We start from the raw sequence: 288358 nt of genomic DNA on the forward strand, positions 1-288358 counted from the left end.
AAGCAGTGAATTTTACAAAAAAAAACAAAGGTTACAGGGACGGCGTAGTTAGGAAATTGCATTAAAAAATATTAGAAATTCATTACATTCAACTTAGGTTATCGAGGCACTATAGCTGGGTTCAGATTTTACACACACAAAACCATAGAAATTCATCAGTTATAGTTACTTAAGCTAACTTGAACTCACACCCTCGCAATCCACTGCTTATGACCTCACATTTTACATCACTCTTGACATGGTGAGTGACATCACCGATAACATCACTCATGACATCTCAAATGAATTCACTGTTACATCATCAAAAGTAAACTTCTATAAACTTAAAGAAATACCATTTATATTTATTTAAAATAAGAAGACACAGGTCAGAGACGTACAGCTCAGAGCTCACTGGAACCTTATCAGCTACTACACTCCCTTATCACATAAAAGACAGTTCTCAGCAGATAGTCTTGTGTTTTCTAGACGACTACTGTAAACAATAATACCCAAAGTAAAGCGTCTTTCTGTTTAGGCTTGTTTACTGCAAACCAGAACTACACCATTCGTGACCCTGGAAAGAGATTTTAGTGCAATTGTCGGATTAACATAAACCACCATAACATACAACCAGTAGGGAGGTATTAGCGGGCAGGCTACTGCGTGACAAACCACTAGTACAATGATTCTTTGTCCTGGAGAAAGGTGTGAGCAGAGAGGTGAGTCTGGTGTAAATGTTTATTGTCATGTTGTCAGAATAGTCCGGGTTAGAAGCTCCACCTTTTTACATGCTCATGTTTCTTAAGTTGCCTACATTCTAACACACAGTGACGTTTAACATACATTTGCATGTGTGTCAGTGCAGGATAGTATTCTCTAAAACTACATTGCTAACATTCTTACTTCATAAGCACTGTATCACAACACCTAGAACATCCAGCACAAGGAATAAACTGACCAAATGTGGTCATTGTTATTGTTGCGGTGGCGACAAAACTATCAGATTTGAATAAACATTTGCGGCCTGACTGGGGCTTCGAAATGGGCCTGGTTTTAAGACACTCTTTGAGTACAGGTGAGCCCTTCTCTGGCCCAGCTCTTGGCCTGGGGGGGCTGGCTCCCTGAGCAGAGTAGAGCTGGCATCACAGACACTGCAGAAAAGCTAACTCCACACATCAGGCCTGAAAGGGGCTTCTCTGGAGTTTAAACGCAGAACATACAAGTGGAAGGGAGTCTGTCACGAGCCCTGCACCTCACCTGTGCCTCTGTGAGGACCAGTAACTCTGGGGTCCGAGGCTGCTGTCTGTTTGTAATACAAGTAAGGGCCTTTACTGAGGTGTTAAGGTGCCCCTGAAATCTGCCTCTTATGTCAGGAGAAGCTATACATCCCTTTGCAGAATCGCACAATGTGTGACCAATAAAACTGGGTTGAAATCCAGACATCACTGATTGACCAAATGTGTGATCCTAGCCAATTACTTTACTTCAAGAGCCTTACTTTCCTTTACCATCTCATCTGAAAGCACTTAGAACTAATGTAGTTCAGGGTGTGTGCTGTATAAAACTCTCCCTTGTAGATGATTTAATTAACTGTAACTTTGCTGCTTCTATCATAATAACACAAGTCATGCATAGTACGCACAAAACAACTAATGTGTCTCTTGGGTCACTACCAGAAGGGGTTGTTTTCAGAGATGGTTTTAAATTCACGTTTAAAAACTATCAGTTCTAGTAAATATCCCTTAATGGGCTGATGTCATCTGAACTACTGAAGTGAAACAGATCCAATTTGTTATCTACACTTTTCTGAATTTTGAAGAGTCATTATCACATTTGTACATGACTTTCAGATTGATTGATAGGCTTTATTTCGATATAAAAATATCATAAAAGCATGTACAAGCATATAAAACACATTTTAAGACAATCAATTTCCAAATATACAAAGGAAAAAAAAGCAATGAAAAGGAGTGTTAAAATACAGTTAAAACCAGATAAAATTGATACAGAAAGCCTTTTAGCACGAATCAACCAACACCATTTTAAAAATGTTGACACAGAACAAACAATCAAGGTTGATGTGTCAGACATTAAAATTCGTAATGCCACTTTATAGTGATGGGTGCCTAAAAGTCTGCATAAGGGTATGAGCCATCGCGTCCTAGGCGCACAATAATCCGGACATTCGAAGAGAATGTGGGCTACCGACTCCACACGGGTGGGACAGCATGCACAAGAGGGAGATATCTGATTAGGGGATTTCCAACGGGCAACTAGTTCGCCTACTGGTAGTGTTCCTACTCTAAACTTAAAGTACAGTGTATGATCAAAGGGGATGGAAATCATGTCAAGGTAGGGTTCATAGGCCACCACGTCTTTAATCCCCCAAGAAGGCTACAGTGGAGGTACAATGTCTTGGGTCTGAGAGTAATTTAGAAGAGACCCAATCCCAATACAATTTCTTGATCACAGCTTTGGAAGGGGCAGATCTCGATGCCCAAGCCTCACCTAGCCCAATCTCCACTAGCAGCCGTTTTACATCCCTCAACCATTTAATGCTAGCCCACCCTGACATTGCCATTATCTCTAATAGCGCTTCTGCATAGGAGGCTAATTCCGGCACCCGCCACAACCGAGCCCAGAGAAGCAAGGGGCGAAGTTGCGCATGATCCTTGATCGATTGACAGCCTAAGTCAAGGGACACTGGGACAGTTGGAGTGCTCATCGGGAGAGCCATCAGATCTTTCAAGAGTTTGCTCTCCGATTTTACAAGCACATCCAAATTACAAGTACCCCACAACTCTGCCCCATAAAGGGCGGCGCTAACCCCTCTAGCTTTGTAAATCTCCATCACTGGGGCTATAGGTTTACTTATGGTGGAGCGTTGTTGCTTGAGTAATGTTCCACGCACTCTTTTATGGCCAAGAAGCATTTTATTAATATGTGGATTCCAACTTAACGAATCATTAAGGCGGATGCCCAGGTAATCGAACTCGGGAACCCTCTCCAATGGAACAGAATTGACATGACTTTCTTTGCTCAGTTGACAAGACAATATGTTGATGGCTGGGTTCACGCTCTTGCTCTGAGCATACTTACCAAGTACCACGCATCAGTCGTTACTCTAATATATTTCATTGTGAATGGGCCCGATTCACAGAACTAACTTAAGACAAAATCCTAAACTTACGACCATTTTGGTATTCACAGAAGGCACTTACTCATTTTGGTATTCACAGAAGTTAGGAGTCCTAACTTTAGGACTTCTAAATGCCTTCTGTGAATACCGAAAGTCTTAAAGTTAGGATTTTTCTCAGTTTAGGAGTAGTAAAGATAGGAGTCCTAACTTTAGGACTCCTAAACTGAGAAAAATCCTAACTTTAAGACTTTTGGTATTCACAGAAGGAATTTAGGAGTCCTACAGTTAGGAGGATGGATGAGTGAATGGATGGATGGGTGGAAGAGTGGATGGATGGGTGTACCGATGGATAGGCTGAAAGGGTGGATGGATGGATGAGTGAAAGGGTAGATGGAGGGATGAAGGGATGGATGAGTGAAATGCTTAATGGAAGGATACACGATGGATAGATTTGCAAATGGTTGAATATGTTTGGATATGGATGGGCTAAATTATTTATTATTGCGCAACCTCCTCTGATGTGTCTGTAAAACATAACTTTTGTCCCGAAGTTTTGTCCTGAATTTTGACCTCCTGTCCTGAATGTTTGTCCTGAATTTTGACCCTTTGTCCTGAATTTTTACACTCATTGTCCTGAATTTGCACCAATGCCAGTTGGTCACCCGAATTCTGGCAGGAGTATCACACCCCATGAGCGGGACCCGACTGCAGCCCACCATCCACGGCGCCGACAGCCGGGCTCAGCAACTGCCACAGACACAATTCATAACGGATCATGAAGTATGTAAATGCCTGAGAGAGAGTGAGAGCCAATTAAAACCTCAATTAAAGTAAACACTTCTGTGCCATATGTTTTAATTGAGTCTAGAGCCATGACTGGTACAACTGTCAGGACATAGTGCGCCCCACCCTGGGGCTGTCAGGCGCAGTGATAATAGTTTTATACTGCTTAGTGAGTGTCAGAGAGTGTCTTTATAATAATACAGCCCTTAACAGTGGGATCAGGATACAAGGGCACTAGGGTAGTGCCTTTCCATTTCTCGTGCTTTGCAGCAGTTAACTTCTAAGAGTTTCTCGTTGCTCAAATAAGAGTAACTACTTTTTTTTTATATTTCCCTCATCCTCATTGCTTGATTTTGCTCGCGAGAAAATGTCACTCATAGTCATTGAAAATGTCACTCATAGTCATTGAAAATGTCACTCATAGTCATTAAAATGTCACTCATAGTCATTGAAAATGTCACATTGTCATTGAAAATGTCACTCATAGTCATTAAAATGTCACTCATAGTCATTGAAAATGTCACTCATAGTCATTGAAAATGTCACTCATAGTCATCAAAATGTCACTCATAGTTATACTGTAATCATGAAATGTCACTCGTAAAAGTGTTAAACCTTGGCAGCTATGTTTGAGTGCCAGGCCAGAATCCCGCCTCGGCTTTCTCCACTCTGTTGATTGTGTGTCTGCCCGCTCTGAGTGTACCAGCACATGCACTTACTGCAGAAATCCTTCAAAGGTAGCACTTAAACTGCTAGCAGCTCAGCTTTGAAGCAGGGAGTGGCGATGCCGTCTCTGTTTCTGAGCTGTGATGTCTGCAGTTCCTGCACTAACCTGGAGCACTTCCGAGTTAAGTGCATGAACTTTAGGCAGCGCAATGACTGAGACACATGGGCCCAGCTCAGCTCTGCTCCAGGGCACACGTTCATGGTGTGACCAGGCTGCACTCTAGAGTTAGGTGTTTCAAAGAGGTCGGTAAAGGTGATGAAGTAACTAGGAAGGACAATTTCTGGTATATATGATCATTTTTAGATCCGGCGGTGACTTCAGTGCTTAATTTGAGCAGGTGCTTTCAGGTGCTCAGCACCTGCACTTCTTTGACAGGGCCGGGGCTACAATTTCTGAACCTGCAGGCGGTGGGCTCAATATTAATTGTTCAATTCAAAAAAAAAAGAATAACATACATGGCATGGAGACTGGATGGTAAATGTTCATAGGCATGCCGGCATATGTCTGTCCAGGCAGGCATGATTGTGTATCATCACGTTAGTGATGATGTCATCCGTCTGATCACAAATACAAGAAGTCATCGACAAACTATGGCGTGCATTCTATTCCCCTAGTATGCTGCACCCTGCCACTGCCTGAGCCTAAACCTCCCATTGGATAATTGTATCTGGGGGCTGGCTCATGACGGAGTTGAGGCAAGAAAGCTGCAAGAGCGCATTTGGAACTTGAGAATGAGGGCTCTTGAGGAAGAATACATTAATGTAAGTGTGGACTTTCCACTTGTTGTGTAGCCAAAGTAGCATATCCGGCAGCCCTGCATTGTTGCTATCCTCAACGTGCTCGATGCGGCTGTGGCCCAATACAACTTTTGTGCACCAGTAGAATCTGTGCGTTGCACCCCAGCATGGTAACTGCTGAGAGTGAGTCCAGTAGGTACCACGGCAATACTTACTGGCATTGGCAGCATTACTGCTGGGGGCAATGCCTGTGCTGTAGCAGGCAGGATCACAGCAAGCTGAGCAGTGGATGCCGATGCAGTAGTCATCCCTGGATCTACTAATTACAGCCAGCACTAACAGTGACATGACCTGCTGTGCTCAAGCATCCGCCTGTTCCTCAATAAACACAGTCATACCACACTGATTAATATATGCAAAAAAGCATTTTCATTCGGTGTATATTTTGTTTTTTGCACTTGGTGTAGGTAAGAAAGTAAATCACGTCATCTTCTGCTTCTTTAGGAATGACCAGCGGCGTCACTAGGGTTGGTGTCACCCAGTGCGGTAACTCATGGTGTCACCCCTCACGACTTACCCCATGATGGACCCCCTCCGAGTCCGCCAGTGCCCAATAACAAGATGCATGCCTATAGTTCTCAACCGGCTCTATTTATATAAATAATAATGATAATACCGGCCTACTTACTTTTACACCCTTTTTGTAATGGGGGAATGAGCTACAGGTATAACTGTAGGGAATCTTAAATCAGTTGCAAATTGCCCTGGAATGGTCGCTACCTATATCAATTAGAAAGTAGCACATATAAGGCAATGTACTCAATCTTGGCTTATTAATTCTAATAGTTGTAGCCTCAATTTTATATTCACTCGCACCCACCTTCAGTCAACTAATTTGGTTTGCCACCTGACTGGTTTCCCTTCCTGCACCGAGGCAGAAGGGCCGTAGTAAAATCTAAACCAATTGGATAAAACATAATGGTGTAATCTGACAAACTTTTGTTTCTATTAGCACAAACGCGTAATAAAATGAAGGGTGACTTACTTATTTTTGTGCCTGTTTTTCAAAGGGTCCTTCTTGTATTAAGGCCCTTTCATTCAGCTACAAGGTAAAAGCCAGAATATTATCTTTTCAAGTAAAAGTGGAGACATCCTCACTGCCTATGTTATCTTTTGTTCAGAATTACAACGGCGTGGTTACAAACTCTTTTCTATTTTAGCCCCGTAGTCCGACTGGCCATATTAGATATCATTGTGGAAAAGCCAAAACATCCTTGCTTCCTCTATTGTATTTGCTTCACAATTGAAGAGGCTCGATTACTACCTTTCTCTATTCTGGCCCTGTACTCAGACTAACCACCCACACTACTTCACTTTCCCCTTTTAGGATCTATAAAAAAAAGTCTTCCCCCATGACCGCGTTCCTCATCCAGAACCTACCTCATGCAGGGAACCAGCGGTGTCTCAAAACTTCAGTTTCTGCCTTTCGTGCAATTAAACACCATCTCGCTATGTTGGCGTCTTAAATGCCTCCTCATTTCTCCTATGTGAATACGTGAACGTCAGGGTCATATGACCTGCATCTCTACATCTTAGCGGACTGTTAACTATTGGCACTCCGGTTTTGCATGGTGCAACAAAAACTTTATTGGGACTATTTACATAAAACACCTGTATTGCGCAATCCATCATCTAATTATGTGTTAAACATTGTAAATTGTCTCATTTGGGAAAGGTGTTATGCCCGTCCGATGGTAACATCTTGCTCACTGCACAACTGAAGTGACTTTTAAGAGAGAGTGGACTTCTTCCTTTCATGTGTTGTGGAAGTTAAGGAGATAAGCAGCTTTGCGCCCCCACACACACAACTAAATACCAGGATTGCCTGTGTTTTCCCGTATGACATCACACACGCCCCCACAAACATACTCAGTGGTATACCGGCACCATTGCCTGACCCTGTCATTGTCCCACGGACCCGTGCAGTTATATGTGGCCATCAGGGCACAAGTACTAAAAAAAGAAGTGGGGGCACGCTGACGTCACGACAGGAAGTGACGTCACAAAAGGTGACATCAGACTCAGTGCCTCCCCTCGCTCACCCCTTAAGATGCGATTGCATCAGAGAAGCCAGCGCGTGAGCAGCATTCTGAATGACCTCCGATCTTGCCCCAGAGAGGCCAAAGAGTGAATGTGTGGCTCCATTTGCTCCAGTTATTGAGCTCCCGGTAAAATAAGTGGGGGGACGCCGTCCACCCGCGTGGTACCCTTACTCGAGTCTTGGTGGCCATGTAATTTATGTTGTTGCAGGACAACACAGTGACATTGACATTGAGTGTGATTTGCGCCATAGTTATGCTTACATAAAACAGACATATGTAGCTAAGAATGTTACTTACTTATCTTGATACCCTGTTGTACTGTAAGAATGAATCCGATTCTTTCAGAGTGACAGACTGCAGACAAAACGTGCACGCGGGAAGACGCGTGCTGCTGACAGTAGCGTCGTCCTCCAGACAATTTAAAATGAGTCAAGGTGTGTAAAATGTTAGCATCTACTGCTGAGTTTCTAAAACGTTGCTGCCCAGTGGTAAAGTCCAAATTTAGCCTATTCGTTCTAAACACAGCCTCGCAGTATGACGGGAACTTTCCTCAAGGTTTGAATTTCAAAATAACGACATGATTTCAAGCCTGTCAGTTTATAAGAGCAATAACATATTTCAGTTTCAGTTTCATCAACTTTTATTCGATTATAGAATTTGAATAATCATAAAAAGTACATTTAAAAGAGTATTACACACAGAAGAAATTTAAATAAGTAAAGTCAAAAAGAATGGAATCACTGTACAAAGGAACTTTTTGAAACAGTAAAGTCATTTTGCTTTTAACAAAAAAATATTTGTTTAACTAGGGATATTACGGCGTGCAATAATAACTGCCTTAAGAAAAGTCACTGTAAGTTTGGCTTCATGAGGAGATTTCGGAGATTGTAATAACATATTTAAATCGTCTAGTTGACAGTTACCGTTTAACACCTTAGAAGTCTGGAAAAAATAAGTCAATTTAATAAAAACTTACATTTATTTTTTTCATCCAGTTTCTGCATCCCAGTCAAATGTGGTTCAATACGCCTAAACAGCAGCCAATGCTATCACTCACATTTAGGTATTTGCTCGCCCATTTCGGTAATTTACATCAGTGTATGTAATGCCTTGCTGTTTTTAACTACTCGATCAAGGCTGTCCTCCTCTAATACCGAATTTGACCGAGATGAAATAATAAGGGGAACATAGTTGATGGTGATGCACAGCAAAACAGACAACAGAATAACGACGCATCGGCTGAAAGAGATTTCCAAATATAAGCCTTGTTAAAGTTAGCACGTGTCACCCCATGTGATGGGGTGTCACCCGGTGCGGTCCGCACCCCCCGTTCCCCCCTAGTGACACCACTGGGAATGACAACAGGAAAAGGCAGAGTTCTAAATAGCAGGGACAGGTACAGGCTGATGACAGTGCTCACAGGAAGCAGCAGTGTTAGAGATGAGAGACAGCAAGAGTAAAGAGGAGAAGAAACAACAAGAGAGGAGAGAGATAAAACGGAGCAAAGTAGAAGAAGAGAAGAAGAGCAAATCAGATACAAAGAGAAAGCAGCCATGATGTGAAGAAGAGAGCATTAAGAAGAGAGAAGATAGAATGAAAGAATGTGGAGGACAGGACAGAGGAAAAAAAGCGGACAAATGATAAAAGGGAGACACAGCTAATCACTGCTGGAGAGTAATAGTAAAGAGCCAAGATCGAGGGGAGAGAGAGCAGAGCATGGATAAAAGTGAAGAGAAAAAAGGGGAGGGCTAAAATGAATAGAGGGCAAATCAGAAATTCAGGGTGTGACAAAGGTGATAGAAAACAATTAGAGAGGTGAGAGGACAGACTCTTAGAGCAAAGACTTAGGGGACAGACAACAGATCAAGGTTAGAAGATAGAGACTGAAGCAGTGACATTGTTGAAAATGGGGCTCACCAGAGGAAGACGTGAGCAGTGGCCTCCTTGGCAACATTTTCAGCACCTGCACTTCTTTTTTTACAAATTAAGCCCTGGGCGGTGTCCGGGGAGGGGGAGGAGGCAGCTGTGAAGAGCACATGTTGTGCTCATCCCTTCTTGAGAAAGACTGTCCCCAAACATCAGTAAGTGGGAGTGGTAACAGCAGGAAGTGGGAGTGGTTACTCAACTGAGAGCCTGTGGGTGAGGCACAACCAGAGTGAGGACAGACTTCTTAGAAGAATGAGGTCAAGGCAGGGCAGGAACTGAAACACAACCAAAGGTTGGCAGACTTATGATTGGTAAACAAGGGAGGCCTGGGCGGGGTTTTAATGCAGGAGCTGCTGAGCTGGGCAGCAAGAGTGATCCACCTCACTGAGAGAATAAGACTGTGCCTCTCTGAGGGGAGAGGAGTGGTTCACCTCTCTGACAGGATGAAGAGGGTACATACCCCTCAATGAGAGAAGAGGGCTGCACCTCAATGATGGAAGAGGAGAGGTAGACCTCACTGACAGGATGAAGGGGGTCATACACATAAGGATAAAGAGGGTAAATACACCTCACTGAAAGAAGAAGGCTGTACCTCACTGATGGTACAGGAGAGGTACACAGCACTGGCAGGGGGAAGAGGGTACACACACCTCACTGATGTGGGAGGAGAGATACACCTCTCTGATAGAATTAAAAATGCACATACACCTCACTGAGAGAAGAGGGCTGCACCTGATTGAAGCAAAGAGGTACACGTCACCGACAGGATGAAGGGGATCATACACATCAGTCTAGGACAGGCCCGGTGGAACCATGACCCTAAGGCCACCACAGGTGAAGACTGCACCCCGACCCACATGTGAGGTTCACCTGTACCCCAGAGCTAGGGAGGTGCTACTGTGCGATGAAAGCCCCACCAGCACTAGACCGGAGCAGGCCCGGTGGTTACCATCACTCTGAGGCCACCACAGGTCAAGAGCACACCCCCACCCAAAGGTGAGGTCACCCTGTACCCCAGAGCCAGGGAGGTGCCACAATGCAGTGAAATCCCTGCCAGCCTCAGGCTAGCAATATCAAGTAAAAGTGCCTACAAGAGATTGTGTTTATATACAACAGTTTTTTTTCTCAGATTCCAAAGATTCAATATCAATAAATTCTTTGAACCTATGTGTATTGATCACAAGTTTAGGCACTGAATGCACTAGCAATTAAATAAAAAAACAGCAAACACAGGAATATCTTTTAGAAAATGTATTATCTTTGTACTTTTCAAAATTTATAGGGTAAATTCAGCACTCAGGTTGAAATCAAATGCATACATATGAAAAAGGTACAGCTTAATTTCACCTCACTTTCAGAAGTAAAAACCCTCTCCTAATAAAATTATAGAAAAGACCAGTATTTTCACTGAATAACACAGTCACTTAATGTATATTAGAACATGAGGAGTTGGATAAAACGGTCGACGTTTCAGTCCTCTGTCGTGCGACTCCTTTAGACCATCCTCAGGACAATGCATTTTTTAACAATGACCCTTCTGGCAACTGGCAGGATGTTTGGACCTTGACAGTGTTGTAAAGGCTGGTAAGTTGTTCAGACCTTGACAGTGTTGTAAAAACTTCAACAATATGGTTTTCCTGGTTCTAGTCTGATGTCTTTAATTCTTAACACACCAAGGTTAGGATCTTCACATGATATTTTATGGACCTTTTGTTTAAAAACTATGGGGCCTATTACCAACGATTAGCGATATTTATCGCTAACTAGGCTTAGCAACGAATGTTTTATCGCTAAGCATCGCCGGAAATTATCGCTGAGATAACGTGCTATTAGCAACGTTTATCTCCAAAGCGATAAATTTTCCGGCGATAGTGTGAATATCCCTGAGAATACAGCGATATTCACGCATTAGCGACAAAATGCTCTTAATCATGTTATCCACCTCCCATTGGATAACATGGCTAAGAACTGGTCAGAGCAGGCGTTTGTTTTTGGCGATAGCGGGAATATTTCCATCGCTACGCCTGCCTTGCTAATAGGCGATAGCAAACTTAACGACTGCTTTCAGTCGCTAACAGGTTGGGTACGCCCACTTTGCATGTCATTAGCGATAAATATCGCTGACATGCAAAGCGGGACCCAAACCGCTCGCTATCGCCTGAAGCTGTCGCTAACTGCTGTTAGCGACAGCTTGCTAATAGAGTGATAGAATTATCACCGCTTAGCGGCCGAAAACGGCCGCTAAAGCGGCGATAATTGCCTATCGCCCTGCTTGGTAATATGCCCCTATCAGTTCTAGTAAATATCCCTTAACGGACTGGTGTCATCTGAACTGCTGAAGTGAAACAGATCCAATTTGTTATCTACACTTTTCTGAATTTTGAAGAGTCATTATCAGATTTGTTGACAGTTGCTCAGTTGACAAGACAATATGTTGATGGCTCGGCTCCCGCTCTGGCTCTGAGCATACTTGCCAAGTACCACGCATCAGGCGTTACTCTAATATATTTCAGTGTGAATGGGCCCGATTCACAGAACTAACTTAAGACAAAATCCTAAACTTACTACCATTTTAGTATTCACAGAAGGCACTTACTCCTTTCGGTATTCACTGATGTGGGAGGAGAGACACACCTCTCTGAGAGAATTAAGAAGGCACATACACCTCACTGAGAGAAAAAGGTTGCACCTCACTGATGGAAGAGGAGAGGTACACCTCACTGACAGGATGAAGAGGGCACATACACCTGACTGAAAGAAGAGGGCTGCACCTCACTGATGGAGGATGAGAGGTACGCGTCACCGACAGGATGAAGGGGATCATACACATCAGGCTAGGACAGGCCCAGTGGACTCCATGACCCTAAAGCCACCACAGGTGTAGACTGCACCCCGACCCACATGTGAGGTTCACCTGTACCCCAGAGCTAGGGAGGTGCCACAATGCGGTGAAATCCCTGCCAGCCTCAGGCTAGTAATATCAAGTAAAAGTGCCTACAAGGGATTGTGTTTATATACAACAGTTCTTTTTCTCAGATTCCAAAGATTCAATATCAATAAATTCTTTGAACCTATGTGTATTGATACAAGTTTAGGCACTGAATGCACTAGCAATTAAATCAAAAAACAGCAAACACAGGAATATCTTTTAGAAAATGTATTATCTTTGTACTTTTCAAAATGTATAGGGTACATTCAGCACTCAGGTTGAAATCAAATGCATACATATGAAAAAGGTACAGCTTAATTTCACCTCACTTTCATAAGTAAAAACCCTCTCCTAATAAAATTATAGAAAAGACCAGTATTTTCACTGAATAACACAGTCACTTAATGTATATTATTACATGAGGAGTTGGATAAAACGGTCGACGTTTCAGTCCTCTGTCGTGCGACTCCTTTAGACCATCCTCAGGACAATGCATTTTTTAACAATGACCCTTCTGGCAACTGGCAGGATGTTTGGACCTTGACAGTGTTGTAAAGGCTGGTAAGTTGTTCAGACCTTGACAGTGTTGTAAAAACTTCAACAATATGGTTTTCCTGGTTCTAGTCTGATGTCTTTAATTCTTAACACACCAAGGTTAGGATCTTCACATGATATTTTATGGACCTTTTGTTTAAAAACTATGGGGCCTATTACCAACGATTAGCGATATTTATCGCTAACTAGGCTTAGCAACGAATGTTTTATCGCTAAGCATCGCCGGAAATTATCGCTGAGATAACGTGCTATTAGCAACGTTTATCTCCAAAGCGATAAATTTTCCGGCGATAGTGTGAATATCCCTGAGAATACAGCGATATTCACGCATTAGCGACAAAATGCTCTTAGTCATGTTATCCACCTCCCATTGGATAACATGGCTAAGAACTGGTCAGAGCAGGCGTTTGTTTTTGGCGATAGCGGGAATATTTCCATCGCTACGCCTGCCTTGCTAATAGGCGATAGCAACCTTAACGACTGCTTTCAGTCGCTAACAGGTTGGGTACGCCCACTTTGCATGTCATTAGCGATAAATATCGCTGACATGCAAAGCGGGACCCAAACCGCTCGCTATCGCCTGAAGCTGTCGCTAACTGCTGTTAGCGACAGCTTGCTAATAGAGTGATAGAATTATCGCCGCTTAGCGGCCGAAAACGGCCGCTAAAGCGGCGATAATTGCCTATCGCCCTGCTTGGTAATATGCCCCTATCAGTTCTATTAAATATCCCTTAACGGACTGGTGTCATCTGAACTGCTGAAGTGAAACAGATCCAATTTGTTATCTACACTTTTCTGAATTTTGAAGAGTCATTATCAGATTTGTTGACAGTTGCTCAGTTGACAAGACAATATGTTGATGGCTCGGCTCCCGCTCTGGCTCTGAGCATACTTGCCAAGTACCACGCATCAGGCGTTACTCTAATATATTTCAGTGTGAATGGGCCCGATTCACAGAACTAACTTAAGACAAAATCCTAAACTTACTACCATTTTGGTATTCACAGAAGGCACTTACTCCTTTCGGTATTCACTGATGTGGGAGGAGAGACACACCTCTCTGAGAGAATTAAGAAGGCACATACACCTCACTGAGAGAAAAAGGTTGCACCTCACTGATGGAAGAGGAGAGGTACACCTCACTGACAGGATGAAGAGGGCACATACACCTGACTGAAAGAAGAGGGCTGCACCTCACTGATGGAGGAGGAGAGGTACGCGTCACCGACAGGATGAAGGGGATCATACACATCAGGCTAGGACAGGCCCAGTGGACTCCATGACCCTAAGGCCACCACAGGTGTAGACTGCACCCCGATCCACATGTGAGGTTCACCTGTACCCCAGAGCTAGGGAGGTGCCACAATGCGGTGAAATCCCTGCCAGCCTCAGGCTAGTAATATCAAGTAAAAGTGCCTACAAGGGATTGTGTTTATATACAACAGTTCTTTTTCTCAGATTCCAAAGATTCAATATCAATAAATTCTTTGAACCTATGTGTATTGATACAAGTTTAGGCACTGAATGCACTAGCAATTAAATAAAAAAACAGCAAACACAGGAATATCTTTTAGAACATTTATTATCTTTGTACTTTTCAAAATGTATAGGGTACATTCAACACTCAGGTTGAAATCAAATGCATACATATGAAAAAGGTACAGCTTAATTTCACCTCACTTTCATAAGTAAAAACCCTCTCCAAATAAAATTATAGAAAAGACCAGTATTTTCACTGAATAACACAGTCACTTAATGTATATTATTACATGAGGAGTTGGATAAAACGGTCGACGTTTCAGTCCTCTGTCGTGCGACTCCTTTACACCATCCTCAGGACAATGCATTTTTTAACAATGACCCTTCTGGCAACTGGCAGGTTATTTGGACCTTGACAGTGTTGTAAAGGCTGGTAAGTTGTTCAGACCTTGACAGTGTTGTAAAAACTTCAACAATATGGTTTTCCTGGTTCTAGTCTGATGTCTTTAATTCTTAACACACCAAGGTTAGGATCTTCACATGATATTTTATGGACCTTTTGTTTAAAAACTATGGGGCATTTTACCAACGATTAGCGATATTTATCGCTAACTAGGCTTTGCAACGAATTTTTTATCGCTAAGCATCGCCGGAAATTATCGCTGAGATAACGTGCTATTGGCAATATTTATCTCCAAAGCGATAAATTTTCCAGCGATAGTGTGAATATCCCTGAGAATACACCGATATTCACGCATTAGCGACAAAATGCTCTTAGTCATGTTATCCACCTCCCATTGGACAACATGGCTAAGAACTGGTCAGAGCAGGCGTTTGTGTTTGGCGATAGCGGGAATATTTCCATTGCTACGCCTGCCTTGCTAATAGGCGATAGCAACCTTAACGACTGCTTTCAGTCGCTAACAGGTTGGGTACGCCCACTTTGCATGTCATTAGCGATAAATATCGCTGACATGCAAAGCAGGACCCAAACGGCTCGCTATCGCCTGAAGCTGTCGCTAACTGCTGTTAGCGACAGCTTGTTAATAGAGTGATAGAATTATCGCCGCTTAGCGGCCGAAAACGGCCGCTAAAGCGGCGATAATTGCCTATCGCCCTGCTTGGTAATATGCCCCTATCAGTTCTAGTAAATATCCCTTAACGGACTGGTGTCATCTGAACTGCTGAAGTGAAACAGATCCAATTTGTTATCTACACTTTTCTGAATTTTGAAGAGTCATTATCAGATTTGTTGACAGTTGCTCAGTTGACAAGACAATATGTTGATGGCTCGGCTCCCGCTCTGGCTCTGAGCATACTTGCCAAGTACCACGCATCAGGCGTTAATCTAATATATTTCAGTGTGAATGGGCCCGATTCACAGAACTAACTTAAGACAAAATCCTAAACTTACCACCATTTTGGTATTCACAGAAGGCACTTACTCCTTTCGGTATTCACTGATGTGGGTGGAGAGACACACCTCTCTGAGAGAATTAAGAAGGCACATACACTTCACTGAGAGAAAAAGGTTGCACCTCACTGATGGAAGAGGAGAGGTACACCTCACTGACAGGATGAAGAGGGCAAATACACCTGACTGAAAGAAGAGGGCTGCACCTCACTGATGGAGGATGAGAGGTACGCGTCACCGACAGGATGAAGGGGATCATACACATCAGGCTAGGACAGGCCCAGTGGACTCCATGACCCTAAGGCCACCACAGGTGTAGACTGCACCCCGACCCACATGTGAGGTTCACCTGTGCCCCAGAACTAGGGAGGTGCCACAATGCGGTGAAATCCCTGCCAGCCTCAGGCTAGTAATATCAAGTAAAAGTGCCTACAAGGGATTGTGTTTATATACAACAGTTCTTTTTCTCAGATTCCAAAGATTCAATATCAATAAATTCTTTGAACCTATGTGTATTGATACAAGTTTAGGCACTGAATGCACTAGCAATTAAATCAAAAAACAGCAAACACAGGAATATCTTTTAGAAAATGTATTATCTTTGTACTTTTCAAAATGTATAGGGTACATTCAACACTCAGGTTGAAATCAAATGCATACATATGAAAAAGGTACAGCTTAATTTCACCTTACTTTCATAAGTAAAAACCCTCTCCTAATAAAATTATAGAAAAGACCAGTATTTTCACTGAATAACACAGTCACCTAATGTATATTATTACATGAGGAGTTGGATAAAACGGTCGACGTTTCAGTCCTCTGTCGTGCGACTCCTTTAGACCATCCTCAGGACAATGCATTTTTTAACAATGACCCTTCTGGCAACTGGCAGGATGTTTGGACCTTGACAGTGTTGTAAAGGCTGGTAAGTTGTTCAGACCTTGACAGTGTTGTAAAAACTTCAACAATATGGTTTTCCTGGTTCTAGTCTGATGTCTTTAATTCTTAACACACCAAGGTTAGGATCTTCACATGATATTTTATGGACCTTTTGTTTAAAAACTATGGGGCATATTACCAACGATTAGCGATATTTATCGCTAACTAGGCTTAGCAACGAATTTTGTATCGCTAAGCATCGCCGGAAATTATCGCTGAGATAACGTGCTATTGGCAACGTTTATCTCCAAAGCGATAAATTTTCCGGCGATAGTGTGAATATCCCTGAGAATACAGCGATATTCACGCATTAGCGACAAAATGCTCTTAGTCATGTTATCCACCTCCCATTGGATAACATGGCTAAGAACTGGTCAGAGCAGGCGTTTGTTTTTGGCGATAGCGGGAATATTTCCATCGCTACGCCTGCCTTGCTAATAGGCGATAGCAACCTTAACGACTGCTTTCAGTCGCTAACAGGTTGGGTACGCCCACTTTGCATGTCATTAGCGATAAATATCGCTGACATGCAAAGCGGGACCCAAACCGCTCGCTATCGCCTGAAGCTGTCGCTAACTTCTGTTAGCGACAGCTTGCTAATAGAGTGATAGAATTATCGCCGCTTAGCGGCCGAAAACGGCCGCTAAAGCGGCGATAATTGCCTATCGCCCTGCTTGGTAATATGCCCCTATCAGTTCTAGTAAATATCCCTTAACGGACTGGTGTCATCTGAACTGCTGAAGTGAAACAGATCCAATTTGTTATCTACACTTTTCTGAATTTTGAAGAGTCATTATCAGATTTGTTGACAGTTGCTCAGTTGACAAGACAATACGTGATGGCTCGGCTCCCGCTCTGGCTCTGAGCATACTTGCCAAGTACCACGCATCAGGCGTTACTCTAATATATTTCAGTGTGAATGGGCCCGATTCACAGAACTAACTTAAGACAAAATCCTAAACTTACTACCATTTTGGTATTCACAGAAGGCACTTACTCCTTTCGGTATTCACTGATGTGGGAGGAGAGACACACCTCTCTGAGAGAATTAAGAAGGCACATACACCTCACTGAGAGAAAAAGGTTGCACATCACTGATGGAAGAGGAGAGGTACACTTCACTGACAGGATGAAGAGGGCACATACACCTGACTGAAAGAAGAGGGCTGCACCTCACTGATGGAGGAGGAGAGGTACGCGTCACCGACAGGATGAAGGGGATCATACACATCAGGCTAGGACAGGCCCGGTGGACTCCATGACCCTAAGGCCACCACAGGTGTAGACTGCACCCCGACCCACATGTGAGGTTCACCTGTACCCCAGAGCTAGGGAGGTGCCACAATGCGGTGAAATCCCTGCCAGCCTCAGGCTAGTAATATCAAGTAAAAGTGCCTACAAGGGATTGTGTTTATATACAACAGTTATTTTTCTCAGATTCCAAAGATTCAATATCAATAAATTCTTTGAACCTATGTGTATTGATACAAGTTTAGGCACTGAATGCACTAGCAATTAAATCAAAAAACAGCAAACACAGGAATATCTTTTAGAAAATGTATTATCTTTGTACTTTTCAAAATGTATAGGGTACATTCAACACTCAGGTTGAAATCAAATGCATACATATGAAAAAGGTACAGCTTAATTTCACCTCACTTTCATAAGTAAAAACCCTCTCCTAATAAAATTATAGAAAAGACCAGTATTTTCACTGAATAACACAGTCACTTAATGTATATTAGAACATTGGAATGTTGAGAGCTCCATTGAAAACAATGGGGTGCTCTGGGCTTATAATGGCTGGTATAAGCCTGGAGCTCCAACATTCCAATGTTTCTTTGTTCACAGCTCTGGCTGTGAACAAAGCTTCAGGGAGCCTGAGGGGATTCCAATCCCCTCACGCTTCCAAAAGGCTTTTTTGTTAGAACATTCTGTCCTCTAGTGACAGAATGTTCTAATAGCCTTATAGCCCTTCGTAGTCGGGCTATACCGCTATTAAAGTCCCTCTCCCTTGTTAAAGGCCCTCGCCTTCGGCTCGGGCCCTTTAACGCTGGAGAGGGCCTTTAATAGCCGGTATAGCCCTCTACGGCGGGCTATAAGGCTATATTATTACATGAGGAGTTGGATAAAACGGTCGACGTTTCAGTCCTCTGTCGTGCGACTCCTTTAGACCATCCTCAGGACAATGCATTTTTTAACAATGACCCTTCTGGCAACTGGCAGGATGTTTGGACCTTGACAGTGTTGTAAAGGCTGGTAAGTTGTTCAGACCTTGACAGTGTTGTAAAAACTTCAACAATATGGTTTTCCTGGTTCTAGTCTGATGTCTTTAATTCTTAACACACCAAGGTTAGGATCTTCACATGATATTTTATGGACCTTTTGTTTAAAAACTATGGGGCATATTACCAACGATTAGCGATATTTATCGCTAACTAGGCTTAGCAATGAATTTTTTATCGCTAAGCATCGCCGGAAATTATCGCTGAGATAACGTGCTATTGGCAACGTTTATCTCCAAAGCGATAAATTTTCCGGCGATAGTGTGAATATCCCTGAGAATACAGCGATATTCACGCATTAGCGACAAAATGCTCTTAGTCATGTTATCCACCTCCCATTGGATAACATGGCTAAGGACTGGTCAGAGCAGGCGCTTGTTTTTGGCGATAGCGGGAATATTTCCATCGCTATGCCTGCCTTGCTAATAGGCGATAGCAACCTTAACGACTGCTTTCAGTCGCTAACAGGTTGGGTACGCCCACTTTGCATGTCATTAGCGATAAATATCGCTGACATGCAAAGCAGGACCCAAACCGCTCGCTATCGCCTGAAGCTGTTGCTAACTGCTGTTAGCGACAGCTTGCTAATAGAGTGATAGAATTATCGCCGCTTAGCGGCCGAAAACGGCCGCTAAAGCGGCGATAATTGCCTATCGCCCTGCTTGGTAATATGCCCCTATCAGTTCTAGTAAATATCCCTTAACGGACTGGTGTCATCTGAACTGCTGAAGTGAAACAGATCCAATTTGTTATCTACACTTTTCTGAATTTTGAAGAGTCATTATCAGATTTGTTGACAGTTGCTCAGTTGACAAGACAATATGTTGATGGCTCGGCTCCCGCTCTGGCTCTGAGCATACTTGCCAAGTACCACGCATCAGGCGTTACTCTAATATATTTCAGTGTGAATGGGCCCGATTCACAGAACTAACTTAAGACAAAATCCTAAACTTACTATCATTTTGGTATTCACAGAAGGCACTTACTCCTTTCGGTATTCACTGATGTGGGAGGAGAGACACACCTCTCTGAGAGAATTAAGAAGGCACATACACCTCACTGAGAGAAAAAGGTTGCACATCACTGATGGAAGAGGAGAGGTACACCTCACTGACAGGATGAAGAGGGCACATACACCTGACTGAAAGAAGAGGGCTGCACCTCACTGATGGAGGAGGAGAGGTACGCGTCACCGACAGGATGAAGGGGATCATACACATCAGGCTAGGACAGGCCCGGTGGACTCCATGACCCTAAGGCCACCACAGGTGTAGACTGCACCCCGACCCACATGTGAGGTTCACCTGTACCCCAGAGCTAGGGAGGTGCCACAATGCGGTGAAATCCCTGCCAGCCTCAGGCTAGTAATATCAAGTAAAAGTGCCTACAAGGGATTGTGTTTATATACAACAGTTATTTTTCTCAGATTCCAAACATTCAATATCAATAAATTCTTTGAACCTATGTGTATTGATACAAGTTTAGGCACTGAATGCACTAGCAATTAAATCAAAAAACAGCAAACACAGGAATATCTTTTAGAAAATGTATTATCTTTGTACTTTTCAAAATGTATAGGGTACATTCAACACTCAGGTTGAAATCAAATGCATACATATAAAAAAGGTACAGCTTAATTTCACCTCACTTTCATAAGTAAAAACCCTCTCCTAATAAAATTATAGAAAAGACCAGTATTTTCACTGAATAACACAGTCACTTAATGTATATTAGAACATTGGAATGTTGAGAGCTCCATTGAAAACAATGGGGTGCTCTGGGCTTATAATGGCTGGTATAAGCCTGGAGCTCCAACATTCCAATGTTTCTTTGTTCACAGCTCTGGCTGTGAACAAAGCTTCAGGGAGCCTGAGGGGATTCCAATCCCCTCACGCTTCCAAAAGGCTTTGTTTTTTTTGTTAGAACATTCTGTCCTCTAGTGACAGAATGTTCTAATAGCCTTATAGCCCTTCGTAGTCGGGCTATACCGCTATTAAAGTCCCTCTCCCTTGTTAAAGGCCCTCGCCTTCGGCTCGGGGCCTTTAACGCTGGAGAGGGCCTTTAATAGCCGGTATAGCCCTCTACGGCGGGCTATAAGGCTATATTATTACATGAGGAGTTGGATAAAACGGTCGACGTTTCAGTCCTCTGTCGTGCGACTCCTTTAGACCATCCTCAGGACAATGCATTTTTTAACAATGACCCTTCTGGCAACTGGCAGGATGTTTGGACCTTGACAGTGTTGTAAAGGCTGGTAAGTTGTTCAGACCTTGACAGTGTTGTAAAAACTTCAACAATATGGTTTTCCTGGTTCTAGTCTGATGTCTTTAATTCTTAACACACCAAGGTTAGGATCTTCACATGATATTTTATGGACCTTTTGTTTAAAAACTATGGGGCATATTACCAACGATTAGCGATATTTATCGCTAACTAGGCTTAGCAACGAATTTTTTATCGCTAAGCATCGCCGGAAATTATCGCTGAGATAACGTGCTATTGGCAACGTTTATCTCCAAAGCGATAAATTTTCCGGCGATAGTGTGAATATCCCTGAGTATACAGCGATATTCACGCATTAGCGACAAAATGCTCTTAGTCATGTTATCCACCTCCCATTGGATAACATGGCTAAGGACTGGTCAGAGCAGGCGTTTGTTTTTGGCGATAGCGGGAATATTTCCATCGCTACGCCTGCCTTGCTAATAGGCGATAGCAACCTTAACGACTGCTTTCAGTCGCTAACAGGTTGGGTACGCCCACTTTGCATGTCATTAGCGATAAATATCGCTGACATGCAAAGCAGGACCCAAACCGCTCGCTATCGCCTGAAGCTGTTGCTAACTGCTGTTAGCGACAGCTTGCTAATAGAGTGATAGAATTATCGCCGCTTAGCGGCCGAAAACGGCCGCTAAAGCGGCGATAATTGCCTATCGCCCTGCTTGGTAATATGCCCCTATCAGTTCTAGTAAATATCCCTTAACAGACTGGTGTCATCTGAACTGCTGAAGTGAAACAGATCCAATTTGTTATCTACACTTTTCTGAATTTTGAAGAGTCATTATCAGATTTGTTGACAGTTGCTCAGTTGACAAGACAATATGTTGATGGCTCGGCTCCCGCTCTGGCTCTGAGCATACTTGCCAAGTACCACGCATCAGGCGTTACTCTAATATATTTCAGTGTGAATGGGCCGATTCACAGAACTAACTTAAGACACAATCCTAAACTTACTACCATTTTGGTATTCACAGAAGGCACTTACTCCTTTCGGTATTCACTGATGTGGGAGGAGAGACACACCTCTCTGAGAGAATTAAGAAGGCACATACACCTCACTGAGAGAAAAAGGTTGCACATCACTGATGGAAGAGGAGAGGTACACCTCACTGACAGGATGAAGAGGGCACATACACCTGACTGAAAGAAGAGGGCTGCACCTCACTGATGGAGGAGGAGAGGTACGCGTCACCGACAGGATGAAGGGGATCATACACATCAGGCTAGGACAGGCCCGGTGGACTCCATGACCCTAAGGCCACCACAGGTGTAGACTGCACCCCGACCCACATGTGAGGTTCACCTGTACCCCAGAGCTAGGGAGGTGCCACAATGCGGTGAAATCCCTGCCAGCCTCAGGCTAGTAATATCAAGTAAAAGTGCCTACAAGGGATTGTATTCATATACAACAGTTCTTTTTCTCAGATTCCAAAGATTCAATATCAATAAATTCTTTGAACCTATGTGTATTGATACAAGTTTAGGCACTGAATGCACTAGCAATTAAATCAAAAAACAGCAAACACAGGAATATCTTTTAGAAAATGTATTATCTTTGTACTTTTCAAAATGTATAGGGTACATTCAACACTCAGGTTGAAATCAAATGCATACATATGAAAAAGGTACAGCTTAATTTCACCTCACTTTCATAAGTAAAAACCCTCTCCTAATAAAATTATAGAAAAGACCAGTATTTTCACTGAATAACACAGTCACTTAATGTATATTAGAACATTGGAATGTTGAGAGCTCCATTGAAAACAATGGGGTGCTCTGGGCTTATAATGGCTGGTATAAGCCTGGAGCTCCAACATTCCAATGTTTCTTTGTTCACAGCTCTGGCTGTGAACAAATGCTTCAGGTAGCCTGAGGGGATTCCAATCCCCTCACGCTTCCAAAAGGCTTTGTTTTTTTTGTTAGAACATTCTGTCCTCTAGTGACAGAATGTTCTAATAGCCTTATAGCCCTTCGTAGTCAGGCTATACCGCTATTAAAGTCCCTCTCCCTTGTTAAAGGCCCTCGCCTTCGGCTCGGGGCCTTTAACGCTGGAGAGGGCCTTTAATAGCCGGTATAGCCCTCTACGGCGGGCTATAAGGCTATATTATTACATGAGGAGTTGGATAAAACGGTCGACGTTTCAGTCCTCTGTCGTGCGACTCCTTTAGACCATCCTCAGGACAATGCATTTTTTAACAATGACCCTTCTGGCAACTGGCAGGATGTTTGGACCTTGACAGTGTTGTAAAGGCTGGTAAGTTGTTCAGACCTTGACAGTGTTGTAAAAACTTCAACAATATGGTTTTCCTGGTTCTAGTCTGATGTCTTTAATTCTTAACACACCAAGGTTAGGATCTTCACATGATATTTTATGGACCTTTTGTTTAAAAACTATGGGGCATATTACCAATGATTAGCGATATTTATCGCTAACTAGGCTTAGCAACGAATTTTTTATCGCTAAGCATCGCCGGAAATTATCGCTGAGATAACGTGCTATTGGCAACGTTTATCTCCAAAGCGATAAATTTTCCGGCGATAGTGTGAATATCCCTGAGAATACAGCGATATTCACGCATTAGCGACAAAATGCTCTTAGTCATGTTATCCACCTCCCATTGGATAACATGGCTAAGGACTGGTCAGAGCAGGCGTTTGTTTTTGGCGATAGCGGGAATATTTCCATCGCTACGCCTGCCTTGCTAATAGGCGATAGCAACCTTAACGACTGCTTTCAGTCGCTAACAGGTTGGGTACGCCCACTTTGCATGTCATTAGCGATAAATATCGCTGACATGCAAAGCAGGACCCAAACCGCTCGCTATCGCCTGAAGCTGTTGCTAACTGCTGTTAGCGACAGCTTGCTAATAGAGTGATAGAATTATCGCCGCTTAGCGGCCGAAAACGGCCGCTAAAGCGGCGATAATTGCCTATCGCCCTGCTTGGTAATATGCCCCTATCAGTTCTAGTAAATATCCCTTAACGGACTGGTGTCATCTGAACTGCTGAAGTGAAACAGATCCAATTTGTTATCTACACTTTTCTGAATTTTGAAGAGTCATTATCAGATTTGTTGACAGTTGCTCAGTTGACAAGACAATATGTTGATGGCTCGGCTCCCGCTCTGGCTCTGAGCATACTTGCCAAGTACCACGCATCAGGTGTCACTCTAATATATTTCAGTGTGAATGGGCCCGATTCACAGAACTAACTTAAGACAAAATCCTAAACTTACTACCATTTTGGTATTCACAGAAGGCACTTACTCCTTTCGGTATTCACTGATGTGGGAGGAGAGACACACCTCTCTGAGAGAATTAAGAAGGCACATACACCTCACTGAGAGAAAAAGGTTGCACATCACTGATGGAAGAGGAGAGGTACACCTCACTGACAGGATGAAGAGGGCACATACACCTGACTGAAAGAAGAGGGCTGCACCTCACTGATGGAGGAGGAGGGATGTATGACGTTACAACGCATACTTTTACCACGCCTACCATTACCACGCATTTTTTACAACGCAGGATCCATGACAACGCATACCATTACCACGCATGTATTTACAACGCATATACCTTTACAACGCATACAATTACAACGTAAGTATTGGTAAGTATATAATATTTTTTAATATTTAATTTAATTAAAATTAATTTAATTAATTTAATTTAATTTAATCAATTTAATTTAATGTAATTTAAATTTAATTATATTTAATTTTTACACTGTACCCTTTTACCCAAAAACCCCAAACTGACCCTGAACCCTAAAAATACCCTTTTACCCAAAAACCCAAAACTGACCCTGAACCCTAAAAATACCCCTTCACCCAAAAACCCAAAACTGACCCTGAACCCTAAAAATACCCCTTTACCCAAAAACCCAAAACTGACCCTGAACCCTAAAAATACCCCTTTACCCAAAAACCCAAAACTGACCCTGAACCCTAAAAATACCCCTTTACCCAAAAACTAAAAACTGACCCTGAACCCTAAAAATATCCCTTTACCCAAAAATTGAAAACTGACCCTGAACCCTAAAAATACCCGTTTACCCAAAAACTGAAAACTGACCCTAAACCCTAAAAATACCCCTTTACCCAAAAACTGAAAACTGATCCTAAACCCTAAAAATACCCCTTTACCCAAAAACTGAAAACTGACCCTAAACCCTAAAAATACTCCTTTACCCAAAAACTGAAAACTGACCCTGAACCCTAAAAATACCCCTTTACCCAAAAACTGAAAACTGACCCTAAACCCTAAAAATACCCCTTTACCCAAAAACTGAAAACTGACCCTGAACCCTAAAAATACCCCTTTACCCAAAAACCCAAAACTGACCCTGAACCCAAAAAATACCCCTTTACAAAAAAAAACAAATAATATTTTTAATAAAATAATATACTTACCAATACTTACGTTGTAATGGTATGCGTTGTAAAAGTACCTGCGTTGTAAATACATGCGTGGTAATGGTATGCGTTGTCATGGATCCTGCGTTGTAAAAAATGCGTGGTAATGGTAGGTCGTGGTAAAAGTTGCGTTGTAATGGTTGTATACCAGGAGGAGAGGTTCGCGTCACCGACAGAATGAAGGGGATCATACACATCAGGCTAGGACAGGCCCGGTGGACTCCATGACCCTAAGGCCACCACAGGTGTAGACTGCACCCCGACCCACATGTGAGGTTCACCTGTACCCCAGAGCTAGGGAGGTGCCACAATGCGGTGAAATCCCTGCCAGCCTCAGGCTAGTAATATCAAGTAAAAGTGCCTACAAGGGATTGTGTTTATATACAACAGTTCTTTTTCTCAGATTCCGAAGATTCAATATCAATAAATTCTTTGAACCTATGTGTATTGATACAAGTTTAGGCACTGAATGCACTAGCAATTAAATCAAAAAACAGCAAACACAGGAATATCTTTTAGAAAATGTATTATCTTTGTACTTTTCAAAATTTATAGGGTACATTCAGCACTCAGGTTGAAATCAAATGCAGACATATGAAAAAGGTACAGCTTAATTTCACCTCACTTTTATAAGTAAAAATCCTCTCCTAATAAAATCATAGAAAATACCAGTATTTTCACTGAATAACACAGTCACTTAATGTATATTATTACATGAGGAGTTGGATAAAACGGTCGACGTTTCAGTCCTCTGTCGTGCGACTCCTTTAGACCATCCTCAGGACAATGCATTTTTTAACAATGACCCTTCTGGCAACTGGCAGGTTGTTTGGACCTTGACAGTGTTGTAAAGGCTGGTAAGTTGTTCAGACCTTGACAGTGGTGTAAAAACTTCAACAATATGGTTTTCCTGGTTCTAGTCTGATGTCTTTAATTCTTAACACACCAAGGTTAGGATCTTCACATGATATTTTATGGACCTGATGTCTCTCAGTTATTCAAACAATGAATGTTCTTGAGTCTATTTTAGAAATAAAGCAGCAGCATGACGAACGGCAATCCTCTCAGTGGGAGTTTTGCGACTAGGGCAGGCCCGGGTAGAGTCTGTGACCCTTAGGCCACCACAGTTGAAGACCGCACCCTGATCCACATGTGAGGTGCACCTGTACCTCAGAGCCATGGAGTTGCCCCAGTGTGAAGAAAGCCCTGCCGGCCCCAGGGTAGAGCAGGCCCTGTGGACTTCGTCACTCTGAGGCCACCACAGGTGAAGACCGCACCCCCACCCACAGGTGAGGTCCACCAGTACCTCAGAGCCAGGGAGGTGCCACAGTGCGATGAAAGCCCCACCGGCACTAGGCCGGAGCAGGCCCGGTGGTCACCATCACACTGAGGCCACCACAGGTCACAGCCACAGCGGCTGCTGAGGTTTATCTCATTCATGGACCTAAAATAAATAATTAAGTCATGAGAGAGCAAAGGTCATATATGTCTCCCACAGATCATTAACCAAGAAGGAAACAGGCTGAGTCGAGTTTGCTCTGCTGACGTCGGCCCTTCACCGTCTCTGTGAGGTTCTAGGAGTGTTGTGCCCTGTCGGACATGAGGCCTCTGTGGAGGGAAAGGTCAGGTCCAGGAATGGCTCTGAGCTCACACTGACTCAAGTTGACTCTTGGTTCTCTACCCCTCCAGACAAACACAGGTGGGCAAAGGCTGAGGCCAACAGGTTCTGGGATATTAGGGTAGGAGAGATAGTATGGTACGAAGGAGGGGTCATTTTATTAGTATTGTGTTCCCAAGGGCCTCAGCCCTTCTAACAGATTGCTACAAGTGTCTCCAACATAACCATAAGCTAGCTGTCATGTACGTCAAAGTACAAAACCTGCTACCGTCAGCGTCATAGCCCACGCGAGCTTTAGACACATCATAGTACAGTAGTATCTACATCAAAGCTCACTCGTCTACACATACACCTCATACCTCACTCTCCTTCAGGTCCTATCTCCCTCCAAGCTATGTTTGTACCTCATACCTTATTCTCACCCAGGTCCTATCTCACCCTGAAGTACACCTGTATCTCATACCTCACTCTTGTCCATGTCCTATCTCACCTAGAGCTATGACGGCACCTCAATTCTTACTCTCCTCCAGGTCCTATCTGACTCCAAGCTATTTATGTACCTTATACCTCACTCTCGTCCAGGTCCTATCTCATCCAAGCTATGTATGTATCTCATACCTCACTCTTATCAAGGTCCTATCTCACTCTTAGCTACATATCTACCTCATACCTCACTCTCACCCAGGTACTATCTCACCCTGAGCAATGTGTGCACCCCATCCCTCACTCTCATCTGGGTCCTAACTCACCCAGAGCTATGTATGTACCTCATAACTCATTCTCGTCCAGGTTCCATCTCTCTCCGAGCTATGTATGTACCTCACAACTCACTCTCATCCAGGTCTCATCTCGCTCTGAGCTATGTATGTACCTCATGCCTCAATATCATCCAGGTCCTATCTCACTCTGAGCTATGTATATACATCATACCTCACTCTCATCCAGGTCCTATCTCGCACCGAGTTATGTGTGTACCTCATACCTCACTCCCATTCAAGCCTATATCACTCTGAGCTATGTGTGTACCTCATACCTCACTCTCATCTAGGTCCTATCTCACTCTGAGCTATGTAAGTACCTCATAACTCACTCTCTTCTTGGTTCTATCTCACTCAAAAGCTATGTATGAACCTCATACCTGGCTATTTAGGTCACTATCCTAAGTTTCAACTGCTGCTTCATGGTCTCCCCTCGACCGCAGATGTCCTGTTTCTAGCTCTGGGACACAATGTTAGTGTAACCAGACGCCCTATCAACAACAATATTATTCTGATACCTCACTCACATTGAAACCTATCTTATTCTGAGCTATGAACGTCCCTCATACCTCACTCTCATCCTGGTCATATCTCACTCTGAGCTTTGTATATACCTCATGCCTCACTCTCACCAGGTCCTGTCTCACTACGAGCTATGCATGAACCTCATACCTTACTCCCATCAAAGCCTAACTCACTCTGAGCTATGTACGTACCTCATACCTAATGCTCGTCATGGTCCTATCTCACTCTGAGCTCTGTTTGTACCTCATAACTGACTCTCGTCCAGGTCCTACCTCACTCCGAGCTATACATGTACATCATACCTCACTGCCATTTAAGCCTATCTCACTATGAGCTATGTATGTACCTCATGCCTCACTCTTGTACACTTCCTATCTGGCACCAAACTATATATATACCTCATACTTCACTCTAATCCATGTCATATATCATTCCGAGGTATGTAAATACTTCATACCTCACTCTCTTATAGGTCCTATCTGGCTCGAAACTATGTATGTACCTCATACCTCACTCTCGTCCAGATTCTATCTCACCCCATGCTATGTAAGTACTCACTGTGGAAAATTAGTGCGTTTTGGTGAACATTATCTGCGCCATCTTGCCTCTTCCCTGATGCCACACTTTTGTCGTGCGCGCCCGCCATTTTAAGATGCCCCGATCAGAACAAACCCTTTTGCATGCCGCTGGCCCCTGACATAGCCCTTTGCCTTCGCTAAGCCCGCACGCTGACCACCCCCTGCTTGCACCTGCCTTGAGTCATAAACCCCTCTCCGGCGCTGCTCTGCCCCAGGCCCTCATCCTGTTCCCAGCGCGACGCCTCCCTGCTTTCCTTTCATGATCTCCGGCCCTTAGATGCAAACCCCTTTTTCCCCGTGTGCCCGTTTTGTCCTCCCCGTTCCCAAGCCGACACCCAGCTCTGCCGATACCATCCTTGCCCCTCCCCGTACAATAGAAAGCTTCCCCCATCAAAGAATCCCCGGGTTGATCAAAGCCCCCACCCCATGAGATCCGATCAAACTCCCCACATTCCGTGAATCGGCGGATTATCCAGCTGCGCGATGCTCATCACCTGTTGTGACTAGGGTGGGGACTTCAAACTGTAAATGTGTGTGGGAACGGGCCCAAAGGGGAGTTCCGAGAATGTCTTTTCCATACATCAAAGCTTTAAACATGTATGTGTAATCTGCAATAAAGTCATAAATGTGGGTATAAGAGGCCAGGCCTCAGAAATACAGTTAGAGCACCTCAGAACGATACCTTCTGTCCGTTTCGTTGTGTTCTCCTCCGGAGAGAATAAAAAACCTTGTTTCCTGCTTTCCAGTCTCCAGCGCCTGCCTCTTCATTGATTTAAATAACTAGAGGGTCACAGAGGCAATACCGCCGGGCAAATATCGATTGTCCCCGACCCGATTGAACTTTTTTTACAATTGGCGTCCCAAGCGTGGGGCCCATCAGCGACTCGTGGATCCAGTGGGAGAGGTCCCGACGACAGAGTGAACGACTGCAACGATCGGGAGAGCTCTTGCCCAATAGACCCTCGTCTGGCAGCCGATCATCCGAACTTCACTAGTTCCGAACAGACCTCTCTCGAGTGATCTACGGTCCTGACTGGGAACCATCAGGAGTGCCGTGAGAAATAAGAGAAAAAGAGGACGATCGGGCGCTGGATTCGGAAGACAAGAAACTGTCCACATGGTCCGGGTAAGGTCGTGTTGCCACGACAAGTTGCAAAAAAAATTTGTTTTGATTGCTTGATTGTTCAAAATACTAGTATTGCTCTGATTATTTTTATTTGGAGATTCACTGTCTGCAAACGGAGAAACAACAGGCTCTCTCTCCCTTTGCAAGCAGTGGAGGATAGGTAGGGTAGCAGCCGTGCTTGTTCTTTTTTCTCCCCCACTCAATAATTGCTTGAAACTGAACTGTTGTTCACAAAACTATTGTTTCCTGGAGATTCCCTGTCTGCAAGCAGGGAAGAGACCACCCTTTTTGCAGATAGTGAAAAGGGTAGGTAACGCAGATCTTTGCGGACCTACTCATTCTCCCCATTGTTATTTATTGGTCGTTTGGTTTTATATATTTTTTTTTGATCCATGAGGTATTCACTACCTGCAAACAACGTAGAATAGAAATATTCTGTCTAGTCTTTGTACCTAGTGATAAGATAGGCAGTGCTGACTTTTTAGTCCCTCGTTACGAGCCGTCATGTCTGTCTTCTCCCCACTGATAAATAGCCTGTTTAGCCCGGACCGGGTGTTAGAGGTGGACCATATAGCTCCACTAGAAGGCACCCCTAATAAGGACATGTTCATAAACTATGGGTTAGTCACCATAGCTTATAATAAACTATGGCACAGGTATACCGAAGATAGCCAAGACAAACAGTGGCCACTGGCAGGATCCTTTGACCTTGATAAAATAGAAACGTTAGAAATAGCCTTTCGAAATAATAAGACGACGCCAATTATGCTCGACAGTCTCGGTATGTGGCGCAGAGAGGCTACGAAACGACAGAGAAAAGACGAGGATAAACCAAGTAGGGAAATATACCGACAGGACAACCCCAGGACACCGCTACCCACAACTTATCCCCCGACACTATGCAAAGGACGACCAGACTTAGGGTCAGACCAATGCGCTTTTTGTAGGTATGTCGGACACTGGAAAGCCCAATGCCCGACTCTACTGAGCGTGAGTAAAGGCAAAGGGCCGACAAGAACGACAGACCGACAGTACGAGAAAAGGCGCGAGACAGAGAAGAACCCGACTTACATAGACAGACCAGACAGAACCACCGCGTTTGATTATGCCCGATGGCACAGATTTCGCCAGGAAAATCTCAGCGGCATGATCAAGTTCTCCTAGGTCGGGCAATGTCAAGACGGGAACCCAGCCTCGTTTAAAATTCACAGACGGAAAGAGATAATTATGACCAATAACTGTTTTTATATTTGTCTTGGGTCTTTGTATGTCGTACTTGTACTGTCCCCCGTCTGAGTTTGTGTGTATGTAATGTACAAATCTGCGTCATCCCTCTACACGTGTTTCCGTGTTACTCGACCTCTGTTAGCAGAAACCTAGCATCAAAGCAACCTGGAAAGAAAGAAATGGTAAAACAAAATCCGTAGACCATTAATAAACTTGAACTTTTAATTTAACACAACAAACAAGGAATAATAACGATAAACTGTAGAAAATGAAAGTCAAACAGAACATTCGCCCCCCCCCCCCATTCTGGAACCTTCCAAAGTAGGGCAGGGTTACGGCTACGCCCAACCAACGGCAACCCATATAAGGCGAGCCCCGCCGCCAACTCTTGGTCAGGAAATCTTAACGTATGGGGGAGCCGGAGGAGAGGCAGGAGCCCGCAGCCTGGGCATTTGCAGGTAGTCCCGCCACATGTCTCCTTGGCCGGCCGCAACGGGCCTGGAAAGACTAAGGTAGTCCCGCCACATGTCCAAGAGGAGAACAAGGCACCTCTTCCTTTTCTCTTCCGTCACAGCCGCAGCAGTCCTGGACGGCGGGATGTCCTGCACGTACCTCCACAACAATTTGTCCAAGTTGGGCTGGGAGGGAGAGGCGACGCGGACGAGCCTCTCCCACCTCCACCGGTAGGAGGTTTCCCAGCCCCCAGCCCGACGCCGAACATCCCCAGTCAGGCGATGGTGCCCATACTTCCACAGCACCGAACACACCATGGTGGTACCCCAGTATTTGCGCAGCACCGAACGTACAATGGTGGCGCTTGGGGAACACCGGATGTGGAGAGGCCTTCATGCGGGGCGATGAAAAGGAGCGGCATGGAGTGCACCGGGAGAAGGAGACGATGTGAACGAGTCTCCCTCGCCCCCCAGGTGGGGGCATCACAGCTGCACCCCAGCTGAACGTCCCGCTCTCACAAAACAGGGACCTCTTCCTTTCACTCCGAAGGGTCTCTTCCATTCTTGCAAACTCGACGAGAGTGGCCCCTGTAGGGCCTCAAAATGGCGTCTGGATCCGCTGGAAGGCGGGCCCCGGCCACTAGAGTAACTTTGGCCAGCCATACAACTCGAACATTTGTCCCATGGAGCACGAGCCCCCATCTCCGACAGCATCTCCGCAGCCTTGAAGATCATACAAAGGTCCCCGGCGGAACCTTCGGCCTTTGCAGGTTTCCGGTAAGGGACGGCTGCCTTGATCGCCAACGAAACAAACATGACATTGCCACACCTTCTGTTAGCGTGAATTCTAGAACTGCCGAAAAGGACTCTGGTCCAAACTGCCAGTAATGGAAACATTTCCCCCTGATGCTGCTTCCGGACTGTGCCGGCCCCGCCCAAAATGGCGCTGGTATCAATCGGAACTTACGAACACCTCGTGGTGTTCCTTCGCACTAATATAAACTTGATGTTCTGAGATTTTATATGATCCTTTGTACACTTGGCTAGAAAAGACGAAGAGAACTCACTCGACGAATAGTGTGAAAAGATCCCCGTTACAAATGTTGATTACGAATGTACAATGTATTATATTTTTATAACTGATGTAAACCTCATTTACGACGCACACGTACGGTATGCATATAGGAAATCTGATTACAACTGTTATGATTATGCTTCTAAATTATGAAAATATATGCCCCCGAACCCCCAGCCAATTAATAGACGTTTTAGTCTCTTACAAATGAATGAGTAAAACTTTCCGATGTTTTTATTGTTGCAAACGACACCCCCCACTGTACGCACTTTAGCCATTGCCACGACCGACCAAATACGACCACACCCTCCTAATCCATATGCTGAAATGAATTTGCAAAATAAAGTCTTTGAAACTATGGACGGGTATTGCATGCTTTATTTTAAAACAATATGGGATGGGTAGGAAAGTTCTTTTTCTGTGCACCCTACTCTGCTCTCTCTTTAAGGTTAAAGGAAGATGGTTGCCCAGCCCTGGAGGACGGATCGGATCGACAACACGACACTCCGTCTTAAAAGTACGCGACTGACTCATGAACTCTCGCGTAGAGGAAGACCGTGACTTCCAAGGATGGGTAAAACGAATGGTGTAAATGAGGGAATGTAAAAGGAGGGTGAAATGAAATAATGTAAATATTGTAAAGTACAACGTTCCAAAGTAGCAGGGACCCAAGAACCGAAGAACTTTAGAACGCCACGGCGTTGAAAGAGGTTTAAGGATCCCGATAGTGAGATATATCCTTTGACTAGATACCTCGCACTAGGCACCTCTGGTTTCCTTTTTATGTTTCCCCGCACACGCCCTACATGAACACACTACCCCCCCCCCTCGACTCCGAAAACTATATCCCCGGGGACCCTGCCCCAAGGAGGAAAGACGAGTAAGAGGTAAGTAAAGGACTTATGAATCCATGTATTTGAATGCGCGCGAATGCTGTCTCCCCCACCCCCCCCCCTTTTTTCCTCCCTCTGCAGGTTACATCAGAGATTACAGCCAAGGTGTGGCGAAGATCTGAGACCTTGCCATGTCTGAATACACGAAACGGACTAGCGCCGCAGGGTGGTGTCTAAGCACGCCTGCAAACTACTCACGTATCGAACAAACCCGAAAAATTAGCACAACCTGATAAAAAGTGATCACCCTTAAACCAGACCGGACGAATGAACCCATGTCACGTATGATGCGAAACTGTGAGGGAATGTGTGTGTGTGTGACTGAGGCGTTGACCCAACTGGTCAAAGGACCGAGAATGCGAGAAAGTGCGACAAAATGGTACCTCCTTTTTTCTTCTTTCCTTTTCTCAAAGCACGTCCCCTCTACCCTATCTAATGCTCAAACTGCATGATTACAAGATTCTAACGCGGACTCGTGAATACCCTTTACTGTGTAATGCACTAAATAGCCTTTCTTGAATGCACTGCCGCCCTCTCTGTTGCACGTGTACTATTTAGCCTGCCGTTGCACTCTCTCTCTCTCTCTCTCTCTCTCTCTCTCTCTCTCTCTCTCTCTCTCTCTCTCCTCTCTCTCTCTCTCTCTCTCTCTCTCTCTCACTCTCTCTCTCTCTCTCTCTCTCTATTTTTGCACTACCACTCTTCCGAGTGGTTAGCCCCGAAATTGGCAGATTGCCACCCCTAGCACACCACCTAATTGGCTTCAAATACCGTCAGTATTTGCACAAACGCTTGTCTTTAATACAATCACCCTGAGGCCGCGTCATTACCTCTCCTTTTCCGCTAGAAGTCAATGAACCCAGGTTGGGCCGTAAGGGAAAGGACAGGTAAGACGACAGAGGTTCCCTAATCTGGCCCGAAATAAGGGAACTACATGTCAACGGCTCCTATAGTATAAAACAAGGACCTCAGAATACGCGACCCTCCCCTCCCCGAATCGTCGCAATACCCAAACCAGAAAAACGATCACCCCCGTTACCTCCCCTGTCTATGTCCCTGGTTGTTTCCCATAAAACCCCTGTCCTTCCTAGTTAAGTAACCGGGCTGTAAAAGGTTACGTAGGACCCAGAATGATGTTTTACAAGGTTAACAGACTAGACCAAGGTAAAGAAATCATCAAAATGAACCCCGCAGTAGTTGAAAAACAGGATGCACCGATAGAAAGGAAATGTTTAGCCATGTTCGTCTCTCAGCAAAATACCTGTGTAGTACCATGTTGACGACTCACTGTACCCTTTTGTAAATGTGAAACTCTAGAGAACGGCATATCTTTGCCAGATTTGTCTCCCGAAGGTGGGTTACCATCAGATGAACTGTCATGCCTGTAATAAATGATTATGAAGGAAAGTCATAGTAAATCCAACAGGTCCGCCACCGGTCATTCATATGCCAGTTGTGAACGTTAAATATAACGGACATTTTCATTCTTTGCCTGGAGCTGGGAGAGAAATAGACTTTTTGATTATCTTCATCTGCAAATTTTCTAAAGACTGTCTTTTCAAACTTGTTTAAGGGTACTGCTGTTGGAGGAGAGAAGGACCGGATGTGGGAGCACGAGGCCCGACTGCAGACTAAGGGACACCTGCGACATTAGCCAAGGCGAGACCACGACTGAAAGGAGCTGCAGGACGAGGCACTGTTTTCGACAGCATGAAAAGAAAGGGTCGACCTGATGCCCCTGCTCGACGTCCAGTGCCTTTCGACAAGTCCCCGCTCTCTGAATTCCGTCGCACGCCCGCCCATTTGAAGTCTCTCGTTCCCCTAGTTTGTTCCCAATTTGGCCTTGCTCCATCCCCCTTTTTTCCTCTGACCTACCCTATGGACTGTTTTGAACGCTCTTCTTCCATCGGAACTTTCTGACAATCACCTCAAAGGACACAGGGCGAAAAGGACCTTTCCGACCAGAAACGCGAGGAAAGGGTCGTGCCCTGCAACGCAGAACTTAGAACAGAGCTGGACTTGTAGCTCCACCGCCGGTGCTCAACAGCGCCAACGAAAGACCACAAAGAACAATGAGAACTCATAAAACTTCGAACATTCGACATCCTCAACCACCGTTTTGCTACGCCTCATTTCTCTCCCAGCCGCCATTGTATTGATCCTGCTCCAATCCGAATCTGAAACATGTATTAACCTGCCAGTTCACGTTATGATATGTACTTGCTGCTCGCCGTTTTTGTATTTCATTCCTATGACTTTCCTGCTTTATCAAATAGGTGCACCTCCTAAAAAAAAACTAGAAACCTCAAAATGTATTGTTTACAACTCTTTTCCATCTAGGGTTCCTACCGTTTTCTTTCTCATGCTCACCACAGTAGAACCGAATAGAAAATGAACCAGCAAGATGTCTTGAATATGTTAAAGGGAGGACTGTGGAAAATTAGTGCGTTTTGGTGAACATTATCTGCGCCATCTTGCCTCTTCCCTGATGCCACACTTTTGTCGTGCGCGCCCGCCATTTTAAGATGCCCCGATCAGAACAAACCCTTTTGCATGCCGCTGGCCCCTGACATAGCCCTTTGCCTTCGCTAAGCCCGCACGCTGACCACCCCCTGCTTGCACCTGCCTTGAGTCATAAACCCCTCTCCGGCGCTGCTCTGCCCCAGGCCCTCATCCTGTTCCCAGCGCGACGCCTCCCTGCTTTCCTTTCATGATCTCCGGCCCTTAGATGCAAACCCCTTTTTCCCCGTGTGCCCGTTTTGTCCTCCCCGTTCCCAAGCCGACACCCAGCTCTGCCGATACCATCCTTGCCCCTCCCCGTACAATAGAAAGCTTCCCCCATCAAAGAATCCCCGGGTTGATCAAAGCCCCCACCCCATGAGATCCGATCAAACTCCCCACATTCCGTGAATCGGCGGATTATCCAGCTGCGCGATGCTCATCACCTGTTGTGACTAGGGTGGGGACTTCAAACTGTAAATGTGTGTGGGAACGGGCCCAAAGGGGAGTTCCGAGAATGTCTTTTCCATACATCAAAGCTTTAAACATGTATGTGTAATCTGCAATAAAGTCATAAATGTGGGTATAAGAGGCCAGGCCTCAGAAATACAGTTAGAGCACCTCAGAACGATACCTTCTGTCCGTTTCGTTGTGTTCTCCTCCGGAGAGAATAAAAAACCTTGTTTCCTGCTTTCCAGTCTCCAGCGCCTGCCTCTTCATTGATTTAAATAACTAGAGGGTCACAGAGGCAATACCGCCGGGCAAATATCGATTGTCCCCGACCCGATTGAACTTTTTTTACAATCACTACCGCTCATAAACGCATATCTCACTCTGAACTACATATGTACCTCAAACCTCGCTCTCACTCAGGTCCTATCTCACTCCGATTTATGTATGTACCTCATACCTCACTGTCATCCATGTCCTATCTCACCTACAGCTATGTATGTAGCTCATACCTCACTCTCATCCAAGTCCTATCTCGCTTCGAGCTATGTATGCACCTCATACCTCACTTCACCCAGCTCCTATCTCACTCCCAGCTACTTTTTAAGTCACTGCTCGCTCTCAGGTCTTGTCTAAGTCACTGATCGCTCCCAGGTCTGATCTATGTCACCCCTCACTCCCAGGTCTGATCTATGTCACCCCTCACTCCCAGGTCTGATCTATGTCACCCCTCACTCCCAGGTCTGATCTATGTCACCTCTAGCTCTCTGTCTGATCTATGTCGCAGCTCGTCCCCAGGTCTGATGTATGTCACCACTCACTCCCAAGTCTTATCTATGTCACTGCTCGCTCCGAGGTCTGATCTATCTCACCGCTCACTCTGAGATCTGATCTATGTCACCACAGAGGGTCGGCAGCGATCCATCTGTGCTAGGGGTAGGCAACATTACTGTGTTAGCTGAGGAATGTTTACTGGCTTCACAAGTCATACCATGCCTAGGGCCTACTGATGATTTAGTATTGTACCCCACCTCAGGAAATTTGTGTTCCATTACATTGGTGAAACCAAACACCTCCACTCTAATTGAAAATGAGCACTCGTCAGTCACCCACCATACCAAGATCGCTGGCTGGAATATAGCCGGGTTGGAGTCAAGACTTTGTGAACCTGATTGGGTGGAATTCATAGATAAAGGGGATGTTTGGACCTTCCAGGAAACTTGGGCGGTTGCTCCCCTATTTCGCACTGGGTTCCTAAACTTTTTTAAACCGGCAGTCAAAGGCCATAGAGGGAGACCAGTAGGCGGTTTGACAACTTGGGTTCGCCAGCATAAAGGAGTTACAGTGGAAGAAATCACAATTGATAGTCCAGACATATTGATCATTAGAATTCGATCGACCAAGGGTCTTTTACATTCTGCTTGTGAACGTCTATGTCAGGGGCCTTCAGGGTGGGAAAGTCTCTCCAACTATTACACTGTTGGAGGACTTTCTTACTAACTCACTGAGTGAGGGCAACAGGGTGGTAGTGGGAGACTTTAACACTTGTTTCGAGCCGTTGGATAGAGTGGATGGAAAGCTCACGGAAGCTGAGGATATGACGTGGGGAATTCCACAGCTAGAATTAGCACCAATAAGGAAGTGGACACAATCTGCTATATATATTAAAGGGAAAGGGCTGTGTCTTAATTTAGGACTGAGGGCAGCTAATGGAAGGGTAAAATCAGATAGGATGGGCAAAAATACCTTCAACAACGGCAGATATAGTAGCCGAATCAACTATATTCTGGTTGATGTGAAGCTATGGTCTGCAGTTGTTGATATGGAAGTTATGTCCAGACCAGAAAGTGATCACAACCCGTTAGTGCTGGCCTTATTCGATTATAGCTTTTTGAGGTTCCCCCCGATGATTCTAACGTCGTTCAAGTGCAGGTCATTCTAAAAAATGATCTGAGAAGGGTTCGTTGGCCCAAGATAGCCACAGATGAAGTAGCTAGAGGTGAGATAAGATCATTAGTTACTCAACCATGGACACCCTGGGGAGTTGTGACACCCAGGATTTAATTATTGCTAGACTACCTAGTGCTCATAAAGAGCTATTCCAGGGGCTGAAAAAGTTGTTTATTAAGAGCATCTCTATCCAGGGTAATAAGGGAATACAGAGGAAAGCCACCTGGTACGATCATAAGTGTAGGCAGGCCCAACAAGAATTGATTGCCGCAATTAAATCTAGAGTACACGGTTCAATACAGACCTGTAGAGCCACCTATAAAGCAGCACAGAGGAATGCAAAAAGAAACTGGGATGAGGAACGCTAGAGGGTTCTCACAGAGGCTTGCGATGGTAGGAATCTGTCGCAATTTTGGCATCATCTTAAATGGGGCAATTGTCCGGACGAACGGCCAAGGTCCGCTTATGTGGACCAACAACAGTGGGTCAGTTTCTTTGAAAATCAGTTTAGGACCAATAATGAGGCTGTGGTGATTCTTCCTCCTCCAAATCCTGAGGATCCCCTTATATTCACACACTCAGAGGTAAAGACCGTTATGAAATCTATCCTGAGTGGAAAAGCCCCAGGTCCTGACTGTATTCCGGCGGACCTTTTCCTACAAGAACAGGATCTTTGGGTTCCCTATATTACTATCCTGGCCAATGCCCTAGCTAATGGTGCACAGGTCCCCGATTCTTGGTTCGGGGCTGAGATTTTACCGATATACAAGAAAGGTGATCGCTCAGTCCCGTCCAATTATCGGCCGATCAGCTTAATAGATGCGGTTCAAAAAATCACGGCCCGCTTAGTTCTGGGACTTATTCAGTCCAGGATGCTTGAGTTTGATATATTAACACCTTTACAGGCGGGTTTTCGAACCCACGTAGGTACCCTTGACCAGGCATTCAGGTTTATGCTACTTTACTGGCAGGTAGTCCTTATCGGGGGTGGTAAACTGTATGCAGCCTTTGTGGACCTTAGATCAGCATTTGACCTTGTACCAAGGCCAAAGCTATGGGAATGTTTATTAAAACTGGGCATGCCAGTAGAATTGGTGAGGCTCTTGGTGAACTTACATGCCCACACGTTCGCACAGGTTCGTTGGGGTAAGCCTGGTGAGGTTACCGATAGATTTGTTGTCGCCAAGGGAGTCAGACAAGGGTGTGTATTAGCCCCTACCTTATTTTCCTTATTTATCAATGGGGTCTTAAATTATTTTACAAACCACCCCACAGATGCCCCTTCCCTGGCCGGTATGAAAATACCTCTGCTCATGTTCGCGGACGACACACTTTTAATATCTAAAACGAAACAGGGATCAGTTAACCCTGTCTAGGTTTGAACTGTTTTGCCGTGAACATGAGCTAGAGGTTAATGTGGCCAAGACCAAGTTTATGGTTTTACGGGGGAAGAGCCCAATTACAGCCAGGGTAACATTGGGAGGGACTACCCTTGAACAGACTTCGGTCTTTACATATCTTGGCGTCACATTTAGTGACAATCTTAGCTAGAACCCCCAGATAGACCTTCTTGCTTTAAAGCATGCCCAACTAGGTGGTGCCCTCCTTAAAGAACATAGATGTTCCCAAACAAAACCCATGTCCCCACTCATGAAGATCTACGGCTCAAAAATCTTGCCAGCAGTGCTGTATGGCGCAGAGCTTTGGGGTTATAGTAATTTGGACCCCCTTAAAGTGGCCCAAAACAAATTCCTTAGGGCAGCTATTGGCCTCCGCAATCTACACCACGCATTCCCCTTCTATATGATTTAGGGTGCCAACCAGTGGAGGATGTTGCGCGATATAGACCACTAGCGTTTTGGCGGCGCCTGTGGACTACACCAGAACTTTGCCTTTATGCGAAAGCTCTGTTGGAAGTTAGGAATCTCCAAGGTTCTTACAGGATAGGCTGGATGAGAGATTTAAGAACTATTTTGATTGGTATGGGGCTGGGCGAACTCTGGTGTAATCCAGACACAGCTTCTTTTCCCCCAAAAAAGCTGTGGAGAGATCTGTACTGGGGATGGGCAGTCTCTAAAAGACATGCCTCTTTGGTAGACGGCTCATTGACGGCATTCTTTGTGCTAGTGAAGGATGTTTGTCAACTTGAAAACTACTGGAATGTCATCACTAGGCCCCTGGATTGTAAAGCTATTCCACCAGCTTAGAGTTGGGACTTTACCACTTAGGGGTCTAACAAAGTCCTGGGCCAACCGCAGTAATGGATATTGTCCAGTGTGCACAGAGATGGAAGAAACAGTTGACCATTTTATCTTTGTCTGTCCTGTGTACCATGCTCCTAGACATAAGTGGTTACGCCCAGTCTGTAGGACATTGGGTACAAGTTCGGCGAAGGTAGCTAGTAGAATCCTAAAGACCGATACCTCACTACTGTTGGTAATTGGGGTCGCTAAGTTTATCGGTTGGGCCTGGATCCTACGTGCAAAGTTGATTAATTCCTTATTAACTGCCCCCTAATATGCTAGATTGGGTACAGGTTTGTTGCACCTAGGCACGATATGTTGTACTCCAAATGTTTTGTTTTTATGGGTCCCTTATTGTAAATGAAGTCTTGTATATTGTGATTTAATGCTATTTTAGACTGTTCTTAATACATAATAATTTATTGTATTAAACTATTGTATATATATTTTTTTAATTACGTACGTGGATCTGTACTGAAGAGCAATATTCCCATTTTTAACTTGTTATATTTCTGGGTTGAATTGTTTTATGCTTGATCTATGTAGTATGTCTTTTATGATGAAATATCGAATAAAGACTTCTTTGACTGACTGATGTCACCACTCACTCCCAGGTCTGATCTGTGTCACTGCTCGCTCCCAGGTCTGATCTATGTCACCACTTATGCCCAGGTCTGATCCATGTCACCTATCGCTCCCAGGTTTGATCTATGTCATCGCTCGCTCCCTGATCTGATCAATGTCACCGCTCACTCCCAGAATAGATCTATTTCACCGCTGACTCCCAGGTTTGATCCACGTCACTGCTTGCTCCCAAGTCTGATCTATGTCACTACTCGCTCCCAGATCTGATATATTTCACAGCTCACTCCCAGGTCTGATCTATTTCACCGCTGACTCCCAGGTTTGATCCACGTCACTGCTTGCTCCCAAGTCTGATCTATGTCACTACTCGCTCCCAGATCTGATATATTTCACAGCTCACTCCCAGGTCTGATCTATTTCACCGCTCACTCAGAGGTCTGATCTATTTCACTGCTCACTCCCAGGTCTGATATATTTCTCAGCTCACTCTCAGATCTGGTCTATGTCCCAGCTCACTCCCAGGTCTGATCTATGTCACCGCTCACTCCCAGATCTGATCTATGTTACCACTCGCTCCCAGGTCTGATCTATGTCACTGCTCACTCACAGGTCTGATCTATGTCACCGCTCGCTCCCAGGTCTGATCTATTTCACTGCTCACTCACAGGTCTGATCTATGTCACCGCTCGCTCCCAGGTCTGATCTATTTCACCGCTCACTCACAGGTCTGATCTATTTCACTTCTCGCTCCTAAGTCTGATCTATGTTACCACTCGCTCCCAGGTCTGATCTATGTCACTGCTCACTCACAGGTCTGATCTATGTCACCGCCTTCTCCCAGCTGGCTTCATCTCATGTTTCTGTTTCTGTTTCTGTTTATGCAATTTTTATAGCGCGCAAATACCCGGGGGTGTCTCGGCGCACAGAATACAGACCCATAGACAGTGGCAAGAATTATGATGAGAAGAACCATGTTTTTGGTTTTTTTCTAAAACTGATGAGAGTGGGGGCAGTTTTGATGTGTAGGGGCAGTGTGTTCCAAAGTTTGGCTGCAGAGATTGTGAAACACCTATCACCCCAGTAAGCCCTTTTTGTTCGCGGGACCTTGAGCAAATGAGCAGAAGAGGAGCGAAGTGTTCTTGAATGCTCAAGCGGGCAAAGAGCCATTCTAAGGAACTGTGGACCCATGTTGTTGACTGCTTTATAGGCAATGCATAGTGCCTTGAATTTGTAAGTCAGATATTCTCTCTACAGATGCAGTTATAGTTAATTTCCAGTTCTGTTCCTCCATGGTTCTTGGCAGATCTTCTGCAAACTCTCCAAGAGAGGCACAAGGAAGGAAGGAAAACCTGACCATGGGTGAGTGTAGACAGTGAGAGAAGAGGGTATGAAGTTCCTCGGGTAGAACAGGGAGAGAAAAGAGGCTGTCGCCTCTTTTCTCTCCCTGTTCTACCCGAGGAACATCATACCCTCTTCTCTCACTGATTGACAGGGCATGTGTGCTGGACCCCTATGAAAAGCCCTATAGTCCCTCCCTCTCGTTGATAGAGTGTGGACAGTGCCTCCTGAGGAGGACACTGACAGACACTCCTGCTAAAGCAAAGCACCAAGGGATTGTCTGTGCCGGTTCAGGAGTCTGAATCTGGAACCCAGTGAATCGATCTCTCAAGATGGAGTAGGGATCCCAGGAGGTCACTGACTAGTGGCGTGGCTAGACCTCTTGCCTCCTGAGATGGACCGGTGCAGGAAAAAGCGCGGGAGTGTTCGACAGATGACTTGTATTTGGGGGGTAGACACCTTGCTCACCCTTGTCGCCACCAAAAAGAGCCCCCCTCGTCCTACACCACTGCACTGACATGTCAGGCTCCGCACACTGCGCAGCTGAGACTTAATGGTTGTTGCTTTGATGGCCCAGCGGGGTTATATGATATATCCGGATGGTTCTCTCATAGGTTCTGATTATTTGACTTGATTCGTTTAGTTTTGTTTTGTTGAAGGGTTGTAGGAGTTTTTCGATGTCTGCTTTAGGGTTGACTTCTTATCTCTGAGTCACGCCTTGACAAAACGCGCCTACGGGCACTTTGGTGCACTCATAGTTCACCTCTACTATGGAAATCTGTGGTTTTGGCCCAAAACACTGTTTCTGCTCTGATATAGGAACAGTGGCTGGGTGATGGCGCACACTCCAGTTGCGTTAGTAGATGTCCATATATGATGCAAAATGATATCTTTGGTGCTTCAGGAGGAAGGAGAGCCATCTAATCTCCCTCAAAACAGAAGAAGATCTGAGTCTTTTCCTTAAACAATTTTTTTAAACAAGCTCCAAGCAGTCAATAGTACACTCACAAATGTAATTTCAGTAATTAATGTGCAATGTCTTTTTATTCAGACAAATTCTTCTCCTTGTTTATAATGTTCATCTGTACAAAAAATCTTGGAGACAGCAACTTCAAGCCATGCCAACACGTGTTTCGTCCATTTAATTACAACTGGACTTCATCAGGGCTCATAGCAATCATTATCGTGTTCTATATTGTATTGTCCACGCAAATCAAAATCAAAATCCGTCCATTAGTCCATATTCACTCAAGGACTCTAAAATTATCAGTGTACTCCCACTTCAAAACCGATCGGTTGAGTGCTCCCGCCAGGAGATTATCAACATGACAGCTGTCATCCCTCTACCCAGTAAGGCACGCAGAAGGCTAAAACATATTTAGTAAGCTGGCTCAGAGAATAATGAAAACCCTTAAGTGCCAGAAAGAGTGCAAATATGATGAAATCAAGATCACATTTACATTTGTGATCCTTGTTTACAATAAAATTGATGTGTCAACCTAGCCTCGTGGTCCAACTATAGCAGAACTGTAGTTTGGTGAGGATTTCATTCTTTATGCACTAAAAGTAAAGAAAACACACTTTTCCAGTGAAAGATTACTGTTGTAGATTATGAGTGTGTGCTCACAATCCAGAGCATGTGCAGGTCAGTACCAGTCCCTGAAGGATCCCCCTGTGTCTGGCTATTGATGCACTGGTATCTGGCAGAGTGAACTACTGTCCTTCTAAGCTCACACAGTCGTGAACATGCATGTGTGCATTGGTTCATGTGTAACCAGCCCACCACCTCTTTCCCTAGCTGTGCTTCGGACTTTGTTTTAAAAGGCAGCACCGGTGGAGCTCGCAATCCATTTTTAGAGAACTTGTAGTGAGTGACCCTCAGCTAGACAGACTCACCCCCAGCAAAGGTCCAAAAATGGCATAATCCAAAAGCAAAAAAAAGAATAACTTAGTTCAGATCATATTTTCCTACACTATCACACTCCTGCACAACTAAAGTGAGTGAGTTGTCAAGTGATGTAACACCAGTGAACAAGTAAAGGTACTGGGCACAGGTCTGACGTCACGCCAGAACACAACTAATGTTCAAGCAATGAATGCATGCTTAGTTGAGACTGGATTGGTTCCTCTTTGGCTTTGCATATGTAAATATTTGGGTAGGACAAACCCTTTCAGATGTGTGTACGCACAAGGTCACCATGAACTTCTAAAAAGTGTCACTTTTCTTTACTTACATTTCCTGATGTCACTTTGTGTCAGATGATTCCTCCACAGTTTTTAGGTCTCACCTAGGCAGCGCCTGTGCTCTCTCTTTGAGACATGCTGTATCTACTCTATGGGCTATCATCACACCCATCGATTTTTATTCATACCTTCAGTGCCATTCAAAATTCCTTCCTTTTAATTGGTGAAACTTTGCTATGTGCCCCGTCTGTGGGTCTGTTTTTTACTTCCATGGCTACTGCCTTGTTACATGTCCTACTACTCTTTTGTTTCCTTAAGGTTTGGCATACAATTCTTTTCTTGTGGGTTGGTCCCACGCCGTCTATTGCTTGTTATATGTTGTTTCTGCCTGCAACTTTTTTAATGCGGGGAGTTCTCCCTTTATGTGTTCACCCAATCCTGGACGCATTCACTCAAAGGTAGTTCAACAATTACCGTAGTAATATCGGAATTTGCAATTTTGTTTCAATTCACCATTGTTTATTTATTTATTTTTAGAGTAAACGCGAGAGAGCCAACGACATGACTCAGACCTGGTTCCCCAGTTCCTAAGTCGGCAGCTCTGTGTGTTACCTGACATCCTCTCTATTGAGGCCTCAAGGACAGTGCATTTGTTATTGAGCTGTGTTCCTCAGATACTGCGCTCCGAGATGGGGCTAAGAAAGAGCTCTCTATCCTGCCTTACCCGCACTGACATCTGTGTCTCTCAGTTTTGTCCGGTTGGCTATTTTCTGGTCTTGGGGGTTTCTATGACGAATGTCCACGCCCATAAGTTCCCTGAAGGAGCATAGAGGCCCCAACAACCCCATGGTGTGGGAGGGAAAGGCATGCCCCTGCAGAGCCTCAAAGTACAGCTTCGGCCCAGCCCATTATAGAGTTGGAGAACCGGGCACGCACCAACCCTGTAAGATATTAATGCTCAGCATCCATAATGACAGATTCATTATTGATAATACCACAGACCGGGGCTCCGTTAACCCATGGTGTGCAGCCAATATTTTTATGTAAAGGTGTTGCCTAAACTTACAGTGCGTTCCACTTAACGGGCGCTTACAGACCCAGTTCTAACCGGTGTGCTGTAGTTTCAAGGAGATGACGACGTAGCCGCCGTCCCCCCAGTTTATAGTTCTCTGATATTTATTTACACATAAGAGATTTGTACAAAGCAATCTGCACACTAAATCCCCCCAGACCTGGAATGATCGAGTCTGACCTCTGGCTGTGCTTGCTATGTTAACGTCTCTGATGGAGGTACCGCCTGCCCACTTACAACTGGTGCCCGCATGGATTCTGGTGCTGGCTGCTCAGCAACCTTTCGGAGATCCCCTGAACTGCTTCTCAGTGACCCCAGATGGATTCCAGAAGTGGGTATCGTTCATATTGTTTTCATTGGTTGCAAATGGAAGTATTAAGTAGCGTTATCCATTTTTGTTAGATTCTTCACGGGTACTTTACTGTCCTAGTACGCATGTGCGGCAACCCTGGTCTACAACCTGCTGCTTCTCTGCTTCTCTGTTCCCTGATTCAGACTCCCCAGCACCAAGAGACCTGTTGGTGTACGTGCGCTATACAAATTCCCATTTAACATAACATAACATAACTGGGTCCGATTGATGCCATTTGCAACATGACAACTGGAAATTCCACCATGCCCATCCAACATAGCAGGCGTCATGCTTACTCAGGGCCCTGATAGCCTCCAGCTCTAGATTCACAAAAGTACCTCGGGTTCAACCCCGATGGGGCCTGCTCACCTTGTTATCTCTACTATGTCGGTAAAATGGGTGCTACTAAATGTGGTAATGATGGCTCTTGCTATTTAAAGGACCATGAGCGACAATCCGTTTTTGTGGTGTGATCTATGCACAACTCTATTATAAATATAATAATAATAATATATATTGTTGGGATCCTCTTTATAATACATTATGTTTTTTGACCTCAAGCTTATTGTCACAGTTTTGCAACAGTGTCAACAATAGGCGATGATAATTACCCAAATTAACAGTAGTCGCTTAATAGACAATGGGAGGATGAAATGCTGGGTAAACCCCTACAATACATGAGCCGGGTTGCCTGCACATAAACAACAGCTCTCTTTTGTTATTGCATCAACTCCACCTAGGGCTTTTATTCCACAAGATATCCCCTGCATCAAGCTGCAATGCCTTTGTTGTTTTCCATTTTTCTCTGCATAAAATGGACGGGGAGCAATGTCAGGGGACTGTATAAAGTAGTTGGGCCACACCACCCAAAACATCAAACATTTCACAAAAAACATGCTGTCTGCAGCCCTGGAGCCAGCCCAGCCCTCACATGTCACAGTCCTGCCTTCAGTGCCCATAGGACGATCTCTGGACACAGCCCCAGCCAGACATTCACATCCCACAGCCGTCTCTTCAGTACCCACAGGGCAGTCTGTGTGACTAGCCCTAACTTGGCCATCAAATGCCAACGACATGTCTTCAGTGGCCACAAGACGGCCTCTTGATACAGACCTCACATGCCACAGTCCTGTCTTCAGTACCCGCAGGGCAGTCTGTGTGACTAGCCCTAACTTGGCCATCAAATGCCATGACATGTCTTCTGTGGTCACAGGAAGGTCTCTTGACATCTCCCTGACATGCCACAGTCCTGTCTTCAGTGCCCATAGGACAGTCTCTAGAGCCAGCTCCTCCATCACATGCCACAGTCATGCTTTCAGTGCTCATATGACGGTCTTTAAAGGCGGTAGTTGAGGTTGCGAGAAGTATTGAGGTGGCTACAAAATCTATACAGGTGGTGAGGAAGGAGAGCAAGAGTGGTATGAATAGTTAATATTGGAAAACATATTAAGGAGAAAGGGAAAAGCTGGGATGCCTTGGGCGCGAGTTGATTTAATAACAGTGGGCCAAATAGCAGTTGTAAGGGGATGACATGCTACAGGAGTGGGCCCAGCAGTCATCTGGCTAATTCTGAAACATGTCCAGCAGTAAGCAATTTGTGTGGTACGTGCAAGAAAAGAGTATGTGTTAGTCGGGTATGTAAGAGTATCCGTGGAAGGTTAATTATGGTGCAGAGGATGCTGGTGATGATGAGTCTAGCATGCAAGGTGTAGTTTTACGTTTCCAGAATGACGATGACGAGAAGAGAGGGGTAAGATTGTCCAGTTGTTTGCTAAATATTGATGGTGTGCAGGTTGAAGTCATGGTGGATTCATGTGCATGGTACACCACAACGGACAAGAAATTGTTTGAGAAGTTGTGGCCTGGAAGGGAACTGTGTGGTACCAGTGTAAACCCGAAAGGTATTCTGGTCATAGAGTTCCAATGGTGGGTGTAATGCACGTTGAATTGATATTTGGTGCCAGGAAAGGTTCTGGGGACATTTATGTGGCAGAGAACGGTGCCATGATTCTGGGTTGCCTCACATCACGGTGCTTGATACCAAAGTAGATTGAAGTGTGAATCCACCTGTGTATTCTGTATGCGATGAACAAAATATAGCCAATACGAGTAACATGGATTATGAAGGACTGAAAGAAGAATTTCCTAGTGTATTTTGGGTATCAACTAGACAAATGAAGTGTATTGAGCATAAGATAATCTGATGTGAGAATGTTATGCCTGTAAGGCAGAAATTGCGAAATCTGCCTTTAAACCATAGAATGAAATTGAAGGGCATTCTGTGTGATCTATTTGAGAAGTGCATCATTGAACCTATGGAGAGCTCAGACTGGTTATCTGCAGCCCTGATTTCACTCAAACCAGATGGGGATTTGAGACTAAGGGGGTCATTAGGATGGCGGACAAAGCCATCCTATCATAAATTGGGATCGCCCGCCATAAGGGTGAGAGTTCCGTGGGGGCCATTAGGATGCGCCCGCCACAGTGGTGGGCGCATCCGGCATTCCTGCCATTGTGGCGGGCGGTGCACTCAGCACGACCCGCCACAATTGCCAGGAAGGCATGTCGTGCACTGTCTTCCATGCACAACATGGCAGGCACCGTGGGGTGCCTGCCATGTTGTGCATGGAAGTGCAGGGGGTACCATTGGTACCCCCCATGTGCACCTCCCACCCCCCATAATCCCTGGGGCCCGCAATGGGCTCCCACAAGCAATTTCCACAATGCCGCCACGGAAGGCATTTTTCCGCACCCATAGTAATATGGCTGGTGGTGTCTAACAGACACCGCCACCATATTAAACTCTTTTCCGCCGGGCGGAAAAGCGGCAGACGGTCTTTCAGTCCACCGTGGTCCCCCCCATGCGGGCGGTGGCAATCCGCCCGAGATCCTAATGGGCTCCTTAGTGTGGGTCTAAGATGTCTTCATGAGGCCATTTGGGTGGAATCATTCCCATTACCAAATCTGCAGGATTGAGTATCATCCATTGAGGAGGCTACAGTAGCTACAGCCATTTATCTCGCCAGTGCGTACCACCTTATTCAATTGGATTGGGATTCAAAGGATTGCACAGCTTTAATAACTACCAAGGGAATGTTTCAGTTTCAAAGAATGCCATTCGGTCTGGCAAACTCTTCTGCTGTCTTCCAGAGGGAAATGCCTAGGAGTTTTCCGGGGATAGCAGGAGTATTTCAGGATGACATTTTCATATTTGGGACGGATAAACATGAGCATGATTGGAACTTAAGAAAGGTGTTGCAGGTTCTTATGCAAAATGGTTTAACTGTATAAGAAGAGAGATGTGACTTTGGGAAACAGCAGGTGGGATACCTGGGACAAATGTAAACCAGAGGAAGGTATCTGCCCAAGGCTCAGCCATGCAGAAGCCATTGTCAATGCCCCAAATGTAAGGAAAAGTTCATGTCTTTTCTAGGTCTGACAGAATGTTTTTCTTGATTTCTGGAAAATTATGCCACCAAAGTAGAGAATATATGGTCATTATTAAAATAAAATGCTGCATTTCGTTGGGGCAAAAAAGAACAAGTGATGGATTGAATGTGGATCAATGTCACACACTCCCCCAGTCAAAAGATCTGGGCCCAAATCCATCGTTTTTTGCACTCCACACCACCCTGGGTCAGATAATGGCTTTATGCAAATCAGCTCTGACCCTGTTGCCCCATGGGAACAGTCCAGTCCGAACTACAACAGCCATATCTTTCCCAGACCGGAATCAAGCATCCGAGGACCGGACCGGTTTCGAGGTAACACCTCTCTTCAGCCCGGCTAGCTTGACTCCAAGTGGTGTGGAGTGCCTGGGACCCACGTCTGGGCATCCCCAGCGCACTTAGGGCGGCAATTTATTTATGTATTTATTTATTTAATTTGTATAGCGCGTTATAACCACCGGGGTCTCTAAGCGCTGATTGTCCAAATTACCTAGTGGGGCTCAGCTTATTACTTGATCTTGGCAGTGCACCTAGTGGCTGCTCCATGCTTGTTTAAACAAAACAGTTTTTAGCTTTTTCCTGAAGGTTAGCAAATTGCGTTCCTTCATTAGATCAGGGGGCAGTTTGTTCCACAGAGCTGGGAGTGTTTTAGAAAAAGCACGTCCCCCCACCGTAGCCAATTTAAACCGGGGTTGGGATAGGAGAGTAGCATCTGATGAACGTAAAGTCCTACTCGGCGTATAGAGGGATATTCGGGACTTCAAATATTTTGGTGCATTCCCGTACAGCGCCTTATGCACTATACACAGTCCTTTGAATGCTACTCTCTGCCGAATTGGGAGCCAATGAAGCTCCTGCATCAGAGGGGACGAGTGGGTCATCCTGGGTTTCTTGTAAATCAGCCTGGCTGCGTCGTTCATGACCCCCTGTAGCTTATCCAGCAGCCGCTGGGGTAGCCCTATGTACAGAGAGTTTCCATAATCCAGCCTAGCCAAGATTATAGCTGAAACCACATGTTTCAGGGTGGAAAACGATAGCAGTGCCGAAATTTTTCTCAATTGCCGCATTAAGCCAATACAGGTGCCTACTACAGTCGTGACCTGTTTTTCCATGGAAAGTTTTCCATCCATGTACAGACCCAGACTTTTAACTGCAACCGCTGGTTTCGGTGGTACACCCAGCTCTACAGGCCAGAATTTCTCGTTCCAGGGGTTGCCCGTGATGGAAATGGGCAACACTTCCGTCTTGTCCGGGTTAATTTTTAGGGAGTTTTTTGACATCCAATTAACCGTGGCTTTAAGTATGTCCTGTAGCCTGGTAGACGTTCCTGGACCTTCCTCCAGCCGGATGATAATCTGGGTGTCATCAGCGTAGTTATATACTAGGCAGTCCATCCTGTTCAGGAGTGCAATCAATGGCTGCAAATAGATGTTGAAGAGTAGGGGTGACAAAGCAGAGCCCTGAGGGACCCCGCAAGTAATAGGCGCAGAGGTGGAAAGCAGGTCCCCCAGTTGTACTCTTTGTGTCCTACCCTGCAGAAATGATGCAAGCCATGCCAGAGCTGTACCCCTGATACCAAAAGATCTCAACCGCGACAAAAGTTGTTCATGACACACGGTGTCAAAGGCCGCGGAGAGATCTAATAGTACCAGGGCGCTAGGTGTTTTTGTATCTGCAAAAAAGAACAAGTGATGGACTGAATGTGGATCAATGTCACACACTCCCCCAGTCAAAAGATCTGGGCCCAAATCCATCGTTTTTTTGCACTCCACACCACCCTGGGTCAGATAATGGCTTTATGCAAATCAGCTCTGACCCTGTTGCCCCATGGGAACAGTCCAGTCCGAACTACAACAGCCATATCTTTCCCAGACCGGAATCAAGCATCCGAGGACCGGACCGGTTTCGAGGTAACACCTCTCTTCAGCCCGGCTAGCTTGACTTGGGGGTCAGAAACAAAGTGAGGCGTTTGCTACAATCAAGAATGAGATGTTATGTGCACCATGTTTTAAATTGTTTGTAATGGGGGTGGATTGCATAGTATCAGTGGACCCAGTAGGTTTGGTGTTGGCTCTGAGTGGGTTGTTGCATATGCATCACATACACAAGCAGAAATGAATTACTCAGTAATAGAAAAAGAGTTACTGAGTGCCACATGGGCTGTAGAATGGGTCAGGGTGTATGTATAGGGGAGAACATTTTAAATTTGAACAGACCATAAACCTTTGATATATATTTTGAACTAAGGTAGGGGAAAAACCTTACACCACGGTTAGCACATTTGCCTTCAAAATTACAAATGTACCATTATGACATTGTATATATTCCTGACAAGGATAATTGTGTTACGGATAGGTTGTCATGGTTACCATTGGAAACAGGCAATAGTAGTGAATTGGATGAGAGTGAGTGTGATGTAGCATTCACTTATGAAGATGTGATGTGTGGCAGAGGCATGGATGTGGAAATGGGTCTTGAGTTGTCTGAAGTGAGATGGTTGCAGGAGATGAAAAAAAGATGTGGTATTGTTGGCCACAAAAAAGTACATTCAGCAGGATGGCCTTTGGAGAGTCAATTGAAAGGCAAGTTTTGGAAAGGGAAGGAGGAATTATCAGTTTGTAATGATGTAATTTTGAGAGGAGATAAGATTTTACCTCCTATTGTGGTATGAGAGAAGTTTGTCAAGTTGGGACATGAAGGCCAGGACAGAGCACAGTAAATCAAACCATTGTGCCTTCTTTCACATCCTCTGGGGATGTCCTGACATCCAAAAATACTGCGAGGGGTTAGCCTGAATTATGTCTGAAGTGATGGGCTCAGCAATACCACTGTAGGCTAGGTGGCATATACTGTGTGAGACGGGTGAGGAGACTTGGCCGAGATCCCAAATATGATGGCTGATGGATGCGGCTATGGTAGGTTTTGGGTCGCTGGGTTGAGTATTCGGGTCTTTGAAGGTTCTAGGGACCAGGGTTAGGAAGGGAGGGAGCTAGGCGATCCCCCTTTTTTTGTGATCCTATGGTAATGTCTGAAATTCAATATCTTTAGTAAGTTTTATTTTTTTATCTGGTGCTGGATATACTAAATATAAGTGCTGCAATGACATTTACTGTGCTTGATACCACACAGCCTGTTGTTGTGATATTATACTCTGCAACTGAGAAATGTTTAATAAAAATAATTCTTTAAAAAACAATATCATCAGTGATGTCATCAATTTTTTTTTACAGAGTTTTATATAGCACGAAGTTGACTCGAATCGGGTATCAGAGCGCTTTACATAGCACCAGTTGCATTACATGAGGACACATTCATTTGTGTTAGGCACGGGGAGATTAGGTGATTTGCCCAGAAACCCAGGATGTTCAGCGTCATTGTCAAGACTCGGTTAGATGTCCTGCACATCTAACCTGGGATTCTATAGGAATTCTATAACGGATATTAGCAAGCCTATTGTCGCCGTTTTATCGGCAGTTTCCTGCCGATAAAACAGCGATAATTTTAACGAGGCCCTTGCTAATGTGGAGGAGTGTGGCACAATGGTTAGAGCGGCAGACCCTGATGCAGAGTTCTGGCCAGGGACCAAGGTTTGATTCCCGCCTCGGCGGGGTCTCGGGCTCAATTTCCTCGGACCTGTTAATTCTCGCCTCGGTGCCTATTCTAATCACGGGCCCCACGCTGCAACTCTGGGCAATAGCTTGCTTATCCTCCACACCGGCACCAACAGTGCTAAGGATGCCTGGCTTCACCCTGGGGGTGCCCAGGAGTGGACACTTCACAGGGAAAGCCAGGAGGGGTTCCACAGCGGTATGAGTATCAGCGCCAGGAAGCCGAATAGGCGATACCGCAAGGTGACCGTCTGGTGACAGTGCGCTCTATAAGTACCATGACATTAATAATATGCCCCTCAGTTACCCAGAATCGAGGTCTACCGCCCTAGCCGTTAGGCCAACTCCTCTCCCCAATGATGAACTGAACATGTCATGAGGGATATAATATGTGAGGTCATAGGCAGTGCAATGCAAAGTGCAAGTTATATTTAGCTCGAGTAATTATAACTGTTGAATGTCAGTGGTTTTTTTCTGTTTTAGGTGGTATATTTAAATTAACAGATTCACATAACCGTATTCTCACTTTGTGTTTTTAGTGAATATATACATATATGTATATATTCTTGCCAACGTACATTTCTTCTTATGGAAGAACCTATTAACCTAAATTAGGCCAGATATATTGCTTTACCAATATGTGTTTATTTTTTTTATGTTTTACAACTGCATATTATTTTCATTACTTGTACACTTTTAAAGACTATTGTATCAGAATAAAACAAAAGGCAGACTGGCCAAGGCCAAACCTCTTGGCTTTGCCAGTGCTTGTTTTATCAGATGGCATGCACATGCAACACCGATTCATATGTGGAAAGCCTTTGAGTCTGCGTTTGTTTGTTTTACCTGGTTCAATGACTGGACATTGCTCTTCTCTTGCTGCGAGCTTGGGTCAAATTTGTCATTTCTTTGTCACCATCCCCCCATCCCTGTTACCGCCTGCTGCGGTATTGGCCAGAGTACCAGGAAGTTAAGTCTCATAGATGGACAGAGTTTTATTCAAAAGTGACAGGCCGGTGCCAGGGAGGGAGTATCCCGATCCCAGCTCTTTCCACCTGAATAATCGGAAAAATCCCCCTGGAGAGGATTCAAAGCAGAGTCGGTGGATTCTGAGCAGAGAAAGACATCTTCATCCGCGACAGAGACACTCTCAGCTTGGAGGAGGGAAGTGTGACCTGGTGAGTGACAGAGCCACTCTCAGACAGCTGAAAGGACAGGATAAGTAACAGAGTCCCTCTCAGACAGCTGAAAGGATAGGACAGGTAACAGAATCACTCTCAGACAGCTGAAAAGACAGGATAGGTAAAAGAGTCACTCTCAGACAGCTGAAAGGGCAAGACAAGGAACAGAATCACTCTCAGACAGCTGAAAGGACAGGATAAAGAACAGATCCACTCTCAGACAGCTGAAAGGACAGGATAAAGAACAGAGCCACTCACAGACAGCTGAAAAAACAGGATAAAGAACAGAGTCACTCTCAGACAACGGAAAGGACAGGATAAAGAACAGAGCCACTCCCGGACAGCTGAAATGAAGGGATAGGTAACAGAGTCACTCTCAGACAGCAGAAAGGACAGGATAAGGAACAGAGCCACTCTCAGGCAGCTGAAATGACAGGATAAAGAACAGAGACACTCTAAAACAGCTGAAAGGACAGAATAGGTAACAGAGGCACTCTGAGACAGCTGAAAGACAGGATAAGGAACAGATCCACTCTCAGACAGCTGAAAGGACAGGATCAAGAACAGATCCACTCTAAGACAGCTGAAAGGACAGGATAAAGAACAGAGCCACTCCCGGACGGCTGAAATGAAGGGATAGGTAACAGAGTCACTCTCAGACAGCAGAAAGGACAGGATAAGGAACAGAGCCACTCTCAGGCAGCTGAAATGACAGGATAAAGAACAGAGCCACTCTCAGACAACTGAAAGGACAGAATAGGTAACAGAGGCACTCTGAGACAGCTGAAAGACAGGATAAGGAACAGATCCACTCTCAGACAGCTGAAAGGACAGGATCAAGAACAGATCCACTCTCAGACAGCTGAAAGGACAGGATAAAGAACAGAGCCACTCTCAGACAACTGAAAGGACAGGATAGGTAACAGGGTCACTCTCAGACACCTGAAAGGACAGGATAAGAAACAGAGACACTCTCAGAAAGCTGGAAGGGTGAGTTAAAGAACAGAGCCACTCTAAGACAGCTGAAAGAAATGATAACGAACAGATCCACTCTCAGACAGTTGAAAGGACAGGTTAAAGAACAGAGGCACTCACAGAAAGTTGCAAGGACAGGATAAAGAACAGAGCCACTCTCAGACAACTGAAAGGACAGGATAGGTAACAGAGTCACTCTCAGACATTTGACAGACAGGATAAAGAACAGAGCCACTCTCAGACAACTGAAAGGACAGGATAGGTAACAGGGTCACTCTCAGAGAGCCTGAAGGACAGAATAGGTAACAGAGGCACTCTCAGACACCTGAAAGGACAGGATAAGAAACAGAGACACTCTCAGAAAGCTGGAAGGGTGAGTTAAAGAATAGAGCCACTCTAAGACAGCTGAAAGAAATGATAACGAACAGATCCACTCTCAGACAGTTGAAAGGACAGGTTAAAGAACAGAGCCACTCACAGAAAGTTGCAAGGACAGGATTAGGAACAGATATCACTCCAACTGCATCCCACATCCATGGGGTATGTCTCCCGGGCACTGGGATAGTCCTGGTTAAAGGTTTCAGTGATTCCGTAACAAATTCAATAAAGTTAATCCGTCGGTTCAAAGTGATTTTAATATTGTTGTGTCATCACAATATTGTTCATGAACTTCAAATCCCAGAATACTTCATTCCTGGTGCGTGATTCATCAATGTCTCAGTATATCTTTCACTCCAGGGCTGACGTGGCGTTCACAAGGGGCAAAATCGCCAATAAAGATTCTATTTTGTTTCTTCCGTCAATGCATTATTATTCCCATTGACTTCATCTTTTTCAATATTTACACAGGTTCTACTAGAATTCTGCAAGAAATTGGTTTTTCTTGCAGCGAGACCCATCTTTTGTGAACACAGAACTCACCCGAAATCGAAGGAAAGTTTTAGTGAAAACTCTGAAAGCGGTTCGGATACAGGGGGCATGCCCTGAAGTCCTTCCTTCGTTTCTACACATCCACCCAGAGCAAGGTTTACTATGCTAATGCAAATCATGGGATCTGGCAGACAAGCTCTTACATGCTCTTCCACTTCTGTGGGTGCATGTCTCCACCCACACCACCCCTCTGCTGCTCTATATCTCTAACTACTCTCTATGCCTTCACTACCGCTTCCTTTCACAGCAGGAACTAGTGTCCCCAGGGGCAGTCTAGTGTCCTCAGGATCTTATGTTCTTCTTTTTTAATATGCATTTATGTCAGGACCAAATACACGTCTCCAGTTGTGACTTCCCATCCAGTATCTATGTAGAACAAATGCACCCAAAGTGTCAAAGTAAATAAATTAAATGAAGGCAAAGAGTAAAACCATGACACACATTGAAAGATCCATAATTAAAAATCGATAGAGAGATACTTTACAATGGTGTCACATTATTAATCTCCTACACACACACACACACACACACACACCACACACCCACCCAGGACTTCTGTACACTTGGCGGGTAGTTTCATGGCTACAGTCCAATTATGTCTGCTTGCCTAGTGGAGCAATATAAGTCATCACATATCTTGGTTATGTGAAGGAGATGTTACTCAAAACCAAACAGGATCATAAACAACATTCTAACGTATTTCCATCCCATGGACACAATTGTGTGCACACCCATAAAAAGAACAGCAAATTTCCTTAGGGGTCCTTATTTGAAACTGAGCGACATAGGGTGGGATATTTATAACACATGGTAAATACTATCCCCCACTGTGAGATATATTGTACACCGGGTAAATCCCTCCTACTTTAAGTTTTTAGTTTCAAAATGAGGCATGACATCCAGGATTGGTTTTCATGCATTGACATTCAATGATTTTAACTTTTTTGTAACTTTTCCTCAGATAAATCCTGGCAGGTTTGACCAAGTGCTAAAGCCAGATAAGAATACAGATCCAAATAATAGAAGTAGGCAATTTATTCACTAAACCATACTGCATTCTATTGTATTGCATCATTTATATAGCGCTTACTACCCCCATGTGGGACGCTCATTGCATGTTTACATAAGTAGCATGCTACACCGTGTAGGGTGCTTGGTTGGAAGGTTGTTCTGATCCTTTGTGGGAAGTGTTTTCATGTTGTGTGTGATGACCACTGAGGTGCGATCATCATGTTTTGTGACACAGTGCATAGCAGAGCTTTGGATGAAGAAGTGTAAGAGGCAGACACACAGTTTGCTGGCAGCTTTGAACAGCTCTGCAGGTCCAGTTATGGTATTTCATGACATAATCTGCTTAACTGGTCACTAAACTGGGTTGTCTGATCTGAGACTGTGTGTATGCTTAGAGTTTGAAATGGCATGGTCAGAGAGATGGAGAAAAGGAGAGATCTGTTGGGATGGGAATTTTTATTATCATCCCATAGTTGAGTGTCTTTGTGAGATGTATAGAAGGGGTCAGATTGTATAGATATTTGAGTACTGCAGAGAATGCACTAGATTAAATTCCTTCAAATTGTCCAGCAATGTGTAATAAATCTGTTGCGTTATTCCATGTCTGTTCCACTGGTGATGGCTGTACAGTGCTGGGTGATGGACAACCTTCATAGCAGATATGTAATATGTGAATTTAAGTGGCATAATTTACAAATTATCGCTGACTGCAATAGTGGGCCATAACTGTTATATGAGGAAGAACATAGGTTGCCTGCATATCGAAAGCAGTGTGCTGTTTGAGGTATTTGCGATGCCTGGGTTATAAGTGGAGGATTGCGTTTGAGGGATTGATCGGTTTCTGTTCTCTGTTGCTGGGTTATGGGTGGTGCAGTTATCTATGAAATAGTCATGTTTTTCAGCTGTCTTCGGAACGGTTCAGTGACTTAATATCGAAGGACATAATATAGAATGCCCAAAATATCGACTCCAAAATATCGAAGGACAAAATATAGAATCCCTATCTACAAACAGGTAAGTACTAAAATATCGAATCCAAAATATAGATTTTAAAAAATATAGTTAACTAAAATATCGAATTTTTTAAATATATTAAAAATAATATAAAATTAATTAAATACTAAAAACATTTAAATAAAACATACTTAAAATAATGTAAGAAATCTTAAAATATAAAAATAATAAATATAATGTAAAAAAAAAGTATAGAATTTGTTGGATAGCGAGTGGGTAAAAATTACTATTCCCACTCCAGTAAGTGCAATAGTAGGGAAAGCGTTGGATAGCGGAGGGGTAAAAATTACTATTCCCACTCCAGTGAGTGCAACAATAGGGAAAACGTTGGATAGCAGGGGGGGTAAAAATTACTATTCCCACTCCAGAGAGTGCAACAGTAGGGAAAGCGTTGGATAGCGTAGGGGTAAAAGTTACTTATCCCACTCCAGTGAGTGCAGCAGTAGGGAAAGCGTTGGATAGCGTAGGGGTAAAAATTACTATTCCCACTCCAGAGAGTGCAACAGTAGGGTAAGTAATGATTTAATATTAAAATGAAATTACATTAATTATCAATACCAATAAAAAATAATTAAACATAATTATCAAATAATAAAAAATAATTAAAAACGTTAATTGCCAATAAAAATGTATGACTAATTATTAAAAATTATTTACCAATTAATAATTGTCAATCAATTATCAATACATATAAATAAAAATAATTTGTAATTTTATTACAATTAAATCACTTCCCACCCTATTTCCCTATAAACCCACAACCCGCTCCAAACAAATACAATTAACATAACTATCAATTAACAATTAATACACATTGATTACCAATTACTAAAAATTAATTACCAATTAAAACAATTATTAATTAATTATCAATACATATAAATAAAAATTTATATTTAATGTACTATAATTGAATTACTTCCCACCCTATTCCCCTATAAACCCACAACCCGCTACGGAATTAAATTACGCAAAAATTAAATTACATAACATTCATTTATTTAAAAAAATTAAACATATATAATTTTAATACATATACTACCATACATAACACAAAAAAACTTCGATATTATGGAAATCGATATTATGAGAAATGAGATATTATGGAATTTGATATTTCATACCCTAAATTAGATATTCTGGGCTGTCTTTATTTTAGTATTTCGATATTTAGGGTTGTCTATATTTTTGATTCAATATTTTGGGCAGTCTATATTTTGGAATCGATATTTAGGGTGTTCACCCTTCTGAAGTGTATAGGCTGCTGGATGCTTCTAGTGTTGGCTGGTAGTGAATTCCAGAGCTTTGTGATTTGTACTAACAAAGCAGTATCTTCTCCAAGTATTTATGATAGACATGCGTCGCCATTCACAAGACATGTATTCATCATTACTCTTGTTGCGCTGCACAGCATTGACAACCCCCCTCTTTTTTTGTCTTTTCTGAGTAGCATCAGCATGTATTAATGGCAAAGCTACTCATTTTGCACTGGCAAAGCTAAAAGGTAAGACCAATACCCTTTGCCAAAGCTTATTTTTTTAGTTGTCCATGCGGAGTTGTATTAGGTCGTCAGATCACAGTATGTCAAATCCAGGAAAGCCTCTTCTTTGGACCAATAAGAATCATTTCATTTTGGTGTGAAGTGCTTAAAGCTTAAGAAACAAAATGGATTCTGTAGCTGGTCTAAAGACACCCGTCTGCTTGGTGGGAGCCTTACTGTTCCAGTAGTTATATACAATGTTTTTAATTTAAACATCTCATTGGAAGACGATGCCCTTCTTAAATGTAAATTAACAAAGATGAACCTGTGACCATAAAGCCCTTTCAGACACAGAAACATCTTGCCACAGCAAGTCTTTGGGCATTTTATTTTTATTCCCCCCCTCATTGCAAATCCATGAGACTATGAAAACAAAAATCAGATTTAACAATATTGTTCAAACAACCTGCTTTGAAGATAAAGCCCCAACATACATAGGGTTTCTTGTGGTACGGAAATAGAAATAATTATGTTTGTTTCCTAAATCCAAAAGGAACTGTGGATGCTAAAGCAAAGACTGAATGGCCCTTGCCCTTTTTATCCACAAGGACAGTGGTCCATCCCAAGCTTTAACTTCTTTAAACATTCAACTAAAGCCAAATGTATAGACATCACTCTTCGACCAACAGTTAAAGGGGGTTTAAAGCCCACCTAGAACCTCTACTTCAGAAGGACTAATAGAGGAAAAACAAGAACCACTGATGAGGCCATTTTATGTTTGGAGAACCTACAAGTAGACAAGGCAGAGGTGTTTTAATGTATACTGTGGTGGCCAAAAGAATCACTTCACAAAAATGACAACACACTAAGTAAATAATACTAAGGGCCACATGTACAACCATTTCATTTTGCGACTCGCAAATTGCAATATTTAGCAACTCGCAACTTGCAAGTCATTAAATGAAATCAACGAATGTGTCTCCGACATATTAGTGATAACCAATGGGGTTGCAAATGACCTATCTCATCAATATTCATGAGGCAGGTCACAATTTGTGACCCACTGGGAATGGGCAATAACAAAGGGACGGTGGCCTGCTGGGCACAGCAGATCACCATGTCTTGGATTGCTTTTAAATAAAGCAACTTTTTTTTAAAGGAAAACGGGATGCGTTTCAAAAAGATAAATGAAACGTTTCTGGTTCATTTTTGAAGGGTAGACAGTGGCTCCTGTTTCTGCTGCCAGTCACAAAAGGGAATGGGTCTCCAGAGGACCCTTTCCCATGTGAGACTGGCTTACCACCTTCTTGAACTAGTGGGTGAACTGCGAGTATCGTGCGACCACATTGAAGTCGCAAAACAATCGTACATGCCCTTGCTACTCACTATTAGGAAGGGAAGCCCTTGGCACGCCCCTTTCTATAGTAACACGCAAAGCCTATTTTGCGTGTCAGTAATGGGTTACCAACTCACACAATAGGGTTGGTACATTGCACAAGCTGTTTTAGCGGTCACAAATGGGCCGCATTTCCATTTGCAACAGCTACAAACGGTTGTATATGTGCCCCTAGGATCTTAAGACAATTACACAAAACAGCACAAAACAATCCCCATTGGGAAGACTGGAAATAAAGGTGGTTTTCAGCTTCAAACTCTCCATAATTACAGCACTGGTGTCCTGGTTACAAACACAGAGCTCATTCTGGTTTGGTGCAAACCTTTGCTTGGAACCGAATTGGGATTTCACTTTGGCCGCCATTTCCCTCCACCCTAATTGCTCATTTGTAGTTTGCACACCTCATGCTGTCAACCCACAGGATTTAGCAGTAAATCCTTGCACGTATCTTGTTGGAAAACAGCATGACATTTCAATAAGCACACCAAGGAGTTTGCTCTCAAAATTGAATTTAATCAGTAATTGTAAGCATTCCACATTAAATAAGCACGGGCAAAATCAATAGGCCTAGCCTTGGCAAACTATTGCCCAGATTGTGTATTCATTATTTTTTGCAAGCATGTACATCACAATTAAAACAAGCATTGGCATAGCCAATAGGTCTCGCTTTTTGGACCCTATAAGTATTTAGTTATGCAGCAGAATATCCTTGGTGCAGCAACAACGACTGTTGCATGGCTAAACACTTATTAGGTCCCAAATGCGAGACCTATTGGCTATGCCAATACTTGTCTATTATTTCTTGCTAGGTGAGTAGGACATCAAAGCATTTGCACTGTTGTCATGTAGCCACATTAAAGCTTCTTTGCATTTGAAGATATCCACATAGAGGGGACATGGCCAGCTGCGAATGGAGCCAGTCGCGCAAACCTCAGCTATGGCGCCAAACCCCACTGGGGCATTTCTCCTAAGGTCAGAGCCCCAATCTGATAGGACTATCCCAGCAGGGGCCCCCCAGTGATTCTCACAATGGCTGTGGCACCCATGTCCTGAGTGTGTCCGGCGATGTGGGTATCACGGGTTCCCTCTGTGCATTCTTTCACAAGGCAAGGCGGGAAAGCCCTCTACCAGAGGACCTGAGACAGGCCACAATTGTCTTGAACCACAAGCCTGGGAAACCGAGTGAGGATTGACACTTTTACAGGCTGATGTCACTGCTATATGTAGAAACCAAGATTCTTGTGAACGTCTTGGCCAACCGCTTGATACAGGTGGTTAATTCCCTGTTGGGACCGGATCAGTCAGGTTTTATGTCCTACACAGCTACCAGATGCAACTTGCTTCGCACGCAGAAACTATATAGCCATTGGCAGTTGTGTTCGCCCTGGACGCCGAGAAGGTATTTGAATCATTAGAGTGGTCACACATGGGATGGGATTCAACACCAGATACTTGTACTAGGTGAGACTCCTCTACACCAACCTGATGCCAAGGGTTAAAGTCAATGACACAATCTCCACAAAGTTCAGACTAGCCAGAGGCACCCGGCAGGGATGCCCATTGACCCCCTGCTGTTCACTGCCCAGCTGGAGCCACTGGCCTTTTGGGTATTACATGGGTTGCAATGGAATCCAGACTGGGAGGTCGTAATTTCTCTCTATGCAGACTATATCCTGCTCTATCTGGCAGATCCAGAGAACGCTGGATCACGAAATTTAGCAAAATCTAGCGAATTTTTTGTCCTACTGAGTGATTTGCATCAATTGGCACAAATCTCTAGCATACCCCCTGTACCGAAAAACCTACACTCCACAATGGGATAGCCCTCTGAGATGGGAGTCAACCGAGTTTTCAATCCTAGGAATATTTGTGACCACGAATAGGGAAGAGAAATAATCACCGGAATTCTCTTTTTTATTTTTTTTATTTTTTATTGAGCAGAGCACAGGTAAGGTACAATACAAACAATGGAATTTTGAGCAAAATGGATAAAATACAAAAAACCTTAAAAAACTTCATATTAAGAACTACGACAAGAGGAAGCTCTTCAACTAAATACAGTCCATAAGCAGTCAAGTTACAGAATAAAAAAGCATTATCAATTTATAAGCAATGTGCAAAATACGCAAATTCAAACCTAAAGTGCAAATGCAATTACAGTATACTCCAAACGGAGACAAAAAGTGCCAGTGCATTGAAATTTTCAAATAGTGGAAAATACGCCAAAGAAAGTGCATTTAATAGCTTATCTATTGAACCTGTCGAGAACTAGGACTGCTACAATATATTTTTAACTTAATACCAATATTAATCTGGGATGTTTAGCTTATTTAGCTTAACCCCCTCGTAACCTCGAGAGTCTCCAGATATTTCCAGTTACTTTCAAATCTCCTGATTGCACCCACCCTCTTAGCATAAGCTTTTTCAAAACGCCTTGATCTCCTCATTTTATTAAGCCATTTCAGATGTGATGGAACTTCCTTGGTTTTCCAATTTTGGAGAATCAGGGAACGAGCAATGACACAAGAAATGTTTCCTCTGTATTTTTAAGAAACCCTCTGTCAATACTTATCCCAAATAGGGCCAACTCTGGCGTGGGCGAAAGTTTTTTACCACCTAGAGCCACCTCCAAGTCTGCGAAAATGGCTTCCCAGAAAGATGTAATCTGGGGACAAGTAAAAACAATATGAAGCCAACCACCCTGGCTCTCAGCTTGGCATCTGAAGCACTTATTTTCAACCTCAGGGAACCTTTTCCCGAGTGCCTCCGGAGTCCAATATGCCAGCCAGCGGGACAAAAAAGCCATTCTCTTAAAATTGGCAGCACGCAAAGATTTATAGCCCAACACACTTAAAGTTTCCCAGTCTCTATGTGTAAAATTACATTGTGTTAGGCTAACTATTTTAGCTAGATGACTATCTATCATAGCGGCTTGCCCCTCATAGTGAAGCTTTTTGTACCAATTTCCTATCCTGCTGATTTTAGACTCATACAGAAGTGTTGCGATCTCGCTCGTTAAAGCTAATAAACCACCTATGTCTTTCCTTAAGAAATGAACAATTTGTAAATATTCAAAAAACATAGGTCTATCAGAATTACATACTCTAGCCAATACGTCTTGCCATGTGATAATGTTATTTTGAACAATGAAATGCCTTAACTTCCTAAATCCCAGATTCTCCCAATTTATTATATGGCTATTTCTGATTTGCAGGCCCAAGCAAGTACACTCTCGTAGAATCAAAAACTTAGAGGCAGGGGAGCCGAGGTTTTTTTTAAAAAAGGACTGTACTCTGAATAAACAATCTTTCAGAGTCTTATATCGTGTCCTTTTTGGGAGCTTTGCAGTTTTTAAAAATACCTGGACTTGAGAGTTAGCCTCCTTTAACATCTTTTCTAAGAAGAAGCAATCATGAATGTTTTTTTCGCCTATCAGGCCTGTCACTATATCAATAAAAGCCGCTTCATAATACGTTTTAACATGTGGCAGAGCCAGTCCTCCCTGTTCAGTTGGAAGTTGAATTACGGACAGCTTCACCCTAGGTGTTTTTCTACCCCATACAAAGCTTCTAATCATAGTTTCCATGTCCCTGAAAAAGATACCATTCAATTTGATAGGAACATTACAAAACAAGAATACTAATAGGGGAAGGATCGACATCTTAATCAAGGATACCCTGCCAATTAGAGTGAGGGGGAGCAAAAGCCATTGAGAAAAAAGACTCTTAATTTTATTGATCATTCTTCCATAGTTGAGAGAATACAACTGATTATATTCGCAGGTCACATATATGCCTAAATATCCTATCGGGTCTCGGCTAGCAGCCTGAGCACGTAAACAAGATGGAAAGAGGCTGAGTTTAGTATTTAAGGCAAGAACTTCGGTTTTCTTTGGATTTATTTTGTAACCTCCTATTTGTTCATAGGCCTTGAATTCCCTCAAAATACAATCTATATTCTCTTTATTCGGCTTTAAATAGAGAATAATATTGTTGGCGAAAAGCTTGAGCCTCGCCATCCCATGGATAGGGGGGAAATGGACGGATTGTTTCTAATTTTGATCACCAAGGGTTCTATAAAAAAAGTAAAAAGTAGGGGAGATAACAGGCAGCCCTGCCTGGTACCACGATTGATTTTGATAGAACCGGCATTGATTGAGTTTATAATCACCTTCGCTGAAGCATCCTGGTAAATATTTTGGAGCATCTTAATCCCTTGTTCTGGGAACCCAAACTGCCCCAGAGAATAAAACAGGGTTGACCAGTTTACTAGGTCGAAAGTTTTTTCTGCATCGACCATTAGGATGCAAGCAGGGGTTGAATTAATGTTGAAGAAATCCAGAGCCTGAATTAAAAATTCAGTATTTGAGGCCATTGAACGGCCAGCTATGAATCCAGACTGGTCAAAATGTATAACTTCTTGTGCAGCATAAACAAAACGACGAGCCCAGATTTTCATAAGGGTCTTATAATCTGAATTTAAAAGGCTAATAGGCCGATAGGAGTTGATATCTTCTGGATTTTTATCTTTTTTGACAAATGATACTATAGTTGCTTCCTTAAAGGATGCAGGTACCAGTCCACCCTGTTTAATATGATTGAATACATTCTTGAGAGGTGTCGATAATTCCTTTATAAAGGTTTTAAAAAACTCAATTGGGAATCCGTCCTGCCCGCAAGCCTTCGCCCCTGCTGTGGCTTTTATAGAATCTACTATTTCCCCTATACTAATTTCAAGCCCAAGTTCAGAAGCCCGATTAGCCGAGATCTTTGGGATTTCTATGTTGAAAAAATAATCCACTATTTGATCCTCCCTCACCAAATATTCTGTGGTATAAATACGACCAAAATGCTCCAAAAAAGCCTTTTGCATCAGATCATTGTTCACTAATTCTTGGCCGTTCGTGGGATCCCTAATTTTAACTATAGAGGCAGACTCCTGTCTCTTTTTCGTAGAACTAGCCAGGAGCTTGCCCACCATCTGGCTATCCTCATACACCCTCTGCTGGAAGGTTCTAGAGCTATTAATTTCTTCCAGAATAAAAAAATCTCTTAGCTCTGCCTTTGCTTGTTCCAGTTGATTTGGGTTTTATACGGAGCTGGAGGGCGTATTCTTTATCCACCGTTTTTTGAAATATTGATATTTTTTGTTTCCTCACTTTAGCCAAGGCCGATGTAAAATATATTATCTGACCGCGAGCTGCTGCCTTAAACCCCTCCCAAACTGCAAATGGTTCGGCTGTATCATTATTGATTTTAAAATATTCCACAATCCATTTCCCGAACCCAGTCACCCACTCCTGATTCTGAAGCTGGGTGCGGTCCAGCTGCCACCTGGATTGGTCCCTGCTTCCTACACTAATACTAACCTCCAATTCTACCTTCCCATGATCAGAAAAAGGATTGCACCCGATAGATGAGGCTAGGGTCTGGATGGATCTAGATATCAAAAAGAAATCAATCTTGGATGCCGTCCTAAAGCGATGAGAGTAGCAAGTAAATGACTCCCCATTTGGATTTAGCAGGCGCCATGGGTCAATAAGTTGGTAGTCTGACATTAAGGCACCTAGAGATTTTTTGGTGTTAGGTTTTAATTGTTTCTTATTTTTATTGGGGGTGTCCTTTTTTAGATCTTGTATAAAGTTGAAGTCTCCTCCCATAATAATCTGCCCAGGAGCCCCTCTCAGAAAATCAATGATTTCTAAGATACTGGAGACTTCATCAGATATTTGCCCATAATAGTTGATAAAATTCATCACCTTCCCGTATAGTCTAGCCACGACCCATATCCATCTCCCTTTAGGATCCCTTTCAGTTTGTATAACTTCCCAAGGTAATCTTCTGACAACACCTCTCTGGGCAACCCCTACTACTGATGCAAATAAAGCATGGGAAAAGTATGTTGGAACAAATAGATTGGGAGCATTTGATTTTAAGTGGGTCTTTTGGAGAAATAGCACATGGGGATTCTGGGTTACTGCCCATTTTATAAGAGCGCCATATTTCTGTTTGTTTAAGACACCATTGGCATTCACTGATAGGATACCACATTTACTCATTTCCAGAATTTTTTTTCCACAATTTTAGGTTCTCATATGCGAATAAATTCAAACCCTGTCTGTACCTTCTGCTCTTTTTAACTGCTTTCCCCCCAACCCCCCCATGCCCCCAACCCCAAATGGATCCCCACCCCCCCTGAAATGTGGAGCCTTCCGTCCCCCCCACGCCGACCACATTTCACCCCTACCTCCTGACCTTGGTGTCTTCTTGTTACACCCTGTGTGACCCTGAAAACCCCCCGACCCCCTCCAGCAAAGGTGAACTACATCCTATTTTCTATTATTCCGATAGAAGGGTGAATCAAAATATCCTATACATAATTCGTATATAATCAAACTTCATTACACCCTCCTAAACAGAGCTATAAACTTGCTCAAGCATTCGCCCCTGAAGAGATCTCCTTGAGGAGAGATTGAGCCTCCTCTATGTCAGAAAACATATAAAACTTTCCCTTCACCAGGACCTTTAGTTTCGATTGTTGAGCGATAGAAGCCTGCGCCCCCTGAGATTTAAAAAGATTAAGTATTTTTACGTATTCTTTCCTCCTTCGTGCAGCCGTGGCAGTCATGTCAGAGAAAATTCTACATTTAATTGTCTCAGATGCTGAAAATTGTCGCTGTTGGAACGCCTTCGATAGGATTTTTTCCTTTATCCTGTAATCTGCTAAATTCATCAAAATAGTTCTAGGAAAAGCTGAGTTTGCGAATCTCTGTGCCGGAATCCGGTGGGCTCGCATAATTGTTTAGTCTCCCTCAAACTCCGGTAGTACTTTTTGGTGAATAAAGGAGTTGGCCCATGAGAGCATGTCTGACCCTTCAAGGCCCTCAGGGACCCCCACTATCCTTAGATTGGATCTACGAGAGTGGTTCTCCAGTTCCTTGAGTTTATTCTCAAGTTTGTGTTCCATCAAACTCTTTTTACTGGCTGTCTCTTTAGCTTCCGCTCTAGCTTGATTTATGTGGTCCTCCAGAGCCGAGATTCTTTCTTCCACCTCATACAATCTATTAGGAAGTCCTGACATTGACTCTTCAAATTTTTCTAGTCGGGAGTATAAGGCGGCTATCTCAACTTGCTGATTTACTTTTATCGCACGAATCTCGTCGAGAATTAAGTTTAACATCTCACGAATATCGAGCTGATAATTCATTTCCTTATCTAAGGTATCACCTTTCCCCTTGGCTTGGACTGCTGGAGTTACAGATGTAGCTGTCGTTGAAGCCTTTTCTTGCTCTGAAATAGTTAAGGGAGATTTAGTAGCTTTACTCCAGCTTCCCTCCTCACCTGGGCCCGGTCTACTTAGAACTGCCATTGGTGCCCCCTCCGAGTTTTCTGGAGGGCACACTTGGATAGTTTTTGACTTTGGCTGTGCTGACTGTATTACATTTTCGGACAATTTCGGCGGAGAGTTGATCTTTTCGTGCACTACCATAGGTGTGGGGGTGAGCCTAGAGAAAGGGCTAGCGTTTCAGAGTCTTTTTCCAGCTGGACCAACGATAATTGCGGAGCATGGGGAGCCTTTTTAACAAACAAAGGAAACAATTGATTTTGCCCTTCCTGAGCTGGTTTGGGTGGAGATGCAGACAGAGAATCTGTATCCGCCTCTACCGCTAACACGTCTTCTTCCACATTGTCTGGAGAAATTGTAGTGTTTTTGATCTCCTCTACACAGACACATCTCATAGCAATTTCTCCAACCCTTTCGTTAGATGGAGAGGTTAAAGAGACTTGATGTTCGTCTTCTGAACTTTCCTGTGTTTCTAACATTATGTCTTGCCCCAGAGCAGGTACGGCCTTACCTCTCTCTTTAGCTGCCAGCCGAGCTGTTTTTCTAGCTGAGGCTAAACGGGTCCTAGTCTTATGACGGGACATTGATTCAGACTTGGTAGTTGTATCCTCGTTATCCTTCAATTGCTTCCCCATTGCCCTAACAGCAAGCACCAACTAAAAAAAAAAAAAAAAAAAAAAAAGGATTTTATTTCTTTTTTTTTATGCCTTAACACGAACAAGTTTTAGTGGTAAGAAAATGGGCAAAAAGACAAAAGAAACACCCAATGCTCTCCCTATATCGCCCCTCCTCGCCTCACCATGTTTCTTTTTGCAGAAGTCCAGTCGGTATTTTCTCACTTGCCAGAAAGCCTTTAGGATCCCTTTTTTCTTCTCCCTTCCAGTCAAGGTTAAACGCTGCTCCTTATGTCCCAAAAACGAGTCCTGTCTCTCTGACTCTCCACTGCAGCAAAGCCAAGAAACAAAAGCCGCTGGAGATCTCGATCCATTTAATCAACGCCCGGACATCAAGGCATGAGGACGCCGGGGGACAGTTGTTCCAGTCAGTTTCATGCAGTTCCTCAAGGGCACCAGCTCGCACTTCCAAATGTCAGGGTGACGAGGTTCTCAGCTCAGCTCCGTTTTCTTGCTGTTTTTCATTACTCATAAACGCCAGCTCGCTGCTCCTTTCGCCATTCCTGCTTCCTCTACAACTGTCGAGGAGAGGGCGGGGTCACAGGTCACAAGGCTAACCGGAGGCGTGGAACTCCGGAGCCATCCTCACCCTGCAGCCTGCTGAATGTCAGTACCCAATCACCGGACTTCTCGATCGCTATAAAATAGATGTAGTTCGCTGGAGCAAATTCCTACCATCACTGATGGGAAGGGCACCCCTATAGAAAATTATATATTGCCAAAATTTCTATATGTGTTACAGAACACCCCATTTGAGGTTTTGGATGAGTTCCTCAAGTCCGTTGACTATGCCACTAGGGCCCTGACCATAAGCCCCTAGAGGGCGGAATCACCCAACCCAACCTGCGCCTATACTACTGGGCAAATCAGCTGCAGATGATTAATGGCTGGCCATTCTCCCACAGCAGGAACCATCGCTCATGGGAGACTGGCCAGCAAAGAACCGGGGGGGGCAGGGGGATCTACATGTGAGGCCTCTGTGGGGGGCAGGGGCTGCACCACTTCCCCTCCGACAGATGTGGTTATAAAAATTGGAGGAGGGCGCCAGAAACCCTGCGATGGAGTGGCAAAGTGACGCTTAAAACCCCACTATGTGATTTTAATATATTGAAGGGACTGTGACCGATGTAAACAGCGTGTAAAGTGATACGCTGCAGTGTTACTGCTGGACAGTACTCGCCTTCCACCTGCTGGTCATGATTTCCATGTACGGTACGTGATAGCCAATTTCCACTGACTTTATATTCTCGAGGGGCTACAATGCATTTTTGTTTATTGCATACATTACAGTAGTTTCAAAACTGGCAATTCACAAGAATTATATTGTGTAAATGACAGATTTCCACCACAGGGAATCCTAATAATAATATTTTACTCATAATGTAGCAATAATGTAGCAATGTATACTGTGGTTGAGCAATGTCATCTTGTGGTAGTGATGACAACCACTGACAAGCCCTGGAGTTGTGTGTGCGCGTGCGTGCGCGCTAGAAGTAGAGGGGGAGGAGGGGGACCTGCGCGATTTACTTGCGGGAGTGATAATTGCTACCATATGGCGGCGCTCGCTCCCGCAAGTAAATCGCCTCACGTGCACACATTGCCATTGAAGGCAATGGAACGTGTGCACGTGTTTGGCTGAAAAGCCATGGTAATCTGAAAAGGTCTATTTGCCTATGCAACGCATGTGCACTGCGTAGGCGAGACCTAAAAAGGAAGCTATACAGCACAAGCTTGCTTTTAAAAAAAATCAATAACATTTACTGATGTAGCTTATTTGACGTTGATGTTTTAGAAAAAACAAACAAACCTTTTAGCTGGAAATCATCATCAAAGCAAGAACTAAAATTTCAAGCAGTTAAAATGTAACAATGTAAATAAAACCCTTTATGTATGCAACTTTAGAAAAGAGGCAGAAAATAAAACAACATCTAACAGGACACTCGAAATTTAGGCAAACAGCCTATGTTTAAAGTTAATGTAAAAAAAGTAAAAACTATTATCAGGCTGATGTGAGCAATGTACACAGACTTAGAATTTTGTGGAAAAACAACAATCTGGTGGAAGTGCTAAGTGGTCTCAAATCCAGATCTAAAAAATAATGGTGCACCCAACTTCTACACAATGACACCCAAAAGAAGAGAACACGCATGAGTTTTCAGTGTTGTAATAAAGTCTTCTCATCGTGTTCAGACACGTAGTGATGTTTGGTTGCTCGCTGCAGCAGTAATCCTCTCTTTCTGGCCGTCGCTCACTCACAAGTGAAGAGACCAGCCAAGTAATCTATGGTTTCACTACTTCATTACTGAAACATAGTATAAATCTGATAGGCGTGTTTTGAGGAGCAACACCTCTTTGTTACCACTGAAGTATAGGTAAGTAGTTTATGGTCTGACGAAGATAACCATGTGACGTTGTTGAAAATGCATTTGTGGTGCGGCGCCAGACTTCAGCGCGAATGGTGACTCAACCATAGTTCTACCAAGGGACTGCGAGAGTGTGAGCCTTTCTTGTGCCTCATGCTCACACTTCATCCAGATGCCCTAGATTATGCCACAATAGCTCAGGATGGTGACCTCCTGCCATAGGTGCGGACCGTCCTCTTCCTACCTGTGCGGGAGCGAATCCACACCTCTCCTCCAGCGGGCCCTGTACCTTGCTGCATCTGCTGTCTAGCACCGAGAGAATTCCGTGCTCCCCTTCATCGACCAGGAGCATCGTTTCTACATCTTCGGACTGGGAAGTCACCCCTGCCAGGGGGACTGAACCCACACACCGGGGGCCAGACCACCATGCTCTAAAGCACCCATTTCCATGACAGAATACCACACAATGATTTCTGGCCTTCAGAGTCTAGTGTTCCTCTAAGAATGGGGAGCGTGTAAAAAGGAATTTTGCGGGTGGAATTCGATGCTAGGGATTCATTAGGATGATTGTATGGGCTGCTCGGTGACCAGCTGGGTGGTTGTTTTAAGCTGTCTTACTTCCTACAATAAATCAACTTCTATTTACCCACATCGCGTGTACGGGATATTTGTACAAGAACTGCGGTATGATGAGGAGGTATCCGTTGAGTTCAAATCCATATTATGTTTAGGTAATGTTAATTGCAAAGGTTTTCCCAGATATACAGTGGAAATTGATGGTAAATCCGTAATTATGATGATGACTCGTGCTTGGTACAGTAACCTTGGGATAATGTTGTTTTACGAGCTTTGGGTGAGAAGAAACTATTCCCACCCGATATTCAGCCTGGTGGTTTTTCTGGTCACAAAATTGATTTGCAAGGGTACATGTGGGCTGATCTCAAAATTGAAGGGAGAAGAACTAGGGGGAAAGTGTATATGGCAACAAAGGGAGAGGCTATTTCTGGGTGGCCTCATCAACAAGAGATGGGTATAAGATTAGATCCTAATGTCAGCCCGCCCGTATATGAAGTTACAGCTAATAGTGAGGAATATGTCAGTATTACCAGGACACTTTTTCCAAATATTTTTAAAGGGAATTTGGAAAAGTATGTTGATTTTGAACACCAAATTATAATTAACCGCATGCGCGCTAGCGGTTTTCCCGCTGCGTGCTGCGATTCACAAAAACCCTCGTTACGTGACAAGGTCAGCTCTTCACACGCGCAGCGCAGGTAACGCCCATGACGAGCTGACCTTGTCACGCGCGTCAAAAGGGTTAAGGACGAGATAATACTAGTGAGGCACACGGTGAGGAATGTACCATCTGGTTGGGTGTAAAATAATTGAACCAATGGAATCTACTCCATGGGTATCGCAAATTTTGTTATCTCTTAAGGGTATGGGGGATCTCCGGTTGTTTGTGGATTTACGCAGTTTAAATAAGGAGATTTGGATTGACAAACACCCCCTTCCAAATATCCATGAATTGATTTCCACATTGTCTGGTGCTTCCTTTTTTTCTACTATTGATTTAACGAGTGCTTACCATCAGGTGGAATTACATGAGGAATCCTAACGTTTAACTGCGTTTGTGACACCAGAAGGGATGTTTCAATTTTTGCAGATGCTGTTTGAGTTGGCAAGTGAAGCTTCTGTTTTCCAGCATTTAATGAAAGAGGTGTTGGAAAATATAAAGGGAGCCATTGTCTTCCAAGATGATACTCTAATTTTGGGAAAACTTATGATGAACATGACAAGAATTTAAAAGATTGTTGAAGGGAGTGCAAGATAAGGGACATACTTTAACAATTTCTAAATGCAAGTTTATGCAGAGAAAAGTGGAGTATTTATAGGAAGGTGTGCAGTGTTACTCTTAGAACGAGGAGCGTGTAAATAGGAATGTTTCGGGTGGAATTAGATGCTGGAGATTCGTTAGGACAGTTGACTGGGCTGGTCGCCGACCAGCTGGGTGGTTGTTAAACTATCTTACCTCCTACAATAAATCAATTTTAATTTACCCACATTGCATGTACATGATATGTCTACACAGAGTAGTCCCATGGTGAAAGCTCAATACCAGGACATCGCTGTCAGTGGACAGCGACAGCCGTGGGGCCCTCCAGTGTAGGTATAGGCAGTCTGGCACTCTTTGTACCTGCCAGGAATCATAGAAAGGGGACTTACAATTTGCCCGCAATAGTGGCACGGGTTCCACCTCATAATGCCTGTGGGTTCTCCTGAGTTATGCCCACACTTGAGGCCTGCCTGCTTGAGGGGCTTGAAGAGACTTGTACACCAGCCATGGGCCCAGGCCTGCTTTGAATTTGGTGCACCAGCTCTGGACGCCTCACGGGCATGTTCTCTCCAGAAGGTCCAGGGAAAGTCACACCAGCACCCTTGCTGGACCGCTGCCATTCCGCTCTTCTTGGGCACACTGCCCATCCGAGGACCATGGCCTCACGGCCCCTGCAATTTTGAGGCAATCGACCTCTGGACTCTGGTTGATAACATCGTACTCCACAGGACCCCCAACACTGTGGCCCTGGCTCTCTGACTCGGCTCAGGAAAATGAACATTGGGCCTCTTGGAGCCGACCACCATGATCATAACTTTTCAGGACTGCACAACTGAATACCATTACCTACAAGGCCTGGAATCCTTCCTGGATTCCCTGGAAAAGGACTGGGAAGTCTGCCCTGATTAGGGACAAATCAAAGTCACCCCACAAGCCCTGACAAGTATTGAACTTCGTATGACAATTGACTGCAATTCTCCTTTAATGAATATCTGCTGTCTCCCTCTCTTCTCACCCCTGGGTAATATTGGGGACTGTTGAGGAGGAGGTTTCATTCTGGGTGGTGGGCTGGGGTAAGATGGCTGGGTGTTGTTTTGTGCCTACTCTAAAGCTTTGCATGCTCCAGCAAGCCAGTGGTTAAAACAATATTGAGGCTTGTCTGCCTGGGGTATCCCTAATCATCTCCTTTCTCCTACACTGCCTGTATCCCCCTCCCCCAGTTCCAATACCTCGTCCCCAACTAGACAACATTACCCTGATATGTAGAGGCAACAGCTCCACCCCTCCAGGTAATGGAGGTTTCTCTGTAATCCTGAGCTCAGATGTTTGCCCTGGGTCTGGCAGCACTCAGTGTCTTGCCTCCAAGACTTCTCTTGTCCCATTGAAGACTCCCTTACTTTAAACCTGTGTGTCTCTTTGCTTGACCATCCCCTACCTCAGGTACACATGTTCTACTACCCACTTATCTCCCAACAACTAGTTACTGGATTGACTACTTCTGTTGCACTCCTCTATTGCTCCAGCAATTGACTGAAACATGTGAGACGTTGGCCTGGCATATGCTGTCCACTATTCTAGTGGGCACCTTGCACCAGTCCAAACGACCCTTATTGATGGTAGGTTGTAAAGTCAACCTTATAGACAAGCTATCCTAGTGGTAGCTGTGGAGAGCAGCCTTCAGGCAAAGACTTAGAGGCGAGTTAATCAACTTGGTTTTCCAAATATAGTCCCTTGAAAAGCCAAAAGAAAGCACACCACACAAGGTATATATCAAATATATATGTATTTAATCTAAATACAACCCCTCTGGACTCTTTATGAGGTCAGAGGTAAAAGTACAATACAAGGAACTTAATTAGCATACGATAAGATGCACAGTATACGTTTCACCCTGGGGGCCTCACAAACCATATACTAAAATAGTGGTATAAAAACCACGAGAGGGTTAGAAAGCAGGCCTAGGGCCTGTAGGACCGCTGGGGAGACCAGGAACTACCCAAGGTAGGGACGCAGGAGGCCCACGGGGGACGCGTGCATTGTCTAAACATAGCCGCGGATCACCATTGACTTTCTATGGAGAATGAACAAGTTACAATTTTAAAGATTAAGGGCACTTAGAGGTGAACTGCGATGGAACCCTTTTAGACTAGGACACTGCGAGAGTCAAGACCCATGGGAGCACCGGAGTACTCGTGTCACCTCACCCAGGGAAGCCGGGTGCATAGGTGTCTTTTGGTGTCGGGTTTCGTTGTTGATTCCAATGGAGAGCTGCGAAGAACTGCTGCAGGCGACCAGAGGAAAAGTGTCCGGGTGGATCCAAGGGTGGATCGGAGATGTGAAGAACCTGAAAGCAGAGGAGACAGAGCCTGGGTCACTAGCCAGTGACCAGGGTGGCAAGGAGAAGATGCCAGCCGATGTCGGGTGATTTCAGGTGAAAGAGGTGAAGCTTGACTCTTCAGCCACGAGGACCAGGAGGCGTCGATGACAACCAGGAGCTGGATTCGAGCTGTCCCACAAAAGATGTCGAGTGCTGCAGTGTCGGAATCCGGATTGGACCCAATAAGCCTTGGCAACAGCAACCCATGCAAGATGTTGAGATTGGCTTTGGTTTAGACCAGCAAGGCCTGAGGGATTCCTCCTTTGGAGAGGAGTGAGAGCACGTCTGGAGCAACCAGGAAAATTAAAGAAACAAAGGATTGTTCTTCATGGGGGCTCGCTAGCCAACAGACTAGGAACCATGAAGGGCCCTAAAGCGGAAATGCACAAAGTGGACCCACAGAACACTAGTGGAGTATAGGCCTCTGAGCTTCAGTGCAAAAAGTGCTCTAGGTAGGGGCTTCAAATACCCCAATGCACAACTTCGGGGAACTTTGGAAAATAGGTGCAATTGCAGAAATGTAGGATGTCCAGGAGGTCCGGTCCCACATCTCTCGTGTCCGCTACGGGCCTTAGCTTTGCTGAGAGCACAGGTCAGCGTCAGAGATGTCTGGAAGTCTGTGTCCTGTGTCACAGAGTCTTCGGGATCCGGCGGGAGCCTCGAAAATGCAGACTGGCAAAAATGCTTATGTTGCCTGTTTGAACAGGGTGGTCACTCCTTGACCACAAGGGAGATTTCTTCTGTCTTGCAGTCGATGTGGAATGTCAAAAGTCCAAGATATATGTTGCAGAGTTTCGTCCAGGGTAATCTAAAGTCCTAGGGACTGGGTTCCTATTCCTATAGTAAGTTTAGGGGTTGGACTAACTCTAGAGTCCACACCTATGGGAGGACCTGGGGAGGGGGTGGTTACACCCCTTCCACTTTGTCCAGTGTCGTGCCAGAGCTGTGGCTGAGGGCCCCAGCAACCGGTTTGAACTGCGAAATGCATGGAGCACCTTGTGTTCACCAGGCAGTGTCTGAAACGCATTCACTGAATGCAACCCACCCTGCCCCAATACACTAAAGCCTGTCTGGGGGGATGCTGACACCTCCCTGGACAGGAAACCTATTGTCCAGGCCTCCCCTGCTGGAGTTTTGTCCAGCAGCAGGAGGGCAGACTCATGTCTGTGGCAGCAGCACCCATTTTGTGATTCTGAGGTTCTGTTAAACTTTAACCGGGTATACCAGTATGTACATGTCTTCTCCCTCTAGAAGGTTGGAATGCAACCCTCGCCGCCAGAACTGGCGGGGGGGGTTGTATTCCAAAGTGTTTGACACCTTACATGACATGTTTTGATAAAGCCAAACCAAAGTTAGCATTAACCGCGAGGATTATAATGCACTTAAGAGTATATGGTATGGCTATATAATATAACAGCTATAAGGAGATGGTTCCGAAAGCTGCAAAGGAGCTCAGCTCATGCTAGGGCACCCTCAAACAAAACCAAGCACTCTGCCTTCAGGATTGTCAAGGCCTGCCATAGGAGTGACTTATAGGTTACTATGTGTCGATATGTAAAGGTAGATATAATTATACTATGCTTACACCACCTTACCCAGGCTGCAAGTGCAGACCTGTGGTGTCATTTTAGAAGGCTGCCCAGGGGTGGCACAATACATGCTTCAGCCCCTGGTAGGCCTCTGGAGTACCCATGCTCTGGGTACCTAAGGTACACTATACAGGGACTCACAAGGGTAACCCAGTAACCAATCTGGTATTTACCTAAAGTACATGGAATCCATTTCATAGAGAAAGCAGATAGACTGGGGCCCTGAATAGCAGGATCCCAGGCCAACTAAATTGAAAACCAGCAAAACACCAGGCAAAAAGTGGGGGTAACCATGGAGTCAGATTCAACCTTCCTACAAAACATCCATAATTTCCTGCAAAATTTCAGATCACAACCGTATAGAACTACATCTGGACTTGGGATTGTGGCTACCTCCATGGGGTCATTGGCACCTAAATAGATCCTATTAAAACACCCAGTAGCCAAAGGTCACCTTGCTGGCCACGTAGAGAGATTCCTAGAGGGAAACAAACACTTGCTGACAGTGTGGGCACTGGAAAGGGCGCAGTGAGGGGCTTATTGACCAAACAGAGGCTCATGGAATGGGAACACCAACTACAAGCCCAGATCTGACCTCTGACCTCTGCTTACTCCACATCCCAGACACCTGTGACTGTACGGGAACTCCTTGCAACTTAATACACAACAGAGGCGGAGAAAGGGCTTTTCCGCATCCAACAAAGACATAGCGAGCATGGGGAGAAGGTGGTCCGGTTGCTGACTTACCAACTTCGCTAATTAGACCCCAGGAACCTCTGTGCCACTGGGGTCTCTGTAATCCTCGCTGACGAAAGATCATTCTTTGAATGCATCAACGTGTTCAAACTGACTTTTGCCCAGTCGGGCACGTTGGAAGGGGAGGTCACTGCCAGGGAGACTGCTACAGCCATTGCCTTTATGCCAGCCAGAAAGATGCCCGGACACGTCAGATGGCTCCTGGCAGAATTTTACAAAGTGACTCATCTTTCGATCCTCCCTTTCTTGTCTCCATATATAATGAAGCCCCATATCATTAATAAACACGGATGCCAATATATTGGCTAAGATCTTAGCAACCCACCTGAATGACGCAATAATGGTCCTAACACACCCCTCTCAGCTGGATTTTATACCTGACTCATCAATTATTAGTGCCCCTTTACCACATACTCTGACCGGAGAGGAAACACGGGTAAAACGGCTCTCCCTCCTCTCCTTCGATGCTGAAAAGGTCTTTGACCGTGTGGATATGGGTTATCTTTTTTGGCTCGCGGTGAGGATGGGTTCAGGTTCTCACGCTTACCAGAGGGATTCTCGTGAGTCATGCCGCACTTGAGGCCTGCCTGCTTGAGAGGCTTGAAGAGACTTGTACACCAGCTCTGAGCCTTGGCCTGCTTTGTATTTGGTGCACAAGCTCTGCATACCAAAGTTACATGTTTTCTCCAGAAGCTCCAACCTCACAGCTTTCACAATATGGGCAGTAACAATATCCAACAAATTATTTATACCACGAAACGTGACTTCCACAGGTGTTCCACCTTGAATCTGTCCCTATGGGGGAAGGTTAAGGTCATCAAGATGAATGTGACCCCCACATTTAACTATATCTTTGGAACGCTGCCCCTTTTTATTCCCCTTTCTCCTTTAGGGACATCTTTTGCTCCATTTCCCTTTTCATCTGGGGATCGAATAAACAGATTAAAGGGATCGAAGTTGTATTCTTGTGGCGAGAGGAACTGCCTCTGATTACCACATTTAAAATTAAACTGGTTGGCGCAGCAATTGGCCCTCTCAAAGTATCTTCTGCCCATGTTCAGGGCTGCACCCTCTTGGGTTTTTCTGGAATGCCACATTTTACATGAGACTGTGGAGTGGTGTGGCTCACTGGTTAGAGGTGGCAGACCCGGAAGCAGAGAACGGCCCGGGACCAGGGTTCAATTCCCGACGCGGCAGGGTTGTGGACCAGGGTCAGCGGACTCGATAATTCTCGCCTCGGTGCCTACTCTAACCAGGGATCACACTCGGCAACTCTGGGCATTAGCTTGCCTCATCTCCACAACGGCCCCCCACATTCGCCGGGTATGCCTGGTTTCACCTTGGAGATACCCAGTAGGGACCATCTCACAGGGATAGCCAGGACGGGTTCCCCAGCGGTCTACAGCGCCACGATGCCTCAGGGCAGCAGTGCACTTTACAAGACACATACAATACAATACAATACATATTATACCTCATGACACTGATTCACCCCGCTTTCCAACCCTATCGTACACGCTTCTCAGTGTGCATGACACAGACTCCACACGATGGGGAAAGTACCTGCCCCCTACACTCCAAGACACCGATTATGGTGCAAAGCAGCCAATACAACAGGGAGGGAACAGATCTGCAAGTCACTCTGGAAAAATCCTAGAATTTGCCATAATGACAATATTCTCTCAAACAGTCCCTTAAAACCGTTCCAAGATCCATGACTCGTGTTTGACATTCCCTGCTCCCAGGAGTGGAGATACACTCAATTGTTCCAAGGCTTAATGACTAACCTGGGGAGATCCATAGTTGACCTGAATCGCACCCTATGGAAGAATTTCGGGGAGTGGGGTCATTGGGAACTATACACCAAATTGATTGCTCACTGTTTTCCACTGCACACATGGTGGGAACACACAACTCAATTCAGAATTCCTGGAAGATGACTGGGATCTTGGTGGACCATAACAAGGGATTGAGTGAGGCTTGGCTAAAGTACAGCTATTATCAAATTCTCCATTGCTGGCTCTGGTGTCAGGTGAAACTGTGTAAAGCCCTCCTGAGCACGGAGTTGGGATGCTGCATGTGTGGAGAGCAGAACTATGACATTATTCATGTGTTGTGGTTATGCACTATGCTACATGGCATTTGGAATCAGACCTTGGACCATTTGAGGATTGAAATGCAGGTGTCCAACATCTGCCCACCTGCCTGGTCCTACTACACGACCCCCACTTTTTGCTTAGTGTCAGTATGTTTTTGACTTAGTCTGACTGGGATCCTGCTATTCAGGACCCCGGTCACTGCGCTTTCTCCCTAGGTTGACCATGGTAAGTCATTTAGTACATCCACAATTGGCTACTGGTGTACCCTTCTAAGTCCCTAGTTTATTGTACAAAGTTACCAAAGGCATAGGTACACCAGAGGTCTCCCATGGGCTGCAGCATGTGTTGTGCCACCCATGGGAGCCCACATAAACTGCAATTACAGGCCTGCCATTGTAGGTTATGTGAGTTGGTGCTTGCACCTCTCACAACAGATATGTTTCCTTATATCTGAGGTCACTGCACTTAAAACCTATAAGTCAGCCCTATGGCAGGCTCTTCAATCCTGAGGACAGCGTGTTTGGTAATAAGTGTGAGGGTGCTCCTGCATGAACAGGACACCCCTAGAAACACCAGAGTTGATTTTCCAGACTTTGTAAGTGTGGGTGCCCATTTAAATATATATAGTGGACATCAGTCATTATGACATGTCTAACTATATAGTGGCTGCACCGAACCTTGTCATGTTTTGTATCAAACATGATAGAATCCTACCCCAACACTGGTCCCAGTGTTGGAAGTATGATCCCATGTCTTGGGGGCTCATTTGGGTACCCCCCTGTGCTCCCGGTAACAGCCTTTCAGGGTCTGTCAGCAAGCTAGTGCTACTGCCGACCACAGGCATGATTCTGCCCTCCTGATGCCGAGCCAAGCTCGAGCAGGGGATGGTAGAACAATAGGGTTCCTGTCACCGGGAGGTGTGACCACCTCCCAGTTGGGACTTAGTATATTGGACTGGAGTGGGGGATCTTGCTAGCTCCACCAGACTTCTTTGAAGGGCAAGTTTGGTGCCCTCGCATACTTCAGTTTAAGCCAGTTCAGGGAGACCTTGGCTACTGCTCTGGTGTGAAACTGGATACAGGACAAGGGAGTATCCTCCGCTCAGTCTAGCCCCCCTGGGAGGGAACCCAGAGTTGTTCCAGCTCTTTCCTTAGGGTTCTTAAGGGCTAACTCATGAGTGGTTCCTTAGATTCAACATGGGACAAGACTGAAGCCTGAAACTATGTTGCTCTTCGACCATGTGGACATTTGAACTTTGCTGGACTTTGCCTGGAACCGAGACTGCATCAAGGAAGACTCCTGCTGCTCCTGGTCTCCCTTCAAGTCGTCTTTGTCATCGGTGTCTGTGCTTCTTCCAGGTTCTTCAACAGACCTTTGGGCATGAAGGATACCCGAAGAAATTTTCCTTGGAGTGAAGGAGTCACTCTCCTGCATCCTACGTACTTCCAGAGGCTCAGCAACACAAGTGGTGGTTCTGCAGCACCCATCTTTTGAGCGGAAACAATGTTTACTACACAACTTTTACAACACAGTACTTCACGATGCGGTTGTTACAATGACCGCGTTGTTACCATACGTGTCATTACAACGCAAGTCATTTCAATAACTTGCTCTAGGGGACATGCCACACCAGGGAATGTGTTGGATTTTAAATCCAACACCTTCCCTGCTGTTGCGCAAACTGGAGTAGGAATAGTAATTAATACTATTCCTAAGTCCAGCGCACCCGTTGTAATGACTTGCGTTGTAATGACACGCGTGGTAACAACGCGGTCGTTGTGATGTCCACATTGTAAAGTACCGGGTTGTAAAAGCACCCATTGTAACGTGCTATATTCACCCGGAGGTCTGACCTTTCCTCTCTGCAATTTCGAGGCCAGTATCCCTCGTCAGAACTGCTGGGGCCAAACCCATGTTTACCGCGTTGACTTTCCATTACCAAGATTTGGTGGCTCTGCACTCCAGAGATATTCAGGCTACAAGAAGCTCTAGCCTCCAGCATCTCTTCCCTCCAAGATCAGCGTCCTCGCTGCATCCTCTGCACTGTGGGCCTTCATCCTTGGTGAGCTGCTCGAGGTCCTCTTGAGACGCCTCTGCCCTTGGCCTGTGGGTCCTCCTGAGGGTCTTCTATCACTTCAGTGGGCTCCCCTGCTCTAACTCTCCTGCTACTGGTGAGTCCCTTGGACTTTGCTGGTCCCATCATTGCTCCTTCTTCGTCTTTCACTCCACTACAGAAGCTTATTGGTTCTCCCCCTGGACACCGACCGCCTAGTCACTGATTACCAACGCGGGACAGCTCGTACAGGGCTCCTGGTCTTCCTCACCATCGCCTGATCCTCACAGCAGCAGCGACAATGTCACCGCTGAATCTTCTGAACCTCACAACATCGGCGGGCATTGTGAATTCGTGCCTCCTGGTCATGTCCGAGTGGCATAGACTCTGTCCCCTCTGCTTACAGGTTCTTCACTTTCAGAATACACCTTTGGATTCCACTGGACTTCTTCATCGTCTTCTCCAGAGGCATTTTCTTCTAAGTCTTCCATTTTCATCCACGGAGGTTTCTGATGTCTCTTCACCTCTATGCATCTTGTTTCCCTGGTGTAGGTAACATGGTTCCCGGGGAATCCTTGGGTGGGGTGGCTCTCCAAACTTCCATCCTCCAAGGGAATTCTTCAGGGTATTCTGGGAAGGGTCCCTCTTCTACAATGCTGCAACTGCGACTTCTCCATTGATTTCCATTGTTCACAGGGCTACGTTTCCACTCGCACACAGCCTGTGTGGAGTTCCTGGCTACTTACCTTGGGTGGTTCCTTGTGTTCTTGGCTCCTCTGGGTCTTCTGGTCCAAGTTCTGTTCTGAAAGTAACAAGAGAGTGTACAGAGTTCCCCAAAGGGGTAAGTTAACTAAGGGAGGGGAAAAGGACAATCGCTCTCTCTAGGAAGGATAGCAAAGTGCAGCAGGGAATCAAGTGAACCATTAACGGAATAAAGGATGCCTCACACAATTAAAAGGCTGGACAACTGTAGCCATCCGACCTAATGACTGTATCGTGTCATCATTGGCCTCCTGCTCCAGCGACAGGCTGGCGGTGCAATGCCTGCCGGGTAGCACGTAGTGCTACTCTTTTAGCGGAGTTCTTTTATTCCTGGCCAATGGGTGCATGCGTGTGAGGGACCTAGGGAGTGCAATAGTGAGCGTGAGTGACAGATTAAAATAAGTCAGTAGAGTCCATTAGGAAAACTTTAATGATATGGCTCACTGCTTAATTAAAATTGGTAAAGGGAGGGGTTGCGAAGCACAACGGGTAAGGTAAATTGGCCTCGTTCAACCCTCGCCTATGGTGTGGTCAACATGTTTCATGCCGTAAAGGCAATTCTTCAGGACCTATGGAAGCTCATCAGTTCGTGCGAATTCTCAACCTAATTGAAGAAAATGTCATATACAACCTGTATATCAGGGCAGGGAATGATCCTGCGGTGGTCCATGCCCTAAATGTTGGGAAGAAATGGACACAATCAGTCCTGGGTACAATCAGGCAGGATCTTCCATGTAGAAGCATACTAAAGAATCAACTATGATTCAGGGAGTGTACATCCACAGCCTGGTGATGTAAAAAAGGGAGGAGAGAGAGAGTGTGTGTGATGTGTCAAAGGAGGGGCGGGAGGGTAATGATGTATACCATAGATAAAAATTGCTAGGAATACATAGGTTGAATATATACCAGTATTTATACTCCATGCTATGACACCCAGTCGTGTTTTACAGATTAGCGGTAGTATCATTGTGAAAAGGAATTCTGAGGGTACAGAGAAAGCAAAGGCAAATGTGTTTTACTAGGGTAATAATAGCGAGGTCATCAGACGGGTGACTCTCGGCAATTCCTTACCCTTAATCCCTGGTAGCCGGGCCCCACGAGCTGTCCTTGGGAAGGCCTGAGCAGCGAGGAGTCCCCTGCATGAAAGGGTAGACGGAATATATTTTTTGGTCGCAGTTTGCGTGATCACAGAAGTGGGTCTCACACTTTTGTTAGCTACTAATGAGTATCGATCAAGCGGGCATCCATCGTGCCCGTCCCCTGCACCTTACCTGAGTTGCTCGAGGCAAAGCGGGTCAGCACCTACCCATCCCACGGCGGCGGTATCGCAGGACAGCCGGTGGATCGGTGTCCGTCCGCGAGGTATAAATGCCGGTAACCGCGGGCGCCGTGGGTGGGCGTGTCAAGGGTGCGTTGCTAGGAGGCGCGAGGGAGCGTCATGTGGAAAGAAAGGAGGGACAGTCAAACCAGCGACGCCTCAGGCCGGCCAAAAATGGAGCGCCATCTTAAAGTGGGGAAATTTGAATGTGCATAAGGATAATCGGTGCCAGGTTGGCGATTTACCGAAAAGCGCTCAGGCTCAAAGGGGGAGAAATGAATCTCACGGATAGGGTTCACCAATTAATAGTTGGAAAAGCTAAGTTTGATTTATCTGGCCAGCACATTCCAAGGAATAGAATCGTTAAGACCCTGGGCATCAGTCTGAAGGCGGTGCACCCACCGCTGTTCCATTTTGTACAGTGCCTGTTGACTGATAGATGGATGGCATTCAAGAATGGTCCATTGTATATCTGCAGGCAAGTGATTTTGTTGTCTACAGTGTTCGTACAGCTTAGTGTGTGTCTTCTTGCATCGGATGTTGCTGTAATGTTCCATGATGCGCAATTTGACAGTGCGCATCGTCATCCCGATGTAGAGCAATTTGCACGGGCACATAAGCATATAAATGCATTTTGCACTGTTACAGTTCGTATGCTTATTACGGTGCCAAGTGAAGTCGTTGGGGAGTTCAAGAGTTTTGCCCTGGAGAGTCTGAGGGCATACCACGCAGGAACCACACCGATGATGACCTACGACAGGGGGCAGGTCCCACAGGGTTTTCAGAGGACGTGTGCTGAACTTCTTAGGGCGGGTGTGGATTAAAGTGTCCTTGAGGTTGGCTGTCCTTTTGAAAGCAAACCGGGGCCGAGGTAGATCAAGGCCCGCTGTGTTTAAGATTCCCCAATGTGAGTTCACAGTTTTCTTTATGAACGAGGAATTTCTCGTGTAGGACGTAACGCAGATGATCAAGTCATCCTTCTCCTTGGTGTGTGTTTCCAAGAGCGAGTCTCTGTTGTTGTTAAGGGCTCTTTTCGATGAATTCTTTAGGAGTTGCGTTGGGTACCCCCTATCCAAGAGCTTATGTTGTAGAGTCTTAGCTTCTTGTTTGTAGTCTGACACTGAGGTACAGTTCCTGCGGAGCCGTAGAAATTGCCCGAACGGCAGGTTGTCTCTCAGAGATCTGGTGTGGTGGCTCTTGTACAGGAGCAAGCTATTCCGGTCAGTCTCTTTCTTGAAGAGGGTAGTAGTAATTTCTGTGGGATCCAACCTGATTGTTAGGTCTAGGAAGGGGACCGACTTCTCGGAAATTGTGCCTGTGAACTTAAGAAAGGGGTCTTGTAGGTTAATCCATGTACAAAAGGCCTCACAGCTCGTTCGATCACCTTTCCAGAATATTAGAATGTGGTCAATGTAACGACGCCAAAGGGTAAGGTGTGCCCGGAACGGGTTCTGTTCGGGTGGGTAGATGTGAATCTTTTCGAAAGTTGCCATATAAATACAGGCCAGGCTGGGCGCGAAGGTAGAACCCATAGATGTCCCGCTGACCTGGTGATAGAGATGTGACTCGTATCTGAAAAAGTTCTCTGTGAGAGCTATGTGGGCTAGTTCCATGATGAAAGCGATGGGAGTTGGAGAGGACCAATCTTCCAGTCGTAATGTAGATTCCACGGCTTCCAAGGTGGCTTGTTGAGGGATGTTGGTGTATAATGCCTCCACATCTAAAGTTAGGAGGAGGTCAACATCCTCTCTGCCATCCACTTCATCAATGAGGCGAAGGACATCTCTGGTGTCCTGCAGATACGATGGAATTTGCTTCACCAGGGGCTGCAGGAAGGCATCACAAAATTGGGATAGTGGCTCCAGGAGTGACCCAATCCCGGAGAGTATGGGTCTCCCCGGGACCGGGGTAATCCCCTTGTGAATTTTGGGGAGGGTATAGAAATAAGGCGTGATAGGTTCCGTGGTGGTAAGGAAGTCCGCCTCTTTCTTGGTAATCCATTCGTTGGTTTCTCCCTCAATTATAAGGCTCATGATAGTTGTGGTTAACCGTTTGGTAGGATCCTCAGTGAGGGGTCGATAATGATTAGTATTGGACAGTTGTCGTCTGCATTCACAGTCATAGTCCTCATAGTCTTGGATGACTGTTGCTCCCCCTTGTCTGCCTGTTTTATGACGATGGATTGATCCTGGCCCAGATTTATGGATGCTTGTCTTTCTTTGGACGTAAGGTTGTGGAACTGTTTGACTGATGGTTTGTTCTTCAGGCTAGTCAGGACAGCTCGTTCGAAAGTCAGGATCTCCGGGGGGACCATCCCATCGGTGGGAGTAAAGGTGGACGGTTTTCTCAGTCCAGTGTCATCATTGATGGTTTCAGGTTTGTCGTCAAAAAAGGCACAAAGACGTACTTTCCTAAATAGTTGTTGGATCTCAATCATCTCCTGGAAGCTGTCTGGGGTAGGGGTCGGGACGAATCCGAGTCCCTTTTCCAAAATGCTGGTCTCCACAGGTGAGAGTACTTTCTTCGAGAGGTTGACGATCAGACTCTTCTCCCCCTGGATGTGATGCTCCTGGTTTCCATTGTGGTTGATGGGGTCGGTTGGTCTTGCCACTGTACTCCTTTCTGTCCTCCTCGCCTTCGCCCTCTTCCTCTGCCCCAGCCTCTGCCTTGAAAAGGTGGCGGATTTGGAGGGTAATACTGTGGAGGGCCTTGTGGGAAGAACGGATATTGCCACGGTGGTGTCATATGGGGGGGAGGGGGACCCATGAAGGTAGGACCTGGTTGGTAGCCCTGCTGCCAGGTGGAGCGTTGTTGGAACCGAGTGTTCCTGCCAGGGTGGCCACCACTGGAATCACTACTCGTGGAACCTCGTCTACTCATGTTGTTATCCGAATTCTCATCTGAGGAATAGCTAGTCTTCTTCCCTGTGAAACCATCCTTAAGGTACGGGTAGACTTTTTCTTTCTCGAATTTGGTAATGTCTTTCTGGAGTTTGGTTGTTTTTTGATTAAGGAGAAAATCATGATGATCTGACATTTCTTGATTTATTTCAGTTAACTTAGTAGTGAAGGCTGTTTTGTTATTCTTACTGATGGCACTTTTCATAGTAGCTTCTATGGCTGAGATTTTGTCCTGTAGGGCATCAGCAAGGCGCTTAGCTGTTTGTGAAATCAGGAAAAGGGTATACAACCTTTACCACGCAACTTTTACCACGACCTACCATTACCACGCAACTTTTACAACGCAGGACCCTTTACCACACATACCATTACAACGCTGGTATTTACAACGCAGGTACTTTTACAACGCATACCATTACAACGTAAGTATTGGTAAGTATATAATTTTATTTAAAATATTTTAGGTTTGGGTTTTGGGTAAAGGGGTATTTTTAGGGTTCAGGGTCAGTTTTCAGTTTTTGGGTAAAGGGGTATTTTTAGGGTTCAGGGTCAGTTTTCAGTTTTTGGGTAAAGGGGTATTTTTAGGGTTCAGGGTCAGTTTTCAGTTTTTGGGTAAAGGGGTATTTTTAGGGTTCAGGGTCAGTTTTCAGTTTTTGGGTAAAGGGGTATTTTTAGGGTTCAGGGTCAGTTTTCAGTTTTTGAGTAAAGGGGTATTTTTAGGGTTCAGGGTCAGTTTTCAGTTTTTGGGTAAAGGGGTATTTTTAGGGTTCAGGGTCAGTTTTCAGTTTTTGGGTACAGGGGTAATTTTAGGGTTCAGGGTCAGTTTTCAGTTTTTGGGTACAGGGGTATTTTTAGGGTTCAGGGTCAGTTTTCAGTTTTTGGGGTACAGGGGTATTTTTAGTGTTCAGGGTCAGTTTTCAGTTTTTGGGGTACAGGGGTATTTTTAGGGTTCAGGGTCAGTTTTCAGTTTTTGGGGTACAGGGGTATTTTTAGGGTTCAGGGTCAGTTTTCAGTTTTTGGGGTGCAGGGGTATTTTTAGGGTTCAGGGTCAGTTTTCAGTTTTTGGGGTACAGGGGTATTTTTAGGGTTCAGGGCTGGGTTTGGGTTTTGGGGTTCAGGGGTATTTTTAGGTTTTAGGGCTGGGTTTGGGTTTTGGGGTACAGGGGTATTTTTAACATATATATTTAAAAATTAATAATTAAATATTAACATAAATAATTAAAATATTAAATATTAAAATATTAATTTATTAACTTAAAAAAATATTATTAATAATTATTTTACCATATTATTTACTTACCTATACTTACGTTGTAATGGTATGCGTTGTAATAGTACATGCGTTGTAAATACCAGCGTTGTAATGGTATGCGTGGTAAAGGGTCCTGCGTTGTAAAAAATGCGTGGTAATGGTCTGCGTGGTAAAAGTCCGCGTTGTAACGTCATATATCCAGTCTTGGGATGATATTCACAATTAAGCCTTGTGGAGCTATGTTGCTTCTTAAGTATTCGGTCATCATCCTGCCATGAAGCGTGATTCTAATGAGTTCTTTTTTCATTATCGTTAGGGTGGACCAATCGTCACCAATCGTTACCGGCATTTATACCTCGCGGACGGACACCGATCCACCGGCTGTCCTGCGATACCGCCGCCGTGGGATGGGTAGGTGCTGACCCGCTTTGCCTCGAGCAACTCAGGTAAGGTGCAGGGGACGGGCACGATGGATGCCCGCTTGATCGATACTCATTAGTAGCTAACAACAGTGTGAGACCCACTTCTGTGATCACGCAAACTGCGACCAAAAAATATATTCCGTCTACCCTTTCATGCAGGGGACTCCTCGCTGCTCAGGCCTTCCCAAGGACAGCTCGTGGGGCCCGGCTACCAGGGATTAAGGGTAAGGAATTGCCGAGAGTCACCCGTCTGATGACCTCGCTATTATTACCCTAGTGAAACACGTTTGGCTTTGTTTTCTCGGTACCCTCAGAATTCCTTTTCACAATTATACTACCGCTAAGCTGTAAAACACGACTGGGTGTCATAGCATGGAGTATAAATACTGGTATATATTCAACCTATGTATTCCTAGCAATTTTTATCTATGGTATACATCATTACCCTCCCGCCCCTCCTTTGACACATCACACACACTCTCTCTCTCCTCCCTTTTTTACATCACCAGGCTGTGGATGTACACTCCCTGAATCATAGTTGATTCTTTAGTATGCTTCTACATGGAAGATCCTGCCTGATTGTACCCAGGACTGATTGTGTCCATTTCTTCCCAACATTTAGGGCATGGACCACCGCAGGATCATTCCCTGCCCTGATATACAGGTTGTATATGAAATTTTCTTCAATTAGGTTGAGAATTCGCACGAACTGATGAGCTTCCATAGGTCCTGAAGAATTGCCTTTACGGCATGAAACATGTTGACCACACCATAGGCGAGGGTTGAACGAGGCCAATTTACCTTACCCGTTGTGCTTCGCAACCCCTCCCTTTACCAATTTTAATTAAGCAGTAGCCATATCATTAAAGTTGTCCTAATGGACTCTACTGACTTATTTTAATCTGTCACTCACGCTCACTATTGCACTCCCTAGGTCCCTCACACGCATGCACCCATTGGCCAGGAATAAAAGAACTCCGCTAAAAGAGTAGCACTACGTGCTACCCGGCAGGCATTGCACAGCCAGCCTGTCGCTGGAGCAGGAGGCCAATGATGACACGATACAGTCATTAGGTCGGATGGCTACAGTTGTCCCGCCTTTTAATTGTGTGAGGCATCCTTTATTCCGTTAAGGGTTCACTTGATTCCCTGCTGCACTTTGCTATCCTTCCTAGAGAGAGCGATTGTCCTTTTCCCCTCCCTTAGTTAACTTACCCCTTTGGGGAACTCTGTACACTCTCTTGTTACTTCCTTGTAGGACACGTACATTGGACCCCGGTAAATATTGTCCCTCATTGTCCCCCTTGATTGCTAGCACTTCTATACGTGGGCTTCCCCCACGGGACTTACAGGTTACCAAGAGTGGAAAACTTTTTCACCAATTGGCCCAATCCAATACAATTATTCTGATCATCTCAGAATCAAAGCCTTCGTTTCTCTGGCTAGCATATTTCCAATACCCGTGTCATCTTCCTCCACCACAATGGAGGATGTACCTGGGCTCAGTTTCGATGAGGATGCCATAGCTGAAGTATTAAGAGCTGCTCCACCTCTGCTGACCGATCCGACTGCCTCCACATCTGGCACGTCTAATGACGATTGGTCCACCCTAACGATAATGAAAAAAGAACTCATTAGAATCACGCTTCATGGCAGGATGATGACCGAATACTTAAGAAGCAACATAGCTCCACAAGGCTTAATTGTGAATATCATCCCAAGACTATTTTTGGAGGACAAACTATTTAAAGTCGATTGGTGCCAGGTGTCCTGGAAATGCACCAAAGACCTACTTTTCCTGATTTCACAAACAGCTAAGCGCCTTGCTGATGCCCTACAGGACAAAATCTCAGCCATAGAAGCTACTATGAAAAGTGCCATCAGTAAGAATAACAAAACAGCCTTCACTACTAAGTTAGCTGAAATAAATCAAGAAATGTCAGATCATCATGATTTTCTCCTTAATCAAAAAACAACCAAACTCCAGAAAGACATTACCAAATTCGAGAAAGAAAAAGTCTACCCGTACCTTAAGGATGGTTTCACAGGGAAGAAGACTAGCTATTCCTCAGATGAGAATTCGGATAACAACATGAGTAGACGAGGTTCCACGAGTAGTGATTCCAGTGGTGGCCACCCTGGCAGGAACACTCGGTTCCAACAACGCTCCACCTGGCAGCAGGGCTACCAACCAGGTCCTACCTTCATGGGTCCCCCTCCCCCCCATATGACACCACCGTGGCAATATCCGTTCTTCCCACAAGGCCCTCCACAGTATTACCCTCCAAATCCGCCACCTTTTCAAGGCAGAGGCTGGGGCAGAGGAAGAGGGCGAAGGCGAGGAGGACAGAAAGGAGTACAGTGGCAAGACCAACCGACCCCATCAACCACAATGGAAACCAGGAGCATCACATCCAGGGGGAGAAGAGTCTGATCGTCAACCTCTCGAAGAAAGTACTCTCACCTGTGGAGACCAGCATTTTGGAAAAGGGACTCGGATTCGTCCCGCCCCCTACCCCAGACAGCTTCCAGGAGACGATTGAGATCCAACAACTATTTAGGAAAGTACGTCTTCGTGCCTTTTTTGACAACAAACCTGAAACCATCAATGATGACACTGGACTGAGAAAACCGTCCACCTTTACTCCCACCGATGGGATGGTCCCCCCGGAGATCCTGACTTTCGAACGAGCTGTCCTGACTAGCCTGAAGAACAAACCATCAGTCAAACAGTTCCACAACCTTACGTCCAAAGAAAGACAAGCATCCATAAATCTGGGCCAGGATCAATCCATCGTCATAAAACAGGCAGACAAGGGGGGAGCAACAGTCATCCAAGACTATGAGGACTATGACCGTGAATGCAGACGACAACTGTCCAATACTAATCATTATCGACCCCTCACTGAGGATCCTACCAAACGGTTAACCACAACTATCATGAGCCTTATAATTGAGGGAGAAACCAACGAATGGATTACCAAGAAAGAGGCGGACTTCCTTACCACCACGGAACCTATCACGCCTTATTTCTATACCCTCCCCAAAATTCACAAGGGGATTACCCCGGTCCCGGGGAAACCCATAGTCTCCGGGATTGGGTCACTCCTGGAGCCACTATCCCAATTTTGTGATGCCTTCCTGCAGCCCCTGGTGAAGCAAATTCCATCGTATCTGCAGGACACCAGAGATGTCCTTCACCTCATTGATGAAGTGGATGGCAGAGAGGATGTTGACCTCCTCCTAACTTTAGATGTGGAGGCATTATACACCAACATCCCTCAACAAGCCACCTTGGAACCCGTGGAATCTACATTACGACTGGAAGATTGGTCCTCTCCAACTCCCATCGCTTTCATCATGGAACTAGCCCACATAGCTCTCACAGAGAACTTTTTCAGATACGAGTCACATCTCTATCACCAGGTCAGCGGGACATCTATGGGTTCTACCTTCGCGCCCAGCCTGGCCTGTATTTATATGGCAACTTTCGAAAAGATTCACATCTACCCACCCGAACAGAACCCGTTCCGGGCACACCTTACCCTTTGGCGTCGTTACATTGACGACATTCTAATATTCTGGAAAGGTGATCGAACGAGCTGTGAGGCCTTTTGTACATGGATTAACCTACAAGACCCCTTTCTTAAGTTCACAGGCACAATTTCCGAGAAGTCGGTCCCCTTCCTAGACCTAACAATCAGGTTGGTGTTAGGAATCGAGCTAGTCCTACCTCTGTGACCATGCCTTGCCATCACATGACCAGGGATAGGTAGATAAAAACCAGTCCTACCTTTAGCTCATTGCTCGTTATTGCCAGTGTTTGGATTCCCTCCCTGGTTGTTGGTTGTTGCAGAAAGCAGAGAGCTGAGCCTCCTCATCGTCTTCTCTACTCCTTTGAAGCTGTTCCCTTCCTCTCACGGGCTCGTGAGAGGGTTTGTGTGTCTTCCTGCTACGTTTTGGTCCCTTTCCCGTTTTTTTGCCATCCCCTTCAGTGTAGGTAGCGGTATCCCGGTATCCCTTTCCCTTTAGTGTTCTCCCCTTCTTGTTAAACCCCTGTGTTCCCGTTGTCGAGTGTTCGGGGGCTCCCGTTCACTCCAGCGTCATTGTCATCATTATACGCTGTGTTTTCAGCTCGTTATTAGCGGGAGCGTTAGCTCGCGGTTGCCGGGTGACGCTCCGCGTTGTTGTATGCGGAAGTGACGTTTTGGGTCACTCCGCGGCGGCTTTTGTTTACATTCGCGCTGATTGTTTAGCGCTCTGGAGGGTTCTCTGTTTATTGCCCTTTCGCGTTTTCACGTTTGGTTTAGACGGGGTTTTTTGGTGTCAGCTGCAAACCCAAGCCTACCTTTTTCCCCGCTTATATTATTTTTGATTAAAGGACACAAGACATTTAGCTCCTTCACTAAGTCTGCTATTGTCCTAGAGCAGACACCAGAACCCTCCATCCTTCTGGTGCTGTGATCTACGTCCTCACGAAGCAAAGCCTGCCCAAGCCACGGGTGAGGAGGGTTGTGTGGTGGTTGGGGTATGGTCATTGGAGGTTGGGCATATTAGGGTACAGCGTATCTGAATGGTATTGTGTTCCCCTATTTTGTACCACAGGTGCAGAAGCGTAAGGACCGAGGGAGCTGTGTCCTGTAAACCTACAAGGGTGGAAGACTTGGTGTCTCCTCAATATTACCACCCTCTTTTCTGGTTCACAGGTGCGTCCACAGTGTTTTTCCTGTGGGCGTCCAGTGGGCAGGAGAAGGGGATTGGTACTTGCTACGTTCCCGCAGCGCTTGGGCCGGTGGGAGTCTAACAGTTGGATCCCACAGAAATTACTACTACCCTCTTCAAGAAAGAGACTGACCGGAATAGCTTGCTCCTGTACAAGAGCCACCACACCAGATCTCTGAGAGACAACCTGCCGTTCGGGCAATTTCTACGGCTCCGCAGGAACTGTACCTCAGTATCAGACTACAAACAAGAAGCTAAGACTCTACAACATAAGCTCTTGGATAGGGGGTACCCAACGCAACTCCTAAAGAATTCATCGAAAAGAGCCCTTAACAACAACAGCTGCGTTACGTCCTACACGAGAAATTCCTCGTTCATAAAGAAAACTGTGAACTCACATTGGGGAATCTTAAACCCAGCGGGCCTTGATCTACCTCGGCCCCGGTTTGCTTTCAAAAGGACAGCCAACCTCAAGGACACTTTAATCCACACCCGCCCTAGGAAGTTCAGCACACGTCCTCTGAAAACCCTGTGGGACCTGCCCCCTGTCGTAGGTCATCATCGGTGTGGTTCCTGCGTGGTATGCCCTCAGACTCTCCAGGGCAAAACTCTTGAACTCCCCAACGACTTCACTTGGCACCGTAATAAGCATACGAACTGTAACAGTGCAAAATGCATTTATATGCTTATGTGCCCGTGCAAATTGCTCTACATCGGGATGACGATGCGCACTGTCAAATTGCGCATCATGGAACATTACAGCAACATCCGATGCAAGAAGACACACACTAAGCTGTACGAACACTGTAGACAACAAAATCACTTGCCTGCAGATATACAATGGACCATTCTTGAATGCCATCCATCTATCAGTCAACAGGCACTGTACAAAATGGAACAGCGGTGGGTGCACCGCCTTCAGACTGATGCCCAGGGTCTTAACGATTCTATTCCTTGGAATGTGCTGGCCAGATAAATCAAACTTAGCTTTTCCAACTATTAATTGGTGAACCCTATCCGTGAGATTCATTTCTCCCCCTTTGAGCCTGAGCGCTTTTCGGTAAATCTCCAACCTGGCACCGATTATCCTTATGCACATTCAAATTTCCCCACTTTAAGATGGCGCTCCATTTTTGGCCGGCCTGAGGCGTCGCTGGTTTGACTGTCCCTCCTTTCTTTCCACATGACGCTCCCTCGCGCCTCCTAGCAACGCACCCTCGACACGCCCACCCACGGCGCCCGCGGTTACCGGCATTTATACCTCGCGGACGGACACCGATCCACCGGCTGTCCTGCGATACCGCCGCTGTGGGATGGGTAGGTGCTGACCCGCTTTGCCTCGAGCAACTCAGGTAAGGTGCAGGGGACGGGCACAATGGATGCCCGCTTGATCGATACTCATTAGTAGCTAACAACAGTGTGAGACCCACTTCTGTGATCACGCAAACTGCGACCAAAAAATATATTCCGTCTACCCTTTCATGCAGGGGACTCCTCGCTGCTCAGGCCTTCCCAAGGACAGCTCGTGGGGCCCGGCTACCAGGGATTAAGGGTAAGGAATTGCCGAGAGTCACCCGTCTGATGACCTCGCTATTATTACCCTAGTGAAACACGTTTGGCTTTGTTTTCTCTGTACCCTCAGAATTCCTTTTCACAATTATACTACCGCTAATCTGTAAAACACGACTGGGTGTCATAGCATGGAGTATAAATACTGGTATATATTCAACCTATGTATTCCTAGCAATTTTTATCTATGGTATACATCATTACCCTCCCGCCCCTCCTTTGACACATCACACACACTCTCTCTCTCCTCCCTTTTTTACATCACCAGGCTGTGGATGTACACTCCCTGAATCATAGTTGATTCTTTAGTATGCTTCTACATGGAAGATCCTGCCTGATTGTACCCAGGACTGATTGTGTCCATTTCTTCCCAACATTTAGGGCATGGACCACCGCAGGATCATTCCCTGCCCTGATATACAGGTTGTATATGAAATTTTCTTCAATTAGGTTGAGAATTCGCACGAACTGATGAGCTTCCATAGGTCCTGAAGAATTGCCTTTACGGCATGAAACATGTTGACCACACCATAGGCGAGGGTTGAACGAGGCCAATTTACCTTACCCGTTGTGCTTCGCAACCCCTCCCTTTACCAATTTTAATTAAGCAGTAGCCATATCATTAAAGTTGTCCTAATGGACTCTACTGACTTATTTTAATCTGTCACTCACGCTCACTATTGCACTCCCTAGGTCCCTCACACGCATGCACCCATTGGCCAGGAATAAAAGAACTCCGCTAAAAGAGTAGCACTACGTGCTACCCGGCAGGCATTGCACCGCCAGCCTGTCGCTGGAGCAGGAGGCCAATGATGACACGATACAGTCATTAGGTCGGATGGCTACAGTTGTCCAGCCTTTTAATTGTGTGAGGCATCCTTTATTCCGTTAAGGGTTCACTTGATTCCCTGCTGCACTTTGCTATCCTTCCTAGAGAGAGTGATTGTCCTTTTCCCCTCCCTTAGTTAACTTACCCCTTTGGGGAACTCTGTACACTCTCTTGTTACTTCCTTGTAGGACACGTACATTGGACCCCGGTAAATATTGTCCCTCATTGTCCCCCTTGATTGCTAGCACCAAGTTCTGTTCTCCCTTGCAGTTCGCATTCCATTTTCATTTTATGGTTTACTCTCCCCCTGGAGACCACTGTAGTTGTGCTACTTACTTGTTACAACTGAAGTCTTCTTCTGTAATTGTGTTTATATCTCTGGGTAGGAGATATACCAATGTGTTAGTGTGTGTTGTGTAACAAATAGTAAGTATTTTTATATAAACACTGTTTCTTTGTCACTTAACCTACACTACATGGTTAAACTGGTAAAACAAGCTGCTAAACCCTCTTTCAAGATACGCCTGAAGGCTGTTCTCCACAGCTCACTGACAGTCAAAATATCGACTTGCCAAAATATCGAGGTAAAAATATAGAATGCCAGAATATCGACTTCCTATCTACAAACAGGTAAGTACAAAAATATCGACTCCAAAATATCGATAGGAAAAAATATAGACAGTCAAAATATCAAGTTTTTTAAATATCTTAAAAGTAATTTTAAAGTAATATAATTATAAATATAATTAATTTAAACATACTTAAAATACTTAAATAAACTTAAAATTAATAAATAATTAATGTAACTTTAAAAAAAATCTTTTTAAAACATATATATATATATATATATATATATATGTATATATATATATATATATATATATATATATATTTATATATATATATATATATATACATATATATATATATATATATATATGTATATATATACATATTATTAACAAAACATTTACAATATATTTTCCGTAGGATAGCGAGAGGGTTAAATTTACTATTCACACTCCAGAGAGTGCAACAGTAGGAAAAGCGTTGGATAGTGTAGGGATAAAAATTACTATTCCCACTCCAGAGAGCGCAACAGTAGGGAAAGCGTTGGATAGCGTAAGGTTAAAAATTACTATTCCCACTCCAGTGAGCGCAACAGTAGGGAAAGCGTTGGATAGCGTAGGGGTAAAAATTACTATTCCCACTCCAGTGAGTGCAACAGTAGGGAAAGCGTTGGATAGCGTAGGGGTAAAAATTACTATTCCAACTCCAGGGAGTGCAACAGTAGGGCAAGCGTTAGATAGTGAGAGGGTAAAAATTACTATTACCACTCCAGAGAGAGAAACAGTAGGGAAAATATTGGATAGCGTAGGGGTAAAAATTACTATTCCCACTCCAGAGAGCGCAACAGTAGGGAAAGCATTGGATAGCGTAGGGGTCAAAATAACTATTCCCACTCCAGAGAGTGCAACAGTAGGGAAAGTGTTGGATAGCGTAGGAGTAAAAATGACTATTCCCACTCCAGTGAGTGCAACAGTAGAGAAAGCGTTTGATAGCGTATGGATACAAATTACTATTCCCTCTCCAGTGAGTGCAACAGTAGGGAAAGTGTTGGACAGCGTAGGAGTAAAAATGACTATTCCCACTCCAGTGAGTGCAACAGTAGAGAAAGCGTTTGATAGCGTAGGGATAAAAATTCCTATTCCTACTCCAGAGAGTGCAACAGTAGGGAAAGTGTTGGATAGCGTAAGGATAAAAATTACTGTTCCCACTCCAGTGAGTGCAACAGTAGGGAAAGCGTTGGATAGCGTAGGGGTAAAAATTACTATTCCCACTCCAGTGAGTGCAACAGTAGGGAAAGTGTTGGATAGCGTAGGAGTAAAAATTACTATTCCCACTCCAGTGAGTGCAACAGTAGGGAAAGCGTTGGTAGCGTAGGGATAAAAATTACTATTCCTACTCCAAAGAGTGCAACAGTAGGGAAAGCATTGGATAGCGTAGAGATAACAATTACTATTCCCACTCCAGTGAGTGCAACAATAGGGAAAGCGTTGGATAGCGTAGGGGTAAAAATTACTATTCCAACTCCGGAGAGTGCAACAGTAGGGAAAGCGTTGGATAGCGTAGGGGTAAGAATTACTATTCCCACTCCAGTGAGTGCAACAGTAGGGAAAGCGTTGGATAGCGTAGGGGTAAAATTACTATTCCTACTCCAGAAAGTGCAACAGTAGAGAAAGCGTTGGATAGCGTAGGGGTAAAAATTCCTATTCCAACTCCAGAGAGGGCAACAGTAGGGAAAACGTTGGATAGCGTAGGGGTAAATATTACTATTCCCACTCCAGTGAGTGCAACAGTAGGGAAAGCGTTGGATAGTGTAGCGGTAAAAATTACTATTCCCACTCCAGTGAGTGCAATAGTAGGGAAAGTAAATACTTCATATATAAATATAAATAACATAAATATTATTACCAATTACAAAATAATTAAAATATTTTAACATTTTATAAAACATATTAAATAATTAATTAAAATTACAAATACAAATACAAATTAACTAATAATAAAAATTACCTACTAATATTAATTATTTACCAATTACCAATAAATTAATTTACAATATAAAAATAAATAAAAATTAGACACAAATTTTTTTAAAAAAATATAATTACTTACAATTAAATTACTTCCCAACCTATTCCCCTATAAACACACAACCCACTACAGAAAATAATGTAATAAAAGTAACATATTTATCAATTAATCAATTACAATAAATTACAAATTATATTTTAATTAATTACCAATTAATAATTAATTAACCATTATTTCTAAATAAATAACAATAAATAAAATAACATATTTAATTAATTATGATTAAATTACTTCCCACCCTATTCCCCTCTAAACCCACAACCCGCTACAGAAAAAAATTACTAAAATTAACATATTTATCAATTAATCGATTAAAATTATTTACCAATTATATTTTAATTACCAATTAATAATTATTTAACAATTAATTCTAAATAAATACCAATAAATAACATATTTAATTAATTATAATTAAATTACTTCCCACCCTATTCCCCTATAAACCCACAACCCGCTACAGAAAATAAATGACTATAATTAACATATTTATCAACTAATCAATTAAAATTAATTACCAATTATATTTTAAATAATTACCAATTAATAATTAATTAACAATTAATTCTAAATAAATGACAATAAATAAAATAACATATTTAATTAATTATAATTAAATTACTTCCCACCCTATCCCCCTATAAACCCACAACCCGCTACAGAAAATAAATTACTCAAATTAACATATTTATCAATTAATCAATTAAAATTAATTACCAATTATATTTTAATTAATTACCATTTAATAATTAATTAACAATTATTTCTAAATAAATAACAATAAATAAAATAACATATTTAATTAATTATAATTAAATTACTTCCCACCCTATTCCCCTATAAACCCACAACCCGCTACAGAATTATTTTACACAAAAAATAAAAATTTATATTAACTTACCTTAAATTCGATATTTTTGTTGTCTATATTATGTCTAGTCGATATTATGTCCATTCTATAGTTTATGATTCGATATTATGTCCATTCTATTTGATATTAAAATTTTCTAGTCGATATTTTGGTAGTCTATGTTATGTCTAGTCGATATTATGTCCATTCTATATTTTTACTCGATATTATGTCTAGTCGATATTAAAAACTCGATATTTTGACTCTATACCGTTCTCCACAGCTACCACTTAAAGAGCTTTCCATGGTTATCAAAGACCACTGAAATCACATAAAGATTGCCTGAATTAGTGCAAGGTGCATCACCTAAATAAATGTGCACCATATACTAAGCCAGCCTCCTTCACCTACTATGATGGAACATGTCAATATATGGCGCTCCACGCCCCCTGGACACTGCAAGTTGGCCATCCTGTGCCGAACGAAAACTACTGAAATTCCTTCATTCCAGCCATGACCGGAAAGTGTGTATGATATGGAACAATTTGAGATACTAATTTGTAAGCTAAATGACAAGCTGCAGACTTTTGTGGACTTCTGGGGAACCTTCCTCTGGGGCTAACGTCAATGACAAATCATCCACTGCACGTTTGTTACCTGCACGCCACCCTGCCTTTGGTCTTTGGATGACCCTAACTTACTGTATACCACTCTTAGGATGTTATCTCTCAATCAATCAATCAATCACATTTGTAAAGTGCACTACTTACCCGTGAGGGTCTCATGGCTCTGGAGGGGGGAATACTGCTACTGCTTTAAGAGCCAGGTCTTGAGGAGTCTTCAGAAGGTCAACAGGTCTTGTGTCTGCCATAGGGGGGTGGGGAGGGTGTTCCAGATCTTGGCGGCGAAGTGGGAGAACAATCTGCCACCTGAGGTCGCTCGTTAGATGCGGGGGACAGAGGCGAGGGCGAGGCTGGAGGAGCGGAGTTGGCAGGTGGGGGCGTAGAAGCTGAGTCTGCTGTTCAGGTAGGCTTGTCCGGCGTTATGGAGTGCTTTTGGGTGCGTGGGTGAGGAGCTTGAATGTAATCCTCTTGTCGACGGGGAGCCAGTGTAGGTCTCTCAGGTGGAGGGTGATGTGGCTGCGGCCGGGGACATTGAGGATCAGTCGGGCGGAGGCGCTTTGTGTAGGTTGTAGTCGGCGCAGGTGTTTGGCTGGGATTCCTGCGTAGAGTGCGTTGCCATAGACCAGCCTGCTAATGACAAGGGCCTGTGTTACCGTCCTTCTGGTTTCAGTTGGGATCCACTTGTAGATCCTGCGGAGAATGTGGAGGGTGTTGTAGCAGGAGAAAGTGACGCGCTGACCTGCTTCACAATGGAGAGGGAGGAGTCAAAGACGAATCCTAGGTTGCGTGCGTGGTCGGTGGGTGTCGATGCTGTTCCCATCGTGTTTGGCCACCACGAGTCGTCCCATGCTGAGGGGGTGGGTCCGAGGATGAGGACCTCCGTTTTGTCCGAGTTCAGCTTCAGACGGCTGCTCCTCATCCAGTCGGCGATGGCTTTCATTCCTTCATGAAGGTTGGTTTTGGCGGTGTGTGGGTCCTTGGTGAGGGAGAGGATGAGCTGGGTGTCGTCGGCGTAGGAGATGATGTTGAGGTAGTGCTGGCGGCCAGTTGTGCGAGGTGGGCCATGTAGATGTTGATCAGGCTGAGGGATGAGCCCTGGGGTACGCAGCAGATGATGTCGGTGGCTTCGGATCGGAAGGGTGGGAGGCGGACGCTCTGGGTCCTGCCGGCGAGGAAGGATGTGGTCCAGTCGAGGGCCTTTTCTTGGGTTCCTGCTTCTTGAAGGTGGGTCTTTAGTGTGCGGTGGCAGACCGTGTCAAAGGCGGCTGACAGGTCCAGGAGGATGAGGGCAGCTGTTTCGCCTTTGTCCAGTTGGCGTCTGATATCGTCTGTGGCGGCAATGAGGGCTGTCTCTGTGCTGTGGTTCCGCCTGAATCCAGACTGGGATGGTTCTAGGATGTCGTTGTCCTCGAGGTGGTGGGCCAGTTGTATGTTGATGACTTTCTCGATAACCTTCGCCGGGAGCAGGGAGATGTGCCGGAAGTTCTTGAGGTCTTTGGGGTCCGCTTTAGGCTTCTTGAGGAGGGCGTTGATTTTGGCGTCTTTCCAGCTGTTTGGGAATATCGCTGTCTCGAAGGAGGTGTTGATGACCCTCCGTAGCTGGGGTGTGATGGCTGCCTCTGCTTTGTTGAACACATGGTGTGGGCAGGGGTCTGAGGGTGATCCTGAGTGGGTAGAATTCATTGCTTTGCGGGTCTCCTCGTCGGTGACGTTGGTCCAGGCGGTCAGCAGACGGTTGGTGCGGGGGATGTTCGTAGGGATGGTGGGGTCTGGAGTCGTCTGGCGGGTCGTGGTATTGAAGCTGTCGTGGATATCAGCGATCTTGCAGTGGAAGAAGGTGACCAGAACGTTGCACAGTTCTTGTGAGGGCAGGATGTCGTTGATGTTGGCGCTGGGGTTGGAGAGTTCTTTCACAATGCTGAAGAGCTCTTTGATGTCGTGTGCGTTGTTGTCCAGGCTTTCTTTGAAGGAGGATCTCTTGGCTAGCCTGATGAGGTGGTGGTGTCGGTGGGTGGCGTCTTTGTGGGCTGTGTGGCTGTCTGGCGTGCGTTTGTGGAGCCAATTCTTTTACAGTTTCCGGCATGTGCGTTTGGAGGTCAGGAGCTTGTTGGTGAACCAGGTGGCTCTATGCTGGCGTGGCTGTTGGAGGGTTTCTTGAGCGGGGCGAGGATGTTGGCGCAGTCGTTAATCCATTGTCGCAGGTTGTAGGCAGCAGTTTCTGGGTCGGTAGGTGGGTTCTGGGCAAGGGTGGTGGTCAGCTGGTCCTTGGTGATTTTGCTCCAGCAGCGGCGGGGCAGCTGTTGGGTGTGGTGGTGTGTTGTTGGTTTCTTGAAGGTGAAGTGGATGCAGCGGTGGTCGGTCCAGTGGAGTTCGGTGGTGTGGTTGAAGGTGACATGGGCACTGGTGGAAAAGATGGGGTCCAGCGTGTGTCTGGCTGTGTGGGTGGGTGTGGTGACGAGTTGTCTGAGGCCCGAGGTTGGCGAGGTTGGCGATCAGGGTGGCAGAGTTGGTGTGGTTTTCTTCTCGAGGTGGAAGTTCAGGTCCCCGAGGATGATGTAGTCTGTGGAGGCGAGTGCGGGGGTGCTGACGAGGTCGGCGATGGAGTCGCTGAACTGAGCTCGGGGTCCGGGGGGTCTCTAGATGAGTGTTCCTCTGAGGGTGGTGTTGAGGTCGGCGTGGATCCGGAAGTGCAGGTGTCCTGAAATTCTTCTTGTATTCTTGACTTAATCTGAGCAAAACTAATGACAATTTCATGATACAAGTAAAATACATCAGCACCTGTCTTACTTCATACAAACGTCCCACGCTGATCTGCCTCAGTAGTTATTGCACAGACCCAAATCTCTAAAACTATAGCTGAAAATTACTTTCCAGTCATTGTATTTCCTTCTCCTCCCACACAGGAATGTACGCAGATTGGAGGACTCCATTTACGTCAATAGCAAGGGACCTGGTCAAAGTCTGGAACTTACCTTTAATTCAACAATATGCTACCAAGTGAGCTATGGTCAAATAGGAACCACAGGCTATGGGGATCCATCCTAACAGGTAAGAGAAACCTATGTGAGAGAGCATATACAAGGGCTTGGTGTCAAATTCATATCATGAATGGTGGGTTTCTATGAATCTTGGTCTCCTGAGTTCAGACGAGTTTTGTTGTTGTTTTTGGCTGGGTCAACCTGATGTAATTGAACATGGACATCAATTCACCAAAATGCCAAGTGTAGAGTAAGTAACATTTTGTGTCCTTTGACCACTATTGCATCACAGGAAATGACAATATATGAACTTTGAACCAATAGTATTCTAGGAGGTGCGGTCACATGACCTAAGTGCAAGTTTAATAAAATTACAGCAGTTAGTTACAAGACTAAAAGGCTGCAAAGCTATGCCAGAAGCACAGCCATCACCTATCCAGGTACAGCCATAATATACCACAAGAGGGCGAACAGCAAGTCTGGCTGAAGCTATTGCTTAACACTCATCCCTTAATCACAATCTCAGTTGCCCTATGTCTCTTTTTCCCCTTTATGCCTTGCTTTCCTTGTCTGTCTTCTAAAACACTTCAAGTGCTTTGTGTACAATGCTCTTTCCTTACTATTCAACGTTCTAAAAGCATGAGAACCTGGTGGATGCTGTTATCTGCGATTAGGTATTCCAATAGATTTTGATTTGTTTGCATCACCTTTCCATCTCTCTTGTCTCTTTTATCACCTTGTTCTCTCTGCTACCTTTCTCATTTGTTGCTGCCTCTATCACCTCTATCCCTTGCCTCTCCCTCTCTCTGAGGACTTCTGTCTTCTCTGTGTTGAGACCGAGACAGTTTTCCTTAATCCAGTTGGCGACCTTCATCATACATTTGTGTAAGTTGGATCTGGTGGTGGAGTGGCTTCTGACATCGAGAGGATGAAATGGGTGTTGTCGGTGTAGGAGATGATCTTGAATCAGTGCGCACTGACAGTATTGGCCGGGGGGGTTGGGCCTAAGGGCCAATCCTTGGAGGGCGCTGTAAATGATCTTCTTGGGTTCCAAAATTAACAGTAGGAGATGAATACTCTAGGTTCTTTCATTGAGGTATGATCAATTTGAGGGTGTCTCCCTGGATTCCAATGTGGTGGAGTCTGTTGCTCAAGATGTCATGGGAGACAGTGTCAAAGGCGGCTGACAGGTCCAGGAAGATGAAGGCTACTGTTTCGCCGTGGTCCAAGAGGGCCCTGATGTTGTTGGTGGCTGCGATCAAGTTTACCTCGGTGCTGTGGCTGACTCGCGATCCAGATTGAGAAGGGTCTAGGAGGTTGTTGTGTTTGGTGAGTTGCTAGTTGATTGCCTTTTCGATCACCATTCCTTTAAAGGGGAGCAGAGAGATGGTCCGGTAATTTTTCAGTTCTGCTGGGTCGGCCGATGGTTCCTTTAGAAGGTGCCTCACTTCATAATGCTTCCAGACATCAGGGAAGAGAGCCGAGGTGATGGAGGTGGTCAGGACTTTCTTGAGCTCTTCGATAATCGCCTTGCTCTTGTGGTTGAAGATGGGGTAGGAACAGGGCTCTGTGGGTGCTCCCGAGTGCACGAAGTTCATGATGGAGATTGTGGTTTGAGTTGTGAGAGGGTCCCAGTGGGTGTGTAGGTGTTTGAGGTTTGTGTTTGTGGGTATGAGCTGGCTGATACGGTTGGTGGCAGGGGTTTGAAGTTTTCGAAAATGGCTGAAATCTTGTTATGGAAGAAGTCTTCCAGGGTGTCACAGAGTTCTTGGTACAAGGTGATGTCATTCTCGGTAGTCCCGAGGTAGGAGAACTAATTCACATTGGCTAAGAACTTCTTGCGGTGGTTTGTGTTGGCTTCAATGCAGTCCTATGCGGTCCACTAGGGCATTCTTCTCTTCTTTCAGGAGCAGTGGTACTGGTTGAATGCTGTCTTGAAAGCGATATGGTCTGTTGTCGTTTTGCCTGTGACCCTCTTCCTTTCCAGTTGCTGGCATTTGTTAATGTAGGTCCATGGGATTTGACTTGTTATGTGGGGGTGATCGTATTGGTGCATTCTGTGATCCATTGAGAGAATTTCTCCAAAGCCTATTCTGGGTTGAGTAATATGTCTGGGGGTGGGAGTTGAGTGGTGAGAGCGTTGCTCCACTGGTCTTCTGATAACTTTTTCCAGTCTCTGCGCGTGGAACTGCGAGGCATGGTGCCGGTGTTGTCGGGTGTTGAGATGGTGAAGTGGTCGTTCCAGGGGAGCTGTGTGACGTGGTTGTACTTGACTCTCCTCCTGGAGGTGAAGATGGGGACGAGTGTGTGTCCTACGATGTGGGTAGTGTTGGTGACAAGGTGCTTAAGGTTGATGTTGCTCATGCTTTTGTTGTGTAGATCCTATAAACCTATATAGGATCTGCGCGTTTAGACAACATGCACTGTAGGATTGGTGTCCATACTGATTCTAGACAACCCCACCAAGTATGCTAGCCTGCATACCAGCTGGCTCACAGTGCTACTAGAAACCTCTCTTACCTAGGAAAGAATAGTTCTTGCCAACTATCGAACATGATAACTCTGTCTCATCAGGGATCGCGGAAACAGTACGATACTTTTCGCCCAGTCACTCATGCTCACTTTGTCTCAGAGAGATACACAGAAAAAACGGTGGGGAAGTTTTGCAATAAGCATTTATTGAACCAGCGTCATTCTAGTGTAAAATAGGTGTGCTGAGACAACCATTAGGCAAATAGATATAAATGATTAGAAGCACCAAAAGAGTAAAAGTATGGTAGACTTCTACCATCTTGCTAAAAGAATGAATACAGGCAAGTAAAATACATGACTGTAATAAAAGTGTACTCCTTCGATGCGACCCTTACTAGATGTACCTAAGTGTACCTAGCATGTATGTAGTTGTAAAGCCAAGAATCCCTCTAGGATAAAGTCAACCCCATTACCTGAAGTGAGAGACTGTGGGACCCCCTCTTGGTCTCGAGATGGACACCCCGCGATCGATGTCAGACCACTGCGAGCTGGAGTGTCTGCGTGCAGGAACCTCAGCGTCTCGCGTCAGTGTGTCAGCATGGAAGTCCTTTTCTCCTCTCACTGCCTCAGCAAGGGTTTTTATATACCCAAAGTGGTACCCTCAGAGGTTCTACCTTGCTGCGTCATGTCAGACTTAGGATGATGGAAGGTACGACCCTTATACATAGTTATTATGCAGGAGATGGTAGTTCTGCTGAGTTTACAAGAATCCTCATGCATAATGGAGAGGCTAGTTTCCAGGGAAAACCCTATGCCCTGTAAGCAGTACGTAACTAGGCAAAAAGTCAGTCCCAAGAACCCTTATGCAGTGTAATGGTAGGGGACAATATAGGTAAACGGTTAGGTGAATACCTGAGCCTATATTGGGTTACCAAATGAAACATAGCACCCACTCCTCATCCGACTGGACGACATACTAAAATCCTAACGTATTCATAGGCATTGTACGCAAAGAACTAAGATGATTAAATCCCAAAAATAGTATTTAAAAAAGAGATAGAAGTCTTTACTTAAATATGTTTGTATATATATATATATATAGTTCAAACACCTACGAGTGACTGAAAGCCATGCAGGTCAGCAGAAGTGTCTATTGTTTAAAATTCCAAATTTGGTTGTTTTTGAAAAAGCCAAATTTTTCCTAGCACACAATGAGCCAAATGTCTATGTTTGCTGGTAGGGAGCACAACATCACGGTTGCCTGCAATCACAGATGACGGTCCCTGCAACACCTCACAGATCAGGTCAATCAAGCACAGATCTTCCTCCCTATTCTCCACAGCTGCTGCTGGGGATGCCTGTGTGACAACCAAGGCCAGAGTATGTGTTGAGGTGGCTCTAAGAATGCAGACATCACCATTGGAATATGCTGAGGACACAGCAGAACATGGGCCATTATCAAGTCCAGTTAAGCTTCAACGTTCTGTGATGTAACTGATGGAAGTGTTAGAAAGAGATCTAACACGCCTTCTTGTCTGCAGAACAGGCATCGGAGGACAGACAGAATATAGTCGATCCAGCTGGTCTAAATCATTGGAACCAAGATTCACTTCGTTCGCGATGGCAAGGTGTGCCCAGATGGAGTTCCATGCGATCACGGTATCCGCATTCCAAGAGCGTTTTTTCCATCTCCTTGGTGACTGAGACGTCCATTGCGCAGCAAAAACATGACAATCAGGATTCCTGCTATCAGGAACAGGTTCAGCGGAAGCCCTCCAAAAATGCTTCCAAACACAGAGTGTGTACAGTTGGAAATAACTCATAAGATTGTCTGAAAGGTGCTTAACAGTCCATCACTTATGGTCTGAAATAGGTGTACTATACCCGTCGTATCAGACATGTTAAAGATACGTTGTACCATTTCTGTGAAATGGAAAGGGCAGTTTGTTCATACTAGTGCCTGTATCTCAGCTGAGGATCTTGCGACATGAAGATCATGAGTATCTCGGGCGGAGGTTAAGGGCAAGGTTTTCTGTACAAGTATGGCTTTGACTCGGAGTATCAAACCATATTAAGGAAACATTCAAAGAAGGCCATACCGGCGCCTCCCTGACTGTATGGGTCGGTGGAAACAATACTTGCATACAGAAAATAACCCTAGAGCTTACACTGACAAGATATGTGATTCCCGGGAGCATCCCAAAGCAACCTTGATCATTCAACGTCAAGAAACTCCTATTTGAAAGTAACTTGAACAGCGGATAAATCACGCAGCTAGGGCCCCTTTCAAGTGACAGGATAAGTGAGCAACTGAACCATTACAGGCCCCGTGAAGCATGAGATCCTGGCATATAAGAGATTCACTTAAAGCATTCTCGCAGTTTGTACCACTTAGAAACGCTTCCATGTCCTTACTTCTGCATCGAAATCTGTGTGGCAATTTCCAAGATTCCTTGATGAATTCCCTACCCATCACTTCATATCTGCCTACCTTTTGTTGTTCTAGGCAATACTGAAACTGGAAAGTTGTGATCAGTAATGTTATATGGCCATGGATTAACCATTCTGTGGATTGTGACTGCCACAGTAAAAGGTATTTGGTCCAGTTTTTCAATATGCAGAATTGTATATTTTGCTTCCTTTTGTGCCTTTGTTATCTGCGTCTCAGTTAGATTTTATGCAGAAATTAGGGACATACTGTTGATAAATTGCCATGGCACTTACCCAGCATGTAATGGTTGCAGCGTCCAGCTTAATAACATAATCGAACTTAGATGAGATTGTCTGTGTTGTAGAATGGACAAGTCTTGTTCTAGTATATCTATAGCAGAAGATACAATGTTGCCCAGTGAATACATGCTGGATGTTAATGTAGTTATACAATTGTAAACCACAACTAATGCCTTTTCTAGGTTAATCCTATCCATTTCATGAAGTCTCTCCGCAGCTTCTTGTTGAGAGATCTTCCACATTTCATTATAAATAGCGTATAAGAAATGTTTTCAGAGGAACTACTCACTCCTGATATTGGAGGAGCTACTAACTCCTGATATCGGAGGAGCTGCTCACTCCTGATATCGCAAGAAACTACTCACTTCTGATATCAGAGGAAATGTACTCACTCCTGAAATTGCTGTAGCTACTCTCCCCTGATATCAGAAAAACTACTCACTCCTGATATCAGAGGAGCTACTTACGCCTGATATTGGAGGAGCTAGTCATTCCTGACATCGGACTGAGAGTCCGACCGTCCATCTGCTATCCCTCAATGTGACCTCCATTTGCCCCTGGTGTCAGCTCTGTGAGAAGAGATCACAATAAGGAAAGGTCTCACAGGTCAGATATTTTCCTTGACATGCTCTAAACTCAGGGAAAGGAGGGGCACTCATGCCTAAGTTCATGTGGTTCAATCTGCTGACTAAGAGGTACTTCATCCTTTACTACTACTTAACTGCTAGATACTCAAGGCTATCTCTATCCTCCATAGAATTCTAGTGTCTGCGACTCCCATGGTGTCTCCCTCCCACTGTTTTTGTGCTCCCTCTGCAGGGATCACACGCATTACATGGCCTCCTTTCCCATTGGTAGAGAGGCAAGACTAACGTCTGTGGTTGAGTATTTTTACAAAACTATGTTTTTAAACCCTGGTGCAAACTCTTCTTTCTTTCAGTCTGTCTCAGTGTCTGGACTCAGCCGGCCTCAGCCCAGGGGGCCACTGTAGAAGTGATTAATGCCCGAGTGGGAGACACAGTAATCCTCACTGCCCCGGTCACTGCGATTGTGATGACGTCTGTCTGGTACAGAGGGACAGTAGTGGCTGATCCACAGGTGATCTGCTATCACAGCATTTCAACATCACTACATTTCCTTGGCTCCCAATTCACGGGCCGGGAGACCTGTCGCCCAGACGGATCTTTGGAGATCAGAGACGTGCAGACAATCGACACTGGAAATTACACCGTGAGTGTGGCACAGAGTCCTGCATCCCCAGTAACAGCCACCAGACAGCTGTGGGTCTACGGTGAGTGCTCGACCTCTGCCCTGGGAGTTCATGTTTCCTCTTCCTTTGCAGGGTTATGTGTGGCCTTTTATCCTGGTTCACCTAAGGATGTTTTGTGACATGTGTGGTTAGGATGAATTGTCCATTTGATCATTGACCTGCTGCATGACCCTTTCACAAGACGTCATTCTGTACACGGCTGGCATCCATTCTGCTGGAGTAGGGAGCAGGTTTAACTCACAGTTCCATAAAATGTACAGCAAAGCACACAGATATGTATACAACACCTTCTAATGTTTAATTATATGTTCATAAGGTCGTAGGATCTCAATCCTAATGAGAAAGACCTCATGAAGAAGACCTCATGCCTGTCTAATCCCAAACAAGAACCTTAATTCAAAGCACTGCACCAGTAGTGTGTAACTGAGAACATGCAAACCGTGTGTACTGCAATAACATATGTGACCAAAGAGGACATGTTAACTTGAGCTGGGTCAGGACCCACTACCAGGTACCATTCTGAATCACATCATTCTGTTAAAATCAGTAAAGTTTTCCTTTCTTTTCACTTTTGAAAGTGGATCAAATTGAATTTTAAAGCAGAATATTTCTTTTATTCCCTTGTGGACTTAAATCCTAGACACATGTTCTAGACGGTTTGCTTAAAAAATTAATGTGTTGGGGAGTTACACATGCTCTAAATAAAGCCTAGTTACTCTGGATTTACCAACATTTTGTTAATCCAAAAAAAGTTTAAAGTATTCTTTCCAATACTCCTAACCTTCACGTCAGGATTTACACAAATATAGGGGATATATCATTTTATGATTAGAAATGAACCTTTCTTGAGGTCTTTCTTCTTACAGTGAATAATAGAAAGCTGTTGGATCCCACCTGTCCTTACTATTGAAATAAGGGCATTTTTACAGATTAAGGTAGCAATTTATCGGAGGAAGCAAAAACCGATTCCACAGTGTATACACATATTTTTCCCGGGGAGTTCTTGTACTGGGTATGTAATGTTGTCCATAGTGATAATTGCCAGCATTTAATAAGAGTCCTCACTGTCTTAAGTGGGATATGCCTGAAGGTTTAACAGACTTAATATCCAATTGATCTGAAAGGGTACCGGTTATTATAATATCATCAAAAGCACATTTGAGAATGTAGGATATCTGTAGTAGCTCCATACGTCCCGTGATCTGATAAGGGCACCTTCCTGCACAAAAACAATCCCCTGAGGTATATTCATCTTTCTGTCTGCTGCAGAATCCAGCACACAAAGAAAGAGGAGGAATAAAGATATTTCTGCTCGTTACACCTCCCCTTGGAAGGCGTAGCATTTTCCCGCAGTCCCAGGTTTATTAGTTCTGGTATATCTGGGAATGCGTCAAAATCCATGGGACTTGCATGGGAAGATCCATGCAACGCCCATGGAACGCCTTCCAAGGGCAGAGTAACGCGCTGCAGTAATTTGTGCTGCGTTGCGTTACTCCAGATTTATGAAGCCACTCAGGTCCACTCAAAGTGGCCTTGCGTGGGTTCATTAATCTAATTTTTTGAGCTGCGTTGCGCATGCACCACGTTGCCTGGTGCAAGTGCGACCCAACAGGCCTCATAAAAACTGGCCACCACTCTCTATTCAGTCTCAACCATGTATACTTGGAGTCCATGCAATACAGCTGTCTGTTTTTTGGTCATTAGTTTTTGGGGAGAAATTAGGGAGTGCAAGGGCTTCACTCACTGAAAATAATTTGTTGAGTCCTATCTAATTTAAGAAATCCCAAAGGGACTATCTTAATGCATTTGAAGGATGTCACACTCCTTCTGCAAGACTTCCGGTGCCACATTCCTTCTCTTGCTGGATAATTCATATCCAAGAATAATCACATTCAAGTAAGCAATTGTGGATATATTATAATTAAATATGCAACCGCGTGTGTGTGATCATTACTGTTTTTATCCGATTCAGCCTAGCAAGGTGTTGTTCTAGGTCCTCGTCCATGATGTGAACAGTTCAATTTAAAATATCTTCTTGTAAGATGTCCAAAATGCATGTTGCAGATATACTAGATGCCTGATTCACAAAGGAAAACTGAGACAGAAGTTTAACTTTACTACGTTCGGTATTCACAAAGGACATTTAGGAGTGATAAAGTTAGAATTTGTCTCAGTTAAACTTTTGTTTTGGTCTTAAGTTTACCTGAGACCAAAAAGTTAAACTTTGAAAGGTTAAAATGCGTCTGCGTGTCCCTGCTCTCAGGTTGCCATTTTAGTGGGCACCCACGGGGACAGTCTGAAAACATAAAAGCGGATATTGCGATTGAGGTAATGCTTCCCTGGTCCCATGCTTCAGCTGATTTCTAATGCCTAAACAGGTCAGTCGGCTTTCATCAGAACCATTTCAGTCACTAATCTTGTATTTGGATAATCACGTGAACTTCACCATAATCACTCACTCCCCCATGCAATATCATGTATTCCAGTTGTTTTTTGGTATTTCCCACACTTGTAAATCTACTTCAGGGCTTCAAAAGGCCCCATGGGAAATCGCGTCAGTCTGGTCCATCAGTCATACTGTCATCAACGATCTAGTCCAGCATGCAACTTACCTGGATTCCCATAACTCATGAATGTTCGGGAGTTGCGGGAATCCAAGTAGGTTGCCTGCTTGGTGAGGTCTTGATAATGAAACATGCCACATAGAAATATGAGGGGGAGAGTATTCTAAAAAAGAAATACTTTTTTCCCCTCCTCTTGTTGAGAAGAGATTCTGCAGGGTCAACCCAAACCTTTTTTGCCTTCCTCAGTCTATTTTTTGCCAAATTTGTTTTTGTTGGCCCTAGGACTCTGCACACTTTACCACTGCTAACAGGTGCTAAAGTGTCTGTACTCTCTCCCTAAAACATAGTATAATTGTTTACACCTGTTTAGCATATTTAATTTACTTGTAATTCCCTTGGAGAGTGGCATATCATATACTCAGGGCCTGTTAATTAAATTCTACCAGCGGGCCTGGAGCACTTGTTGTTCCACCCACCTAGGTGGCACTCTAAAACTAGTCCCAGGCCTGCCACTGCAGACTGCATTCAGTGTTAGACTGCATTGTCAACTTGGCATTTAAAACACCATGTCAAGCCTTTAACTGTAGTTGGAAGCTGGAAGCTACGATGCCGTGGACTACGCAGTAGGAAATCGAAGGGGGACAACTCGAAATAATCATAAGAAACTCTGAGGCCCTGAATTAAAGGTTGACAACCGAGGTGGTTGAGAAAGTCGAGAACGACAGAATTAAAAGAAGCGCAGGTTCAATATATTGAATTGAAGATACGTTGTTTATACAACGGTCAGTAGCAAGGCGAAGAGATTGATACCCCCATAGGATCCAAGCCCATAGAGTGAAACCAACCATGTGGGATTAATTAAAATAGAAGTCTCCACGTAGGAGTTATCAAAATAGAAGTCTCTCTGCATGCATATGGAGATAAGAGAGATAAACTAAGAAGCAAGATTGTGGTACGCTCCTATATCCTGTCTCCAGAATTCTAAAAAATGGGGCTGAAGTCAGCACTAGTCATTAATACTCCAGGTTGTAGAGAACCTTTGTTGATTTATCTGGAGGGTTATTTACCACCGAAACGCGTTGGCCAAATCCTTATAAAATCTTACCCACTGGGGTTCATGTCGGACAACAGATAAAGAAGGAAATAAGATTGTATTATGATTATGAGTAAATAAAGTTGTGTATGGGGATGAGTGTGAGTGTATGTTTTTGATTAGGGTTTTCTCTACCTGGAATAGAAGTTACAAATATACTGTTATTGATGTATGTTATTTTGCAATATGAACTGAGATGAAAACAAATGATTTTGTAATGGAAAAAAACTTTTTTAATTGTGTAACAGTGATGCAAAAAGAAATTTAATGAAAAGAAAAAATAATTCTAATGAAAAAGTAAAAACATTGTGATGTATTGTTGCCCTGTTAATCAGAGGTTGTACCCTGAAATAACAGTTTGAAGGTCACGAGGGAGCTCTTTTCATGATTATATTTGCAAGGTAGCCCATTGGGCAGAGTGCTATGTAATTGAAAGGTAGGACATGTGCTTTTAAGTTTTACATGTCCGGGTAGCGAAAACACCCCAAATAAATTTTTTTTACTACTACCCTGCTCATAGGATAACGTTGGGGATTCCTTATCACATTTAATAAGCTGTAATTCCTAATTGAGAGGAGGTAGAGCTCTCATATTTAGTACTCATGGCAATATAATGATGAATCCTCTTTACTGGCATAGTTGGATTTATTGCTACAATTTTGAAAAGGGCCCTATTAAAAAGTTGGCATTTTCCTGCTCTTAGCCCTGTGTGCCTGCAGCCTGTCTCTGATTGCACGTCTGGGTTCGGTGACAGCTTAGCTTTGTGTATTCCCTCTAGACAGCCACACATAATAGGAGCTTAGGTGTTACTTGATGGGCCATCCTTGGAGGATGAGAGTGAAGAGCTGGGCACAGCCTCACTGTGCCACCTGATTATAGCATGATGGGAGAACCTCTGTGCACTTGAAAGAACCTTCTTTGAAGTCTTTCCCACTTCAAAGGCACCACTGGATATAATAACTGGACCTCAGACTCCATCACTTCAGTACACTTCTGGACCTTTGACCACTCCACCAGGAAGAAGAACTGCTGTGCTGCTGAAAGACTGCCACTCTGCTGGACTGCTGTTCTGGAAGAACTGCTGCCTTGCTGTGTTTTTCCTTGCTGCTTTCTCTTGCCTGGGTGAGAAAGACTGGTCCTCCACTCCTTGTACCCAGATTGACACCCAGGACTAGCTAGCTGGCCTCCTGATCTGAAGTCTCAGGGACTTAAAAGACTTCAAACCACCCAGCTCCTACACCTGGAGCATTGGAAGTGGGACCAAGGTGTTTGCTTCAGCGGTATCGCGGCATCCTCTGCTGTGGGAGCAGAATTGGTACATCGACGCTGTTGCGAGATCAGGACAGGCGCATCTTCTTTTTAATTGGCATATCACTTTCGGAACAGATGCATCCTCTGCTGCAGGAGCAGAATTGACCCATCTGTTGCGGGATTGGCACTGATGTATCGCTTTGACTGCACCCCAGATCTTCATCAGTGCAACCCGGATTAAGGTACTTTCGTTCCAATAGCCTCAAGGGGTGCCTGTATCCGGCCTTCGCTCCCTTGCAGTCAGCCTGAACTTTCTAATTTGTCCTTGTCCGGATTGGGCAGACATCCAAGGTATGTGCTTATTGCTTCTAAACACTATTTTTCAGTTTATTCTTTTAAAATTCATATCTCAAGTTCTACTTGTAGGATTTGTGTCATTTTGGTCTTGTATTATTTATTAAATTAAGCTATATTTTTCTAACCTGGTATGGAGTCTTTTTGTATGGCGTTTTCACAGTTTAACTGTTTGAAGTGTTGCACAAATACTTTACACATCCCCCTAAAGTTAGGCCTGACTGCTCAGTGCCAAGTTATGAGAGGTGAGCGCAGGTTAATGTAGGGTGTGCTTGTGACTTACACTGATTAGGGTTGTGGTTACTGCTTTACCAGGGCTTATACCCCAATCAACAAGGATCCCAATTTCTAACACTCTCCATTTGGTCTGGTGTACTCACAAGTCAACTATCCAAATTGAACGAGAGGTCCCAAATGTGACATTTGAACTCTAAATACAAATATTTAGCAACTTTTTTTATTTTTATTAGTTTTGCTTTGAGCGAATTCTGAGAGAGTATTATCGATGGATTTGATATGAAGAGCACTTTCTTTTTCCTTGTTCAACTTTGAGAGAACATGACAATTGACTTTTGACCTCTAAATACACTTTTTAGGTGGATTATTCCATCACTGTTAGATCCTTTATTACACATATTGTATCATTTAATCCTCAGTTACATGTTTTACATTTTCCTTTATTAACTTAGTGGTTGGAATTCCTGCAGTTTCATTTTTAACCTCTAATTCTACTTTTCTAACTTTTCAAGGTAATTTTCCGTCATTGGAATCCTCTTGATAAGTACTTACAGACAATCTCCTTAGTTAAATTGTTACAAGCATTATTCTATTTGACCTCTGACATATAAGTACACATCTAAGTGTTTGAGGATCATTTTTCCACTACCGTTGGATCGTTTTTCACTAGCGTGTCATCATTTGAATTTTAATGAAAATTACTTGAATTTCCATGGTTATGTTATTAGAGATGGGATGCCTCTAAATCCACAACATTTACAGATTAATTGACTTCATTCTTTCATTGCTAAATCAGTTTTTACTGTTATATCATTGGACTTGTCATGATGTGTTCTAATATTAAGAGTTCTTGAATTTCACTTACTCAAAATAGTAGAGGGGTTAATTAAATTTGAAACGTTTAAGTCTACAAAATATCAAGAAAGGAACATGACGCCTTGTATAAAGGGAAGAGTAGCACTATCAAATTCAGACACAGCCCTTTTCAAGAATGCACCACGACTTGTCGACAAAAGTAAAGATTGAGAAAATGGAAGCTCTGCAAAGCATGTCTCGAAAATTTATAAATCTGTTATATTATTGTTATTGTGTTAATTATTTCAATATTAGTAGTTAATGTCATTTAGTTACAGATAGAATAAGGATCTCTGTTTGAAGATTTAGTCAATTCATAAAAGTACATAAATGCATAAGCTGGGCCATCGGAGTTCAATAAGCATTTGATTCAAAAGAAAACACAGCGAAAGGTCAGTAGAGTGTAACCTCTTCCATGCTCATGACGGCTCCCGGCCGTCATGAGTCACGGTGGGCGTGTGCTGATGACGGCCGGGAGCTGTCATGACCACACCCCCAATCGGAATGTTCAGCACTGCGGCGGAATTTGCGCCGCAGGTATGAGGTTAAGTACAAATCTAGGATATATTTGCCTTCAAAGGATGGGGAAAGTGTCTCCTTCCAGCATAGAGTATTCTCACCCTTTTATAGGGCTTTTAACAAAGGCTTAATGGATTTACTACATTAGTATATGGTTCACATGCGCTAGCCAATAGAAATCAAGCAAAGAGCAACAGTTTGCAATGAAATACATTTGAAGATTTTCTCGCTGTTCTACTGCATGGAATTCTAGTGTTCACTACATCAGTGCTCAGTACATGAAATGTTACATAATATAGCCTTATAGCCCGCCGTAGCGGGCTATACCGGCTATTAAAGGCCCGCTGAATCGTTAAAGGCCCGAGCCGAAGGCGAGGGACTTTAACGAGACAGCGGGACTTTAATAGCCGGTATAGCCCTGCTACGAAGGGCTATAAGTCTATTAGAACATTCTGCCACTAGAGAGCAGAATGTTCTAAAAAATTAAACAAAGGGTTCTCGAAGCTCGAGGGGATTTTGAGAAGCCTTTGTAGAACATTGGAATGCCTTTACCGGCCCGTAGAAGCAGGGAGCACTCCATTGCCTGCAATGGAGCTCCCAACATTCCAATGTTCTAATATGTTATTCAGCCTGGGACAGTTACTCTGTCCTTGGGAAAGTACACGCCACTCAGGTGAGTACAGGGCATCATTTTCTCAACTAGTGAAATTTACAAGTCTTTAATACGACTCAGAATAAACAGTAGTTCGGGTGACGTGTTAAACAATTGTCCTAAAGTAGAGAAAAGATACATTTATATACTGAAAGGATTGACATTTTCAAAAATAAAGCCAATCCATGCTAACAAGGGCATAGCAAGGATGAGATACTGGACCACAGTGCATAGATCCTATACATTCCCAGTTCTAGAACATATTTAGCCCTTGTAATGTGTGGGTTCTCAGCTCTCTAGGGTGTAGAATCAAAGGAACATTCTCTATCAGCACTGTAGTGGGACTCAAACGCCACTGGTGGGCAGAGGCCAGAGAGAGGCAGAATGAAAGCTCGGCTCACCCTCTTTGTTCTGATTTATTTAACCACATTGATCCTTGGTGCCCTCAGGGAATTTCAAATCCCCCAAGAGAGTTTTAGCAAGGGTAATAGCCACATGTGCTGCCATTTTCCAACAATGTCCCTCCCACAATCTCCAGGATTGATGGAAACCCATGATCCTTGAGTAAAAGCCTTTGCATGAGGCCAGTGGTGTCCCTGACAGAAATACTCCAGTTTGAAGAGCATGGTCCTGCCACAGTCCCCAACCAGGAATCCTTCTCTTAAGAGTTTAGTTTAAAAGAGGAGTAACTCCCTTTCAAACTGTGCCTCTCCCTCTGTCTCCAGGCCTGGGCTGCTCTGATCTTGTCCCTTTCTTTGGGGGTGACTGGTCGCAAGAACTTCCTTAAACTGATGTTAAGTTTTTGTTGTTATGTTAACATGTAATTTTAGTTTTATGTTCTATTAGAAACCCTTGGCAGGGATCTATGTATGACTGGAGTAGTATCACTCAAAGGTTTTCTTCTCACCTCCTTCCAGCCTGGCTCGGTGTCTGGACCCCGGTGACGGCGGATCAGGGGCCCGGGGCGGAGGTGGTCACTGCTATGTTCAGACAGACGGCCACTCTGTCTGCCCCGGTCACTACAGGCGCATACTCCTTTAAACTGGTACAGAGGAACAGCAATGCATAATAATATACTGTTGATTATCACTTACCTCCCAACAACTGGTGCACAGACCCTTGGTCCCCAGTCCACCGGCCCGGGAGTCGGTACTAGGGGACGGATCCTTACAGATCAGAGACCTGCAAACAAGTGACACTGGTAACTACACAGGTTTCGCAACACTGGCAGATGGACCACTCGTAACAGGAGCCCCCTGGCAGCTGAGGGTCTATGGTAAGTGGCAGAGCCCCATCAGCGAAATGTTTCTACTTCCTCAGCATCAGCCGTCTTAGGGGGGCCTTTTAGGATCTATTACAACATAGATGTTGAGTTACAAAAATATGCCAGGTGTTGCTTAAGTGACATCACACATACATAACCTACAGGTGTGTAGCTTGCTCAGTATAATTGGAGGGTCACATTTCTAACCATTCACACTTACATATTTTACTAAAATATATTATATCTATGGCACTTACAGACCTTTTTGCTAGACAGTGGTCGAAGTGGGGAAAAAAAAGTAGGGGAACGGTGGGCGGAGGGATCAGAGAGCGGGAATAACCTGAGGATTGGATTAGTGGGCGGAGTCAGAGGTGTGGCCAGAATGTGCAAAACATCCCAATTTTTTGTATTTGTTTGGCATTTCACTGACCAGTTGCACCTTATCATGTTATTTAATTCAACCAATGGATACGCATGTTTATTTAAGGTTTAATACAAGATGTTGACACTAAAATACATTCACAAAGTGGAATATGTTTTCAATGTTTATAGACCAATTGGGATTTGATTCCTCACTCAAATTTATACTTTGTTGATTTTGTGGTTAGGTGAATTTTCTTATATTTTGGTGGTGCATAGGTTGGCAATCCTACTGAGCTGCTGGATTGATATAATACTGAAATTCGAATATGGATCCTGTGTCACAAGATACATTCCAACCATGCACTCTTGTTTTGTTCATCGGTGATTACTCATCACATTAAATAATTTCAATGATTTCATAGTTTCATTTTTCATTTCTTGGTAGCGAAGATTTTTTTGATTTCTTCAAATCTTTCTCATGAATATTTCACTTCATATTCTACGATTATTTCTTTGCCCAATGCATTTCAAGCATATAGCCCTTCATCAGGGTGCTTCTTATATCTTTGATCTTCGTTTACGGTCTCTGTGTGCGGCAATTCGCATGAATGCGTCCTTTCTTCGCTACCGTCGGCGTGCGACGCTCTGTCTATGTTTTCAATCACAGAATGTCCCAAAGGTGCTTTAAAGTGGACTCAAAAGCCATTTGTCTCCGAGCCATGCAGTTTCTGTCACCAGCACTTGTTGGAGAGTAGGATCAGCTTCTTATGGTTACCCCCACTTTTTGCTGATGTTTCACTGTTTTTTTTTACTTTAGTCAGGCTGGGGCCCTGCTATTCAGGACCCCAGCCTAGCTGCTTCCTCTCTACATTGATTCCATGTACTTTAGGTAAACTCCAGATTGGATACGGGGGTACCCTTATGAGTCCCTAGTATATGGTACCTTAGGTACCAAGGGCATAGGTACCCCAGAGGCCTACCAGGGGCTGCAGCATGTATTGTGCTACCCCTGGGAAGCCTTCCAAAATGACACTACAGGACTGCTACTGCAGCCCGGGTAAGGTGGTGCATGCACCCCTTACTCAGATATAGGTTACCTATATCTACCTTAAATCACTACACATGAAAACCTATGAGTCACCCCTATGGCAGGCCTTATCAATCCTGAAGGAAACATGCTGGGTTTTGTGTGAGAGGGTGCCCATGCATGAGCAGGGCCCCTCTGCAGCTTTCTGAATCTATTCTCTGGGGTTGTTCTGTGAGGCAGCCAGACCATATACTCTTAAGTGCATTATAGCCTCGCGTTAAATGCTAACTTTGGCATGGCTGCATGGAATCATGTCGTGTTTGGTATCAAACACTTTTGAATCATACCCCCCTGCCGGTCCTGGCAGAGGGGGTATAGTCTCTCCCTTATAGAGGGAGAGACATGTACAAACCGGTATACCCGGTAACAGTTTAAAAGAGCACTGGCATCACAAAATGGATGCTGCCACCACAGACACAATTCTGGCCTCCTGCTGCTGGACAAAACTCCAGCAGGGGAGGTCTGGACAATAGGCTTCCTGTTGTGGCATGGTTTGGGCCAGGTTTACGTACACTGTTATGTTAGCACGAGCTTATTAGAGGTTTAAACGCCATTTTACCTTTTTGCTGCTTTTGCACACGACACTGCATATATCTGTTGTTGAACGTTAGGCTACGTGAAAAAGCTTTACATGAGAAAGGTTTGCTTTCAGCTTCCCTAGACTTACATCGTATCCCTAGTCTGCATATTGAGTGCCGAGACTCCAAGGTTATCATAACAGAGTGGCTGTTTTTCGAAAGTGATCGTTTCATGTTTATAGCCATAAAACACAGGCAGCTGCAAAACAACATGATTCTGGCGTCTTTAATATCACACTGTAAGCATGATTGCGAACACTTGGAAGTTTCCCGGTTCCAGTGAGAAAGATCTTTAGCAGAACCCGATGTGATTAATCTCTACTGATCTTAGAGGTATGGGGTCGCCCACACAAGCCTAAGAGACCTTCTTTAGTTTTATAAAACATAGATCCTAGCTAGGGAGGGTGATGTACTAGGCGCTATAGTACCTTTTTTCACCATCATTGTAATATGATTTCTTCTTTTGTGTTTTATGGAATTATAACAATGCTGACCATATTATTTCTAATACTGCATCTTAAAGCACGTCGTTAAAATAAATATTTTAACTCTGCCTGTGTCTCTTCCTTACTCCTGTTGTGGACTGGTATTAGAGTATAACGAAAGAGTGTTCTTGCATCCCACCATTCTTGAGTATATACTAAGTTGCATGTTCTGGGTTGTATAATCATTGGTTCCTTTGCTATAGGACGAAGAGCTAATGAGACACTGATGCTAGCTGGTTAGTGTTTCTAGGCACTAAGGTGAGTTTTCTGGTCTACCACAATTCACTGAGGTCCTGGGTCTCTGTGCACAGTTCTGTGTAGGAGCAGAATACTTGCGACACTGACACAGGAAAGTGTAACCACCTCCCAGACAGGCTTTAGTGTATTGGGGCTGGGTGATTGCACTCCAAGAGTGCTGTGAAGTCAGCACTGGGGGCACATTTGGTGTCCCTGTGCATATGCCAGTTCAAACCGGTTGCAGGGGCTACCAGCCCCTGCTCAGACACGAAACTGGACAAAGGAAATGAGTGTAGCCACCCCTCCCTCCTGACCCTCCTATAGGAGGGTTCCCAGAGTAAGTCCAACCCCTTCCTTAGGTATAAGTAAGGAACTCCTGGCAACAGGACTTTAGAATTCCCTGGACAAAACTCTGTGACTGAATCCTGGACCTTCGACAATCTACTCAAGACTAGAGGACGGAAGAATCTCCCTTGGAGTAAAGGAGTTACTCCCCTGCTTGGCAGGCACCGATGATGCACCTGACCAGTGTGCATCTCTGAAGCTCCCGCCGGACTCCAAAGAATCTGCAACACAGGAGGTGGGTTCCTAGACTTTTGAGAGGCTAACCTGAGCTCCCAGCAAATCTGAGACACATAGCCCTCGTGGGGACCGTGGAACCAGAACCCCTGGACACCATGCATATTTGCAAGTGCATAAGCTTCTTGTCAATCCTTGAGGCTGTGCTTTGAGTTATTTGTAGCCCAGGCCCCGAGCAACATTCCCACGAAAGATTGTTGGCCTCCACTCCACGAGTGTTCCGTAAGCCGACTTCTTGGGATATCTCTTGAGGTACCTTTGCGATCCCTGGCCCATTGGCCTGTGGGTCCCTGAGAGGGTAACTTTAACTTTCCTTGTGCTTCCCTGTTTGCTCCAGGCATGCCCTGACTCTCCACCACTTGGTAAGTCTCCTGGACCTTGCTGGTCCACACTGAAGCATCTTTTCTCTTCCTGCGTGGGTTGCTGTTGCCAAGGCTTGTTTGGTCCAATCCAAGCACTGACACCACAGCACTCGACATCCTTTATGGGACAGCTCGAAACCAGCTCCTGGTCATCGTCGGCGCCTCCTGGTCCTTGTGGCTGCAGAGTCAAGTTTCACCTCTTCGCACCTGAAGAACCCGACATCGGTGGGCAGTTGTCTATCGTGCCCCTGGTCACTAACTAGTTACCCAGACTCTGTCGTCTCTGCTTTCAAGTTCTTCTCATCCTCGATCCAGGCTTACATCTCCTCAGACACTTTTCTTCTTCCCAGGCAGCAGCACTTTGCAGCAGATCGCCATTGAAAATGGCGATGATTCCCGACACCAAAAGACACCTATGTACCCGGCTTCCCTGGGTGAGGTAACTTGAGTACTCCGGTGCTCCTGAGGGTGTTGGCCCTAGAACCCCTTAAGTCTAGGTGTTTGCTCAAAGTTCGCTCCTAAGTGTCCTTTTTCTTTAGAAACCCAACACCGACTTTTCCCACAGAAGCTAACGACGATTCGCAGCTGTGTTCTCAGACTGCACAAGTCCCCCTGGGTCCCCTGTGTCACTACCGTGGGAGGTTCCTTGTGGTCCCAGTGATTCTACAGGCTCTAGACCTTGTGTCTATGCAAGTCGTGGTTCTTATACCACTTTCTTAATATATGGTTTGGTCCCCCCCTGGGGCACAGTGTATATTGTGCTATTTAATGAAGTTCTATTGCTATATTTTGATTGTAAATTGTGTGCTTTGACCTCTAATCTCATTAAGGGATTAGTAGGGAGTGTTTAGAAATAAATACATATATTTTATATATATACCTGGTGTGGTTCTCCTTTCATTTGTTTATTCAAGAGATTATAGACTGGTAAAACAAGCTGCTTTACATTCCTCCAAGACTTAGCCTGAAGGCTGCTCTCCATAGCTACCAGTAGGATAGCTTTCAATAAAGGTTGTCTTTAACCTATCATCAATAAAGGTCGTTTGGACTGGTGCAAGGTGACCACTTTAATTAGTGATCAGCATATACCAGGCCAACTTCTTACAGCACTTCTCCTACCTTTTTCCACAAGAGCAGTTCAAACATGATTGGCAAAATATCCTAGTTTGCAAATGTTTTCTACATAATTAAGGCTATGCCATATTTGTCACATAATACAACATTTGCTCCATAATCCGACAATTTTAACTAATAAATTGTTTGTAGCTCAAAAGTTACTAAAACATGTGACTTGTGTTACTGCGAAATGGACAGCCCTTTGCAAAGGTTGACAGATCACCTTTCTCACTGCTGCATTTGTATGTTGAACTGGTACTAATAAGGCGAAATATTTGCAGAGACTGTTAGTATGTGTAAAAATGTCAAAATAATAAAGTATCAGAAAATATACCACATTACGCTGCAGCCTTTTTTTGCTGCATAATTTAGTCAACACAGAGGCATAATTTTGTCCCCCATTGCTGCCTAATTCCAGTGGCTTCAAGCAGGCAGCACCTGTTAAAAGTGCTTGAGCATGAAGCAGAGAGACAGTGAAGTTTGCAAACTTAGCTTGGTGGGAGTGCAAATCCTGCATTGCCGATCCCTGGTGAGTTGCAGCTACTACTGCTGAAACAAGGCCAGTGGAGATACCAATGGGTGAAGCAGACTGATCTCAAGGGCAGGGCTGGCTTTAGCGGGGGTGGTGCCCTCTGCAATGTTTGTTGGTGCCCCCCAATGACCACCTCCGACATGGATTCCCTCACTACCACTCTTTAACAGTGCGCCTCAAGTCTCCATAACCATACTCTCCCTCAGATGCATTTAATTTGATTGACAGTGCCACTCATACCAGTTTAGTGTGTCAGAGCACTTTACATCACTCGCATTACACGGAGACAATCAATTACACGTGTGTAAATCTCTGTATAGGAAATGTTCCATAAGGCAAAGGACTACAAGCTGTAGTAGTCACATGTGGTTGGGGTTCTCTTTAATAATCAGAATTGATTTCTATCCAAATGAGCACTTTTTGCCACATCAGGATAATCAAGGGAAAAAACCTAACGCTCTAATCCATACATTGCAGTTTGTTTACAGCTCTTAGATGATAGTTAATAACTCACTGTTCTATATTGAGATTTTAACTTATAAACTGCAAGTAACAAAAGGATTTCTCTGATAAAAGCAGTAACCCAATGACCTATTTACATTAAGTGCACTTTGTGATCCGCATGGTACATGTTCTTTGCAGCAGGCACATTAACGCTCTGTGCTACCTTTTCATGAGTCTAAACTTCCACTCGACAAAACTCCGATCTCTTTCTAGGACGAACATTAAAAACCGGAGTAATCATGACATTTATAGTGTTGCCGAAAATTTCTGGAGGTGAGGAAGAAGGCAGCAAGAACTTTTAAAAGCATAATATACTTGCAAAGTAAGAGCCTGGTACGATCCCACCGGTTGCACTGCCCTAGAGACGGGCCTTCTCAAGGGGCCTGTGCCCTCAGTGACAGAGTCGCACTTGCTCTAGGGGGTGCTGCTTCATAGGCCTGACCAGAAGACTGGAGGTGAACTTCAGTGTGGATTGTGGTGGGCAGGCCTTCAAGGCACTTGCCACCACTAGGGGCCACCCGCTGTTGCTAAGACACCAGGGCTTCTAAGGTCTTGCAGAGCCTTCTATGGTCTGGCATGGGAATGTGCTTCCACAGGAGAGTAGTCCGGGGACTGGGCAAGAAGGCTGGATTTGGTTCCCCAGTTCCAAATTCGGCAGCTCTGACCATAATGCCATATCCTCTCCCCCACTGAGCACCATATTACCCCACTGAGAGAAACTCGCACTGCCTTCAACTACAACCCACTTATGCCTTGCTATAAACAGCTGGATGTAACTCAATCCAAATTACGCACTAGACAAGAGTAATATGCTGCCTAAAAAAAAGTAACAAAGTCCTGGAAAAAAGCAAACACTCATGGGAATGCAAGATTAAGAAAAGCATGTGAAATGCAAACAGCAACAACATGGCAACCTGAACACTTTTACACTCATTTAGAGCCAGTGAGTGATTTTGCCTGAAAAGTTAAAGACATGAGTACAGCACCCGGAAGGGACCCATTTCAATGTCCGTTACTTATATCCTTTAAAAAACGTAAGCAATATGGTTTAAAAAGACCACATCTCTGAACAAAGAGCTGCTGTGCACAATTTGTTTTCTAATCCACCCATCAATCAGGCATTGCAGTGCCTCCAGGAATAGTGCACTTCCCCATGCGGTGAAAATAATGCTGTTCACAGAAAGACAAGAAAATAAAAGTAGCGCTTCATTGCAAACTCTGTCAAGTGATGCTGATGTGTTTGGGTGTGCATAAAATCAATCTGACCACTTTACGACCACTCTGTCTTTCTTTATTTAGATATTTCTTTATTTTTTATATTTTGAACCTTTTAATCCCGATATGCTACACTTTGGAATAGTAAAATGTCAGAAAAACACATTTTGGATCCATTTCAAAGTGGAACAAATAAACAAAAGGAGGAGAACCGTTTCTAGAAGTCACGTTTTTCAGAGAGGAGGAGCTGGACAGAAACAGAGGGAATAAGAGGAAGGAAGAGTGGAGGGGACAGCGGCCGAGCAGAAGTGGACACTGTCCTTGTCTTGGCATGAAGGTAAAAACTGACAGGCAGATGCATCAAAGAAAATACCGGGAGCAAACGGGCAGATTCTCAGAATCTGGCCGTTTGCTCCCGGTATTTTTGCATTTGGGATGCATCATCCACAATGCAGAAATCACAATGTAAGGAATCTCTAAATAGCAATTCCTTAAATTGCTCTTGCATTTAAGGAATCCCAAAATGAGATTCCTTAAATGCAATGCATGAAACCCCAAAAAATAGCGAATTCGCTAATAGGGGGAGCAAATTACCATGAAGTTGAACTTCGTGGTAATTTGCTAAAACTTTGAAAAATGCATTTTTGTGCATTTTTCAAAGTTACATGTTGCGCACACACATGCCCTTAGGGCATGTGTGTGTGTAACATTTGTGCACACGTCCATTTCAGGGGTGCAACAGGGTGTCCTTTGGACACCCTGGCACCCTTGAAATAGCGGAACATTAGCGATTCGGTAATAGCTAATCGCTAATAAGGAATGTCTTTCCCATTCATTCCTATGGGCCTTTAGGCCCATAGGAATGAATGGGAAAGACATTCCTTATTAGCGATTAGCTATTACCGAATAGCAAATAAGGAATCTGTAGGAATCGCTATTAACATTGCGATTCCTACATGCATCCCGTTTTGCTAGTCTTTAATAGCGATTCCTTAAAATTCGCTATTAAGGACTCGCAAAACATAACTTTGATGCATCTGCCAGTTAGTCCTTTTCCTTCTGTTTCCCTCCCCCTCCACCCCCCACGTCCCCGAACGGACACCAACACCGAGCCTTATCCTATAGGCCTTCCTGGAACGCAATAAAAAAAAAGTAGGGGAACGGAATGTTTGAAATTAAAGAAGCAGGGGCACGCCGTTCCCTGCCGATCCCACCCACTTCGACCACTGGTGCTAGGGTGTGTACGTCAGTCTAGTGTAGGTTTTGTACTAGAATGATTCAATTCCAGTTAAAAATGCAATGCATATATAGGTTTAAAACTTTTCCTACGTTGTGTGTGTGCGGTACAGTGTAGCACACACGCAATGTCCGAAAAGAAAGGAGAAATGAAAACATTTCTCCTTTAAAGCCTACTTTCAAAAGGCAGTAATATGTGGCGCAAAATCCTATATTATTATTTTTGAAGATAGAGATTTGCATAAAAAAGCATGGGTGGTTGCATGGGTTACCCACTTAAAGCCCCCTTGAACCTAAGTAAACAAAGCAGCCCTTCACTCTAGTCTGTGTTACTTTTAGGCAATTTCCAGTGGAAAACAAGTTGTGTGCTGTAAAGCAAATAATCAAAAAAACATTTTGTCCTGGCTTGCGTCACTTTTGTGATGGCTGGAAAGCGCCAAATATTGGTAAATCTGACCCAATTTTTTGTAAAATAACCAACTGTTTTAAGAACTTAAAAACGGAGAGAGTGAGTTGTGTGTTGTGTGTGTATGTTTTTGTCTGAATGTGCTGGTAAAAATCCTACGTGAAATCTGACAACCACTTCACCATAACCGATGACTGAAAGCACCTTTACCTAACTGCGTACAAGAGAATCCATTTATTAGGGGTGTATTATACCTCAAACAGGTCCCCGTAGCTACGCCCCTGGAAACAACCCATGCTACACGTTCTGTGTCCGCAGGCTTTTTTTCCACAGGCTTAATAGGAGAGATTCAAGGCTCTCAGATGTTTACCCTGGTGCCTGAGTCTGAAAATTCCTGTGTGTTACAACCTCAAACTAAAGAATGTGACAACAGGTTATGACATTTGATATTGCTCCCTTTGCCGCTGCATTCAAGCTTGCATCCCTGATGAGGGGTTTTACCCCAAAACGGTCCCAAGATGCTTGTTTCCAGTTCAGGGAAGTCCTGGCTTGGCAGTTTGGGCTGGACTGTTCCCATGAGGCGCAGGGTCAAGACTGATTTTACATATAGCTGTATCTGAACTGCGGTGGCTGAGTGAGCTAACGAATGATGATGGATTCAACCCAGATCTGTGACTGGGGGTGAGTGTCTGAAAAGTTTCGGAGCCACGTCCATCATCTTGTGTTTGCTTTGTCCACCCTAAGTTGGCAGGGTATGCCCAGACATGGGTCCCTTGCTCACTTTGCCACTGGATTCAATCTAGCCTGGCTGATGAGGGATGTTACCCTGAAACCGGTCCCAGGATGCTTGTTTCCGGTCCAGGGAAGACATGGCTTGGCAGTTCGGCTGGACTGTTCCCATGAGGCACAGGGTTGAGACTGATTTGCATATGGCTGCGTCTTAACTTGGTGAAGTGAGCTAAAGAACGATGATGGATTTAATCCAGATCTGTGAGTGGGCGTGAGTGTCTGAAAAGTTTAGGTGCTCCGTCCATCATCTCCCTGTGTTGATATTGGCCGTGATGGTGATGCTGTAAGGACTGGTTCATGTGCACTGCATTAAGTAAGTGTATTCCATGAGGTTTGTTGTGTGATGTCTAGGGTTTTAGGAGTTTATTGAGAGTTTCATTCATTTTTGGGCAGATTCATCAGATAGGTTAACCCCTTGAGAAATGCGATGGTGAGTTGGATGGATAAGTTGGTGATGATCCTGGATTTCTTCAGTGAAGGCTGTTTTGGGTCCTGGAGCTCTGTGGATCTGGTGGAAGTTCTCAATCCAGTGGATCCAGAGCAGTAGATGGCAGCTGAGACATCCCATAAGTTTGAGGGTTGTGACATTGTTCAGGATGTAGGAATAGGAGAACTTTTGAAAGTAGGTGCGACCTCCTCCTGTCGTGTGGGAATGAGGAAGTGGAAGATGTGTGAAGATGTCACTGTGAGCCGTGTCACTGTGCTGAACATTGCCTTGACTCAGTTCATTGCGGTGATGTTGGTGATGCACTCAGAATGGGGTATAAGAGGTCGGTGCTGAGAATCATGACATGTTCTACCAATGTAACTGATGGGCTCTTCTAGTGCCCAGCTGCAAAATGTATTCGAACTCATGACGTGGATGCGCCATATTTCACACTATACAGCACATTCCTGTTCTTTCCTTGTGCTGGCGCACTTTTGGTTGGCCAGCGACAATGCAAGCACCCTTGAATCATGTTGCAAGGGTGCCTGCATTGCAAGCCAGATTGTTTTTGTGTAGAAAGAGACACCTTCCTGCACAAAACAATCCATAGAGGTCATAGTCATAGTCAAATCCTTTATTCGATCAGATACAAAATTATAATAAGAGTACATATGTAAAAAAAACAATTTCCAATATACAATTCTATATTAAAGTTAAAAGTACAATAGGTTATTTTATCCAAAGTAAAAATTGAAAATCAGAGCTATAAAAAACATCTATTACCCTGTTTTAAACTCCTGTAAGATAATTTTCATCCAGGAGCTAGTACTATTGCTGTCTTTTTTCTTTTTTTCATACAGGCCCATAGGAATGAAGCTAATGTAAAACAAGTGAAGGGATCAGATAAACGTTTTTTTAAATATAGTGCCACCTGGCATTGTTTAAAATTCATCTTCTGTAATATCGGTTTTAAGTAATCGTTGCTTTCCTTCTTATACAGTTTGCAAAATAAAACCAAATGCAAATCAGTTTGTCTTGACAGTCTGTCACATGGGCACAGAATTTAATCAGCATGGTTATATATTTTACCAGGATAATCTAACATAAGTAGGATCATATTCAAACGAAACCTAAACAATATGAATCTATGTTGTGCATTTGTGATGTCTGCCAGATAAAAGAAATGTCCTTTCTCTATCGCTGGAGGGATTGATCTGAAGCTTACCACTTCCTGCTTCTGTCCAGGATGTTTCTTTTGTCTCACACTCCACCCTCCTCATAAACATATTTTTGATCTTTTCCTGTGAGACCTTCCTACATTTGACTGGGTCCTTGAACAGTCATGGTTGGCCAATTTTATTCAAGAGTGTTTCTACATAGCACAACCATCTGGATCTCCTACAGTTATCCATATGTAAATAATTCTTTATTATTGTTTGTGTCAGCGGGACTGTGTCCTTTCTCCAAATTGAGTGCCACAAAAGGACAGGGGCCAATTGTATTGTATCTGTGATGTTGGGGGGTCCCAGTTCTAAATGTAAAATATAATTAGGGGTCGAGACGGGGAGTCCAACTAGGAATTTAAAAAACTTATTTTGGATAATTTGTAGGGCACCCGTTTCTACAGTGCCCCAAACTCCAGCCCCATGCGCCACTGCTGCCGTAACTTTGGTCTGATAAATATGTTTTATTGGTAATAATGGTCTATCACCCAATTTTTTTGCGAAAGTTTTTACAGCAGACAGGGTTCTCTCCATTACACCTCTGCGTCCCTGCACTAACTTTGTCCATGACAAGTCCTTGTCAATAAGAACCCGAAAATATGGGAAGGAGTCCACGAACTCTATCCTTTCATTCTCCACATGGAGATACAGTGTTCTCTTTCTTTTTCTTGCTCACACTATCACTGCAAAGGACTTAGTGCAGTTTACCCTCAGTGAGTCCATGAAGGATGCATATGAAGATATCAGATATTGGAGGCCGAACCCCATCCTGGCCATCAACACCGCATCGTCTGCGTTTGCCAAGATATGTAGGAATTGCGAGTTAAATATTGGTACATCTCTTGTAGACTTGGTAAGGGCTTTTTCTACTTTATTTGTATAGATAGAAAAGAGAAATGGAGCAAGGACGCAACCCAGCCTTACTCCTCTGGCGATTTTAAATGGGCGTGTGCAGCCTCCATCTTTTGTGTTACGTACCGAGGCCATAGCATTATAATACAACTGTCTAATAAAAGGTAATATTAATTGATCGACTCCCCTCTCCCTCATGAAAGTCCACAGCTTTTCATGGGTCACAGAGTCGAATGCTGCTGACAGGTCCATGAAAGCCATGGATATCTTTCCCTCCTTCATCCTGGTGTATTTTTCTATTATGAGTGCCAGGTTTAGGCACTGATCTATGGTGCCCCTTCCCTGCTGGAATCCATATTGGGCCTGAACTAAGATATTGTTTTCTTTGGCCATTCGTCTAACATAGAAAGGAGGAGCCGGCCCACGAGTTTTGATGTTGTGTCCAGTAGGGCAATTGGCCTGTAGATTTGTGGGTCAGACCTGTACCCTTTTTAAAAAATAGGGACCATAACACATGCAGACCAAGATTAAGGGGGACCGACTCGAATTATGCTATTCATCACGTTCGTCAATAATGGTGCCCATAGGTCTGGTTTTCCCTGAAAAATATCCAAAGAGACACCATTCGGTCCAGGGGCCTTGCCTGAGCTGAATGACATCAAACTTCTCCTTACTTCCCTGAGTGAGAAAAAAGGGAGCATGTTGACCTTTAGTTCCATATTAACAGATGGGTATTGGAGTGTTGAGGCAAAAATATTCTCAAAATGGGCAACCCAAGCTTCCTCATCTACATTGTTATCTACTGTGGGATCTGCAGGATTTTTAAAGTGCGGTGCATTTATTATCCTCCAGAAATCACGGGTGTTACCCATTTTTGCTGCCTTTCTAAGATCCTCCCATATATCTTCTTTTATTGCCTTCTCTCTATTTCTCGTTTTAAATTTATATGTAGCCCGCAGTCCCCTGATTTCATCCTGGTTTCTGGGTCTGCTTTTCAGAGCATGCATCAAAGCTCTCCTTGCTGCTGAGCAAGGTGAGTCAAACCATCCCCTTTCGGGTCTCTTACTCCATAGAGGTGTTCTAATCTTTCTAGCATGGGATGCTACGCGTGTTCCACTTGGTATGGTACCCACCGTAGAAGAGTGTACTGCATGGGGAACAATCATTGCAAGTATCTAATCTACTATTCATGACACACCATCATTGGAGATGTTATGGGAGGTGTTATAACAAATACATAGTGAGGATAAAAGTGCACCAGCTCTAGATTTAGGAATTAAAGTAATAGAACATTTTGAAACTGTTTCCTCAATAGTTCTGAATAACATTAGAGGAGAAGCCACAATTCTGGAGTGCACCAGCTGTAAGCATCAATTCCTCGTCAAGACTGTGAAGAGTAGCCTCGTAAAAAATCTCTACAGCTCTCTGTGGGATACTTTAGGTTCTCAAGCTTCAAATCCTGAACTCAAAAGAAAAAATGAGACGCATGGCTTCAGTAAAGAGAAACCTGCACCAGAAACTAGGAAAAGGCAGAAAGCAAAACAGAAAACCTGGACTGGATGTCCTCCACTGGGTTGTCCATTGTGGTGGATATAATTTGGAGGCCTGTGATAAAATCAGAAAGCCGGGTTGGTATCGGTATTCTTCCCACTCTCTGCAGGACGCTTGAGACAGTGAAACGATGGATTTAGGCCCAGATCTTTGTACTGGGGTGAATGTATGACATTGTTCTACATCAACTGTGTTTTTTGCTATTGAGACAGTCAAAGGACAGAAAGAAGTGGATGGACTAAGTTTTGCAGAAGGACAAATACATCAGACAGAAAAAGGACCCATCAAATGAGATTGAAGCCGGTGTGAAGAACGATACAAAAGGTTTGAACTTGAAGACTAATTTTAAAAAAAATTAAATGAGCCAGGCTTATCTTGGACATTTGATCCAGCTCAACTCTCCAACAACCCTCAAACTCATCCCACTTAACCCAGGAGAAACTTATTTCTACTCATTGGTGGGGCCCAAAGCACCACGAGTCACACATTCACACACCACACTGCCCCAGAATCAGTGAAAAAGAAGGCGAGCTGCTGGTTAGCGGGGTACCTTATTAACTGAAATTCTATATTTTACACATTATATACATTTCAGGGTATCTTTCATCCTGTTATAGGGAAAACAAAACATCAAAGTACTCCGCTATTTGTTTGATGGATCAACCAGGGACCAGCCTTTCTCACTCAACAAGTCACTCCCTACCGGCCCACCCGGTCCCTGCGATCCTCAGATCGACACCAGCTGGAGGTACCCCGCACCAAACTGGTTTCATGGGGCGATAGAAAATTTCTCGTATCAGCACCCAAGCTCTGGAATACTTTGCCACCATCCATAAAAAGTAGCCCATCCCTCTGGTCCTTTCGAAAGCACCTTAAAACCTGGCTTTTTGATCAATGACCCCACCCTCCTTTATGGTTGAATTCAGCAGATACTTAGCGCCGAGATGCCCACGGGCCCTCGTTCGCGCTTTAAAAGTGTTTAAAATAAATAAATAAATAAATAAATAAATAAACTAGTAGAAGTCATTTAATGGCGATTAAGACCAGCTCAATCACAGTATTCCCATAACTTTTAACTTTAAATTCTGTCATGACCTTTATTAAGATAAAAAAATAAAACAGACACAAGTTTATAATTTCAAAAGTTTATCTTCTTCATTTAGGAAAGAAATCTAGAATTTTCTTTGGACAAGCAAAATGTTAAGCATTTATTTAGCACGTGTTAAGGAAAATAAAATTAGAAAAGCATATTACCCATCTGTCATAGGCAAATGACAGAGTCACATTAAACAAGCTATCTATCTTTCTATTCTCCTCAATGCCTCCCTTCTGACATAAAATCTCTGCAATCAATCATCTTCTTTGCTCCATCAAAGTTAAAGTCCAAAAATATTTCAAAGTCTCTAGCACCATAAAATTGTTCAAACCAACAGCATGTTGTGGTGCAAAATAAAATCCCTTGAGCCAACTTTTCTCCCTTTTCGCGCAAGCTCTGTTTATACCTTTTTTCTCTAACTATTTACCTTAAAATTGAAACTTTTAGGGTCCACAGTCTTTTTTGATTGGCCCATTAGAGGGGTGGTGAGGATCACCTCATGTACTCCTTGTTTAAACCAGTTTAACTTATAGCCATGTCACTCTCAAGGCTTCCTCACGATGTCATTCCTCAAGTGTGTGCTTGTCGTTCATTCCTTGTATCATTTATTCATATTAGTTGGTATCTGAGACTGCCATAGTCCTCCAATTGCTGTAATTCTCTGTTCCTGTTTTATTGTATTGCACTTGGCCCCTGTTGTATTTTTTGTTGTTCTTTAGCTGCTCCTGTCATTTTTTCCCACTCTGTACCGCCCACCTCCTGCTTGCCCCTCCTACTTCCCAGGACTATTTATGGAGGCTGCAGCTCGGACGCACACCGGACGGTGCACAATAGGCAAGCCCATCTGTTATGTTATGTTATGTTATGCACTTTTGTATTGCGCACAGCTGCCCCAGCCAAGGGGCGTCCTGGCGCATGGCAGGCAAAGTGCAACAGATAGCAGAAACACAACACCGATAAAAGAATTTATTTAAAAAGAAAAGTTTTCAGGGCTTTGCGAAAGGCCAAAAGATCAGCCAATAGCCGTAAGTCCACTGGGAGGGAATTCCAGAGTTCAGCCGCCCTCACCCGAAAAGAGCGGCCACCAACCCGACACAACCTGTATCGGGGGACCACCGCGAGCGCCTGGCTTCCCGATCTCAGAGCGCGGGATGGAACATACCACGACAGAAGATCAGCAAGAATTGGCGGACCTACTCCCCTCAAGATCTTAAACGCCCAGCACAACACCTTAAACTGAATGCGTGGTTTAATGGGGAGCCAATGCAAAGATCTCAAGACTCCAGAAACAGAGCTCCTTCGGGGTAGGCCAACAATGGCTCTCGCCGCGGCGTTCTGCACTCGTTGGAGGCGGGTAGTCTCCGCCACATTGGTCCCTACCAAAAGCGAGCTGGCATAGTCCAGGCGAGATAATACCGTGGCCTGGACTATCAGCTGCCTGGTACCACGGTCAAAGAACTTAAGAATGGGCCTCAGCGACCGCAAGATGCCAAAACAGCAGGCCGCGATTTTCTTAGAATGGCCCTCGTAACTGAGAGCGGGATCCATCCACACCCCCAGGTTCCTAAGTTCAGTGACCGGGAGAGGGACCGGCCCCAGTTCAACTGGCCACCACTTGTCCCCCCACAGCTCCGCCCTCCTGCCAACGATCATGATCTCCGTTTTCTTCGCGTTGAGCTGGAGACAGTTGTTCTTCATCCAGCTTGCCACCGCCCTAAGTCCACTCTGAAACCTGGGGGCATCCCGGTCCGCATCCCCGCTGATAGTAACCGCTAGCTGAGTATCGTCAGCATATGAGACCATAGTCATGCCCCATTGCTTGACGATCTCAGCCAGCCTGGGTTTCACCCAGTTTTTTTTTCTTTTTTTTTTTACAAAAAAGGGGGAGTGTGGCCCATTCGGACATGAGTGGGGTAAGGGCCCATATAATTTATGAAAAACAAGGAACCCACACTCAAAATCTTTTCACACCGTTTTAACTCAGGATGAAGAAAGATAAACAAACCTGAATATGTTTATCTCGGCAATTACTTACGCCGTTTTATTCAAGAATTTTTTGAAGTGAAAAAACGATTTATATCAAGAGAAGTATCAATGTCTTGAACTTACTTGCCAAACACGTAAACTTATACAAAATCAAAAAAATACGTGAATGCACAAACATGTGAAAGGGTACATATGCATTAACCCCTTCGGGGCTGATGACGAGCTGGGCTCGTCATGGCGTAGCCTCCTCGCACGCTCATGACGAGCCCAGCTCGTCATGAGCCCCACCCTCGGGGGAAGCGCCAGCGCTCCCCCCGAGTCAGCCCGATTTTTTTAGTTTCTGCGGGGATGGCAGGGGAAGACCTTCCCCTGCCTCCCCCCGCCCTCCCCGCCCGCGTCATCAATGACGTCAGCGCGCGAGGCGCGCTGACGTCACCGGAGGCTCCTTTTGTTTACCGACGCGCAGGGAAGCCATTTGCTTCCTGCGCGTCGGATGGGAAAGAGGTTTGTTTTGCGGCTGGGGCGGGGGAGATTGCTTGTAACTTCTAACGAGGGAAAGGAAAGGCTTTTCCTTTCCCTCGAGGGCACTTTAGAGGTTTCTTGCTGCACGATCGTGCGATCGTGCAGCAGGAATGTTAGGGATTTTTTTTTTTTTTTTCATGGATGATCAATTTCGTAGTTCGGGGAGCGGCCCCTTGGGGAAGGGTCGCTCCCCTTGTTGGGGGAACATTATCTATGAAGTCTTCTCTTTGCTGCAATGTTGTTGAAAGGCCGTTTTTTCTACAAAAATGCCGATGGGGGTCATTTATAAAGTAAAATAATAGTGCTCATTGTAATGAAGGATGCAAGTGCCTCTGTCCTTCATTACTTATACTGATGTGTGTTTCTGAAGTGGCTAAAAAACACACCTGTGCTGCCTAGGCAAAGCTCACTAGTGTTTTTGGCCTGATGAATGTTTTTTTTTTGTGTGCTGCTTTTCAAACACATGCTTTGTCTCCAGTGACCATGTGTGTGTTACTATGCCATGTGCGAAGGGGTCCCTTGAGTGAGCTGTCCATCATAGTGGGAAGCTCACAAATGTTTTTGGGCTGTTGATTGTTACCTGAATTTGTGCTGCAACTCTAGCGCCATCTTTGTCTCCATTGACCATGGGTGCGTTACTATGCAACTGCACAAATGTGCGCAGGGGTCCCTTGAGTGGGCTGTCCATCATAGTGGGAAGCTCACAAATTTTTTTGTGTTGATGATTGTTTTCCTGAGTTTGTGCCGCAACTCGAGCGCCATCTTTGTCTCCAGTGTCCATGTGTGCGTTACTATGCAATTGCACAGATGTGCGCAGGGGTCCCTTGTGTGAGCTGTCCATCATAGTGTTTGGGGTATGCACGAAACATGTCGACGATAGGAGTTGATAGGTACATCTGGACACATTACGTTTAGGGCAGCCTATCTTTCCACCCCGTTTATTACCACCTAGAGGCAAGAATAAAGTTTATTGTAAACCTACTGGGCAGGTATTTCACACATCACATAGTCCACTCCTCAAATACACATGCACCACACATAGTCTAATAAAGTGCTCCTACGTAACTTTCGCAAGTCGCAGCACGCCCCAGCCCGTAGAGGACTGGGATGGCCCCAATGATGAAGCATGTCACCGTGGGGCAACCCTGGTGAGTGAGGGGACACCTAAAAGAGGAGCATTTCTCCCCTTTTTTGTACACAATACCATATTTTCACAATCGACCCCAGTGTGTGTTGGTTGTTATCTGAATAAACTAGCAACGCTCTTAGGTATCTGGAAGCAGAGACCATTTGTTCATCATAGTGGGAAGTTCACAAATGTTTTTGGGCTGATGATTGCTTTCCTGAGTTTGTGCTGCAACTCGAGCCCCATCTTTGTCTCCAGTGTCCATGTGTGCGTTACTATGCAATTGCACAGATGTGCGCAGGGGTCCCTTGTGTGAGCTGTGAATCATAGTGGGAAGGTCACAAATGTTTTTGGGCTGATGAATGTTTTTCTGAATTTGTGCTGCAACTCGAGCGCTTGCTTTGTCTCCAGTGTCCGTGTGTGTTACTATGCCATCGCACCAATGTGTGCACAGGTCCCTTGAGTGAGCTGTCCATCATAGTGGGTAAATTTAGGAAAGATGGTGCACTCCGCTAGTTGGTGGGCGTTGCCAATAGGGGATCTTCTGTGTGAGTTCACATGCCTCTTATGTGTATAAATGGTCAGAGACTGTTGAGAGCAGCAGATGGGGAGAAAGAAGCTCCTGGTCATAGGAACTGTTTTAGGATTGCGCTTGTGAAAATCAAGGATGCAAGTGCCTCTGTCCAGCATCGCAGTTAACCACAGTAATTCTGTTGTCCCCCTCCCCATGAGAATCCCTGATGATGTCAGTGCGCACAGCACGCGCCAACATCTTCAGGGATTCCCAGGCGGTCGGGAAGCCATTTGCTTCCTGCGCCTGGAGGTGTTAGGTTGGTTTTGAGATATTTGGGGGGGTTTGCAAAGAGGCTTCAGGGGAGAGGTAAGTGATTTTCCTCTCTTCTGATGTCTCTTTGCAGGGCATTTCTGGCTCACGGTCGCGCACAGCATTGCGATTGTGCGGTGGAAATGCCCTCACTAGCACCAGGGATTTTATTTTAGATTGTAGGAAGTGACCCATTGTGCAAGGGTCGCTTTCAGGTGGGTCGGATTTTAAATTTAGATGTTCTGGCCCCCCCCCCCCGGTGGGCAAATCAACCCGTACTTTTGTCCGTTTTGCCCTTTTTGATGGCCCATCTGTGTGGATGTGATTTTGGGGGTACATTTGTGTATTGTTTATTCATTTGTTATGTTGTTTGTGAAATGTAGTATTAAATTATTTTTTTTCTTCTTTGTTTTTGATCCAGGCTTTTGCTGTTTGTATTGGTGTAGGTTGTGGTTCGGTTAATGCTGGTTTTGCAGCTTGTGTAGTTGCATGTGCTTGGTAAGTAAATGTTTTTTGTACTATTTTTCCTAGATAAATGTGTTGTTATGAAAAGTGAAGTTATTGCTGTTTGTGTGGCTTTGTGTTTCTTGATTGTTAACTTTTTTTTTGTATTGCTGCTTGATGTGTACTTTGTCTAATCTATACTTGTTTTTTTTTCTTTCCAGTGGGATTTCCTTTCTTTTTGCTGTGTTTCAGCAGAGTAGGTGCTGGTGAGTCTTCTTATATTTGGTTAGATTTGAATTGTTTTTGAGTGTATTGATTTTTGTGTGAAGACTCTACCTTGTTTACTTCTTCCTTTGCACAGTGTAGGTTGTTGTTCACTTGTGTGTGTAGTCTTCTTGATTTGTAAGGATAATGGCTGCTCGCAGGATTACTGCTAAGCAGGTTGTTAGTTTGCTTTTTGAGTCTTCCTCTGACCATGGTCCAGACACTGACTCCGATTCGGAGCTTGAGTTAGGTGCAGAAGATTCAGGCAGTGAGTTTTCTCTTCGCATGGTATCATCGGATGATGATTCTTCTTCTAGTGCTGATGAAGTGCCTGTGGTAGAGAGGGACATTGATGTGCCGGTAGAGAGGGAAGAGCCATGTGAGCGGCAGCCTAGGTCCTCAAGGTTTCCCTTTTTTTCTCGTCAGGAACAGGCAAGTGTGGTAAAGGCTGCGCCCAAAAGGTTTCACATTGCTGTGGTGCGCCAAAGGTTATCTGGTGCTGCTAGTCTTCCTGTTGTTGAGCAGCATGAGGCATCTGGTGCTGCTAGTCTTTCTGTTGTTGTTGAGCAGCAAGTGGCATCTGGGGATGCGAGTTCTTCTGTTGATGTTGAGATGCAAGAGGCAGCTGGGGATGTGAGTTCGTCTGTTGGTGAAGAGATGCAAAATGTATCTGGGGATGCTAGTATTCCTGTTGGTGTAGTGAGGCAAGAGGCATCTGGGGATGCTAGTGTTCCCGTTGATGTAGTGCAGCAAGAGGCATCTGGCCTGCAGGCTAGGGTGGCTTCTTCTCCTCATGTTAGTGATGACGTCTGGGTTGCCCCTGGCATGGTGCAGCCGGAATTGCCAGACTTCACTGGTGTTCCAGGGTGTAGAGTGGATACTGACAATTTTTTGCCAATTCAATATTTTCAATTGTTTTTTGACGATGAGTTTTTGCAGGAGATTGTGGAGCAAACTAATTTGTATGCAGAGCAGTATTTGAGGGACCACAGTGCCAGCCTTAAGCCCCATTCCAGAGCTACCCATTGGTCTCCCACATATGTTGAAGAGATGAAGAAGTTTTTGGGATTAACTTTTTTGATGGGCTTGCTAAGGAAGCCATCAATGTCTTCTTATTGGTCCACTAGTCCCTTGATGGCAACATCTATATTTCCAGCACTTATGACTCGTGATCGATATATGCTTCTTCTTCGCATGATGCATTTTGTTGATAATGATTTAGCGTTGCCACGCGATCACCCTGATTGTGACCGTCTTTTTAAGATTCGGCCTGTCCTTGATCACTTTGTTGATCGTTTTCCTGAGATGTTTGCACCTGGAAGAGAAATAGCTGTGGACGAGTCTTTGGTGTTGTTCAAGGGCCGCTTGGTTTTTAGGCAATACATTCCTAGTAAGAGGGCACGCTATGGCATCAAACTGTATATGCTGTGTGACAGTGAGACTGGATATGTTTATAATTTCAGGGTGTACACCGGTAAGGATTCCAGCATTAACACTTCTGCTTGTCCGTCCACTTTTGGAGTGACTGAGAAAATTGTGTGGGAACTAGGTAGACGATTATTTAACAAAGGCCACCATTTATATGTAGATAACTTCTACACTAGTGTGCGTTTGTTCAAGGAGTTGGCCAAAGTGGGCACTGTTGCATGTGGCACGATGCGCAGTAACCGGAAAGGTTTTCCAATAGAACTTGTTTGCAAAAGGCTTGTGCGGGGACAGTCTACTGCATTGCGATGTGGGAAGCTTCTAGCTGTGAAGTTTTCAGACAGGAGAGATGTTTACATGCTGACTACTATCCATGACGAAAGCACTGAAGCTCTGCCAGTTCGGGGTGAGACTGCTGAAGTGCGTAAACCTGTGTGCATTTTAGACTATAATAGGCACATGGGTGGTGTTGACAGAGTAGATCAGAGGTTGGAACCTTATGCTGCTCTTCGAAAGGCTTACGTTTGGTACAAGAAGTTGGCTATCCATCTTTTCCACTTGGCATCCTTTAATGCTTTTGTTGTTTTCCAGAAATCTTGTCCTGAGTCAAAGATGCCTTTTGTTAAGTTTCAGGAGACTATAATAGGCAGCCTTGTACTAGTGGAACAGGCAAGTGTGCCAAGATTTGGAGTGGTGGAGGAAGTGGCTAGACTGAAAGATCGCCACTTTCCAGAATACATTCCTCCCACAACTGCAAAAGACAAACCCACTAAAAGATGTAGAGTCTGTTGGCGAAGAGAAGTGCGGAGGGAGTCTCGTATGCACTGTCCTGACTGTCCTTCAAATCCTGGATTGTGTGTGCCAGCTTGTTTTAAATCGTACCACACACAAAAGAAGTTTTGGGAGTTTCATTGAGCTTGTAAGTGTACTGTCTGGTTTGTTTTCTGTAATATTTTTTTGTTTGCTTTTAGGTTTGCATTAGTGCAAAGCATTTAGGTTTTGAATTTGTGTTAGCAGATTTGTAGGTTTCTACATTTGATTTGTGGTATTTCTTTAAAAAATTCTAATTTTGATGGTGGTGTGTGCAGGATTGTGCTTGGATTGTTGGTGTGCGTGGACAGGCGCTTGGCTGGTGGTGTGCGTGGTCTGGTGCTTGGCTGGAATAGTGCATGGATTGGAGTTGTGCTGGGGGGGTTAGTGGATTTTTGCTTGGCTGGCGGAGTGTATGGTTAGGTGCTTGGCTGGCGGTGTGAGTGGAGTGGTGCTTGGCTGGCGGTGTGTGTGGAGTGGTGCTTGGCTGGCGGCGTGTGTGGAGTGGTGCTTGGATGGTGTTGTGTTTGTGGAGTGGCGCTTGGCTGGTGGTGTGCGTGGAGTGATGCTTGGCTGGTGGTGTGTGTGGAGTGGTAGTTGGCTGTCGGTGTGCGCTGAGTGGTGTTTGGCTGGCAGTGTGCATGGTCTGGTGCTTGGATGGTGGTGTGGGTGGACTGGCGCTCGGCAGGCGGTGTGTGAGTAGTTACTTTCTGTTGGTCACTACACACACTGCTAGTTGAGTGACACTCCACACAGTCCATCATTTTGTGTAGTTGCAGTGTCAGAAATGTGGGCGTGTGAAAGTGATGGGCCCTTGAATGGCGCTGTTTGCTGGTGTGAGTGTTGAAATGTGATGGGTCCGCGGCTGGCGGTGTGAATGTTTTGTATGTGTCACGCGTACGAAAGGTGTATGAATGGCCTGTAAAGAGGTTGGTGCCTTGACGTGGCTTTACAGCTCACGAGCTGCGAGTCAGTGGTTCAGTTTATCATACTTTCAATTATACGCAGTGTATTTCATTTTTGATGAAATTACTTGCGTATCCAATTGTATGTACTGAATCATCACTCACCCTCGTGCCAAATCCAACCAGTATGTGTGTGTGCTTGCGGATTAGATGGGTGTGCAGTAATAATTGTTTTTTTTCTAATTTCTGCAGTAGGGTGTACCTTGCCCCTTATTGTGATTGTTGTTATGTGTTGCTTTTCCATTCGGATGGTGTCAATGGTCTGGTTTGTATCAGGTATGAAAGGTGCGTGAATGGCCTGTAAAACGGTTGGTGCCTTGTCGTGGCTTTACAGCTCACGAGTTGCGAGTCACTGGTTCAGTTTTTATGCATTTATTTATTGACAGAGCATTTCATTTTTTTGAAATATCTTGTTAATAAAATTTTATGTACTGAACCATCACTCGCCCTCGTGCCAAATCCAACCTGTATGTGTGTGTCTTTGAGGAATAGATAGCCGTGCTTGAATGTTTGACTTTTGAGTAACTCTGTTAAGGTGTGGTATCCTTTTACTTGGGAGAACAAGGGGAGCGCAGGGTGGTAGGACTTTTTTGCCGGCACGGCGATCCCACGCCAAAATGTTTGGAAAAGTGCTATTTTTACCTATTTTTAAGGTTTGCAAGGAGTTCTGGGTAGGAAAACATTGGTGGACCCACACATGCCATACCTCCCTGGACTCTCCCGGGTGTCTAGTTTTCAGAACTGTTTGGGTTTGCTACTTTCCAAAGAATACCACCCATCCCGGGCCAAAAACTCAGGTGCCTCCCCCCAAAAAAATCAAAGTTATATTGCTTCAGGGTATTTTATATTCACCACTGTTAGATTTGGACCTTTTCCTGTTGCAGCCACTATGGCTACCCACGCAAGTGAGGTACCGTTTTTATCGGGAGACCTGGGGGAATGCTGGGTGGGAGGTAATTTGTGTGAGCCCAGTGATGCCACGCTTTCCCAGACTACAACGTGTGAAAAAATTGATTTTTTTCTGCTAAAATTGAGGTTTGCAAGGGATTCTGGGTAAAGGAACGTTGGCGGATCCACGCAAGCCATACCTCCTTGGAAGCGCCCGGGTGTCTACTTTTCAGAAATGTGTGGGTTTCGTAGGTTTCCATAGATGGCTGTCTCGCACGGGGCCAGAAACCCAGGTAACCCCTAAGTCCACCAGCTTTTGCAAGAGGGGTTACCTGGGTTTTTGGCCCCGTGCGAGACAGCCATCTAGGGAAACCTACCAATCCCACACATTTCTGAAAAGTAGACAACCGGGGGCTTCCAAGGAGGTATGGCTTGCGTGGATCCTCCAACGTTCCTTTACCCAGAATCCCTTGCAAACCTCATTTTTTGCATGGTAAAAAATCAGTTTTTTCACACGTTTTAGTGTGGGAAAGCGTGGCATCACTGGGCACACACAAATTACCTCCCACCCAGCGTTCCCCAAGGTCTCCCGATAAAAATGGTACCTCACTTGCGTGGGTAGGCATAGCGGCTGCTTTAGGAAAAGGCCCAATTCATACTGTGGAGACAAAAACTTTACCTTTAGCCAAATAATCTTATTTTTTGAGGGGGTCACCTGAGCTTTTGGCCCGGGGCTTGGCAGGCATCTTTGGAAACTACCAAACCCAAACAGTTCTGAGAACTAGACACCCAGGGGAGTCCAGGGTGGTATGGCATGCGTGGGTCCCCCAATGTTTTCCTACCCAGAAACCCCTGCAAACCTGAAATTTTGGTCAAAAAACCCACTTTTCCATACTTTTTTGGGTGGGATCTCGCTGCCGGAACAAATGTCCTACCACCCAGTGTTTCCCTTGTTCTCCCGAGTAAAATGATACCTCACTTGTGTGGGTGGGCCAAAGGCATGTGACTTAGGCTGGGGTGCTTAATTTGTAAAACGTAAATATGAGTAAAAACTACTTTTTTCAAAATTTATTTTTGGCGTATTCTGCTTTGGGGCACCCACACAAGTGAGGTATCCTTTTACTCGGGAGAACAAGGGGAACGCAGGGTGGTATGACTTTTTGCCGACCCGGCGATCCCACGCCAAAAAGTTTGGAAAAGTGCAATTTTTACCTAATTTTAAGGTTTGCAGAGAGTTCTGGGTAGGAAAACATTGGGGGACCCATGCATGCCATACCTCCCTGGAGTCCCCCGGGTGTCTAGTTTTCAGAACTGTTTGGGTTTGCTACTTTGCAAAGAATACCACCGAGCCCCGGGCCACAAACTCAGATGCCCCCCCCCCCAAAATCAAGGTAGTTTTGCAATAAGGTAATGTAAATTCACCACCGTACAATTTGAACCGTTTCCTGTTGCAGCCACTATGTTTACCCACGCAAGTGAGGTACCGTTTTTTTCGGGAGACCTGGGGGCACGCTGGGTGGGTGGAAATTTGTTGATCCACGCAGATTCCAGAACTTTCCACCACAGAAATGTGAGGAAAATGTGTTTTTTTGGTCAAATTTTTATGTTTGCAAGGGATTCTGGGTAACAAAACCTGGGGGTAGGCAGGCGAGTCACCCCATCCTGAATTTCCCTGGGTGTCTAGTTTTCAAAAATGTATAGGTTTGCTAGGTTTCCCTAGGTGCTGGCAGAGCTACGGCGCAAAAACAAAAGGTAGTCTTTTTGTCCGAATCGTGCTAAATTTCACTGGGAAATTGAGGTGCGACCATGCTGCGTTTTGCGCTGTTTCATGTCGCAGCCACTATGCCTACCCACGCAAGTGAGGTACCGTTTTTTTCGGGAGACCTGGGGGCACGCTGGGTGGGTGGAAATTTGTTGATCCACGCAGATTCCAGAACTTTCCACCACAGAAATGTGAGGAAAATGTGTTTTTTTGGTCAAATTTTTATGTTTGCAAGGGATTCTGGGTAACAAAACCTGGGGGTAGGCAGGCGAGTCACCCCATCCTGAATTCCCCTGGGTGTCTAGTTTTCAAAAATGTATAGGTTTGCTAGGTTTCCCTAGGTGCTGGCAGAGCTACGGCGCAAAAACAAAAGGTAGTCTTTTTGTCCGAATCGTGCTAAATTTCACTGGGAAATTGAGGTGCGACCATGCTGCGTTTTGCGCTGTTTCATGTCGCAGCCACTATGCCTACCCACGCAAGTGAGGTACCGTTTTTTTCGGGAGACCTGGGGGCACGCTGGGTGGGTGGAAATTTGTTGATCCACGCAGATTCCAGAACTTTCCACCACAGAAATGTGAGGAAAATGTGTTTTTTTGGTCAAATTTTTATGTTTGCAAGGGATTCTGGGTAACAAAACCTGGGGGTAGGCAGGCGAGTCACCCCATCCTGAATTCCCCTGGGTGTCTAGTTTTCAAAAATGTATAGGTTTGCTAGGTTTCCCTAGGTGCTGGCAGAGCTACGGTGCAAAAACAAAAGGTAGTCTTTTTGTCCGAATCGTGCTAAATTTCACTGGGAAATTGAGGTGCGACCATGCTGCGTTTTGCGCTGTTTCATGTCGCAGCCACTATGCCTACCCACGCAAGTGAGGTACCGTTTTTTTCGGGAGACCTGGGGGCACGCTGGGTGGGTGGAAATTTGTTGATCCACGCAGATTCCAGAACTTTCCACCACAGAAATGTGAGGAAAATGTGTTTTTTTTGGTCAAATTTTTATGTTTGCAAGGGATTCTGGGTAACAAAACCTGGGGGTAGGCAGGCGAGTCACCCCATCCTGAATTCCCCTGGGTGTCTAGTTTTCAAAAATGTATAGGTTTGCTAGGTTTCCCTAGGTGCTGGCAGAGCTACGGCGCAAAAACAAAAGGTAGTCTTTTTGTCCGAATCGTGCTAAATTTCACTGGGAAATTGAGGTGCGACCATGCTGCGTTTTGCGCTGTTTCATGTCGCAGCCACTATGCCTACCCACGCAAGTGAGGTACCGTTTTTTTCGGGAGACCTGGGGGCACGCTGGGTGGGTGGAAATTTGTTGATCCACGCAGATTCCAGAACTTTCCACCACAGAAATGTGAGGAAAATGTGTTTTTTTGGTCAAATTTTTATGTTTGCAAGGGATTCTGGGTAACAAAACCTGGGGGTAGGCAGGCGAGTCACCCCATCCTGAATTCCCCTGGGTGTCTAGTTTTCAAAAATGTATAGGTTTGCTAGGTTTCCCTAGGTGCTGGCAGAGCTACGGCGCAAAAACAAAAGGTAGTCTTTTTGTCCGAATCGTGCTAAATTTCACTGGGAAATTGAGGTGCGACCATGCTGCGTTTTGCGCTGTTTCATGTCGCAGCCACTATGCCTACCCACGCAAGTGAGGTACCGTTTTTTTCGGGAGACCTGGGGGCACGCTGTGTGGGTGGAAATTTGTTGATCCACGCAGATTCCAGAACTTTCCACCACAGAAATGTGAGGAAAATGTGTTTTTTTGGTCAAATTTTTATGTTTGCAAGGGATTCTGGGTAACAAAACCTGGGGGTAGGCAGGCGAGTCACCCCATCCTGAATTCCCCTGGGTGTCTAGTTTTCAAAAATGTATAGGTTTGCTAGGTTTCCCTAGGTGCTGGCAGAGCTACGGCGCAAAAACAAAAGGTAGTCTTTTTGTCCGAATCGTGCTAAATTTCACTGGGAAATTGAGGTGCGACCATGCTGCGTTTTGCGCTGTTTCATGTCGCAGCCACTATGCCTACCCACGCAAGTGAGGTACCGTTTTTTTCGGGAGACCTGGGGGCACGCTGGGTGGGTGGAAATTTGTTGATCCACGCAGATTCCAGAACTTTCCACCACAGAAATGTGAGGAAAATGTGTTTTTTTTGGTCAAATTTTTATGTTTGCAAGGGATTCTGGGTAACAAAACCTGGGGGTAGGCAGGCGAGTCACCCCATCCTGAATTCCCCTGGGTGTCTAGTTTTCAAAAATGTATAGGTTTGCTAGGTTTCCCTAGGTGCTGGCAGAGCTACGGCGCAAAAACAAAAGGTAGTCTTTTTGTCCGAATCGTGCTAAATTTCACTGGGAAATTGAGGTGCGACCATGCTGCGTTTTGCGCTGTTTCATGTCGCAGCCACTATGCCTACCCACGCAAGTGAGGTACCGTTTTTTTCGAGAGACCTGGGGGCACGCTGGGTGGGTGGAAATTTGTTGATCCACGCAGATTCCAGAACGTTCCACCACAGAAATGTGAGGAAAATGTGTTTTTTTGGTCAAATTTTTATGTTTGCAAGGGATTCTGGGTAACAAAACCTGGGGGTAGGCAGGCGAGTCACCCCATCCTGAATTTCCCTGGGTGTCTAGTTTTCAAAAATGTATAGGTTTGCTAGGTTTCCCTAGGTGCTGGCAGAGCTACGGCGCAAAAACAAAAGGTAGTCTTTTTGTCCGAATCGTGCTAAATTTCACTGGGAAATTGAGGTGCAACCATGCTGCGTTTTGCGCTGTTTCATGTCGCAGCCACTATGCCTACCCACGCAAGTGAGGTACCGTTTCTTTCGGGAGACCTGGGGGCACGCTGGGTGAGTGGAAATTTGTTGATCCACGCAGATTCCAGAACTTTCCACCACAGAAATGTGAGGAAAATGTGTTTTTTTGGTCAAATTTTTATGTTTGCAAGGGATTCTGGGTAACAAAACCTGGGGGTAGGCAGGCGAGTCACCCCATCCTGAATTCCCCTGGGTGTCTAGTTTTCAAAAATGTATAGGTTTGCTAGGTTTCCCTAGATGCTGGCAGAGCTACGGCGCAAAAACAAAAGGTAGTCTTTTTGTCCGAATCGTGCTAAATTTCACTGGGAAATTGAGGTGCGACCATGCTGCGTTTTGCGCTGTTTCATGTCGCAGCCACTATGCCTACCCACGCAAGTGAGGTACCGTTTTTTTCGGGAGACCTGGGGGCACGCTGGGTGGGTGGAAATTTGTTGATCCACGCAGATTCCAGAACTTTCCACCACAGAAATGTGAGGAAAATGTGTTTTTTTGGTCAAATTTTTATGTTTGCAAGGGATTCTGGGTAACAAAACCTGGGGGTAGGCAGGCGAGTCACCCCATCCTGAATTTCCCTGGGTGTCTAGTTTTCAAAAATGTATAGGTTTGCTAGGTTTCCCTAGGTGCTGGCAGAGCTACGGCGCAAAAACAAAAGGTAGTCTTTTTGTCCGAATCGTGCTAAATTTCACTGGGAAATTGAGGTGCGACCATGCTGCGTTTTGCGCTGTTTCATGTCGCAGCCACTATGCCTACCCACGCAAGTGAGGTACCGTTTTTTTCGGGAGACCTGGGGGCACGCTGGGTGGGTGGAAATTTGTTGATCCACGCAGATTCCAGAACTTTCCACCACAGAAATGTGAGGAAAATGTGTTTTTTTGGTCAAATTTTTATGTTTGCAAGGGATTCTGGGTAACAAAACCTGGGGGTAGGCAGGCGAGTCACCCCATCCTGAATTCCCCTGGGTGTCTAGTTTTCAAAAATGTATAGGTTTGCTAGGTTTCCCTAGGTGCTGGCAGAGCTACGGCGCAAAAACAAAAGGTAGTCTTTTTGTCCGAATCGTGCTAAATTTCACTGGGAAATTGAGGTGCGACCATGCTGCGTTTTGCGCTGTTTCATGTCGCAGCCACTATGCCTACCCACGCAAGTGAGGTACCGTTTTTTTCGGGAGACCTGGGGGCACGCTGTGTGGGTGGAAATTTGTTGATCCACGCAGATTCCAGAACTTTCCACCACAGAAATGTGAGGAAAATGTGTTTTTTTGGTCAAATTTTTATGTTTGCAAGGGATTCTGGGTAACAAAACCTGGGGGTAGGCAGGCGAGTCACCCCATCCTGAATTCCCCTGGGTGTCTAGTTTTCAAAAATGTATAGGTTTGCTAGGTTTCCCTAGGTGCTGGCAGAGCTACGGCGCAAAAACAAAAGGTAGTCTTTTTGTCCGAATCGTGCTAAATTTCACTGGGAAATTGAGGTGCGACCATGCTGCGTTTTGCGCTGTTTCATGTCGCAGCCACTATGCCTACCCACGCAAGTGAGGTACCGTTTTTTTCGGGAGACCTGGGGGCACGCTGGGTGGGTGGAAATTTGTTGATCCACGCAGATTCCAGAACTTTCCACCACAGAAATGTGAGGAAAATGTGTTTTTTTTGGTCAAATTTTTATGTTTGCAAGGGATTCTGGGTAACAAAACCTGGGGGTAGGCAGGCGAGTCACCCCATCCTGAATTCCCCTGGGTGTCTAGTTTTCAAAAATGTATAGGTTTGCTAGGTTTCCCTAGGTGCTGGCAGAGCTACGGCGCAAAAACAAAAGGTAGTCTTTTTGTCCGAATCGTGCTAAATTTCACTGGGAAATTGAGGTGCGACCATGCTGCGTTTTGCGCTGTTTCATGTCGCAGCCACTATGCCTACCCACGCAAGTGAGGTACCGTTTTTTTCGAGAGACCTGGGGGCACGCTGGGTGGGTGGAAATTTGTTGATCCACGCAGATTCCAGAACGTTCCACCACAGAAATGTGAGGAAAATGTGTTTTTTTGGTCAAATTTTTATGTTTGCAAGGGATTCTGGGTAACAAAACCTGGGGGTAGGCAGGCGAGTCACCCCATCCTGAATTTCCCTGGGTGTCTAGTTTTCAAAAATGTATAGGTTTGCTAGGTTTCCCTAGGTGCTGGCAGAGCTACGGCGCAAAAACAAAAGGTAGTCTTTTTGTCCGAATCGTGCTAAATTTCACTGGGAAATTGAGGTGCAACCATGCTGCGTTTTGCGCTGTTTCATGTCGCAGCCACTATGCCTACCCACGCAAGTGAGGTACCGTTTCTTTCGGGAGACCTGGGGGCACGCTGGGTGAGTGGAAATTTGTTGATCCACGCAGATTCCAGAACTTTCCACCACAGAAATGTGAGGAAAATGTGTTTTTTTGGTCAAATTTTTATGTTTGCAAGGGATTCTGGGTAACAAAACCTGGGGGTAGGCAGGCGAGTCACCCCATCCTGAATTCCCCTGGGTGTCTAGTTTTCAAAAATGTATAGGTTTGCTAGGTTTCCCTAGATGCTGGCAGAGCTACGGCGCAAAAACAAAAGGTAGTCTTTTTGTCCGAATCGTGCTAAATTTCACTGGGAAATTGAGGTGCGACCATGCTGCGTTTTGCGCTGTTTCATGTCGCAGCCACTATGCCTACCCACGCAAGTGAGGTACCGTTTTTTTCGGGAGACCTGGGGGCACGCTGGGTGGGTGGAAATTTGTTGATCCACGCAGATTCCAGAACTTTCCACCACAGAAATGTGAGGAAAATGTGTTTTTTTGGTCAAATTTTTATGTTTGCAAGGGATTCTGGGTAACAAAACCTGGGGGTAGGCAGGCGAGTCACCCCATCCTGAATTTCCCTGGGTGTCTAGTTTTCAAAAATGTATAGGTTTGCTAGGTTTCCCTAGGTGCTGGCAGAGCTACGGCGCAAAAACAAAAGGTAGTCTTTTTGTCCGAATCGTGCTAAATTTCACTGGGAAATTGAGGTGCGACCATGCTGCGTTTTGCGCTGTTTCATGTCGCAGCCACTATGCCTACCCACGCAAGTGAGGTACCGTTTTTTTCGGGAGACCTGGGGGCACGCTGGGTGGGTGGAAATTTGTTGATCCACGCAGATTCCAGAACTTACCACCACAGAAATGTGAGGAAAATGTGTTTTTTTGGTCAAATTTTTATGTTTGCAAGGGATTCTGGGTAACAAAACCTGGGGATAGGCAGGCGAGTCACCCCATCCTGAATTTCCCTGGGTGTCTAGTTTTCAAAAATGTATAGGTTTGCTAGGTTTCCCTAGGTGCTGGCAGAGCTACGGCGCAAAAACAAAAGGTAGTCTTTTTGTCCGAATCGTGCTAAATTTCACTGGGAAATTGAGGTGCGACCATGCTGCGTTTTGCGCTGTTTCATGTCGCAGCCACTATGCCTACCCACGCAAGTGAGGTACCGTTTTTTTCGGGAGACCTGGGGGCACGTTGGGTGGGTGGAAATTTGTTGATCCACGCAGATTCCAGAACTTTCCACCACAGAAATGTGAGGAAAATGTGTTTATTTTGTGAAAAACTTAGCTTTGCAAGGGATTCTGGGTAACAAAACCTGGTGGTAGGCAGTCGAGTCACCCCATCCTGAATTCCCCTGGGTGTCTACTTTTCAAAAATGTATAGGTTTGCAAGGTTTCCCTAGGTGCCGGCAGAGCTAGGGTGCAAAAACTACAGGTAGGCACTTTGCCAAAAAAGGGTCAATTTGTAACTGCTAAATTTAGGTGTGACCACGTTGCATTTTCCGCCGTTTCCTGTCGCAGGCACAAGGCCGACCCACACAAGTGAGGTACCGTTTTTATCGGGACACTTGGGGTAATTCAGATTTGTAAATCAACTGTTATTACCAATTGAGCTTTCATGCATTTCTCCCTTTGAATGAAAGACATTGAGTAAAAAAAAAATCTTTATGAAAAATGACCAATAATTCTCATGCTAGTATGAGTATTCCCAACTTTGAAAATGTGCAATTATATACTGTTTCTGAAGTCTATAATTTGTACCCAATTCAGAAATACATAGGTGTCTTTCATACAGATTATTCCATGTATACATTTTCCAAGACAAAGTGCACTATACCCAGTAAATGAAAAAATACCATTGCAAGTTGCTGCTCAGTTTTTGGATCTGGGTTCGTCGGGTTCTTGGTGAAACTACAAGTCCTATATATCCCCACAACCAGGAAGGTCTAACGGATGTAACGGTATATTGCTTTCCAAGAGCTGTCAAAATTAGAAAAAGTTATAGGTGAAAACGTTGAGACAAAAGGCTGTTTTTTTCAACAAAATTTCAAATATTCCAATATCTAACTGTTAGTTTCTATAACGAAACCTTCATGGATTTAGACAAATGACCCCTTTCTGAATTCAGAATTTTGTCTACTTTTCGAAAATGTAAAGCTTTCCAGGATCCATTATTGCTTTCAAACTCATTTCTACCATTAACTGAAAGGAGGTGGAAAGCTCTAAAAATAGCAAAAATAGGCTATGTCCCAGAAAAATGCCAAAACTGAGTGAAAAATTTCGGTTCTCTGACAAAAGTCTGTCATTCCCTGAAAGCTGAGAAAATGGAGATTTCAGCCCCACAAACCTTTTTGTGATACCATTTTCAGGGAAACACCCAGAGGCTTTCATTTGCAGCCCGTTTTTCCCATTTTTCTGAAAAAAACAAAAAAATCACTATATTTTGCTAAATTTCTGGGCCCCCTCCAAGGGAATCCACAAACCCAGGGCGCCTTTAGAATCCACATGATGTTGGAAGAAAAGGACGCAAATTTGGCGTGGATACCTTATGTGGTCAAAAAGTTACAAGGGCCTAAGCGCGCACTACTCCAAAACGCCAAAAAAAGCCTCAGCACAGGAGGGGAAAAGGCCTAGCAGCGAAGGGGTTAAAGACTCAAATCCAACATAACATAATTGCGCAATAATTAGACAAAAACAAACATTTAAATTATGCAGAGCATAAAACAAATATGCATTTCAAAAAAAAAAAAAAAGTGCAAAGGGAATACTCATTACATCATCATACGGTATTCAAAAATATTTGACCAAAATGAAGCCTTTTGGTGTGCTTCCATATAACAAAGCAACCTCTCGGTAGCAATGTTAACAGGCGTAATGTTCCTAACAGTCTTAATTATTTCTAAACTGGCTAGGATTTAATCCTGCACGCCTACGCGTTTCGAGTTTGGGAGGGGTCTTCTCAAACTCTCTTCAGGGCCAAATGTATTCCATTCCCCTTTTGTTGACCAATTGATAAAAACACAAAAATTGAAGGTACTTATTACTGAAAGCTCCCCTCAACCTGCTCAACCTGCCTCTTTTGTACAACAGTAAAAATAGACGTACCTCTAGGGATTTGAGGTAATTCAAATCGTCCAGAAAAATCTTGCAATTCAATACGGTCTGTGCGGTACTCTAAAAAGATTTACACAAAATTTTATGAAACCTTGGAAGTTGAATAGACCTTTTAGTAATGAATTAAATGTGAAAACGGCGTGTAGTTCCTACCTGAATAACAGGTACAAGAGAAACCAATTTGGGCTGTAGTTCTCATATATGTAGATATCCGTTTAAAGCCTGGCGCGCTGTAAACAAATTGGGCGCATTACATATATTAAAAGCGGTTCATATTAAAGCTGTCCAGAGAATCATATATGTTAGAATCTTGACTTACTGGTAGCGCTTTCGCTGTTTCGAAGTTCAAGCGTCTCTTGGTTCACGGTGAACTCAGTAATTAATCAGGGTCCCTTCTTGGTAGTTTTCTCTATTTCCGCGGTTCTGTGTAAACAAACGCGGGTAATTGTTTAGAGGGCACATTGTGTGTTGTAAACGGTTGGACGCGTGCTGGCTATTATGTTAAAACAAAGCCGCGGTGAAGTTTAAAATGATTATGCTCGGCTGGCATTACCGAAATAAGATATTTAATAAGAAAACACGCGCGGGACAGCGTGGCAGCTAGCTCTGCTGTTTCCAGTTTATCATACCTGTCAGCGCCGCAACCAGCGTCACTACCGCATTCCTTCACACAGTGAATGCGCGTCGGTTCTCTCAGAACCATGAAGGGACCCTCCTCATCAGGCTAAGCCAATCAGAGTGGGATTAGTTTTGTGGCGCCGCAATGGGGCATTATGGGACATGTAGTGAAACAAGCTCATTGTAAAATTCATGTCACCTGAATCTATCACCATTCCCGGGCTATGGGTCAAAGACCGCTGTGGTGCGGGGATTAAAGCCTAGACAGCTCACTCATTGAATTGAGGCCGGTGTTGATTGTATCAAACCGCATTATTAGATATGCCTCTTTACGCAACAAGGCTTGCTCTACGTTAGGCGATTTGTGTTGTGGATCCATTCCAGCCAGAACGGTCCATTTGAAATCAGTTTCCTTGTGGTTTGCGTTAGCAAAATGTTCAACCATTGGTGCATTTGGAACCTTTTTCTTAAGCCGTGAGCGATGTTGGGTTATCCGGACATTCACCTGTTGGCATGTTTTGCCTATATACAATTTATTACAAGTACACAGGATCCCGTAAATTACATTTTTACTCTTGCAGTTTGTGTGTAAACTGTGTCTCCATTTTGTGCCATTGTGGCAAAATTCATCTCCTTCTACAACACTGGCGCAGGCCACGCAAGTACCACATTTATGGTGGCCTGTGATGGGTTTGAGGTTCCATTTGGAAATTAGATCACTTTTGGGTTTTTGAATGAAACTATCGGCTCTTATGATTTGTTGGCCAACGCTCAAATTTTTCTTCATGGCAAAAATCGGTTTTTGTAGAGGGAAACCCATTCCCTCCAACAAATGCCAGTTGCGCAGAATAATCTGGCGAAACTTGTTCGTGTGTATTCCATATGTAGTGACACAAACGAGTTTGTCCAAGTCTTTCTTGGTTTTTGTTTTAAGGAGTTCTTCTCTCGGGGTGAAGCGTGCTCGTTTTTTGGAGTGTTTCAAAAGCTTTTTGGGGTAACCTCTTTTGCTTAGCTCATCACAAAAGATGTCAGCATTTTCACCCAGTGGCAGGAACCCTGTCCTTACAGCCACTTGGAGGAACACCTCCACTAAAGCCCTGAGCCCAGGCCTCTGCAACGACAACTGCTGCCGCTCTTCACCCCAATCCACGGTATGACCTTTCTCCTGCTGGCACTACCTTTTCTACTACAACACCAAAGCTCTGGCACCCACGGCAACCACCACCACGCCTACCCGGACCACCCCAGAACATCTCCAATGCCTTCCGCTCAATGCACGATCTCACTGCAAGCACGCCTCCGAAACTTGGAAGAAGATCACCTCCCTCTCTTCCTACAGCATCTTTCTCACTGAGACCTGGCTCAACCTCTCATCAATGCCCGAGATCGCCTCAGCCATGCCGGACAGCAACAAGATGGCACACAAAGACCATATCAACAAGAATGGAGGTGGACTTGCCATCATTCACAAGGAATCCATTCACTTGACCACCACCGCAGACTAAGTCACCCCGATCATGGACGCCTAATCTTCCAAGTAAAAACCGACAGAAAACCCAACAGAGGCACCCTTGCCTACAGACCTCCAGGACCTCTCCCCAGCTTCTGCAACACCATTCTCAATTTCATCACTCGGCTCGCCGTCAACTCCCAAAACTACATCTTCCTTGGCAACCTCAATTTTTACCACGAAGACCCCATCGATACCAACACCACCACCCTCCTTCAAGCAAGAGCAACATCAACTTCACCCAGCTGGTCATTAACCACACTCACATCACAGGACACGCACTAGACCCAATTTCTGTGGCCAGTGACAGAATCAAGTACAGCCATGTCACCAAGCTCACCTGGACCAACCATGCCATCCACCATCTAAGGATCCCCAGCACCAACCCCAAGCAAAGCTGCACGTCACACTGCAGCTGGAACAAGATCTCATAAAGCCAATGTATAGATGCCCTCAACACCTCCCTCCCTTACACCACAACAAACCTAGAACAAGCGTTCAAGAACTTTTCTGCCTGGATCACCGACTGTGCTGACAGAGTTGCCCCCAGCAAACCCGCTAAGCTGAAAAGGTCCTCCAAGCCAGCCAGTTGGAACACAACAGAACTTAGAACTATGAAGTGCACCTGCATATGACTCAAAAGGAGATGGCACAGCAGCATGGAGCCAATGGACCGAACAACATTCAAAACTGCCCTTAACCAATACCACCAACTCCTAAAAAAGATTAAATTAGGCGCCCGGCTGACCACATCGAAGCAAACTCCAACAACAGAAAGGAACTCTTCAACATCGTCAGAGTTCTCGATCCCCTCAGCCACCAAAAATGTCATCACCCATTCACAGGAACTCGGCGACTTCCTGGCAGACTTCTTTCATGACAAGATCTCCACCATCTATAGGAGTTTTGAATTCCAACCCACCGACCTCCTCAGCCATTTCGCCCCCAGGAATGAGGAACACAACCATCTGCTCACCGCTTGGGACCAGCTCACCATGCAAGACACCACAGCTATCATGACCTCCATCCATTTAGGAGCACATGGACCCCTGCCCCACCACATCTCCAACCTCGGGAGAAAGACAATCAGCAAGGAGCAAACTGCCATCTTCAACGTATCCATCACCATGGCCACATTTCCCAAAGAATGAAAGCATGCAGAAGTCAAGCCCGTACTCAAGAAATCATCCACTAACCTCAAAGAGCTCAAGATCTACTGCCCCATCTCTCTACTACCCTTTTCTGCCACAGTCCTTGAGAAGGTCATCAACCGGCAACTCACAGAACACTTGAAGAACAACAATCTTCTGGACACTTGGGATTCCGCACCAACCACAGAACTGAAACAGCCCTGATTGTAGCCATAGACGACATCAGATCCCTCCTCGACCAAGGAAAAATGACAACACTGATCCTCCTGGACCTCTCAGCAGTGTTTAACACAGTATCACACCACACCCTATTTAAAAGGCTTCACAACATTAGAATCCAATGAGACGCCCTCAAGTGGATCACCTCCTTCCTTACAGGTAGACCCAAGAGAATCTGCCATCCGCCATTCATCTTAGAACCCAAGAACACCATTTGCGGTGTCCTTCAAAGTTCAAGACCAACATCATCAGATAGCATGGACTTAACATCATATCCTCTATCGACGACACCCAGCTCATCCTCTTACTATCAGATGACCCCTCCGCCATGCTGTCCAACTTCTGCATTTGCTTGATGAACATCGGCGATCGGATGAGAGACAACTGCCTACAACTCAACACAGACAAGACGGAAGTGCTGATCTCCAGGACCTCCACCCTCTGAAATGACAGCTGGTGACCCCCCTGATCTAGGACCCTCACCCACTCCAACCGACCACACCCATATCTCAGGCATCATCGTGGACAGTAAGCGCACCATGAAAAGATAGATCAAAACAGTTTCTTCCACTTGCTTCCTCACCTTTCACATGCCTCACAGTATTTTCAAGTGGCTCGCCATCGACACCAGATGTGCTGTCACGCAAGCCCTGGTCACCACTCAACTGGACTACGGCAACGCACTCTATGTAGGAATCACATCACACCTCCTCAAAAGACTGCAAGATATACAGAACTCAGGGCCACATGCATCACACTAAGGAATTGCAATTCCTAAATTGCCATTTTTAAGGAATCTTGCGATTTCTACACGTTTCTTAATTGCGACTCGCAAATTGTGATTCGCAATTAAGGAATGGCTTGGCCGATAGGAATGAATGGGATTGCAGACGCAATTTGCGAGTTACAAAGATGTACTCCCAAATTGCGCATGAAATTTGAAGGGTGCAAGGGAGCCAAAAGACCACCCTGATGCACCCCCAAAAAAGGTAGGTATGCACTTGTGGTTCACAGACATGCCCAAAGGGCATGTGTGCGCAGCACAACGCACTATGAAAAATGCATTTATTTGCATTTTTCAAAGAAATTGCAAATTACCATCAACTTGCAGTTGATGGTAATTTGATGGTAATTTGCAAAAACGCAATTTGCAAATGCATGATGCATTGGGAATCACAATTTGCAATTCCCTCACTGCATTCGCAATTGAGGGAATCGCAAAAAATATGTGATTTCCTTAATTGCGAATTGCGAAAAAGGTACATGCATCTGAAAAGGCCATTTTGCAATCGCAAACAGCCGAATTTTGTGATTCGCACTGTTTACGATCGGAACATGGTTTGATGCATGTGCCCCTCAGTGGCCAAACTCATCCTAGACCTTCCTAACGGTCCCACATTGAGCCCCACTTCAAGAAGCTCCACTTGCTCCCCATTCAGAAGAGATGCTAGTTCAAGATGTGGATCCACAACTTCAAGGCCTCCACAACCAGGGACCAGCGTACATCAACCACTGACTGAACTTCCACCTTCCCTCGAGACACCTGCGCTCTAACTCCCTCTGCCTCACCCACACCCCCTGCATCTGCCACAACAACAGTGGAGGACGCTCTTTCTCCTACCTCACTGTGAAGTCCTGGAACGTCCTCCCACTTCACCTACAGACCTCATTCTCTCTGCTGGAATTCAGAAAAGGACTCAAGACCCGATTGTTCAACTAGGTCCCTACAGCAGGACTCTCAGCGCCTGGATACCCTCATGGGTGATTAGAAGTGTTATACACATCCAGTGGCTTATTTATGAGCCTCTTGCTCCATTGGTGCATCACGTTATGTGACTCACCAGTGGCTTAACTCTGCTGCGTGATATTTATAAGCACACGTAAAACCAACCTGCCTGGCTTTACGTGTGTTGATAAATATTGCCCCTTTTCACGCAACATGCTGCGTGTTAGGGGCCTGACATGGGTGTTGCTGGGGTGTTCCCACACAACACCCATGTCCACTGATGCATATCCAGATTTACGAGTAATGGTAAATCTAGAAATGCGTCAGAATGCTACACCACCCCCACGGAGTGGCGTAGCATGGCACAAGGAGGAGAAATGTTTTAATTTCTCCTCTGTTTTTTCCTCCTTCAATGCCTTCTGCATTCTACAGCACACATTAGAAGAGGAAGTCACCTCAATTGATTTCTTTTTTGCAGGAAGGTGCCCCTGTCTGCACAAAAACAATCTTCCCACGACGCAGGCATCCTTGCACCATGGTGCAAGGATGCCTGCTCCGGCGCATGGCAGCAGTTTGTGCGCCACTGCAGGGAAAAGCACAGAGATGCGCCATTTTGTTGTAAATATGTTGCATTCCTGTGCCTCGAAACTAACACAGCGTGGCACAGCAAAATAACATGCAGCACTGTGCTGTGTTAATTTCTCATAAATAGGGCCCTAGATTGATTGATTGATAATCTCTTGCTCATATATGTCCATTTAGTACACTCACTCTTCTATCACAACCCCTAAGTCTTTATTGAGATGGCAATATTTGCCAGCACCCCTTCTCTAAAATTTGTTACACCACAGCGTGTGCTCAGACACAGTGTATATAATTCAGATACTCACCGGCTGCTTGTCTTCTGCTTCCTCCCACAGACAGCCTTTGCTCCACCGCCGGCTCCTGCTGGCGGACCACCCTGGGTGTGGCCTATAGAGTTCTCCTCGGTGCTGCAGTCATTGTGTCAGTGATGGCGGTTCATTGTGAGTGACGTCTGAAACAGAAGGACACAAACAAAGGTAAAGTTCCATAACATGGCCCTTAATTAATCTCTCTGTATATTATATAGTATATACTCTGCATATGTAACACAACAGTAATGCTGCAAAACAAACAAGATGATGGACGGAATGTTGCACAATGGCAAAACATTCCCCCACAGTCACAGATCTGGGTTTAATCCATTGTTATTTTGCTCACCGTGCCACCCCGGTTCAGACATGACCACATTCATGACCACATTCATTCCTATGGGCCTCCGGGCCCATAGGAATGAATGGGGAGGTATTCCTTAATTGTGAGTCACAATTTCTGATTTGTAATTAAGGAATATATAGGATTCGCAAAATTATTTGCAAATCCTACATATATAGCGTTTTGGGATTCTCAAATAGCGATTCACAAAAAATCGCTAATTGAGAATCACAAAAGTACATTAGGATACATATGACCCAAAGCTGGGGTCTCATCCACCCCACCCTTCCTTCGTCCCATTTCTACGGCCACCCTCTGCTTTGATAAATCGTGTATTCTGCTTGCTGACACCAGTCGAGATCAGAGATCCAGTTTGCTACTTCCGGAGGCCCAGGAGTTTAGCAATGTTATGTTTTGCAACCACTGAGGCTAATTTTATTCATAGTTTTTTGTAGGTTGGACACATCTGCTCATTCGATATCACCAGTAGGAACCATTTGGGGTCATTTAAAACCTCTGTCATAATTTTCCCAATATTTTGCACATATGTCTGCAGCACTGGGCATTCCAACAGCAAATGAAAGAAGGATCCCTCCTGCCCACTCCGCCCGTGGCACTGACTATTCCCAGGGTGTCCTAATTGGTGTAATATGGTTGAGGGATAATGTACCTTGTACCTTTTTAAAAATACCCTTATTGGGGTGCTCAAGCCCCCCACACGCCCCGGGGACCACCACCCCCCAGGGCTTTGTAAAATGTGGGAGGTGGGCTGCGCGCCCCCCCTCCTGGAGCCTTGTTGAGGCCCTGGGGACTGCCACCCCCCAGGGCTGGCTCCTGCAGTTTCTCGGGGTGCCCACCCCCGGGACACTGCCGTGGGAGCCTTGCTGATCCCACCCTGTCATTGCAAACTGCTTTGCTATTTGGAAGAGAGAGCAGGAAACCTGCTCTCTCTTTCAAGTAGCAAAGCAGATTGCTTTTCCACAGGGGGAGTAGCATATTAGCTGCTCCCCATGTGCACAAGCAATTCCGGCTCCCACAGAGCGTGGGGAGCTGACTGGGACTGTGGAGGGATTGGGGACCCCCTCCACGGCCCCCAACAGAGAGGGCCAGCCCCAGGGGATGGGATCCCCGGGGCTATAAGTGGCCCGCGAGGGGGGCCAGGTGGCCCCCCTCCTCCAAAAAATTAAAATAAAAAACAAAAGCCGGCCCCGGGGGGATGGGTCCCCAGGGCCATAAGTGACCACAGGAGGGGGGCAAGGCAGCCCCCCTCCAAAATAATAATAAAAAAAGAAAAAGGGCCATGCCCCGGGGAATGGGGTCACCGGGGCAAATTATGGCCTCGGGAGAGGGGCCACGCAGCACCCGTCCCAATTTCTATCTTTAAAAAAAAAAATTGGGGGCAGTACCTGGAGGATGGGGTCCCCAGGGCAAATAAATTAGCAAAAGAAGGGGGGCTACACAGGTCCCCTTCTTTAAAACAAAATGTAAACGGGATCGCGCTTGAGGCCATGCCCCCTCCACGCCCTCCAGTGTGTTTGCAGATGGGGAACGAATTCCCCTTAAATACTGGGGGTCCCTGGGGGCCAACTAGCCCACCAGGAACCTCCAGTATGCTCCAGGGGGCTGCGTTGCAGAGAGGTGTTCTGAGGCCACACCCCTTTTTACACTTCTCTGCCACGCAGCTCCTTGCTGCTTACTGGAGGTACCTGGTGGACTAGTTGGCCCCCAGGGGGCCTCAGGATTTAAGGGGACTTAATCCCCCAACTTAAAAAGCGTCACGGGCGCATTTGCACAGTGGTGAAGGTAGGGGGCGGGGCCTGAGGTGATATGTGTGCAAACACGCGCTGTGGCGCGTTTTAATTTGGGGAATTAATTCTGAGGTCCCCTGGGGACCAACTAGCCCACCAGGTACCTCCACTAAGCGACACAGAGCTGCGTTGCAGAGTGTTGTAAAAAGGGGCCTGGCCTCTGAACACCTCACTGCAACGCAGCTCCCTGGTGCATACTGGAGGTACCTGGTGGGCTAGTTGGTCCCCAGGGGACCTCAGGATTGTAGAGGAATTAATTCCCCAACTTAAAACGTGCCACAGGGCGTGTTTGCACACATGTCACCTCAGGCCCGCCCCCTTCCTTCACCATTGTGCAAACGCGCCCTGTGGTGCGTTTTAAGTTGGGGACTTAATTCCTCTTCAATCTTCAGGGTCCCTGGGGGCCATCTAGCCCACCAGGTACCTCTAGTATGCGCAAGGGAGCTGCGTTGCAGAGAGGTGTTCAGAGGCCACGCCCCTTTTTACACCTCCCTGCAAAGCAGCTCTGTGACGCTTACTGGAGGTACCTAGTCGGCTAGTTGAACCCTAGGGAACCTCAGGATTCAAGGGGACTTAATCTCCCAACTTAAAATGGACACAGGGTGCGAATTTCACAGGGGCCAAGGGAGAGGACGTGGCCTGAGGTGACGTGTGCAAACACGCCCTGAGGCGTGTTTTAAGTAGGGGAAATAATTCCCCTTCATTCCTGAGGGCCCCTGGGGGCTAACTAGCCCACCAGGGGCTTCCAGTAAGCGCCACTGCGCTGATTGGAGAGAGGTGGCCCAGGCTGTGCCCCTTTATTCACCTCTCTGCAACGCAACTCTGTGGCGCTTACTGGAGGTACCTAGTGGGCTACTTGGACCCCAGGACCCTCAGGATTCAAGGAGACTTAATCAACCAAACTAAAACTGACACAGGGCGCGTTTACAGAGTGGTGAAGGGAGGGGATGGCGTAGGAAAGTGGCTCTATATATAGTGGACCAAAGTAGAATCAGCCGAACTACGAATTCCGATTTACTCAACTGTTATCAGGGAGACCTCAGTGCTGCATCTTTGAGCCCAGTACTGATCATGAAAGGTAATTCTAACCGTACTTACCAGTAACTTGAATTTCCTTCCATAGGATAACATTGACTAGTTTCACTTGGAAATTCTTTTAAGTGTGGGGTTTTGGAACTTTAAAATATTCACCTAAAATCATCCTAACAACGAACTCCAATTTACTCACCTGTTATCAGGAGAGAACCCAGTGCTGCATCTTTTAGCCCAGCATTGACCCTGAATAGTAAATCTAACCGTACTTACTAGTAACTTGTATTTCCTTCCGTAGGAATCCATTGTCTGGTTTTCGCCAGAAAAGTTTCTAAGTGAAATAACTACAAATATTCCTTAAAAATCGCCCGTATGACTTAAATGCATTTCAACTGCTAACAGGAGATGCACCAGCGCTGGATCCAGGAGCTACCACTGAGTAAGAAAAAGTAAACATAACACTACTTACCTGCTAAGTGAATTTCCTCCCATAGGATAACATTGGTGATTCTATGTGAAAAAGTTTCTGTGTCAACTTTTAAAATTCAATAATATTCTTTAAAAATCACTACTGTAACCAAAGTGCTTTTACTTAGCTGTTTACAGGAGATGTTGAAGGACTGAATCAAGGATCCAGTCCTGTGGTTAGAAAAGTAATCCATAAAGTAACTAATTGCATTTAACTAGGTATTCCCATTGAGCTCAATGTTGCATTGCGTTTGAAATTGTGTAGTTCATTGTAACAACTGTACTTAAAAGTCTATTGCCTAGTTGAAAAGTATTTAAACTAAAGTAATTCATTCTGAGAAAGTATATTTTGTAATGTAATGTATAATGTAATTATAATGTAATTTAAAAAATAAAATATCTGAAAATAAATAGTTAAAAAAATTTAGTAAATCAGAATCAAAAAAATAAATATAACAATTAATACATTTAAAAATTGTCATTTACTAAACCTTTGAAATTCACTGAAAAAGCCATAGGTTTCAGACATGTTATAGTTAGAAATTAGCATTTAAAAAACCTTAGAAATTCACAGAAAAAAACATAGGTTTTAGGGGTGTTATAATTAGCTAGACATTTTATTCCTACAAAACCATTGAAATTCCTCCATTATAGTTAGTTGTACTCACTATCGCGCGCCCGCAATCCACTGCTGATGATGTCACATATTACATCATTCATGACATGGTCAGTGGCATCACGTGACAACCTGATACATCTCATCATACACTAGTATAACCTTTCAACACTCATTATAAAATATGGAGTACCATATTTAAACCATTGACACATCAATAGAAGTTTCTAAAAACCCACTCAGTGATTCCTACACCTACACACACATCTAAACACTTACCTATAGATTCACTCATACATGCTACCAAAGATCAATAGAACACTATTTACTTATACACCTACATTGACATTACACACCAGCACACATCCTATTCACTTATGCAGTCATCCTACTCACTTATGTTATGTTATGCGGATTTGTAAAGCGCACAGCTGTGCCAGCAAAGGGGCGTCCCAGCGATTAAACCAGATTGGTACCGCTGAAGACAACAGAACTACTTATAACGAAGGGAACAAGAATGTTGTTGATCGCTTTGCGAAAGGGCAAGTAAAGCTGGAGACTACGGATGGAGATGGGGAGGGAATTCCAGAGCCGAGAAGTCAGCACTCGAAAAAGCGGCCGCCAGCACGCGCCCTCCTCACCCTAGGGACAACCACCAGGTTCTGTCCCATAGTGCGGAGTTGACAGGAGGAAGTATAAAAAGAGTGCAAGTCAGACAGAATGCTGGGTGATGAGAAGTTGAGAATTTTTAAAGTGATACAAAGGGCCTTAAATTTGATATGCCAGGTGACCGGAAGCCAATGGAGGCAATGGATAGCATTGGAGACATAGCATTGCCTTGGCATGCCAAGGAGCACCCGGGCAGCGGCTTTCCGAATCCTTTGAAGTCTAACAATCTCGGTCTGATTAGCTCCGATGTAGAGGGAGCCAGCATAGTCCAGTCTGGACAGAATCAGAGCCTGGACAACAGCTTGCCTTACTGAGGGATCAAAGAAGCCGAAAAGGGGTTTAAGCCCCCGCAGCAGCCCGAAACACGTCCCAGCCACCTTCTTAGTTTGAGTTCTAAAGTTAAGGGCAGTGTCCAGCCAGACTCCCAGGTTCTTTACTGCCTGTTTGGGGGCGGGTGCCACCCCCAGAGCGGTAGGCCACCAATGCTCACACCACATCTCTGGGTCTCTCCCCACTAACAGAACCTCAGACTTACTAGTGTTGAGTTGTAAACAGTTGTCATCCACCCAGCGATAGCCTCGAGATCGCGGCGAAATTTGCAGGTGTCTCGAGTAACATCGTCGGTGAGAGTGACTACCAACTGAGTATCATCTGCATACGACACCACTGTAAGCCCTCTGTTCTTAGCCACCGCTGCCAAGGGTTGCATATACAGATTGAACAAGGTGGGGCTCAAAGCGGAGCCCTGAGGAACCCCCTGATTGACAGCATAGACTCTAGATGAAAAAGGAGGGGTGATCAGCTGGGAAGTCCGCCTGGACAATAAGGAGATGAACCAAGCCAGTGCGCCATCGGCTATGCCTGCCGCCTCCAAGCGCCTGAGCAAAATCTGATGGGAGATCGTATCGAACGCGGCACTGAGATCAATCAATATCAGTACCGACGTGCGACCGGCATCCAGAGCCCATCTCAGGTGTTCAGTTACCGCCAGTAGAGCAGACTCCATGCTGTGACCAGGGCGGAATACATTCTGAGATGGGTCTAGAAGATTGTTAATCTCCAGGTAATCCGTCAGAATGGCATTGAAGTGGACCTCAGAGATTTTCGAAAGCCAGGGCGGGAGGGAGATGGGACGGAAACTCTCCAGCTTAGTGGCATCCAAATTGGGTTTTTTTAATAGAGGAACCACTTTAGCGTGTTTCCAAGTGCAAGGCATAGGCGCTGGGGAAAGAGAGAGATTGATAACATGACACAACGGGGGGATCAGCACAGGAAGGATTCTCAATGCAAATGCCGGCTTCAAGGGGTCCGACGGGGAACCAGACTTGACCTTCCTGCAAATTGCTGAGAGTTTCTCCTGAGAAATGGCTGGGATAGTAGTCAGCGAACAAGAGGTGGAGGGCAGAGCCATGAGAAAAGGAACTGGTGCAACCTGAGGGAAGGATTGGTAAATCTTCTCTACCTTCTCCACAAAAAAGAAGTCCAGGGCATCGCATTGATCATTAGATGACAACATAGTGGCAGTCGAGACAATAGGAGATTGCAAAACATTCAGTATTGAAAAAATACTTTTCGATGGATTGGTGCTGCACTTAACCTCCTCCGCATAATAAATAGCCCGTTCTACTTGAATAGACCCATGGTATTGCTTAATAGCTGCACCATACAGCTTTTCCAGATTAGGGTCGTAGTGCCTTCTCCATGCTCTCTCCAGCCTCTTACACTCTTTGCGCAAGGAAGCGAGCTTGGTGTTGTACCAGGGACTGGATCTGGTGCTACGCCCTTTAGTCCACTTTACTGGGACGAGTTGATCAAGCGCATCAGAAATCCAGACCGACACAGATTTGTCAGCTCGATCACAGTCAGCTGGGAGACATGGTAGGGTAGAAGAGAGAAGCTCTTGAAAATGTACAGCATCAAGTTTGTGCCAAGGCCGTCTAAGTACAGGCTTAAGAGACATCCTGCTCACCGGTGCCACACCAGAGAGTGTCATCACTTATGAAAACAATTGATCATACTTACATTTACTAAGCTACACACTTATAGAAACACCACTTTATTTATTCATATAGATAGTAACTCATACTTAGTGTGTTATAAAATCACTATTACAAGTATACAGTTTTCGATAAGGTCACTCATACAATCACTGAGTCTTATGTATACTTATTTATATACAACAACTGTCACATACACTGGCTTTTATATTTCTAGTTTGTTGGACATGTATCAATGAGAAATGTATTTACTTATCACCACACCCATAAAGAGATTCACTCACCCAAACAACTGTTTCCACATACAGTCTTAACCTCATATACCTACTGAATCAACTATTTATACATCTTTGGACAGTCACACCCCCCACCCAACCACACACACATTCACTATCCCATACAAATACTCACTTAACTAATTAATAACTAATATAGACTTTCACATAGCTAGTAACCAACGTATGCAGTAGTGTACACAACAAGAGATAGAGTGATACAGATATTCACACAGTTTAATCACTATCCCATATATTTATGGAGGAATTTCAATGGTTTTGTACGAATGAAATGTCTAGCTAATATATATATATTCACTGAAAAAACCATAGGTCTCACACATTTATAGTTAGGAATTATCATTTAGGACCGAGAGGAACATGGCGGCAGGCTGACGCCAGCCACGAGTGCTCTGTCCCGTCTTGGAGATGCCAGGAATCTATCGAGTGCCTAACCGTCTTAAAATCTCTCAAAAGTCATCCCAATGCGGTGAGATTATGGGGATATTATTATTTTTATTGGGAATTCATCGTACTAACCGTTTTAGCGTGAGGCGTGGGCTCCGAGACGCCGCGATTCCTGACCTACGCAGATGGGATGTATGACATTACAACGCATGCTTTTACATCGCATGCCTTTACAACGCAAGTATTACAACGCAGTCCATTACAACGCATAGTGCTTTGGGGTGCTGGATAGTGAATAGTTTAATTTACTATTCCAACTCCAGTCCCCGTGGACACTAGGGAAGGTTATTGGATAGTAAATTAACCTATTCCCTATCCTAGAGCGCCCCCCAGAGCAATGCGTTGTAATAGTTTGCGTTGTAATGATTGCATTGTAAAGGCTCTGCGATGTAAAAGTTGCGTTGTAAAGGTTGTTTACCACGCAGATGACGGGACCCGAGGTCAAGCAGGAGAGAGGAAGAGGCGTATGGGGAGCAACCTGGGCCATATTGTGGCGTAAAATTAAAGCAGCAGCAGCACAGGCTTATCCTCGTCCGGCAGTAACAGTGGTGAGCCGGTATTGTTCCGAAGTTGGTCGGTGGGGGGTGGACCTACCCGCTGTGTTGGTTAATGCTCGCAGACTTATGTTCGGAGTAGCCGAGACTGAAGGGTGTTCTATTTTAGCTAAGCGAGTAGTTTGCAAGGGAATGGACATTTCATCTGTGCCAGTCCCCCCCAACACACAGATAGAGGAGCCCAGTGAAAAGAAGGACCAGAGAGGGGAGACATTCCCTAAGGTGGGAGAAAAGAACGTTAGTAAGGGAGATCAACTGACTTTACCAACACAATTAGTTCAGTCGGCCCCTCCAGTAGTAAGGAATAGATATCTCCTCCGCTCTCAGCCAGAGAAAGAGCGTTTATTATCCTCACTCAGCCAAACCACTAATCAACTGGTCCCTCTTACTCCACGCCAAAAAAAGAGAGAGAGAAGAGAGAGAAATAAAATAGGGGAGGAAAAAAGACCTAAAAGAAGCTCTATGATATCTAAACATGCTCCCTCTCTAAAATCCTATTTCAAAATAATGGAGAAAGCGATGTCAGTCTCGGATAGGGGTGACAAGGTGACGGAAATCCAACCAGCAATCCAGAACTCTCCACTTTCTTCGCATCTAAAGGGGACAGTCACTTTACAGAACAGCTATGCCCCCCTTTTACTGGAACCCGACACAGATTTGGGTATGGGAGATCCTCCACCGGTATCGGAAGCTGATGGGAATATAGAGAGTGGATTTAGCCCCCAGCCAGTATCAGTGTTGTCTTCAGAGCCCAACCCTCCACCTCAGGCTACTCACACCAATAACCCTCTGGTAGTTGGTTCCTTGGAATTGCAACAACAGGAACATGAGGGTAACAGTTCGGGTAAAAGTATGGAGAGTTTATATAGATCCTTACACGAGGATCTGTTGGCTAAACTGCTCTCAAAATTTGAGATTTCGGAGGGTAATCAGAGGGAGATTGCAGAGAAATGTACCTCCTTGGAAAGCAAATTAGACGATGTATGCTCCAGAACAGAGGCATTAGAAGGGGAAGTGGCTATCCTCTCCAGGGCCTCTCAGACACATTCTAAAGCAATATCTGAACTTACGGCCCAGAACAAGTCCTTACAACTGGATATAGAGCGTCTGGAGATCCATGCGAGGAGAAATAATCTGAAATTCCTAAAAATTCCTGAAGGGGCTGAGAATGGGGATGTAAAATCATTAATATGCAAACTTTTGAGAGAAGGCGTCCTGAAGGATAGACCAGATATCAACCTGGAAGACTAGATTCAATGGGCACATAGGGATCCGTTCCATCGACACCAGGATAGGAGTGCCCCAAGGAAGATTCTGGTCAACTTTCACACTTTCGCAATAAAAGAGCTGATTCTGACCAGGGCTCTTATTGACCCAACCCTCCAGATTGATTCTTCAAAATACCTGATTCGCTCTGATGTTGGCAGAGTCACGGCGCAAAGACAATGGGAGTTAGGGTCTCGAATGTCAGATCTAAGAAGCCAGGGAGCCCAGGTCATGATGAAGTTCCCCGCGGCATTAAGGGTAGTATGGAGAAACAAAACGTACAACTTTACCTCCGTACAGGAGGTCGATAGCTTCCTAATTAGCATGAAAGAAGCTCAAAGATAGTTTCTCTTTTCTTCTCCTGCCCGTATCAGGATTAGTTGTGTAATATGGAAAAAAAAACACTTACCCCATAGCCCAGAAAAAAAAAAAAGGCACATAAAATATAAGAAAAAAGAAGTAAAAAAAAAAAAATAATAATTTTCCTTGTTAGGGGTGATGAACAAAATATATAAGGGTGAAGGCATAAAAACACGTACTAAAGCACGAAATGAGGCAGAATCCAAGCTTGGGGCCGAGCTCTCAATGACGATGGGATCGCCAAAACCCCAAGAGGGAGGGTTCCTCAAGGGGGGCGGTGAAGGGTGGGATGAGGGGGTTGACAAAAAGAAAAATGATTCCTCATAGAAACATAAAATCTGAAATAAATATGAAGCAAATTTTCCCAATGCAAGGGATCTGGCCCAGAGTGGAGCTATGCATGAAGCATCTATCCCAATTTTATGTCTAGTACAACCAATAAAATAATAAGTTGGAATGTTAACGGCTTGAGGGACGGAAAGAAGTTAAATAGAGTTTGTGAATATTCAAATAAATTCAGGGCCCATGTCATTCTCTTAGAGGAAACGCATTTGGAACCAGTTGAATGTAAAGAAGCTTTTAAAAATCAAAGGTGGATCCAAGATCTGCTGTGCTCTAGGCAAAGTGGAAATACCAGGGGAGTAGCAATGATTATTCGGGCACACTGCGGGATTAGAGTAGAAAAATACAAGACGGATTCCTCAGGTAGATGGCTGACTGCATCTCTGAGTTTAGATAAAATTAGATTAGCCTGTGCAGGGTACTACGGGCCTAATCAAGATTCCCCTGAAGCCCTGTTGAATTTGAGAACCAGTCTATCTGCTGTGAATTTACCTGTTATTCTGGGAGGTGATTTTAACCTGGTTTTTTATTTGAATTTGGATCGTAACTCCAGAGCCATCTCTTCCCCTGCATATAATCAAAAAGGGAGCTGAAAAACATCATGAAGGATTTTAATCTTTTGGATGTTTGGAGGATCAAGAATGGAAATAATAGGAACTACTCCTTCTATAGTCATAGGTATAGGTATCATTCGCGTATTGACTTCTTCCTCATAGATCAAGCCTTATTCCCTGCAGTCGTCTCTACCTCTTATATTCCAGCAATATTATCAGACCACTCCATAGTAGAATTAATAGTTAAGTTCCCGCAGAAGTCACAGATTAGACACTGGACTCTTGAAAAATCTTTACTTTTACAAAGTGATGTAAAAGAGTGCGTGCTGAAACAGTCTGCTGAGTATTTCAGATTCAATTCTCCCACTGCCGTCCTGACTCCGTCAGACGCGGTCGCTCCCCCTCGCTCCCCGGCTTCAGCTTGCAGCATTTGGTATCGTTACCTGCTTTCTCTGTGTTACTGCTGCCACATTGCACCCTTTGGTGCCTGCGCTCTTTCGTGTATTATTTAATTTGCCACATTACCTGCTCTGTGTTACTGCTGCCACATTGCGCCCTCTGGTGCCTGCGCTCTTTTGTGTACTAATTGATTTGCCACATTGCCGAATATAGCGTCTGTTCCTGTCTGTGCCTGCGCCTCTGCAAACCCCATTTTTATCGTGTTTCCGTGTTGTTACCGCCATCTTGTGTGTTGTGCCTTCCAGCCCGCCCCTACACCCAGCGCCCGCCTCCCAGCTGACCCTCCCTCCCACAGAATAGATATCGACGACCCCTCTCACCGCAGCACCGTGACCGTCCTGACTCCGTCAGACGCGGTCGCTCCCCCTCGCTCCCCGGCTTCAGCTTGCAGCATTTGGTATCGTTACCTGCTTTCTCTGTGTTACTGCTGCCACATTGCACCCTTTGGTGCCTGCGCTCTTTCGTGTATTATTTAATTTGCCACATTACCTGCTCTGTGTTACTGCTGCCACATTGCGCCCTCTGGTGCCTGCGCTCTTTTGTGTACTAATTGATTTGCCACATTGCCGAATATAGCGTCTGTTCCTGTCTGTGCCTGCGCCTCTGCAAACCCCATTTTTATCGTGTTTCCGTGTTGTTACCGCCATCTTGTGTGTTGTGCCTTCCAGCCCGCCCCTACACCCAGCGCCCGCCTCCCAGCTGACCCTCCCTCCCACAGCATAGATATCGACGACCCCTCTCACCGCAGCACCGTGACCGTCCTGACTCCGTCAGACGCGGTCGCTCCCCCTCGCTCCCCGGCTTCAGCTTGCAGCATTTGGTATCGTTACCTGCTTTCTCTGTGTTACTGCTGCCACATTGCACCCTTTGGTGCCTGCGCTCTTTCGTGTATTATTTAATTTGCCACATTACCTGCTCTGTGTTACTGCTGCCACATTGCGCCCTCTGGTGCCTGCGCTCTTTTGTGTACTAATTGATTTGCCACATTGCCGAATATAGCGTCTGTTCCTGTCTGTGCCTGCGCCTCTGCAAACCCCATTTTTATCGTGTTTCCGTGTTGTTACCGCCATCTTGTGTGTTGTGCCTTCCAGCCCGCCCCTACACCCAGCGCCCGCCTCCCAGCTGACCCTCCCTCGCCCCCGCCCCCTCCACCATCCTCATATGACAGATGCTTTTACGCGCAGCGATCGCGCCCAATTCGCGCCGAAGGTGCGCCAAAGGTAAGCCCGTCTACGCCCGTCCGCGCCTGGACCGCGCCCAGCGCCAGACCCCCTGGTCCCCGCCGCTCCCAACCCTCTAGAGTCACATATGATGCCGCTTCTCTCCTCGCCCTCAACCCCGGACGCACCCTACTATGCTGCGAAGCTTCCCCAGGACGTACCCACGGCCCATTCGCCTGCCTCTCCTGCAAATTCAACTGCCTCAAGACCCTCACCAAACCCACTTCCTCCACACGCAGCTCCGAACTCAACAGCCTGAAATGCATCCTACTGAACACCCGCTCGGTCCACAGACATGCAACAGAACTCTGGGACCTAATCGACACTACGTCACCTGACATCGCCTTCCTTACTGAAACATGGATGAACGCATCTTCTGCCCCCGACATCGCCATAGCCATACCGGACACTTACAAGATCATTCGAAAAGACCGCACCATTCAAACTGGAGGAGGCATCGCCATCGTCCATAGAAACACCATCAAAATCACAACCTGCTCTGACGACAATCTTGCAACCGCCGAACATCTCCACTTTCAGATCCACACCGACCCTAGGACCACCCTTAGAGGCACCCTCATTTACAGGCCTCCAGGCACCCAATCTCAATTCAGCGACGACATCACAGACTTCGTCAGCCCGCACGCCCTCACCTCCGAGAACTACATTCTTCTAGGAGACTTCAACTACCACCTTGAAAACATACTCGACAACAACACCACCACCCTTCTAGACAACCTGTCCAATCTCGGACTCAAACAACTTGTTGACACCCCCACTCACACAGCCGGACACACGCTCGACCCTATCTTCACCTCCAGCAAGCACATCTCCTTCGATCGCACTACAGCTCTCCACTGGACGGATCACAGCTGTGTTCACTTCAACTACAAAACCACCCTATCCCACAACCGTCCACAACCCATTCCCCGGAGAAAATGGAATAAAATTACCACCGACCAACTCCTCACATCACTCAACCAAAACCCTCCCTCCCTAGCAATGGACCCAGACCAAGCGGCCACCAACCTCAGGCAATGGATTACCCACAGTGCGGACGAACTAGCACCCCTGAAAAAACACCAGTTGAAATCATCCAGCAAAAAGGCTCCCTGGTTCAATGATGACCTTAAAAAATCCAAGAAGACATGCCGCACCCTGGAGAAAAATTGGAGAAAAGAACCAACCCCAGACAACATGGCCTCCCTCAAGACAGCCACCCGCAAACACCACCAACTGATTCGATCCGCCAAGAAATCAGCATTCAAGGACCGCCTCGACAACAACTCTCATAACAGCAAGGAACTCTTCAATATCGTCAAAGAATTCACCAATCCCTCCGCAGCGTCCAACGACATCACTAACTCCCAAGACCTCTGCGATGCGCTGTCCTCCTTCTTCTACAACAAAATTGCCGACATCCACAACAGCTTCAAGATTACTCCCAGTGACCAACCCGCCCCACCCCCTTCAGATCCCACCCCTCCAACTAACAACCTCAGCTCCTGGAACCCAATCACCATTGAAGACACCATTCGCCTCATGAACTCAATCCACTCTGGCTCGCCTTCTGACCCCTGTCCCCACTACATCTTCAACAAAGCTGACTCCATCATCGCTCCCCAACTCCGCGATGTCATCAACTGCTCTTTCAACTCTGCCACCTTTCCAGAAATCTGGAAACACGCCGAACTCAGCGCCCTTCTGAAAAAACCCACAGCAGACCCCTCAGAACTGAAAAACTACCGACCCATATCCCTCCTCCCTTTCCCGGCCAAAGTCATCGAGAAAGCAGTCAACAGCCAACTCGCCACCTTCCTTGAATCCAACAACTCCCTGGATCCCTCACAGAACGGCTTTCGAGCCAAACACAGCACCGAAACCGCCCTCATTGCGGCGACCGACGACATGCGAGCACTCCTAGACAACGGAGACACAGTGGCCCTCATTCTACTCGACCTCTCCGCCGCCTTCGACACTGTCTGTCACAGCACCCTCATACAACACCTCAACAACATCGGCATACAAGGAAAAGCCTTGGACTGGATCATCTCTTTCCTAGCTGGGAGAACCCAGAGAGTCCGACTTCCCCCATTCTACTCAGAGCCCACCGAAGTCATCTGCGGCGTACCTCAAGGTTCCTCACTCAGTCCCACCCTCTTCAACGTCTACATGAGTCCTCTCGCCTCCATCGCACGTCAACACAACCTCAACATCATCTCCTACGCCGACGACACCCAGCTAATCCTTTCCCTCACCAAAGACCCCAACACCGCCAAAACCAATCTTCACGAAGGTATGAAAGAAGTAGCCGAATGGATGAAACAGAACCGCCTAAAACTCAACTCAGACAAAACGGAGGTGCTCATCCTAGGATCCTCCCCCTCAGCTTGGGACGACTCTTGGTGGCCTTCCGCTTTGGGATCAGCACCCACACCCACAGACCATGCACGTAACCTTGGCTTCATTCTAGATTCCTCTCTCTCAATGTCCAGACAAGTCAACGCCGTATCGTCCTCCTGCTTCAACGTCCTTCGCATTCTCAAAAAGATCTTCCGCTGGATCCCCCTCGAGACAAGAAAGACTGTCACCCATGCACTGGTCACGAGTCGACTAGACTATGGCAACACACTTTACGCCGGAATTACAACAAAATTGCAGAAAAAGCTCCAGCGCATCCAAAACGCGTCAGCAAGACTCATATTAGACATCCCGCGCCAAGAGCACATCACCAGACACCTAAAAAACCTCCACTGGCTTCCCGTCAACAAGAGAATTACTTTCCGCCTTCTTACCCACGCACACAAGGCCCTTTATAATCTGGGACCCGAATGCCTCAACACCCGACTGTCCTTCTACATTCCCACCCGCCAACTAAGATCATCCAACCAAGCCCTCGCTGCAGTCCCGCGCATCCGAAAAACCACCATGGGTGGCAGATCATTCTCCTTCCTGGCTGCCAAGACCTGGAACTCACTCCCCACCCACCTCCGCCTTACTCAGAACCACATCTCCTTCAGAAAAGAACTGAAAACCTGGCTATTCGACAAATAGTGAACCCCTCCCTCTAGCGCCTTGAGACCCTCTGGGTGAGTAGTGCGCTATACAAATTCCTGAACTTGAACTTGAACTGCGTCCGAACAAATAGTCTGAGAAGCATTTAAGTCCTATATAAGAGGTCTGTTTACAGCTCTGATGGCTGGTAAAAATAAGGCTAGGAGAAAAGCAGAGGAGGAATCCCTATCCAGAATAAAATTAAAAGAACAACAGCTACAGCAAGCATCACTAGAGCAGCAGACGAATCTGGAGGCCTTACAGAAAGAGCTGGAAGGATTAAAAGCTAAATATCAGGCTAACCTAGATAAAATAATCAAGGATAGGTGGGATGCGAGTAGGCTGCAGAATTTCTCCAACGGAGAAAAATGTGGGCGTATACTGGCATGGAAGGCCAGATTGGATAGGGCAAGAAATCAAATTTGTGGGTTAAAAATGCACAGTTCTGGTGACATATCTTATGACAACGATCAGATCTCCGAAGAAGCCAGGGTATATATGCAAAATCTTTATACAGGAGAAAGGGAAGCCCCGATTCAAAGAGCAGTCAATTGGCTAAAGCAGCTGGGCCTACCGCAGTTAACGGTAGCAGATAGTGTCTTTATGAGCTCAGCCATCAGTGAAGGTGAGGTCTATAACCAGCTGAAAAAAATGTCTAAAGGAAAGGCAGCAGGCCCAGATGGGCTTCCGATAGAAGTTTATCAAGTAGGCTCTGACATCATTGTCCCAGTCCAAACGTCCCTATTTAATAAAATACATCAGACTGGTGAACCTACCCTCAATCCTGGTTAGAAGCCACAGTCACCTTGGTTTTGAAGCCCAATAAAGATCCTCTGATAGTCGAATCATATAGGCCAATCTCGCTACTAAACACTGACTTTAAAATGTTTGCAGGGGTTTTAGTGGCAAGATTGGCCAAAGTGATTAAATCTGTGGTACGCGAAGATCAGAGGGGCTTTATGCCAGGGCGGCAGCTTAATGAATCGACTTTCCAGGCTATTGCCGCAATAGACTACGCTACAAACAGGAAACTCCAGCTAACAATTGTAGCAATAGATGCCGCTAAGGCATTTGACCAGGTCAGCTGGTCATATCTATGGGAGGCATTAGCTGGGTTCGGTCTCCCGAAAAATTTCATATCATCCATAAAAGCACTGTATTTAAACCCAAGTGCTAGAATTCTGGTCAATTGAACCATTACAGATTGGGTTCAGATATCTCGCGGCACAAGACAGGGGTGTCCCCTTTCCCCCTTATTGTTTAATTTATATATTGAACCCTTGGTTACACAGTTAAGATCGGATCCTTTGATAAAACCCCTTTTTTTTACATGAATTAGCACTAAAATGTGCACTATATGCTGACGATCTTTTAATATTTACTACTAATCCGGAGATTTCAATTCCCCTACTTTTCGAACAGGCAGAAGCCTTTGGCGAAATCTCCAGATATAAAATAAATAAGGAAAAAACAGAGGTTATGCAGTGGAATCAGGAAGTAACATCCACCTTAGCTAAACCACAGATGAGATATCTTGGAGTTGTACTGACGCAAGATATCTTGGATATATCAAAAATGTATCTCAATAGAATCCTTAAGGAGGTCTGTGGGCTTCTTTTGCGTTGGTCTGGTCTTCCTTTAAATATCTTTGGTAGAGTTAATTTACTAAAAATGGTTATTTTACCCAAAGTTACTTTTCTGTTCAACGCTATTCCTTTGAGTTTTAGCCCTAAACAAATAGCAAAAATACAGGGTAAAATCGGAACCTTTATTTGGAACTCGAAATCTCCTCGAATATCCTGGAAAAAGCTGAGGAGAAAATTCAAAGTGGGGGGTTGGTATTGCCAGACTTACTTCTCTATTGCCATTCATTTCACTTTAAAAACGTTTGGTTGCTGGCAGATAAAGCTGATATGTCATCTTTGGGCCGATTATTTCAGGCATTATTGCAGGGCATCCATCAAAGGCGTGAATATTTTCTTTATAAGTTTGGTGACCCCAGATTCTATAAGAAAGTAAGGTTACAGATCTTAGAGACTGCCCTGAAGAACTGGGTATTCATTAGGAAAAAACTGGGAATCCCTTATTTTGTGTCCCAAGCACCAATATGGGATTCCCCAGGGACACCTGAATGCCTTAAAGATCAATTGTCAAATCCCCTCAAAGCGGCAGGCATCACACATTGGGGGGACCTACACACAATACACAGTTAATAGATTTGGATTCCATCTCTAGGTTGACGGGAGGAACTCTTACTAGGTTCAAATATTATCAGTTGTCAGCCTGGTGGGCTACTATATCATGGGCCTCAGAAACTCTTGAATCCAAGTTAGATCTAGTAAATAGAAAGGGGAAATGGAAGAAAGAGGTATCTTTTTGGTATGAGGCCATGCTAGACTCAGATGGAATTACTGAACGAGAACTTCTAAAGTTGTGGGGAGGGACAACAGTCTGGGAAGAGGGTAACCTAAAAATCTTGTGGGCCGATTCTTTTACGATGTTAAACGCTGTAGTTAAGGCGGCACCCCTCAAAAGAAATCATCTATTTACCCTACATCGAGTCTACATCTCTCCCCAAAAATTGGTTAAGATCACTAATTTAGAACATTGCTGTCCAAGATGTAAAGCTCTCGACGCTGACGACCTTCACATGTTTGTGGATTGTCCCAGACTTACAGATTTCTGGTCCAGAATAGAAGACCTTATAACTGATGTATTGGGAATACAATTTCCCATCACCCCCACAACAATCCTGTTTGGTTAAGTTTCAGAATATCAGCCCAATGAATTGGCAACCAAATGTATCTTTTATGTGATGGTCTTAGCGAGGCGGGAAATATGTAAGGCTTGGAAGGACCCTATGCCCCCCACGTTTTCTGATTGTCTGAAATACATTATATATATAAGCAAATCTGATTTGGCCTGTGACAGCTCCAGCCAGGATAAGATCTGGGCGGCCCTAGTGGCTTGGCGGAACCGATGAGACTACTTTGGTTGTATTTCGATGATTTCACCTGGGCACTGCTGGTGTCGGCTCTCCAATTCAATCCAAGGGCCACATAGATATTGAGAGTTGGAGTGGAGCTTGCAAACAGTTGAAATAGAGGGGTATCCATATCTTTTCCTCTCCTTTGTTCGAATTCTGGAGGTCGGAACATCGTTGCAAAGGAGGGAAGAGGGGGATTTCCTCATCTAGAATGCCCATTCTTGGTATATGAGGAATACAAAAAAAAAAAAAAATTATTACATCATTCATGACATGGTCAGTGACATCACTGATGACATCTCAAATGACATCACTGATGACATCACTGATAACATCATCCAGTGAATGTTGTTTGGGTCGATATTTATATAAGTATTATATATATATAACAATTTACATTAAAGAATGAGTGGATGTATAAGTTTGTCGATGGTGGATTTAGTAGCACTGTGATTGACTGTCTAAGTGAGTAATTTAAAGTGTCTCACTAAATATATGGGACAGTGATTCAATTGTGTCGATCTGTGATTTACTTTATCTGTTGTTGTGTAAACTACTACATACGTTGATTACTAGGTGTGTGTGTAAGTTTATATTAGTATTAATTAGTTAATTAAGTATTTGTATAGCATAGTGAATGTTGACTTAATAGGTATGTGAGGTTAAGACTGCACATGAAAACACTTGTTTGGGTGACTGAATCTCTTTATGGGTGTGCTGATGAGTAAATATATTTCTCAATGATAAATATCCAACAAAGTAGATATATAAAAGGTACTGTATGTGACAGTTGTTGTTTATAAATAAGTATATATAAGACTCAGTAATTGTATCAGTGACTGTATTAAAAACTGCATACTTGTAATAGTGATTTTATAACACACTAAGGGCCCGATTAGGATTGCGGTGAATCCGCATCCTCCGGGCCGGCGGAAGCCACCGCCGTCCCGGAGGATGTGGATTCACCGCTGCGGTGATTTAAAAGACCCCCCGCCAGATTAGGATGGCAGAGGGGTCGGGAAGACCGTCCACAGCACCGTGGCAGAAAAGCTCTAATATGGTGGCGGTGTCTATCAGACACCGCCAGCCATATTAGGATGCATGCGTAAATATGCTTTTCCATGGCGGCTTTTCCGCCGTGGAAAAGCATGTGGTCTTTTCAGTTTGGGGGCCCGTTGCGGGCCCCCAGGGTGTGAGGGGGGCGGGGGGTGCACATGGGGGGTACCTATGGTACCCCCTGCTTTTACATGAACAAAGCGGCAGGCACCGCGCGGTGCCTGCCGCTTTGTGCATGTAAATGCTATACATGCATTTTTAACATTGCGGCGGGTGCTGCTTGAAGCAGCACCAGCCGCACTGTTAAAAATACAGGATGTGACCGCCAGGGTGGCGGTCACATCCTAATTCACACGGAGAGACCGCCGCTGCCCCTGCGGACGGTCCCTCCACCTCTGGGGTGGCGGATGGACGCAGGTTCGTCCGCCATCCTAATAGGCCCCTAAGTATGAGTTACTATTTATGTTAATACATAAAGTGGTGTTTGTATAAGTGTGTAGCTGAGCAAATGTAAGTATGATCAATTGTTTGCATAAGTGAGTAGGATGACTGCATAAGAGAATAGGATGTGTGCTGCTGTGTAATGTTGATGTAGGTGTATAAGTATAAGTATATATATTGATCTTTGTTAGCATTAATGAGTGAATCTACAGGTAAGTGTTCACATAGCTAGTAATCAACCTATGTAGTAGTTTACACAACAAGAGATAGAGTGATACAGATATTCACACAGTTTAATGACTATCCCATATATTTATGGAGGAATTTCAATGGTTTTGTACGAATGAAATGTCCAGCTAATATATATTCACTGAAAAAAACATAGGTTTCACACATTTATAGTTAGGAAATATCATTTAAAAAACCTTTGAAATTCACTGAAAAAACCATAGGTTTTTTATAGTTAGCTGGTCATTTCCCTCCTACAAAAAAATTGACTAAAATATTGCATTTGTGATGTGTGGTGAATGCATAGGTGCAGAATTATACGGAAGTGCTGCAGCATGACACTGTAAACTGTTTAACTACAGCATGCTGTGGTACTTCCGAAGCACAGGGATGCAACATATGTATATAAATATGTTGCAGGTCTGTGCTTCCCTCTGCACAGCCGCTTAAACTGCAGCCATGTGGTGACACAGGCACCCTTGCACCATGGTGCAAGGAAGCCCGTATTATGCAGAGATTGTGTTTGTGCAGGAAAGGATACCTTCCTGCACAAAAACAATCAGTAAACGCGTTTTTCTCCTTCAATATATGCTATGCATTGTAGCATATATTGAAAGAGAAAAAATGAGGAGAAGTGAAAAGGTAAGGCATCTCATTACTGCGCGCAGCGCTTGGCTTTGTAGGCGCTTCTTGTAATTTTAAAATACCCGTTTTGTCTTTATTACTTAAATTTTTGTTTAATAATTATCCCCTGATTTTAAATATCACACTCCGCATTCTTGCACCTTAATAGTGCCCTGCACCGCTACTTTGGCGGACTGTCCATCGCGCCTTCCTCGAGTTTGAGCGCCATCTTGGGGGGATTCAGGGACGCTGACGTCATTCACTGAGCGCTCTAGCAGTCAGGTTGACTAGCTAGAGCCCTATATAGCTCCGGTATGATGGCGCGCAGCGTGTGCGCGCTGCGTGTGTGCCGGAGCGACGCCGGAGTCACGCCAGAGTCCAGCCCATCTGCGCCCGTCCGCGCTGAGGACGGGCCGGACGGCAGGTCGGCTGGACCTGCTGATGGCGAGTCTACAGGTGTCAGGTAGTCTAGCCTCGACCTGCTAAAGCTAAAGCCATCTAGGCTTCCCTGCCACTATAGATTTGCTTCTGAGGATCTTTTAAACTTCCCCCATTGCGGATGTTTACAAGAGGGCCACGGGGGTTCTGGTTTTCCCTCGGCTCCTTCTCTGACGGGACAGAGTAGTAATGTGGGAGGTAGTGCTTTGAGGGAAAATGGCTTCCTCATTAATGCTCGTTCTTTAATTAAGCACAACGTCGCTTTCAGGGATTTCGTCATGGATAGAAAACCCACTTGGGTATTTGTCACAGAAACCTGGGCAAAAGATTCTTCGGGTCCTGACCTAGTGGAAGCAGTCCCAGAAGGCTACTTTTTTGCTAGGCAGGATAGAGTAGGACGTACAGGAGGAGGGCTGGGCATCTTATAACGGGATAGTCTCCTCTGTCACACTTTGCCGCTATCTGACCCTCAGGATGCTTTTCAGGCCCTGCACTTTTCCTTAAAAGGCTCCTTTGAGATTCCATTCACTGGTGTCCTGATTTACCGTCCCCCCGGGTCTAGAACTGATTTCGGACAAATTATGCTTAATATCTTAGAACCATATTTTGGCTGCGAGCATCTAACGGTCCTGGGAGACCTGAATTATCACCTAGAGAATTCGGAGTCTAGTGATACCCTCTCCCTGCTGGATGCTCTGTCTGCATGTGGGCTGAACCAGCTTGTGAGGGGTGCCACCCATCAAGCGGGCCATACGCTTGATGGGGTCTTCTCAAATGATGGCAGGGTGACAGTGAATGACCCTTTCCTTCTCTCATGGTCTGATCACTATGCTGTTCCGATAGAAATGTCCTGTCTCACTATGGATAGCAATGTAAAGGGTTTAAGTAAGATGGAACCTCGGAGGAACCTTAAGAACATCTCTAATAGCATCCTTGCCCCTAGGAATCCCAGTATTACAATCTCTCAGGAGGAAGACGTATGTCTGGCGGTCTCTCAGTTATAAAAGGCTGTCACAACGGCGCTTGATGAACTTGCCCCCGTCCGCATGCGCTACTCTGCTAGGAAAAAGCCGTCGGCCCCTTGGTTCTCGGAGCCATTAAGACTCCTTAGGCAGGGAGTTAGGAGGCAGGAGCGTCTCTGGCGGGCTAGTTGGGATCTGAGGGATAAAGAGGCTCATAAAATCTTATTGAGGGGCTATAAGGCGGAGGTAATAAGAGCTAAGCAGGAATATTTCACTGCCCGTACCACCTCACTTTCCTCCCCGAAAGAGCTCTTCAAGATTGTTGATTCCCTGACTTCCCTTCAGATTCCTGATCCCGTTATTGGCTCTCAGCAGCTGTGTAATAACATAGCCATTTTCTTTCAGGCAAAGATTGCTGACATCTATTCGGCCTTAGAGCTACAGAAGGCCTTAATCTCTGACTCCTCTGGTCTCTCTGATTCTGCCTTAATGTTGGCGGAGGATATTCCCTCGGGGCATTTGGCCTCTTTTCCACCTCTCTCACTTCAGGAACTAGAGAACCTTTTAAGTAAGACCAGGTCAGGCTCCCCCTTAGATCCCTGTCCTCTTAAGCTCCTTAAGCAGTGTAAGGAGACTCTTCTGCCTCCCCTTTTAGATATTATGAATAGGGCAATGAGGGATGGCACCTTTCCTCAGCAATGGAAGAGGGCAGTGGTAAAGCCACTGCTCAAGAAGCCAACACTGGACCCAGGGGTACTTAAAAACGTTTGCCCTATCTCGTTGCTCCCTGCTTCTGCGAAGATGCTAGAAACCCATCTCAACAAGCATCTCGCAGTCTTTCTGGAAAACTCTGGTCATTTGGATCATTCGCACCACGGATTTAGGAGGGAACACAGTACCGAGTCGGCCCTTACCATAGTGTTGGACAACATCCGCACCCGAGTTGATAAGGGCCAGACCACCTTCCTCATCCTGTTAGACCTTACGGCTGCGTTTGATACCCTTTCTCCTTAGGTTTTAACATCTCGCCTGAGGGAGATTGGGGTGGAGGGGTCCGCTCTTAGTTTGCTGACCTCCTTTCTTGACCAGAGGGAAAAGAGAGTGAAGCTGGGGGAGTTTCTATCTCCATCCCTGTCTGTGCATTGTGGGGTCCCTCAGGGGTCGGCTTTAAGTCCGACCCTTTTTAACATCTATGTGACCCCACTTGCAAGACTGATAAGATCTTTTGGGATGGAGGTAGTCTCCTACGCCGACGATACCCAGATCCTGGTCTCCCTCTCCCAGCCTGTCAGCTCGGCTGCCTCCAATTTTAGACTCTGTATGGAGGCAGTCGCTCAATGGATGATTTACAATTCATTGAAACTAAATGGTGAGAAGACAGAGATCTTGGTGTTTGGAGGAAAGGAGGACATTTGGTCGGCGAACTGGTGGCCTGCTTCATTGGGAATCTGCCCGGTACCTGCTGCTCTAGCTAAAAATCTAGGAGTCCTGATCGACCCTAACCTCAGTATGCGTCAGCAGGTGAGCAGAACGGTCTCCACCTGCTGGGGCATAATCCACGTCCTGAGGAAGATTAAACACTATCTTTCCCAGCAGGCGAGAAAGCAAGTCGTGGTGGCACTCATAGGCTCCCGACTTGATTATTGTAATGCGCTGTATGCAGGACTCAACAAGGGGTTGCTGCAGCGACTACAAATGGTTCAGAATGCGGCGGCCAAGTTTGTGTTAGATTTACCTAAACGTGCGTCAGCCACTTCCGCAAGGAAATCTCTACACTGGCTCCCAATTGAGGACAGGATTTCCTTTAAAATTATGTGCCTGACCTATGGCGCCTTAGCTAGAAATAGGTCAGCCGGGATTGGAGCTCTCCTGGCTCCTTACAGTCCTTCTAGAAATCTGCGTTCCGCGAATAAGTCTCTGCTATCAGTACCCCGCATTCGCAGAGCTAAATGGGGTGGCAAAGCCTTTTCTACTGTAGCACCAAAAATGTGGAACGCTCTACCTGTGGAAACTAAGTCCCTTCCCACTATGTAGTCCTTTAGAAAGGCCCTGAAGACTCGGCTATTCGCGAAAGCCTACCTGTAGTTTTGTTTTGCCTTCGTTGTGAATTATTTTGATAGGCGCCTTGATGCCTTCGGGTTTTAGTTGCACAGTACAAGTTGTCTTTCATTCATTCATTCATTCTCCTTGTTGTGCTTTGCTACAACAATACGAGGGTGGTGCACCATTCACAAAAATGGCTAGATTTATGATTTTTCTTTTATAAAACTGGATATATGTCTTGTTCTTTGGCTGTTCTGTGCAAAAACCCCCAGCAAAACCTATAGAACACCTTTTCAACGGAAAGTGCGGTGTATGATGAGATTATCTTTACCTGGAAAACAAAAAGTATATAGAATGTCTTTTACTCACCTTGCAATTAAGAAAGAGAGGTAAAAGCTAGGCCAATTCTTATTATAGGAGTACTAACAGAGAACAAGATACATTTATAAGTACTTATGTTTTACGAAACTTATAGCACATATTTATATATGACTGAAGAGAATGGATGGGGCCTACTGTCACATGTAAAAAACACTTAGGGATGTGCTTTAAGTTAAATAGTTTTATTTCTTATAATTCTAAAAGTACCAGGACCTACAAGACCACCATACGTCTCTATTGTGTACCATACCATGTATCTTGTAGACAGGTGTTCTGAAGCTGTCTGCAATGGAATTCTCTGGCACAAATCTAGTCCATCAATCTTCCATTTTTCAACTGTGTGCAAACACAGTCCATTGTGCATTTTAAGACTTACTTAAACTTACCTCAGCAGTAATCTCAACTAAAAAACGCTACACATTTTATTCATTTGTTTTTTATGATGTAAAATATAGTAAATTCCATATTTTAGAATTAGCATCTGTAAAAAAAGAAAAAATAGTTATAACATGTAATAATACATTTTTAATAGCACAGCATAATTTTAACATTTTACAAAGTAATTTCTTTGCCTTTTTTGCTGCTCTCAGAATTATTGAATTTTACTACAAACAGTGATTTCAATCGTACTCATCACATAACACCTGGCAACAAAAAGAAACAATCAATTAGATTGTTTAAAAAACAACAACAATCTATCCACAGTAACATAACGGATAATACAAATCATACATATATAAAATGGTTACTGCTAAGAAAATGTTATAACTTAAATTTATAAACAATTAAATGTCGTAGGTTAAAATTATACACCGAGACAATGTGCAACAAAAAGTCCATAATTCAAAGAAATACCTTTCCTTGGGGCCAAATTGTATTTTTTCAGTCATTTTTATGTATATTGTCCAATGGTAATCCCATTAAATCATAATAATAAAATCCTAAGAGGCTGAATTATCTTCCTAAAACTTTGGCTTTAAAATATTAGGTAATAATTTGGTAATTCGAAAGGCAAACGTTGTTTGAAAACCAACTCAGCATCATTACAAAGAGTCCAGCCTTTGTTACTTTTTAGATAAGCAGTGTAATGTCCAGATGTTATTGAAGGACCATTGTGGAAAATTATTGCTACTGCTACAAAAGTCCTCCCTGATATTGATAGTTGAGTAGCTACAAAATGTTTTATTAAAGTGTCCAATTTTCTTCCCTCAGCTGTACAACGTTGCATAATTAAAATTATATATTGTCCATATCTTTGTATAAATAATGTTGATAACAATTTCTGATTTGCATTGGCTACACTCCATGTTTTGATTTGCAGCTTTAACTAATTTACTGAAAGACACTGATTTACAGTCCGGTAATATCAAATATAGAAATCTTTCAGTGTCTACATTAGTGCTACATGTATACATACAATTTTCACATTGATGTTCCCATTTATAACAAAGGCCAAAAAGATTCTCTATGTCTACACCTTCATTTTCCAATACAGTAAGCATATACATTAGAAATTCCTGAGCATCTTATTGGATATTTTGTGTAAATTGTGTAGAACCCGAACATACATCCAAAAGATTACGAACATCAGAAACGGTAGGTATTTTACTTGTATCAGTTCTTAATTTTTCATACACAGAATGCAACAAGCAACAAAAAATTGTTTCCCGATTCGCCATAAAATTGCTGTTGCAAATCTTCAAGAAAAAAAACAACTTTCACCACTACATTAGCATAGCAGTTGACATCAGAACTATTTTCAAACTGATAACCAACAATCTCTTCAATAGTGTCCTTTTTCTTTTTGCTTGTAATTATATTATCTGTTTTTTTCCCTTCTGTACACCTTCAGTACAGATATTCTCATACCTTCTTTTTTGACCAACCACACGCTTTTCACATACAGGATATTGACCTAAATTGGGCGCATATGTTCTTCTTAACCTATTATACTCTTTGACACAGTTTGCATCTGCAGTAATCTTTGTATCATCAAAATCAATCAAAAACAAACCAGATAATGTTCTAACTCGCGACAAAGCAACATATGCCATACCCTCTTTAAAAACAGTATTTCCAATGTTCACCAAAGCACTGTCAACACTTAAACCTTGAGATTTATGAATAGTCACTACATATGCCAAAGAAACTGGAAACTGTTTTCTACGGACATATACATCTTTAACAAGCAAAAAACAAACTGAAAAATGACCAATTTGTTTAACTTCTTCAATCTGATAAAATTAAATTTTTAGGAACTCAATATCATTCTTATTCTGATAATTAACAAAATTCACAACTTTACTCATTACTACATTAACTAAACCTTTTTCTACGTCCAAATTACGCCTTAAAATGACGCGACAGTGTTTACATGCATATAGATTCTTTTCTAAACCTGCAGTTTTAGATATTGATTTTTCTAGAGAATCCAATTTTGTCTTCAATTTTTCAGTCAAAATAATAGTGATTCCTTCATGCTCTATTTTATCGATGGCTTCCATTTTTATTATTTCTCCATTTTCCAGTTTCAAAAGTTCTTCATTGAATATACAACACTCACGCAGAGTTGGCATTAAGAAGATTACAGATTTGTATTCTTCAATTTTCATATATATTTTCTCAGGAAATAAGTTTTCATTTGGAAACAAATTGGAAAGTAATCGACTCTGCAAAGCTTGTTTGCCATGTTCAGTCAGTTGTCCAATTCTTATATCTTGGAGAATAGTTCCATAATCAACATCATTTGCCTGTCGCATATTTGTAATGAGTTCTTTATATTCAAAATATGACCAAATGTTGACGTTTCCAACACTACCCAGAGACTTTCTGGTGTCTTCATGCGCAAGTGTTTTAAATACTGGTTGTCCTTTTACAGGAGTCAGTTGCAGGAGATCTCCAAAAACTATGACATGTTTTCCTCCAAATAACACGTCATACTCTGTTTTAGAATGTGCTGCATTCTTAAATGCACAAAGGCAAGCATTAAGTTGAGACCATGCTTACCTCATCAATAATGAGAAGTTTCATTTTCATCAAGACTCTTGAAACTTCACAACAAGCTTCTCCAGATAGCTTGTGGTATTCCAATTTGTTTTCATGCTCCACAGGTAGCATTAGTAAACGATGTCAACAAAAGACAAATGCGGCGGACGCACTTGAGGAAGGCAGACACCACTCATTCGGTGAGAGGAGGCCTGGGAAAGGGCTCGTTTTTTAAAAAGTAAAAAGCAAAAGTCTATTTTTAAATCCACCCTACAAGCTTGTGTTTTCACTGTGTTTTCACTGTCCTACCTGTTCATAGCTCCCCGGTCCACCGCCAATCGTTTGGTTTGTGTGGAGAGACAAGATCCGGGCTCCAGGAAGGGATTAACGACTTCTGGGCCAGACGACCAATCAGCTGCCTGCAGCTGTCAGTCCACAAAGCTTAAAAACCGATGCCTATCAAGACGTGCAGAGGACGTGCTTGAGTATGGCAGACACCACTCATTCGGTGAGAGGAATGCCTGGGAAAGGGCTCGCTCTGTTTTGTAAAAAAGTAAAAAGCAAAAGTCTATTTTTAAATTCACCCTACAAACTTGTGTTTGCACTGTGTTTTCACTGTCCTACCTGTTCCAAGCTCCCAGGTCCACCGCCAATCGTTTGGTTTGTGTGGAGGGACGCGGGGCGAGATCTGGGCTCCAGGAAGTGATTAACGACTTCTGGGCCAGACGACCAATCAGCTGCCTGCAGCTGTCAGTCCACACAGCTTAAAAACCGATGCCTATCAAGACGCGCAGTGGACGAGCTTGAGGAAGGCAGGCAAATGCGGCGGACGCACTTGAGGAAGGCAGACACCACTCATTCGGTGAGAGGAGCGCCTGGGAAAGGGCTCGCTCTATTACTTTTAAAAAAGTAAAAAGCAAAAGTCTATTTTAAATTCACCCTACAAGCTTATGTTTGCACTGTGTTTTCTCTGTCCTACCTATTCCAAGCTCCCCGTTCCACCGCCAATCGTTTGGATTGTGTGGAGGGACGAGATCTGGGCTCCAGGAAGTGATTAAAGACTTCCGAGCCAGACGACCAATCAGCTGCCTGCAGCTGTCAGTCCACACAGCTTAAAAACAGATGCCTATAAAGACCCGCAGTGGACGCGCGCAGCGGGCGTGCTGAAGGTGCTCCAAAGGCAAGCCCGTCTGCCCCCTTTCCCGGCCGAACAGGGCCAGGGGCCACGACCCCTGTTCATTTCTCCACCCAGGTCAGGAGATACAGCCCTAACTCTTTGCACAAACTAAGAGGAAAAGTCCCAACCCTATGCCTTACCACATGTAACCCATATAGATCACCACTTAGTCTGCCCACACTGTGGATTCCAGCCCCTCCCCGACGAAATGTACACAGCGAAGGATGTACCTTCTAAACTGCAGATCTCTCTCTAAACACACCACCGAGATCTCCCTGCTCTTAGAAGAACAAATTCCAGATGCCCTGTTTCTAACCGAAACCTGGCTCCACTCCGAATCAGAACCTGACATCATCCAGGCTCTACCTAGATGATACCAAATTCTGCGAGAAGACCGATCAACGGGTAGAGGAGGGGGCTTAGCAATAATCTACAAAGAATGCTATAGCTGCCGCAGCTCCCCTTATCCAATACCAAATTGCGAAAGTTTCTTCTTCTCCCTTGAATTCTCCCCCACTAGCACCTTCTCCGGGATGCTTGTTTACCGCCCACCCGGGATTCTAGGACAATTCCTCAACTCCCTGCCCTCCTCCATAGCCAACCTAGCATGTATTTCCTCAAATTTCACTGTCCTAGATTTTACCTTCCACTTTGATGACACCTCAGACCATAATGCCCCAGAAATAACCTCCAGTCTCGCCGCTCTACAACTCCAACAACTAGTGCTGAAACCTACTCACTCTAAGGGCCACCTTTTTTATATCCCATTTTCACCAGTTGCCCAGACCTTCTAGTGGGAAATCCATCCTCCCTGCCATGTACGGACCACTTTTTGATTCCCGTCTCCTGGAGCTCCCCACATTCACACCGTGCCCCCACTATAGTCACCCGGAGGGAACGCAACTGGTCCAAACTTCCCCAAGCGGAAAGGGCAGCAACCTTAGACTCCTCCAGATCACCCTGCAACTCTGACCCCATCTTAGCCAATGAAAATTTCAACAGATGGATCTCAAATTCTTTAGATGCTGTCCTTCCCTCAAAACCCATTGAACTGAAGCGCACCACTAAGACTGCCCCCTGGTACTCCCAGGATCTACGTGAAAAGAAACGCCATTGTAAAAAACTGGAGAGGAACTGGCTGTAGCATCGTGCTACAAAGAACCACAGACACAGGTTCTTATATTTCAGGAGCTTTATTATCTGCAATCTGTCTCAACCCTGTCCCTACTCTAACTGCCTCTCCCTCGTCGGTCTCCTCCTCGTTCTGTCCACCCCCTGAGCTCCACCCACAACCACTAGCCTGCTAACTTCACAACATCTCCCCCCTTTGTTACAAAACAAATAAACACACTGACTTCTTAGTCCATTTCTTCAATAAGTCTTTTGGGTGGACGTATGTCACGATGAGGTCGTGGTGACCTGATTCTCGGATTAGTGTCACTCCATGTCTCATTGATTGGACCAGTGTTCTCACAACTGACTGAATGTGGTTCTTCCGAACAGGGAGTGTCCATTTCACTCGGTAGGGTTCCGGTGGTGTCGCGTGGCAACTTCTTGAAGTGCGAGATATTTCTCGTGATTTGTCGCTGCTCTGATTCTGCAGTCAACATAGTCCCTTTCTTTTTCGTGATCAGCAACGGTTCATCCTTGAACAGGCAGTCGGTCTTTTTCTGCTGCTCTTGCTTGACAAGCACACGGTCTCCTTTATGTAACGAGAGTGACCTCGCATTTCTCCGGTGATCTGCATATGACTTCATTTTGTCTTTTCTGCGCTGGTCTGTTTTCATCATTTCTTGATGATCTTGAGTGGATGACAATGATGGTCGTAAGGCCCCTTCCCACGTTGGAATACGATTCCTCATGGGACGTCCCAGCATGAGTGTTGCCGGGCATTGCCCCGTGGTTGCGTGAGGAGTTGTCCGGTAAGCTCGGAGGACCTCGTTGAGGGCGACTTGTAAATCCTTTCCTTCCGCTGTCGCATGTTGAAAAGTCTTTTTGAGCGTGGCCATGAATCTTTCAATTGTTCCATTAGCCTGTGGCCAGAGGGGTGTAATCTTGCGATGATGAAAATCTAGATGTTTCGCAAATGCTGCAAAGTCTTTTCCATTAAATGGGGGTCCGTTGTCCGTCTTTACCTTTGAGGGAACTCCCCAGGCCGCAAAGACTTCGTCCAGTACCTTGAGAGTACTCGCGGCATTTGTAGACGGTACAAAGTATGCAATGGGATATCGAGAATGCTCATCAATGATGGCCAGCACATATTTGCCCGATGCTAGGGGTCCATAGAAATCAATAGCAATTTCTTGCCACACCCCAGGTGGTAGAGGGGTCATGTGCAGTGGTGCTGGAGGGTCACTTTTGCTTGTGAGCTGACAGAGGTGACAGTCCTTCAAGGTGGCTTCTACCATTTGGTCGAGATATGGGAACCACACTCGCTCTCTTAATGCACGTTTGGTTGACACAATACCCCGATGTCCTTCATGGGCAAGGGCAACCACTCCTTGTCTCAGTTGAGTGGGAATCACGCTTCGCTGGTCTCGCAGCAGTATGCCATCAGTGGTGGCTGACAGCTCACTGCACACGTGCTGGAAAGCCTGCATTTCTTGTTTAATGATAGGATCAGTCTCTTCATCCTGAGAATCATGCCTCCACCTATTGTGTCGAATCCTGCGCAGGACCTTCTGCAGGATGACATCTTGTGCTGTGCTCTCTCGGATGGTGTCCATTGGGATAGCGGGAGGAAGAGCTTGGTCAGTCACAAAATGTATGTACTCTTCCGCAATGGACGATTTAGAGACTGATGATGTAGCTGGGTGTCTGGACATATAGTCAGCCGGGTTTTCTGACTTCCCCGGCCTGTGGATGATGGTGAACGTGTACTCCTGTAGCCTTAGGCCCCACCTTTCGATCCTTGGGGGCATCTTGGATCGTGGGTTTCCGTAAATGGTGACAAGAGCTTGGTGATCTGTGATTAAAGTAAAGTGTTTACCATATATGAAAACATGAAAATGTTCACATGCCCACACTACGGCAAGACTTTCTTTCTCGGGCTGCGAGTATGCCCGCTCCGGGTCAGTCAAGCTACGACTCGCATATGCAATGATTCGACGTGGATCTGAGTCATTGTCATATTGTGCCAAGATGGCACCAAGCCCGACAGGGCTGGCATCCACAGTTATTTCAGTCTTTCTTTGTGGGTTAAAATATGACAGGTGATCCGCAGATCCCACCGCCTTCTTGATCTCCTTGAATGATTTCTCGCATTGGGGAGTCCACTCAAACGGCTGCCTTGCTTGGTCAATAGACGGAGGGGATGGCTGATTGTTGCGTAGTCCCTGATATAGCGAGCACAATAACTGGCCATTCCAAGAAATGACCTGAGCTCACTGACGTCCTGGGGACTCTTGGTGTTGTTCAGGGTCCCAATCTTGTCGGGATCAGGTTTCATGCCAGCGCCTGAGAAGATATGACCAAGGAATTTCAGTGTGTCCTGGTGGAATTCGCACTTCTCTCTGTTTAGAGTCAGATTTGCTTCCAGTAGTGCGTGGCAGACACGATTGAGAGCGATATCATGCTCTCGTAGATCAGAACCATAGACAAGGATGTCATCACTATAGTTGAATGTGTTGGGAATGTTCTGAATGACCTGCCGAATGGCTTCTTGGAATATTTTGGCTGCTGAGGAAACTCCAAAACTGAGTCTCTTATATCTGAACAACCCCAGATGGGTTGCGAACGTGGTGATGTATCTTGACTTTGCCTCTAATTCTAGCTGGTGGTACCCCTTATTTAAGTCCAACTTGGAAAATACCTTTGCCCCGTTTAGAGCCGAGATCATATTGCTCAAATGTGGTCCCGGATGTCGTTCTCTTTCGATTGCAGTGTTGGGCAGGCGCATGTCCACACAGAGTCTGACTTTGTTGGCCGTGCCCTTTTTGGGAACGATAACTACTGGGGACACCCACGGTGTTGGACCCTCGGTGCGCTCGATGATATCAGCGGCTAGCAAATCCTGGAGTTCTTCCTCCACAGCGGTTTGGAGATGGACCGGTACCCGTCGAGGGTGTTGAGCGACGGGTCTGACCTGTTCATTAATATGCAATCGCACTTGGCAGTCTTTTAATTTGCCTAGTCCTTGAAATAGTCTGGGAAACTGACGGGTCACATCTTGGTTTCCGCTGACCTTGAAAAGGATTTCCACTAGGTGAAGGCGTTCAGCTGTCGGGAGGCTCAGCAGACAGTCCGCTTCTGGGCCTTTAATGACATGGATGACCGCTGGGATAGTTGTGTCCTCATGTTTAAGGGTCGTCGAGAACTTCCCGAGGCAGGGAAGTGGCTTCTTAGCCATCCATGTGAAGACTCTGACTGGTGCAAAGGTCAGAGGAGGACGCGGACTCATTCTTTCATATTCGGTGACTGGAATGTAGTTCAGGGATGCACCTGAGTCTAGTACAAACGTTGTATCATGATTGCCAACTTTGATGTCCAGCCGGGGATATGTCTTAAGCTGATCTGGATCTGCGGCTAAGTTCAGATATTCAATGGTATATGTTGAGTCTCGTGACTCTCGGCTGGAGTGTGACGACCCAGAAGACTGCTCCGTTTGTTCTTGGACAGCTCGTGCATGGTGTCTTCGGGCGCCGGATCGGTACATTCTCGGGGTACCTCTTCGTGAGTCAGGCTGAGCTGTCTTTGTGGCACCACTTCGTCTCTCCTTATTGTATTCTCCACACATCACTTCAAAATGATTCATTCGACCGCACTTCTGACATCTTTGACCCATGGCGGGGCAGCTGTCTACATGGGGGTAATCATACCCACAACGGTAACATTTCCTCACGGTCTCTGATCTCCTTTCTTTCTTCCACGACTCTCGCCGCTGATGTCTTGACTGCTCTTGACGGGATGACGGGCGTGACCTCCAGTGTCTGTCTCTCGAACTCCTTCGATTCTCACTCTTGGCGTGCACACGTCGCACTTGTTCGCGACTTCCTTTGTGCCCCGTTTCGATGTCGGCTGCATACTCTTCCGCTTGATCAAAGATTCGTGTCATCTCCTCTATATCGTCGAGGCTATGTTCTTTTCTCAATAATCGTCTCCTTAATTGGTCGGAGTGGCACCCATCAATTATTTGTGACTTTATTGCAGCATCTGTTGAGAAGTTATCAAATGCACAATGTTTGGCTAGTCTCCTCAGGCGCATCATGAAGGCGCTCATTGGTTCCTCCTTCCCTTGACGAGCCGAGTGGAATGTATGGCGTTCATAGTCGACGTTCTTTTTGTGAAGAAATCTTTTGTTTAATGCGTCACGCACTTTGTCATAGGTGTCTGCTTCCGTGGCAGGAAGGTCTTTGATTATTTTGACTATCTCCCGCCCCACCAAGTTGCGCAGGGCAATCAACTTCTTTTTGTCCACGATCACTTCTGACCCTTCGATGTAATCTTCAAATTCTTCTAACCATTCTTGCCATTTGGGACCCATGGTTCCCCCAGTGGTCACTTTGAGAGGTTCGGGTGCTCGCAGGTGCGACCCACCTGGAGCCTTAGGCTTAACATCGGCCAGTGGCTGCGGATTGCCATCATCATCGGACATCTTTGCAGTGCTTGTGTGTGTCTTTGTCACACTCACTTGTTCTCACCAATGTTTGATTATTCTCTGGTGCCAGTGCTTGTCTCTTTGCCAATGCTTGTTTCTTTTCTGTTGCCAATGCTTGTTTCTTTTGCCAATGCTTGTTTCTTTTCTGTTGCCAATGCTTGTTTCTTTTGCCAATGCTTGTTTATTTCCTGTCGCCAATGCTTGTTTCTTTGCCAATGCTTGTTTATTTTCTGTCGCCAATGCTTGTTTCTTTGCCAATGCTTGTTTATTTCTGTGGCCAATGCTTGTTTCTTTGTACAGTGCCTGACTTCAAAATGGCCGCCGGTAGTTTGCACAGGGAAAGTGTCCCGAAAGTTGCCTGACTCAAAGATGGCCGCCGTGGTTATCTGCAGGCACTATTTTCTCTCTCTTCATTCGACCCTTTTTCTTCACCCAGGACTCACCGGCAGTCGTTTCCAGGAGCAGCACCCTCCAGATTCAGCTCCCTCCGGTCACCGCTACAGTCAGGTGAGGTTGGGGTGGGCTCCCGCCTTACTTTGCAGGGTCCTCGACGGTGACGTGCCAAGTCTCACGCATCCGGCGTGAGATTCTCCGACGTCGGAGCTCGCTCAGGCTCCAATTATTTCGCGCTCAGCAGCGCTCTGCAGCAGGCCTTCGTGGGGCGGTCCACCCCCGAATTCACTCTTCTCTGGCCACTGCAGTCGTCAGGCTGGGTTGGGGTAGGCTCCCAACTCACTTTCGGAGTTCCCGCTCTCCGGTGCCGATAGCGTGCCAAAGCTCACGCATCAGGCGGGGCTCGCACTTTCGGCGCGAAAACTTCTTCTTTCTCGAGCATTTCAGCGCTCGTGGTAGCGGCTCCCTCCTCGCTCCCACAGTCACAGGAGGGGCAGGGTCACCTACTGTTGGTATCTGCTTCGTCTGGCAGCATCACACAGCAGCGGACTTTCTTTTCGACGCTACAGGGGGACAGGGTGCTCATACACGATTCTGTGGGCTGCAGTCTTGCTCATCCCACCCTCGTCGCCAGTTGTAGCATCGTGCTACAAAGAACCACAGACACAGGTTCTTATATTTCAGGAGCTTTATTATCTGCAACCTGTCTCAACCCTGTCCTGTCTAACTGCCTCTCCCTCGTCGGTCTCCTCCTCTTCCTGTCCACCCCCTGAGCTCCACCCACAACCACTAGCCTGCTACCTTCACAACACAGGCGTCAAGACTACTCGCTCCCCAGAAAAACTGCATACAGAGCCGCAATAAAAACCTACAAAAATTAAATTAGAATTGCGCAAGCAACCTTTTTCGAAAGCCAGATCAATAAAGCTGCATCTAAACCCAAGATAATTTATAAAATTGCAAAAACCCTTCTCAAACTTCCAGAAAAGCCTCAAAACCCCGTTAACGCCCAACCCCACTGTAATGATTTAGCAGAATTTTTTTACGAAAAAATACAAACCATTTACACCTCCTTTCCCCACACTCAGACCCTCACGCCAGCCATTAAAAATCCGGAGCTAGAGTCTCACACCCCTGTGACCCTCACCAACTTTCCTCCTCTCGACTCCCCCTTGCAACAATCCATCATGCTCCAAGTAAAATCTGGCTATCCAAATGACTGAGCACCACCGCGCTCCCTGCTTACAGTTGCTGAACACATCCTTCCCATCATTCTGGAATTGCTCAATGCCTCTTTAGCCACCGAAATCATCCCGCCCTCATGGAAGCGGGCCATGGTCAGAGCCCTGAAAATAAACAACCTAGATCCGAACAACCCAGGGAACTATCGACCAATCGCCTTACTACCCTGGATTAGCAAGCTCATAGAGAAACATGTCAATAAGACCCTGATCGGTTTTCTAGAGACCCACCAGCTGTCTAACTCCTCCCAAACAGGATTTCGACCCATGCATGGGACTGAGACCGCCCTCATCACTGTGACAGATGAGGCAAGGAAGATCATGGATCAAGGAGGTACTGCAGCAATCATCCTGCTTGACCTAAGTGCCGCCTTCGACACTGTAAATCACAGCATATTATTGCAATGACTTACCAACTTAGGAGTGTCATCCAAAGCACTCACCTGGCTCTAATCCTTTCTATATGAGCGATCCTTTCAAGTCTTTGAGGGCAACATCACCTCCCCCAGCAAACCGTTCGGCTGTGGTGTACCGCAGGGCTCTTCCCTGAGCCCAACGCTCTTTAACCCCTTCGATGCTCATGACGGAACGGTTCCGTCATGAGCGTCGGTTGAGCTGTGCTCATGACGGAACCGTTCCGTCATGAGCCCGTTGGCTCATTAGAACCTTCAGCACAGCGCAGGAATCTGCGCCGCGCTGAAGGTGTTAATATTTACATGAGCCCCTTTGCTGAGATCGTCCGCCCTTTTGGGATAGAAATAGTCACCTATGTGGATGATACTCAGCTAGTAGTGGCCCTAAAACACCCCCACACCGGGCCCAACAAACTTAGGGATTGCTTAGAAGCAGTGACCACATGGATGACATCTTCATGTCTCAAACTAAACGGAGACAAAACCGAGCTGATACTCCTAGGCCACTCCCTCAATCCTACTTATTGACCCCCTCTGGCATGTGTGTCTTGGACCTCCCCCCCCCCACACCCAAGGACACAATCGAGAGCCTGGGCATCTGGCTGGACAAGTCTCTCAGTTTTAACTACCAAGCAGCCAAACTCTCAGCCACATGCTTTGGTTTACTCAGACTTATCCGAAAAATCATCCCCCTACTGCCCTTAAAAGCCAGAAAGATCATGATCCAGGGTCTTATCCTGTCCCGTTTGGACTTTGGAAATGCCCTATACCTAGGGGCCCCACAGGCCACCTTAAAAAGGCTCTAGGTCATCCAGAACTGTGCGACACGAACCCTCCTCCAGATCCCTCATCGCACTCCTGTGAAAGCTGAACTTCGAAAACTCCATTGGCTCCCCGTCAGGGATAGAATTGCATTCAAGGGCCTGTGCATTGCCTATCGAGCCTTCTGGAAAATGGGCACCACCATCAGTCTCTCTCTGATCACCCCCTACCGACCCAATAGACAGCTTAGATCGGCTTCCTCCCAGCTTGTCACAGTACCCAGAATTAAGAGAGCCAGATGTGGGTGCCGCTCCTTCTCTCACAACTCGGCCAAACTCTGGAACCACCTCCCTCTCCACCTACGCTCAGAGTACAATCTTCTGTCCTTCCGAAAAAAGCTAAAAACCCTGCTGTTCAACAATTTTGACTAGGTCCCCTCTGTCCTCCCAAAAGGCGTTTGTCCGCAGCGCTAGGACGCCTCAGGGTAGGTACCACGCTATACAAATGTTCTTTTCATTTCAATTCATTCATTCATTTCCTGTTCAAGCTTGTCCACTCTCGTAAATACAAATAGGTTGAAATGGGTGAACAACACTTACAACGCAACTTTTACATCGTAGAGCCTTTACAACGCAACCATTATAACGCAAACTATTACAACGCATTGCTCTGGGGGGCGCTCTAGGATAGGGAATAGGTTAATTTACTATCCAATAACCTTCCCTAGTGTCCACGGGGACTGGAGTTGGAATAGTAAATTAAACTATTCACTATCCAGCGCCCAAAAGCACTATGCGTTGTAATGGACTGCGTTGTAATACTTGCTTTATAAAGGCATGCGATGTAAATGCATGCGTTGTAGTGTCATACATCCGTTGAAATGACGTGCATGAGCACTCATTCTTTTCATGAAGTAATCCATGGTCAATCTGTTGTCTCACTTGCTCATATATTTGTTTCTGTTCAACATTTAGTTGTTCTTCCAAGTTTCCTAAGTCCATAATATATTCTTGAGCTTGATGCATTGCTGTTTCCACCTCATTCATGGCGATTGCTGCTTCATTTTCAACAATTGGTTGTCCTAGTGGATCTTGACTCAGTGCAGCAGAACTTTGACTGTCTTGAGAACTGTCTCTAGCAATTTCAGCTGCAATTGTAGCTTTTTGATCAATTTCATCGTTCAACATTTTAACATAATTTTCAAAAGCACTGCATTTTATGCTATCTTTACAAGCATTGAAGGAATCTTCATAGCTCTGGAAATCTCCAAGTAATTCCAGTTCTGAAAGCCATGGTTTAAATAGTTGTAAAAGGGCTAAATAGTAAAATTCCCTTTTATCAGCAGTGTCGCAACTCAACTTTCTGTGATTATTCAAATTTCCTTTTGTTTGTTTCACCAAACATCCTTCGGAACCAATGACTCGATATTTTCCATCATTGATTTTCTCCGTAGTATTCCGTTTAAAAGTGTAGTTTTGCAGCACTTCATAGAGACACATGTTCTCAAGATGATAACTTCTGTTTGGGTAATATGTGTCCAACATATTCCTTTTCAAAATATCTGTACTTTTTGGATCTTTTTCTGCTAAATATTCAATTTCTTGTACAGATTTCAGTACTCGATTTTGCATTGCTGCAAGACCTAGACTCACCCAACTGATTCTTCTAGATTTGGAGTATAGACTTGCAGATGATAACCGATCTGAGCATTCATATTCTCCGATCTCTCGATGTGAGAACATCTTCAAACTGAAACTGTATAATTTCTTTCTTAGAGTCTTCTCGGGAGAAACCTCTTCCCACATTTCTTTCAATTCCCTCTTTTCTGATTTTGTAATATAGGACGTTACATATCGAGCAACAGCAATGGAATTTTCCGCAACATACTGAATATCCATGTTAGCATTCCACATGGACAAAATAACTGGGATGTAGTCATTTATGTATTTTGACTCTTCATTTCTTCTTAAGTTAAGTTGTAGGTATTTTTTGGAGACTTTCTTGTAATAGTATGTCGCAAAGATGACATAAAACTGTTCACTCTTCCTGGATGTTACAGGACGTAGAAATGCTAAATGACATTTGGTGTAGAACTTGTCCTTAGATTTGTACTTTCGTCGACAGTATTTTCCACATCGGTGGCTTTGGAATCGTAAGACTTGTGCTCTTAAGTTGTCTTCTTCTGTGCTTTTGGGTACAGCACATGTTGCATATTGTTCAATAAAACTCAAAACAGTATCATCCGCATCTGTTCCAAATTTGGGGGTGTCCTTAATCCATAACAGCATATGTATATCAGGAGCACCTCTTGCTTGATACTCCTTTCTCCAAAAGAAATCCACAACTTCTCCAAGAGGAAGATTTGTTTTATTGCAGATAAAGGACATCATAGCTTCAAATCTATGATTAAAATACCTGCACACATTAACAGGATCCAAAGAACACCATTCTCCAGGTGTCTTGTATTCAATATTTTTTATATTAGAATTTGCCTCTCGACGAAACTCTAGCAAATCATCCCAAGCGGACTCAGCACAGCTTAAGGTAAGGAACCATGTAGGAGTTCCTAAGTTCCCTAGCATACATTTCAGTTCTCCATGATGACGGTACCAATATTCATTAGTCCCACGCTGACATTACATCAAATTAATTAGCTGAGATTCTAGATGATCATCTCTCTGGTGCACTTTATCTATAAAATCTTTTGCAGATACATTTTGCAGATGTATTCCAGTTTTTAAAATGTGATTGACTGCATATTAAAGTCCAGACAAGTCACTTTCAAACAAAAGATGAAATATATAAGGGATACATTGATGAAATCTTGGATCTTTTGCATATAATCTTGTTGTCCGATATTCAGATGCAGGAATCTGCACAGTACGTTCATCATATCGTCCTCCATTTTCAGTTGGAAACAACTGCGGAAAACAACGAGCTTCCAAGCTCTCTTCCCGTACACTCATAGGACTTCCCTTTGCTTTTTTTCATTTCGAACAACTCAATAGTGTTCCCCATCAATTCTTTTGAATGAAGTGGATGCACACTGTAATGTTCATAGATTTCTTCACATCTTAACATGTCCGCTTTTTCAATTTGTCCACTTGACGTTTCAGTATCTTCTGTTAAAAGTATTTCCTCTTCTCCTATATAAACATTCTTATAGTATGTATTTTTTTTTATCAAATACAATGTTGCCTTTTGCACTTTCCTAACATCCACTAACTTCTGCCAGATTTTCTTATTCTTAGTCGGCACACCATTAACAAAAATAACTAGTGGTTCACTTTCTACACTCTCTACACCAATAGTTTCAATGTTTTTCTTCAAATCTAACGGTAAATACACAACTCTTCCTTTTAATCCTCTTTGTAAATCAGAAGGAGACAATTTACCTGTTTTAGTCTCCATACAAACAATAGCCCTGAAACGGGTGGACATATTGAATGAGAATAGACTCATGGGTGTTTAAATCTATAAATTCTAGAGGAATAGCAACTAACTCTAAATTATTATGCACAGCTCTAGCGGGCAATTCTCTACAAACAAATAAGTTGCACATTCCTTCCACTTATCATTATTTTCTTTTTCACTTTTTAAATACAGATCAACACTCTTAGTCTGATTTTTAGAGTGAGTTCAGAGACAACAAATACAAAATTTGGCCTTTTACCTGAAATCACCTTAAACTTTGTAATTTCATTTTCAAAATGGGTTGTATAACTATGTTCAACATTCTCTACAACATTTTCTTCTATTAATGTCTAAGTTTCTTCATTCTCTTCTTCAGGACCAAAGTAGCAAAACTCAATATCATTACAAACCTTTTTCACATCTGATACTGACCCACGCAAAAGAGCATTGTTCAACTCATTTAACTTTAGTGCTGGACTTTTTCAATAATACAATCTTCTCACTAACTTCTGCATTTGAGTATGATGTACTGCCAACATCCTGAAATGGTGAAAAACACCTTGACCTACTTTCCTAGAAAGACAAGCCAGAGAATGACCTTGCAAACCAGTATGTTTTCTCACTCTGCAAGGGTCTAGTCCTTGCAACATCTTAATCTTTTGTTTAACACTTTTTTTTACAATATGCTTGTAAGAAATTACTTAATTTATCAATAGATTCTTGTCGTACACTACAAACACTACTACAATACCAAGTGTACACTGGGCCTTTAGGACATCTGCCTATAACTTCATCAGCTATCACTTCTTCTGCATTTCTAGGAACCATTTGCTGTTTATCAATTGGACAACCATTTCTAACCTCATAAACTCGACCACTGGTGTCAACTTCATGCAACAAATCATTGGTCTGTAAATAACTCTATTCATTAAAAAAAGGCTCAGAACTTGAACTGTGTTTCCATTATCCCAAGAAAATATCACAAAAATTACTTTTGTTAATTACTCTTTTCCTCTTACTTTTGGCCTTCATTAAATGCATTGGTTTATCTAGTGATCGAATTCTGTTTAATACTAAAATATATAGCTTCCTCTTTACTTCAAAAGCCTTTTCAACAATGGATTCGATATTCTTCTTCTTTTTATAAAATACTGTTCTCTTTCTATATTTCTTTATATCTTTCATCAAATTATGGACAACTCTGTTATAAAATATTTTTTTGCATATTTCTTTATATTGATTTTCTCTTCTTTTACTATAAGTTGTATCCTTTCTATGTACATTGTCTTTTTTCCTTTCATATTCTTTGCACTTTTTTTGTGCTTGGAACATTTTGACTGCTTTGCACATTTCCATTTTATTTCTGAATCTAGTAATATTTTTTATGAAGTCCTTTGTGGTCTTACCAGACGTTTTTCTCTTTTTAGCCACATTATGTTGATCTTCCAATACTTCTGGTTGAGTTTTTTCAAGTAACTATCCTTCTTCTGACCTTTTTTCCTTCTTTCTTTCTCCGGCATGATAACTTTTTTTTAATGATGATAAACAGGACCTGTAAAAATAACTTTAAAACCATACTTTTTTATTACTATACAAACACATTCCATATAAATTCTAACTAAGAAGTTGTAGGCCTGAAGCACAACTGTGAAGGTGGTAAGAGAAGTACATACATAGTACATAGCACTTTGAAGCACTCCATAACACTAAAACCTGAAGCACTGTATGAGTACATGCATATTAACTAAATGATCACAATACTAGTGTTTTAGTGTTTAGGGTAGAACAGTACTGTTTATGTAGTGTAGGGGGTCGTACTAGTAGTAGATTTAGAGTTTAGGATAGTGCACTGGTGTTTGTGTAGTGTAGAGGGTTGTGCTGTGCTAGTGTTTTACGATACTGCAGTAGTGTTTAATTAGTGTAGGAGGTCATGCGGGGATAGATTTAAGGTTTAGAGTAGTGCAATGTTGAATGGGTACAGTAGGGGGTCATGCTGGGGTAGATTTAGAGTTCAGGATACTGCAGTGGTGTTTGTGTGGTATAGGAGGTTGGCTGGAATAGATTTAAGGTTTAGAGTACTGTAATGGTGTTTGGGTAGTGTATGGGTGGTGCTGGAGTAGTGTTTTAAGGTTTAGGGTAGTACAGTGGTGAATTGGTAGTGTAGGGGGTCGTGCTGAGGGTAGATGTAGAGTGTAGGGTTGTGCAGTGGTATTTATGTAGTGTAGTGGATCATGCTGAATTACTCTTTTAGGGTACTACAGTGGGGCTTTGGGTAGTATAAGGGATCATGCTGGGGTAAGTTTAAGATTTAGGGTAGTATAGAGGATTGTCCTGGGGTAGTGTTTCATGGTTTAGGATAGTGCAGTGGTGTTTGTGTAGTGTAGGGGTCGTGCTGTAATAGTGTTTTAGGGTAGTGCAGTAGTGTTTGAGTAGTGTAGGGTATCATACTGGGGTACATTTAAGGTTTTGGGTACTGCAATGGTGTTTGGGTAGTGTAGTGGGTCGTGCTGGGTACTGTTTTAGTGTTTAGGTTAGTACATTAGTGTTTATATAGTGTAGGGAGTCATACTAGGAGTAGATTTAGAGTTTAGGATAGTGCACTGGTGTTTGTATAGTGTAGAGGGTCATGCTGTGACAGTGTTTTAGGGTAGTGCAGTAGCGTTTGAGTAGTGTAGGGTGTCATGCTGGGGACGATTTCAGGTTTAGGGTAGTGCAATAGTGTTTGGGTAGTATAGTGATTGAGATGGGGTAGTGTTTTACGGTTTAGGGTAGTGCAGTTGTGAATGGGTAGTGTAGGGGATTTTGCTGGGAGTACATTTAGACTTTAGGATACTGCAGTGAAGTTGGTGTAGTGTAGGAAGTCGTACTGGAGTAGATTTAAGGTTTACAGTATTGCAATGGTGTTTGGGTAGTGTAGGAAGTCATGCTGAGGTAGTGTTTTAGGGTTTAGGGTAGTACAGTGATGAATGGGTAGTGTAGTGAGTCAGCTGGCTGTAGATTTAAGGTTTAGGGTAGTGCAGTGGTGTTTATGTAGTGTAGGGAATCGTGCTAAAGTACTCTTTTAGGGTAGTACAATGGTGATTGGGTAGTGTAAGGAGTCGTACTGGGGTAGTATTTTACAGTTTAGGGTATTGCAGTGGTGTTTGTGTAGTCGTGCTCTGATAGTGTTTTAGGGTACTTCAGTAGTGTTTGAGTAGTGTAGGGTGCCAGCAGGGGTAGATTTAAGGTTTAGGGTAGTGCAATGGTGTTTCAGTAGTGTAGAAGGTTGTGCTCTGATACTTCTTTTAGGGTTTAGAGTAGCGCAATGGTGTTTATGTAGTGTAGGTGGTCGTACTGGGGGTAGATTTAGAGTTTAAGATAGTCCACTGGTGATTGTGTAGTGTAGGGGTTCGTACTGAGGTACTCTTTTAGGGTAGTGCAGTGGTGTTTGGGTACTGCAAAGGGTCGTGCTAGGGTAGGTTTAGGGTTTAGGGTACTGCAATAGTGTTTGGGTAGTGTAGGGATCGAGCTGGGGTAGAGTTTTAAGGTTTGAGGTAGTACAGAAGTGAATGGGTAATGTAGGGGGTTGTGCTCAGATTAGATTTAGACTATAGGATAGTGCAGTGAAGTTGGTGAAGTGTAGGAAGTTGTACTGGAGTAGAATTTGCTGACCAGTTTTTGAGGCCTTTGGTTCAAAAAACCCCCACATATCTTAAGGATACGAGAGATCTTTGGAATTTACTCAATTCCTTTGAATACTCTGAAGATTCCATGCTTCTGGTGGGGTTAGACGTAGAAAGCCTCTACACGAGCCTACCGCAACAAAAAACATTAAACATTCTAGAGAGTATCCTTTTCAGTATTGATTGGCCCCACAAAACCCCTAGACACTTTGTGTTGGAATGTTGCAGATTGGCCTTGATGGAGAATTTCTTCATGTACAAAGACACCCTCTTTCTCCAACGCCATGGGACTTCAATGGGCAGTACATTTGCCCCCAGCGTGGCTGGTTTGTATGTGAGCAATTTTGAGAAAAGGTTCATCCAAAATGAAATCAACCCTTTCCTTGACAATATTGTCTTTTGGAAAAGATATATAGACAATATCATATTGATTTGGAAAGGAGATGAACAGACCCTTAATTACTTTCATCGGTGGCTAAATGACCAAGACGACTGCCTGAAATTCACGTACACTGCCAACAGAGGGACACTAGATTTTCTAGACATAACCATCTTTGCTAAGAACAACTCCCTACATACCAAAACCTTCTTCAAACCAACAGCCAAAAACAGCTTACTATCCTTCAAGAGCTTCCACCCTCGGCCTTTAAGGGAGAACCTCCCTTATAGTCAATTTCTCCGTCTTAGGAGAAATTGTAGTACCACAAGTGACTACAAGGACCAAGCAAATGACCTTTGTGATAAACTCTCAGCTCAAGAATATCCCAAGAAAATAATCCTCTCTTGCAAAAAACGTGCGCAAAATCAGCCTAGAGATGCACTGTTGGAAACACACCCTAAGATACGGGATAATAGGACAACATGTGTCACCACCTATAGTCCAGTCACAAATAAGGTTAAGAAGATAATCAACAAGAACTGGAAAATAATCACATCGAACAACCTTGACTGGCCAAAACCCCGTTTTGCTAACAAAAGAAGCAGGAACCTCAAAGATCTGCTAGTACATACCAGACCTCCACCAAAAAAGAAAAAAGAACAACAGGGTTTATGGAACACTACCCCGATAACAGGACATTATCCCTGCGGTACTTGTTTAGCTTGTGAAACTACCAAACCCACCAAAGAACTACAACTACTCCCTGACCTGACTTGGAAACTAAAGAGACACACCAATTGCAATACTAGTCATGCAATATACATGATAACATGTCCATGTCAGATGAAGTACATTGGCATGACTTGCCGCAAGGCCAAACAACGGATGTATGAACACCGCAGCAATGTTAACTGCAAACGAACAACAACAAAAATGTCAACGCATTTCAAAGAATTGGGACATACGGTTAAAGATCTACAGTGGGTCATTTTAGAGACCCTAGAAACTGTAGATAGAAATGCCTCAAAAATTCTGTTCGAAAAAGAACAACGTTGGGTGAATAGACTTAAAACGGACACCCTGGGCCTCAATGATTCTATCCCTTGGCTTGCCCTTAATAAATAACTGAACCCAATAAGATCATTTTTAACTTGGCTACTCTCCTTCCTTAACTCCCCGGTTTAATAACCATTTCCTGGTAATACAGACTACTTATCAACAATTTATCAATACGCTGACTTTAAAGAGACAAACTACAAGCGTTATCGAAGGTCTAACTAACCCCTCGACATTACCTGAGTTTGTATAACAAACATACCCGTTTTTCCACCAAAAAAACTGCAGTGTTTATAAAATCAGTAAGAATCACAAAAATGTTCTTAAAGCTTTAATAGTTCTAGTAACACCCGACATGTAAAAGATTTCTTCTATCTCCATACTACATTGCTTAAAAACATCCGCCTCAACAGCCGCCACCATTTCCGGGTGGACGGAGGCAGAGACAGCACATGCTGCAGACGAGGACGCGAAGGCGAAAGGTAGAAGACGAAGGCTTCGCTCAACTGGCAGACGGAAAGCGCAAGTAAAACCTGTCCACACTAACGAATATTGTACTTCCTCTAGCGCTACCGTCTTCTTCAGAAAACCTCCCTCCCCTGATGAAGCAACTAGCTACTAATAAGGAGGTAGGCATAATCCCTAAGACTGGATAGAGACCCACGCCCACCCCGATAACAGTCACGGTTTCAAGACCACTGCTTCCAAATAGTATTCGGAGGGAAGTAAAAAGGATCCCCGCCCTCCCAAAATACTCTTAAATACTCCAAAATTTTTAATAAACGCGAAAAATGGGAGTTGAGTATATTTAGTGGAAGTGACGAGAAAACTACAATCAGCACCTAAATCCTTCACAACATCACATTAGGAGCACTTAGTGCCTATAGATAAGCATGTCATATCACCATGCGAGAGAGATGTGAAGACACCAATGGCCAGTAACAGTTAAGAGCACTATACAACAGTATAGCACAATCACCTCACGCTGTTAAGGCATGAGAATGGATGAGTTGACGCCTGAAATCAGAGTGATTCTGCGCTAAGTATTGCCATTGGTGAATTCAGGGTTCTTCAGCGCTGGGATACCTCCGGGTGACTATCGCGCTTTACAAAAATAAATAATAATAATAATAATAATAATAATTTTACAGTTTCTTTATTCGAAATCAAGTGATTTTGATTTGTACATATTTGTACTTTTTTCCCTTTCCCCCTATCTCCCTTTTGGTTTGTTGTTGTGTGTTTTCTATTTACAGGTACAATGAGACCTCTCATCACTTGAAGAATCAGGTTATAAATGTACCTATTCTTTCACTTATTTCACCACTTTCACCCCCTGGTCCTGAAGAAAGCTGCCTGACAATTTGTCAACTAGAGCTGAAACATGTCGACCATTTTACTAGACCTTTAAGTGTGCTAGAATTCATAACAGATTCCACAGCAGCACGAACTCCCCACTTTTAATAATAGCCCGAATCCAGATTTAATAAAATTCCCAAGCACTGGCTATCCGGACTATATTTTAAAATCACTCACCACTATCCTGATCACTTCATTTCCACAATCACTACTGCCTTAAAACTTAAGGTATAACCTCCTGGTGGAGGGTGCACACAAATGAATTGACCCAGTGATTACGCACGCACGTGTGATATAAGCGGGGACACCTCATATACCGCTAACGAAAGCAAACAAGAGCAAAAAACACACGTGTATGAGGGTCATTTTATTGGGAGACACCCAGTTACCAACCTGCAGACCTGAGTTTTTCACAGGACAAGTGATCCTTTCCCCATTTGATGAAATGCAAGTAGATTTAAGGTTTACAGTACTGCAATGGTGTTTGGGTAGGTAGTGTAGGGAGTCATGATGAGGTAGTGTTTTAGGGTTTAGGGTAGTGCAGTGGTGAATGGGTAGTGTAGGTAGTCGTGCTGGGGGTAGATTCATGGTAGTGCAATGGTGTTTATGAAGTGTAGGGGATTGTGTTGAAGTACTCTTTTAGGGTAGTACAGTAGTGTTTGGGTAGTGTAAGGGGTTGTGCTAGGGTAAGTTTAAGGTTTAGGGTAGTGCAATGGTATTTGGGTAGTGTAGGGGTTTGTGCTGGGGTAGTACTTGAGAGTTTAGGGCAGTGCAGTGGTGTTTGTGTAGTGTGGTGGATCGTACACTGATAGTGTTTTAGGATAGTGCAGTAGTGTTTGAGTAGTGTAGGGTGCATGGATAGTGACTGGGGAAATATAGGCCTGAAACACAAATGTAAAGGTGGTGGTATATTTTTTATAGCCCCGGGCAGTGACGGGCCCTCGAGTGCTCCAGGAGGGGGGCCACACAGTCCCCCTCCCACAATACATAAAGCCCCAGGGGGTATTGGTCTCCGCGGCTTTGGGGACCTTGGACCCCTTCCCCCACAATTGTTTTTTAGCCCCGAGGGATGCGATCCCTGGGGTTGAGTACTGCATTGCAGTGGAGAAGTGTGGCTCAGTGGTTAGAGGCGGCAGACCCGGAATCTGAGATCGACCATGGACCAGGGTTCGATTCCCCGCCTCGGTGGGTCTCGGGCTCATAAATTCCACAGTCTCGACAATTCTCGCTCCGGTGCCTACTCGACTCACGGGGTCACACTCTGCAACTCTGGGCAATAGCTTGCTTAATCTCCACAACGGCCCCTCGCGGCGGGATGCCTGGCTTTCACCTTGTGGATACCCTGCCGGGGTTTCTCACAGGGGAATACCAGGACGGGTTCCCTAAGCAAGCGCGGAGATGCCCCAGGGTAAGTCCTGCGCTATATAAGTTTCATACATTTACACATTTACATTTTAGTGTAGAAACTTAACTCATTTTGCAAATACATAAAAAAGTGACTGGTTTTAAATTCTACCAAAACATGAAAACAGCATAGTTATCTGTCAACAGACACATGAAATACACAAATGCTTATCTCAGAATGGTTTCTAAATGCACACACACTCACAATAACATTCTACAGAAAAATAAGTACTCCCTGCACTTTACCAGGAGAAACACATTAGTCTGAATAAAATCAAAATGCACCACATACATCCCCTCACAAATTAATAACTCACCTTTCAAATTGTTTTGTACAATAATAAGTGTCAGTCACACACTAGATTTTATTATACAGAATATCTCTTCTGTACACCTCTCACCAGAACCAAAGAATGGCAATGTTTCCCTCCCATTTTGAACACATATACACCTGAACATCAAATCACATTGCTTCCCACGTTAATTCAAAAGCAAACACACATTGCTATTGGTTACACATTTGAACCCTTTCCAATTGACATACATTTTAACACTACCCCCACTCTGCCTTCTGCCTGTTACCATAGAAACAGTTCATGGTACACTTAACTGAGCACACAGGTCAAAAGTTCATCACACAATGTTGCTAATCAAAACAGCAAGTGTGCTTGACTTTTCAACATATAAGCTTAGCCTATGTAATTTTCCTTTCAATCAGATTTTGTTAACCAATAAGAATCATGCTTTTAAAAAACAGAAACATGCACCCTACTTCTCAGTGTAGAAAGTTGTCAAACAACCAATGATTTCTTTTCTTTTCTCAAAACTGCATCTTATCCACCATTTTAGAAAAATGTTAGTTTTCAAACTGTCATTTCATTTACAGAGACCATCTGAGTGAATCCAGACCTCCCTTCAAAATGCTTAGAGCGTGAATTGTGGGACACAGCTATATTTTCTGGAGCCAAATGCACACAGAAAACAAAGGAATTCACAAAGACCTAAGTTTACCAAATGTAGACAATAAATGGAATGGACTGAGAGGATTAAAGTGGCACCAATTGATGCCATTGGTGAAATCCTTTTTGCATCTCCAACACCCTGACCTCATAATTGTGCATTTTGGTGGCAATGACCTAGGCACTTTGACTGGGGTAGGTCTGGAAATGACACCTTTGGAAAATTTATGTCACTTTTCCCCAAAACTGGATTTGTCTATTCTAACATGTGCCAAAGGGAGAAATGGACCTGGTCCGATCAATTTTGTCCACAGATTGAGAAAGCTAGGAAACATGTGAATAAATCTGTCTCTGCTTTTCTCCGAGACTATAGAATGGGGTGCATTTACCACAACAATCTCTGTTTCAATATGGATGGCATCTATAGGAAAGATGGTGTACATTTTACAGATGAGGGAAACAGAGTCTTCCTCATAAACTTTAGACACTGCATAGGTACTTACTTATATGTACCAACATCTCTCAATAAACAAGGGCTCTTTTAGAGCCACCTAAGAACTAAACACATAAACTTGAAGTATATCTGAAAAAAATATGTATTTTTTTGCTTAGAGTCATGCACCCAACACGTTACAGTCGTGCACTCAACGTGTAAAAGTCAGGGACGAAACACTCCCGCCCTCTCTTAGCAAACAACAATGTCCTGGGGGTGGGCACCCCAGGACACTGAATGAGCCGCCCTGGCAGGTGGCGGTCCCCAGGACCCTCGAGGACTCCAGCCAGTGGGCCATGTAGCCCCCCTCTCACTATACAGAAAGCCCTGGGGGTGGTTGTCCCCGGGGATTGATGGGCCGTTAAGCCCCCCCACACAAATTATACTGGGAGGAGCTTTTGACCCCCTCCCAACAATTTCTTTTATAGCCCCGGGGAGTGGCGATCCCGGGGCTGGGGGGCCCCTCCGGGGCCCCTTTAAATTTATAAATTTTGCCCCCGGGATTTGGCCCCCCTGGCGGCTAATTATAAAAGAAGCTCCATTTCATTTTTATTTTTTTTTACGGCAAAGTCCACGGACCTGCCAAGATTTAAAAAAAAAACTGTGGGCCCTGGGGGTCCTTCTGGGACCCCCTAAGCAGGTATAGAGGGTAAAAGTATTTCTACCCTACCCCCTTTGTACGTTTTGCACACATATTCCACTGTCTTCCTCATCCTCGCTTCTACCGAGGCACAAAATGGCTGCCAACAGTTTCTGGTTTCGAATGTTGACAACCAGCATTTAGCACATGATCGGAAGGGTGTGCTTATAGTGCCTTGACAATCCTCACACACTCCGCAGATCCACAGCGCCCATAGATATATAAATGACTTTAACTGTAATTTTCTCAGAAACTACTGAACAGATTGACACCATATAAGCAAAAGGCACAAGTTTGTACTGAGGACTACCTCTTTGCCAAATTTGGCGTAATTCCGTTCAGCCGTTCGGGCTGAATCCTTGGCTAAAGGTCCCATGGGAAATTGCATGGGGAAAACACGTTTGGGATCCCCTTTTTTCTCTGCCCCCAAATCACCCCGAAACTTTCAGGATAGGAGGCGACCAGAGCAGGCCGAAAGTTTGGAAAATGTCGCAAAGATTCATCAATCGGCGCCAAAGTTATTGGGAATAGAATAGTGTGGTAGAATATTGTGTGCTAAAATTCTGTCTATCAAAATAATCAGTATAATATGATAATTTGTCAGAATGACATTGTGACACACAATATTGTGCATATAACCCACAGGATGTGGGTCTGCGTTTTCAAAAGTGCGTGACAGTTTCTGAAAATGCCTGCCACAAGCCAACCATGCCAACTGCCACACATACACTGCTGGTCTCAATGACAAGCCTGAAGAAGTAACATTCGCCAAACCCTGTACTTCTGCGCAAATAGAGAAAAGTACATACATTTCATCATTCAGGCACTTTGTGAACACCAAACGTTGACACCGTTACAGTGCTTGAATATACTTCCTTTCCCGAAAGCAGCATTTTTTTAATGGGCCTTGGAATCCTTCTTTTGCAAGGATCGTCGCCAAATTGTAGTGTTTAAAACATACTGGAACTCCGTTGGATATTTAAATATTATTAATTTATTAATATAACACAATTAGTATACAGCCAACAAGAGGAACGCATCAAGCAGTAGAGGTTACAACTCTTGAACAATGTTCCTTCTGTCACCAACATTCTACTACACATTATCAATACCCCTCAACAACATTCCAAACCCCATAATGACATAAAAACATTTTACACTTTACTCACCTATACAACAGCAGCTAGAGTGTGAAGAGATGTTTGTTCTGTTTTCTTGTTTTTTACATCTCTTCACCAAGGATCTTCTATTTTACCATGTTGGCATTAAAAGATTAATGCATAATGTTAGCCTCCCCGTCTCTAATGAAATTCAGATTTGTGTGGCATGGTAATTCGGAGAATCACTATTCTCCTTCAATGATCAATACATCACCAATTTGTTCATAACATTTTATTGTATTATTCAAATCAGGAATTTGAATAATACAATAAAATGCTATGAACAAATTGGTGATGTATTGATCATTTAAGGAGAATAGTGATTCCGGTAATCTTTTAATGCCAACTTCCACTCAGCCATTTTGAAGTATTATATCACAATATAGATTGTTCTAGAACATAATACAGTCAGGGTATAAAAGACATACATTCAGTACAATCTGCCTCTTTTTAAATGCAGATAAACTTCTTGACACTTATTAGGAAAGTTTTGCAAATCACATGGTAAAATAGAAGATCCTTGGTGAAGAGACGTCAAAAACAGGAAAACAGAACGAACAGTAAACTAGGATCCAGAAATCCCAATATACTGTGAGTACCCATTGCTTGGTGTCTGCGAGACGATTCTGTGAGAGACTTCTGGGTTATTGAGAATTTTCTGAAATAAAAGACAGATATTAGATTGTACTTTTTAGGACAAGCATTAGAGACCTCTTGCAAACACTTTAGTATCTACTTTGATATATACTTATATGTGTATGTACTTTGTGGGCACTGGAGATCAGCCCTAGGACTCATCTGCTCCTGCTTAGGGACTTTTATTTTCTGCTCAACTGCCTCTTTTTAACTGTCTTCATAGAAAATGACCAGCAGAGGTCAGTAAAATACCAGAATCACTTTAGCATTCTCTAGATTCCCGTCCATAGAAATTGTCCTCCACGAACACCAGTAGACTATAAAAAAAAATTTAAATCTTGTATTTTCAGTGATATGACCACCGAAGGCCCTGCTTGTACATTAAAAATAGAGCTTTGGACTATACCATTTCCCGCTAAAAGGCAATGTTTTTCTCTATGTGTTCCCATACCTAGTGTGTCACACATTTTGGTGCTTACTTTCCCTCCATGTTAAAAAACAGTAGATGTTTCAGCGCCCAGGCTAATACGCTTCATAGCTAAATACATATAAGGTCCCAAAGGCGAGACCGAATGCATTGCAAATGCTTGTTGAAGAAAGGTTTTAATATTGAGGAATGCAAGTCACAAGGCTTGAAATGTTATTAAAGAAACACGTATTATACTGTAAAATAAGTTTAATAAGGTAATACATATTATATCACCTTCATTCTCGATGTATATAATCTCTACGTATATTTTGTATTAAAAAGTTTTTGTAGGATTGAAAATGTGGGATAATGGTACCCTCTGTGTTTTTGATGAAATTCAGATTCTCGTGGCATGGTAATTAGGAGAATCGCTATTTCATTACAAGACCGGATGCTACCATTCTGCATGTTGGTAGCTCTGCAGAACTAAAGTTGACATGTGTTCTACTGGCTTACAGTAATGCTTCGCAAATGTAGAGGAGTTTGACCCAACAGCAGCCTAAGGATGTCTTCTAGTTTGCCCCCTTTCCAAAGGGATTGGCTAGGCATAGTGCCCCCCATACAATGTGCTTGGAATCTCTTGAGGTCGACACCTGATAAGAGCATACTTCCCTTTAGCCAGTGAGCTATCGTAGCGCAAGTCACTGCTTTGAAAGGTTTATCAAATAAAATGAGAAGTTTATTAACACTGTCTGAGCGATGTTCATTTATTCTATAATCATATTCTTTCATACAGTCTACCACACACAATTGTTTTGCATAGATTGAACTTAGGATAGACAAAGGAGTCAGACATAGTTTTAGTTCTTCGAACAATTTCAAACTTTACAACAAAGGCATCATAAAATCTGTTGCTTACCTCTTACATCTGACACACGTCAGCAGGAAATAAGGCATAGTAATCAGGCTAGCTTCGTGGAAAGCATCGTTTTGCTTAGAAATCCATTTTTTGCCCATTAATTGAATAGATTTAGGACCACATTAACATCCCAGTGACCCGTATTTGGATCTTGGTGGTCATCTCAATCTGATACCTTTAAGGATTCTACAGATCATCATGTTTTTGAAATTGATTTTCCCATTTAATTTGAATTTTGAATTTAAAAACATTTGTACAGCGCTCGCATACCCAGCGGTTTCATGGCGCTAGTGATGAACAGTGGAAGGCAGATTTACTAAGCTGTGGCCAGCTGAGACTGCTGATTTATAGCAATTCAGTGTTCTGTAGCTGAGACCCTTGTCAAACTATACTCTATGAGAAAATTGGATACTTGGACGATAGTTGCCTCCACAGTATCCAGGTCCCTTTCCAGGCCCTAACAAATCAGTATTTCCAAATTGTGTTGTACCTCTTAAGGGGCCCAAGAGCCCAGGATTCCCTGAGGAGTTCCTCAGCTCTTACTGGAAGTCCTGGTATCTCTTTAGATTACCTGATATCTTTCAGGCAAGAAGGTTCAAAGTCCCTGCTGAGATCAGAGGGTGTTCTTCTCCATCTGGGCTTGTTCGGAGTCCTTCTTCTGCTGGAAGGTAAAAGGGTATGTTGCAGGCCACTTTTAAGATCTTTGAAAACCATGATTGAGATGGCCAAACGGGCTAAAAGGGAATTGTTAAACCAGGGAGAATGATTTGTGTCTTTCTTTCTCACTGGATCATGGTGAAGGGGGGAAGCGTAAGCATGAGATCCTTTCCAGAGTTGTAGGAAGGCGTTCCCCGCTAGAGCACCCGGCCTAAGCATTCAGCGGACATATTTTTCCAGTTGGAAGGTGAGCCTTCTTGGAAACAGGTCCAATTTCAGTAGACCCCATAGAAGGTTCAGTTTTCTGAAGATTGATACGTTCAGCTTCCAATCGCTGTAGTCCTTCAGAAACCTGGAGTTCCCATCGGCTGAGCCATTGGCTTCCCCAGGTAAGTATTTTGATTTGAGTGAGATTTTTTGTTCCAGACAGAACATCCAAAGTCTCTTGGCCAGGTCTTATTCTCGGTTCCCAGAAGAGCGACCCATCCAAGGAGACTCGTATCGGATTCGAGAATGAAATCCGGAGATGATCCGAAGATTGCACATCCGTTCCATGCATCTAGGTTTTCCAGCCACCAGCTCAGTTATGACTTGGCCTCCTGAAACAAGTAGATTTTGTCCCCATACCACAGGCCTGCTCGAAGAGCTCTTGCTTTTATTCTTTGAATAACACTGTAGTGAAGGGGACCCGGAAATATGACCTGGATGGAGAAGGATAGAAGGCCTAGAAGTCTGACAAGTTCTCCCAGGGTTAGGAGGTGTTGTTTCAGTACAAGGCGTATCTATTTGTGGATTTTGGCAACCTCTTTGTAGGTAGGAGGAGGCTAGATTTGACTGTATATATCTAGAAACTCGGAAATTCTATGTTTTTTGAGGGTGTTAGAATATACTGTTCTTTGTTTATGATAAAACCCAGGCTCTCCAGGAGGGATATTGTCCTCTTTAAGTCTTTGAGACTTTGCATATGACACTGAGACATTATGAGAATGTCGTCCAGATAAGACGTATACCTCTCTCTCTGAGGAAAGAGACGACTTCTCTCATCACTTTTGTAAAGCACCGGGGAGCCGATACCAGGCCAAAGGGGAGTGCCTGAAATTGAAAATGATGATTTTGCCATAAAAATTGGAGGTAACACTGACATTCCTGGTCCATTGGAATAGTGAAATAGGTGCCTTTGAGGTCCAGTGTAACTGACAAGTCTCCCTCCAGTAAAATGTCTCTTAGGAGGTGGATACCCTCCATATTGAAGTTTCTGTAGATGAAGAACCTGTTTAGGTCCTTGAGATTTATTACTGGTCTCCAGCCTTTTACTTTCTTTTGTATCAGGAAGAGTGTGCCTATAAAATCCTTCTGGCTCAATGATATTTCTATTATGGCACCTTTTTTAACATAGAGGAAATCTCCTCTTCTACTACCTTCTCTTGTTTTTGAGATAGACTTAGGGGCCTATTAGCCATCCGGACGTAAATAGGGACCGCCCGCCATAAGGACGGCAGTCCCGTGGGGGCCATTAGTATGCGCCCGCCACACTGGCGGGCGCATGCCTTTCCGTGGCAGTGTAGCCGCCACGGAAAAGCATGTCCCCGCCTTCACCCTAATATGGATGGCGGTGTCTAACAGACACTGCCACCATATGAAACCCTTTTCCGTCTGGTCAAATCGATGACCGGGCAGAAAAGCGGCGGACGGTCATTCTGTCTGCCGCGGTCCGCCCGCCATAGTAATATGGTGGGGGGAAATGGGGTGGTGCTTAGTTCTCTGGGGAAATGAGACCGGTGTGGTGGTTGTAGGAAGTCTATCTTGAAATCTTGAACCTTTGGACAGTTTCTAGGACCCAGGGGATTGATTGCCAGGTTTGCAAAAGATTCTGAGGCGCCCACCCCCTTTTACCTGGGAAGAATTGCAAAGATGAAGATCAGTACTCACTGTTAAAGGTGCTTGTGATCTGTCCGCATCCCCTGGGGCCTCTTGAATGGGACCCTCAGCCACGTTGTGGATAAAATGGTGATGGAGCGTTCCTTGCTGGAAGCCCCTGCCAAAGTCCCTTGCTCTGAAATTGGGCCTGTATGAAGCTCGGCCGGGAGAAAGGCCCCTTCTTCCAGGCCCATCCAAAAACACTTTGGTTGAAAACCATTTGCTTGTTAAACTGGGCGTTGTCTAGAACAGTAAAGGTAGCAACGTATTTGCCAAGTGATTTGATCATGCCATCCCGAATAGGAGGCCTTGAGCATTCTCTCTCTGATGGTTCATGCATGGCCAAGTCGCCCAGCTTGGGATCTATTTTAGGTATAATAACTCTACGTCTTTCACATGTCTGCGTTAGCATTACCGAGCAAAATCAGCGCTCTTTGGCTCCAACCTCCAAGGAGATGGGCGTCTACCGGAGGTTGGTTCAAGTGGCATTCTTCAGCCATGTCGATGAACCTAGCTAGGGGACCCAGTATGTCAAGGAGACAGTCTTGGTACTTCTATAAAGACCTCTCCATACCCCTTCTAGGGTATCTGCCCATTTTAAATAGAAATGTTATGAGTTCTAGGTCAAGGTTAGGGGTTAGGGAACTTTGTCCTGAATGACATGTCTAGAGCATTCAGATCTGAGGAGATTGCGTGTTTCCCTCTCCAGTGGGTTCCTTAACCACTTTTTAATAAACCTGGCCACATGGTCTTGGGGCCACCATTCTGCACTTCTAGGGTTTTTAGTATTGTTGTGTGAGTACATTTCTTGACCTTGAGGGTCCAGTATTAAGTCCTTAGATGTGGAGGGGTCCTCCTCGTTAAGGAGTCCGTCGACGTCCAGGTCTCGCTGATCCAGATCGAATATGTATTTGTCTAGTATCTCCTCATTTTGGGAGTTGGTTTCTTCCAGTGCATTATCTTGAGTCTTACGTAGACTAGTGCAGGTAACAGTGCCATTTTGTGCACTCATAGGGTTTGTGTCGCCTAGGACAACGATCATATTTGAAGTGTTTAGACGTCCACTGTTTCTTGAGGTGCTTAGACCGCCTCTCAAATTTAAGGTGCTTAGACCTGAGCGTTTTGAGGTACTAGGTCCTCCCGAAATGCATTTGGAAGAAACACCCTTCATGTATTTATTTATTTTTAATCTCTTTTGCCTCAATTACGAGTATCTGGCTCCCCACCAGACATCGATTCCGGGTTAGGTTCTTCCACAGAAAAGATGAGTCTTTTGTTGCCTAACATCTGATGCATGGTCTCACACATGCAGGTGCCCTTTTCTAGTTGGATTCATTTATTAGATCCCCATTTAAATTTTGGGGTTATTGAAAGGTCTGGCTGTCTTGATCTGACAATCTGACAACTTGTGCCTTCTAATGTATTTTACTATATATATTCCATTTGAAAAATAAGAAGTATTTTTTTTTAATGATCTCCTTATTCGTCTAAGATAATGCCACTAATGCCTTGCTTGCAAGGAATTTAGTATTAGGTCTTTGGATATTACTTTTTGGTGTAATGGACGGTGAAACTGAAGACCACAGGACTGCTGGAGAGACGCTCAGCTGTTCGTCCGATGTAGCAACTGACAGAGTTGCTTGAGCAAAAAGCTGCATCTATGATGGCCAGAAGCAGCCGTTGCCAACTTTTGTCCTTAAATCCGCAAGTTCTCCCGATGCGCTCCTATGACGTTACACATCAGGAGAAACAGCGTCGGAGGGAGCTCTTGATGCTCCGAAGTATGTGGCTGGGCCCAGTTAGGGGCTCTGAGACGTGTGGCACCTCTCACGGTGCATGTTGTTTGTGGCGTAGTGCGCCAATGTGACAAGTGGAATAAGGGTGGCCGACTGCCCCGCACGACACAGTGATTCATGGAAAGGGAGTGGCCAGCTGTCATCATTAGAGTTAAGAAGGGGTGGGGTGGCACAAATTGGAAGCATTGCCTCTTTACCCACCATGAAACCTTAAATGATAATAGTAAAATAAGTCCATACATAATTATTTAACCCCTTCCCCGCGGGGCTAATCCCCTTGGTGTGCTGAGGGGAGTGGGGGGCGCGCACAGTGCTGTGGTGCTCATGACGAGCTTGGCTCGTCATGCAACACGGTGGCGCTGTGCTCATGACGAGCTGAGCTTGTCATGATCACACCGTTCCAATAGAACGCCCAGCACAGCAGGGGGATTATCCCCGCGTGGGTGCGCCGCAACGGTCATTCAGGACAAGCTGAGCACGTCATGAGCACAGCGCAACCATGCCTCATGAGGAGCTGAGCTCATCATGAGCATGGAACGGTTTAACAGGATTAAAATCAGTTATAGTAAACGCAATAATCTGAGATAGAGAATTGATAGATAAAAGTTAAGGTTAGGAAAGGTAATAGTTTGGTTACTTATCTGTGTGGAGCTGCATTTAAAAGAGGTGATTGTACTGAGTGCATGCCTATTATAGCCTGACTGTATTATGTTCTACAACACTTTATATTGTGATGTAATACTTCAAAATGTCTGTGTGGAAGTTTGCATTACAAGATTAATGCATAATGGTAGCCTCCTGGCTTGTAATGAAATCGCTCATGAGACATGATGTACTTGTACCACAATATATGCTAATAGTTTACACATGAGGCATCAATGGTTTTCAAATGAGGCATCAATGGTTTACAAAGGAGGCAACAATAGTTTACAAATGAGGCATCAATAGTTTACAAATGAGGCATCAATGGTTTACAAATGAGGCATCAATAGTTTACAAATGAGGCATCAATAGTTTACAAAGGAGGCATCAATGGTTTACAAAGGAGGCAACAATAGTTTACAAATGAGGCATCAATAGTTTACAAATGAGGCATCAATGGGTTAGAAAAAGAGGCATTAATGGTTTACAAAGGAGGCAACAATAGTTTACAAATGAGGCATCAATAGTTTACAAATGAGGCATCAATAGTTTACAAATGAGGCATCAATGGGTTAGAAAAAGAGGCATTAATGGTTTACAAAGGAGGCAACAATAGTTTACAAATGAGGCATTAATAGTTTACAAATGAGGCATCAATAGTTTACAAATGAGGCATCAATAGTTTACAAATGAGGCATCAATGGTTTACAAAGGAGACGTCAATGGTTTAAAAAGGATGCAACAATAGTTTACAAATGAGGCATCAATAGTTTACAAATGAGGCATCAATAGTTTACAAATGAGGCATCAATGGGTTAGAAAAAGAGGCATTAATGGTTTACAAAGGAGGCAACAATAGTTTACAAATGAGGCATTAATAGTTTACAAAGGAGGCATCAATGGCTTACAAATGAGGCATCAATAGTTTACAAATGAGGCGTCAATAGTTTACAAATGAGGCGTCAATAGTTTACAAATGAGGCATCAATGGTTTACAAAGGAGGTATCCTTTAGGTGACTCTCTGGGAGAGCTCACAAAATTGCAGAGCAGTTAAGCTCTGTGCTACCATAAGCAGGAAAATGTTAATTTACACACGCTCCCTGACACTCCAAAGGACTGATGCAAATGTGACTGACATGGCACCAAGGCTAATGGCTGAAGGAGGGCGACCCTTGAACACTATATGTATGCTAACTCTAAGTAGATTCAGATTGTGAATGTCCCTTCAGGCAACCAACCCTTTCTAGGCATTGTTATGATTATGATAATGGTTATGAGACTGATTATTATTATTATTAGTAGTAGTAGTAAGAGTACCTGTAGGAGTAGTAGTAATATTTATAAGACCAGTAAAGCTGCCTTTTATGTCAGACCTAAAAATGAAAGACGGTATAGACCACAGTTTCCATCTTCAGGAGCCTTACCTGTGTTTGAAGACAAGATTTCCATTTGAAAATGTTAATCTATAATTGTTTCCTCTTTTTAGGGCCTGATGCTTTGGCTGAGAAGACTCTGTGGGCTGGAGAAGACACTTTGATGAGAAGAACCAGAAGATCACCACTTGCATCAGTGTACAGAGAGACATGGTTAATAATTACAAATGTTTTGGTAACTGTGTTCAGCTTCAAGTGGTTTTATTTAATAAGTCCTGCAAATGTGACCAGTTATATTCAGACTGATTTCCGTTTATTTCTGTGACGTGGAAATTATGAATTCTGCTACAGAAACAATTATAATTAGTAATTAAACATCATGTTTAATATATTTCACTTTTAAGACTGGAAATAATATGTATAGTTCATTTAACTTTTCTAATATGCAAAAATAAAAACAAACATAATTATTGGTGTATTGAACTAAAATTGCAACAATTTCAACAAATGTTGATTTATCCTATAAAGAAATCAGGGCAGTACATAAATGAGATTACGAAATATTGGAGACATCTGCACTAATAGAAGAGGGGAACGTAGACACAGTATTTTAAAAGACACTTGCAGCAGTTAAATTGTACAGAGTGTAACTAGATTAGTTTGGTTACCGGGCAGCATCTTTCAATCGCCAAGTGTACCCACGTTTCTGAGTGGAGTAAATGTCATCGGCCTCCTCTTCTCTTCCAACTGGACGTAAGTGTTGCCATCTCCACCACTTCAAAAACAGCACAGAAATCAAGGAAGCGACAACCATTAGGATAATGACCTTCAGGCCAAATTCCACTGGGTAGAATCCATGGTCCATAGTGCTACATCCAGCCCTACAGCCCTCCTGTTGATAAAGAATAGAAAGCCTCAATATTTATGTCCAGCAACAAAAAAGACCATTGAGGTCTTTACTGCCACCTTTTTATGGTCTAACTAGACAGACAGTTATATAAGGAATGCCAGGAGAGGGGATTTGGCAACACATACATGTTGGGAGCCATGTTTACAAAATTTGATTAAGGAAACAAAAAGAGTGATTGTAATAGACTCCAATTGGCTGTGGGAGGGTTCCCAATCACCTCACCTACCGTGGCCCCTGTGTTAAAAGGTGATGTCAGCAACTTGCGGGGGAAACCCTTAATAATGCTACATTCCTGTGTGTGCATCTCTCCCTGGTCGCCCCACCGAGGCCCTCTGCTTTGCCTTGTTTTAAGCATGCAGACTTCCATATAAATGCCTGTGCTGACCTCTGAGCGCACCCATACTAGTAGATGTTAATGCAGACCATTGCTATTGATGAGTCGTCAAACAGGGCCCATCCATCCTCGTTAATTACATGGCCTCTAGTTGGAGCAGGAATTGTTCCAGTCAAAAGGGGCATGGCCATAAAACCATTAGAACTTGTTTAAAGGGGTGTGGCCTCTGTAATGAAGGGTGTTGACTCACAGAGGGGACTTGAATTCTTTGGTTTCTGTCACTCAGACCCCTTAGCTTGCTGGTTTCAGTCACACAGACTCCTTTGCTCTCTGGTTTTACTCACACGGCCCCCTTCTCTCTCTGGTTTTACTCACACGGCCCCCTTCACTCACTGGTTTCAGTCACACGGCCCCCTTTGTTCCCTGGTTTCAGTCATACAGACCCCTTCGCTCTCTGGTTTTACTCACACAGATCCCTTCGCTCCCTGGTTTCAGTCACTCAGACCCCTTTGCTTCCTGGTTTCAGTCACTCAGACCCCTTTGTTCCCTGGTTTCAGTCATACAGACCCCTTCGCTCTCTGGTTTTACTCACACAGATCCCTTCGCTCCCTGGTTTCAGTCACTCAGACCCCTTTGCTTCCTGGTTTCAGTCACTCAGACCCCTTTGCTTTCTGGTTTCAGTCACACAGATCCCTTCGCTCCCTGGTTTCAGTCACTCAGACCCCTTTGCTTCCTGGTTTCAGTCACTCAGACCCCTTTGCTTTCTGGTTTCAGTCACTCAGACCCCTTTGCTCACTGGTTTTACTCACACAGCCCCCTTAGATCTCTGGATTTACTCACACGGCCCCCTTTGCTCCCTTGTTTCAGTCACGCTGACCCCTTTGCTCTCTGCTTTCAGTCACACAGTTCTCTTTGCTTCCTAGTTTGAGTCACTAAGACCCCTTCGCTCTCCGGTTTTCAGTCACACAGCCCCCTTTGCTCCCTGGTTTCAGTCACACAGATCCCATCGCTCTCTGGTTTCAGTCACTCAAACCCCTTCGCTCACTGGTTTCAGTCACACAGCCCCCTTTGTTCCCTGGTTTCAGTCATACAGACCCCTTCGCTCTCTGGTTTTACTCACACAGATCCCTTCGCTCCCTGGTTTCAGTCACTCAGACCCCTTTGCTTCCTGGTTTCAGTCACTCAGACCCCTTTGTTCCCTGGTTTCAGTCATACAGACCCCTTCGCTCTCTGGTTTTACTCACACAGATCCCTTCGCTCCCTGGTTTCAGTCACTCAGACCCCTTTGCTTCCTGGTTTCAGTCACTCAGACCCCTTTGCTTTCTGGTTTCAGTCACACAGATCCCTTCGCTCCCTGGTTTCAGTCACTCAGACCCCTTTGCTTCCTGGTTTCAGTCACTCAGACCCCTTTGCTTTCTGGTTTCAGTCACTCAGACCCCTTTGCTCACTGGTTTTACTCACACAGCCCCCTTAGATCTCTGGATTTACTCACACGGCCCCCTTTGCTCCCTTGTTTCAGTCACGCTGACCCCTTTGCTCTCTGCTTTCAGTCACACAGTTCTCTTTGCTTCCTAGTTTGAGTCACTAAGACCCCTTCGCTCTCCGGTTTTCAGTCACACAGCCCCCTTTGCTCCCTGGTTTCAGTCACACAGATCCCATCGCTCTCTGGTTTCAGTCACTCAAACCCCTTCGCTCAGTGGTTTCAGTCACTCAGACTCCTTTGCTCTCTGGTTTCAGTCACACAGACCCCTCGCTTCCTGGTTTCAGTCACACAGCCCCCTTCAATCCCTGGTTTCAGTCACTCAGACCTCTTCGCTCCCTGGCTTTACTCACACAGATCCCTTTGCACCCTTATTTCAGTCACACGGCCCTCTTCGCTCCCTGGTTTCAGTCACACAGCCCTCTTCGTTCCCTGGTTTCAGTCACTCAGACCCCTTTGCTCTCTGGTTTTACTCACACAGATCAATTCGCACCCTAGTTTCAGTCACACGGCCCCCTTCGCTCCCTCGTTTCATTCACTCAGACCCCTTCGCTCTAAGGTGTCAGTCACACAGATCCCTTCGCTTCCTGGTTTCAGTCACACAGCCCCATTCACTCTCTGGTTTCAGCCACAGGGCCCCCTTCGCTCCCTGGTTTCAGTCACTCAGACCCCTTCACTCTCTGGTTTCAGTCACTCAGATCCCGTTGGTCTCTGGTTTCAGTCACAAAGACCCCTTTGCTTTCTGGTTTCAGTCACACGGAACCATTCGTTCTCTGGTTTAAGTCACACAGACCCCTTCGCTCCCTTGTTTCAGTCATACGGCCAGTTCACTCTCTGGTTTTAGTCACACAGCCCCCTTCTTTCTCTGGTTTCAGTCACTCAGACCCATTCGCTCTCTGATTTCAGTCACAGAGACCCCTTTGCTCCCTTGTTTCAGTCATATGGCCCGTTCACTCTCTGGTTTCAGTCACACAGACCCCTTTGCTCCCTGGCTTAAGTCCCACAGCGCCCTTCGCTCCCTGGTTTCAGTCACTCAGATCTCTTCTCTCTCAGGTTTCACTCACACAACCCCCTTGCTCCCTTGTTTCAGTCACACAGACCCCTTCGCTTCTTGGTTTCAGTCAAACTGCCCCCTTTGCTTCGTGGCTTCAGTCCCACAGCCCCCTTCGCTCCCTGGTTTCAGTCACACAGCCTCCTTTGCTCCCTGGTTTCAGTCACTCAGACCCATTCGCTTTCTGATTTCAGTCATACAGACCTCTTCGCTCCCTGGTTTCAGTCACACTAGCCCCTTCACTCCCTGGTTTCAGTCACTCAGATCTCTTTGCTCGCTGGTTTCAGTCACACAGACCCCTTCGCTTCCTGGTTTCAGTCACACAGCCCCCTTCACTCCCTGGTTTCAGTCACTCGAACCCCTTTACTCCTTAGTTTTACTCACGCAGACCCCTTTGCTCCCTTGTTTCTGTCACAAGGCCGCCTTTGCTCCCTGGTTTCAGTCACACGGCCCCCTACGCTCTCTGTTTTCAGTCCTCGGCTTCCTTCACTCCCTGGTTTCAGTCACTCAGACCCCTTGGCTCCCTTGTTTCAGTCCCACAGACCACTTCGCTCCCTGATTTCAGTCACACAGACCCCTTCGCTCCCTGGTTTCAGTCATACGGCCCGTTCACTATATGGTTTTAGTCACACAGACCCCTTTGCTCCCTGGTTTCAGTCATACGGCCCGTTCACTATATGGTTTTAGTCACACAGACCCCTTTGCTCCCTGGTTTCAGTCACACGGCCCCCTACGCTCTCTGTTTTCAGTCCTCGGCTTCCTTCACTCCCTGGTTTCAGTCACTCAGACCCCTTGGCTCCCTTGTTTCAGTCCCACAGACCACTTCGCTCCCTGATTTCAGTCACACAGACCCCTTCGCTCCCTGGTTTCAGTCATACGGCCCGTTCACTATATGGTTTCAGTCACTCAGACCCCTTGGCTCCCTTGTTTCAGTCATACGGCCCGTTCACTATATGGTTTTAGTCACACAGACCCCTTTGCTCCCTGGTTTCAGTCACACAGCCCCCTTCTTTCTCAGATTTCAGTCACACAAACCCCTTCGCTCCCTTGTTTCAGTCATACGGCCCGTTCACTCTCTGGTTTCAGCCACAGAGACCCCTTTGCTCCCTTGTTTCACTCATACGGCCCGTTCACTCTCTGGTTTCAGCCACAGAGACCCCTTTGCTCCCTTGTTTCAGTCATACGGCCCGTTCACTCTCTGGTTTCAGTCACACAGACCCCTTTGCTCCCTGGTTTAAGTCACACAGCGCCCTTCGCTCCCTGGTTTCATTCACTCAGATCTCTTCACTCTCTGGTTTCAGTCACACAGCCCCCTTCGCTCACTGGTTTCAGTAACACAGCCCCCTTCACCCTCTGGTTTGAGACCCACAGCCCCCTTCGCTCTCTGGTTTCAGTCAAACAGACCCCTTTGCACACTGGTTTGAGTCAAACAGCCCCCTTCGCTCCCTGGTTTCAGTACCGCAGCCCCCTTCGCTCTCTGGTTTCAGTCACACGGCCCCCTTCGCTCCCTGCTTTCAGTCAAACAGACCCCTTTGCTCTCTCTGGTTTCAGTTCCACAGACCCCTTCGTTCCCTGGTTTCAGTCACTCAGACCCCTTCGCTCTCTGGTTTTACTCACACAGATCCCTTTGCACTCTTGTTTCAGTCACAAGGCCCCCTTCGCTCCCTGGTTTCAGTCAAACAGACCCATTTGCTCTCTCTGGTTTCAGTTCCACAGACCCCTTTGCTCCCTCGTTTCAGTCACTCAGACCCCTTCGCTCTCTGGTTTCAGTCACACAGACTTCTTTGCTTCCTGGTTTCAGTCACACAGCCCCATTCGCTCTCTGGTTTCAGTCACACAGCCCCATTCGCTCTCTGGTTTCAGTCACACAGACCCCTTCGCTCTCTGGTTTCAGTCACACAGACCCCTTCGCTCTCTGGTTTCAGTCACACAGACCCCTTCGCTCTCTGGTTTCAGCCACATGGCCCCCTTCGCTCCCTGGTTTCAGTCACTCAGACCCCTTTGCTCTCTGGTTTCAGTCACAAAGACCCCTTCGCTCTCTGGTTTCAGTCACAAGGACCCATTCACTCTCTGGTTTCAGTCACACAGACCCCTTTGCTCCCTTGTTTCACTCATACGGCCAGTTCACTCTCTGTTTTTAGTCACACGGCCCCCTTCTTTCTCTGGTTTCAGTCACTCAGACCCATTCACTCTCTGATTTCAGTCACACAGACCCCTTTGCTCCCTTGTTTCAGTCATATGGCCCGTTCACTCTCTGGTTTCAGTCACACAGACCCCTTTGCTCCCTGGTTTAAGTCACACAGCGCCCTTCGCTCCCTGGTTTCAGTCACTCAGATCTCCTCTCTCTCTGGTTTCAGTCACACAGCCCCCTTCGCTCCTTTGTTTCAGTCACACGGCCCCCTTCGCTCCCTGGTTTCAGTCAAACAGACCCCATTGCTCTCTCTGGTTTCAGTTCCACAGACCCCTTCGCTCTCTGGTTTCAGTCATACAGAACACTTTGTTCCCTGGTTTCAGTCACACAGCACACTTTGCTCTCTGGTTTCAGTCAAACAGCTCCATTTGCTCCCTTGTTTCAGTCACACAGTCCCCTTCGCTCTCTGATTTCAGTCCACGGCCCCCTTCACTCCCTAGTTTCAGTCACTCAGACCCCTTCGCTCTCTGGTTTCAGTCCCACAGACCACTTCGCTCCCTGGTTTCAGTCACACAGCACCCTTTGCTCTCTGGTTTCAGTCAAGCAGCTCCCTTTGCTCCCTTGTTTCAGTCACACAGTCCCCTTCGCTCTCTGATTTCAGTCCACGGCCCACTTCACTCCCTAGTTTCAGTCACTCAGACCCCTTCACTCTCTGGTTTCAGTCCCACAGACCACTTCGCTCCCTGGTTTCACTCACAGAGCGCCCTTCGGTCCCTGGTTTCAGTCACTCAGATCTCTTCGCTCTCTGGTTTCACTCACACAGTTCACTTCGCTCCCTGGTTTCAGTCACTCAGACCCATTGACTCTCTGGTTTCAGTCACACAGACCACTTCGCTCCCTGTTTTCAGTCACACAGCCCACTTTGCTACCTGGTTTCAGTCACTCAGAGCCCTTCGCTCTCTGGTTTCAGTCACAAAGACCCCTTCACTCCCTAGTTTCAGTCACACAGCGCCCTTCGCTCCCTGGTTTAAGTCACCCAGCCCCCACCGCTACATGGTTTCAGTCACTCAGACCACTTCGCTATCTGGTTTCAGTCACTCAGACCCCTTCACTCCCTAGTTTCAGTCACACAGCTCCATTCACTCCCTGATTTCAGTCACACAGCCTCCTTTGCTCCCTGGTTTCACTCACACAGCGCCCTTCGCTCCCTGGTTTCAGTCACTCCGATCTCTTCCCTCTCTGGTTTCACTCACACAGTCCACTTCGCTCCCTGGTTTCAGTCACTCAGACCCCTTCGCTCTCTGATTTCAGTCACACAGACCCCTTCGCTCCCTGGTTTCAGTTACACAGCCCACTTTGCTACCTGGTTTCAGTCACTCAGACCCCATCGCTCTCTGGTTTCAGTCACAAAGACCCCTTCACTCCCTGGTTTCAGTCATACAGCGCCCTTCGCTCCCTGGTTTAAGTCACACATCCCCCTTCGCTACATGGTTTCAGTCACTCAGACCACTTCGCTATCTGGTTTCAGTCACTCAGACCCCTTCACTCCCTGGTTTCAGTCACACAGCCCCCTTCGCTCCCTGGTTTCAGTCACTCAGACCCCATCGCTCTCTGGTTTCAGTCACAAGGACCCCTTCACTCCCTGGTTTCAGTCATACAGTGCCCTTCGCTCCCTGGTTCAAGTCACACAGCCCCCTTCGCTACATGGTTTCAGTCACTCAGACCACTTCGCTATCTGGTTTCAGTCACTCAGACCCCTTCACTCCCTGGTTTCAGTCACACAGCCCCCTTCGCTACATGGTTTCAGTCACTCAGACCACTTCGCTATCTGGTTTCAGTCACTCAGACCCCTTCACTCCCTTGTTTCAGTCACACAGCTCCATTCACTCCCTGATTTTAGTCACACAACCTCCTTTGCTCCCTGGTTTCACTCACACAGCGCCCTTCGCTCCCTGGTTTCAGTCACTCCGATCTCTTCCCTCTCTGGTTTCACTCACACTGTCCACTTCACTCCCTGGTTTCAGTCACTCAGACCCCTTCGCTCTCTGATTTCAGTCACACAGACCCCTTCGCTCCCTGGTTTCAGTTACACAGCCCACTTTGCTACCTGGTTTCAGTCACTCATACCCCATTGCTCTCTGGTTTCAGTCACAAAGACCCCTTCACTCCCTGGTTTCAGTCATACAGCGCCCTTCGCTCCCTGGTTTAAGTCACACAGCCCCCTTTCGCTACATGGTTTCAGTCACTCAGACCACTTCGCTATCTGGTTTCAGTCACTCAGACCCCTTCACTCCCTGGTTTCAGTCACACAGCCCCCTTTGCTCAATGATTTCAGTCACTCCGATCTCTTCCCTCTCTGGTTTCACTCACACAGACCACTTCGCTCCCTGGTTTCAGTCACTCAGACCCCTTCGCTCTCTGATTTCAGTCACACAGACCCCTTCGCTCCCTGGTTTCAGTTACACAGCCCACTTTGCTACCTGGTTTCAGTCACTCAGACCCCATCGCTCTCTGGTTTCAGTCACAAAGACCCCTTCACTCCCTGGTTTCAGTCATACAGCGCCCTTCGCTCCCTGGTTTAAGTCACACATCCCCCTTCGCTACATGGTTTCAGTCACTCAGACCACTTCGCTATCTGGTTTCAGTCACTCAGACCCCTTCACTCCCTGGTTTCAGTCACACAGCCCCCTTCGCTCCCTGGTTTCAGTCACTCAGACCCCATCGCTCTCTGGTTTCATTCACAAGGACCCCTTCACTCCCTGGTTTCAGTCATACAGTGCCCTTCGCTCCCTGGTTCAAGTCACACAGCCCCCTTCGCTACATGGTTTCAGTCACTCAGACCACTTCGCTATCTGGTTTCAGTCACTCAGACCCCTTCACTCCCTGGGTTCAGTCACACAGCCCCCTTCGCTACATGGTTTCAGTCACTCAGACCCCTTCACTCCCTTGTTTCAGTCACACAGCTCCATTCACTCCCTGATTTCAGTCACACAGCCTCCTTTGCTCCCTGGTTTCACTCACACAGCGCCCTTCGCTCCCTGGTTTCAGTCACTCCGATCTCTTCCCTCTCTGGTTTCACTCACACAGTCCACTTCACTCCCTGGTTTCAGTCACTCAGACCCCTTCGCTCTCTGATTTCAGTCACACAGACCCCTTCGCTCCCTGGTTTCAGTTACACAGCCCACTTTGCTCTCTGGTTTCAGTCACAAAGACCCCTTCACTCCCTGGTTTCAGTCATACAGCGCCCTTTGCTCCCTGGTTTAAGTCACACAGCCCCCTTCGCTACATGGTTTCAGTCACTCAGACCACTTCGCTATCTGGTTTCAGTCACTCAGACCCCTTCACTCCCTGGTTTCAGTCACACAGCCCCCTTCGCTACATGGTTTCAGTCACTCAGACCACTTCGCTATCTGGTTTCAGTCACTCAGACCCCTTCACTCCCTGGTTTTAGTCACACAGCCCCCTTCGTTCCCTGGCTTCAGTCACAAAGACCCCTTCACTCCCTAGTTTCAGTCACACAGCGCCCTTCGCTCCCTGGTTTAAGTCACCCAGCCCCCACCGCTACATGGTTTCAGTCACTCAGACCACTTCGCTATCTGGTTTCAGTCACTCAGACCCCTTCACTCCCTAGTTTCAGTCACACAGCTCCATTCACTCCCTGATTTCAGTCACACAGCCTCCTTTGCTCCCTGGTTTCACTCACACAGCGCCCTTCGCTCCCTGGTTTCAGTCACTCCGATCTCTTCCCTCTCTGGTTTCACTCACACAGTCCACTTCGCTCCCTGGTTTCAGTCACTCAGACCCCTTCGCTCTCTGATTTCAGTCACACAGACCCCTTCGCTCCCTGGTTTCAGTTACACAGCCCACTTTGCTACCTGGTTTCAGTCACTCAGACCCCATCGCTCTCTGGTTTCAGTCACAAAGACCCCTTCACTCCCTGGTTTCAGTCATACAGCGCCCTTCGCTCCCTGGTTTAAGTCACACATCCCCCTTCGCTACATGGTTTCAGTCACTCAGACCACTTCGCTATCTGGTTTCAGTCACTCAGACCCCTTCACTCCCTGGTTTCAGTCACACAGCCCCCTTCGCTCCCTGGTTTCAGTCACTCAGACCCCATCGCTCTCTGGTTTCAGTCACAAGGACCCCTTCACTCCCTGGTTTCAGTCATACAGTGCCCTTCGCTCCCTGGTTCAAGTCACACAGCCCCCTTCGCTACATGGTTTCAGTCACTCAGACCACTTCGCTATCTGGTTTCAGTCACTCAGACCCCTTCACTCCCTGGTTTCAGTCACACAGCCCCCTTCGCTACATGGTTTCAGTCACTCAGACCACTTCGCTATCTGGTTTCAGTCACTCAGACCCCTTCACTCCCTTGTTTCAGTCACACAGCTCCATTCACTCCCTGATTTTAGTCACACAACCTCCTTTGCTCCCTGGTTTCACTCACACAGCGCCCTTCGCTCCCTGGTTTCAGTCACTCCGATCTCTTCCCTCTCTGGTTTCACTCACACTGTCCACTTCACTCCCTGGTTTCAGTCACTCAGACCCCTTCGCTCTCTGATTTCAGTCACACAGACCCCTTCGCTCCCTGGTTTCAGTTACACAGCCCACTTTGCTACCTGGTTTCAGTCACTCATACCCCATTGCTCTCTGGTTTCAGTCACAAAGACCCCTTCACTCCCTGGTTTCAGTCATACAGCGCCCTTCGCTCCCTGGTTTAAGTCACACAGCCCCCTTTCGCTACATGGTTTCAGTCACTCAGACCACTTCGCTATCTGGTTTCAGTCACTCAGACCCCTTCACTCCCTGGTTTCAGTCACACAGCCCCCTTTGCTCCCTGATTTCAGTCACTCCGATCTCTTCCCTCTCTGGTTTCACTCACACAGACCACTTCGCTCCCTGGTTTCAGTCACTCAGACCCCTTCGCTCTCTGATTTCAGTCACACAGACCCCTTCGCTCCCTGGTTTCAGTTACACAGCCCACTTTGCTACCTGGTTTCAGTCACTCAGACCCCATCGCTCTCTGGTTTCAGTCACAAAGACCCCTTCACTCCCTGGTTTCAGTCATACAGCGCCCTTCGCTCCCTGGTTTAAGTCACACATCCCCCTTCGCTACATGGTTTCAGTCACTCAGACCACTTCGCTATCTGGTTTCAGTCACTCAGACCCCTTCACTCCCTGGTTTCAGTCACACAGCCCCCTTCGCTCCCTGGTTTCAGTCACTCAGACCCCATCGCTCTCTGGTTTCATTCACAAGGACCCCTTCACTCCCTGGTTTCAGTCATACAGTGCCCTTCGCTCCCTGGTTCAAGTCACACAGCCCCCTTCGCTACATGGTTTCAGTCACTCAGACCACTTCGCTATCTGGTTTCAGTCACTCAGACCCCTTCACTCCCTGGGTTCAGTCACACAGCCCCCTTCGCTACATGGTTTCAGTCACTCAGACCCCTTCACTCCCTTGTTTCAGTCACACAGCTCCATTCACTCCCTGATTTCAGTCACACAGCCTCCTTTGCTCCCTGGTTTCACTCACACAGCGCCCTTCGCTCCCTGGTTTCAGTCACTCCGATCTCTTCCCTCTCTGGTTTCACTCACACAGTCCACTTCACTCCCTGGTTTCAGTCACTCAGACCCCTTCGCTCTCTGATTTCAGTCACACAGACCCCTTCGCTCCCTGGTTTCAGTTACACAGCCCACTTTGCTCTCTGGTTTCAGTCACAAAGACCCCTTCACTCCCTGGTTTCAGTCATACAGCGCCCTTTGCTCCCTGGTTTAAGTCACACAGCCCCCTTCGCTACATGGTTTCAGTCACTCAGACCACTTCGCTATCTGGTTTCAGTCACTCAGACCCCTTCACTCCCTGGTTTCAGTCACACAGCCCCCTTCGCTACATGGTTTCAGTCACTCAGACCACTTCGCTATCTGGTTTCAGTCACTCAGACCCCTTCACTCCCTGGTTTCAGTCACACAGCCCCCTTCGCTCCCTGGTTTCACGCACTCAGACCCCTTCGCTCTCTGGTTTCAGTCCCACAGACCACTACGCTCCCTGGTTTCAGTCACACAGCACCCTCTGTTCCCTGGCTTCAGTCACAAAGCCCCCTTCTCTCCATGGTTTCAGTACTCAGACCCCGTCGCACTCTGGTTTCAATCACACAGACCCCTTCGTTCCCTGGTTTCTGTCACACTGACCCCTTCGCTCCATGGTTTCAGTCACTCAGACCCTTCGCTCTTTGGTTTTAGTCACACAGACCCCTACACTCCCTGGTGTAACCACACAGCTCCCTGCGCTCTTTGTTTTCAGTCACACAGACCCCTTCACTCCCTGGTTTCAGACACTCAGACCTGGTCACTCCCTGGCTTCTGTCACTCAGACCCATTTGCTCTCTGGTTTCAGTCATACAGACCACTTTACTTCCCGGTTTCAGTCACACAGCCCCCTTCCCTCTCTGGTTTCAGTCACACAAACCCCTTCCCTCTCTGGTTTCAGTCACACAGGCCCCTTTGCTCCCTTGTTTCAGTCAGACAGTCCCCTTCGCTCCCTTGTTTCAGTCACAAGGCCCCCTTCGCTCCCTGGTTTCAGTCACATTGCCCCTTTCGTTCTCTGGTTTCAGTCCACGGCCCCCTTCACTCCCTGGCTTCAGTCATACAGCCCCCTTCACTCCCTGGTTGCAGTCAGACAGCCCCCTTCGCTCTCTTGTTTCAGTCCCACAGACCACTTCTCTACCTGGTTTCACTCACACAGACCCCGTCGCACTCTGGTTTCAGTCACACAGACCCCTTCCTTCCCTGGTTTCAGTCACACTGATCCCTTCACTCCGTGGTTTCAGTCACTCAGACCCCTTCACCTCCTGGTTTCAGTCACTCAGACCTCTTGGCTCTCTGGTTTCAGTCACACAGACCCCTTCGCTCCCTGGTTTCAGTCACACAGCCCACTTTGCTATCTGGTTTCAGTCACTCAGACCCCTTCACTCCCTGGTTTCAGTCACTCAGACCCCTTGGCTCTCTGGTTTCAGTCAAAAAGACCCCTTCACTCCCTGGTTTCAGTCACACGGCTCCCTTCGCTCCCTGATTTCAGTCACACAGCCTCCTTTGCTCCCTGGTTTTACTCACACGGCTCCCTTTGCTCCCTGGTTTCAGTCACTCAGATCTCTTCGCTCTCTGGTTTCACTCACACAGTCCACTTCACTCCCTGGTTTCAGTCACTCAGACCCCTTCGCTTTCTCGTTTCAGTCACACAGACATCTTCACTCTCTGGTTTCAGTCACACAGTCCCCTTCGTTCCCTGGTTTCAGTCACTCAGACCCCGTCGCACTCTGGTTTCAGTCACACAGACACCTTCACTCCCTGGTGTAAGTCACACAGCTCCCTTCGCTCATTAGTTTCAGTCACACAGCACCCTTTGATCCCTGGTTTCAGACACTCAGACCCCGTCACTCCCTGGCTTCAGTCACACAGCCCCCTTTGCTGCCTGGTGTCAGTCCCACAGCCCCCTTCACTCCCCGGTTTCGGTCCCACAGCCCCCTTCACTCCCCGGTTTCGGTCACACAGCCCCCTTCGCTCCCTGGTTTAAGTCACACAGTCCCCTTCACTCCCTGGTTTCAGTCAAACAGACTCCTTCGCTCTCTGGTTTCAGTCACACAAACCCCTTCCCTCTCTGGTTTCAGTCACACAGGCCCCTTTGCTCCCTTGTTTCAGTCAGACAGTCCCCTTCGCTCCCTTGTTTCAGTCACACAGACCCCTTCACTCCCTGGTTTCAGACACTCAGACCTGGTCACTCCCTGGCTTCTGTCACTCAGACCCATTTGCTCTCTGGTTTCAGTCATACAGACCACTTTACTTCCCGGTTTCAGTCACACAGCCCCCTTCCCTCTCTGGTTTCAGTCACACAAACCCCTTCCCTCTCTGGTTTCAGTCACACAGGCCCCTTTGCTCCCTTGTTTCAGTCAGACAGTCCCCTTCGCTCCCTTGTTTCAGTCACAAGGCCCCCTTCGCTCCCTGGTTTCAGTCACATTGCCCCTTTCGTTCTCTGGTTTCAGTCCACGGCCCCCTTCACTCCCTGGCTTCAGTCATACAGCCCCCTTCACTCCCTGGTTGCAGTCAGACAGCCCCCTTCGCTCTCTTGTTTCAGTCCCACAGACCACTTCGCTACCTGGTTTCACTCACACAGACCCCGTCGCACTCTGGTTTCAGTCACACAGACCCCTTCCTTCCCTGGTTTCAGTCACACTGATCCCTTCACTCCGTGGTTTCAGTCACTCAGACCCCTTCACCTCCTGGTTTCAGTCACTCAGACCTCTTGGCTCTCTGGTTTCAGTCACACAGACCCCTTCGCTCCCTGGTTTCAGTCACACAGCCCACTTTGCTATCTGGTTTCAGTCACTCAGACCCCTTCACTCCCTGGTTTCAGTCACTCAGACCCCTTGGCTCTCTGGTTTCAGTCAAAAAGACCCCTTCACTCCCTGGTTTCAGTCACACGGCTCCCTTCGCTCCCTGATTTCAGTCACACAGCCTCCTTTGCTCCCTGGTTTTACTCACACGGCTCCCTTTGCTCCCTGGTTTCAGTCACTCAGATCTCTTCGCTCTCTGGTTTCACTCACACAGTCCACTTCACTCCCTGGTTTCAGTCACTCAGACCCCTTCGCTTTCTCGTTTCAGTCACACAGACATCTTCACTCTCTGGTTTCAGTCACACAGTCCCCTTCGTTCCCTGGTTTCAGTCACTCAGACCCCGTCGCACTCTGGTTTCAGTCACACAGACACCTTCACTCCCTGGTGTAAGTCACACAGCTCCCTTCGCTCATTAGTTTCAGTCACACAGCACCCTTTGATCCCTGGTTTCAGACACTCAGACCCAGTCACTCCCTGGCTTCAGTCACACAGCCCCCTTTGCTGCCTGGTGTCAGTCCCACAGCCCCCTTCACTCCCCGGTTTCGGTCCCACAGCCCCCTTCACTCCCCGGTTTCGGTCACACAGCCCCCTTCGCTCCCTGGTTTAAGTCACACAGTCCCCTTCACTCCCTGGTTTCAGTCAAACAGACTCCTTCGCTCCCTGGTTTCGGTCACACAGCCCCCTTCGCTCCCTGGTTTAAGTCACACAGTCCCCTTCACTCCCTGGTTTCAGTCACACAGACTCCTTCGCTTTCTGGTTTCAGTCACACAGCGCCCTTCGCTCCCAGGTTTAAGTCACTTCAACTGCCCGATAAATTCCAATCTGGCTTCCGTTCAGGGCACAGGACCGAATCCGTAATGACCCACATAATAGACGACGCTTTAAAAATACTGAACCAAAACAAAGCCTGTTTACTAATCCTACTGGACCTATCCTCCGCCTTCGACACTGTCAAACATGACAATCTATTAGACCTCCTGAAACATAGAATGGGACTATCGGGAACGGTTCTCAACTGGTTCACTTCCTTCCTTCGAAACAGAACACAAAGATTGAAGACCAATCAATCTTTATCCAAACCTACTTCAGTCACTTTAGGAGTACCCCAAGGATCTTCCCTCTCCCCAACACTCTTCAACGTGTTCATGGAACCACTCATCGAGCTTCTCAACTCTTCAAAGGTCCAATACCACATGTATGCAGATGACACACAGCTCTACATTAAGGTACACTCACTTGAGGACATCAAGTCCCTCAACTCAACGCTCCAAAAAACGCAGACCTGGCTGGCAAATATCCACTTAAAATTAAACACAATAAAAGAAAATTCCTCCTAATAGCGCCCCCCCAGCCAAACAACCACCATCATGGAATGGATGACGCACCAAACGGCACTCGACGGCCAATGGCTCATGATCGATTCTGCCAAATCGCTAGGCATAACTCTGGATAATAAGCTAAATATGCAGAAGCACATCAGTGCAGCAACAAAAGGAGCAAACTTTCAAAGAAGACTGAAACCCTTCGTACCCGCAAATGACTTTAAACAGGCAGTCCAAACTCTAGTAATCCCCAAAGTGGAATATGGGAGTGTCACTCTCTGCGGCCTGCCCAGAACAACGATAGCCCCACTAAGAGCATCAATCAACGCAGCTGACAGACTAATCACAGGCTCCAAAAGAAACTGTCACATCTTCCCGGACTTGCGTGCCCTTAACTGGCTACCCTTTGATGCCAGAATCCATTTGAAAATCGGAGGATGGCACACAAGGCATTGCATCACAAAACACCACAATACCTTGCAGAGAAACTAGTACCATTGGGTGGTAACAGAACCAACAGGAGTTCTTATAACCTTCTACTGAAACCACAACGATTTACCAAAAAGAAAACTTACAATAGTTCTTTCTCAGGAATGTCCCCTAGGATTTGGAATGCCTTACCCCCAAAAACAAGACAGAACCCTCACGCGGCATCCTTTGAAAATGAAGTTAAATCGATTCTCCTGGCCAAATTCACTTGAACTATTAGATGCAGGCTTGTAGATATTTGCTATACTAGAACAGTTACCATTGTTTGAACTAATATAACTAATAATATTTGGTATGTATATGTCTATTTCCTCTATTTCCTTTATTTGTTGTAAAGCGCTCTGATACCCGCAAGAGTCTTGTCCGCGCTATATAAAACCTTCAAAATAAAAAAATAAAATAAAACACAGACCTCTTCGCTCCCTCCGTTCAGGATCTCCCACAAAATCAAAGTTGATTACACCTTGAAGGTAGACGAAGGGCCTGATTTTAGGTGTGGAGCAAAGTGTGGTAGCCAGGGGCGTAACGCAGGCCCCCGCAGCCCACGCAGTGCGGCGGGCCCCTAGCTCCAATGGGCCCCCTCGGCACTGAACTCTGGCCTGGAGAGCTCCTGATTGAGCCTGGAGGGGGCCCCCTAAATACCGTGCAGGGAGGCCCCCTCACTGCTCGTTACGCCAGTGGTGGTAGCCCCATGCAGAATTTAGAGTAAGACGAATTATTGGTACTAGACTTGGAAACGCCTGATGTATATCGCAAGTGTTGTAATGAACACGCGAGAACACTGCTCCAGTGACAAACTATGGCTGCAAATACTAGCATATCTCGGCAGAGTGGAAGCAGGTTTTTTTTCATTGACTAAAGGTCGTCAGCTGCACAAGGGAATGGAGGCCAGAAGCCCTATGCACAGTACACACTGAAAAAACAAAAAAAAAAGCTGGGAGTAAATAGATTATATATCCGGAATAAGGGGCGTTTGTCGTGTTTATCAAGGCTCGAAAGTATAATGACATATTAAATAATGTTATATTTATGTTTTTCCACCTTTTCATTTAAACACCATTCTCCTAGTATTATTTATTTTATTTTTTTACGGAGTTTTATATAGCGCGAATTTGACCCGAGTAACAGAGACATTGCGTTACATGAGGACACATCCATTTTTTTTGTAAGACTGTCTGTGTGTACAATTAAGAACTTGCATTATTTTTCTTATTTTGTGGAGTAGAGAATCAATTAATCCATTTGTTGAGCCCCCTTCAGGATTTTATTTTTCTAATTTTGTCAGTAACCAACCCAATCATTTAATTTTGCTTAAATTGGTGCATCTGAAAGCTCGTCAAACCATTAGAAGTGAATCTCAGAACCAACGGCAGATGGCAGTAGAGCCCCACTCCCCGAACTCACCTTCACAATCCGTAATGTTTCCTGAGAGCGAATCATTTGCACTTTTACAAATAAGTGAAACAAACGACTTCCCTTATGCTGTTGCCTTCCTCAAGTCTCTGTGCTTAGTAACCACAGTAGTAAGTATAACACAATGCTAAAACAGAAAAATGTTAGCCGATATATCTGCAACTTATTAAATAAATGCAAAAATATATAGCTGCATAGCACCACCTAGTGACAAATAATAATATATATTTTTTTAGTTTCAGGATATTGGGTTTTAGGGTTTAAGAGTGGAGAGATTTTTTAAATATGTATATTTTAAACGTAATTTTATGTTAATACTTTTCATTATATACAAATTAAGAAATTACCATTTTTTTATTTATTTTGTTTTGAATTAATATGTTTAATACAATTTAGTTTAGTGTAATTAATCTATATATCAATGATATTAAATGTAATGTTTGTATATAATGAAAAATATCTACATGATTTAAAAGATAAAATATTTTTTACTACAATAATTAAAACAATTATATAAACATTTAACATTGTATAATTTTGGGAAACAATCAAAAATAGTTATATCAACATTTAACATTATATAATTTTTCTAACATAAATAATAGAACTATTTACATAGATTTTCTTCAAAATGTAAACGTTATATTTAAAATACATTTATAATTTTTTAATAAAAAATTGATTATGTATTTTTTTATGATTGTTAATTTTGCATTAGGATTTTTTTTGTTTCAAAGTTTAGGCATGGTAGTTAATTTTTTCAAAATTATAAATATTTTTAATAGCAATAATTTATTTATATTTTAATATTTAAATATGTATATATATGTTTTCAGATATGGTTAGTTGATTAGGCAGGTGAAGTTCTGTTGTGGCCCAGATGCTCATTTCACAGATATTAAACCTCAACAGGAAGAACTTACAAATGTAAATATAGAAGGTGCACCTAGTTAAAGCTCCACATCTGTAAAGGACAAATGATTCTAACTTGTTGGGCTTAGCAAGGCAAAGCATGTGTGTTTTCTCTGCAATTCCATCTTAAAAAACAATCTGTGATTCTTGAAGGAGGTGAAGCACGCCATTGAACTAGGGGACCTACTCGACTCCACCTCCCAAGATGTCGCCTTCCTGACGGAGATCGAGATGAACCTCTCCTCTGCACCTGACATCCCCATAGCCATCCCGGATGGCTACAAGATCACCCGCAGGGGCCGCACCAACGGAACAGGAGGAGGAATCGCCTTCGTCCACAGGAACACTCTGAGAGTCTCGACCAGCACCGACGACACCCTCAGCACCGCCGAACACCTGCACTTCCACCTTCACACATATCCCAACACCACCCTCAGAGGAACCCCGGCCACAGTTCAGTGACTCCATCGCCGACATCGTCAGTATGCACGCCCTCGCCTCTACAGACTTCATCCTTCTCGGGGACCTGAACTTCCACCTCGAGAACAACAACAACACCAACTCCACCATCTTAATTGACAACCTTGCCAACCTCGGACTCACACAGCTCGTCACAACATCCACCCACTCTGCCGCTGCACGCTTGACCTCATCTTTTCCGCAAGCTACCACGTCTCCTTCAGCCACACCCCCGAACTCCACTGGATTGACCAACACTGCATCCACTTCACCTTCCGGAAACCCACCACACACACAGCCCGAAGCCGCCCACCGACTCCACCAACACCGCCGCCCACAACCTCAGGCGATAGATCAGCGACTGCGCCAACACTCTCGCCCGATCAAGAAACCCTCCAACAGACACACCAAGAAGAAAGCCATCTGGTTCACTGTGGACCTCCAGGCCTCCAATCAAACCTGCCAATAACTAGAGAAGAAATGGCACCACGAACAGACACCGGACAACCTCACAGCCCACAAGGACGCCATCCGCAGACACCACCACCTCATCAGAGCTGCCAAAAGGACCTCCTTCAATGGCCGCCTACACAACAACGCACACAACAGCAAAGAGCTCTTCAACATCATGAAGGATTTCTCCAACCCCAGCTCCAACACCAACGAAATCCCTCCTTCGCAAGACCTGTGTGACTCCCTTGCCACCTTCTTCAATCGCAAGATCGCAGACATCCACAACAGCTTCAACACCCTGACCGCCCGACAACCAATAGCCACTATCCACACCGATCCCCTGCTCGCCTGGACCAATATAAACAATGAGGACACCGTCAAAATCATGAACACCATCCACTCCGGCTCGCCGTCAGACCCTTGCCCACACCACATCTTCAACAAAGCCAGTGCCACCATCACACCCCATCTCTGCAAGGCCATCAACATCTACTTCGAGACCGCGACCTTCCCAGAGAGCTGTAAGCAAGCCAAGATCAACGCCTTACTCAAAAAACCCAAGGCAGACCCAAAGGACCTCAAGAACTTCCAACCTATCTCCCTGCTCCCGCTCCCAGCAAAGGTCATCGAGAAGACCGTCAACAAACGACTGACCCGCTACCTCGAGGAGAACAGCATCCTGGACCCGTCCCAGTCCGGCTTCCGCACCAACCACAGCACCGAAACTGCCCTCATCGCCGCCACCGATGACATCAGGGCCCTGCTGGACAATGGCGAAACCGCGTCCCTCATCCTCCTGGACCTGTCAGCCGCCTTCAACAATGTCTGCCACCGCACCTCACGCACACGCCTCCACAACACAGGGATCCGAGGCAAGGCACTAGAATGGACCACCTTCATCATCTCCGGCAGAACCCAGAGTGTCCGCCTCCCCCTTTCCGCTCCGAAGCCACTGAGATCACCTGTGGCGTACCCCAAGGCTCATCCCTCAGCCCGACATTGCTCAACATCTACAGGGCTCCGCTCGCTCACGTCGCCCGACTGCACAACCTCAACATCAGCTCCTACGCCGATGACACCCAGCTGATCCTCTCCCTTACCAAGGACCCCCTCACCGCCAAAACCAACCTCCACGAAGGAATGAAGGCCGTAGCCGAATGGATGAAGAACAACCGTCTGAAGCTGAACTCGGACAAGATGGAAGTCCTCATCCTCAGCTCCACCCCCTCAGCCTGGGACGACTCCTGGTGGCCGACCACACTGGGAGCAGCACCAACACCCACCGACCACGCACGCAACCTAGGGTTCATCCTCGACTCTAAACTCACCATGACCAAGCAAGTCAATGCCGTCTCATCCTCCTGCTTCAACACCCTCCACATGCTCCACCAAATCTACAGTTGGATCCCCACTGAAACAAGAAGAACGGTCACCCAGGCCCTCGTCAGCAGCAGGCTAGACTACGGAAATGCCCTCTATGCAGGAACATCGGCCAAACTCCTGAGACGACTACAACGCATACAGAATGCCTCTTCAGGCTTGATCCTCGACATCCCTCACCAGAGTCACATCACACCACACCTGAGAGACCTGCACTGGCTTTCCGTCAAAAAAGGACCACCTTCAAGCTCCTCACCCACGCACACAAAGTACTCCACAACACCGGACCAGCATACCTCAACAGACGACTCAACTTCTACACCCAAACCGCCAGCTCAGCTCCGCCGACCTCGCCCTCACCACCGTCCTCCGCACCGAAAAATGACCACCGGCGGCAGATCGTTCTCCCACCTTGCCTCCAAGACCTTGAACACCCTCCCCATCCGCCTTCGGCCGACCGAAGACCTGCTGATCTTCAGAAGACTCCTCAAGACCTGGCTATTCGAGCAGTAGCAGCACCCCTTACCCCCAATGCCTTGAAACCCTCACGGGTGAGTAGCGCGCTTTACAAATGTTCTGATTGATTGATTGATTAGACAAAAACTTAATATGAAAACACATTACAAAAGACACATCTACGTTATACTAGTGATCAGTTTCAAAACATGGATGGAATTATCTTATTTGTGTCTATTTCCTAAAGAGAACTCCTTATCTGAGCACATTTTTGGAGGTTGTACCACCACCTTATTTAGGTTGGGCAAGGCGTCCAATGTTCCTTTTAGGGTTAGCCAAGTGTAGCTGTTAATTGTCACCTCTGCGTCCTGGCTGGAATATAGGGTGTGATTCTCTTTCTGATGTACTGGACCCCGCTGTAATGGAGAGCCTTAAAAGCAAGCACCAAAGACTTAAAGTCAATCCTATTTTTCACTGAAAGCCAGTGTAAGGTTTTTAAATGACTTGCCATATGGGTCCTAGGTCCTGCCAAAGAAACCGCTCTGGCAGCCACATTTTGAACAACCTGAAGACGGCCCAATAAATAATTTGGGATGCCCAGGTATAATTCATTGGCATAGTCCAACCTTGATATAATCAAGGCTTGGACTACTGTCTTCCTACGGGACAAAGGTAGGAAGTTCCTCATCATTTTTAAAAGTCTGAAACATGTGCCAGCCACAGATTGAACCTGCAACTTAATGGAAAGATCTGAATCAAGCATGACTCCAAGATTCCTCACAGTGGAAACAGGACAGGATGGCGGAGGCTGATCATGAGGCCACCAATTCCGCCGTTCATCACCAGGGGAGTGTCCAAAAAAGGTAACTTCAGTTTTGGCGGAATTGCATGATAGTTGGTTTTGTGGAAACCAATCAAACACTTTAGTCAGGCATCGATGTATTAAATTTAGATTGAGCGACTCATCATTTTCAAAAGTGAACAACAATTGAGAGTCATCGGCATAGTTAATAACTTTGGCCCACGTTTCTCCGCTAGGGATGCAAAAGGTGCCATATAAATATTAAAAAGAGTTCGGCTCAAAACTGAGCCCTGAGGCACTCCAACATTCAGCGATGGAATATCTGCTGAGAAAGGTGGGGACCAAACAGATTGCTGACGACTTTCCAAAAAAGAGCAAAACCACCTGAAAACCGTGCCCCCATATCCACACTCACTAAGTCTCTGTACGAGTCGACCATGGGGCACGGTATCAAAAGCCGCCAAGAGGTCCATCAGTATTAATACTGCCTTCCCTCCTCGGTCAAGGGTGGCTTTGATACTTTCACTGACTTCTAATAAGGCCGTTTCGGTGCTATAGTTTGCTCCAAACCCCAATTGGCTGGGATGAAGAGCATTTGTGGCCTCAATGAAGTTAGTAATAACCCCATTCACATACTTCTCTAATGCCTTGGCAAAAAAAGGAAGCAGTGTTATGGGTCTGTAGATGCTGACTACTGCTGGGTCAGCTAAAGGTTTCTTCAATAGTGGAAGGATTTTACCCTGTTTCCACTTCGCTGGGACCTTTCCTTGCGACAGAGGAAGGTTCAGAACTTGATTAACAGCGGGATTCAGAACCTCAGCAACAGATGCTACAGTTTTCGCAGGGCACGGATCAGAAGGCGACCCAGATTTAAGCGCCTTCATGATGGTAAGTGAGGTATCCAGGGAGACAGGAGGAAAATACAAAAGTATTTCCTCCCTAGAGTATTCTTTAGAGTTTGCCGCATCGTCCTAGTTCGTACAGATAGGCATATCAAATGTGTCTTGGATAGATTTGATCTTATCATGAAAGAATTTAGCGACCTGATTGGTCCATGCAGTTCTCTACTACTGTTTCTGGCTTGATCAATTTTTGTAGCCAAGAAACTTTTTTTCTCATCACGCACTTTTATGTAGTGCGCTTTGGGTGCCTGTTTGTAGATGTCTTTACTTAATGGATCGAAACTTTTCCTCCATGAGCGCTCCGGTCATTTACAAGCTCTTTTACTTTTCCTCAACGCCTCTGTAAACCAAGGAGCTGAAGTATTTCCACGTGCGGCCCTGCGCATCTTTGGAGGAGCAAGGCTCAGAGCCCAGTTCTGCAGCCAGCTTTCCAGAGCATGTGTCACCTCTTCAAGGGAACCTTCCCCACAAATAGGATGTTGGCCTAATCTTTCTGCTAAAGAATCAGACGTAATTAGCTTAAAGGATCTGTATTCTTTAGTTTGTTGAATACCATGGGACTGAGGCCTACTCTGGTCTTTTTTAAGCCGAAAAGTGATCAAATAATGATCGGACCAAATGATCGGAAGAGGGTTGTCTAGGTCAATCTTGCATGTTGAAAAAATTTGGTCCAAGATGTGCCCCTTTTCATGAGTGGGAGGCATCACATACGGAACCATGTTAAAAATATTCAAGGATTCACATAGCTTCTTGGTCTCTGGGTCTTCCATTTGATCTAGATGAATATTGAAGGTCCAATACTGGTTTCTGGACTTAAGACGGTTTCAACCTACAAAGAAAATAAATAAAAACATTTTTGTAAACCATGTCATTTCAAATATGGTATATGTATTATTTCCCCCCAGTTTTTATCTGGCATTTACCTTTTTCTTTTCATTCAAAATGGCTCTATGTCCACTGTAGATCAAAATTGCATTGAGTACTTCAAGTCAATTGTGGGCTTTTTCATTCATCTCTTTGGCTTAATTCCCAACTTTAGTTTGCAGCAGGAAACAGCCATTACATTGCATGCGTAACAACGCATGCGATTACAACGCGGTCGTTACAGCGACCGTGTTGTTACATCGCAGTGCCATTACTACGCAAGTCATTACAACTACTTGCTGTAGGGGGAGCTCTAAGATAAGAATAGTATAATTTACTATTCCAACACCTTTCCTACTGTTGCACACACTAAAGTTGGAATAGTAAATTATAATATTCCATAATCCAGCGCCCCCTACAGTAAGTCATTGTAACGACTTGCGTAGTAATGGTACTCTGATGTAATAATGCGGTCATCGCAACGACTGCAATGTAATCGCATGCGTTGGAAATGCATGGGATGTAGAAGTATATATTCGCAGCCAACCTCCTTTCGTGAAAAAGAAGATCGAACTGGAATAACATTTTAGTATAAAAGGCACCACCTATTTTTCCCTAATGTGCGCATGTTTATTATTGAAATGAGCTTATTTCAGACTTTGCTGTGCCACACCACATTGAAACCTGTTCTTCCGCAGCTCTAACTCTGTTGCCTCTCTGATTATGTGCAGTCTTTTGCAACTTTAATCCATGGCTTCACGCTTAGCTCAAAGGAAATATATAGAAATATGTGTTCCTTCATTCTTGTTTCTTGAGAAGGTGTTTATATGTAGGCAGGGCGCAATTCGGAAACTGAACCTCCCTTACTTTTCAATATGAAATTCTTGTAACAATACTATGAGTTAAAGTCACGTTACATTGTTGCAATGCTACGAGATAGAGTCATGTTACAATGCTGCAATCATACGAGATAGGGTCACGTTACATTGTTGCAATACTCAGAGATAGAGTCACAGTACGTTTTTGCAATACTGAAAGATAGAGTCACGTTACATTGTTGCAATACTGCGAGATAGAGTCCCATTACATTGTTGTAATACTTCGAGATAGAGTCACGTTACATTGTTGAAATACTATGAGATAGTCATGTGACATTGTTGAAATACTTATAGATAGAGCCACGTTACACAGCTGAAATACCCTGAGATAGAGCCATGTTACAATGTTACAATGCTGCGAGTACTCACTGAATACCAAGGAAGACCAAAAAATAAATTAATTACTTTTTCTGAAAACTTGTCCTCTGAATTAACCGGCGAATCAGATCCTGGTGAAAGACCTTCAAATCAAAACCCAAACACAATAAAACAAAGTTCTTTTTTAGGGAGAGGCCAACATAGATCAAGATGAAGATACAGAGCTACAAATCAACCATGGGCAATGTACACAAGACGACAGTACTACAAAAACCTATACAATCATCAATAGGCAATTTGTCACCAAGGAATTTCAATTCTAAAGAAACATCTCTTTTAGTAATATGGCTATCAATTGTCCCTTCGGTGCATACTGACTTTGTACACCTAAAAACTAAGGCTCTTGAATTTTTTTAGGAAAATTTGCTTTTAAGCATTCTTTTCCAACTGCGAATACCAAGTAGAAGAACCATCAGTTCTATGCAAAAAATCAAATTATAACCCACCACAAAATATCATTCCAGAAGAAGTGGTAGCATTCGAACAAGTAGTATTTTTGGCCATAGGCCAACTCAGCAACAAAGTGACTTTTGCAAAAATAACATAACAAAAGATCAACAAATAGCATTGCAAGATCTTACAAATGATTTTAAAAATCGTCATTAAACAGGTGGATAAAGGTGATGCAGTTGAAATTTGGTTGAAAGAAAACTATATCAATGAGGGGCACAGACAAATATTGAACTGTGACTGGGAGGAGGGCATAGACACATTGGCCCTTTAGCCCTTCCCCACCGCCTCCACATCACCAGAAGCACTTCTGTTTGTCTTGCAGGCCCCTTGGGATCTCTACCCCTTGAAGGAATCTTCAGAGCTAGCAAAAAAGAGACCCGTGGCCCAGTAATGGGATCGGGTTTAAGGGCCAATCAGGAGGGAGCATCTCATTGAAGACACTGGAAGAGGAGACAGTGAGGAGAGAACCGGCAGCATCAAAACTCTGAGAGACGAGGACCAAGAGGAGACCGCAAGGAATACAGAAATCTGGACTGCAGGATTTCCTGGAGATCACTGAGAAAAGTGAAACCTCGACCGAAGAAAGAGTGAAGACAAGAGGCCACCGGTCACATGTAGAACCTTGCCATGTTCCTGGAGGAGCATGGCTAGCCCAGGTATGTAATCGGCTACTTGGGCAGACCGGGAATCGGGAGGGGAGTAAGCGAGAAGACAGAAAGGTTGAAAAAGCAGAGGGCTCTCTAGTTCAACCACATTCTTAATATCAAGATGTGGGAGGAACGGGTGGAAATAGAAGCTAGGAGCTTTTAGTAGTTTGTCAATTGTGGGATTTACTTCAAGAACAGCAGTATTAGGTGGTGTTTAATATGTAGATGCTGGTGGAGAGTAGAGTCCTCTTGGCGTCTTCCTTGGAGCTGGTGTTATCTGGTGCGTCCGTCGATCTCCAGGATGCTCGAGGAAAAGAACAAAGAGGACGGTAAGTGTTTGGACTACAGGAAGGTTTCTTTATAAATGAAGGGGAAACCCCCACCACACCCGGTGTAGTTGAATAATGGTCGCACTGGATGCCAACAATTTTAGTATCCTAGCTGACAAGCTATTGGAGATGCACCTTCGCGCCCGAGAGGCAACGAAGCCTGTGACTGTTGTTTGGCAGCCTTCTCAGCCACCCCAGAACTGATCTCTACTGATGAGGGATATCATCCCGAAACACAAGCCGTGTCTAGAGATACTGGAAATACCAAGTACTTACTTGCACCAACCTTGGTGAAACACTTACAAACTTTTTCCTAACTCTTCAAGTCATACGAACTGCATGTACCAGAATGCAAAGGGGCAATCCGGCGGAGAGGTTAGGAGTGTGCTCCCATCTTTGAATAATTTTAGTATCCTAGTTGCCCTTTAACAATCAGGGAGGATACTGTAAGTATTGCTCTGAAGACCATATTCTTACCTAACTAATGTGAGGGTTGAGGTTGGGGTTTTAGGAAGGAAATCCACGTAGGGAACGGGCGGTTGCAGGAAGAAAACACAAGAAGGGAAACAGTGCTTAGTAGTGCTATGTACAGTGCCCCGACTTCCCTCCCTTCCTCCCCACTCCCCCTCACTCCACACGCCTCCCCGTACTAGTTACTCTGTGCCCCATGTACAATGTCACTCACCGTCCGAGCCATAACTCTCCTGAGTTATGGCAGCGGTTGCACCCTCCTGGGGGGAGTATGGTATCCACCACTCCTCGGACCACTCTTCAGCTTCCCCGCTGTCCTCCATGAGGTTTCTCGGCTCCCCGTCTCGTGCTGGTTTCTCCTCCGGTTCCGTCTGTTGGCGTCCTCGCGTTTCCTCCTCCTGTCTTCTTCCGGACTCAACATCACGCCGTTCTGCGTTCAGTCCTGCCTTTTCCTCCTGCTGCACTTGAGCTGATTGCTTGCCCCCGTATGGTCTCTTTAATTCTAGGTCCTGAAGAATCGCCAGTCACTATACATAGGCAAGAAACATGTCGACCAATCAGAGCACACACTAAACCCAGACTCGGGATAGGAAATATTAAATTCCAACGAGTACCGGTTAGTAATTCCTTTTTAATTAGAGCAGGGGACCCCCAGAATAAACTTGATCCTGGTACTCCTAGTTCTATTTTAACTCACATACCACGTCTATGCTATTCCGGCCCCACACCCCCACTTCACCTGACGGCAGTTGGATAAAAGATCTCCGCCAAAGTACCCCTCTTTGAGGTGTCGCCCGTTGGGTATTGCACTGCCGACCCAGCGAGGAGTAGCCCAGATGATGAAGCATGACACCTGCAAGGGAGTGTGAGGGCATTACATCCAACAATATGGATGCCCAACTGTAGGTCCAAACGAGACCCTACAACATCCACCTATACCGGCACGATTAGCACATTCCTTAGTTTTGAGGAACGGAATAATGGGCATCCCTGCCGTGTTCCTCGAGCAAGCAAGAAGGCCCTAGAAATGTGTGTATTTGCAGCCACATGCGCTAACTGATTATTATAGAGCAAACGGATCCAGGCACAAAATTTGGGGCCAAAGCCCAGGTGTTGTAACACTGCGAACAAATACAGCCACTCCACTGTGTCGAATGCCATACTGGCGTCTAGTGAGAGGATGACTGCGGGTTGCTGAAGGTAGGATCTCCGAGCCAGCACTGCGTGCAGCCATCACAGGTTAAGCGCCGTGCTACGCTGAGGCATAAACCCTGACTGATCCGGATTTATTAGAGATGAAAGGTGGGGGGGTCAGCCGTACCGCCAGTAGCTTGGCCAGTATCTTTGGTTCAGTGTTAATTAGAGAAATTGGGCGGTATGAACTACAGTCCGCCGGGGATCTGCCCGGTTTGTGAATTGCTATAATCGTGGCCAGTCGCTGATCGCGCGGCAACTCACCAGCCTGAAGACTGTCTTGGAACATATTCAAAAGGAAGGTAGCCGTCATCTGAGCAGTCCGCTTATACAGTTCAATTGGGAGTCGGTTCGGTCCCACTGCTTTACCCAATGCAAGGGAGAAAATGGCCGTTTGTATTTCATCAACCGATAGGTCGGCCTCTAGAAGGAGTGCCGCCACTGGTGTCAGTTGCGGAATGGCAGTATCTTTAATATATTCATGCGCTTCTTCGACTGTGAATGTGGTGCGGGGGGCATATATCTTTTCAAAATGATCAGCTAAGGTGTCCACTATATCGTTGGGAGCTGTCACCAGGGAACCCGCAGTCGTGTTCAATTGTCCAATTATTCTACTTGCTTTCTCCTTTTTGTCTAGCCAGGCTAACATTTTACCCGCCTTATCCCCTTGTTCATACACCCTGTGGCGTGTGGCTTGGAGTCTAATTGAAACCATTTCTCTCTGGTATGCTACAAATTTGCTTTGTTTAAGTCGCACGTTTTGCACAGGGTGAGGCGTCGGGTGCGCTGCATGTTGCACTGTCTACCTATCTAAAGCTGCTTCAAGTCTATCTAATTCTGCCCGCTTTTCCCGCTTATGCCCCATGACCGATGCTATTGCTTACCCACGTATAACCACTTTATAGGCCTCCCACAGAATTTTGGGTGAATCCACCGATCCTGTATTCTCTTGGAAAAAACATTTGTAGTATCTATGAGACCTTTTAGTACCTCAGGTATGTGTAAATAGCTAGGGTGGATGGGAAACATGCGGTGCCGAAGAGCCTGATGGTGCGTGTACTGTAATAGTATCGGTGAGTGATCAGATATACCCCTAGGGCGAATATCTACTTCGACTACTCCCTCTAAACCTCCCGCCGAGACTAGGAAGTAGTCAATGCGTGTGAGACAGTTATGTACCCCGGAGTGGAAGGTGTACTGCTTAGTGTTGGGGTGTCTATACCTCCAGGCGTCCGTGAGCCCCAGGGTCTCTATAAGGCCAGTCATACGATGACTACGCAGCGTTGTCTGCTTTGTGGGGTGCCTATCTATCATACCGTCCACTATATCATTAAAGTCGCCCCCAATCAACATTGTCGCGTCTGGTAACGCAAGTAAGAATGCAGTCAGGGTGGAGTGTGCCAGTGCATGTAAGGATGGCGGGATGTATGCAGAGACCAAATTAAATAGCTGCCCTTCCCACTGGCATGTGACTGCCGCAAAGCGACCCTGGTCATCTACCCGTGTCTGATGCACTATGAGCGGAAAGTTTTTTTTAACAAGCACTCCCACACCTCTAGATCCAGAGGAGAACTCAGCGTGAGCCACCATTTTTTATCCCCATCTATCCATGGCCCTACAAGTGGATCCCAAGTGTGTCTCTTGCAGGAGAGCAACCGCAGGTGTGCATCGTTTAAATATTGTAGCACCAGGCTTCTTTTCACTTTGTCCCCTAACCCTTGCACGTTCCAGGTCAGTACAGTTAATGGGGCCCCCGGGGTCCGTTGAGTCATTGGCTGATTAGCACTTTGTTGGGTTTGTGTAATCATAGGTGTTAAAATCAAGTGGCAATCCGGTAATCTACAATCCAGTCATACAACTTCAGTGCATCCGCAGCCATACGTTGCAACATGTGTGCCCTGAAAAACTGAAAAATCGAAACATAACAAAACAGGTCAAACATTTCGTTCCCCAAAACCCATATCCCCCTCCCTGCCTCCCTGCCTCCCTGCCCGGCGGACCAGAACATCCCGCCACCCCAACTGAGCAGAGTGCTTAAAGTCCCAAACAAACCACATTACTCGTGGAGGGGGGTGAGTCTTCCGCGGTCAGTACAAGGCTCCTTCATCTGATATTGCCTGTACAGTGCTGCTGTTTAGTTCGGTAGATCATAACTGCGAGTCCCACTCCCGGAATCAGTCTTCTTTACCTCAGAATTCCATGTCTCAGTCCTTATGCGTTTAGTGTCCCAGCAGACCATATACTGCAGCGTTCAACAATGGGCCAGTGTCCGCAGTACAGGTGTGACGCTTCGATTCCGTAGTTGTTGGTATTGATCTCGTGGTCCTTGCTCCTTAAATGCCCAAAACCTCGAGTTCGCTGCAGGCGTCAGCAATTAGCGTTCCATCCTTTCACTTAAGCGATTGTTCGGCATAGTCTTCCGGTTCCTGGGTCTACTTGCCGGTCTCCACCCCTCCAGCCAGTCTCGTGCCTCTCCTGGTGTTTCAAAAAACCACGTATTTCCTTCCGACTCAACTCGTAGCTTCGCCGGAAAAAGCATTGAGTATTTCAAATCTCTGGCACGCAGTTCCTTCTTGACCTCTGTAAAACTACGCCTTTGTTGTGTGACGGCCGCTGTATAATCAGGGTAGAAGGCAATTTCAGAGTTATCGTTTTTGATCGGCAGGGCGATGCATGCGGCCTGTAAAATGGCGTCGCGGTCCCGCAAATTGAAAATGAGTACCAGGATCGGCCGCGGTGGTGCTCCTGGATGCGGCCTTCCCCCGGGCACTCGGTGAGCTCTTTCCACTGAGAAATAATTGGATAGCCCCTGCGGCTGCAGCTGATTCTGAATGAGATCTTCTACAAAAAGATCTAGCGCTGGGTCATCTGGTTTTTCTGGCACGCCTACCAGGCACACGTTGTTGCGCCGGGAGCGGCCTTCCTGGTCGTCGAGCTTGGCCTTCATTATTCTATTATCATCTTCTAGTTTCTTAATTTGTTGCTGCAGTGTCGTAGTATTTGTAGAAAGCACCGTCGTCGTTTTTTCAACTTCCACCAAGCGGTCAGACATTTTAGCGAAATCCGCCCGTAGGAGTGAGATATCCGTGGAGTTTGTGCCCATTGAGGATTGCATTGTTCACAGGGCCGCCATCACTTCTTGGAGGGTCACCTCTTCCGTTCCCTCTGGCTTGCCGGCCGGTCGGGCCGTTGTTTGCACTTCATCTCCTTTTGAGGCATCTGGGGGGCCCTTGGTATGGGCATATTTGTCCAGTCTGTGGGTCTGCTGTACTTTGGGCCCTCTGCCACTCATCGTCTGGGACCGTGTGTGCCCGGCGCAGGTTACTGCGCAGGGGTCCTATTAGTACAGTGCCTGGGGCTCTGGAGCTTCCCTGGAATGGCCTCCACTTCTCCTTAGGCGCTGGGGCTCAGCGGCTTTAAGACTCGGCTGTCTTGTGCTTGAGTGTCGTGGTAGGGCTTATCTTGACTTTTCGTGGAGGGCTTTGCCGCCTCGGTCTTACTGGGTGCCCAATCGTCTGCTGTGCTAGGGCTTACTGCCATCACCGGTGTGCCAATTTATTGGAATGCCTTCGTGATTCCCGCAGAGCCTTTAAGGGGCTGCTGTGGTTGCATGGTCTGCGAGTCACCCGTGGGCTGCAGGTCGCACCGCTCCTTCCCAACTCCGGCGCCAGGACAACCCACAGGCAGAATAGAGTTAATGGCTACCGTGTCTGCTTCTCCCCTTCCCGAGCCGGCCGCACCCTCACCTCCGCTTCCACAGCCTCTTGTGCCTCAGGCGTAGTTTATTTTATCGGGGACTCTGGTGACGCAGGCGCCTCTACGCCGGACTTCGGTCTCCCCCGCTTCGGGTGTGACCCGGTGCCCGCCTTCCATGTCCGCGGGCAGGAATCCCCACAGCCGATGACTAGCTGTGCTTACTGGTGTCGGAGCGCTGTTGATTTTCGCGCTCCGGTCACACCTCACGCTGCCGGCAGCCACAGTGCGATGTTGACTCGCCCGTGCTTGGGGTCAGGTTTTACTCGAGGCCCCTGCTTCTGTGTTCTCCTCAGGCCGCAATTTTCTTCACGGCAGAACTCGGTGATCTTTTGGCTGACAGAGAGCGGAGCGGCCCGCACAGCGCCGGACGCTCTTCCGCTTCAAAACCTGCAGAGCAGCACCGTCTACACACAGGATAAATTATCGAATTTATCGGAGAAGACATTGCCTGTCGCGGAGCTCAGTTAAGCTGCGGCCATCTTGGCTGGTCGCTAGCCACGCCCCCCGTAAACATGTTTTTTAAATAGTTTTTCACTACCATTGTAATAGTAACCGAGTAGAAATTGGTATTCATGACATTGTGGATTATGATAGAACATGCTTTACGAGTCACTGAGAACCTGTATTGTAACCCGTGTGATGTTAAGTTAGCCTAATGGTAGGCCTGGGAAACATCCTTTACCACGCAACTTTTACCACGCAGTGCCTTTACAACGCAGGTTTTACAACGAAAACCATTACAACGCATTGCGCTGGGGGGCGCTCTAGGATAGGGAATAGTTTTAATTTACTATCCAACACCTTCCCTACTATCCACGGGGACTGGAGTTGGAATAGTAAATTAAACTATTCACTATCCAGCACCCCCCAAAGCAATGCGTTGTAAAGGCTTGCGTTGTAAAACTTGCGTTGTAACAGCATGCGTGGTAAAAGCATGTGTTGTAACAACGTACATCCGGTAGGCCTGAATATTGTTTAACTCACTTCCCGACTAGCATTTAATTTTGCTTTTGCTTGAACTGTGAAATGTTGCATGTATTTGTGTTCCCACCGCTGGTGAACAAGACATTGTTAGTTTAGAGAAGGGCCTATTGTTTAGTCAATAGCTTGGCCTGGGAAGGAATGCGACAATGAGGAATGGATGAATTATCATGGGAGATGGCACCAAAGACGTGTGGGACGTTTACAGTGAGAAGCAGAAGGAGGAGAGAGGAGTTGATCAAGGCCGCTGGAATAATGGAAAGTTACCCAAAGGTTGTACGGTTGCTTTTGCAACAATGAAATTAGGGACAGCTGACACTCTTCTTGCAGACGCTTCAAGGTACAATCCTCCATCAGTGATTGTGGTAGTAGGCTACATGATCATAGTTAGAGTTTCCTCCTAGGAGTATTCTCACAGCTAACACCTTTCACGCTTTCCTTTTTGAATCATGCTCAGTCTAGGTTTCCCCTTTTACGTAGTGTAGGTATAGTTAGGGAAATGTTTTTTTTTTTACTTTTTGAAAGATTGATGCAATCTAATATACATTTTTGATTTTTAATACCCTATGTGGCAATAACTGAGTTGGTAGTTTTCTTTTTGTTATATAGGGTGAATCGGTTCTGAAGTTTGGCTTCATCATATTTTCTATTTATTTTTATACAATCATGTTAAGAGTGAGGTCTCTGAATCTATTTCAGAGTTCACAATAAATTGACTAACCAGAATCCAGTTGTGGACCTGAGTTACTGAGAAATGTCTGTCTTGGAGTTCTTGAGTTGGGAATTTCCTTACCTCTCATGCTGCTTAAAAAGAGCCATCAACCAAAATTTGAGGAAATAAATTTCCATGCTAGCACTTGCTTGTCACCGATTGTGACCCAGCACATCATTCGGGTGCACTGGCAGTTGTCATTGTAGCCTGGGGCCCATGTGAAGAGGAATATTTCTTCATCCTTGCCAAACATGATAAGGGAGGATGAGAATAATTTGACAATTACTAGATACAAGGTATGTGAGAGCTGGGACCGACCCGCCTGGATTGACCCTCAGTTGTTTTTGTTAGCCCATATTGATTGTAGTAATTTTCTTTTTTTTTTCTTTCTTTCTTTTTTGGTCCTCATTTTCTACCCTGGTCGCGCCGTTAAAGTCAAAAGAGAGCGACACACTGCCTCAGAGATCTGGATAGGAAGGTGTTAGACCTGTCAGCCCTAGGGTGGTCTTTCCCTATTTTTTTCGCCCTTGCCTTATTTTTCCCACCTTCTTTTTGTTGGCCTTAGGACTCTGGGCACCCTCCCATTGCTAATCAATGCTAGGGTGCAGGTGCTCTCTTCCCCTAACCTGGCTGCCACTGACCCCTGCTACTGCAGAGTGGTCTTTTTAGGTGCACTCTAGTAGCCAGGAGCTGGCTGGAACCCTTAAACAATGTAGCAATGCCAGCCTGCCAGCCTGCCCATAGCTAGAATGAGGGAAGCTCCTGGAACCTTCCAGAAAAGGGGAGGTGACACCAACTGCCACTGCCAACTGACGCTATATAAGGAAAGGGAGGGAAACTTTCCTGTCAGAGAGGAGAGCAGAGTAGTTGGGGCATCACTGACCTGGGGGACCCACGCAGGAGACTTAGGCGGTAGGGCCTAGTCAGGAACCTATACCACTGGGGGTGACAGGGTTTAGGCGCTGCCCACCAAGCTGAGTGAGGAACACTGAACTAGTCCACTGATCTGGCCCGGCGGAAGGGGAACCCAGGGACCACCTGAAGTGACCTGCTGAGGAAACTTGACAAGCCTTCAACTCAAACCCCCCCTCTTCAAGTAACTTCAACCCAAGGGCGCCAGAACCAACAAGCGCCAAGAAGAAACTCCCCTGCGCTAATCAGGACTTCTGGGGATCAGCCAGGTATTGTGCTGTGCCAATTCTGCCCCTCCGTCTGCCCTGTGGCCCCAGCGCTGTCCTGCCTCATCCCCTCGGCTGAAACTGAACTGTGCCGCTCCTCAGCGCTCCCCTGCTGTGCCCGGAGAAGCGCTGTAGCTGCGAGACTGTTGCTGCCTGAAACGCTGTAATTTCCCCTGCCCCAGCGCTATCTCTACCGAGCGCTGCATTCCGCCCTGAGCGCTGTGACCCAGGAAGCGCTGTAAGCTGCCCAGAACTGCCCTTGAGTGCTGTGACCTGAGAAGCGCTGTAGGCGGGCAAGAACTGCTGTTGCGCGCTGTGCCCCACGAAGCGCTGAATTGAGCTCCACTCACCCCAGGGAGGCCTGGCCGGGAAGCCCTGCCATCGGAGCACTGAGATTTGCCTCCGCCGCTGTGTGGTTGTGGGCCGCGCCCGGCCCGAGTGTCTGCAGTCCCTGCGGCGGCCCCCGGAGCCTTGGGGAGGCCTCCGCAATCACCTGCTGGGCTGCGCCCTGCCTGGAGGCCCCATTGTCCTTCGCGCCAATTCCTGTCAGGCCGCACTAGGCCGTGAAGCCTGAAGCCGGGATCTCTCGTCACGTGACGGGGGCGCGTCACAAACTCCACCCCCGCCGCGTACCAATTGGTCCGCACCGCCGAGCCCCCGGAAAGCGAGCCGTGGATTGGCTCGGAGACCCGGCACCCATTCCGTCCAGGCCCGTGACGGGCCCAAGCAGCTTCACCTCCCCGGACCGCACCGCAAGTGCTCCCGAGGAGCCCGAGAGCCCCCACCTTCCGGCACAGGCCCCGTAGGGCCAGAACCTGATTGGGAGGCCACGCAAGGCCTACCAGGAGGGCCCACTCTTTCCTTAGACCCGCTGAGTCCAACCCAAGGGCCCGAGTGGCCGAAGAAACCAGGTAACCCCCAGGGAGGAGGGCGGAAGGCCACAGGAGGCCCGGAGTTCGCCCCTCCCCTGGAGAACATTGTTGTTGGGTCCCATTGGCCCTAGTTGTGCGCAGGAGACCTCTGAATTGGGCCAGAACACTGTTGAGGCCCCATGGTGATAACTATACCTGCCTAATGAAGTGCTTGCTTTCTGAGTTCTCTGTAAATGAAGTTTCATACCTGTGCTTTCATTAGGAGGTGTTGCTTATGCCCACATGTAATGGACGTTCTTGCCTTATTAAATATTAATTGCCCACTAGAGCATAGAATTGCATGGAGTCATCTTAGGAAATGGTTTGTTCCTGCCTGATGAAAGGGTCAATAACGCTAAAGGAAATGTTTCAGTTTGCTCAAGCAATTGGTTGTTCCTCTTTAATAAAATGTCTTAATCCTGTCTAATGCAATATTTATTGAAATGCCTACGGTTATCTTATATTTAATATTTATTCATTTTGGTATTTATTACTGAGTGAAACAGCCCATGTGTTTTAAGAGAAGCTAATAAGTTATACTCCTGTGAATTTTTAATCACCCTGATGCAAATCTTATATAAATAACTTATTGATTTGAATCCAGCATACTGGTGTGGTTTCAGTTATTGCGTGTGCATTTATTGTCTCAGTGGATGCGTGTGCTGTGTAGTCACTTAACACCTGAGCTTTCGGGTGCCTACTTGCTCGTGCCAGGCTACCCCCGGGGAACTGGCGACCCCAGTTCCTACAGAAGGCATGTATTGTAACTAGCCTTACCGATCAGTAATGTCGCAATCTCCGAGACCCACGCACGGAGAACCTTAAGGGCAAAGTTTACTGCACAGGAATACCTGCAACCTGGTCAGAGTCTAACAGGTCTGGGTATGCCAGCAGAGGTAAGAACAAAAACATACCTAAGGCAACGTAATCATCGGACCATAGGAGGGGGGGAACCCATGTGGTTCAAAGGTTAGATCCACTTTAGAAGAAGCCAAAAACCTCTTTTATTTGGATTGCCTGATATCAATAAGTCGAGTTCTGAAACCTGCAGTATTGATACCTGTCAGTCGAAAAGAGGTGGTACTGAGTCCTTCCATTTTTTACAGATTTCTCTCCTGGCCAGAAGGATAGAGTAAAAAAGAAGGTGTTTGGAAGGTCCCACAACCCCCTCCATAACTCCAAAGATTACCAGTGCAGGATTTATCGTAATCTGGCAGCCTATAAAGGTTGAAAGTATAGTACTTATTGAGTTCCAAAATTGAGATAAAAGTAGACATTCATAAAACATATGTAGGTCCGACGTTGCAACTGCCCCACATCTCGCACAAGCAATTGGTTGATCTTTAGAGAATTTTGAGAGCCTTTGTGGCGAGTAGTAGGCCCTATGCAGAGAGAAGAGATGGTTTCTTTGGAGCATGCTAGTTTAACAGTATCCCAGAATAGTCAAGCCAAAGACTTCCCACATCTAGGTCTGGAAAGGAGCTCCCCGAAAGTTTCTCGGCCAGTTGAAAGTCGCCATCAATTTCCTCCAAAATTAAGTGATACCAAAATGATGTCTCCTTTTTGGCCGGAGTTTTAATGAGAAATTGAGACTCCAAATGATTACCACCACCTATTGGGAATTTAGTTTTGACGGGGACCTGTGCATGAGCCCAGCTAGCTATCTGTACATATCTAAATCTAGAAAGATTAGGGCTGACTCTAATGCTCAGGGATTCCCATGGTACTAATACTCCGTCAAGAAACAGATCACCCCAGACTTCCAACTCGGCCTCTCTCAAGGGTAAAGCAAGGCTATCCTCGAGCCAACTCGGGCCCCCCGGTGAATCCCACAAAGGGGCCTTACTTGAATAGTAACCTAATTTTATGGAGGTACTGACCTTGGCCCATGTTCTAGCCATGCCCTGCAAAACCTTCAGTTTTATTTTATTTTTTTAATTTGGGATCTCCAAATTTAAACAGAAACTCTTCCTGTGTTAAGCTTGCCCCACTAAGCATAGCTCTAAACATGCAGTCGATCCCGAAGTTGGTGGGTGTTTTCAATAGCATACGGGAGTGGGTGAGTTGAAATGCCCATGCGTATAATTGAAGATCAGGGGCTGCTAACCCTTGCTTTTCTCTTTGGCGCCTTAGTTTTTTCCAACTTATTCTAGGTGTGTGCTGTGCCCAGATAAATGAATTGATGTCACTCTGTAATTTGACTAACAATAAAGGTTCAAAATAAAGAGGAATAGTGTTAAACAAAAAGGTGATCTTTGGCAAAACAGTCATCTTTATAAGGTTAACCCTACCCAAGATGGACAGTGGCAGCGACGACCAAGACCTCAATAGTTTACGGCAATCTTTCACTATAATGGAGAAATTAGTCTCGACAATTTTGTTGACATCTTGGACGATTTCTATACCCAGGTGTCGCATTCTTAAACTGGGCTGGACCCCTACTGTTAACTCATAATGGTTCCAGGTCATAATCTCAGTTTTGGAGGCATTAACCTCATATCCAGACATTTCGCCAAAATTCTGGGCCAATTTGATGACAGAAGGGAGGGCTGTACTTAGTTCTGAGGAAAAGATCAAGATGTCATCCGCGTACAGGGCCACCCTCTTCTCCCAACCCCCGTACCTGAAAGGCTTGATGTTAATATCATCCCTCAGCCATTGCGCGAAGGGGTCAATATATAGGTCGAACAGGAGGGGGGAGAGAGGGCAGCCCTGACGTGTTTCCCCGTGTGATGTTAAATGGGTCAGTCAATGATCCATTCACCAGAAGACAGGCTGAAGGATTCTGATACAGCAGTCTCACTGCTCGGCGAAATCCAGCTCCTATGTTGAACTTACCCAAGACCCCCGACAGGTATGACCAATTCACCCTGTCGAAGGCCTTGGTGGCGTCGAGCGTGAGAACAGCCAAAGGTAAACAAGCATAGGATGCAATATCACTAGCCCCTATGAGGTCATAAGTCAACTCGAAGAGTTGACAACCTTTAACAAAACTTCTCTGGTCCTGGTGTAAAATGCCACCAGCAACCGAGTCCAACCTATTAGCCAGGATAGAGGCAAATAATTTGTAATCAGCATTTAAAATACAAATTGGTCGGTATGACCCACATGACAATGCTGGTTTACCCAGTTTTAAACTTAAAGTTATTGATGCATTGTCCCAAGAGTTAGGTGGTGACAACCCTTCCTGAAGAATCTGATTAGATAAGATAGTTAGAAAAGGGACAACCGCCTACTCCAGGGCCCTATAGATCTCAGCTGGAAGGCCGTCCGAGCCTGCCGCCTTCCCAGACTTACTACTCTGGATGGCTTTTTTGACCTCGTCCTGTGTAATCGTTTGATCTAAAGAAATCGACTGTTGCAAGGTCAATGATGGCAAGGATATCTCATTTAGCCACTCATCAATAGATTGGGGTCCTGGAAAAATGACCGAAAGATTGTTCTAATATCTTCATCTGAAGAATAAGCCACGTTATCGTGAGTAATTGAGCTAATGGTGTTCCGGACCTGTTCGGTCTTAGATTTCCATGATAAGAGACTCCCTGCGCCCTCACCATATTGAAAGTGGGCGATTTTACTAGCTTCCCACCTTTGTAGGACACGTGCATTAAGCACCGAGTCCAGGTCCCCCTTTGCTCGGACTAATTTACTTTGTAGTTCTTGTAAGACGGTAGGCGAGGCGACTGATTGCAAGTCGATTTCCCTTTGAAGTCTGCCTATTTCAGCCTCTCTTGAGGATACCACCTCTCTATACATCTTCCTCCTGTAGGAGACCCTGCTAGTAATTTGGCCCCTAAGAAAGGCCTTGAAAGAGTCCCAGACAGTTCCCGAATTGGCCGAGCCAATATTAAGATTCATAAAGCACTCACTTTCCTTTGCCATGAAAGAGATCTCATCTGGTGTTGAAAGCAGTGAGCGATCAAACGACCAACTTCTGGGAGCTGCTTTAGATAGAATAATACAACCAAGCAAAACCGCTTGCCCTCTGTGCACTGTTGCCAAATCCCAATTGGGAATTAATAAACAGAATTAATCAAATATATTTCATAATATTATACAAAGTGCTCAGCATATAACTTTGTTCAATGCCTTTTTACTGAAAATTCATAATCCATCAGAACATTATTACATTTCATAATGTTCAATATGCATATACAATACAATCCTTTGTCAATCCACTACTTCTTTCAAGAAATGCCCAATGCATTTCGGGCCACACGGCCCTTCCTCAGGGGCTGTATCTGAAAAACATGAAACAATACATTCACAACACTAAAAAACCTCCAATGGCATGGGTTACAGTCTTAAACTTCATCATTTCATGTGCAACATTATATTGTCCAATGTTTATATGTAAATAGAATTTGCACTACACGACTTTGAATTTATGAAAAAGTGAGAAAACGAAATAATGACATAACACTTAGATGTGTTATTCCAGAATGAACTACGTCACTTGTGTGTAAAAACCCTTGACACTAAAGTAAGAAGGAAGGTCCTCACTTTTCTAAAGTTGTCCCGTAATAATACTATCACAAAATGCGATGCATTATGCTGCATAGTTTGCCTTTTTCTTGCCATCAAATGAAGTCAACTCTGAGGCATGATCATCCCCGCCACATAGTTCAATTAACCCAGATTATAATTAACTGGTTCTGCCCTGGGCCTAATGAATTAGTACCCCTCAGGCAGCTGTGCACATGTTTAAATGTATGAACATTTATGTCCCACTTGCTCCCCGGACATTTTGATTTCCAGCAGCAATCGGGGCAAAGAAAACATTTTTATGGTCGAAATTCACTGTCCAGGTGTACACTATAGCACTGTGTGATCTTCATAATGCCCGTCTGTAGCAGCAGAGGTTTTACCGCTCTTTCCTTTCACTTTTCTGTGTGTGGGGGTTATACTGCAAACCACAGACTCTAACATGCAGTCACAGCTGTTGCTCGCCCCCCTGCTGCAACTGAGCAGGAAGGACTAATCTTCTCAGACCACTGAGCAGTGATGGGAGATTAGCCCACAACACAATTACACCGAGAGGAAAGCCAGTGGCGTAGTGCAAAATGATTGCCCCCCTACAGAATGTGATATGGTACACCCGAGTCTCCCATATCGATATCGAGATCGTCATTAGTCTTTGGGCTGCATGGGGCCACCCATTGAAGAATTTTGGGCACACTGGTAGTGACAGTCGCTCATTCCCAAAGCATTATTATGTATGGCACTGAGTTTAGGCCCTTGGAGAATCTGCTCAACCCCTTACAGGAGATTGTGGGAGAGAAAATAATGCCAACTTATTTTTATTTAGCTATCCATACCACCATTTTGTCATTTTAAAGTGCTGTTATCAATGAGTTCTTCTTTTCACAGATTTGATGGTTCTCAGTTGACTGTCCTCGGAAGGATGGAAGGTTGTGTTGGCCTTGGTAGGATTCAAACTTATGGCCTGTAGTCTGGAACAGGCATTAGCAGTGATTATTTAACTAATAGAGACAAATTTGCTACTAAATGAGGTAGAAAACAGAGGAAGGGGAAGCAAGATTTCAAAGAATACTGGCGTGGAAATCTATACTACTATTTTAAAGGAAGAACTTTAAACCTTTGAGGCGGGTAAACTCGGGAACCACAGCGCCAATCCACACACCCGATACATCGTTGAAATTGTCAGGGTGTGCAGATGGACATAGGCTATATAAATGTAAAAAATATACGTTATTTAAAAATTTCCGAAAAAAAAAAAGTAGTCCCATGGAATTAGCGCCGGCCGCGACATGCGTACTGACATCAGGAGCGCGGGGAGGAGCGACGTCCAGGAGCGCGAGGAGGAGTGGCGGACATGAGCGCGGGGAGGAGCAGCGGACAGGCGGGGAGGAGCGGTGAGGAGCGGCGGACTGGCTGGGAGGAGCGGCGGACAGGCGGGGAGGGGAGGAGCGGCGAGGAGCGGCGGACCGGTGAACTCAGTAGCGCGGGGAGGTGCGGCGGATGAGGTAAGGCTCCGGGGGACCCACGGACAATGTCGGGGCGGGCGGGGGCCCTGAAGCCAAGGTCGGGACGGGCTGCTACTCCTGGGGACCCACGGAAAATGTCGGGGCGGGCGGGGGCCGGGGCGGGCGGGGGCCCTGAAGCCTGATTGCTCCCGGACAAGGTCGGGACGGGCTGCTAGTTATATATATATATATATTTTTTTTTTAACATTTTATACTCCTTCTCTTTTATTGTCATTATCTGTCTTTTTTTTCCCTCCTTTTAAAGAGTATGGAAAGACAGCACATTATTCGTTATTCATTAAAAAATATAAATAGGAACATAATTCCGGAGCTGAAATCCCAAAAAAACAGTTTAGTAAAGGGGATGAGAAGCCACTCTGACAAGCATCAATGGGACCTCGGCTAGCCTGATGAACCTTCTTTAGTACCTAAAGCCAACAGCAATTCATCTGCTGCTTGAACTGATCTAATGTTGTACATGTTATTGTTGTGCATGATCTTTAAAGCGACTGGAAACTTGAGGTGGGTGGTGGCCCCTAGCTGTCTGAAGGCGTCAAGTCTCCTCCCCAACTCCCACTGTTTATCCAGAGTTGTCCTGGATAGATCTGACCTAATCTGGAAGGTGAAACCCTTACCATTCAAAGATTTTTGTTTAAGGGCTTGACTGAGGATCAGCTCTTTAAGGGAGTAAGTGTGGAAATTAACTAGGATTTTCCTTGGTTTGGATCTTTGTGGATTTTTCCTAAAGGGGTCCCTATGAATTCTTTGGATATCAGTGCTCAGGTTTTCCGCTGACTGCTCAAGCTCTAAAGAATCTCTTAACAACGTGATGACATATTGCTTTATGTCAGTACCCTCACACCCCTCAGGTACGTTGAGGATTCGAAGGTTGCTGTGCCAGGCATTATTCTCCAAGGTCTCCATTCTCTCAGAAAGGCCGAGCTCTTCTTTTCTAACATTCAAAATGTCAACCTTAGCCTGATCTGTATATAATGAAAGTCCTGCCACTGTGTCTTCTAAGGCCGTGGTTCTGGAACCAAGACCATCGATTTTATTATCAAGAGACTCGCAGAAATTCCTTATTTCTGACTGGTTGGCAGCAGAGACCTCAAAGCCTCTTTTTATGTCTGACGACAGGGATGAGAACATAGATTTCAATGATATCTCTGTCAAGTCACTGGTAGTCTCATCCTACGCGCCAACTGACCCTGTGGCTATAATCTCATGCAAAGCCTCTGCCGAGCTCGACCACTCTGAAACCGCCAGTGCCTCTAACGGCTGCCGTAGCTGTTGCTGTTGTTGTAAGTCAGGTCCCTGCTCGCCCTGCTCAGATGGACTACCTTCAGATTCCAATACGTTGTCGCCTTCCACCGGAGCCAGAGGAGCCACGCTACTAGAAGACATGCTACTAGTATCGGATATCTTACCCTGTAAAGAGCCCTCTAAATCTATTAAGGAAAGAGGGACAGGGAGAAGAGGGATAGTGAGAGCGGAGACCTGCATCTCTTTAACCAGGTCTAGGATTTGTGGGACCACTTTGAAGGTGTTATTTTGGAACTAAAACTCGAACCAAGAATAGCAGCCTTAGTAGCTTTATTACCTTTTGCTGACTTACACCCCTTTGAGCCCATTGCTTTAACCTCAGCACACAAAAAGGTGGAAGATTTGCTTATGTTGCTGCCTCCGATGGAACTATGACTCAGACCTTGTGACCAAACATTTGCACTATTGGATGTCTCCAATAAGGGAACATCACCGTCACACACTCCTTGGACCCTGGTATGAGTTTTAGCCCACAAAGATGTAAAATAATTACTTTTTATACCAGTTAAGAGGGGGTCACTCTCGCTCTCACCATTAACTTCTTGTATCCTAGTTTCAGTTTTCGCTTTGGCTTTACCTTTAGCTTCTCGTTTAGCCCCTCGTTTTCCTCTCTTCCCTGTGCGTAGACCAGCTGCCATTGCAGTTGAAACAGCCGAATCGTCCCGCTCCTGCTGCTGGTCCTTCCCAGCGCTCACCTTGATAGCATATACCTCCACCTTCTGCCACCCGGCTGCAGCCTGGCTCGCGTCTCCTCCACCCTCAATTGGATCAGAAATGCTGCCTCGTGTGACCTGGAGAAGGCTCCGGATCCTACGCCCCCTACGGAGCTCCAGGGCGGCCGCTCTCCAATGCAGCAAACCAATGCAGCAAACCTCGCTGCCGTCCCGGCAGCGAACCCAACAAGAAAGGTACCGCCTCTTCCAAACACATGGAAGACCGGGTAGAGGAGCGCCGAGGCAGCAAACAAGGTGCAACAGAGAAACAATGTCCTGAGAGGTAAAGATACGTAGACAATTAAACATGCATGCATACAGCATTACTTGTAAGGAAAGAAGGAGAACAGTCATTGGTATGCGAAAAGATAGTTAATCATCTTTATAGTATAAAATTAATTACATGGCCGGACTTATATACAGTTAGAAGCAGCACTGCATAAACTGAATTAGAGACAACCATATAAAACTCGGTGCACAAGGTGTTCAAAGTGAAGGTGGCGACGCAAGTGAAGAAGTGAACAGCACGGGCGGCGCACTGTGAGCAAAAGTGCAAATATTTTACAGTGAGTACCTCAAGACAGCAAAAGTGCAAATATTTTACAGTGAGTGGCTCAAGACATCAAACAAGCCCGCGGACCCAGGCAGCCTACCGAAGCTGCCGGTGCACTGCTGAACGCCAGATGCCAAAAGCGGCGATACACTGCCGAACACCAAACACACCAAAAAACGCCGAGTCCAGTCGCACCGACGTGATAGTCACTGAAGGCTTGTCATCCCGTATTCCCGCAAAAAAAGAAGGTAATCCAACTGTCGCACGCCGCTTTCATGCCGCTACAGGTACTTCGAGCTGTAAGACATGAGAAAAAAAGAACACTGCAGGAGCCCGGTCACCAGGAGCACTACGGCAGCTCGCTAGCTACCGCCATGTTTCCCCCCGATTGTAGTAATTTTCAGATTATTCTCATCCTCGCTTATCATGCTTACTTAAGGACCCTTTTCTGTTTGGTCCGCCTTTGTCTTATATTGGTTACTTCTGAAAGTACCTACATTCCCAGATCTTGATCATTGGACAGGTAAATACCTGGCTTTCTGGATCCACAGGCGCACGGCACTCATGGTGACCCGCAAATCCTCCGTATCTGCGCAATTCTTTAGCAGACACTGGTACAATAGTTTTTATTCACTCACACCCATTGATATCTAACAACTGTTAACCTTGATGGTACATATAGAGGGGAATTTATGGTGTATATCTGTACTTCACTTTTCATCACTCGTTCTCGTTCTTCCGGTGAGATGGGGTCCTATTCTGTGTCTCATACTGGACACTCCTGGCATTCTCTGCACGTACCAAATTAGTAGCCCAGTTAGGAGCAATTTTATACTCTTCCCCCTTTCCCCTGTCTATCGCATAGTGTGTCCATTAGTACATGAGCCTATTAACTCAGTTCGCTATTCTATTTATATGTTTTACTTTTAGATTTTGTCTTCTGTTTGACACCAAGACACTCTGATTCTCTTACGTTTTAGGAGCCCTGAAGAAGGTGCAACCTCTTTGTTAGGTCCATACCAAAACGCAGGTCGCGTGCACTGAGGAGACCACCTTAAATAGAAACATTATACAATACGATCTGCGTAGCAACTATACATATGAGCCACTCAGAACTGTATTTCTTCAGGATACTGATATATCACTATTGTGACAAAACAGCTATATTGCGAATAATATCTGTTTGCTTTAGATATCAGTGAAAGACACTGAGACCGATCCAACTTTACAGAAGCAGATCGCTTATCCTGGGTTGCGCTTCGAATATTGTATTAGGATGGTCTTCCTAAAGTTATCTATTCTCTGTGTTGTTTTTAGAATGTGTTAACTGTTTGTGGTATGACTGTGGTGTGTCTGGAAGTGTGAGATCAGATATGACGATACTCTCTGTGTCTTGTTGTTGTTGTTTCCATTAATCAATGCATTCTTTATATTGTATGAATCATCCTGATACGATTATATAATGTCTAGTATTGATTGTTTTGATACAAATAAAAATAAGAACGTAATTTCTGTTTACTTTTTGTTATCTATTTGAATGTATATTATCAGACTGAATTATTGTACTTTCATCAGCCATACACACAGTGATCGGAGCACCGTTAGGGTCATGCTGTGACTCCTGACAGCACTATTTAGAGATGAGTGTTTTTCATTAATTATAGAAAACATCAATGAACTACCCTTCCCGCTGCAAGGCTTGGTGAAATTTAAAGTGTTCAACGTCTGGGTTCATTCGAGGATCGAAGTTGGTAAAATGTAAAAATGTAAATTGATACTTGTATAGCGCACCCGCAAGGGTCTCAAGGCGCTTGTACGAATACCGCTGTGGAACCCATCCTGGCTTTCCCTGTGAGGTGTCCACTCCTGGGCACCCCCAAGGTGGAGGCCAGGCATCCTTAGCGTTGTGGGGGCCGGTGTGGAGATTAAGCAAGCTATTGCCCAGAGTTGCAGAGTGGGACTCCATGATTGGAATAGGCACCGAGGCGAGAATTATCAGGTCCGTGGAATTTTTGAGCCCAAGACCCGCCGAGGCGGGGAATTGAACCCTGGTCCCGGGCTAGACCTCTGCATCAGGGTCTGCCGCTCTAACCATTGAGCCACACTTCTCAACTGAGAGATGTGATGGCACTACCATCGTCCACATCTCTGCCAGTGTTGGGAAGGTTGTGGAACTTTGAAGATCTCCTCCCCCACATATTGAACGAGGAGGGGCCCTTTGTTTCCTCATCAGTTTCTTTGGTGGCTATTAAACAGTGTTTTAAGTCCTCCACCCACATGACCCATCTCGGTGCCCCTATGGTGATATCACTCAGTCTGCCGAAATGGGCAAGTGGATTGAAGGCATCACCTACCAAGTGCATGGCCGGAGCTGGACGTGTCCTGGGTTGGCTGCGCCAGCAGAAGGGGTGCCGGCATTTGGTTGGCACAGTCACTTATGACCAGTGCTTTAAATGGAAAAAAATAAGTGCAGGTGCTCAACAAAAGGAGCAGTGGGCAGAGTTTAGGGCGGGGCTAAGGGGGAACAAGGGGCAGGGTTAGCTTTTTGACCATGCCAAGGTTGTATGCACAAAATCTGCATGCATTTTATCAACCGCCTAAGGATTACATGCTGCTTCAGCCTGCCTTAAATCGAACCGGTGGCCTACAGCCCACTGAGACATCTGTCCAGTACTGGTACTCTTTAGTAACATGCACACGTCACTTTTCTCTTGTAACATACTGTTTGCTACCTCTTACATTTTGTTTGCTTTAGATACTTGCACAAGTGCCACCATTGCCTCATGTAACGCTTGTTCTTGTGCTGGAGTGTCTGCCATTTATTGCAGTACTATACCTCTACTTGTACTTTGTATGCTTTTGTAACCTGCACACATATCACTTTTTCTTCCTGTAATGTATTGTTTGCTACCTCTTGTATTTTGTTTGCTCACAATTGTCACTTTTGCCTCATGTAACTTAACGTTTTCTTTTGTAATTTGTTCACTTGTAATTTTCTCCTCGTGTATCATTACTGTTCCTATTGTGAAGCGCTCTGACGCCTTCGGGTAAAGTCAGCGCTATATAAAAACGCATAAAATAAATAAACAAATCTCTCCTGGAACATTTGTAAACCGGAGTTAGGGCCAGAGCTGACAACGTCTGTACTGGGGAACCAGGTGCCAATCTCCACATTTTTGATTGGTCTTAAGTGGGTTTTTGACTGGTATTCCTGAACTGCCCACGTCTACTTCTGAGCCCTTCTGGGCAATTAAAAATAAAATATGCCATTGGCTAGACAAAAATTACCCGCCACCTCCAGGTCTAAATAAGAACATACTTATGGTAGAGAGGGCCCCTTGGGTAGGTGGGAAGAAGAAAAGTATAAAGGGCGATTGTGTCATTATCACGTTTGAGGATCCACGATTGGTGGAATTTATTTGCTCCTTTCCTCCATGCGATAATAAGTCTGTGGTATCAGCTAAACCGCTGTCTTTTTTTTATGCTCAAGAGGGCCATGAGGATGTCAGATGGAGTTGGTTGAAGCCGGCCAACAAAGGGCCAGGAAGAGGGAGTAATGGGAGCGTTAAGTCTATCTACCAGAACCCCCAAACGTGGGGAGTGGCTGCTGAGGAAGGCTGGAATTTAGTCCCTAGGAGGAAGGGGCATCATTGGATGGGTGATTCCCAGTTGAATGGGGAAGGGTGGGGTCCGCAGCTTAATTATCCCTTATTCCCTTGTTACAACCGTTTCAGTGGGTTAGAAGGGGTGGACTGACCATCATCTCAGTCCCCCGATGATCCCAACGAGCGAGGGGTGCTTACTCCCCTGGGCACGGGTCTTATTTTCAACACCAGGGAGGTACCACCCAATTTAGATAGTACCAGTTTAGACACCCTGGTAGGGGACATTGATACTTTGACATCTTCGAAAGACCCCTCATCGTCCTTTTCCCCTATCAAAATCCTGTCTTGGAACATAGCAGGTTTAAAGAAAAACCTGTCTAATCCTGCTTGGAATAATTTCTTAGAGGATTATCACATTTGTATGTTCCAAGAAACCTGGTGTGTTCAGCCAGAATATAAGCATGGTTATTCCACATTCTTTGTTCCCGCGACCCTACCAGGGAAGGGGCGTCCATTTGGAGGTTTACTTATCTGGATAAAGATAGATTTGAATTGTGTTGTTATCGTTAATCATATCCCCTCCAACGACATACTGCACATCACTGTTAAAAGCCAGTCTGGCAGAAATGTCCTGGATCTTTTCTGTGTTTATGCCAGAGGTCTACCGGGTGGTCAGTCTTCACCCATATTGGAGTTGCTAGATAATAGGCTATCCTGCCTCCTCCCCAAATCTTCAGTACTAGTGGGGGGTGATTTTAACTGCACCTTTGAGCCCTTGGATGAGGAGGACCTCTTGGGTTCTCATAACAAAGTAGGGAACCAGTTTATTCCATCTTTAACTTTGGCTCCAATTAAGAAGTGGTCTGCTAGAGCTATACAGCTAAATGCCCTGGTCTCTGCCCACGACCTATGGGCCCTAAATGGTCGTACTACATCAGATCGTATGGGCGCAATGACCTTTAATCGAATAGGCAGCCCTTCACGGATTGATTACATCCTTTTAGATGTTTGGTCATGGGTTAACCTTGTGGATATGAAGGTCTGTCAGAGGATTGATAGCGACCATAATCCCCTTTGTATGGGTATGTTTTGGGGTGATAATATTGGTAACAGTGTTCCTAATGAGTTGATTACTAAAGAATTAGTTCCCTCCAACTGCAACCGTAGGCTCAAATGGAATGTAGTCAGGTGTGATGAAGGGATACTTGAAAATATTAAAGCTCTAGTTCTGGCTGCATCGAGTGACTTACCACCAGTTACCCCAACTCTCCTCCATTCTCGGGGGCATACGACAGCAGCCAAGTATAAGAACCTAATATGTGAGATTAGCACGTTTTTTACAAAAAAAAACAAGGGCTACCAATTGATTAAACACACCCAAAGGAAGGGTACCCCTTGGTATACAGTCTCCTGTAGGGAAAAAAGAAAGGCCATTTCCCTGGCTATAAAAAAACAAGGACACACTAGCTGCTAGAACTGCAAGACAAGACTATCGCAACAGCATCGCAAAAGCCAAAAAAGAATGGGAAGAGGAACATTGGCAGGCACTAAAGGAAGCAGCCCATGGGAAAAACGCCACTGTGTTCTGGAAATTAATAAATATCCTTGACAGGCGTGGTGCTGAGCCTATTCCAAACCACATCACTGAGTGCCAATGGCACTCCCATTTCTCTAAGTTATATGGCGAAGGTAGCCTGGAAGTTGTGCCAGCTTCTCCCGTATTAGATACTGGTTGTTTGGTCCAACCGAATGGAGACATTATAAATGAGATGTTTACGCCCCGTGAAGTCCAGGATGCTATCCATAAAATAACTCCGGGTAAGGCTCCTGGCCCGGATGGAATCCCGGGGGACTTATTGTTGCATGACCCTACGGTTTGGGCCGATTTTATTGTAAATATCATGAATCTCATTCAGTCCGGCCACCAAGTACCTGATTCGTGGAAAGGCGCTGAAGTTGTCACTATTTTTAAAAAGGGTGAGAGAGAGGACCCTGCCAACTACAGACCAATCAGTTTAATTGTTGTCATTCAAAAAGTAGTTGGCAGGGTCATCATAAATCGGATCGAGTGCTGGCTAATGGAAGATAACATTTTGTCCCATTTCCAGGCAGGCTTCAGAAGTAATGTAGGAGCAATGGATCAGGTTTTAACATTTTGTGCAGTTTTTTGGAAAACAGTGTCAATAGCCAGAGGGAGCCTTTACCTGGCCTTTATAGATTTAAAAACTGCATTTGATGTAATACCCCGTGCCAAATTATGGGATGTTTTATTGGATATGGGATTCCCATCCTATTTGTTACAATTCATTATTAAATTACACGAGGGTACTTTCGCTAGGATTCGGTGGGGGACGCAGGGGCAACTTACAAAGAGTATTCCTGTCAACAGAGGGGTGCGGCAGGGGTGCGTGATGGCCCCCACTTTGTTTTCTCTCTTCATAAATGGAGTGGTGAATCATCTGCAAGAGATACCGGCAGATGCCCCTATTATTGCCGGGGAGAAAACACCATCGCTCCTCTTTGCCGACGACACCCTTCTGTTATCTAAAACCCCCAAAGGTCTCCAAATCCTTCTTGATCGCTTCAGTGTTTTTTGTCAGGAACGGGGACTTACAATAAACACTACAAAAACGAAACTAATGGTTATGACCGCTAAGAGAAACCATAGGAATATACACTTGCTTTTGAATGGATCACCTCTTGAAGTAGTGGAAGAGTTTGACTACCTCGGGGTTAGAATTAACAATAATATGAAATGGGAACCCCATATAGGTAAAATGATTTTAAATCTTAAAAGAGTTTCCGGCACTATTTTAAAGAACCAGCGCCTCTCAGTGAGCAGACCAATAGCCCCCGCCCTGTCAGTTTATGAGGGAAAGGCAATAGCCTCAGCGGTCTATGGCTCAGAAATATGGGGCATTGAGAATACCAATACCCATGTGCTAACTGAGAATAAGTTCATGAGAGATTTGGTTTCGCTTCCAGCCTCTACCCCATTGAAACCATTATTTGCAGATTTGGGTAGGAGGTCCATTCAGGACATTGTCCAGCTACGTCCTCTTTTATATTGGGTGCGCCTCAGGAGGACTCCCGAATTAGCTAATTACGCCACAGTGTTTGATGAAATATTAAAACCAAACACCTCGGGCAAGATTAAGTGGCTAAGGGCCAGATGTAGGTAGGCTTTTACCGGGTGGTAACGGCCGAATTCGGCCGTTACCACCCGGTAAAAGCAATTTGACATGTAGGTCCCTGTAATTTACAGACTCGGTAAATTTACCGGTAGGTAAATTTACCGAGTATGTAAAATACCGAGTCGGTATCATTACTGATTCCGGACAATTGGTATGTAGGTGGGACTCTTCTGAGTCCCACAAGCAGTACCACATCGGTATTTTACCATCAAATACTACTTGATGGTAAAATACCGTTTCTGGTGTGCATGCACATGTGTGCATGCACACCTATGCCATATGACAGGCAGACCTGCCCTTAGGGCAGGTATGCCTGCCACATGGCACCCGAGCCTCTTTTGGGGGTGCCAGAGGGTGTCAAAGTGACACCCCCTGCACCCTTGTGACAGTCGGTATTATCCGATGTGGTAAATACCGACCGGTATATGCCCAATCAATCCTATGGGCTTCAAAGCCCATAGGAATGCATGGGCATTAACTGGTCGGTATTTACCACATCGGAAATTACCAACTGTTTCCGATTCGGTAATTGCACATCTGCAATTACCTACATCTCGGTATTTTTATTTTCCGACCTCTTAAATACCGAGTCGGTGTGACTCGGTATTTAAGAGGTCGGTAAATAAAAATTACCTACATCTGGCCCTAAATGTTTTAAAACAACTTACAGCTAGCGTGGGCTTAAGCGATGCATGGGCTTCCCAATCCCCTCCACCAAAACAAATGGTAAAAAAACTTTATTGGGACTGGATAGAGGCTAAGGCTTTGCATAACCCGAACTGGGGGCAACTAACTGAGAACTTTTTATCCCATAAGTGCACCACAAAGCTAGAATTGTTTCTGGACTTTATCCAGATTCCCCGGGAAAGGACCCTTTATCTGAAATTTAGACATGGCACACTGCCCCTTAAAATTTTTACGTCTAGATGGGGTAGAAGGAGGGAAGAGGATAGAAAGTGTCCGGGCTGTACCTGCCCAGAAGAATCATTAGGTCATTTCTTCTTTGCCTGCAAAGCATATACCGTAGCTAGGAACAAATGGTTAAAACCTGTACTAAAGAACCTTGGAGTCAGGGATTACAAATCAGCCCTACGTATCATCATCTCTAATACCTCCTGTATGGTTACAGTTTGCGGGGTTGCAAAGTTTTAATCATGTGCCTGGATCATTAGGTCAAAGTTGTTAAATAATGTGTCTTCAGTCAATATTCCTATATGATTTTCATATGTATCTTTAGAAATGGTGAATTGGTTTTTATATTCATGTATGTATTGTATGTTTGTACTTTTTATGATACATGTGTCGAATAAAAGTATAATGACTGACTGACTGATTATAATGTAAAGTCAGACTTATAGTATACCGTGCAACTTTTTTATGTTACATAGTAATTTTGCTCATAGATACTTCCTTTCTCCCACTATATTATCTCCAATGTGTATTTGACATCTCTTTTTCATCTCCTGCCTCCATGTTGTTTCTGCTTTCCAGACAGACTATGATATGGATTCCATATAGCACAATAACTTCTGTAACAACATGCAAGATATCTACAGAGGAAACGGTGTACATTAAATTTAAGACTCAGCATTGGTACCTACATGTTGGTACTTAAAACACCCAAACAACACAACAACTCTATGCAGAGCTACCCTACCTCTAATCACTTTAAATTATTATTTTCCTGTTTCACTGGTTTTTCCCCGTGGTACGCTCCCCGGTACGCTCCCCGGTGCGCGTACCGGGCGCTCCCCCCGTGAAAATCGAAAAAAAATAAAATAGTTTTTCGCCCCGCGGGCCCCTTTTATGGCCCCCACATCAAACCTAGGGGGTCAGGGGGGGTCTACCCTGCCCCCTTTTGGTCATTTCCCCCTTTGTTTTTTGCCACCTCTAGTGTCTCGATCCTACCGAGGCACAAGATGGCGGCCGCTATGGACTGTTTCGAATGTTTACAGACACCCGAGAGCCAATCAGCTTTCCGCGCGCGAACTCGCGTTACTCGCGGTGCGCGCCGGGAGCGCGTACCGGGGTGCGCTTATAGATATATAATTTTTTTTTAACCTAAATTACTCAAAATCCTCTGGAGCACATATCTTGAGACATAGCAAAGGCACATCGGGCTACCAGTCCCTACAATTTTGCCAAGTTTGGTGAAAATCCATTCAGCCGTTCGAGCTAAAAGTGCGACTGACCGCCCTATGGAAATTAACATGGGGAAAACACGTTTTGGGACCCCCCTTTTATCTCGGCCCCCACTTGACGAATCCCCCCCAAACTTTCAGAGAAGGACCGGAGCGCCGCGAGGCAAAGTTGCTGAAAAATTCAGGCAGATTTCTCAACCGGCGCCAAAGTTATTCCCAATAGAATGTTGCAATTTCCCAATGGAAATCAATCCTAACTATAACTGCCTACTGGCGACCGCCAGTAGGTAATATATATATATATATATATATATATATATATATATGAATGCTCCGATTTCGCCGAAAAACGGGGCTCAGGCGGTGGGTGCCGCTGCACGGTCGACGCACCGTGTAATATCGATGCTCCAGCAACCCCTCTCCCAGCCGAGAGAGAGGAAGCGAAACGACAACTTTCGAATCAAGAACATTATGAACCCACCACTATGAGGAAATATCAGGAGAGCATCCAAGAATATGACAAGTTAATACAGAAATGGCATAATAAAGATATGTTAAGCACTGAGGAATATCTTTTCTTACGATCCAGCCATCCTGTAATCCCTACTTTCTACCATCTGCCCAAAGTTCATAAGGATCTTAAAACACCGCCTGGCCGCCCAATAGTTTCATCAATGGGCAGCCTTACAGAGAATCTTTCGGTGTTTATTGACCATTTCCTGTTTCAATCAGTGCTCCAATTATCTTCATACATTAGGGACACAAAAGAGTTCATTGTACAACTACAGGACCTAGTGTGGGATCCCTTGTATGTCCTGATTGTGATGGATATCACGAGTTTATATACGTGTATTGATCATGCGCAAGGCTTGAAAGCAGTGGAATACTTTATGAAAAAGAGACCACTGAAATATGCGGGACACAGTACCATGTTGCTAGAGCTAACAGAATTTTGCCTGTTAAATAACATTTTTCTTTTTCAGGGTGAACTCTTTAAGCAAATCTCCGGGACCGCTATGGGAACCTGCTTCGCCCACAGCTATGCAAATTTATTCGTAGGCTGGTGGGAGGAGCAGGTGGCCTGGTCAGAGGGGAACATTACTTGGACCAACAATGTGGTTAAGTGGCACAGGTACATCGATGACCTCTTCTTGGTGTGGAGGGGGTCAGAACAGAGTGCCAGAGAATATATCTCACATTTAAACACCAATAATGTCAATCTGAAATTCACAGGCGAGGTTAGCTCAGTGGCAGTGAGCTACCTCGACCTCCGTGTAACTATCATTGACAACCAAGTAACAACATCCCTATACCGCAAGCCGACTGCTGGCAACAGCGTCTTGCACGCTGAAAGCGCACACCCGACGAACCTGAAACGAAGTATTCCTTACGGGGAGCTCTTACGTCTTAAACGGAATTGCTCACGTGAGGAGGACTTCCAGGAAGCAGCAAAAGACAGTTTAGCCAGGTTCAAACAAAGAGGTTACAACCAGGCTCTCTTGACCGAAACTCTGAAAAGAGTGTCCGGGACAGACAGAGCTGAATTGTTGAAAGATAAAATAACCTCCAACAAAACTGATGAGGGCAAATTCCGCCTAATAACATCTTATAGCAACAATTCCAACCAACTCAAAGGAATCTTACGCCACAGCTGGCACATCCTAAAGACTGATCCCATAATTGGGGTTGATATCCCTAATAACCCACTTGTAACTTTCAGAAAAACGAAGTCCATTAAGGACTTACTGGTACATAGCCACCTAGAGACTCCAGTTGCTAGGACGAATACTTTGGCTGAAATGAAAGGATTCTATCCTTGTGGCAAATGCAAGGCCTGTGCTTATAGCAAAAGGGTCTTGGGTTATGAAATCCCTGGGGTCACAAGGAAGAAAAACATAGGGTCCTTCATTACATGTCAAACACCGTACGTGGTGTATTGCCTAGTATGTCCCTGCAACCTTAAGTATATAGGGAGCACTATAAAAAGCGTGAAGTTAAGAATCCTCGAACATATGAGGGCGATAGCCAACAAGGATCTGACTTCTCCTGTTGCCAAACACTTTGCCATTAAACATCGGAGCAACAGAGATATGCTACAATACTTCGGGGTGGACCAAGTTCCGGAAAATGAAAGGGGTGGGAACAGACTTTTGAAGCTGAGACGTTTGGAGTCTCGTTATATCATTGATCTACAGACCAAAATTCCAAACGGTCTGAACAGTGGCGAGGAATTAGCCATCCATCTGGGCAAATAAACTGCATCAGTCAACAGCCCGCTGTCTCACTCAAATCTGATGGAATCTGTTTTGACCTGGGGGGTGCCCTGGGTTATGATTTGCGGTTTCTAGTAATAGGAGCCGCCTAAGCCGATCCACGGCAAGATAAGAATGGAATGTTTGATCGAGTGGGCACTTACATTCACTTTCCTGTGACTAAATGAGTAACCGTGTACAGTAAATAAGTAAAAGGACGGATGGAATTTGCATGCAATATTTAGCATATCTAAAATGTACCTGTTTTTGCTCATAGTTTTTGTCACAATAATTATTAACTGAATTCTAATTGTATGCTGATCCACAGCTTAATAACTAAATGAATCATGTTGAGAAAAGTTATTACGTTGCCCTCTGATCACTGTAACTGCGTTACTTTGCACATTCCAATATGGCGCCCGCAGTTCTGAGTCTGGTAGTCCATTTTCAGTTTCCATCAGTAATAACGCGCTGCATAAAATGTCTTCCTGCTAGCGTTTTGTAAACACATTGACAAAGGGCTTCGCCCGAAACGCGTCTGCACTGAAAATAAAGAAACTCTGAAACCCACCCCGCGAGTGCTGCTTTTCTACCTCTCTCTCGGCTGGGAGAGGGGTTGCTGGAGCATCGATATATATATATATATATATATATATATATGAATCCACAAATGTCCGCCAGTCTCCCAGCCACACACGGCGGCGGGCTCGAGTGAGGAGGCGATCCTCGTAATATTCAAAGAAACAACTTATAAATCACAAAGTTGACTCGAGCCCAGGTCCTTTTAGCGTGTTATTTATTCACACACGGAATGCCAAACAACACCCGACGCGTTTCGGTGCAGCCGCACCTTGGTCACGGGTAACGGTGTTTACAGACAATTACATTTTTAAAGTCAAAAAATATAAACATAAACGTAGGACTACTCGTCCTCACACCAGTGTTAGTTCAACCACAGTTATGGCGGCCATATTTGAATGTGTAATTGGACACAGATATAATATACATTATACAATATGTACAAAAGAAACTGTATAAGGATCGCAGAGATTAATGTAACATTAAATTAATTTGTTACAATTTACTCAAAGGTTAAACCCTTATGTCAAATCAAAAAGTTTTTTCAAACGTTTCTCAAGATTGAGCCCAAGTGGGCGAATGTACCCCAGCTCAGATACATAAAACATGTGTTTGAAAAGGGTGTCATTACAGAGTTTAAGAAGATAAATCAAATTCGAAAACCCACTCATGACAATCTAACTAGAAAACAAAGGAAAGCCATGGTTGATCTTAAAAACAACAACAACATTGTACTAAAAATGTCTGATAAAGGCGGTAATGTTGTTGTGTGGCCCACTGAAATGTACCTTGCTGAGGGCAAAAGACAGCTTGATGACAGGGACAATTATGTAATAAGCTCTAGAATTGCTTATGAAAGAAATAATCTAGACTATCAGAAACAGTTGCATGAGTGGAAGAATGACAAACTTTTATCAGAAGATGAATATAAATTTTTGAAGTGTGACCATCCTAAACTTGCGGTTTTATATCTTTTACCCAAGTTACATAAGAACACCTCACTACCCCCAGGGAGACCCATCGTTTCCGCTATGGGCAGCACATATGAGAACACGTCCAAATACATAGACCACTTTTTGAGATCCTATGTTGAACAACTACCGTCGTATCTGCAGGATACACGTGATTTCTTGAGAATTATCGAACCCATACAGTGGGAGGAAGACATGTGGCTTATGACATTAGATGTCAACAGCCTTTATACATGTATACCCCACAATTTGGGTGTGGGTGCGAACCAACACTTTCTAAAAAACAGGGATGTCAAGTACTTGAAGCATACTAATATGCTTGTGTCCATGATGCGCACTTGCCTCTCAAGCAATTATTTCTTGTTCAATCATGTTGTCTACTGCCAGGCCAGGGGGACTGCGATGGGGACCTGCTTTGCCCCCAGTTACGCAGGTTTATACCTGGGCTGGTGGGAGGAGCAGGTGGCCAGCAACATCTTGGCCTTTACCCAGAACGTGGTCCTCTGGGCCAGGTACATAGACGACGTGTTTTGTCTGTGGAAGGGCAGTAAAGAGGCAGCTTTGCAATTCGTCAAAGAACTGAATCAGAACGAATGTAACTTACAATTTACCAGTACTATTGACAAGCAGTCAATTGAGTTTCTGGATGTTTTGGTATCAGTTAACAATGGACGACTCATCAGCAAGCTGTATCGAAAGCCTACAGCAGGCAACAGCTTGTTGCATGCGTCGAGCTGTCACCCCAAAAACCTGATTCACAGCATCCCTTTTGGCGAGTTGCTACGCGCAAAGAGGAACTGTGCAACCGACACAGACTTTCACAAGGAAATGAATATCATGAAGGAGAGGTTCAGGGAGAGGGGCTATCCGGCCAAAGTGGTCGAACAAGCCTGTAACAAAGTCAGAGACGTAGAGAGAAAAGATCTTCTCATATCCAAACAACCAAGCGACAGTGAAGAGGGACCTCTTAGATTTATCACCACATATTCTGATCAAACATGGCAGGTCAGAAGAAGTCTGAAGAAATTTTGGCATATACTCCAGCTGGACGAAACACTAAAAAAGGCTGTGGGGAATCAACCTATGATTACCTACAGGAAATGTCCAGCTCTGAAAGACGTGCTATGTAGCAACATGGTAAAGGACAAAGATGATACCGGGAAGGTAGAAGGTTTCTTTACCTGTCGCTCATGCAAAGCTTGCAAGAACAGTGTCAATAAAAAGGAAATCACTTTATCTAAAAATAACAAACCCTTTAAGATTACAAAACATTTGACATGTAAATCTGACTACTGTGTCTATGCACTGCAATGTCCCTGTCCATTGACCTACATTGGCAGCACGATACATCCTTGTAAAAAACGTGTGTTAGAACACATGCGGGCAATAACGAATGAGGACAAAAACTATCCAATTGCCAAACATTTTAAGGACCTGCATGGAAAAAATCTAAGTGTATTTAAGTTTTGTGCTTTAGACAGAGTCCCACCGTCAGAACGGGGCGGAGACAGATTGAGACAACTACGCCAGCTTGAATCAAGGTTCATAATTAAGTATGACACTGTACACCCGCTGGGGTTGAATAAGGATGAGGAGTTAGCAGTCCACCTAACTTAATTTAAAGAGTCCGTGTAACATATTCACCGTACTGATGATACTCTAGTAATGTAATCACTTAAAAACATGAATTTGAAGCTGTCTTGGATGTTTAACTATTTGAGTATATTTTAAAGTGATTATATATTTTTTTATGTTTGTAGGAGACATATGTGTCGCCGCACATGGATTACGTAATACCACTGGTTGCTGCCGATTTGACTTAATTGGATGGAATCACAGGACTATACATTTGTTTATTTGAAAACCTTTGGAATTCAACTAAAATGTTGAAGTTCCAGGACATTGAGATTACTGACTGGTATGATGCAGTCATGCCCACTGGGGCGGAATTGCTATGTTTTATGTATCTGAGCTGGGGTACATTCGCCCACTTGGGCTCAATCTTGAGAAACGTTTGAAAAAACTTTTTGATTTGACATAAGGGTTTAACCTTTGAGTAAATTGTAACAAATTAATTTAATGTTACATTAATCTCTGCGATCCTTATACAGTTTCTTTTGTACATATTGTATAATGTATATTATATCTGTGTCCAATTACACATTCAAATATGGCCGCCATAACTGTGGTTGAACTAACACTGGTGTGAGGACGAGTAGTCCTACGTTTATGTTTATATTTTTTGACTTTAAAAATGTAATTGTCTGTAAACACCGTTACCCGTGACCAAGGTGCGGCTGCACCGAAACGCGTCGGGTGTTGTTTGGCATTCCGTGTGTGAATAAATAACACGCTAAAAGGACCTGGGCTCGAGTCAACTTTGTGATTTATAAGTTGTTTCTTTGAATATATATATATATATATATATATATATATATATATATATATATATATATATATATATATATATATAATATTTTTTTTTTTACATTTTATACTCCTTCTCTTTTATTGTCATTATCTGTCTTATTTTTTTTTCCCCTCCTTTTAAAGAGTATGGAAAGACAGCACATTATTCGTTATTCATTGAAAAATATAAATAGGAACATAATCCCGGAGCTGAAAAACCCAAAAACCATTTTAGTAAAGGGGATGAGAAGCCACTCTGACAGGCATCAACGGGACCTCGGCTAGCCTGACGAACCTTCTTTAGTACCTAAAGCCAACAGCAATTCGTCTGCTGCTTGAATAGATCTAATGTTGTACATTTTATTGTTGTGCATGATCTTTAAAGCGACTGGAAACTTGAGGTGGGCGGTGGCCCCTAGCTGTCTGAAGGCGCCAAGTCTCCTCCCCAACTCCCACTGTTTATCCAGAGTTGTCCTGGATAGATCTGACCTAATCTGGAAGGTGAAACCCTTACCATTCAAAGATTTTTGTTTAAGAGCTTGACTGAGGATCAGCTCTTTAAGGGAGTAAGTGTGGAAATTAACTAGGATTTTCCTTGGTTTGGATCTTTGTGGATTTTTCCTAAAGGGGTCCCTATGAATTCTTTGGATATCAGTGCTCAGGTTTTCCGCTGACTGCTCAAGCTCTAAAGAATCTCTTAACAATGTGATGACATATTGCTTTATGTCAGTACCCTCACTCCCCTCAGGTACGTTAAGGAATCGAAGGTTGCTGTGCCAGGCATTGTTCTCCAAGGTCTCCATTCTCTCAGAAAGGGCGAGCTCTTCTTTTCTAATATTCACAATGTCAACCTTAGCCTGATCTAGATATAATGAAAGTCCTGCCACTGTTTCTTCTTTCTTTGTCTTATCTTGGTTACTTCTGAAAGTACCTACATTCCCAGATCTTGATCATTGGACAGGTAAATACCTGGCTTTCTGGATCCACAGGCGAATGGTACTCATGGAGACCCGCAAATCCTCTGTATCTGTGGCAATTCTTTAGCAGACACTGGTACAATAGTTTTTATTCACTCACACCCATTGATATCTAACAACTGTTATCCTTGATGGTACATATAGAGGGGAATGCATGGTGTATATCTGTACTTCACTTTTCATCCCTCGTTCTCGTTCTTCCGGTGAGATGGGGTCCTATTCTGTGTCTCATACTGAACACTCCTGGCATTCTCTGCACGCACCAAATTAGTAGCCCAGTTAGGAGCAATTTTATACTCTTCCCCCTTTCCCCTGTCTATCGCATAGTGTGTCCATTAGTACATGAGCCTAGTTACTCAGTTCGCTATTCTATTTATAATGTTTTACTTTTAGATTTTGCCTTCTGTTTGACACCAAGACACTCTAATTCTCCTTCGTTTTGAGAGCCCTGAAGAAGGTGCGACCTCTTTGTTAGGTCCAAACCGAAACGCAGGTCGCGTACACTGAGGAGACCACCTTAAATAGAAACATTATACAATACGATCTGTGTAGCAATTATACATATAAGCCACTCAGAACTGTATTTCTTCAGGATACTGATATATCACTATTGTGACAAAACAGCTATATTGTGAATAATATCTGTTTGCTTTAGATATCGGTGAAAGACACTGAGACCGATCCAACTTTACAGAAGCAGATCTCTTATCCTGGGTTGCGCTTCGAATATTGTATTAGGATGGTCTTCCTAAAGTTATCTATTCTCTGTGTTGTTTTTAGAATGTGTTAACTGTTTGTGGTATGACTGTGGTATGTCTGGAAGTGTGAGATCAGATATGACAATACTCTCTGTGTCTTGGTGTTGTTGTTTCCATTAATCTATGCATTCTTTATATTGTATGAATCATCCTGATACGATTATATAATGTCTAGTATTGATTGTTTTGATACAAATAAAAATAAGAACGTAATTTCTGTTTACTTTTTGTTATCTATTTGAATGTATATTATCTGACTGAATTATTGTACTTTCATCAGCCATACACACAGTGATCGGAGCACCGTTAGGGTCATGCTGTGACTCCTGACAGCACTATTTAGAGATGAGTGTTTTCCATTAATTATAGAAGACATCAATGAACTACCCTTCCCGCTGCAAGGCTTGGTGAAATTTAAAGTGTTCAATGTCTGGGTTCATTCTATTCTCACCTATTCAGAAAGGCAATGACTCTGGCTTAATTGGGGGACAGCTAAGGGCTCGGGGTAACAGTTATGCTATGTTCTTCTGTTAAGCGCTTAGAGACCGGCGGTGATAGGCGCTATACAAATAATCTATAACATAACATAACATAACATTCGAGGATCGAAGTTGGTACTGAGAGATATGATGGCACTACCATCGTCCACATCTCTGCCAGTGTTGGGAAGGTTGTGGAACTTTGAAGATCTCCTCCCCCACATATTGAACAAAGAGGGGCCCCTTTGTTTCCTCATCAGTTTCTTTGGTGGCTATTAAACAGTGTTTAAAGTCCTCCACCCACATGACCCATCTCGGTGCCCCTGTAGTGATATCACTCAGTCTGCCGAAAGGGGCAAGTGGATTGAAGGCATCACCTACCAAGTGTATGGCCAGAGCTGGACGTGTCCTGGGTTGGCTGCGCCAGCAGAAGGGGTGCCGGCATTTGGTTGGCACAGTCACTTATGACCAGTGCTTTAAATGGAAAAAAATAAGAGCAGGTACTCAACAAAAGGAGCAGTGGGCGGAGTTTAGGGCGGGGCTAAGGGGGAACAAGGGGCAGGGTTAGCTTTTCGACCGTGCCAAGGTTGTATGCACAAAATCTGCATGCAATTTATCAACCGCCTAAGGATTACTTGCTGCTTCAGCCTGCCTTCAATCGAACCAGTGGCCTACAGCCCACTGAGCCATCTGTCTAGTACTGGTACTCTTTAGTAACATGCACACGTCACTTTTCCCTTGTAACATACTGTTTGCTACCTCTTACATTTTGTTTGCTTTAGATACTTGCGCAAGTGCCACCATTGCCTCATGTAACGTTTGTTCTTGTGCTGGAGTGTCTGCCATTTATTGCAGTACTATACCTCTACTTGTACTTTGTATGCTTTTGTAACCTGCACACATATCACTTTTTCTTCCTGTAATGTATTGTTTGCTACCTCTTGTATTTTGTTTGCTCACAATTGTCACTTTTGCCTCATGTAACTTAACGTTTTCTTTTGTAATTTGTTCACTTGTAATTTTCTCCTCGTGTATCATTACTGTTCCTATTGTGAAGCGCTCTGACGCCTTCGGGTAAAGTCAGCGCTATATAAAAACGCATAAAATAAATAAACAAATCTCTCCTGGAACATTTGTAAACCGGAGTTAGGGCCAGAGCTGACAACGTCTGTACTGGGGAACCAGGTGCCAATCTCCACATTTTTGATTGGTCTTAAGGTCTGTCCAAGGTCGATGAAATAGGAATCAGCGAGTGTGGAAGTGGAAGTGTGCAAGAAACCAATTCAGATGCGTGGCGACTGTAAAAGCCTTCCCATACGTTCTTTTGTTATGTCCTGAATAGTGCCTCCCACAGCCACCCATTAGATTTCACAGCCCCCTCTTAGCGCCCACTGTGAAAGATCTTTGGATAAGCAAATGACTCCGCAGACACACCCCTGCTCTGATTTACAAAGCAGCTCACGCTGGGTCCTGGTGACGAGCTCCTGTGATTGATTTTGTGCAGTGCCCGAAAGGTGCTGCCGTGGTATATAGGGAGCGCGCTGCCTCGGTTAAAGTCAGATCCCCATGAGTACCGGTACTCTTTTTCTTCTAGAAAAAAGTGCCGGTACTCAAGGGGAGAAAATTAAGAAGTGCCGGGACTCAGTACCGGTGAGTACCGGCCCATTTAAAGCACTGCTTATGACAAAGATTCACATAGGTGTGCCGGTGGGTAGTGCTGGGCTGCGCTGGTGTAGAAGGTCCTGGCGGTAATGCACAAGTGGGTGAATGACTCACTTGGCAAGTGGGGCGTCTTTCGTTCAGAATAGATGTGGCTGGGCCTTAAGGGAACTGCAAATCAGGCTACCTGGGCAGGTGGGCCCAGAAGTGTAGTGTGTCAGTACTGGTGCATGGTGTAGCCCCGTTGACCTTGGGAAGGGGGGAAGGGGGTGCTGCAGCACTTGCTGCTGCTGGTGTTATGGGTGAAGCAACGCATGTTCCTTGGCTCAGTCTGCACGGCGGTGGGAGCGCACTTGTGGAGAGGTGCGTGACACCTGATGCATTTGTTGGAGGGTCAGCCTGGTCGTCGTCTGTGTGTTGTGGCACTTCACGGGCCGATCATGTGCTGCAAATAACATGTACGCGGTCAGTTCACTTACACAAACTGTGGAGCCGGGCCTATGCGCCTGGCTCCATCTACTGCTTTATTGTACTTCCCCTGACCCCACTCCCAGGGTCAGGATACGTGGGTGCGTGTGAGTGCGTGTGATGTCACGGGCCAAGCCCGTTGTTGAATCTGTAGTTCTTTTATTTACACTGATGGGTATGGCGTGTGTTTTCTATGTCTACTGTTGCGCGTGCTGTGTGTTCTTACTCAGAACGCTGTAGAATGTATTTATATGACGTCACACTCACTGATGGAGATTGCTGTTCTTATCTGCTGTGCGTTGACGCTTTTCCCCTGGCTTCCTGTGAGCCTTTATTATTTTAAAAATAAAGCCTTTTCTAATCTTCCTCCTGCGTCGGCCTGTCCTTTCAACAATTGGCGACGAGGGTGACGGACAGCGTGTTGATGACGGAAGGCTCATGGTGAAAAAATTCAGGAAGATACTCGTGAACAATATCAGTGCTGCGAAATCTGGATGTCCCTAGTCTACTGGTGAAGAACAGAACCAGTAAAGGAACAAAAGTAAGTTCTGGATTTTATGCGCGCAGAGTGGGCAGTCTTGTAAACAGCACTGATAAATTCCTGTCAGGAATCACGTGTGATGTGATGGAGCGAGATAGAAAACAAAATTTTGTTTAAACTCGTGAAGTCACATTTCCATAACATGAATAATAATATTAATGATTTGTGATATGTCGTGCTAATACAACTTAGATTAAACTTTACACATGGGGGGACTAACATGTGTGCTCATAAACGTGCATAATTGTTGCACCTTTTTGTTCGTGCAAAATAATAAAATAAATTATTGTTTTCGTTTTTGTCACTACTAACTGCTGCAAACTTAAAAGAAGCATGTGCTTGTTTTGCTTTTCCTTGTCTGTGTGATGTCATTTCTACTATTCTAGGTGCACATAAGTCTCATGGATTAATGAAGACCGGTAGATATAAACGCTGCTTTATTTGTTTGCATTTGCTAGGTAACATTTGATTAATCGGGTGGGTTAATTAATTAGTAAATCTTGGGGTGGATACAGAATCTACATTATTTCTTACATTAATACTTTTCTTGTGTTTGTTTTATACTAGAAAGCATAAGTTGCCTGCTTTTGGGCCTAGTTTACTCGAGCTACAAAAAGCTGAATTTTACTTCTGCAAAAGTCACGAGACGCCCATTCTGAAATAAAATGTTCGTTAAAAGCTGCGTTCACAAAGCAAAAACTGACGTGCTATCATCATTCTGTCGGACATGGCCAAGGTCGAAAAAGAACATTTTGTCAGCCCTTAACTTGGCATCCGCGGAAGTCAATTGGAAGCTATGAGAACATTAATATACATTTGTTGCAAACCTAGGAAGCTCCTGGTTGCATTCAGAAAAGACAATGGTCCTTAAGAAAAGTGACCTAATGGAACTTTTGAAATGTGGGTGACATGTCACTTGTCACTCTCAGCCAATGGGACGTCGAAAATTTTCTGAAAACTTTCCTTTGCGTAGTTTAGTTAGCATAGAAAGGTATAAAAAGTCATGCCCCTAGGGATGGGCTGGCTGCTGCTTTCTGACTTTCCGATGAGGGTGAAGTGCTGTCGGACATTGCGTGGAGCACGTAAGAATCCTCAAAGAACTTTTCTTTAATTTCTATCTATTTAGCTCAGTTAGGGACTTAGGTTTTAGAAATGCTAAACTTTAAATATTCACTTTGATTTTGATTCACTTGCTTAAATTGTATTTTTCTCATATTTCTTTACAATCATGCTTGCTTCAATGCTAATAAATAACTTTTATGAAACTATCAATTAAAATACCATAATTTAGTAAATAAAATCTTACTTTTGACAAACAAGCTGGTCTTGGTTATTCAGAAGTGCAGGTTACTATTAGCTAGATCACGTCGCCAATGGTGGTCGTTTAAATGGTTAGAATTTATTCTAATGACAAAATTCTTTCCGCAGATGTATAAAATTGTATATAGTTTGTAGATAATGTGTATATAGATTTAATCTGACCACCTGATTCAGTAGGCCCAAAATATGTCAGGTTTATAAATGGGTCCATAATTTAGTATATAATTTTGTTTATAGGTTATGAAATTGGGTAGCGTTGTTTATGATATATTTTCTATAGGCCGCTGGATCAATTCTCTGGTAGCAGAAATTGATGGTTGCTAAGAGTAACCAAGGTAATATGTTGGTTGCTAAGGGTTACTAAAGTGTTATGGTATAGAAATAGGATCGATGTTTTAACACATGTTGAGTTCGTTTTTCGTGCTATCTGTAAGCTATACCGGTATAGATTGTGTGGCGAGAAATTAGTCACGCAAGCCATCTGTTCTGTTTGTAGTGATATCGCCGAGTATCACAAGAGGTATCGCCGTGTACCATAGTGTTGTCGCCGAGCAGCACAGTTTTAGGGCTAGGTGTGAATCTTGTATAGTGAGGGTTTTCTAAGAAATTAAAGCAGCATGAGAATAGGGACAAAGCGCCTTCCATAAAACTCACTGTGATAAGAGTATTAGTTATATCCGAGCTTGAGTGAAGGGTAAAGTAGCGTCGGTGCATGATTATCTATAAACAGGCTAGAGTCCTGTACGGGTACATGTTTCATATCTATAAACAGGTGAGAGCCCTGTACGGATAACGTCGTTATTTTGCTAACGGTGCATGATCTCTATAAACAGGTGAGAGTCCTGTACGGATTTCATGTGTGTTTGAAATTAGGGAATTTTCAGTGTGAAAGTGCGAGTTTGATTTGTATTTTATGTTCAAGTGGAACTCTTAGAACTGTCACTTCGCGGTGCGTTCAGAGCAAAGCGAGTTCATAATTATACGTGTTAGAAGGGTGGGGTAAGGGTTACTCTACTGACAACTGAATATTATCCTTAGTGTGAATAGCGCCGTCTATTCCGAAGTGTGGATACTTGAATGTATGTAAACTATCCTAAATAGTGAAACGAACAGATGATGTCCTTATAGTCATTGTTAAGAATTAATTTACACTGAAAAGTGTTCTTAAAATGGCGCCGTGAAAAAGATTTTGTGAAGGAGGGGTAAGCGCCAGGAGTGAGAAACGAGAAACCGCAGCTGCTGTGTACGTCACAGAGCCGCGCTGGGATTGGGTGACCTACGTCACAAACTATATTCTGATTGGCTCTTGAGTCTCTGACGACCTGTAAGCTGATTGGTCCTTCAGAAAAACTCCAATTTTATTGGTTGAGCAGAAAAGTGACGTAGCTCAACTGTCATTGGCTTGTTGGTGTGTTTCGCGCACGGATTGGTTATTTTGCGGAACATCCCGGAAATATTTTACGAACGATTTTGTGAATTAGATTTAACTCTTAAAAATGAGTTATCATTTTAAACATGTTGAGAAAAAGCCAACATTATTTCAGAAGTTTAAGAATTTATTTTCGCCTGACAAGAAAATCGAAACGCGAGGTGGTAAATTACTTCATAAGTATAAAACACCTGCAGCGTACATGGAAGGTGAATATGGATATCATACTGTCTTATGGTTCGATAGTTGGAAACGCTATACTAAGAACGACGGTGTTTTAACTTGGCCTGATGATGGTTCATTTAATGTAAAAGTCTTGAGAAATTTACGAGAGAAAATGAATGCTCTTGTTCCGAAACCGAGACCAACTCAATTTGAAGCTTTAGTTGAGTGGGAAGACGAGATGTATCAGTTACAAAGAGAAGCTAGTGGAATTAAAAGACCTTCTAAAAATCCAGCTTGGAGAAGAGAAACTCATGAAGATAGATTGCGAATGTGGAGACAGGGAAACATGAGTGAAGGATTGTATTTAATACAAGAAATGGTAATGGGTACTCCTACAGGGAAATCTATGGAAAGTGAATCTGAGGATGCAGTTATGGAAGAAATATATACAACAGCTAGAAAGAATCAGCCTTTGAGACCTCCTAGATCATGGTCTACTCCGGTGGTTTCTACTGAAACTTCACCGAGTGCACCTCCAATTAATGAAGCTCCTAAACTTTATCCAAATAATTGTGAAATCATTGAAACTCCTAGAAGACCAGAATTTGATAATGCTCGAAATGAAGGTAGACATTTTACAATGGCTCCAAGGGCAAGAGAAGCTCCAAAAGATTATACAAGAGAGGCAAGAAATGTCGAAGATGTTGATTATAATGAATATTTAAGATCTAAAGAAGAATTAATAAAAAGAATGACAAAAGGCATGGAAGCTGTGACAGTTCCAGTAACGATTGGTCCTGTTCAGCCTGTATTTGACCAAAAGGAAACAAACAAGACAGGATTAACTATTCCTTTAAATGCAGAGATTCAAAAGGTTACTGAAAAATGTTATTCAGACTTATCTGAAATAAACTCTTCTAAATCGAGAATGCCTGATTTAACCTTTAATGAGGATTTATCTCCAAAAACACCAATGGGTGCTATATCAGATATAGGGAGTCCTGAAGTCAGGGTAACCACACCAAAACTTGATGTGGCCAAACTAAAAGCGAATATCGAAGAATTAATAATCGGAACAATTGGTCCAGATAGTTTAAATTACTATCGAGATGATGAACTACTGTTCATTTGCAAAAGCATTCAATGGAAAACAAAAAATAAATATGATCAACTAGAGGATCTAGCAGCAGAACTTGAAATCGATGTGAGCAAACAAAAGAATTTTGCGAAACATTACAGATTAGACTTTTCAGAAAGTGACATTGAGAGTTTGAACTCAATGGGAAGAATAGTACATATAAAAGATTTGATTGTTTATATCAAAAAGCTAGGAGAACTGAATAAATGGAGAGTGAAATGGACGAAAAAGAAGGAAGATGAAAGATTGGAAAAATTGTCAAAACAATTTCCAATGAGAGAAATTGCAGGTGGAGGATATGTTCATGTCCCTTGGTCGAGACAGGACATTCTGTTGTTTACAAATGACTTTCCTAAATTAAGGGAAAAACCAGTTGAGTGGTACAGACAAGTAGATAGATTTATCAAAGTGTCAAAGGTTCTGTGGATTGATTTAGATGGATTTTTTGACATTGTCGTTCCATCAGATCTTTGGACAGAATGTAAAATATCGATTAGTTGGCCAAAAACAGAACCTGAGCGAATCAAAGAAACAGGTGCTCCAAATCCACTTGTAATGGATTATTATGAAAAAGTGATTGTTTGGAGGAAAAACAAAATTCCACCCAAAGAAGTCGATTGGGTTAAAATAGAAAGGACAGAACAGGAAACAAAAGAATCAGTTCATTCTTTTTATGAAAGACTACTGCTAATCTTTAAACAATACAGTGGTTATGAAAAACTAGATGAAAAGGACATGAGCCATTTTGTCTATAGATTTGTTTATGGACTAAAACCTGAAATTGGAGAAATGATCAGAAATAGCATTGTAGGATGGCAATCACTATCTGTAGATGATATTTTAAGAAAGGCTAAGTATTGCAGTGATGAAATAGAAGTAAAACAGAAGAAGCTCAAGGAGAAAGCCATGTGGGCTCAGGTAAAAGTGGCTGAACAACAGATCGCCAGCATGGGTAATAAGAACACTAATTTTGTTCAAACTGGAAATACAAACCAGATACAAGGAAAGTTTAAAAGTAATAATTTCCCAAAGAAATTTAGCCCAAAGATTGAGGAGTTGAAACAAAGATTACCTTGTTTTAATTGTGGCGAAATTGGACATTGGAGAGACGAGTGTCCTCATCCTCCTAA

At 44.9% G+C, this 288358-nt stretch overlaps 1 long non-coding RNA gene across 1 annotated transcript; it reads left to right on the forward strand.

Moving 5' to 3' along the window:
* The first annotated feature begins 54671 nt into the window (after window positions 1-54671).
* LOC144766592 (uncharacterized) lies at window positions 54672-219324 on the forward strand. Its single transcript, XR_013597854.1, has 5 exons — window positions 54672-54851; window positions 103558-103702; window positions 109775-110125; window positions 158874-159014; window positions 219047-219324. It is a non-coding gene; the product is annotated as an uncharacterized LOC144766592 (long non-coding RNA).
* The last annotated feature ends 69034 nt before the right edge of the window (window positions 219325-288358 follow it).

Source organism: Lissotriton helveticus, chromosome 7, assembly GCF_964261635.1.
Source record: "Lissotriton helveticus chromosome 7, aLisHel1.1, whole genome shotgun sequence".
Taxonomy (NCBI): domain Eukaryota; kingdom Metazoa; phylum Chordata; class Amphibia; order Caudata; family Salamandridae; genus Lissotriton; species Lissotriton helveticus.